This window comes from Aquarana catesbeiana, linkage group LG03, assembly GCF_042186555.1.
Source record: "Aquarana catesbeiana isolate 2022-GZ linkage group LG03, ASM4218655v1, whole genome shotgun sequence".
Taxonomy (NCBI): domain Eukaryota; kingdom Metazoa; phylum Chordata; class Amphibia; order Anura; family Ranidae; genus Aquarana; species Aquarana catesbeiana.
Genome location: NC_133326.1, coordinates 516,076,428 through 516,364,785, shown reverse-complemented (window position 1 = coordinate 516,364,785; position 288,358 = coordinate 516,076,428). Strand labels below are relative to the sequence as shown.

At 43.1% G+C, this 288,358-nt stretch overlaps 2 protein-coding genes across 2 annotated transcripts; one reads left to right on the top strand and one right to left on the bottom strand.

Annotated features, from left to right (window-relative positions):
- Positions 1 to 29,045: 29,045 nt before the first annotated feature.
- On the bottom strand, positions 29,046 to 55,294 carry LSM11 (LSM11, U7 small nuclear RNA associated). The gene is made up of 4 exons (XM_073621175.1): positions 54,871 to 55,294; positions 45,607 to 45,746; positions 35,141 to 35,224; positions 29,046 to 29,782 (listed from the first exon to the last, which is right to left on the bottom strand). The coding sequence occupies exons 1-4, from the start codon at positions 55,265 to 55,267 to the stop codon at positions 29,417 to 29,419; spliced, it is 987 nt and encodes a 328-aa protein (XP_073477276.1). The 5' UTR covers positions 55,268 to 55,294; the 3' UTR covers positions 29,046 to 29,416.
- Positions 55,295 to 154,307: 99,013 nt separating this feature from the next.
- ADAM19 (ADAM metallopeptidase domain 19) lies at positions 154,308 to 277,964 on the top strand. Its single transcript, XM_073621174.1, has 22 exons — positions 154,308 to 154,643; positions 166,452 to 166,555; positions 171,961 to 172,031; positions 205,174 to 205,252; positions 229,265 to 229,341; positions 234,583 to 234,754; positions 244,391 to 244,456; positions 247,247 to 247,318; positions 252,104 to 252,270; positions 253,212 to 253,296; positions 254,624 to 254,763; positions 257,391 to 257,568; positions 258,009 to 258,098; positions 258,256 to 258,451; positions 260,255 to 260,363; positions 260,446 to 260,647; positions 262,850 to 262,927; positions 272,865 to 272,973; positions 273,319 to 273,469; positions 273,994 to 274,054; positions 276,154 to 276,333; positions 277,259 to 277,964. The coding sequence occupies exons 1-22, from the start codon at positions 154,550 to 154,552 to the stop codon at positions 277,325 to 277,327; spliced, it is 2,550 nt and encodes an 849-aa protein (XP_073477275.1). The 5' UTR covers positions 154,308 to 154,549; the 3' UTR covers positions 277,328 to 277,964.
- The last annotated feature ends 10,394 nt before the right edge of the window (positions 277,965 to 288,358 follow it).

Sequence of the window (288,358 nt, the reverse complement as noted above, 5' to 3'; positions counted from 1 at the left end):
CCCCCCCCTTCAGGCTGCCCGTTAATGTCGATTAAGGGCACCGGTGCCCTTAGAAATGATGGCCGCGAGCCGCCCACTACTGCGCATGCGCCGTTCCGAAGCCGGCCGGGCTCGGGAAAGCTCGTATGCACTCGGCTGGGTGGCGCACGCGCAGTAGCGTGATTGCGCTGCCCGGCGCCATTTTTGAAAAGATCGAGGAGTAATGTCAGCGGTGCGGCGGCGGGGGGAGAGAGATGACATCTCTCATTGCCCGCACCGCTGTTCCACCCTCCTCCATCTGGTGGCAGCCAGGCAGCATGGCAAGTGACATCAACATGTGGTGGCTGCCAGGCAGCATGGCAAGTGACATCTCCATCTGGTGGCAGTGTGGCAAGTGACATCTCCATCTGGTGGCAGCATGGCAAGTGACATCCCCATCTGGTGGCAGGCAGCGTGGCAAGTGGCATCTCCATCTGGTGGCAGCGTGGCAAGTGACATCCCCATCTGGTGGCAGCGTGGCAAGTGACATCCCCATCTGGTGGCAGGCAGCGTGGCAAGTGGCATCTCCATCTGGTGGCAGCGTGGCAAGTGACATCCCCATCTGGTGGCAGCGTGGCAAGTGGCATCTCCATCTGGTGGCAGCGTGGCAAGTGACATCCCCATCTGGTGGCAGGCAGCGTGGCAAGTGGCATCTCCATCTGGTGGCAGGCAGCGTGGCAAGTGGCATCTCCATCTGGTGGCAGTGTGGCAAGTGACATCCCCATCTGGTGGCAGGCAGCGTGGCAAGTGGCATCTCCATCTGGTGGCAGCGTGGCAAGTGATATCCCCATCTGGTGGCAGCGTGGCAAGTGGCATCTCCATTTGGTGGCAGCGTGGCAAGTGACATCCCCATCTGGTGGCAGTGTGGAAAGTGGCATCTCCATCTGGTGGCAGCGTGGCAAGTGACATCCCCATCTGATGGCAGCGTGGCAAGTGACATCCCCATCTGGTGGCAGCGTGGCAAGTGACATCCCCATCTGGTGGCAGGCAGCGTGGCAAGTGAAATCCCCATCTGGTGGCAGGCAGCGTGGCAAGTGACATCTCCATCTGGTGGCAGGCATAGTGGCAAGTGACACGCTCAGGGCTCCCGATGATTCTGCATTATGGTGAGTTGAACTATTTCATTTTACATTACAATGTAATGATAGAAGTAATGTGTTTCAATTATCCTGACACCATAACAACCATGGTGCTGGGGATGATTGAAGCACTAACACCAGCCATTGCCCTGAAAAATTGCCAGTGAAAAATCCTTACCCCTCGCGCGCTTACCCTGAAGTATTTTTAGTCTGTACAATTAAAGTCAGTTATTTTCAGTGTTCTCGTGTATGGAGATATGTTTTTAACTGATCTATTGTAGCAGTCATCGATAAAGGACAAGACTGGTGGTGTGTGTGTGTGTGGGGGGGGGGCGGCATTGAAGGACCCAGCCTTGGGGCGGCAAAGGGAGTAAATCCGGGCCTGCTGTCAGGTGTCTGGATTTCACTTGTGCAATCTGTCCACTACAAAAGTCGTCATAGGACAAAACTCATACAATATTCCAGTAGTCTGAAAAAGTGGAATTCATTTATCTTTATAGATTTCCTGAGGGATATTGTTGATAAATATTTCTGTCCCAAGTGGAGGGGCTTCTCAAACCCAGTCTGCAGGAGTGCCACCATATTTCCTCTGACCATTAACCTGTACAAGATGAATATTACACCGTTCCATCCACTCCAGAAGGGAAGCTTTATTATATTTATTCAGAGAATTAATCAAAGCCTTGACTCAGCATTCATCATGTTGTTGTCTATCGTTAGAGAATGATCTGCTCTCTCCATGGGATCAGAGGATGAACTGAGCTAATTTCCATGCTCTGATTGGGAGAAGCAGACAAAATCCCTGGTCTCCTCCATGGGCCATAATCAGTGGGCAGAAGGCTAGCCTCCACTCCCCTCCAAAAGCCCCTCCCCCGGTTGAGTTTCTCACACCTGCCTAATATGAGCCTCTGGCTTCAATACTTTCACTGACCTAGCACAAGTATACATATCAAGAGTCACAGAAAATTCAGAAGTCCTTATCTGTATTCTTGTTCTGAAGTGGGGACTAGAACCATTGTAGTTAGATGGTTTTTCCTAGCCCTGAATATATATACAATGTAATTGCCATAAAGAATAAAGTGTATGTATAGCCAAACTTTTTTTTTTATTTGTAAATAGTTTTAAGGGGTTAGAAAACCTGTCAGATTTTATTTGCTGTCTGTATCTCAGTTGGGTAAATGTATCCATCTGTATTTGACTCAGTGGTCATTGTCACCAAGACAGAAAGTTATGGGAAATCCAACATTTTTCATAGAAACAGAACGGGGAATTCCAATGGGCACAGCTGTCTGGTTGACAACTCTTTTTGAAAAGATTTTCTCTAACTTCCTGTTGGGTCTCAAGGACAGGAAGTAGAAGAAAAATCTTCTTAATGAGACACTGCAAAAATATCTAAAGTGAATCAAAAATGACTAGACATTTACCTCCCTAATCGAACAATCAGAATTAACCCTTTGAGAGTTTAAGTACTAACATTTAACTCTAACCTTCACCTGTTTAATGTTGAACTTTCAGGATAAGCAAATATTGACTAATTACAAAAGGCATGTGTGTTGTTACTTGAATCTCGGTGGTGTGCTTTGTGTATTTCTTTCAGATCTGTGTAGTAATCCAGTGTGAAACTTTACCTCTGTACAGGAGCTCCCTGTAATAAAGACTGCTCACTACTGCTCTCTCTCCTTGTGCAGAGTGACTGGTCTTGTCTCCGCCCCCTCCTGTGGTTACATGGAAGGTATGCTCCATATAAGCTGTACCTATCTTTCCACCTTGTACATGCACTGATGCATGGAAGGGTGTGTGAACATGATACCCCACCTTTACACCTATATTACAGACATGGCATAGAACCAGCAGACCAAATACTAAGGACACATTTTATCACCGGTGTATACTAGAATCATAAGTCAGTGGTGCCCACGCAAAACAGTTTTTTTTTAAATTTCAGTTGCTATATATTGTGACATGTCATGGTGTCAGACATTTTATGCATACATCCTTGTAAAGTTACTAAAAGGTCCACTTTTAGCAGTGCTTGATAAATGCTGCTTTACTTTTTAATGCAATTAGAGTTCTTTGATTTAAATGCTTCAGTTGTACTTTTTAACTTTGTTCTAGGTTAGCTCTATTAGGATTTGATACACATTATTAATGATAAGTAACTATTTATGTAATCAACCTTGCTGTGTATGCAAATTGTGCCATGATTGTAGTTGGAGCATCAGCACCACCTAGTGGCCGCATCTGATTCCACTAAGGAACTTCTCTGTAGAAAGACCAGTTCTGTTATAAACCATTTTGCACTGAAGAATATTTTTGGATGGTAGAATGATTCATGGGAGAAGACAAACTCAGTGCAAGTAATTTTAAAGTGCAAGAAAGTAGAAAGACATATGCGGTACATCTCAGCAATATATGCACATTTCTGCATGCTCTTTCATTTTAAATACTCTGCAAGTACAGAAAAATACATGGTGATCTAATAGAAATGCACACAGCTGTTAATTCCTATTGCAGCATTTTTGTGGTGTCAGCTCTGCCCTGCTGTCTTTTGCTAAACTACTGAATCACGACCCTTCATCTCACATCCACAACATAAGCACTAATTGATCTGTAATCTAAGGTAATAACTGGGTGGGTTAATCAGGCTCCATGGGATAACATTGGAAGTGTGCATAGGACTCAGAACAGCTCAGACTTTTTAATGTCAACAGGTATTTTTTGTACTTGTATAACAGAGCTCTTTCAATGGTTTATTTACCAGAGAAAATAAGAGCAGTTCATTCTTAGGGTTTACATAAACTTTAAAGAGTTTGTTAACCCACATGTTTCACTTTCTATAATCCGTTCTGTCTTATAAGGATATGTCCCCCTGTGTGTCTGTTGCATAAAAATAAAAAAAAAGCCGTATATACCTTACCTGTGACCGCAAATCAGCGGCCACATGACACACCGCATATCTCCTCTCTCCATGTGACAGAAGCAGCGGGAGGGGCCGAGATTTCCCCCCGTTGATGTCACTCTGGAGGGGAGGAGGAGAGAGCTGGAGAGCTGGTTAGTGGTCACAGATGAGGTATAGACGACTTTTTTTTTTTTTATACAACAGACACATAGAAAGTAAGACGTGTTATTAAGGCAGGGGCGGGCGGAGGGGGCAGGGTGGACCCTTACACAGGAGCCGAAAGGCAGGGATGGGAGTGGGGAGGATGACACAGAAGCAGAGAAGAGAGACAGGAGAGCTGCGGATGACGGAGGTACGCAAACTGACCACGGTGTCAGGGCTCAGCAGCCATGATTACCGTGGTCAGTTTACAGAGGGGAGAAACTGGCAGGATCAGCCAGGTTTTTCAGGTGATAGAGGGGTCAAAATGACACAGGACAAGCACTGTGTCCTATAAAATGCTTTAAAGGAGCAGGATCCATACACTTTAAAGCAACTCCTGGGAGAACCATGGTCATAAGTAAGTGGGACCAGTAATCCCCAAAACAGCATTTTGAATTATAGCTGAACTCTGGGCACAAATAACCAGAATACGTACAAACCGGTTCTCCACATTTTTTCTGTAGGTTCATACAGTATATACAAGCATTGAATCAGGTTCTTTCTATGTCCCTAAAATTAGCTCATTAAAGGTTTTGTGAACCAAACAGCTTAGTGCACATGTCGTCATCTATGGTCATACCTGGCCATAAAAGGACACTGGAGCCCATGAGGGTAATGAAAGTATAGTTCGAAGATACAGCTGTATGCAGTGCCCATTTTTACAACCCTAAGCCCACGTACACACGATCGGACTTTCCGCCAACAAAACCGTGGATTTTTTTCCAAAGGATGTTGGCTCAAACTTGTCTTGCTTACACACGGTCACACAAATGTTGGCCCAAAAGTCCGAATGTGAGAACGCGGTGACATACAAGACTTAAGATGAGCTGAGAAAAAGGAAGTTCAATAGCCAGTACGGCTCCTTCTGCTTGATTCCGAGCATGCGTGAGCTTTTATGCGATGGACTTATGTACACACGATCGGAATTTCCGACAACAAAGTGAAGTTGGCGGAAAATTTGAGAACTTGCTCTCAAACATTTTGTGGCTGGAAATTCCGACAGCAAATGTTCGATGGAGCCTACACACGGTCGGACTTTCCAACCAACAAGCTCACATCGAACATTTCCCGTTGGAAAGTCCAACCATGTGTACGCGGCATAAGAGTAGATCTCTGTTCAGAAAAGGTCCAAGCTTTGCAGTTTCTTGTGTCTCTTCTCTCCCTCCGGTCAGTCCAAAGTTCAATGGATCGTGAGTTAGCACTGAGATGATACTGAATCCCAGAGCAGACAGGTGACACAGGTAGCTGCAGAGCTAATATCAGAACCAGTGGTGCCACCTGCCAATTAGGCAGTAAATATAACTAAAGCACAAACTTTTTTTTTTTCTTTTGAATAGAGCATGGAAGGGTTAGAAGACCTGTCCTGTTGTTGTTTTTTGCTGTCCATGTCTTCACTGTTCTCCCCTAACTTTCTGTACCAGAGATACAATAGAAAGGGAGAATAAATCCTTGAGACAGCCAGGTGTCATTGGAACAGGTATCCCCATTGGAAAATTTAGGCCGGCCATACACGGAGCAAATTTCTTTTCTGCGACCAAAAAATTAGCTTGATAACCCCTATCAATACAGACAGTGTTGATGCAGGAGTCCTTCCTGCCGGGCCATTGTCTTCTCCCAGCGGGGAAAGCCGTCCCCACCAGGAGAAGACAGTGATTATTGTTAGCGGCTGTAGCCTGCCCATTCATAGTTTGAATCTCACCGGTTCCTGCTGACCCGACCAAGATTTCAACTGTGTATGGCCTGCGTTACTCTCAACTCTTTTTCTTTTGACAAATGTCAATGGTGTAACAACTGACAATGGTCACCAGGCCAAGTAGAGAGGATCTCCCCAGTGGGAACAAAGACAATAATAAAGACCTGACAGGGGTTCTAATTCCCCCCTCCCCTCCTTTCAATCCACCACTAAGGGCTCATACACATCATGACTGTTGAGCTGCACTAATCTGCATAGATCAACACAGGCTCAATTTAAGAGTTGAAAACATTTTTTTTTTGTATGTGCCCTGGCACGCCATTGATGTGTGTGCTGTGTTATCTATCAATGCATCATGTGTCCATTTTTACACAGCATAACTCACCACGTCACCTCGCTGCAGCATGTAACAACATGCTGTGGGGCATATAGCTGAATGAAATTTTATTTTGTGAAAATGCAAACACTGATCCTACACAACGCACCCTAGAGGAAGTGCATTTTAGCACACAGGCTGGTGTAAACGAGCACTAAAATAATATTGATTGCTTTGCATTCACTAAAGACAACAAGAGACCCTTTATTGTTGAATAGAGGGGCAGGACCTCCTCTACTCTACTAGAAGGATGAGTACCAGCGGACTTCAGATTAAAGTGGAAAACTCTTTTAAGTATCTTTCCCCTCACGTAGCAATATTAGTTGCGATCTGAAAGTTCATTTAAAGTCTTAAGATATTCTTTTGTGTGCGGTAAAGAAGCTATTAGTGGCGAAGGTGCCAGGTGCGCAATTAACATTTTTTTTTCTAATTTGACCACAATTACTTCTGTGTCAGGAGAAAAGAAATAGTTTGCGTTAGCATATCTCTCCCTGGCATCTGGGAGCGGCAGAACAGCTGGCAGCCTAATGAATATGCATCTGCTTAAGAGCCTGTAGTTCATTAATAAACCAGTAGATGGAAGGGGAGAATTGTGCTCATCAGCCGAGGAGGAGATGGGAGTCGGCGAGCTGTGAACTGTTACTGTCACACGCAATCCTGTTACAGTGGTAAGTTCTGCGAGATGACTGAAGCAATGAGGAAGGACAGCCTTTAAAGACTGCAGGCCGATCTCATCTGACACACTTAGCAGATGTACTTGCAGTATTTAAAAGTCCAGTCCTATTCAATCAGCACAAAGGCGACGGCGGGATTCTGTATTATGTATGGATGTGAATGCATAGAGAATAGAAGGCCTAGTTTAACAATGTGTCTGAGCAAACAGTTGTCTGTCTGCTGCTCAGGGCAACCAGAATCTGCCTTTCCTTCTCTTGACCAAAATAAGCAGCCCTGCTGTCACAGGCATGCGCACAGCGTTTGCCAGATGTGCCTGGGCACACCCTAATCACCCTGTTTGCATTAGCATTATTGCTCTGTGTGCCAGTGGGGAGATGGGAAAGATCTCCTACAGAGCGTAGTATGGAAGCATTTCTGTCGCACTCTGAATCTGCAGGCAGGGAGATCATGTGGCGGCGGGGAAGAGTGCCACAAGGAAGACTGTATGTGTATGTATGTGTGTGTGTATATATATATATATATACATACATACATACATACACAGTTGTGCTCATAAGTTTACATACCCTGGCAATATTTATGATTTCTTGGCCATTTTTCAGAGAATATGAATGATAACACAAAAACAATTCTTTCACTCATGGTTAGTGTTTGGCTGAAGTCATTAATTATCAATCAACAGTGTTTACTCTTTTTAAATCATAATAACAACAAAAACTACCCAAATTACCCCCCGCTAGCAGCCGAAAAGGGGTTAAATCTGCCCACAAAACGCCGCCGGTATCGCAGCGCTGCCCCATTGATTTCAATGGGGAGGAGCGGTGAGTTCACCGCTCCAAAGCCGCTGCTGGCAGGACTTTTCCTGACCTGCCCTTGGGCTTTCACACTGGAGTGCATGGAGCAGCTGTTTTAGGGCGGTTTGCAGGCGCTATTTTTAATGCTATAGCGCCTGCAAAATGCTCCAGTGTGAAAGGGGTCTTAAAGGTAACCATCCTCATCTGTGATCTGTTTGCTTGTAATTAGTGTGTGTGTATAAAAGGTCAATGAGTTTCTGGACTCCTGACAAGATTATAGAAGATTTTTGTGATTGGGTTTGCATCAACTTTAAAGTAAATCTTTCATAAGAGCAGTACATGCCAACTGAAAATTTTTGGTTGTCTGTTCTCCTTATCTTCTGCCTTTTGCTACTTTGACTCACTTGTCTAGAACATATCAGATTAAAGTGAAAACTCCTTATCTCCATACTTGTTCTAAGTCATTCACTCGAATATAGTTGTCAGGCAGTTAACAGAAAAGATCAGCAATGGCAGCCTCCATATTTTTCTCAATGTTTAGGCTCCAAGATTTGGCTGTAGGGACTGATTCAGGGTCACGAGTTTGGGTGCTAAATGATGTTAAAGTGTATTTCTAGCCTAAAACTTTTTTCTTTGCTTTAGAGTTGGGAAGAGATAGAAGCTATCAGCATTTTATTGCTGAAAGGAGGTTCTGGATCCATTTTAGGTTAGGTTACATATTGCAGCATAGTCTTTATTATGAAGTTCAAAGGCAGGGCTCAAACACAGTGGCAACTCTAGGGGGTGCTTCGGATGAAGTCCAAGGCATTCAAGAGTTTAATAGGCTCCACAAATCATTATTGGAGCTTGCGTTTCAAACTGGAGCAAAAACCATCAAGATTTCTTAACCCATTCAAGCCTCAAACCCTTTGTTTGTGACCAGCATCAGTGAGCCCTGATGGAGGGAGCTCCTCAGACCCTTTGAAATGCATTGGCTTCCCGTTGGTCTCTAACCACAGCTGAAAAAAGACTGAAGATTTCCCTCCACACCTCCTTTTCTTGTGACAACTTTAAAAAAGGATTTCCTATGACTTTCTGTACTAGAGACAACGGTCACCAGGACAATTATGGACGGTGAATCTTCTCAGTGGCCTACTCTATCTAATATTTATAGAAAGTTTTGGCTTTACACACACTTTAAAGTGACACTAAACTCTGGTTTAAAAACAAAAAAATATATGCTAGTATTTATTCTTAATTCAAAAAAAGTACCTTCTATTGATCTCAGCCTCCTCCAAATTTTGTTCCTACTGTGATCCAACGTATTGTTGGAGGGTGGCTACATTTGCTCTCCATGGTCTCACTGTATGTAGGAACATAGACACTCTCTCTTGCTCACTCCTGAGATAGACTATTGGATTTGTAGCGTTCATAGAACAGTCCACATGACTGCCATGAACATGCGCTGCTCATTCCAAACAAACAAGTGAGAGTAAAAGGAGAGGTTCGAGAGCTCACAAAAGGTATTACACAGTAAGACATGACTTCATGAAAAACAGGTTACGGGTTATTAGGTTGTGGATGGATTATTTTTTGAAAATAAGGATATTGTTTAGTGTCACTTGAATGAAGTCACATCTATTCGTCAAGTAATATACAATCTAGATAATTCTGCATAATCTCTGTCATTCTATATTTGATAAACATTTGTACAATAATTGCTCTGGGTCCATTTGTGCCATCCTATAGAACATTACAGCACATACCATGAAGACCTTTGATGTCGCCACCCGCACTCAGGACGATAACGTAAATATAACCGTGGCCTTTTCTATAGTGCCGAAGTTCCTCGCCTTTGTTAATTAGGAGACAAGATTAACGGCCCTTTCTATGGCGTTCCGTTGCAGGAATACAGATCGCCCTTTGTCTGCCAGTGACCTAATTAGTTAATAAAGTAATTGAATATTAAAAAGGATGTTGCGAGTGATTAAAATGTAAGGGGCACTCAGAACATTATTACATACATAAATCATGTATCAGCCTGTTCATTTACATACGCACATCTCCATCGAATGTTCCCTGCTCCCCGCCAATTAGTCTGTGTGCACAATGTGTGGAGAGGGCTTGATAGGCTGATAAAAAAAACAGGAACAAGTCTCTGCTGAAACATCTAAGGCAGCTGCTCCGGTCACACAGGTAGAACATGGAAGACATTAATCATCCCCGTTAATAATAAAAGAACACAGCTTGTAGAATTAGAGGCAATTTGTAAAGTAGTCACTCTTTCTTAAAAGGTAACTCCACTTTTGTGGGGGGAAAAAAAATAGCAAATAAAAGAAAAAATAATATAGCACATATAATTGCGACACAAATCATATTGTAATTGAATGTTATTAAAAATTACCTTTCCTTTTCAATCTGCAGCAATTGTAATTTTCTGAGAATGCATTGCAATATGGCTACCTGGAGTTGTTCTGTACGCAGTGTGTGTACTGAGCACTCCCCAGACATTTCCTGCTTGGCTCACCAATTTTGCCAGAAGTCTGCCTAAGGTACAAGTCTGATTTCAGGCATCCCCTGCAAACAAAAATGTCATTTTTTGGAGAGATACTTTCAATAGGAGCACGTCTAAAGGGATGCAGGCCCAACAGATTTCCTCATTAATGCCCTGCAGCTGCACACCTGACAGTTACATTTGAAACCACTCCCATTAGACCCACTTAGTACAGAGGCACAGAAAAACACACAGGGATTTCTTCACAATAACAAAAAGGTAGGAATCTGCAACAAAGGTTGTTATAATCCTTGCAATGTACATAGATCACCCAGGGGGGATGTTTTTTTCTCAACAAAAGTGGAGTTACGCTTTAAAGGTATACCCCTCCTAAAACTGAAAAACAAAGGGAAACCAGTTTTGTTAGGGGAAAAAAACTCTCAAGGTTCGTTATATATACACTGCAAATATTGTAGCAACCTTCAGAAGGGAGCCAACTGCACAAGCTTGAGATAGAAATTCTGACATATCTTGTACAGTAAGAGGCATTGTCGCATATATACAATGGGTATAGAAAAGGATCACCCCCTTTAAAATAATCACATTTTTTTGCTTTGCAGCCTAAAATGAAGACAAACACAGTGTTTGTTTTATCCAGCTGTATTTACATAGTGCAACTTATAACATCCAAGTGAAAGATATAACACCAATATGTCAAAAAAAAATTAAAAACAGAATCACTGAGTTGGAAAAAGGATGATCCCCCTTGTGTCAGTATTTTGTTGAACTACCCTTTGCTTTAATTACAGCCTTTAGTCTATTGGGATATGTTTCTACTAACTTTGTACATCTAGACTTTGCCATATTTGCCAACTCTTCTTTGCAGAACTGCTCAAGTTCAGTTAAATTTGATGGCGACTGTTTGTGGACTGCAGTCTTCAAGTCATTCCACAGATTTTCAATGGGGTTTAAGTCTGGGCTCTGACTAAGCCATGCAAGGACATTCACATTTTTCTCCTTCAACCACTGTGTGGTCATTTTTGCTGTGTGCTTTGGGTTTGGGTAATTGTCATGTTAGAAGGTAAACCTTCTTCCCATTGACAACTTTCTGGCAGAGGGCAGATTTTCCTCCATCCATTTTTCCTTCTATCCCGACAAATGCTCCAGTCCCTGCTGCAGAGAAACACCCCAATAACAGGATATTACCACCTCCATGCTTTATTATAGGAATGGTGTTATTTGGATGGTGAGCTGTATTGGATTTCGGCAAGACATATTGTTTGGTGTTGAGGCCAAATAATTAAATTTTAGTCTCATCTGACCATAACACCTTTTTCCATGTGGCCTCAGAATCTTCCAGGTGTGTTTTGGCAAAGCTCAGTCGTGACTGCATGTGGCCTTTCCTGAGGAGTGGCTTTTTTTCCTGCAACCCTCCCATACAAGCCAAATTTGTGGATAATTTGTGATGTCACATGCACACAATGACCACTCTTTTCCATAAATTCCTGCAACTGCCTTAGAGTTGCTGTAGTCCTCTTGGTAGCCTCTCTGACCAGTTGCCTCCTGGCCCTTTCATGCAGTTTGGAGCGACGTCCTGATCCAGGGACTGTGTTGTATCAAATACCTTCTACTTCCTAATAATAGACTTCACTGTGCATCTAGGCATTGATAATGTATGATAATGTATGAATTTTTTTGTATCCATCTCCTGACTTGTGCCTGTCCACAACATTATCCCGGAGATCTTTTGACAGTGACTTGCCACCCATAGTTGATTGTTTGCTTCAGTTGCACTACCAGGGAATGAAATGCTCCAGGAAAGCTCTTTTCATGTTGAGCTAATCAAAATGACCACAGCTGATCACAGTTGACAGTCAAATGGATTTGTGTGCTATTGAGAAGGTGATTAGCTACACCTGATTGATTTTACAAGTCATTTTTAGGAGGGGGGTGTGATCCTTTTTAAGTGATTCTGTTTTTGATTTTTTTTTTCTAACAGGTTAGTGTTATATCTTTCACTTGGATGCTATAAGTTGCACTGAGTAAATACAGCTGGATAAAACAAAAAATGTGTCTGTCTTCATTTCAGGCTGCAAAATAAAATGTGATTATTTTAAAGGGGGTGGGGGGTGATTCTTTTCTATACCCACTGTATATGGGGCTATGTATAGACCAGCCTTCCTCAACAAGAGGAAGAGATTGTGACAATTTACATGACCTGTTTGAGCAGAATTCTCCCACTTACCTACAATGTAAGGGGGCACTTCTTCCACTTACCACCAATCTAAGGGGGCCCTTCTCCCACTGACAACCAATGTAAGGAGACCATTCTTCTACTGACAACCAGAAGCGTAAGGGGGCCCTTCTCCCGCTGACAAGGGGACACCTCTTCTACTGACCTCCAATGTGAAGTTGCCCTTCTCTTACTGTCCTTCAATGTAAGGGGGTGCCCCTCCTGTTGACCACCAACATAAGGGGGTCTTTCTTCCACTATCTACAATAGTAAAAGGGCTCACTCATTTCTCTTACTGACCACCAGTGTAAAAGGATCCGACTCCCACCACCAGTGTAAGGGGGAATTTATAGTTTCATTGTTTGCGTTTCTTTTCTGGCCATTATTATTGGTTCACTTCATGATTTATTGCAGAAAATCATTTTGTTGTATAGAGGAGGTGGTAACAGAGGTTTCATCCTGGGGGTCAAATATGCTTAGTATGCCATTGGGTGTAGTTTTATACAGGGGTTCCCTGAGACCTGAAGTCACAGAGTATGTGGGCCAATCCCGACTTCATTGTCACAATCTTGCCGAGCCTGGACCGACACCCGGCTCAGCCTCTCAGCGAGCCGCTGAGAGGCTGAGCCGGCCACTCTCAACCCCTCCACAGCCCAGCACTCCAATGAGTGCAGGAGGAGGTCACAGAGAGCTGCAAAAACTGAGTGATCAGCGGTGTTAGATCGCTCGGTTCTCAGTGTTAGAGCTGGCCAGGGACCGATGCTGCATCCAGCTAGGTAAGTATGATTTAAAATAATAAAAAAATGGATTCCCATACAGTACTTCTCTTTTAAAACTTACATGATATCTTCCCAGAAGTATCAAATTAATGTTGGCAATGCAATCTCTACTGTAGGTTCAGTCTTACACATCTAATGTACCTTTCTTCTTATTCAACCCTTCTGGACCCAAGTTCATAAGTGGATTTTGAGCAATATGGATACATCTTGTTGTTATCTTTTGCATGACTCTCATGAATCACCATACACCTACAAGAAATACCCCGCCGGCCACTGTCATCTTCTGCAGGCTGCTGGAAGGCACCCTCTTGATTGGTCAGGGAGCATGACATCATCTCATGCATGTGCAGCTCAGTGTGCATTCAATAGAAGACTGAGAGCAGGCATGTAAGCAGGGGCGTAACTAGAAATCACAGGGCTCCATAGCAAAATGCTGTATGGCCCCCCCCTGCAAACAGCCCCCCCCCCCCCCCCCCCCCAAATGAAATGAACTAATACCATTGAAAAACAGATTACCACACCCATGTGGCACAGTACCCAGGCAACAGCTTATATTAATTTTGAACAACAAAGTATGCAGTATACTGTATGCAGCCCCTGAAGGACACACATTGCTGACCTCCATGCCTTCTAACCAATTTCTCTTCTGTTATATAAAATTAAATATGAAAAAACAGTGGTATACAATAATCTTAAAACAGACTAAAATCACACTAAACAGCGCTAATGTTGAGCAAAGTAAAACAAACATGTGGCCAACTACACATGCAAAAAGTCCTTTTTAAAAGTGGTGAAAAGTTCAGAGTGTAGTCCAGAAAGTATTCAACAGGTGATCCTGAAACTAAATCACAGCGTGCACCTTCCACCGATCAGTCCAATCACACCCTGTGTGTGAACACACTCCCCTCAGGGGGTTAAACTCACCAGAGCTAGATAGTAATAAGCCTCCAAAAAAAGAAGACACATCCACGCCACTAGCTGCTGCTACCACCACTCCGGAGGGATCCCAGATGCTCAGAGCTCACAATGAATCAAATAACAAAAGAAAAGCGCACATAGCGTAATCCTGTTTATTGAATATAAACCCCTCACATCACACAAAGAACCCCCCTTCAATAAAGATTCGTACATTAATAATGCAATCAACACAGCTAATTGTAAGGAGCGTTTACTTCACCGCATCAGCCGACTCAGCTGTCCAGGAGCCGCCATCCACTTCCATTAGTCATGTTGTGTATTAGGCTGCGGTGGAGCGCAAAACGTCACTTCCTACATCGTGTAAGCCACACGCTGACGCGTTTCGTCAGCTGTCCAGGAGCCGCCATCCACTTCCTGGTTGTGTATTAGGCTGCGGTGGAGCGCAAAACGTCACTTCCTACGTCGTGTAAGCCACGCGCTGATGCGTTTCGTCATATCCTGACTTCGACAGAGGGCGTGGCTACACGACACATAGACCGGCTTATATTATCCCACTCCAACCCCATTGGCCAATCACAGCGCAACAGAGATGACGGCGGGTGCACGCCGTCAAACTAAGTAAACAGGGGGGGACGAGGGACAATAAGCAACATTGCACATTTTTTAAAAATCACTACAACATACGCAGATGTATACACCTACCAGCCGGACAAACCAGCCAATAGGCAAATGGATTAGTACTACACATTATGCCCATCTGCACGGGGCACATGGGACTAAACCTTATACAATTACATATAAACCCACATATTTGATAAGGTTTAGTCCCATGTGCCCCGTGCAGATGGGCATAATGTGTAGTACTAATCCATTTGCCTATTGGCTGGTTTGTCCGGCTGGTGGGTGTATACATCTGCGTATTTTGTAGTGATTTTTTTAAAAATGTGCAATGTTGCTTATTGTCCCTCGTCCCCCCCTGTAGTAAGCCGTCAGTGTTTACTTAGTTTGACGGCGTGCACCCGCCGTCATCTCTGTTGCGCTGTGATTGGCCAATGGGGTTGGAGTGGGATAATATAAGCCGGTCTATGTGTCGTGTAGCCACGCCCTCTGTCGAAGTCAGGATATGACGAAACGCGTCAGGGCGTGGCTTACACGACGTAGGAAGTGACGTTTTGCGCTCCACCGCAGCCTAATACACAACCAGGAGGTGGATGGCGGCTCCTGGACAGCTGAGTCGGCTGATGCGGTGAAGTAAACGCTCCTTACAATTTGCTGTGTTGATTGCATTATTAATGTACAAATCTTTATTGAAGGGGGGTTCTTTGTGTGATGTGAGGGGTTTATATTCAATAAACAGGATTACGCTATGTGCGCTTTTCTTTTGTTATTTGATTCATTGTGAGCTCTGAGCATCTGGGATCCCTCCGGAGTGGTGGTAGCAGCAGCTAGTGGCGTGGATGTGTCTTCTTTTTTTGGAGGCTTATTACTATCTAGCTCTGGTGAGTTTAACCCCCTGAGGGGAGTGTGTTCACACACAGGGTGTGATTGGACTGATCGGTGGAAGGTGCCGCTGTGATTTAGTTTCAGGATCACCTGTTGAATACTTTCTGGACTACACTCTGAACTTTTCACCCCTTTAAAAAGGACTTTTTGCATGTGTAGTTGGCCAAATGTTTGTTTTACTTTGCTCAACATTAGCGCTGTTTAGTTTGATATTTTAGTCTGTTTTAAGATTATTGTATACCACTGTTTTTTTATATTTATGTAATTTTTTAAACGGCTGCTTTTCCAGCTTTGTGGCTCCATACCTTTTGCGTAGTAGCAAATTAGATGGTATTTTTATATTTTATATTTTATTAATTATTTCTGCATTTGAAACAGCATCTTGTCCTGGCGCTGAGTGGTGTATTTGAGGGCCCGGCTAAAACACCTCTTTTGTCTATATAAAATTAAATAGTTCAGCTCACCATAATGCAGAATCAGTGGGAGCCCTGAGTGTGTCACTTGCCACCGTTGCCTGCCACCAGATGCAACTTGTCACGGAATGTCACTTGCCACATCACCTGCCACACGTTGCGTATTGTCCACTTGCCATGTCGCCTGCCACCAGATGCAGATTGTCACTTGTCACACGTTGCAGAATGTCACCTGCCACATGTTGCTGATTGTCCACTTGCCACGTCCCGGATTGTCACTTGCCACGTCACCTGCCACACATTACGGTTTGTCACTTGCCACGTCCCAGATTGTCACTTGCCACACATTACGGATTTTCACTTGCCATGTCACGGATTGTCACTTGCCACGTCCCAGATTGTCACTTGCCACGTCACCTGCCACACATTACGGATTGTCACTTGCCACGTCACCTGCCACACATTACGGATTGTCACTTTCCACGTCACGGATTGTCACTTGCCACGTCCCAGATTGTCACTTGCCACAATTACGGATTGTCACTTGCCACGTCACCTGCCAGACATTACGGATTGTCACTTTCCACGTCAGATTGTCACTTGCCACACATTACGGATTGTCACTTGCCCCGTCGCCTGCCACACGTTACAGATTGTCACTTGCCACTTCACCTGTCACACATTACGGATTGTCACTTGCTGTGTCACTTTCCTGCTGTGTCAGGCAGCAGATTATCAGTCAGGCAGCAGAGAGATAATGTCATCTCTCTGCTTCCCGAGGCTGCCTGCACAGTGAAGTTGGAACTGCACTGCAGGGATGCAGGGAGGGTGCCGAGCGGCGAGAGCTGATGTCATCCCTATGCGCCCCCGCCTGCCAGCTCCCCGCCCACTCTCACCTGCGTAGCCGCCTGTCCCCACTGGGCCCCACTTGGCTGCGGGCCCCATAGCGCTCGCGTTTGTCGCTATGGCGGTAGTTCCGCTACTGCGTAGGGCTGTCTTATTGCAGAAAAGACACAGAATGTCTCCTCTGCAATAAAAAACTGCCTACTTGCAGTGTTTTAAAAATTAGGCTTAATTCTATATTAATCAATGCTGCAAAAATATTAGGCTTCTCTACTAGAGATCTAGCACCCCACCCCACCCCCGGCAATTTTGCAATGGAAGCACATACTAGACGTATCTTCACAAACACAGTAAGCTAGAAACATCTCTGTTGGTAAGGCATGAACAACTTGCATTCAGTAAAAATTCTTGTGCACTCAACCCTGGGCTATACACATCTGATTTCCCTCCCAACCAGAGTCCTCTACCCCAGCTTTTTTATATTTTTTTTACACCTACCAAATCCCCCTATATTTTCCCTATTTTTTTCCTCCCTATAACAAATATGTTTCATTTTTTTAATGTCTTTTTCTGCACTCGAACATGACCACAACCCTAAATTCCCCTTTCTGGTAATTATTTCTTTATCTACTGATCGAATGCTCAAACCAACCGACTTTTGCTCTTGAATCACCTTCCCCTGCTTTTTTTAGAACATAAAAATATAAAAAACAGGACAACTGTTCTAATCCTGCAAAAGCATATGTTATAATGATTATGTACACTTTGAATGCCAACATTACATCTCTGTACATTAGTGATATACTGATATCTGTATTTGGTGTAAATTGTACATGTCTTGATAAATACAATCAAAAAGACTCTGGCTGATTAATATATATACAAGTTGTTATGTTTAATAAGCATATAAAGCTAAACTCCAGGCAAACAGCTAATACACAGATGAACTACATACTGTATATAAGGGCGTTTTTACTGCCAAAATATGATTTTTTATGGTCACACAGTTCTGAAATTTAGACGGCTCTGCCCCACAGCACAGCCCTGTCTGTCTAGCAGGTGAGGTGCAAAAACAAAAAAGGGAAGGGGAGGTGTACAGCATGTAAATGGAAGGACGACATGAGGTAGCAAGTGCTTCTAAAACCTCACATTAGGCATGCTGATGCGTTTCGGGTGCACACCCCCTTATTCAGAGCTGTGCTGACCAGCACCACCAAATGCCTAGTGTTTAAATACAGCAATGCACACCTAAATCCACCCCCACCAAACAGGAAGGGCGGAGCAGTACAGATTTAAAAAAAAAACAAAAACCCTAAGTACGTTTTTATGTGTTTATGAACAAACATATGGCAATCAGTGAGGAGGTGTTAAGTGCTCAAATGTATTGCTGGCGGGACACTGCAGAGAGCCTGGACACCGGGGAACCATCTGTGCTGGGTCTCCATGAATTGCCGGTGCAAGCATTGGCGGGCCATCAGCTGGCTGTGGAACGCAAGCCTCCAGGATCCTGTAAACCGGTAGTGAAGCCGTACTTCCAGTTTGCAGGATCCCAGCAGCTTGCATTCCACAGCCAGTTGATGGCCCGCCAATGCTTGCACCGGCAATTCATGGAGACCCAGCACAGATGGTTCCCCGGTGTCCAGGCTCTCTGCAGTGTCCCTCCAGCAATACATTTGACCAGGTAAGACCTCCCCACTGATTATATGTGTTTATGAACAAATATATGACAAACTTTTTTTTTTTTCCTTTATCTGTACTGCTCTGCCCTTCCTGTTTGGTGGGGGGGTTTGATGTGCATTGCTGTATTTTAACACTAGGCATTTTGTGGTGCTGGTCAGCACAGCTTTGAAGAAGGGGGTGTGCCCCAAAACGCGTCAGTGTGCCTAATGTGAGGTTTTAGAAGCACTTGCACTTTCTACCTCATGTCATTCTTCCACTTACATGCTGTAAACCTCTGTACTTTTGTGAATATGCATTTTATTGGTTTCCTTTCATTTTAATAAATACGTTTTTACTTGGGGTAATGCACCAGGGGTTTCCACATTTCCTTTTTTGTTTTTGTAGTTCCACACTGGATACCCCTATCTGAGGAGGGCTGCATTCACCAAACATTGGACTAAGCATGTATGTGTCACTGGTTTGGGCATTCCGCTGTTGAGGGCCACTGTGCACTGGAAGTGTTTGGCTGTTTTTTCTAGCAGGGGAAGTGACCTGAACTTTCTCTTTCCCCTCCCTACCACCAACCTGTGAGTGGACAGTGAACACTGACAAGTTCATCTTTCTATTACTCTGCTCTCACTTGCACTGCAGTTCATCTGACTGGCTACTTGTTTTTATTCATTTAATAATGTGCGCCCTTTTATATCTGCATGGAGTTTAGCTTAAAAAAAAAAAAAAAAAAAAAAAAAACAGCCCAAATAAACCAGATAGTGAAGTATTTGGTGGGTAACAAGAAATGCAATACTGTCCCCAGGTGACAACACTAAGAAAGATTTGGTGGTATTTAATCACCACTGTGTTTTTTATTTTTTGCTAAAAAAATGAAATTTGTTGCTAAACCAATCAAAGAGAGAATAAAAAAAAGTTTTTCTTACTTTCTGTTGTAAATGTCTGGCAGCTAATTCTCTACGTCCTCTATCCCCTGGAACATATTTCACCACATAATCCTCTTTGGTACAATCTGAGACTATCGGAATTTATGTTAATACCTGATCCCAGTGTGTGGGCATTCAAAGGTATTAAATATGTGGGTCGAATACAAACTTTTGAAGAGAACAGAACTCCCTAATTCACATTTCTTTAGGTTTCTGCAACTTAGACATGCCTTCAATACTCAATTCGAGAATTCCCAGGTGGCCTTTTATACTTCAAGTTTAGAGGATTTGCTCAGGGACAAAGCTCTACCCAAGCCCTTGTCCAGCATTTATAAAGTGTTGTTACCCAATGAACACATGGTCCTAGATGCTCTAAAAGCCAGGTGAGAGACAGACTTCCCCATACTAGGCTCGGAGGAGTGGGAGGAAGTGTGGGAGTGTTCATTCTCCCAGTTAGTTTCGGCCAGGGACTAGTCCAGTTCAAAATCATACATAAAGTTTATTTTACACCCATGCACCTACACAAAATACACCCATTGATACCCGATTCCTGCTGGAGGTGTGCTTCACCAGGAGCAGATTTTATTCATATTTTTTAGAAATGTTCCCTGGTTGAGACCTTTTGGACTGTGGTTGCAGCAACTATTCTGGCAGTCAGTACAGTCCAAATTCCATTGACGGTGGACATCTGTCTGCTGGGCCTTGTAACTCTTCTGGCTCATAGCCGGGCAGTTAGAACCCTCTTAGGGATGATACTTTACTATGCCCGTAAAGCCATTGTCTTAAGATGGAAATCCCCCCCTGCTCCATCAATTAACCTCTGGAAACGTTTGATTAATTCAGCCCTTCCATTACACAAAACTCCATACTTGGCTGTACCAAGAAATTTCACAAAGTGTGGAACATTTGGGGGGAATCACCCTATACAAACGTTGATTCCCTGGAAGACTAGTTAATTATTGGTAAAGTAATTGCCCTTGACATTGCATTTCTGTTCTCTGCCTGGAGGGTGTAGTTTATTATCCTATGAGTCAAGGATTGTAGAATGTTTAGGAGGAGGATTGATTGGTAGGAGTCCTATTATTCCGGCCTACACTGGCGGTTAGAGCGTACCAACTGTTTTGACAGTATTAAGATGCCTTGGTTTAGTTACGTTATTTTCATTGTTTTTTCTTTTGTTATGTACCGGTAATTGAGCCTGGGTATGCTCAATAGGCTCTGTTTTGTATATTTTCTCGAAAACCTACAATAAAAAAAAATAGGATTTTTTAAAACAGCTTACCTGTAAAATCCTTTTCTTTCGAAGGACATCACGGGACACAGAGCCACAGTAATTACTGATGGGTTATATAGGTATCACTGGTGATTGGACACTGGCACACCCTATCAGGAAGTTCAACCCCCTATATAATCCCTCCCCCTTGCAGGGATACCTCAGTTTTGTAGCCAAGCAATATAGTGTATTAGAAGAGGGGTGGGACCTCTGTGTCCCGTGATGTCCTTCGAAAGAAAAGGATTTTACAGGTAAGCTGTTTTAAAAAATCCTATTTTCTTTCTCGAACATCACGGGACACAGAGCCACAGTAATTACTGATGGGATGTCCCAGAGCAATGCAACCTGAGGGGGGGGAACCACGACCAAGTAGGGTGCAATCAGACCTGAGGACCCTGTACTGCTGCCTGCAGCACACTACGCCCAAAGGCGATATCCTCATGCCTTCTCACATCCACCTGATAGAATCTGGTGAATGTATGAACTGAAGACCAGGTTGCGGCCTTGCAGATTTGAGCCATAGAGGCCCGGTGATGCACTGCCCAAGAAGCACCAATAGCCCTTGTGGAATGTGCCCTGATCTGAAACGGAGGAATCTTCTGTTTCAAACCGTAAGCTTGAATGATCAACTGTCGAATCCATTTAGAAATGGTAGCTTTTGACTCTGCCTGTCCTCTATTGGGATCCTCTGGCAGCACAAACAAAACATCCGTCTTGCGGATCTGAGTAGTTGCCCCTAGATAGGCCTTAACTGCTCTTACTACATCCAACGAATGTAGAGATCTCTCTTCCGGAGAACAGGGATCTGGAAAAAAGGAAGGTAGAACAATGTCTTGGTTTAAATGAAAATCAGAAACCACCTTCGGTAAAAAACTAGGATGAGGGCGTAGTACCACTCTATCCTTGTGTATAATCAAATAAGGCTCCTTACAGGAAAGAGCTGCTAATTCTGATACTCTTCTAGCAGAAGAGATGGCCACCAGAAAAATTAATTTCCTTGTCAACAAGACCAAAGGAATCTGACTTATTGGTTCAAAAGGCCGTTTCTGTAACACAGCCAGGACCAAATTCAAGTCCCAGGGGTTTAGGGGCGCTTTAACCGGAGGATTAAGACGCATCACCCCCTGCATAAAGTTTCGGACCAAAGAATGCGAAGCAAGTGGCCGCTGAAATAATACTGATAAAGCAGAGACCTGGCCCTTGATGGTACTCAAGGCCAGCTTCATCTCTAATCCCATCTGTAGAAAATCAAGGATTCTACCTATGACATATTTCCTGGGATGCCAACCTCTGGATTCACACCAGGTTATATAAGCTTTCCAGACTCTATGATAAATCATCCTGGAAGCTGGCTTCCTTGCATTAATCAAGGTAGATATGACAGGACCTGAGAGCCCACGACTCTTCAGAACGTGGGTCTCAATAGCCAAACCGTCAAATTTAGTGTTTGTAAGGCAGGATGGAACACTGGACCTTGAGATAACAGGTCTGGGCGTTCCGGTAGTGTCCACGGGGAACCTACCGTCATCCTTACTATTTCTGCATACCAAGTCCTTCTGGGCCAAGCGGGGGCCACCAGAAGTACCGACTTCCTTTCCTGCCTGATCCTGCGAAGGAGTCGTGGTAGTAGCAGAATAGGCGGGAATGCGTAAATCAGTGAGAACCAATGCCACGGGATCACCAACGCATCCGTCCCGCATGCAAGAGGATCTTTTGTCCTTGCCACAAATCTGTCTATCTTTTTGTTGAATCGGGATGCAAAGAGATCTACATCTGGAACCCCCCATCTTTGGCATATGGCCCAAAAGACATCGGGATGCAGAGACCATTCCCCTGGAAGTAACTGCTGGCGACTTAGATAGTCCGCCTGCCAATTCTCTATTCCCGGGATGAAAACTGCCGATATGCATGGCACATGCATCTCTGCCCAGACTAAGATCTGGTTCACCTCTTTTTGAGCAGCTCGGCTCCGGGTGCCTCCCTGATGATTGACATAAGCCACTGCTGTGGCATTGTCGGACTGGATCCTGACCGGACAACCCTGTAGCCTGATAGTCCAGGCTTTTAGAGCTAGATGTATCGCCCGGATCTCCAGAATGTTGATGGGTAAGGTCCTCTCTGTCTTGGACCATACTCCTTGGACCGCAGCCTGTTCCAGAACTGCTCCCCAACCTGACAGACTGGCATCTGTTGTTACCACCGTCCAGGTAACCGGTAGAAAGGATTTCCCCTTCTGCAGGTTTTCGGGTATGAGCCACCAATTGAGGCTCTGACGCACCGCATGCGACAGATGCATCGGAAAGTCTAATGCCTGAACCTTCTTGTTCCAGGTCGACAGAATACTGTGTTGCAGCATTCTTGAGTGAAACTGAGCATAGGGAACTGCTTCGAATGAAGACACCATCTTCCCTAGTAGCCTCATACAAAGGCGGACTGAGGGACCCTTCTTGGTCCTTACTGTCAGAATCAGCTCTCTCAAAGCAGTGATCTTTGCCTGGGGTAGAAATATTTTCTCCTGGCTTATATCTATAATCAGACCTAAATACTCCAGTCTTCTTACTGGTTTTAGGAAAGACTTTTCTAAGTTGAGGATCCAACCCAGGTGTTCTAGATACCTGACCGTGGTCCTCAAGTTTCCATTCAAAGAGGCTACCGACCGGTCTATCAAGAGCAGGTCGTCTAGGTATGCTATGACCGCTATACCCTGAGCCCTTAATCTGGCCAGAGGAGGAGCCAAGATCTTTGTGAACACTCGAGGTGCAGTGGCTATCCCAAAGGGCAGAGCCATAAACTGGAAATGGCGCCCTCCTACCTCGAAGCGCAGAAACTTCTGATGAGCAGGAAAAATGGGCACATGCAGATATGCATCTCTGATGTCTATTGATGCCAGAAATTCTCCTCCCTGCAGGGTGGGAACTACTGTTCGAATTGATTCCATGCGGAAGGATTGAATCCTTAGGAATCGGTTCAGATCCCTTAAGTCCAAAATGGGCCTGACATCCCCATTTGGCTTTTGGACCGTAAAAAGGTTGGAATAGAAGCCCAATCCCTGGTCCTTTGCGGGAACTATCATAATGACCTCCTGCGACAAAAGTCGCTCTAACGCTAGAAGGAGCGACTGCTTCTTCTCTGGGTCTCTGGGAACATTTGATCTGAGGAACCGAGGAGAAGGGAATTCCTGAAACTCCAGCTTGTACCCTAAGGTTACCGTGGAGACTACCCATCTGTCCTGGAAGTCCTCCTGCCAGAGCTCTGAGAACTGTCGCAGTCTTCCCCCCACTCGAGTGAGCGGGGGCGCCCCCTCATGCAGAGGTCTTAGTGTTTTGCCTAGTAGGCTTCTTTCCCCAGGACTTCTTTTGTCCCTGGGGTTGACTCTTGTCTCTGGACCCCGATGGAGGCGGCCGTCGAGACTGCCTGGAGGCTGAAGCCCCCGGCGCTGGGGAAAGAGTCCCTTTGAAAGAGGGACGCTTACTCTTCTTTTTGACAGGTAAGAGAGTGCTTTTCCCACAAGAGATTCTCTTGATATAGTTATCCAAGTCCTCTCCAAACAACCTTGCACCACGAAATGGAAACCCAGCCAGTAGCTTCTTACATGGTGCTTCGGCTGACCAATTTTTCAACCATAGGATTCTACGTATATGCACCAACCCCAGTGAAAGACGGGAGGTTTGCACGATAGAATCTCTAATGGCGTCAACCACAAAGCATAAGGCCGCTGGAAGGTTAGCAAACCCCTGGGCCTGCTGTTCAGGTAATACTTTGATGACCTGCTTAACATGGTCTCTTAAGTATTGACAGACTCCAATCGCTGCTATTGCAGGTTGGGCCACTGATCCTGCTAAGGAGAAAACATCCTTCAATAGGGATTCCATCCTTTTATCTACAGGATCCCTGAGCATCTGAGCATTGTCTACAGGACAAGTCAGGCTATTATTTATGGAGGAAATGGCGGCATCAATAGCTGGTATTCCCCACATTTTAATAAACTTTTTTTTTCCATCGGATAAAGTGTTGAAAACTTTCTCGGCGGAAAAAAACGTTTGTCTGGGTGATCCCACTCAGAATAAATAAGCTTTTCAAGTAAAGTATGAACAGGAAAAGCATGTGCTGCTTGGAAAGGTTTCAGTGACCCCAAAGCAGAAGAGGATTCTTTAGCAGTTTCAGGTATGGGCAACTTAAATGTGGAGCGGACCAATCCAGTGAGGATCTGCACTAAGACTTTCTCCTCTTGGGAAGTCGCAGAGGGTCCCTCTCCACCTGAATCCTCCGAAGAGGAATCATCCATCCCATCCCGATCCTCTGAAAGGGATTCATCTCCTTTATCCCAGAGCTCCTCTGTCTGAGGGTCTTGGGGAACAGAGGAAAGCCTAGTGCGTTTTCTTCCACTGAGTGAAGACGTAATCACGGCCATTAATCTTTCCTCTAGACCATTAATGGTTGAGGAAAAAACCTCTTGTGTAATATATACAGGGGCTGAAGTGCCAGAAGCAGGTGTAGCCCCTGACCCCGATGGCTCTCCCTGGCTAGCCGTCCCTGGCCCATCCTTAGGGGGGAAGGATGCTGCCGACAGGGGGCCCTCAGAACCTGAACGAGATCCCCTAGTGTCTCTGGTTCCTGGGGTGCTTGAACCTCTTCTACCCATAGTGCAAAGCAACAAGGTGTGAGGTATACAAATGAACACTGTCCGCTGAGCGATGTAGTCTGGCTAAAAGCCTTGCTACCCAATGCTCAGTCTGGTGTTACTTCAGTAAATGCTGCCTAGGAGAATGCCTGTGTCCCACCTTACATGCGACCGTCAGCTCTGTGTCTCTCAGAAGGCTGAGTGCACCTGTACAGAGTGCCTTTAATAGCCTGCAGCTGGCCTGAGTGGGAGTCTAAACACTCTGTGCTGACATCCCGCCCCCTCCTCCCCCCCTCGAGTTTTGAAAAAAACGAGCGCTTCCCGCACTGCCGACTCTCCTGTCATGCTCTGGAGAAAAGGCTGGGGATGGGGGGGGGGGGGGGGGGGGAGGAGGGAGACTGGTAACAAGATTTGCCTGAACGGCTATCTTCAGAGATGGTGGCCATTAGGCCACAGAGCCCGGGTGGTATAACCACTTTCTAGACCCCTGTGGCCCCTCTCTAGCCTGGGGGGGAACATTCAAACATGAGAAATCCCCCCATCCACCTTACCTGCTTGCAGCCTGCTTGATACGCTGGGACATACACAGCGATTACAACACCTGAGACAGACATTCAGCATGTGTAGGTTTGTGCTCCTGGCAGCCCCCGGTGGTCACAATAGGCATAGCATGCATTTACCTTAAAGGAGAAAAGCCACTAGAACTCAAAAATTCTGTGGAATCTCCTCTTACCTTATCCAGCCGCAGGGTGCTGTTTACACAGACCCAATCTTCACCTCTCACGGTGGGCTCCGTTTGAAAAAACCGTCAGAGACTGGGGCCCCCATCAGTAGGGGGATCCAACAGTTCTGGGACCGTAAAGCACCTCGCCAGAAATTAGGAAGTTTAAAGCCATTTTCTGATCTGCGGGGTCCAGCTCTCTAAAAAGAGAAGCATTACGGGTAAAACCTCGTTTCTTCGGACACGAGGCCCGGGTACCATTCAATTCGGCCATGAAAAGACACTTTGAATGGATCCGGTTCGCCTGGCTTGCCCCAGTATAGGATCTTAGGATATTCCCTTTGGAGCTCAGCACAGGACATCTTTACACGTCCATCACCTAAGACACTGGCGTAAAAACTGAGGTATCCCTGCAAGGGGGAGGGATTATATAGGGGGTTGAACTTCCTGATAGGGTGTGCCAGTGTCCAATCACCAGTGATACCTATATAACCCATCAGTAATTACTGTGGCTCTGTGTCCCGTGATGTTCGAGAAAGAAAAATAAATTAAAATTTTGTAAATAAGTTATTTTTCTCCTTCGCTGATGAGGCTGCACTAATATGCAGCACTTATGGACGCTGGTAGGTGGCACGGATAGGCGTCACTCTTAAGCCCCATACACATTTTCTGCAGATTTTTGTCTTCTGATTTACCAAAACCATATAATATGAGGTCAAACCTTAAGAGTTTCAATTTGTATGCAATCAGGCAGTCCCTTGCACTACATGGTTTTGGTAAATCGGAAGACAAAAATCTGCAAAAAATCTAATAGTGTGTATAGGGCTTTAATCCCAGTTTATGATCTTACTTTTCATGCATTTATGCACCCATGCAAAGATCAACAGACTGTGCCTGGGCTAGAGACTTGTACTAGACGATGACCTTATGACTCTGACACAGGTTATGCATAGGAAGATTATATTTGTGTAGTTATATTGAGCGATTAATGCAATAGGTTGCCAGTATTGAGTTCTGCCAGCCCTAGACCTGTCTTTGTTCCAGCACCCTATTCACCCACTGTGGTTCTAAGGTGGGGTGCTGGTCCCATCAGGGCACTAGCTGGACAGCAACTGGTATGTACATGCAGGTGCCGATACGGGCAGGTTAGGGGACCTTTGTGGGATGGGTATGCCCCAGCTCCCGCTGGGGGATTGGTTTTCTCCCATTGTAGAGCACACGCTTCTGGGATTGGTATTGGGCAGGTACAGGAGGGGAGGTTTTATATGCAGGGTGGGGGAGTAGTAGTGGGGGGGACCTTGGATGTGTGATTCTTATTATGCACAATAAACTTTGAAGAGGTATGCATATGTCCTTTCTTTTTTGTTTGTATAAGGGGCTGCACTGATCATCAGTGCCCTGCAGATGTCCCCATTAAGGAATGCCGCTGACCTGCTCTCCTCGTGCACGGTCAGCGTGAAGAGAGGAATGCGGATAACTGGCATTTCCTGTTTACACTGTGATCAGTTGTGATTGGACACAGCTGATCACATGGTAAAGAGCCTACGTCAAAGGATCTTTACCGTGATCAGTGATGCCTTGTGTCAAGAATGGGAGGCCATCATATGACGTCCTCCCAGAATGAGAGTGCTCCCATCCGTCCATCATTTTACTATGCGGCGGGTTGGAAGCAGCTAAAGAGCTACAGGCAAAGCTGGTACCTGACACTTCTGGGTATGTTAAATGCCTGACCCCCACCAGGCATTACGATTGCTCCAGTCAACCCTTACATCACTACAGAAAGTCGTGAAGTAGTGGCCAGCAAGAGCAACCACAAAGCTCAGTGGGGAACCAGGGATCCAACACACCCAGAAGTGCCAGCTACTAGCTTTGCCTGAATCGAAGAAAAGGCTGGACAGCCACACTCTGTTGACACCTTTATTGAAGACGGTTTAAAAATTCTTCTGGTACAAAGACATCAGAGACACAGGATCAATGAAAAGATGACATGTTTCACACCACTATGGGGTGCTTAGTGGTGTGAAACATGTCAGCACCCCATAGTGGTGTGAAACATGTCAGCTTTTCATTGATCCTGTGCCTCTGATGTCTTTGTACCAGAAGAATTTTTAAACAGTCTTCAATAAAAAGGTGTCAACAGAGTGTGGCTGTCCAGTCTTTTCGTCGATTCATTCCTACATGCAGAGCCAGCACCTGTTTCCATTAGCAGGTGGGATGCATTATGAGATGTTTGCCTAGAGCAGCGTTTTTTTTTTTTGTTACTAGCTTTGCCTGTAGATCTTCCAGAGAGCAAATATTTAATTCACCACCCGCCAGAAAAGTAAGAACTACAATTTATTTAAGAGGCTGGTTTTTTGTTTTTTTAATTTTCACTTGACTGCTTCATGAGTACTTTCAAAATCCTTAAAATAGAACAATAGGCAAAAGTTTTTTCTTCATTTTGGATAGAGAAAGTGAAGGCTATAACCCCTGTCAGGCTCCCCCCCCACCATTTGTGACCCACTTTGGAGATATCCCTTGACTTCCTGTCCCATAGCAAAACAGGAAGTTAGAGAAAATTAGAAAATTCCTATAAAATTAAGGGGATCCCTTGGGGACCCCCAGGTCACCAAAACTAGTGTCCCCATTGGAAGATTTCTCCTCTAACTTTTCTGGGGATAACCCAAAATGTGTGATTTTCTTTTACTTTCAATGAAAATGGTAAACAGGTCAAATAGAGAGGGCGAATCTACCCAACGGGGCCACAGACAGCAATAATAACTGACAGGTGTTCTAATCCCTCTCCACTCCATCCAAAACCAAAAAACATCAGGATCAGGAACATCAGCATAAAATGAGAGCTCCTGATCTGCTTGCTCCAGGTCAGCGACAGAAAACACAAAAGCCATTAGATCAGCATGAAAACCCAGAAACAAGTATTATCGGAACAAGAGGTCAGCAATGGTAGATTCATGTATTTTGTAAGTACAATGGTAGAGCTAACATAAAAAAAAAGTGTGAAAGCCTAGATATCAAAATTCTCAGTAATCGGGCACAATAATTTCTCCTACTGATCCTGCAGCTGTGGTAAACCAGTCCTGTGTAGTACATTTCCTCCGCCAAGCAGAATAAAATATATCAAAAGTGATTTGCACATGATCATATTATGAAATGAGGTAAATAATGACAAACTGTAAATGTCTTGTTCCACACTCTACATCTCATGCCTCCATATAACAGTGTTCAGGTTGTTCCATGTCCCTGAGGATTTGGGTGAAGGTGGTTACAATGAGTGGCTGGTCTCATCTTCGGGTTCTTAGAGTACAGGTTCTCATGTTTGTAAGTGAACCAGTACAATGCTTTCTCCCCGAATAAAAAGCTGTTTTATGTGGCGCTTGTACACCTTCTGATAATCAATCTTCTCTTGCGGCTGTCTAGTCCTCAGTTTGGGTTTATCACCAGAGATTCCCGATTGTCCTTGATCCTGAACAGCAGTGCTCCTGCCTCGGGCTTGGGCAGATCTGCTAGGATCTTCGACAGAGGTTCTCCTGTCTGTGCTTTGCCCGTGTGGAGCTTTGTGATGTGGAAGGGAAATTCCAGGTGTCCTTTCTACAGCACTTTGTGTCCTTTCTACAGCACTTTGTGTCTCTGTAGAGGATTGTAACTCAGACTCCTGCAGCTTAAGCCTGTCAAACAGCTGCAAGACAAATTCATGTAAATTAGAGATAAGCAAATGCAAGCCATAAGTGGCCATAAAAACAATATACAGTAGTTGGATGGACAGCTAGTGAGTACAGGAGGTAAGGTGCAGATATTAAAAAAAAAAAAAAAAAAAAAAAGTAAACGTTTTTGGATGCAACCCTCCCATAGCACAGCTGAGGCTTGTCAATTTCAGACAGTTAATTTACACCAGGGATAAGTAACCTTTGAGAGGTGGAGATCTACCCGATCACCAGGGTGCAGCCCCCCTTTTTATTTATGTATTTTTTTAAATTTTTTGTTTAAAAAAAAAAAAAAAAAAAAACGAACTAGGAAGGCCCCAATAAAAAGGATGGCATAAAGAACTCTTATAAAAATACAAATGTCACTGTAAAAAAAAAAAAAAAAAAAATAATAAAGAAGAAGAAGAAAGAAAGGATGTAGTATATATTTACCTATTTTGAGCCTGCCTTGGTTCGGTCATGTGATGTTATCTTACCTGTGTCAGCCAATAGTGGCTGCAGGGGAGAAAGCCTGGAGCGGGGATGTCACCCATAGGTTCCCATGCCATTGGTGCTTTCTCCTCTACCATGCATACGCTGCTGGATCACACAGGTGAGAGAATGTGACCAGATTGGAGCAGCCTGAAAATAGGTTAGTTAGCATAGGTGTTAGAGGGGTAATTTTTAAGGCTAGCTATGTGCAAGCTGGAATTCTACTTTAGTCCTGGTTCAAACTATTGGGGTACAGGAAACCGCATCCGATTCGTACAGGATTTACACTGCATTCCTGTTCAAATCACAAGCGATTCTTTGCAGTGGGATTTGAGCCATTCATTTTGTATGGCTCAAACCGCACAGTACCTGCAGGAAAGGTGCATGTACTTTTTTTATTTTTTTTTCCTGCACTGTGATCCAATTCAGCCAAATCACACTATTTTTTTTTTTGGGTGTCACTAACTTAACATTGACACCCACTGCAGTTTGCATCAATGTGAATGGGGTGTTAATCTTTCTGCATTGACAGTCAGTGGTAGTGTTAATTCAAACTACCCTCCCTATTGGTGTGCAGTGTCAGTGTTAATGAACCCCTTTATCTTGTATTCGTGGCCAGTGGCAGTGTTTTATTAGCCCCTTCATGCTGTGCCACAAAAGGGGTTAATCAACACAGACACTGTTGCAGCACAAAAAGGTTATTTAAGTGCCACTGGTCAATGATGCGTCAGTGGCAGCACATTAACCCCTTCATGCTGCACATTACTAATATATTTTTAGCCCCTTCACTGTCCCCGCATAGTGCAGTGCCATTCATTTAAAATAGCACCTCAATTAACCTTGATAGTTCACCCCAATTCATGTGCATTTCGTTGTATCACAATGCACACATGGTAACCATCTGCAAGTTGAGGTGCACCGCGTTAACCGGTTCCCGACCGGCGCACGCCGATGTACGTCGGCAGAATGGCACGGCTGGGCAAATGGGCGTACCTGTACGTCCATTTGAATTCCCTGCCCTGCCATTGCGTGCGCGCACGCTGGCCGGGAGCTCCATGAGTCGGGTCGCGGGTCCCGCAGACTCGATCGCCGCGAGGATACCCGCGGTCGCCTCACGGAGAGGACGAACGGGGAGATGCTGATGTAAACAGCATCTCCCCATTCTGCCTAGTGACAAGTGTCACTCGATCTCTGCTCCCTGTCATTGGGAGCAGAGATCAGTGACGTCACACACCAGCCCATCCCCCTGACAGTTAGAAATCACTCCCCTAGGACACACTTAACCCCTCCCCGCCCCCTAGTGGTTAACCCCTTCACTGCCAGTGTCATTTACACAGTAATCAGTGCATTTTTAATCGCACTGATCGCTGTATAAAATGACAATGGTCCCAAAAAGGTCTAAAAAATGTCCGACATGTCCGCCATAATGTCGCAGTCACAATAAAAATCGCTGATCACCGCCATTACTAGTAAAAAAAACTTTTTTTAATAAAAATGCTATAAAACTATCCCCTATTTATTAAATGCTATAACTTTTGCGCAAACCAATCAACGCTTATTGCGATTTTTTTTTACCAAAAATATGCAGAAGAATACGATCGGCCTAAACTGAAGAAAAAAAAAATGTTTTTTTTATATATTTTTGGGGGATATTTATTATAGCAAAATGTAAAAAATAATGCATTTTTTTCAAAATTATCGCTCATATATTGTTTATAGCGCAAAAAATAAAAATCGCAGAGGCGATCAAATACCACCAAAAGAAAGCTCTATTTGTGGGGAAAAAAAAAGGACGTCAATTTTGTTTGGGAGCCACGTTGCACGACCGCACAATTGTCAGTTAAAGCGACGCAGTGCCGAATCGCAAAAAACGCTCTGGTCAGGAAGGGGGTAAAATCTTCCGGGGCTGAAGCGGTTAAAGGAAAAAAAAAAAAAAGGGAATGATCTCAAGTGAGAAATTAACCTAACCCTTATGGTAGCAGCAGTAAAAGGGTTAGCCTTTCTTTTAATTTATTTAAACTTAAATTTTTACTGTTATATGGGGGACTGATAAGTGTGACAGAATTCATGGGGCCTCATCATAGAAGCTTATGGCTCTCTGGAGGTCCATTAAATGATCAGATGAGCTTAAGAACTTATTTTTATATCCGGTAGGGAACAGGTTTGCTTTGTAGAGACATCAGACAGCTAAATAGATCCCTGATGCCTCCTCTCTGTGCCGCATGTGGAGGTTGGGGACAAACAGTCCCCTGCATCCATTCACCTAGGTTGGTGGCAAGAACCTAGATGTGTTCAGGAGTGAACTCACTAATATCCTCCACTTGATCATCCAGCTCCGCTATCTATCCTGCTCAGAGCCGGGAAGGGCAGCGAGCAGCATGGCTGCTAATCAAAGCAGGAGGATGTGGCCAGAGCATGTCCCGCTGGAAAAGTAAGGTGAACAGGCTATGAAGAATTGTTATGAGGGGCATTTGTATAAACACCCATTGCTCCCGGGACCTGTACATTCTTATGTGACCATGAACTTACAGTTTAAAAAAAATGCAGACACCATAGCAAAAACAAACTGATAAGGTCATCCCTCTGCCCTCTCCTCCTATCTACATGTCCCTGGTTAACACTTCTGCATATAGCACATCTGAATTGCTCCCAGTCCTGACCCTCCCTCTCCCAGTCTGAGTGCTGCTGTTCATGAAATTGCAAGAGGCTAATACCAAGTGAAATTCAGGTATTTTTTACACTAGTTGCATTCAATAAATACATTTTCTGATGTACTAATTCATGAATACATACAATGCATCTGGAAAGTATTTACATTGCTTTACTTTTTCCACATTTTGTTGTTATGTTACAGCCTTATTCCAAAATGGATTAAATTCATTATTTTCCTCAAAATTCTACAAACAATACCCCATAATGACAACGTGAAAGATGTTTGTTTGAAATCTGAAAATTTATTAAAAACAAAAAAGAAAAAAAGAAAAAAAAAAAAGAAAATCACATGTAAAAGAAGTATTCACAGCCTTTGCCATGACACTCAAAATTGACTTCAAGTGCTTCTTGTTTCCACTGATCATCCTTGAGATGTTTCTAAAGCTTTATTGGACATGATTTGGAAAGGCACAAACCTGTCTATATAAGGTCCCACAGTTAACAGTGCATGCCAGAGAACAAACCAAGTCATGAAGTCCAAGGAATTGTCTGTAGACCTCCGAGACAGGATTGTATCGAGGCACAGATCTGGGGAAGGGTACAGAAAAATGTATGCAGCATTGAAGATCCCAATGAGCACAGTGGCCTCCATCATCCGTAAATGGAAGAAGTTTGGAACCACCAGGACTCTTCCTAGAGTGATTCGCCCGGCCAAACTGAGCGATCGGAGAAGTAGGGCTTTATTTAGGGACGTGACCAAAAACCTGATGGTCACTCTGACCGAGCTCCAGCGTTTCTCTGTGGAGAAGAACCTTCCAGAAGAACAACCATCTCTGCAGCACTCCACCAATCAGGCCTGTATGGTAGAGTGGCCAGACAGAAGCCACTCCTCAGTAAAAGGCACGACAGCCTGCCTGGAGTTTGCCAAAAGGCACCTGAAGGACTCTCAGACCATGAGAAACAAAACTCTCTGGTCTGATGAAAACACAGATCAAACTCTTTAGCCTGAATGGCAAGCGTCATGTCTGGAGGAAACCAGGCACCACTCATCACCTGGCCAATACCAGCCCCACAGTAAAGAATGGTGGTGGCAGCATCATGCTGTGGGGATGTATTTCAGCGGCAGGAACTTAGAAACTAGTCAGGATCGAGGGAAAGATAAATGCAGCAATGTACAGAGACATCCTTGATGAAAACCTGCTCCAGAGTGCTTTAGACCTCAGACTGGGGTAGAGGTTCATCTTCCAACAGGACAATGACCCTAAACACACAGCCAAGATAACATAGGAGTGGCTACGGGACAACTCTGAATATCCTTGAGTGGCCCAGACTTGAACCCGATTGAACATCTCTGGAGAGATCTGAAAATGGCTGTGCACCGGCGCTCCCCATCCAACCTGGTGGAGCTTGAGAGGTCCTGCAAAGAAGAATGGGCGAAACTGCCCAAAAATGGGTGCGCTAAGCTTGTAGCATCATACTCAAAAAGACTTGAGGCTGTAATTGGTGCCAAAGTTGCTTCAACAAAAGTATTGAGCAAAGGCTGTGAATACTTAGGAACTTGATTTTTTTCCTTTTTTTGCACTTTAGCTGTATTAATTTGTGGCTTTTACCTCTGCCTGAATATAAGATTTAAAAGTAAAATTATAGCCATCTAGAAAATACCAGCAGCACACATTGGTCACAGGATATTCAATTGCTACCCTGCATAGGCTGTCAATATGGGAAAGAGCATATGATTTAAAATATAATGTCAGAGTTCACTGGTAGTAAAAACATTTTATAACATTATTGGGCATTAGCAGAGGGGGCTGCCCAAGGCCTCGTGACCGCCTAATTTGCCTGTGCTCAATCACTAATGCGGACTGACCAACTGGCTCCAGGTGCCATCTGTAGCCATGGAAAGACTACAAGTCCCATGTTTGTGGCAGGAGGATTAAGATCGTGCAGGCACGATTGTGGTGATGCCACGTCACCTGCAATTGGTTTACTTCCTCCAGCCCAATAACTGAAGGTCTGTACCTCTATACGGGCAGGGATGTAAACAAACAATGTAAGAGCCTGCATACTGCACCCACAATGCACTGATCCTAGTTACAATATATCTGCAGGGATTCTATGCAATAAAAAGATATTTTTTTAATTTCATTAATGTGGGTAAGACACTACTACTACTCTTTCAGAATGTTAAAGCAAATAGATGGATAGGTTACCCGTGTCAACGTCAACTGGGGCTCATTGTAGAAAGCTTTCCCAAGGACAGGCTTCCTATAGGTCTCATCTACATCGACCATCGCCTGAAAAAGAAACAAATGAATTAAATTGGTGTATCTAAAATAACTTCAAAACCATTATGTTTTTAAAATAGGTGTCGGAGGCGAGACATGTTGGGGGCATGCCATGGATGATGCGAGCTGAGGCAGCTTTATCTGCTAACCATTCAGGCTGGGCTATCTCTTCCTACTTCGACAGCATGCTTTGTGTTTGGATGAACCTTTCCCCAGCCCGCACTCTCACTAGTCAGCAGCATCAACTTATCAGACCTTGTTAGCCTGAGCGATGGCCAATAAGCATTTACCAATGGTCATAGATGTTTTTTATTTTTACACCTCCACAAAGAATATTTTCACAGAAAAGCTGACTTACACTTTTTATTACACCTAGCTTAACTACTTGGGGGCATAGTGACACACTTGTACGTTGTTCCTGTCTTCAGGTTTAGGGCGCAGGTGCTTTGATTGTACACAGTAATGCCCCGTACACGCGATAGGATTTTCCGACAAAAAATGTTAAATGGGAGCTTGTTGTCGGAAATTCCGACCGTGTGTAGGCTCCATCGGACATTTTCTATCGGAGTTTCCGACACAAAAAATTTGAGATCTGGATCTCAAATTTTCTGACAACAAAATCCGTTCTCGTAAATGCCGATCGTGTGTACACAATTCCATCGCACAAAGTTCCACGCATGCTCCGAATCATGCAGAAGAGCCGCACTGGCTATTAAACATTTTTCCTCGGCTTGTCGTACGTGTTGTACGTCACCACGTTCTTGACGTTCGGAATTTCCACAAGATTTGTGTGACCGTGCGTATGCAAGACAAGTTTGAGCCAACATCCATCGGAAAAAAAAAAAAAAACATGGATTTTGTTGTCGGAAAATCCTATCGTGTGTACAGGGCATAAGTGTTTGTCAGCAGGTCCCAGCCAATGATTCATGGCCAGGACCTACTGATCGGCTGTGTCCATTCACAGCCCAGAGCCTGGTGTTGACAATTAACACAGGGCTCTGTACAAAGAGAAAACGGTCTGGGTTTCTTATCCCTGCAAAGCAAGTTAACTGACAGTGTATAGTATCACTGATCACTGTATTAGTGTCACTGGTGATGTCAGCGGCAGTTAGTCAATCACCAACCCCCCCGCCGTGTCAGATATTGCCCACTGCATCACAATCCCACTAGAAGGCAAAACAATAAAAATTCTAGTATAGTATAATATTATTTATATATATATATATATATATATATATATATATATATATATATATATATATATATATATATATATATATATATCCCGTTACTAGTAAATGTAACTGGTCATTTTCTCAAGTTGTCTTCCAGGACAGCACCCTGAGAGAAGAGCATGCCGCTCAGCGCTACCTTAGTGTGTAGGACCTTCCTACCAAACGCCAGAACCTGAGGTGACAGCAACTCCACCCTATAGTGTCTCAGGAAGGTGCTCTGGCTTGACCATGTAGCTGCTCTGCACGCTTGCTGACCCTTCTTCTGACCAGAAGAACTAACTAATAAGTGGCTGGACCTTCTAAACTCTAACTCTATCTAAATAAGCTAACAAATGTCTGACATCTAAACAATGAAAGGAACTCTCTCTCTCTCGTTCTGAGGATTTGTACAAAATAAAGGAAGGACAATCTCTTGAGTTCTGTGGAACCTTGAGGCTACCTTCGGGAAGTACAGGGGGTCCTGCAGGGGGTCCTGCCTGAGTACAGCCCTGTCGTCAAATAATAGAAAAAAGTGCTCTTTTATTGACAGAGCCTGGATGTCGCCTATCCTCCTGGCCGTTGTAACCGCCAGCAGGAAGGCTGTCTTTATGGTAATTTAAGAGCTATCGGCTCAGACGGTGCCCTGGTTAGGGCTTCCGAGACTAGCGTTGTCCCAAGGCAGAAACTTGCTCATCTGCACTGGGGACAGTCTCTCTGGCTGACAAGAACCTTTCAATCAGGGGGTCCAGAGCCCGCCTCCTGTCCAAAAAACTGCTAATGTTGATTGGGTCTATTTAGGGGCGTTCACTTCTCCGCCTTCTATTTAAGCTGGCTCAGCTAACCGGAAATCAGGTGCGTGATGATGCCCTGTGGGAGGGCGAAACGTTGACGTTATTTCCAGGATTACTGACGTCACTTCCGGTCGTTTGGAACGCACGCCAGAAACAGCCGTTTTATACGATCTGCTCCAAGCTTGATGCTTGCTTTAATCCTATTTTTTTGTGAGTACCCATCTTTTGTTCAAATAAACCCTTTGTTTATGGTGCTTCACTATTGGTTCCATTTTTTTGCTTCTGGGTAAGTGTTTGTCTGGCTGAAACCCTTCACCAAGGAACCCTGAATCTATTAACCGGACGTCTTATTCAGCATCTCAAAGACATCCATACCAAGCCTTAAATGACCCACCAGACTAAAAAGCTGGGGGTCATGTGGATCTGGTGAGTGGGGACACATAAGGGGGTGTTGTGCACCTGAATCTTCTGAAGCACCTTTGTTCCCTTCACTTTGGATTGGAGCACCTTGAGTTACCTTTTTTTGGACTTTTGTGGTTTTAATATTTCAGTTTCTATTTCACTTATATATTGTGTTTGCGAGCGCTATATTTATATTTTTCACATTCAAAAAAACTGGACAAGCCTGCGACCTGAACCTTAAGGGTCTTATTTGCCACCCCCTGATCCGCGCCATCCTGAAGAAAATCCAGAATGGCAGGAATCTTGTTGGGAAGTCCCCTTCGCCGTGCACCAGCGCGAGAATACTCCCCAGACTTTGGTGTAAAATACGCCTCGTAACCGGTTTCCTACTCAAAAGGGTGTTGATTACGCTCTCCGAACACCCCCTTTTTCGCAGGCTCTCCCTTTCAAGAGCCAAGCAGTCAGCCTGAAGAAGCCGGGATCTGGGTGGCAGACTCGGCCCTGAAGCAGAAGGTCCTGCCGCTCCAGAAGGCACCGAGGGGGAGCTACAGACTAATTTACCAGGGAAGGGAACCAGGTCCTCTTGGGCCACCATGGGGTGATCGGAATCAGTCTGCCTTCTGAGAAACTCAGCTTCTGCAGAATCCTCAGGATCAAAACTAAGGGGGGAAAGGCATATGCCAAGTGGAAGTCTTGGGCGAGCGTGTCTACCGCCTCTGAACCCCTCTTGAGAGAATGAGAAGAATCTCTTCACTCTTCCATTCCCTCTGCGGGCAGAGATCGATCTTTTGGCTGCCGAAGTGCCAGCATATGAGGGAGTACACTTTGGGGTTCAATTCCCACTCGCCCTGGTTGCCGACTGAGGTAGTCCGCTTCGACATTGTATGCCCCTTTATATGCACTCCAGGAGTTCCAGAGCCAAGGTCAGAAAAGAGCGAGATCTGGTGCCTCCCTGATGATTTAGGAAGGCCACCGCAGTTGCGTTGTCTGAAAGGATCTGGTCCTCCCTGTGCACGATTCTTTCCTCGAAGGCCTTTAAAGCCTCTCTGAACACCAATAGTTCCCGGAAGTTGGAGGAAGCGCTCCTCTGACTGGTTCCATGCGCCCTAGGCTCGAAGTTCCTGTAAGTGGGCCCACCAACCCTAAGCGCTTGCATCCGTTGTTACCCTGAGGGGTTGGAGTTGGGCTCAAAGGTGGCCCTCCCACAAACTCTGAGGATTGAGCCACCACTGCAGAGACTCCTTCACCCTTCCTGGAATGGAAACCCTGTTGTCCAGCGTTCCTCTTTTCCCGTCCCAGGAGGATAGGAGGAATTGCTGGAGAGTCCTTGAATGGAGCTGAGCCCATGGGACCACGGGGGATACAGGATGTCATCAACCCGAGCACTCTCATGACCTTTGTAAGAGACCTCTTCCAATTCTAGTAGGGATGCTACTGCTGCAACAAGGCCCTCTACCTTCCCCTGGGGCAAAACAAGCTTCTGTGCTGTTGAATCCACCAGGAATCCTAGATAGACTTTGGTCTAGGCAGGAACCAGAGAGGACTTTTCCTGGCTGATAATCCACCCCAGGGACTCCAAGGTACTCACTACAGTGGCCAGGTCGGAGAGAAGGAGATCTTGACTCTGGTGGTAAACCAGTATGTCGTCGAGATAGGGGGATCAGCGTTACGCCTCGGAGATGGAGGAATGCAACCACCTCTGCCAGGATCTTTGTAAACACTCTCGGACTGGCTGCCAGTCCAAAGGGTAGGGCAGAGAACTGCCAGTGCTGCACTCCCTGCTCCGAGGGAATTGTGTACCTTAAAAAAAAGCCTGGTGCTCTGGAAAAATAGGGACGTGAAAATAGGCATCCTTCAAGTCTATCTTTACCATAAATAAGTCCTACAGAAGGTGCTTTCTGAGAGTATAGACGCTCTCCATGCGGAACCTTTTGTACCGCAGGAACCTGTTTAACCTTTTTAGGTTTAATATGAGGCAGTAATTTCCCTGAGGGCTTTGGGACTACAAAGATGTGGTAATAAAATCCCTGCCCGCACTGTTCTGCTGGGACTGGCATTATGACCCCCTGCTTTGCCAGCTGTCTTACACTGTAAGAGACCCACTGCTTTCTGAGGGTCCCTTGGTAAGTGGGTTAAAAGGAAACGTGGGGGAGGTGAGGAGTGTAACTCCAATCTGTAGCCCTCTCTTACTATCTGAAGGATGTGGAGACTGAGCAATCCTTTCCCACTGAGAGATAAAGTGGGAAAGACTTCCCCCCACCCTTACGTCACTTGTTATCCTTGTCGGCAGACTTCTGGCTGGGGAAGAGAAGACCTCCCTTCTGCTTACCTTTACCGACCCCCCCAGCACCTGGTAACAGTACCTTCCTTTTTATTCGCTAAACTGTTTTTTAGCCTGGGGGCCTCAAAAACAGTTTCCCCTCTCCTTCTTAGGTTTTTTGGGAAATTTCTTGCCTTTCTCTGTAAACCTAGAAAGGGCCTGATCCAACCCAGTGCCAAAGAGCAGGGAACCCTCAAATGGAAGACCACACAGCCGAGTCTTAGAAGTGTTGTCCCCATCTTAGGTCTTGAACCACAAAGCTCTCCTTGCGGAATTCAAAAGGGCACCTGTTTTGGCGGTTGTACACACCGTTTTGACTGCTGCATCTGCCAGGTAGGCTACTGCCCTACCAATTACATCTAAAGAGTCCAAGACCTGTTTGGACTTAGAGGTTCGCAACACATGATCCATTAGTTTGGTAACCCACATGTCTGCGTTCCTAGCCACACAAGCCGAAGCCAAGGCAGAACTCATAGCCGCTGCATTGGCTTCCCAGGCCCTGCACAAAGGGTCTCAGCTCGTCGATCCATCTGGTCCCTGATGTTGCCTGCATCCTTAAATGAGGGGTCAGATTGCTCTGACACCTGAGTCAGGGAAGCATCTAATCTAGGTGTCTTAAAGAATCTCTCTTCCTCCTTGAAGGGTCACCTACGTTTCCACGTTTTAAACTTCAAAAGCTTTCTTTCAGGCTCCTTCCACTCCCTCAGAATGATATCCTTAAGGGTCTGGTGGATAGGGAGGACTTTGAATTGGGCTTAACCAAGCCTCTATACATCCTATCTTGTGCGGACACCTGTGCTGCGGGTTCCTGAATCTCTTCTGATGCATACACTGCCCCAAGAAGGCCCTCCATATCATCGGCAGCAAAGATATGTCTGCCTGGTCTGGAGCCCTCCTCCTGATAGTCCTCATCAGAACCACTCTGATAGGGGGATTCAGCCTCCTCCTCCTCAGAATCCTGAGGAGAGGTCTCAGGGGTTCCGGGTGCCTATGTGTGCTACCCTCTGCTCGGTTGAGGAGGGGCCCTCTTGGAAAGGAAGAAGCTTGTGGATACACTGAGTGATCCTGTGGCAATTTATCATTACAAGATCCGCATCCCTTAGAGCGGGAAGGGGCTTTAGGATGGCTGGTGACCACCTGGGCTGTACCGTCATCCCCTACAAGAGACACATATGCAAGTTAGAAAGGAATGCCCCCCCTTGCTATGTCCTGCAGGAGTAAGAGTCGGGGTCCCCCGCCCCCATCATTACTCCTGCCAGCTAGGTCGACTCACCCCTGTGGTCTCCTCTAATGCTGTGGCCGCTAAGGGCCTCTCCTTTCTTTCCATCTTGTCACCAGAGTCTTCCAACCCTTGCTGAGACTGGTGTGATGATCAGCAAGAGCAGGATGCGGACGCCTGCTCCACCGGTCAGACCTCCACTCCCAGCTCAGAACGCCGATGCCGCTGCCATTTTGCTGAAGCCCCAGACTGGAAGTGACCCAGGGAGGCGCGGCGGCATCATTTCCGGTGCTAGGGAGGAAGCCGTGTCATTCCTCTTCCTGTATCCGGCAAGATGTTGCAGAGTCCTCTCAGCCCAGTTGATCGGCACCATACCTCACTGCTAGCCTCCCGTGCGACTTTCTGCAGGGAGTGACCAGGAGTTGGGATATGCTGCACCCGGCGCCCGCCCCGAGGGAGACCCGACCGACAGCCCCCCCCCCTGCTGAATGGATGCCCCACCAGTTAAGGGGGGGGGGGGGGGTAGATTGGGGAGGCACAGGAAAATGGTTCCTGAAGTTCTGGGTACCCCACTGTACGCAGGGTCCTTCAGCTCTCAGGGGGGCTTGTCCCAATTCTGCTGCCCCCTGAGAAAAAATGGGGAGATCCCCCCCAGGAAGGGCCAGCCTTACCGGACCCAAAAGCTTCACAAGCCTGCGGCCTGGCTCCCCCGGCCAGGGGGAGACCACCTGCCCATGGCTTCGGGTCTTTTAGAAAAAAAAAAAAAAAAAAAACAGTTTCGCTGTGGGGAACCACAACCTCTTTGTTGATTGTGTTTCCTGTCAGGTGGGACCAGTCATCTCTCAGGGTGCCGTCCTGGAATACGACTTGAGAAATTAGATTTTTTTAAATTGGAAATGTTTTAAAGCAGAATGTTTTCAAAATGTTTTCTTTTTTCGTTAATAATAATAATAATAATAATAATAATAATAATAATAATAATAATAATAAGAAGAAGAAGAAGAAGAAGAAGAAGAAAAAATCCCAGTGGTGATCAAATACTACCAAAAAAAAAGCTCTGTTTGTGCACAAAAATTATATAAATTTAGTTTGGGTACAGCATAGCATGACCGTGCAATTACCAGTTAACTGCTTTCGGACCGCCGCACATCGATATACGTTGGCTGTTTGAAGAGGGATATCTTTGTTATAGCAGCAGCTAGCTGCCATAACCCCGGTATCCTCTTCTTCAGCGGGCGGTCCGGTTTCCGATAATAGTGGTCTCTGCGGCGGATTCGCTGCGAGATCACTTTTATTGGCGGCGGGTGAGGGGAGGCAATCGGGAACTCTTCTGTGTGTGGTATGGAGATGAGTGAGGGGGAAGATGGCCCCCCCATCTGTCTCCATACCATTGCAGGGCAGAAGTGACATCAAAACGTCACTTCCACCCTTCGCTCTTAAAAGGGCCATTTTTTTTTTCAAATGACATTTTTTTTTGTTTTTCTTATTGCATTTAGTGTAAATGTGGGAATTGAGGTCTTTTTAACCCCAGATCTTATATTTAAGAGGTCCTGTCATGCTTTTTTCTAAAACAAGGGATGTTTACATTCCTTGTAATAGGAATAAAAGTGACAATTTTTTTTTTTTTTTTTAAAGACCAGTGTAAAAATAAAAAAAAAAAAAAGTAAAATAAATAAGAAAAATTTTTTTTAATTTTTTAAACGTGCCCCATCCCGCTGAGCAACAAATCTCTGAAAGCGGCTCAGTCCTTAAGTGGTTAAAGTAGTGCAGTGCTAAATAGCAAAAAATGGCCTGGTCATTGGGGGTTGGGTGGTTTAAAATCTTCCAGAGCAGAGGTGGTTAAAAAGGTCTATGTATAGTCATTTTTTGTACAAAAAAAAAAAAAAAAAAATAAAAATATATAATAAATAATAAGAGTGCGCTTAGCCAATACTAAAAAAAAAAAAAAAAAGTGTGAGTGATCAGCGAGTGGTCAGTAACAGCGGATTTCCCTTTGTGGAGACACGCGCATATAGATCCTGTTAGGATCCGGTAAGCTGCCATCTATTTTATCCCCAACACAGTGGTGAAGCACTTTTGGATAATATTGCATTTAAGTTTCACATATTCATTGTTTTGGATGGACAATGTTATTTGACACAGCAGTCGGTTCACGGATGGACAAAGTCATTTTAGCTACACGTTTTGTTATTAAGGTTATTTTTTTAGAAAAACACCAACTATTTTGAAATCATCAATAAGGAGGTTTTTCATATCAGTTATAAATTATAGGACTTTTGTTTTTCAGACTTTGTTTCACTGTTTTGTGTCATTTTTTGTCACTTTGTATCAAATGTTCATATACACCTGGTACTTATTTAACAAAAGGAATTTATACTCAGCGCTGCCTCTATGAACCACTAATATACTTATACATGTAATAAATATGTGTCATATAAGAACATGTATAATAAAGTGCTCAGTGTCAATATAGTGCAAATAAAGTGCAATCAATAAAGTTCAACACATGTGCAAAGTAAAGCGCAATCAATAAAATTCATCAAGTGTGGGGTACAGGGTTGGTGACACGTTGATATAATCTTGGTGACTTCCTGTGCTCCCCTCCTGGGTCCCCATTCACTAGATAAAGATGATAAATACGCCTGTGTTATATATCAAGATGGTGCCTCCCGTCCAATGAATAGGTTGGTTGATCGTGCCTCAGAGAATGGGATCTCCTCTCCTCCACCACATGATGTAAGTCCTACACACTTTACTCAGTCAAAGGAACGTCAGGGTAGTAAAGTTTGGACAAATGAAGGAAAGGGGACATATAGTGTAATACTGCAAGATTTATTAAAAGGTTTAAAATCATTACACTTACATCAGAATCTTTAAAAACATGCAAAATTGCCGCCTTGGCATCCAAACAGCCATCACAAATTATCCTTAGCTTCAGGTTTCACCCCTCCCACTGGGCATCATCAGAAGCTTATGGAGTCTGTGATTGGCTGTCTTATACTACCGCCTACTACACCCAATGACTCCCACTACTCTCATTGATGGCGCAGTATGAAATTGGCCTCACTTCCCGTTTCCGCCGGGAACCGGAAGTGACATATTCGCCGAGACCGGAAGTGGTCAGCGGCGCCGGAAGTGATGTAATCCTCATTGCTAAAAGGTAAACACCAGCATCCTACTGAATTAACAGGAAGTGACCAGAAGCCATCTAGTGTTAGTAATTAGGTATTGCATTAAAAATGGACCATGATATATTACATTAGATTAAACATTGTCACAATAACAGTATACTCCATATGAAGAAAAAAATACACAAACAAAATCGTAATCAAATAATTGGGAATGACATAATGACGAAAGAACTGGTATTACTAAAGCAAGTAATGAAAGAAAAATAAAATGAAAATAAAAATAAATATAATAAATAAATAAATACTTTACTACCCCGACCGTCCTTTGAGTAAAGTGTGTAGGACTTACATCATGTGGTGGAGGAGAGGAGATCCCATTCTCTGAGGCACGATCAACCAACCTATTCATTGGATGGGAGGCACCATCTTGATATATAACACAGGCGTATTTGTCATTTTTATCTAGTGAATGGGGACCCAGGAGGGGAGCACAGGAAGTCACCAAGATTATATCAACGTGTCACCAACCCTGTACCCCACACTTGATGAACTTTATTGATTGCACTTTACTTTGCACATTTGTTGAACTTTATTTGCACTATATTGACACTGAGCACTTTATTATACATGTTATTATATGACACATATTTGTTGTGTGTATAAGTATATTAGTGGTTTATAGAGGCAGCGCTGAGTATAAATTCTTTTTGTTACTTCTTGGGGTATTTACCTTGCACTACAGCGGCAGCCCTATCACACGTGTGTGTGTATATCGCAGGTTAAATTTTCATTTTTACTTATTATTTAAGCCTATGAGCTTATGCACTTTGGTTTGACAGCGCACTTCACATATTTTTTATAGTCATTTTTTGTTTGCTTTGAATAAAGTAAAAGGATTAGAATATCTGTCAAGTTTTTAGTGCGATCTGTTTAACCCTATGTGACCCAGCTCAGTGTAAAAAGAAAAAAAAAAAAGAAAAAATGAACACCTGTGTGCATGAACAGGAGTTACGTCGGTCCAGCTAGGTCAGTCAAGATGGCAAAAAGGGGCCGAACCCGGAAGGAGCCAAGGAGATGTCAGCACTGGTGAGGGAGCTTGCGGACATCACATAACTGTGCTTCTTGCTGCGAAGGCCAGTTATAGGTGGGGACAGTGGCCATTTGTTTGTAACATCACTGGAAGAAAGGGGAGGGGAGTAGAGTCCAATTTAATGTCTTCATGAAGCAGCTGACCATTGAGTGCCAAACACCCGATCCCCCTGGACAAAAGCCTGAAAATGAAGCCTTGTAGAGTAAATTATTGTAAATGAGTACCATGTTCCAAAATTTGTCAAATGCAACAACGAATCCGGAGCACACGCCACGCAGTCCTTTAAAGGTACGGATGTGAACGTTGACCTTTAACCGTTCCTGCACACAGCGATACAGCACTCCCAGAGGACCGCCTTCATGCACTGAAATACAAAAGTTACATGAGTATTATAAATGAGTCTGCATTGAGGTGTAGTAATTACAGGTAGGGGCGATATCAGCACAAAAGGGTATTTATGTTATGAAGATAAATGACTTGTACAGGCTGCCCTGTAGTCACTATGCATAGTGATGTATACATTTTCATATTATTTTCTGCACACATTTTTTTTTTGCAGATTTACTACAGAAAAAAAATAATAAAAATGGGCCGGGGTAAACCTCAAGCCTCATGTGTGAGTGAATATGCACCATCCGGGACCTTACAGAGCTGATCATACACTGAAGATCAAAGCCCAACTCCTAGCAACAGAAGTAATGATCCCTTGCAGCAAGGCTGTGCCTGCACTGCAAGGGTTACTTGCTTGCTTTGGTCTAGGGCATGTGTCTCCAAACACAGGGCCAGTTTACTGACTATCAAACTTTTGGGGGATCAGAGTGTGGCCAGTGGGGGTGGAAAATGTCCCAGGCTTGACATCAGTGAGTAAAGAATGCCTCATGTGTGGTGTTCAGTTTCATAGTGCATGTGGGCAGTAGTGGGAGGAATGGTGCCCCATCTCCAGTGTCGGTGGGAGGAATGGTGCCCCATCTCTGGTGTCGGTGGGAGGAATGGTACCTCAAAGCAGCGGGAGGAATAAAGCATGGGTGAGAGCCTTCTGCTGGTGGAACGGAGCATCAGGTAAGTACCTCTCCCCTAGACAAAACAAGCTATCAATCCTTGCAGTGCAGGTGCATCCCCACTACAAGGGATAATTTAAAATTTTCCCAAAACTGGATCATAAGTCTGACCTTCTGCCCTTAAAAGCATTTGATCACACCAAGATCGGTGTGTTTGAATCCTTTTGATTTTTTTTTTAAATGGAGCCGCTTACATCAGGCATAACCGGAAGTGATGCAAGGTAATCGCTTCCAATTCCCTATATCATAGAGATGTACGAAGCAGTTCTGGTTTTTGTTAGTCTCTATGATCAGCAGACGATCAGGTTGCACAGAGGATCCCGATGAAGCAGCGGAATGGGGGGGCTCCTGCTGCTTCTAAAAACAATCCAGCAGCTAGTTAGCCACTAGAATTGCTTTTACAAGAGAGGTGACCATCGGCTCTAATAAAACGATAGTGGGATGATACCTGCAGCTACTGGAAAAACAAGGCCAATCCATGGAAGCCCCACCTCACAATCTACAGGACTTAGACCTGGTGCACACTAGTTGTTAGACCTGGTTCACACACTGAGTTGTACAGAATCACATGCCAAGGGAAATCTCATTGTTTTCAGTGATGCCAGTTCTAATCATTGCAATTCAGAATAGTGTGATTTTGGAAAAGGTTCCTGCACTACTTTGGTGTTATTACAGTGCAGCTTAGCCCCATAGAATATGCAAAATTGCATCAAAGTTGCAACACATAATCACACTGTAAATGGCATCAAAGGTGCATGCATTAGTGTGAACCAAGCCTTAAAGGATCTGCTACTGACAGCTTGGTGCCACAACGTACATTCAGAGGTCTAGTGGCATCCATGTCTCGATGGGTCATGGCTGTATTGGTGGCAAATGGGGATCTATGCTATATTAGGGGTGTTCATAAAGTGTGGCTGATTGGTGTAAGCACATTGTTTTTAGAGGTTCTCGTTCAAGGACTGATGCAGCTGTCCTCCATAGTGGTCAGCTGATCTGGAACAAGCATGCAGACTTCACTGACTACATGCTTCTTCCTGGTCAGAGGTAATCTGGCTGTGAAGACAAGGATCAGGGCGACAGACTTGGATCTTGGTCAATAGAGATGGGCCGAACACACCTGAACAGGGAAAAAGTTCTGACCCGACCGGCGAACCCTAATAAAGTCTAAGGGATCTGAAAAAGTCCTAATTTTGAAGACTTATATGCAAGTTATTGGCCATGAAAAGGGTCCGGTTACTTCCCTGGGGGACATGCATCAATGCGAAAAAGTACTAGTTACTTACCGGTAACTGTCTTTCTGGGAAATCTTCCAGGACAGCACACCTGAGAGATGAGAGGCTCCTCCCCACAGGAAACACAATCAATCAACAGCTGTTTTAAGTCCACACCCTTCCCCCTGATCCTCAGTTTGTAGAGAAGTAACTCCTGAACCTGGTTCACAAGGGAAATCATTCCTCATAGGTACTCACCTTCTAGTGTTCTAAAATTTTCCCTCCTCCAACGGGTGGGAAGTAGGCCTGCCGTCCTGGAAGATTTCCCAGAAAGACAGTTACCGGTAAGTAACTAGTACTTTTCTCAAGTCATCTTCCAGGACGGCACACCTGAGAGGATAATCAAGTACCTCAGGCCTACCTTAGGGTGGGACCACTGCAAGACCCTCTTGGCGAACCTCGGTTCTGCAGTAAGCTTTACCTTTACTCCATATGCTTGATGAAGGTATCTTAGCTGGATCATGCGGCTGATCTGCCGGTCTACTCCACATGTGTCCCTGCCTTCTCTGTTTCGGATGCAGGATCTAGGTGGAGTGGGCTCTTAAAGATGGAATCGGAAAACATGTTAAACTTGTAGGTTATCAATGTTGCCTGTCACACATCTACCAACAATGGCCTATTCTGCCTATAGGTGCTGTTTAGAACCACTAAAAAGATTAATCGGAGACCTGTGTTGTAAGACAAGGACACTACATTGATCCATAAGGGGGCCTGTCTTAACACAACCCTGTCCAGGGAAATAAAACTGCCAAAAAAGGGGGGCCCCTGACAGACAACCCCTTTTTGTTCATTTTTAGCTTTACGTCAGCAAAGACTGAAGGGAAACCTACTTAAGGGAAATAGATTAACAAAAACTTAATCCCTGGGTTTAAGGCATGCCCAATCTATAGTTTTACTTACGCCTGAGAGCCTACTCAGGAGATTAACATCTATAGCAGGAGAAGAACACTCATATTGCTACATCTAGTTTTGCTAGAAGGGCAAAATGAAGGCCATGCACCGAGCTGTAACCTATTTGGTCGGGTATACATGTTTATACTTCATCTTCAGGCCATAAAACTCCTCTGAACCGAACTTCCTAAGTTCTTATTAAACAGGGCGATTCATTATCGCCTTCCTCCAGTGACCCATAACTCTACTGGGCTTCAACCCTAGGAAATGGCTCTGGCATCCCTGAATGTAAGGGGTCGAGGCTTTCTGACATGTGACATCTGCACCAGAACTCCTGGCCCTTTCACAGAAGAGAAGGCTGAAATACAAAAAGGTGATACATGTATTATTAATATCACAAATAAAAAAAAAAAATCATAGATTGTGGACATAGCACAATAGATTTAGACAGAAAGGACACAAGCTTAGACATCAATGTTGTGTATCTGAGTGTGACTAGCTAAACCAAAATATCAAATATGGGAAGAGACCCAAATCTGAACCTCACAGTCTGGTTTTCTGATGTGCGGCCAATATGTAAGCATTAAGACACAAACACACCTTAAATGCTGCGCATTTCTGAAGTGCAGCTAGCTAGGTCATAACTGGTAAATACAGAAAGGACGGGAACCCCCTTTTACAGTGGTGTTTTACTGATGTACAGCAAAACAAGGCTATAAAGAGAAGACAGAAAGACCCAAACTTCTATGTTGCGTATTTATGACGAACCACCAAGTACAGTTATAAGACAATCCTTCCTGTTATGCAGTTCTGTAGTGCAGTTACATAGAACCAACAGAGAAAGAACACAAGCAACCTACAGCATTGTGTTTTTCTGAAGTGCCATAAGGTAAGGCAATATGAAACAGAAAGCACCAACAAGCTTCAATGTTGAGTACTTCTGCTGTGCAGCAACATAAAAAACAAACAACAGACAGCCTTTACAGCTGCGATCTTTCTGGTCTACTGCAAAATAAGGCAATAACTCCACAATGAGTATTCCTGCAGCATTGCAAAACCTGAACCAGAAGGGACAGATAAGCTTAGGGTTCCCACACCCGTGCGACCCAACCTGCCACTTGGGACTGCAAGACGCATGAGAAGTCATACTATGGCTTCCAAAGGGTATCATTCGTGACTGTGCGACTCCAGGTCGCAGCGTATCCAGCAGTCCCTGCTTACGGAACCACAGACCTCAAGATTGCACAGGTCGCAGGAAAAGCAGTTTTCGGGTCGAACAAACAAGGGGTCCCCATGCTGTGGCTCCCTGGAGGAGTGCAGCCAACAACCCCCTACTGTATATACCTAAGAAACAGCAAGGAAGATCAATGAGAAACACCACTTACTGCTGTGCCTTTCTGATATACGGACGATAAGTCAGTAAATATAGGACATACAGGACACAAACAATGTTCAATCTTTGTGTATGTCTGATGTGTAGCATATACCAATACTGAACAGAGATGTCATTACCCTCAATGTGTCTCCCTGCTGAGCAGCAAAAACAAATCAGAAAAAGCCTTCACTGTTGTGTCCTTTCTGATATGCAGCCAATAAGGCAGTAAACCTTCAATTTTGTATGTGTCTGATGTGCAACAACAATCTTGAATAGAGATAGCACATCCATATTGAAGTGATTTGGCATGCAACTCAACATGTCAAAGTCGCATGCCTAAAATCGGCAGCCATTGCTGTTAATAGCGCTGTCTGAATCAGCACGTCACTTTGTGGTGCTGCACTGATTACAAATGGCAGTATGTGTACTACCCATGGCACAGGTTCAATTTGTATTTTCCAACAAAATCAGGACCATCCATCTTCACTGCTACCTTTCTGATAAGCAACCAATAAGGCAGTAATACAGGACCCACAGACAAACTTCAATCGTGTATATCTCTAACGTGCAACAATCTAACAATTCTGAATAGAGATAGCACATCCATATTGAAGCGATTTGGCATGCAACTCACATGTCAAATCGCATGCCTAAAATCGGCAGCTATTGCCGTTAATAGCACTGTCTGAATCAGCACGACGCCATCTTGTGGTGCTGTACCGATTACCAAAGGCAGTATATGTACTACCCCTGCCATCAATCTTTCCTGCTGCCTTTCTGATAAGCAACCAATAAGGCAGTAATACAGGACACACAAAAACCCCACAGACAGACCCCAATCTTGTGTAGGTCTGATGTGCAGCAATATAACAATTATGAGCAGAAATGTCATCACCAGACTCAATGATGTGCGTTTCTGGCGTGCGGCACAAAACCAGAAAGTACAGACCACCTTCCCTGTTGTATTTTCTGATCTGTAGCCAAACAAAGCAGTACCTTTAGGATATAAAGGACACCCAACAAGCTTCAGCAGAGATGTCACAAATCTCAATGTGTACTTTAGTTGTGCCACCAAACACCCCAGCAAGGACAAACCTTCACTACTGAGGTCTACTGGTGAGCAGCCAAGAAGGAGTCATGGTGTATTCCTTTGGACACCTTACTATAGTAGCTGTTGTCCTACCTTACCTCCGTAGATTGAGCAAACGCTAGCCAGCTCATACACGGGTGGGGCTGATCAGTAACTAAAGTCTCAATGAGCCCAGCCCTAGAGACCAATATAAGACCTCTAAAAAGGGTGGTTACCAATTTAGCCTGGAGGTAAATAGCCACCTGCAGCCCTTAAAGAAGCAATCATATAGCCATCTAGCTCTTGCATATGTTTGCACAGAAAATCCTTAATCAAAGGATATAGGAAAAACGATTTATGGTAAATCACTTTTAGATCTGTCACTGAGTGGACTGTAGCCCAAACCAACAAAAAGGTTTTTCTTACCCCCTGCATTAAAATATAACCACAATGTAAGAGTGGAGTGGGAGGTTGGAGCTTATGAAAAGTTACCCATAGCAAGCAACCCCCAAAAAGGAGGATCTGTCACAAGGGAACCCCTACTGTGCCACACAGAAGCTTGGTCCCTGCCACATTGTTGAAAGTTAGGTCAGCTTTTAAGCATCTTGGAGCAACTTTAAGCAGATTCCTAGCAGCTGGGCAAATAGGGCCAGATAACCTAGTGCACCTGCTGAGCAAGTGAGCTTACTCATGAATCCTTCAACCATTGCACCATTAATAACTTGTTCAGTGGTATACCTGGCCAGTAAGGAACTCTTTGTTCTACCAGGTCACCCTCTTTGCTGTATTCACCCCTACTAATGTACCACAACCGGGTATGTAGGGAGAGGCTGGCAACCTACTGTTGTGATAACCACAGTGTCTCTGCTATAAGAGGAAGCTGTGGCTGGTGGTTTTTAGCAGTAGCTTCTGGGCTATTTTGTTATGGAGACCCCAGGTCCTGCACTGCACCACTCAGTAAATACAGGTGGAAGGGGAAAAAATGCCTTACCTACCTCTTTCCCATCTGAGGTGGTTTAGGCACACTTGCTCCTCTGCACCACTTGTCCACCATACAGCATCTCTGATGTAGGAGGGAGCTGTGGCTGGTGTCTTTAGCAAAAGCTTCTGGGCTATTTGAATCCAGACCCCAGGGGAGATTATCTCAAATGCCCAGAAACCATCTGGCTGGGATTGGGGATTTTTGACTCACCGTTGTCGTCTTCCCCTTTTTCCACAGCCACCGGGCTTGCTTTTCCATCCTTATGGTCCACACGCAAGGAGGATAGCCGCCAAAGTGCCCCCCCCCCCACAACTGCTGTCCCTTTAAGGAGCTGCAAGGTTAGGCTGTGTCCTGCTCTGTCCAGTCAGTATATACACATGGGGGGGGGGGCAATGCCGTACGTTCCTCATTCCCATGAGGTGGTTTAGGCAGACATTCACCATAGTAAACTGGTATCTCCTCGAAAGGAGGATATGGGCGCCTGCTCCTGCTGACTCTCAGCCTTCCCTTCTGGGTAAGAACGCGGGTCGTTCAGGCGGTGCCCTCCCCAGCAGCCCACGCGAGCTACCAGGGACCCAGGAGTCAGGGGATACGATCCCCCTGGAAAGAACCGACGGCCAGCACCCCCGTCTGAAAGGACTTCCGGACAGGTAAGGGGGAGAGACAGGATAAAGGCCCCTGAAGTTCTGGGGACACCACTGTACCCAGGGGCCTTCAGCTCTCAGGGGGGCTTTCCCAGTTTCTGCTGCCCCCCCTGAGGAAAGGATAGGGGAACCCCCCGGGAAGGATAAATATATCCCGCCAGACCCAGAGGCTTCCCAGGCATTTGGTCCGGCTCCCAGGGGGAGGCCACCAGCCCCAGGCTTCGGTCATTTGGAAAAAAACAAACAGTTTCGCCGTGTAGGGAGAAACACAATCAAAAACTGAGGATCAGGGGGAAGGGTGTGGACTTAAAACAGCTGTTGATTGATTGTGTTTCCTGTGGGGAGGAGCCTCTCATCTCTCAGGTGTGCCGTCCTGGAAGATGACTTGAGAAATAATTTTTTTAAAAAGATAATTTTTACAGGAGAAGTGATTTTAATAATGTGTAAAGTGATTGTAAAGGTTTGGGTTTTTTTAAATAACAAACATGTTATACTTACCTCCTCTGTGCAAGGGTTTTGCACAGAGCGGCCTTGATCCTCCTTTTCTGGGGTCCCCCAGCAGCGCTCCTGGCTCCTCCTTTTCTCGAGTGCCCCTACGGAGAGCCGCATTCCATGTAGGCACCTGTGGAACTTCCGCTCATTTGTCTCCCCCCCCCCCCCCCCCCGCCACATTTGCCACCTTTCGGGGGGGGGGAGCGGATACTCTTTGAAAGGTATCTTGTTCCCACTTCTGGGAGCCACAGCCACGGGTGTTGACGTCACCGCTCGGCTCCCTTCTCCTCCATCCCCGACCGGGCCAGTAGGAGAGAAGAGCGGAGCCTCACGCATGCGCAGTAGGGTCCCCAGTGTGAAGCCGTAAGGCTACACTGCCAGGTTCCCTTACCTGCAATGGCAGCGGCAGCACCCGAAAGCTGATGGAAACATCAGCTGTGGCCCCCGACATCGCTGGACTCCAGGACAGGTAAGTGTCCCATTATTAAAAGCCAGCAGCTGCAGTCTTCATTTTTGCAGCAGTGGGCGGTCCTCCACTTTAAGGTGAAAAACCTTGAGACTTTACAACTGCTTTAAAGTGCAACAATAAAAATGAAAAATTCCTTTAAATAAATATAGTGCCTGGGATTCCCTTAGTAAAGTGGAGCATCTGTAGCATATATAGAGAATATGCTGCAGCAAAAGAAAAAAAAAAATAATGAAATGAAATTTAAATTGCCCGCAATACAATATAATTGCCAGCAAAAAAAAAAAAAAAAAATAATAATGGCATTGGGTCATCATCCCCCCCCCCCCCCCCCCCAGTCTAGACCAGGCCCTTCGGATCTGGTATGGATTTTAGGAGAAACCATGGCAAATTAGAAATGAAAAAACCACGGTGTGGGGTTCCCCCAAAATCCATACCAGACCCTTATCCAAGCCCTTGTTAAAGGGGGCTTCCAGATTCCAATAAGCCCCCAGCTCGCAGACCCCCACAACCGCAGCCCAGGGTTGTGGGGATGAGGCCCTTGTCTTTGCCCACCCCCTAATTTGAGGGCATGTGGCCTGATATGGTAAGGGGGAGGGGGATGTGCTCGCTCTGGAAAGGGGAGGACCAGCCCCCACGCTGTTTTTTTTTAATCATTTTTTTTTACATTCAGCTGTCAGCAGGGAGCCCGCTGACAGCTAATAAGTCATCTGTTGTTAAGGACGCAGTGGACGGCTTCCCGGCTCCTTAGCAACCAGCTATTTGTTGGGGTGGGCCCCACACCGGTTTTTAAATTTTGCTGTGGGGTTCCCCTTAAAATCCATACCAAACCTGAAGGGGGGCCTCCACGCCATTATTTTCCACACTTTTTTATGGTTGGCAATGTTATTTTTTTTTTTTATTCAGCTGTCAGAGGGGAAGCCCGTTGACAGCTGATGGCTCCTCAATTGTTAAGGATGCCTCAGCCGGCTTTCCAGCCCGCTCCTTGCCCAGCTATGCCCTGTGCAGGGCGAACACCCGCCGAACACCCTACAAATTCAGGTGTTCCCTGAATGGGCGAACAGAAGATGATTGGACAGAACTTTTGCTCTGCCCGAACCATTCGCCTAACTCTATTGGCCATGAGAGGTGTTGTATCCCTGTGCTGACAGACATGTGTATGAGAATGTTGTGATGTGTACCTCCACCTACAAAGGGGGCGCTGCTGAGCCTTGTAGTCCCCCCTCATGGCTGCACTCACGTGGCATGCGGGTCAGCACGTTTTTGGGGGGCTTCCTCCTCCTCCTGGGGGGTCTGTCCTCCTCCCCCGGCATGGTCACCATCAGTTTCTTCAGCCTCTCCACCCTGTCGGGGTCCGGCGCCGGTTTCCTCCCCTTTTTGGCCGTTTTCCTCGTCCCCTCCGCCCGTCCCCGGGCCCGGCCGCCCCCCCGCAGGAAGCTCTCATACTCGGCCAGGTTGTTGAAGCATCGGACATCGGGGAAAGGGAGCGGGGTGCGGGAGGAGTACAGGGCCAGCAGGGGGTCAAAGGACTCTGAGCTGACATCCAGGCAGCTGTCCGGTACATCGTCTTCATCCCCGGACACCGGCTCACTAGAGACCCCGGCCTGGGCCTGACCCGCCGGAGCTTCCCGCTCCATGTGTGTAGTACCGCAAAGCGGACACTAGATGGCAGCATCACACCGTACAGCCGTCACATGGTCACTGCCTCTGCTGGCTTTTAAAGGAGAACTTTTCTGATAGACACATAGAGGGCGCTAGTGCTCACTACCCAAACTGAAAATAATAGCTGCCTGGCTGTCATGTCACTTCTGTTCCTTATTTATTATAGAAATGCCAACTGACTGGCTGTCATTCCACTTCTGTTCCTTATTCATTGTAGAAATACTAACTGATTGGCTGTCATGTCACTTCTGTTCCTTATTTATTATAGAAATGCCAACTGACTGGCTGTCATTCCACTTCTGTTCCTTATTCATTGTAGAAATACCAACTGATTGGCTGTCATGCCACTTCTGTTCCTTATTCAGTATAGAAATACGAACTGACTGGCTGTCATGCTGCCTCTGTTCCCTACTAATTCGAAAAATACCAGCTGCCTGGTTGTCAGGCCGCTTCTGCTCACTACTGGCTTATAAAGTAGAACTTTTCTAATAGACACATAGAGGGCGCTAGTGCTCACTACTCAAGCTGAAAATAATAGCTGCCTGGCTGTCATGTTATTTCTGTTCCTTATTCATTATAGAAATACTAACTGACTGGCTGTTATGCTGCTTCTGTTCGCCTTCCATTATAGGAAAACTAACTGATTCAGTTTGGAAATACTAGTTGCCTGGCAGTCATGTGGCTTCTGTTCACTACCTTTTCAGGAAATGCCGGCAGCCTGGCTGTCATGTTGACCCTCTGGATTCAGTACTCTTGAGTCACTTATCTAGAACACATATGTAAATAAGGGCTTCTTATTTTCATGCATACTTGCTCCAGGTCAGTTAGTTTATTTTAGTACTACCTGTGCCTAATTCAGGCAAGCATTTGCACCAGTTTCTGTAAAGTTACCAACATTGGTGGCAAATTCAGGTAGTTCCAACCACTGCCACTTAAAGTGGCCTGTTTGCCATTTCTGTGACTAATACAAGTTAACCACTTGACCGGTAGATTTACCCCCCTTCATGTCCAGGCCATTTGTTGCGATATGGCGCTGTGTTATTTTAACTGACAATTGCGCGGTCATGCAACACTGTACCCAAATAAAATGTATGTCCTCTTTTCCCACAAATAGAGTTTTCTTTTTGTGGTGTTTGATCACCTTTGCGTTTTTTTTTTTTTTTTTGCACTATAAACAAAAAAAGGCAAATTTGAAGAAAAATATTTTTTACTTCCTGCTACAAAACATATCCAATAAAAAAATAGAAAAAAAATCAAATTTCTTCATAAATTTAGGTCAATATGTATTCTGCTACATATTTTCGGTAACAAAAATCCCAAGAAGCGTATATTGACTGGTTTGCTCAGAAGTTATATCGTCTACAAACGCCCCACAGATCGGATAAAGGGCCAATCACAGTGGGCCCTTTACCATGTGATCAGCAAATGACAGTTGATCACAGAAGTAAACAGAAGCTGGTTATCAGCTTTTTTTTCCCCTCACGCTGTCAGCGTGAAGAAAAGAAGAAGTGCTGCTAATCAGTGCCATCTATCAGTGCCCTTCAGTACTGCTAATCAGTGCCCACCAGTGCTGCCAATCAGTGTCACTTATCAGAGCCATCTTTCAGTGCCCATCAATGTAACCTATCAGTGTCGCCTTTCAGTGCCACCTCTCTGTGCCGCCTATCAGTGCCCATCAGTGGCGCCTCATCAGTGCCACCTATCAGTGCCACCTCATCAGCGCACATCAGTGAAGGAGAAAAATTACCTGTTTGCAAAATTTTTATAACAAAATAATAACTTTTTTTTCAATATTTTCAGTATTTTTTTGTTTGTTTAGCAAAAAATAAAAAACCCAGCGGTAATTAAATACCATCGAAATAAATCTCTATTTGAAAAACATTATAAAAAATACACTGTTGCATGACTGAGCAAGTGTCAATCAAAGTGTGAGAGCGCTGAAAGCTGAAAATTGGCCTGGGCAGGAAGGGGTATAAGTGCCCAGTAAGTATGTGGTTAATAACACTTTAAAGTAGCTTGTCTTCATCCAGCCAAAAACCGTTCCTCTTCATGTGGTAGTATGCCTTCAGTGCCCAGTAGTAAGGGTGCCCATCCTGGGGTAGCAAGGAAAGAATTTCAACTTCTTATCCCATCACTTTCCTTTGGCTCTGTTCTTTTCATCAGCCGACCCGAACTGAATTGAGCTAGCCTAATCCCCCATAAATAAATATTGCCTTTGGGGCAATGCAATCCTGTCAGGAAGGATATGAAACCACTGACCTTCCTTAAAGTAGAACTATAGGCAAACTTTTTTTTTTTTTTTTTGGATAGAGTGCAGGTTTTTTTTTGTTCAACCAGTGGGTTGAACTAAAAATAAAACAAAACTGTCATATCCCTACATCAACACAAGCGATGTTGATGTGGGGATCCCTCCTGTTAAACATTATATACTGACAGGGGGCTAGACTGGCTTCTGTCGAACAGACAGCTGTACAATACTGGGCCTTAGGGTTACAGTACCTTGAAAAAGTATTCATACCCCTTGACATTTTCCACATTTTGTCATGTTACAAAAAAAAAAAACGTAAATGTATTTTATTGGGATTTTATGTGATAGACCAACACAAAGTGGCAAATAATTGTGAAGTGGGAGGAAAATGATAATTGGTTTTCAACATTTTTTACAAATAAATATGTGAAAAGTATGGCGTGCATTTGTATTCAGCCCCCTCTGAGTCAATACTTTATAGAACCACCTTTTGCTGCAATTACAGCTGGTAAGTCTTTTTAGGTATGTCTCTACCAGGTTTGCACATCTAGAGAGTGACATTTTTTGCCCATTCTTCTTTGCAAAATAGCGCAAGCTCTGTCAGATTGGATGGAGAGCATCTGTGAACAGGAATTTTCAAGTCTTGCCACAGATTCTCAATTGGATTTAGGTCTGGACTTTGGCTGGGCCATTCTAACACATGCATATGCTTTGATCTAAACCATCCCATTGTAGCTCTGGCTGTATGTTTAGGGTCGTTGTCCTGCTGGAAGGTGAACCTCCACCCCAGTCTCAAGTCTTTTACAGACTATTAACAGCTTTTCTTCTAAGATTTCCCTGTATTTGGCTCCATCCATCTTCCCTTCAACTCTGACCAGCTTCCCTGTCCCTGCTGAAGAAAAGCATCCCCACAACATGATGCTGCCACCACCATGTTTCACGGTGGGTGTGTTCAGGGTGATGTGCAGTGTTAGTTTTCCGCCACACATAGCGTTTTGCTTTTTGGGCAAAAAGTTCAATTTTGGTTTCATCTGACCAGAGCACCTTCTTCCACATGTTTGCGGTGTCCCTCACATGGCTTCTCGCAAACTGCAAAAGGGACTTGTTATGGCTTTATTTCAACAATGGCTTTATTCTTGCCACTCCTCCATAAAGACCAGATTTGTGGAGCCCACAACTTATAGTTGTCCTGTGGACAGATTTTCCTACCTGAGTTGTGGATCTCTGCAGCTCCTCCAGAGTAACCATGGGCCTCTTGGCTGGTTCTCTGATTAATGCTCTCGCCCGATCTTATCAGTTTAGGTGGACAGCCATGTCTTGGTAGGTTTGCAGTTGTGCCATACTCTTTCCATTTTCAGATGATGGATTGAACAGTGCTCCATGAGATGTTCAAAGCTTGGGATATTTTTTTATAATCTAACCCTGCTTTAAACTTCTCCACAACTTTATCCCTGACCTGTTGGCCTTTATGATGCTGTTTGTTCACTAAGATTCTCTAACAAACCTCCGAGGGCTTCACAGAACAGCTGTATTTATACTGAGATTAAATTGTACACAGGAGGACTCTATTTGATAATTAGGTGACTTCTGAAGGCAGTAGGTTTCACTAGATTTTAGTTAGGGGTATCAGAGTAAAGGGGGCTGAATATAAATGCATGCCACACGTTTCACATATTTATTTGTAAAAAAGTTTGAAAACCATTTATCATTTTTTTCCACTTCACAATTATGTGCCACTTTGTGTTGGTCTATCACATAAAATCCCAATAATATACATTTACGTTTTTGGTTGTAACATGAGAAAATGTGGAAAATTTCAAGGGGTATGAATACTTTTTCAAGGCACTGTATAGCCCCTGTGTGTTTTTTTGCTATCTGTCCATGTGGGGAGATTTATCTCTACTTCCTCTTCCATAGTAAAAACAAAAAGTGGGAGGAAATCTGCTAAATAAGGGAATACATAGGGATCCCCCAGGATACCAGATCTAGTGTCCATATTGGAAGATTTCCCCTCTTTTACTGTTCTGGGGATTCTGGGATTTTATTTTATTTAGGCCCTTGTACTACAAAGATGCTGGCAGATCTAAAGGTGATTGTACAGACAGATTGTAACACATAGTAAGTGCTAGGGTTTGTCTCCACCGGTGGCAAAAAAATTGCTAAAAAATGCCAATGCAACTGATAGGGACAGTACGCATGGAAGTGGCAGCATCGCGGCATGTCAGAAATAAAAACCAGGAAGTGTGGTGCCTAAGAGTGCAAAATGGGGCAACCATTCAACTTCCCGACCCACAAAAAAGTGAGGCACGCACACTTTCAAAGCATTTGCAAGTGTTGAATGTGTAACACTGGTGGATATAAGGCCTTAGGGGGAAGCTGGTTGGCTGTAATAGGCAAAACTATAGGCCATTACTGACATTCCCATAAATAGAAATGTATGGCAGGGCAAAGGAAAAAACACAAACACATGCAGTACATGTCTGCATTATATGTTGCATACCTGCAAGTTCATAAAAATACCAGTTAATCTGTTATGCCCCGTACACACGGTCGGATTTTCCGATGGAAAATGTCCGATTGGAGCGTGCTGTCGGAAATTCCGACTGTGTGTGCCTCCATCGGACATTTTCCATCGGATTTTCCGACACACAAAGTTTGAGAGCAGGCTATACAATTTTCCGACAACAAAATCCGATCGCGACAATTCTGACCATGTGTGGCCTGTTCCGACGCACAAAGTGCCATGCATGCTCAGAAGAAATTCCGAGACGGAACAGCTCGGGCGGGTAAACTGAGCGTTTGCAATGGATACAACACTTTCGTCACGGTGCAATGTTAAAAATGGTTTAATACAGCGCACTCTCTTCTTCTTTATAATGTGAGAAGAATGAAGTAGTTTTGCTGCTCATATTCACACAGACTTCTCACAAACTTCTTTCTTTATTATTTATCGGGATTCCCTTAATATATTTTGATTTGTCACATCTGACAAAAATATTTTTATTATTTTTCTTTTTTTTAAAGGCAGTTTTTTTATAGATTTTAGGTTTGTATTTTTTCCAAGGCTGATCTTTGTTTTATTTTATTTTTATTTTTACTCCAGAATATTTTTGTGTGTTTTTTGTGTGTCAAGTTACCACAATACCATTATTATCTTGTATTATTTAATCTCAAGGAGATTGCTTGTTGTTGGTGTCCCTTGTTAATTTCACATAGTATTTTTGAAATGTACCTGAATCCTCACAAACAAACTGTCCTTTTTGAAGGAAAAAACACATAGGCAAGTATAACTGAAACCAAAAATCCTTTATTAAGGGATCAGAACCAAACAAAGAGGGAGGTAACACTGGATAAACAGCAGAAATTGGCGAAGCCTTGGACCCCCAGGGCAGACATCAATTCTTGAACATCAAAATTGGTGGCCTGAGGAGTCCATATGTAAGGGAGTGCAGTCTGGTCCAGAAGTCCCAGAGATCCTGAAAGCAGCAGATGACATCTGTGTCCCCAGGCTGTGGTACCACAAGATGCTACATCTTTTGCCAGACCAGACTAGACCCAGGGTCATCACTTTCTGGTCTTCCTTCCACGCTTCATTCCCGGCTGTGGCTCTGCTGTTGGAGATGTGGCAGGAGGAGGAGTAGGACCTGGAGGAGGAGGAGGACTAGTAGGACCTGGAGGAGGAGAAGTAGAAGGACCTGGAGGAGGAGGAGGACCATGTGTGAGGTCACAAATGTGGGTATCAGATGTTAGTTGGGCCCTCAACCCCTTATTGAGAGCTTCCAACATTAATGACTCACACTTGAGTTGTTGCCCCTCCTCCATCTGCTGCATTTTACAGGCAATTATGGCAGCGAAGTCCTCCTCCACGTTGTGTGGTGCTCCCAGGGCCTCTGTAGCCTTCCAAAAGAGGCCTATGGCAGCCTCCTGTAGGGTACTCCTCTTCCTGCCACTTTCTCTTTGCAGGTGTAGGGGAGGGACCTTCATATCAGGCAGCCTGCTCGGCCCGGCCACCTCCTGGCTGAGACTTCCCTGTGTATGAAAGAGGGACATGGTTTTAGTTTTTGCATCATCAATCACAATCATAAATTAGTACTCCAAACTAACATCTAGTTAACATCATTGATTGGACAACCTGAACTATTTAGAGGAATGCTATACCTGGCTCAAGCTGGGCTCCTCCACATGTTGCTGCCTGGAAGGCCCAGGTTGGGCGTCAGAAGCCTCAGCTAGGGGGGAAGGAAGCGTAGAAGGAAGACTGGAGAGTGCTGGCCTGGGTTCAGTCTGACCTGCCAGAAAATGCAGCCTGTCATAGTACCACATCCTGGGGACATAGATGTCATCTGCTGCTCCGGATCTCTGCGAATCCTGGACTTTCTTGCGCTCCCTTAGATATGTACTCCTCAGGCCACCAATTAGGATCCTCAAATAGGTGATGTCTGCCGTGGGGATCACCTGCTTCACAATTTCCAAAAATTGATCCAGTGTTGCCTTCCTCTTTGTTTGGTTCTTATAATGTGGGTGGTTTATCTCCCACAGACAAGGCAGCTCCCTGAACATATCAATGAAGATTGCCATGAAGTCAGTATCGTTTAAGATATACATTTTCACTGCAAGACACAACACAAGACAAACCCTAATGTCAGGCAAAACTCTCCTAATCTTGTTACAATATAGGCCTCAATGTAGAAGCAGTATAGGACCAAGTTTGGCTCTTACCTTTGTTATCACGATCGTCGCCTCCGATACTCCTTCGTCCGCTCACAGATCGTACGTACTACGCACGCATGTTACGCTTTATACACACTGCGCATGCGTGTAACTCCACCCGCCCCTGACGTTCTTTCTAGTCTATTCCCCGCCCCTTTTCGTTCGGCGCAGTGGGTGAAGAGCATATGGTGGAGTCAGAGCAGGTGCGTGCTAATTATAGCAACGAGGAGGAGGAAAGCCCGGATCCGGAAACGTCCCGATCCAGAAGGAGACGATTTAAGGCCTCAAATATGTCCTTTGGGGAGATGTTGGAGATGGTCGACATCCTGAAGAAGGCCGACTATGATGGAAAGTATGGACCTTACCCCAACCCCAATATCAGAAAGGCCAAGATCATGGTGAAAGTATTCAAGAGTCTGCACCGGAATTTCGACGATCGAAAGATCAGCTCAGGAAACGGTGGTCGGACCTGAAATTAAGAGAGCACGAGCAGTACCGAAAAATCCGGAGAGTGCTGCAAAAAAGTAAGTAGTTGTGCTTTGTTCATATTCTTTTTGTCTTTATTACGTTCGTGCTGCTCCATATGCTTTTCTTAAGCGTTGTACAGTTTAAAATGGAAACTTTAATGTTCATGGGCCCATTATTCGTTTGTATCAAACATTTTTCTTTCGGCCTATAAAACACCATTGTTTAGGCCATATGCATTTGCCAACATTTTTTAGGGCCTACTTGTATGAAAAATATTTGGTTGTGTAGATGGGTTTGTTTTACTAGAATGAAATGCAAACTAGATTCTGTGTAAGGAGAGGACACTCAGCAGCTGTTTTCACATCTGGACACTGGAGCTCTAGTGTGGGACACAAGAACACCCTTTTTATTAGGGGGCCACACAGGTGCTCCAGTGGATACTATAGGGGGGTCTCCATCTGTGAAGCTTGTACAAAACAGGTAAAGTATTGAAGCTTGACAAAGGACAATAAAAATGCTACATCTTGGAACTCTGCCAAAATAGACAATTGTACCCCACTTCCAAGCAATGTTTCATCTTTAGATTTCGGCCATCAAATATCTGTGTGCTAATTATACCATTTTTGTTTTACATAGGGGAGAAAAGACTCGGAGGACACCCCTCATCCGAGTAGACCACAAACACCCACCTCTGGAAGAAGGGGAAATACCCCTGTTGACTAGTTCTGTATTTTGTGCATACACCTCAATCATTGTAGTAGTATGGACATATACATATCTAGATCTGAGAGATCTTACAACAAAGAGGTAGTTCGTTCCGCAATACACATTTATTAATAGGGTTACATAATCTATACAAAGTACACACCCAACAGTATTTACAACACAATGTACAGTGTAGGTCTCCTGGCTTACATGGTATTTACAAATTACCCACAACACCCATATTTACAGTACAGTATAAAATACAAGTATGTTAGATTACCTGTTAACTTCAGGTCAGCCCATGGTGACTGCTGTCTGTTCCCACACCAAAAAGTGAGTAAGCTTGGTCACAAAGCATTATATCCCCCCCCTCCTTTCTGTAGTGTGGCTAATATAATTCTCCCTAATTGGTCACTGTACCTAGTAAATGTATATTGGGCACAGCCTGATTGGATGAGTCAAAGAAGGCTATTGTTTACTACCCAGGGAAGATGTTCTCAGGAAGAACAAAAGGCCAACCTTTGAAGTTGAACTAATTACAATAACACCAACACAACACTCAGTATTTTAAATATATTTCCCTCTAACTGAAATATATTTCTAATTACAATATTTTACAGCGATTAATGGATATTTCACATAAACTTATAAGGCAACAGATGGCCCCTTGTGGCCAGTTGAGAATATGAGACTCGGCCACACCTAGAATAATGGTTTATGTGCAATCTCCTTTAATATTTGTCACTTTTGGCTTTACCCTCTGAAATGAAATAAAACTCTTTGAGAAGAAAAAAAAAACTTTTTAAACTCTCCATCTCTACAGTTCACACTTCTGGATCCCAGTATTGGTAGTCATCACTTGTTCTGGATGTCATAAGTCCAAAATAGAAATCATGAGAAACGGCACCAAAACAAAACAATAAGGAAAAAAAACAAAAACAAAAAAAAAAACATGAGGATCCTTGTTCTCAACAGTCCAAAAATAACAATAGTCCGATAATAACAGTACGAAAGTCCATAAGGCGAATCTGGTCATGTTGCCCTTGCTTCTGGGACGGCCTTCACTGGTGATTCCAAGTGGATACAGCATACAATAATAGCCTGGGGACCAGCTTTTCCTGGCTTTCTAAGATTATACTTTATTAATGTGGACAAAGGTAGAGAAATAAAAACACAAGTACATTTAAAACATATGCATTCAACTGAATGCTTGTCTGGTAAGTCTAAGCCGTAAGGACCTTTTGATTAGAATTGTCATAGATATACTGCGACATACTAATGAGACCCCTTTCCCAGTGACATGTGTAACAATTTGAATGGTTACGCCCTTCAGCCAGGTGTCTGATTTTCATCCCCCCATCTTTCTTCCTCCATTGTCATATGCCTGCAAGTACCTCTGCCCCACCTTCTGTGGAATACCACGTTGTGTGTGCGTGTATGACCCTTCACGTGTTCTGGGGAGTTTTGTTGCCATCGCAACTCACCACTAACTCCTTTTTACTGGAACTGTGTTCCGTTCAACCTTGGCTGGTGCCAAACCTTTGGGCATATAGCTCCGTCCTGCCTTTAGCAGGCTACAGAAGAGGTCATCACTTTAAGAGTTCTCCGTGCAGATTAGGCAGTGTCGCCTACGCAGACAAAAATAATTCGGAATACGGATGAGTGTGATGTCATCAGTCACTAGTGGCTTCAGGAACAATTAAACTAAATTACACTTAAGTACAATTGTACTATACTCCCTGCTATTTGCCAATCACTATGAGTCTCACCAGTCCCAGTATATCTATATGATATTCACGCAATGCTCTTTGAACTTAGTTATGGCACGAAAAAGAAAACTGACCAACAAACAAAAAAAATTGATCAATGACCACATATGATGCCTGCCCAATATTAGAACTGTAGAGAGGATTGTATGTCACATATACAACGAAAATAGTCACATGACCAGGTGTAACCAGGTGTTACTGTCATAGTTGGTAATAACTACCATGACATACATTTATATAAAACAATTATCCAATGTCGAAAGAGAGAAGAAAAACTGTTGGAACTTGGTCTATCCCCAAAATGCTATAGGGAAGCTTTAATATTCTATATCAACATTTCTAACCATTTTAAATGTTCTCCATATAATGTTCCCCCCTACTCCCCTCTTTTTTTTTTTTATTTATTTATTTCACCCTAGTGACACCAAACTCAAGAATCACCATACAAAAAATAAATAAATAAATAAATAAAGGTACTATAGGAAAGAAAGAAAAATAGTAAACGTTAAAAAAAATTTCAAAAAAAAAAAAAAAATTAGAAATCGTTCTTCCCCCCTTTGTTTTTTTCTTTCTTTTGTAAAGAAAAAAAATTACCGTTAAGAAAAAGAAGAATAAAAATAAGAGAAAAAAAAAATGTAACAAATTAAAAAAAAATTAATCTGTATTCTGTCAAAAAAAAAAACCAAAAACATTGAAACTGCCTTCAAACATTGTAGCTATTCAAAAGGCAACACCCTCTGTCGGTGGTGATTAACATATTAATTAGATTGCAAATCTATTTGCAATTCAATCAGGCCACAAGAACTTGTATTACAGAGAGCAGGATCTCTGTTTTAAAAAAAAAGTTTAAATGTTTTTCTTTTTAGAATTTAGTTAGGCCTGACTGCAATTAATTGGATTCAAGGCTTCTCCTTAAAACAAAAAAAAAATAAAAATTATGTTTCAAGGTCCTCTGTGTTTCAAAGTACTTTGTCCAGTCTGGGTCCAATCATTTGTCATTGTCTGTGTATGTCTCCTAAAATACAAAACTCAAAAATTAATAACACCTCACTGTACCTCTCTGAGAGGTTCATAATGGACTAAACTAGTAGTGGATGATTGGAACAGACTTCCAGCTGAGATAATGCGTCCATCCACAGTAAGTACAGTCAAAAATGTACAGACACACCCACATATCTGTACTCTGACAAACAAAAAGTTATAGGAAACCTGGTGTGTTTGTAAGTACTTAAAGTTTAAGAAGACAGCCTGTAGACATAAAACCTTTACACATATTAACAGCACATGCGTCAATTTGGAAGGAAAAACAAAACACCAGACCTACTGAATCCATAAGATGCCACAAAGGTGCAAAGCAATGCATTGTTATGTATTTTCCATGTATCAGAGTGAATGAAACTTCACTCTAAGCCACAGGAAAGGAAAAATTATCAAAACAAAATCCCTACAGTTTCTCAGAGCTATAGGGATCGAGATCTCTTATCTGTGCACAGGTTATTTATTCGCGAATACATATAAACTTGTAAAAAAAAAGTATTATTTTAAACTGGTACCAGTATTGAGCTCATTACAAATGGGAAAAATTAATAAAATAATCGTAAACAGTACAAAGCATGCGCATTAGTGTGATCACACTTATTGATGGCCATAAAAACAATGTACGCCCCTACAAAAAAAAAAAAAAAATCTTTCTTTACACATGGACAGTTCATACCCATGCATTCCATCACTCAGACACACACATTCATTTAGATTGAACCCATACATCCTGGATAGAGCTTTGATAAATCGCAAATGAATTGTTATGTGTTTACGCAAACAGGAGAAAGGAAACAAAAAAAACAAACAAAAACCAAGAACACCAACCAAAAACAAATACATAAATAAAAAATATATAAAATGAAGCAAGAGTAGGCTTCTGTACTAAACACTACTTGTACCCTATACCTTTGAATATTTATGGCAGTCTTCTGATCCTTTGGGGAAGATAAACACCTGTATTACTAATAACCATGTTTGAATACCTAGCCTAATATACATTACCTTAGGTGTATGTATTTATGTATAAATACATCTATATTGATACACCTGATTAATATGTAAATACTTTTTCATGAGCTCCCTGCACCTGGAAAATATAACTTAGACAAAAGTTATTACCCTTTTCCCTTTCTTTCACACAAAGAAAACAAACACTGCCACATTGTTACATTTACATATTTACATTGGTATATGTTCACTGACATTCACCCTTGGATCTGGTGAAAACAAATGACTCAGATCATAGACATCTGAATGACACATTAGATCTGGTATTTCTTTTGCTTTTTCTAAATTGCTTATATTTAAGGTTTGTTCCCAGTAAGGTGAAGTCCTAGCAGATAGCATAGATAGGTTGGCCCCCCCTCCAGTATTTTCTGTTTGAATGGAACAGATGGTTTTCTGTGGGACCTTAACAATTTGATCAAAAGATTGTTTTATTTCTTTCAGTTCTTTCCTACACTGTACCACCTCTGCATGGCATGCTTCATATTTTACCTTAAGAACATGTTGTGATGTTTCCATTATTTTATTGGTATTTTCCCAATTATGAATATGTGACTTCAGTAGTTCAATCTCATTTTCAAGAGAAGTAATTGTGCTAATTAACATAACCTCTTTCAGAACTGATTTCCTGTGCTGTAATCTGAGATCACTTTCCATGGAATTTACATTCAAAGGGGAGCATGAGGCTATTTGCCTTTGACTAGTACCTGGGGGGCTATGCCTATAGATCTTATCTTTGGAGGCATTGTAATTGTAATGGTGCCTCTTTCTGTTTGAAAAGGTGGCAAATTCTCCTGTAGTGTGACTTGCTAAACAGGTTTTGTTGTTTGCACTCTGGTGATAAATCTTTGATTTCACAGAATTAGACCTTCTGGCTACATGAAAAAATTTGTGCATACAGTCCATGATGCATTGATATGAATCTTTAAGGGGATTTATAAAAAATCCACATTTAATTTTAAATTTTGGATGGGCATTAGCTATTAGGAGGGTTTTGTACTCTGGGTCCTCTCTGTGTACGTTTCTCCGTTTGCCTACATAGTAAGCTGACCATAGCCTCTTTGCATAAAGAAGTGGGTTCTCATTATTTTCCTGTTTTGTTCTATACGCTGCTTTTAAGCCTAGGTCAAAGGGACATATTATTTTTAGCAATTCATCTACAGTTTCATTGTAATCTGCTCTTCCTTCTTTAACATGGTCTGGTAGGGAAGACCATGTGTCTAAGTTAACGGTTAATAGTAAAACTTTAACCTGATCTCTGGAGTTGCCAACTCCCAGCAATTTACATCGTTGCAAGACATTATCTGCATGAAATGTTATGTGCACTCCTGGCAACAGTTTGCCAATATTGTTAGCTACAAGTAGCACATTTTCTAAAGACTGTCTGTCCTCCCTATCCATCTTTTGTGCTGTGCTCTCAATTCCTGTTGATATGCATACATACAGGAAACAGCTCTCTTTTTTTTTTTTAAATAGACTGAATCTTCATGCATAGAAACATTGGGCAACAGCTCTTTTCATCTCCTTCTAATGCATCTGGACTCTTCATGTACCAATTCTATATTATATTTAGCTTTTAACAAAAGTTATGTGTTCCTCGTAGGCTCCCTATTAATTACCCACTGTAGAACACAGCTATTTCTTATAGCCCATTTCTATATCGAGCACATAGAGCACCCAATGTTCATTTTTTTAGCATTCAAATGAAAAACCCTTTCAAAGTGCCTTTTGTAGATATTGCAACCCCTTGAGATATTGCTGAAAGAGACCACCAAATTTTTCTGTCCCTTCGCCGGTCGCCATTTTGTTGACTAGTTCTGTATTTTGTGCATACACCTCAATCATTGTAGTAGTATGGACATATACATATCTAGATCTGAGAGATCTTACAACAAAGAGGTAGTTCGTTCCGCAATACACATTTATTAATAGGGTTACATAATCTATACAAAGTACACACCCAACAGTATTTACAACACAATGTACAGTGTAGGTCTCCTGGCTTACATGGTATTTACAAATTACCCACAACACCCATATTTACAGTACAGTATAAAATACAAGTATGTTAGATTACCTGTTAACTTCAGGTCAGCCCATGGTGACTGCTGTCTGTTCCCACACCAAAAAGTGAGTAAGCTTGGTCACAAAGCATTATATCCCCCCCCTCCTTTCTGTAGTGTGGCTAATATAATTCTCCCTAATTGGTCACTGTACCTAGTAAATGTATATTGGGCACAGCCTGATTGGATGAGTCAAAGAAGGCTATTGTTTACTACCCAGGGAAGATGTTCTCAGGAAGAACAAAAGGCCAACCTTTGAAGTTGAACTAATTACAATAACACCAACACAACACTCAGTATTTTAAATATATTTCCCTCTAACTGAAATATATTTCTAATTACAATATTTTACAGCGATTAATGGATATTTCACATAAACTTATAAGGCAACACCCCAACCCAAGCTGAGCAGGAGGAGGAAGAAGATGTGGTGGAAATTGACACCACAACAGGTGAGTGTCTGCGACCACAGACTCAGGTAAGAGATGGATGCCGGCAGAGTTTGGATTCCTGTTTTTGTTTGGTTTCTCTCTTTTTAGGTGATCGTGATGTTGTGGATCGAGATCCTTTCAAATCACGAAGTGCCCAGATCCTGATCGGGGAGATCATGGGGTGTAATTTAGAACTGGAAAACCTCAAGAAAAAAATCAATGATGTTATTCAAAAAAATAATAACATCATTGATGTTTTGGGACGAATTTAAAACCCCTCCAAATCACTTTGTTTTTTGTGTGCTACAATCTTAAAAATGTTTTAGCGATGTTTAGAAAAGCCAACTTTTGAGGATGCACACAGTGTGCCAACATGTGCTATCTGCCATCACGGGAGATCAATGGACGCGTTTTGGGGGTGCAACCACTTCCTCAATAATAAAGTAGCTGTGAGGAAGGGGTTGCTCCCCCAAAACATGTCCCTTGATCCCCCGTGATGGCAGCTAGCACATGTTGACATTCGTAAATTGGTGTGCATCTTCAAAATTTGGCTTTTCAAGGGGTGACTTCACCCCATCTGAACGCAATATCAAACACAGTTCCTAAATACTCATGTCTGATATTGCCTTCAAGTTTTACCATATATGAACTTTGTAAGTTCAAGATTTTTGTCTTTCTTGTTGGTTTTACACATGCCTGTTTTATCATAAATGGACATTTCTATTTTTGATAATGCCACCCCAAAAATTGTTATACAACAAACATGTTGGTTTGTTTTAAAAACCTTTTGTAAATGCACATGTGATTGTGCAGGTATTAAAAAGATTGTTATTAAGAATGTGTGGATTATTGTCGCAACGCTACAACACTTTTGTGGTGCTGTAATTGCTGCTTTCTGTGAAAATGGGGGTTATTTCCTAAGGGCAAATCCTCTTTGCACTACAAGTGCAGTTTCAAGTGCACTTGTAGTGCAAAGTGTCTACGCCTTTAGTAAATAACACCCAACAGTGCTTTGTATAAGGTTACACAATCACGCCATTTTCAGGACTCCCCACATTGCTGTCAGGGTCAGCTAAAACAAACACAAGCAGTAAATGTCACCAAAGATTAGCTTTTTTTTTTTTATTTGATAAATAAAAAGAAAAACTGCGCTGCAGAGCATAAAAGGTCAAAGGTAAAAGCTGCACACAAAATACACCAATATCTGTGTATACCATGAAAAATAAAAAATAAATAAAGTGCGCTAATTATATGAAAATACACACATAGATGTGAATACATGTGGGTGGTAGTAAAAACCACAATCTACTGAGAGCAAGTAAATGACTCCATGAGTGGTAAAAATATATAAGTGCAAAACATAAAAACTCAAATAAAAAGAAGAAACAAAAAATGTGTACATGTGAAATACAATGATATTAATAGCGTGAAAATCTGAAAATCAAACAAACTCAGTCCATGGGTTCAAATATAAAAAGTTCATCAGTGAAAAAAAGCTTCCATCCACTATACAGCTCAGCAGCAACTAATCCCCCTATGAGTGGATTGACAAGGGAGAGAGATGTGCAGGATGGTGCAAATCCACTGGCGGTGACTCCAATAAGTAAGAAAGTGATAAAGGTGGACTCTTACCCTCCGTGTTGGACCCCCTCCTTGGCAGGGTCTATCAGGCATGCAGATTTTTGCCCTCTGCAGGGACCATGTAATGAGAAGATCTCCCCAGCAGCTGTTAGGAATGTTGTCTCCGATCCGGGCTGGTCCAAGTGAAACGCCTGGAGAGGGGGGAAGGAAAGCTGTCTTGCTCCCAGTGTGGCAAAGGAAAAAACAAAAGAGCAGAGCTCCAATAGTGTAAAAAGTTTCGGAATTTATTAAATAAAACTACAGACCGCAACGGAGAGTGCACGCTCCGTGAGGTGAAAATACAATTAAAAACAAGCCGGCATATAAAAATCGTAATAACCCGTGCATAACATGAGGCAATCGTGACGGCTTACAACGTAGCCACGCCCTACATGTTTCGTCATTAGTAGACGTCTTCAAAGGGGCACGGGCTACGTGTTAAGCCATCCCCTATATAGTATAACAGTGCACACCAAGCCTCATTTTCACCTCCACTCTCAGGGGAGGGAAAACCCAAGCCTCTACCTGGTGCTCCTCAGTGAATGGATGTTGCCAAGGTGACACATAGGACTGAAACTAAACAAAACTTCAGCCCCTCCCAGCAGAGCCAATCTCTCGCGCCATCTGGAGGAAGAAGCCCAGTATTACTAGACAATTAATATGTCTTACAGATGCTAATTTGGAACGTAAAACTGACAGAGCAGAAAGGAGAAAATCACTGAATCTCACCAAGAGGCAAGATGTGGTGGAAAAAATTGTAAGTATATATGGAAATGTACGGAAAAGAAACAACGTTCATCTCCGTAAATAAAACCACATTAAAAAAACACATGTATGAAAAAAATATATATATATGTATTAAAGTCACACCGTAATAAATGGAGGCCCATCCATGAACGTGAAGAGCACTCGGTATCACAATGATTTTAACCTGAGCAAAACACCTCTAACTGAAACAGAAATTTCAATTTTAGACAAAGGACTCAAGTTTGTACCGCCCAAAACACTCAATAAATTTGAAACCTATATGGACATACATAAGTATATTAGGAAATTGAACATCAAGAGATATATGCTGTCCAACCCCATTGCCCCCCAAACTGTTGGTCTCAACACCATCAGACAGTCTGGCCTAGCCAACGCGTCCCTATTTAACCCTCCGTGTGGCTTATCTGCCTCTTTGAGAGTCTTCAGGGATGTTCTTTTGAGGGATCTCGATCGTTTGAAGGTTCAGAAAATGAAAATGACGAGAGAGTTACAGTTGGGCCTGGATTCACTTTGTGAACGTAGGGACCTTGTTATAAAGCCAGCCGACAAAGGGGGGGGTATAGTGGTCCTTGACAAGTCAGATTATCTTCACGAATTGGAGAGACTTGTTGGAGACAGGGACACCTACCAACCCCTTAAGTCGGATCCCAGAATCCGTTTCAAAAAAAAAATTGGAAAGGATTGTGGATAATGGTTTTCAATCTGGCATTATAAACAAGAAGGAGAAATCTTTTCTCATCCCGGTTGCGTCAAGAATCCCAGTCATGTACTACCTGCCCAAGGTCCACAAAGACACAATTCACCCTCCGGGTCGTCCCATCATTAGTGGAATAGATTCCATTACTTCCAGGGCAGGTAAGTACATTGACAATTTCCTCCAACCACTTGTACAACTTCTGCCAGCATATATCAAGGACACTAGACATACCATCAATCTACTCAAGACTAGTAATTATAGAGAAGGGCATTGGCTTGTGACTGCCGATGTCACTTCTCTATACACTAGCATCCCCCATTACTGGGGTATTAAATCGGTGAAATTTTTCCTTGATAAGGATGCCTCCCTACCCAAGAAGCAAAAACGTTTTATTATGGAGCTTTTAGAATATGCCAGAATGAGAGTGGAGGTGAAAATGAGGCTTGGTGTGCACTGTTATACTATATAGGGGATGGCTTAACACGTAGCCCGTGCCCCTTTGAAGACGTCTACTAATGACGAAACATGTAGGGCGTGGCTACGTTGTAAGCCGTCACGATTGCCCCATGTTATGCACGGGTTATTACGATTTTTATATGCCGGCTTGTTTTTAATTGTATTTTCACCTCACGGAGCGTGCACTCTCCGTTGCAGTCTGTAGTTTTATTTAATAAATTCCGAAACTTTTTACACTATTGGAGCTCTGCTCTTTTGTTTTTTCCTTTGCCACACTGGGAGCAAGAGAGCTTTCCTTCCCCCCTCTCCAGGCGTTTCACTTGGACCAGCCCGGATCGGAGACAACATTCCTAACAGCTGCTGGGGAGATCTTCTCATTACATGGTCCCTGCAGAGGGCAAAAATCTGCATGCCTGATAGACCCTGCCAAGGAGGGGGTCCAACACGGAGGGTAAGAGTCCACCTTTATCACTTTCTTACTTATTGGAGTCACCGCTAGTGGATTTGCACCATCCTGCATATCTCTCTCCCTTGTCAATCCACTCATAGGGGGATTAGTTGCTGCTGAGCTGTATAGTGGATGGAAGCTTTTTTTCACTGATGAACTTTTTATATTTGAACCCATGGACTGAGTTTGTTTGATTTTCAGATTTTCACGCTATTAATATCATTGTATTTCACATGTACACATTTTTTGTTTCTTCTTTTTATTTGAGTTTTTATGTTTTGCACTTATATATTTTTACCACTCATGGAGTCATTTACTTGCTCTCAGTAGATTGTGTTTTTTACTACCACCCACATGTATTCACATCTATGTGTGTATTTTCATATAATTAGCGCACTTTATTTATTTTTTATTTTTATTTGATAAAGGCTTCACAAATTGTCTGGCATTTTGATGGCCCCCCTACCCGCACAGAACTCAAGGTATCTTAACCGGACATCACGCGCATTCAGGGAGGGCAAGCCAGGACGGCCACTTTCAAGCGCCGTCAGGGTTGTTTCATTTAGAATTCCGGCCTCAGGCCCAACTGAGCCAGCATAGTTGGCAGAATGTTGGTGTAAAAAGTTATGTAGAACATAGCACGCCAGGATTATATGATTAAGTTTATACTCCGCCATATGGATGGGTGTCAGAAATAAGTGGAACCGGCTGGCCATGATTCCAAATGTGTTCTCCACCACTCTTCTGGCTCTGGCCAGCCGGTAATTAAAAACCCTCTGTTCCGGGGTGAGGGTCCTCATCGGAATGGCCGCATAAGATGGTCCCCCAGCGCAAATGCTTCATCCGCAACGAAGATGAATGAGAGTCCTTCCACATTGTCTTGTGGAGGTGGCAAGTCCAAGCTGCCATTCTGGAGACGCCTGTAAAACTCCATCTGGGCGATGACTCCACCATTGGACATCCGGTCATTCTTCCCCACGTCCACATACAGGAAGTCGTAATTAGCCGACACCACCGCCAACATCACAATACTATTGAACCCCTTGTAATTATAATAGTACGACCCCGAGTTGGGTGGTGGGACGATGTGGACGTGTTTCCCATCAATTGCCCCTCCGCAGTTAGGAAAGTCCCACCGCTGGGCAAAGTGGGAGGCCACAGTCTGCCATTCCTGTGGCGTGGAAGGAAACTGTTGAGGAAAACAAAAAAAAAATTACTATTTTTGCACATAAACATGGCAAGCAGATTAAACACAAACATTCTTGGCCAACATCCAGATAACATTTATTAAGGGGAATTTTACAACACCAAAGTATAAGGTACACCTATCATATTCCCCTTCCCCCCCCTCTCATGGGCCATTTCTAACATTATAGGGGGGGGGGGATCTTGGACAGGTAACCCTCTCCACTTCATTGCGAGATGAATGCCTAAATAATGGGTATTACTTTGAACAGCCCCTCCTTAGTTACACTATTGGCAGCCCACTGGACAGGTAAGAAGTGTCCTAATACAAAGATATAAATACACACTGTACACATTGGAGCACATTTGGACATTCTGCTATTACCTATCAAGATAATAATAGGATACAAAAACTTTAAACATTACCATTTGAAAGTATACAGGCAGGCCCTTGCACTACATGCTTTGGGGAATTCATCCATAAATCTGACGACAAAAGAGATGGGTATAGTGTGTATGGGTTTGGCAAAGTCACCAGATAGATGATTGAGTATAGATAGAGAATTGGGATCAGCTGACTTAGCAGTTGGGGGAGGGAGGGTTAATAAAAATGATTTGGGGACACCACAAAAAAAAAGTCTATGGCACTCCCTGAATTTAAAGCACAAATCACATTTCAAAACATTTTAGGGGGTGTTTGGAGTAAAGCACTACTATGGAGCTCATAAAATACATTGTTAAAGCGGGGGTCCACCCACACCGCCAAAAAAAAAAAAAATATTAAAAGCCAGCAGCTACAAATACTGCAGCTGCTGACTTTTAATACATGGCCACTTACCTGTCCCAGGGTCCAGCGATGTCGGCAGGCGACGCCGAAAACCCGCTCGGTTCTCGGCAGCTGCCGCCGCCATCCTAGGTGAGGGAATCAGGAAGTGAAGCGTTGCAGCTTCACTTCCCGGTTCCCTACTGCGCATGCGCGAGTCGCGCTGCGCATCGTAAGTGGTCCCCTCTCTCTCCTGGGAGCTGTGTGTTTCCCAGGAGACAGCGCGGAGGGACAGGAAGAGGCATAGACTCCCATGGGAGTCTATGCCGGAAGTGGGTGCAAATACCTGTCTTAGAAAGGTATCTGCACCCCCCTCCCCCCTGAAAGGTGCCAAATGTGACACCGGAGGGGGGGAGGGTTCCGAAAAGTGGAAGTTCCATTTTTGTGTGGAACTCCGCTTTAAGTGACTACATGAGGTGAATATAGGGGCAGGAGAGCATGGGGAGGTAAGTGAAGGCAAATATGTATGAAGGACTAAAAAAATAATGACATAAAAATCCAGCATGCATGAGGACAAAGGGGACATTTACAGCATATTACAATCATGGTAATTAGGGAATGAGGAGAGAAATACAATATATTAGCAAACATTATATACAATAAAATGTGATATTAAAGGATAAAAATCTTACCTTCATATACTCCTTCTGCAGGACCTGGATGATGGCAGAACAGGTCTCTGGGATAATGATCCCCAGAGCCTGGGGGGAGATGCCTGTCGAGAACTTCAAGTCCTGCAGGCTTCTCCCTGTCACCAAGTACCGCAGGGTAGCGACTAGCCTCTGCTCCGCAGTGATGGCTTGCCTCATGCAGGTATCCTGCCTGCTGATATAGGGGGTCAGCAAAGCCAGCAGACGGTGAAAAACGGGGTCCGTCATCCTGAGAAAGTTCCTGAAATCATCAGGATTATTCTCACGGATCTCATGGAGCAAAGGCATATGAGAGAACTGATCACGCTGAAGCAACCAATTCTTGGTCCATGAACTCCTCCCCACCCTGTTCATGGACTGGACTTGTGTCAAGGTCAGGACCCCAACACCAAGCCCCCGCACAGCACGAACTCTACGAGGAGTACGTATACGCAACATGGCTAGAAAACGGTCGGCTGCTCAGAACGAAGTAACAGAACGCACTGAAGAACAGCAAGGCCTGTGAAGAGCGACCTGAAAAACAGCAACGAGCAGACAAGATCGCACAGAAAACTCCAATACGAACTGACTGCACGCACTGAAGAGCAGATACAAACCCACAAGCACAAACTGAACCGCAGAAAACGATCTGAAAGCCACGAGTCTGAAAAAGTGCGAATCGTCTCTCACCAAACTTTTACTAACACGAGATTAGCAAAAGGAGCCCAAAGGGTGCCGCGCTTGATTCTGAACTGGCCTTTTCTAGTCTCGACGTACTTGGTTGACGTCACCGCGTTCTTGGCGATCGGAAATTCCGACAACGTTGTGCGACCGTGTGTACGCAAAACAAGTTTGAGCCAACGTCCGTCGGAAAAAATCCTAGGATTTTGTTGTCGGAATGTCCGATCAATGTCCGACCGTGTGTACGGGACATTAGAATTGCACTCAGCTCCTAAAGCTGGCCATAGATTGATCTTTTTTTTTTCGACCAGACTGTAGGCTGATTAAAAATAACTGAATAAATTCCCCCATCCACCAATGCGAGATGAATATAGGAATCCTCCCCACTGTGCTATTGTATTCTGACAACGGGACTCCTCCACTGTCAGAATACACTGATCAGTGCAGCAGCCAATTGACTGCAGTGCTGCTCATGCAAAATTTTTCAAAAAAGCCTGTTCCTGAGAAGTCGATCATTAGATCAACTTCTCATGAATGGGAATGGCCATAGATAAATGGAAATTTGTCTGGTCTCTGCAGAACCGGCTGAATTTCGATCCATCTATGGCCAGCTTAACTCCTGCTGTAGAAACACGATTGAGAACATGACTGTCTCACACTTAGTAGTGTGAGCCCTGCTTAGTTATTTTTGGCTAAACTACTCAAACCCTCCCCTATCCTTTTGTCCACAACACAGAGATTACTTGTTTTGTAGATCCACGATAAGAACTAAGAGGGCTAATTAGACTCCTCAAGATAACGCAGAAAGCGTGCAGAGGACACGGGCAGCTCTGAATATCTGGCAGGATCGCAAGGTGATTTTCACACTTATCAGATTTAAGTAACAATGCACTCAATGGTATATTAAAAAAACCAAAAGGGAGCAAATAAAAGTTCATTGTTAGGGGTTACATATACAGTAAAACCTTGGTTTGAGAGCATCTTGAAAGAAAAGCAACATTTTTCATAAATTTTGACTTGATATACAAGCGATGTCTTGATATAAGAGTAACGTCATGTCACAACTGAGTATAAAAGAGAAAAGAGGTGCCTCTAAGTGTAGCAATATGGTTACATTTAATGAAGGTACAAACATTTAGCAACTCACATTGTTGATGATTAAAACAGGCACATCTAAGTATGCAGGCATCCGGAGTAAAGATGTTCACATATATCATCCTCCTCACCACCATTGATGTCATCTCTTTCACGCAGCTCTGCATGAGCTGTTCAAGCCTCACTTTCAGATTGCTTTACTGCAGGGTAGTCTTCCTGGTCACGATTGACAGCGGTGAGAGCCGGCGGTGCGGAGGATGGTCTATGTGGACAGCTTTATAGCCTGCATACTTAGATGTGCCACTTTTAATCATCAACCATGTGAGTTGCTAAATGTTGTACCTTCATTAAATGTAACCATATTGCTACACTTAGAGGCGCCTCTCTTTTCTTCTATACTCTGCAGCTCTTGCTGGATTTTGCTTCTAATCCCCTTGTGGAGGCTGCCATTTGTAAATGGATATTTTATGGTTACACAATCTATCACATTGCTATGATCTTTTTATATGGACTATAAACTGAAGGACCTATGAATAAATGGTTGTGGAACAAATCATCTGAGTTTGCATTTTTTCTTATGGGGAAATTCACTTTGATATACAAGTGCTTTGGATTACAAGCATGTTTCTGGAACAAATTATGCTCGCAATCCAAGATTTTACTGTACTTTAATAAATATAGCTTTCATGCCTACAGTATAACACAGATCTATAATTATTACTAGGGTTGTCCCTATACCGATACTAGTATCGGTATCGGCACCGATACCGAGCATTTGCCCAAGTACTTGTACTCGGGCAAATGCTCCCGATGCTTCCCCCGATACCTTGAGAGTCAGCAGTGATCGGCGCGTGGGGGAGTTACAAGCTTCTCCCCCAGCGGCTTTCAGCTGCTTTAGTGAAATCTATACAGCGGTGATCAGTGCTTGTAATTTCCCCACACGTGATCACTGCTGACTGTCACCGCATCCTCCATACCCCCTCCATTCTGCTGTCCCCCTCCACTGTCCCTCTCCGTTCTGCTGTCCCTCTCCGTTCCGCTGTCCCTCTCCGTTCCGTTGTCCGTTCCGCTGTCCCTCTCCGTTCCGCTGTCCCTCTCCGTTCTGCTGTCCCTCTCCGTTCTGCTGTCCCTCTCCGTTCTGCTGTCCCTCTTCGTTCCACTGTCCCTCTCCGTTCCGCTGTCCCCCTCCGATGTCCCTCTCCGTGCTGCTGTCCCTCTTCGTTCTGCTGTCCCTCTCCGTTCCGCTGTCCCTCTCCGTTCCGCTGTCCCCCTCCGATGTCCCTCTCCGTTCTGCTGTCCCTCTTCGTTCTGCTGTCCCTCTCCACTCTGCTGTCCCTCTCCGTTCCGCTGTCCCTCTCCGTTCCACTGTCCCCCTCCGCTGTCCCTCTCCGTTCTGCTGTCCCCCTCTGTTATGCTGTCTCTCTACATGTCCTCCTCCTTCCTTTGTGTATGGACAGAGTCAGTTGACTCTGTCCATTCACATAACTGAAACATTGTAATGTCCTGTGATTACGATGTCTCAGTTTATGAATGGAGAGGAGCCGCTGTCTTCTCTCCATTCATTTTCAGTGGCTCAGAGGCTGCAGAGAAAGGGATTGGGGAATCTCTATCCTCGGTCTCTTTCTCTGTCACAAGGGGGAGATATCAGGGGTCTGTTAAGACCTCTAATATCTCACCAAAGGCCCCCAACAGGGCTGATTTAAAAAAAGAAACACAAAGTATTGCAATAAATAATAATAAAAAAATTGTAAAAAATAATAAAAATGTAAATTAAAAAAACACGCAGACAGCGTCCACCCCCTCCCCCCCAAAGAAAAAAAAGAAAGCACTGTAAAAAGACAAAAAAAAAAAAATTGTAAAAAAACACTGCCACATGACATTAAAAGTAAAAGTATCGGTAATCGGTATCGGCGAGTACTTGAAAAAAAGTATTGGTACTTGTACTCGGTCTTAAAAAAGTGGTATCGGGACATCCCTAATTATTACAATTTTTTTTCATTTTAAAGAGTTTAAAACCTTTGTGATAATGCTGAAACTTCTATCAGGTTTTTATTGTTGTCTGTGTCCTCACTGGGGATATTCATCCTCTCTTTTTGTCCTGGTGACCACTGTAACTAGAATCAAAATTTAGGCCCTAGGGTACTGTATATACTGGAACAGCAATTGTAAGCGGCGTTTACCGTCGGTATTCAGCTGCTAGCGGGGCGGTTTTACCCCCCGCTAGCGGCCGAGAAATGGTTAAAAACCACCACAAAGCACCTTCGCAGAGGCGCTTCGCCGGCAATAAAGCCGCGCTGTCCCATTGATTTCAATGGGCAGGAGCGGTATACACTCCGCTCCTTCACTGCTCCGAAGATGCTGCTAGCCGGACTTTTTTTTCCCGTCCTGCTAGCGCACCGCTCCAGTGTGAAAGCCCTCGGCGCTTTCACACTGGAGACAAAGCAGCGGCACTTTCGGGTCGGTTTGCAGACGCTATTATTAGCGCAATAGCGCCTGCAAACCGCCCCAGTGTGAAAGGGCCCATAGAGAGTAAAGCCGGCCATAGACTGATTGAAATCTGAATGGTTCAGCAGGACCCAGACTAATTTTGATCCATGTATGGGCAGGCTAGTTGTACTGAAGTCGATCGCTCGATCAACTTCAGTATAACGAACCTGTCTGGTTTTTTTTGTTCAATCCCTGCCTGCTGGCAGTGATCATTATATTCTGATGGCTAGGAAAGCCTCCGCTGTCAGAATACCAAAGCTTCACCGGAGAGATTCCCCTATCAACACTGTGGGGGAATCAAGCAATTTTCTATCCTACAACCCCTGGGTACAGGAAAGAAAATGTCTTAATGTATGGCCTGCTTAAAGCGGTGATAAACATTTAAAAAAAAAAAAAAAACTCTCCCTGCAAGGTAAGGGCATAATGTGCTAGTATGCATTGCACACTAACATATTAGGAAAGACTTAGCTTAAAACAAAGCCCCTCAGCCACGTGCTGTCACCACTGCAGGGGCTTCCATCTTCACCCTTTCAGGTTCACAGGCTGTGGCCACTTGAATGGCCGAGCCGCAATGACATCACTCTCACGTATGCGAGTGGAAGTCACGGCAAAGAGCTCTGAACTTCAGGGTCTGAAGGAATGGCACGGGTAGACATATGCAGTCACAGGAATGAATGGACGGTTAACATGGCTGCTGCTCACTCTAATATCTCCTAAATGATGCACGTTTATGAGATATTCATTTAACCTACAGGCAAGCTTTATTATACGCTTACCAGTAGGTAAAGATACAGAATTTACTACCACTTTAACTCTTCCAATAGGGACAGTGACAACTAAGGGAAGATTGTACTGCCTTTGGAGAAATCTACTCTCCCTTCCTGTTGTGTCTCAGGATTAAAGAAAATGTCCCTGGGGAAAAGGCAACAAGAAATGCACTACTCTATGCAAAACTGAAAAAAAAAAAAGTTTTGGTTATACGTAAACTTTAACAAATTGCATGCATCCAAGTTACAGTAATGAAAATCTGGCCCCGCTCTGCTTGCTTTTCAAAGACTAAATCAGGCCAGAGGAGGTCAGCCTATACTAGGAGCTCGTTCAGATTTATGCACTACGGTAACACTGCAGTAGGATAGGTGCGTGGATGTGCATTTCAGTTCCCTTTTTCTTTTTTTTTTTTATAAATATCACCCGATCACAATGTACAGTAGCAGCTCAACATACTGCACATGCTTGTATTATTGTGCGCATGCAGTGGCAAAAAAAGTAATGTGCACTTTTAGGTCCATTGCTGTGCATGGCAGCCTGTTCATAGCTTTAGAGGTCTTAACACAAAATACTTTAATGTGTGATGTAGAGAAGGGTTAAAACCCTGTTTGTGTTGCCTTAGGGAGATTTCCCTTGAGTTCCTATCCCCAAGATTCAACAGGGAGAGAAAGGAAATCTATACAAAGTGAGGACAATCCCTCCTCTCCCATAGACTGCTGTTACTCAAACAGGTGTCTCCATTGGAAGATTTCCTCTCATCAGTTCCTGTGACAACTCTAACATTTTGGATATCTCATCACTTTCTGTACCTGAGACCACCAGGAAAATAGAGGGGGTTGAATCTACCCACTGGGGACAGAGACAGCAAGAAAAAGAAAAAGCCTAATTCAGTTCAGTCCACTACGCGCCATCCTTAGAGTGTGCACAGCCAATAGTGATAACATATTAAAGCTCCAGCACACTGCATTGCTAAACCTTTCAAAATACAAATTGAGGTTCAATTTTAAAGTGCATAATTGTAAAGTGCAGAAATTGTGAAGTGCAAAAAGAGACAATATCCACCAATGAGGTAGAACCTTAATAAACTAATAAACTACATTTTTGAGATATTCCCCATGCAGTTTGCTGACTTTTTGTGTAAATGAGCAATACAAACCTGCCAGGGGTTCTAGTCTTACCACCCTCTACCAAAAAGCATCAAAATCAGTCTTGGTTATATATACCCTTTAAAACACCAAAACAGACCTTATATGTGTGGGTCTGCCTTGAGAGGTGCCAGAGAGCCAAATTAAATTGGACGTCTCGATGCATTGGAGAAGAGGAATCTAAGCAATGTGGGTACGTGATGAACCCCTAACAAAGTTCAAAACCTCCAGGGTAATATTTTAATATTTTCTGCTTTTGTAACATTGTAGGACTAGGCATGATACAGGGCAGCAATATACTGGCCTTTGTAGAGGACCCAGAGTGAGCCTCAAAGCACCAGTACTGTAACCTAACTGGCATCCTGTCACAAGGACCTGTAAGAACATGGACAAGCAACAGAGAAAAGGGACCTGCTCAGGCTAGGAGACCTCTCCCAGAAGACAAGGAGGGAAGATCTGGTGAGACAGGTCAGTCCAAAATGAAGAAAAAATGCAGAATAGCTGGGCTCTAGAGGAACAGTTCTACCCCACTGCACAAATCAGCCCAGAGGATCAGCTATACCCTACAGCACAAATCACCCCGGATCTTCACATCCCAATGGAGCCAACTGCTAAAATAAACACCACAAATACTGCGCTAACTGTACACCCCTCAGAGACAGGTAAAGTGACATCAGTTATTATACTTCAATTATAAGTGATGTAGGCTGTGCTTATCTACATCAGGGGTCATTCACAAAGGTTGGTGCCACTGGTGGTTGCCCATAGCAACAGATCAGAACTTAGCTAGCACTAGTCAATATCATGTTAGAAAATGTTTTCTGGTGTTTGATTCGTTGCTATGGTAACAACTCTAAGGGCTGTACTGCGAAAGGAAATGGTCCCAGATAGCCAAGCAACTGTCAGGCTGAACAGTAAAGGCTTTTCTTTGATCAGTTGTCATGGAAATAGCTTTAGGGGCCTTTCACTGAACCAGTACCTTCTCAGTCTGTGTAGGAATCAAATTATTCAGTCTTATAAATGTATCATGTGCGGGCTTACATCTAAATGATTCTTTATATTTTCACATCAGTTTATTTCCAATAGGCTTAATTTACAAAGCCAAAACACCAGCATGAAGGCTTATTCACAGGGGTGATCAGCCCCGTACAGCGTGAAGGAGGCGTTTGTTTACTTTTGTACTAGCGCTGAGCTGCGTGCGGGCGGTCTATATAAAGTGGATGGATATACATTGACTGGACAGGTTTACGATCCCCAAAGCAGAACGGGGCATCCTAGCTCTTTGCACCCGTCCGTGCATACCTGTCAAACTCAGCTGTGCAGGTGAGTCCTTATAGTTCATGTGTATCCATTCACTTTATATAGTCTACCTGCAAGCAGCTTAGCGCTAATACAAAAAGTAAACAAAGGTCCAGTGCATTCCCAGCACAATTGGTGTAAATGAGCCCCTAGAGGTGCAAGTTAAGAGTCAAAGGCTAATTTTAGAGGATACTAAGGGTAGTGGCTGTTTTAAACTTTTGAGAAAAAAAAAAATATATATATATATACATTTATGTGCAGGAAGTGCCGATGAACTTTTTTGGACTGGGAAACAGAGGATCTTCACTTCTGTAGAATTAGCTGCTCTGAAAACAGGCAAACTGTTTGACAATGTGTTTTAAAAGTACAGCCGGAAGGCTTAAGGGTTGGGAACACTTTTAAGCTTAGAAATCTATAGGGAGCTTTAAGATTTAGACTCATATGCATGCCGAAGTCCCACAATAAGAACTAATAGCATTGGGGTCCAAGGCTGAAATTGGACAAAAAGGGGGAGATTTAGTAAAACTGATGCACACAGAATCTGGTGCAGCAATGCATAGTAACCAGCTTCTAACTTCATCATGTTCAATTAAAGTGGTTGTAAACCTCAGTCATTAAATTTGAACAAAGCACATACAGTATATCTGTTCTGTTTACCTATCTCTCTCCAATGCTCTAAGTGTCATTTCTCTCTGGTGCTTCCGGTTATCAGCATGAGTTACTGTTGAGAAGTTTTCCTGACATATGACATATATTTGTGACGGGGAGGGAGCTCAGCACACAACTTGTCTATTCAGAACACAGCTCTGTATCTTTCCTTTGCTCCTGTTTGCTGTGTGTGGAGGTAAGCTCTCACACACTAAACACAGCTCTCCTCCCCCTGCTCTGTGATACTAACAGATGGAGAAGGATTTTAACACGATTCTGCTCTTTTGAAGGGGTGTAGGAAAGAGAAGACTACAGATAAACAAGTAAAACTTATGTAGGAGGATTTGTTTTATATCTGTGTAACACCTGAGGCCGGTTACTTCACTGGGTATTTGAGAGGGTTTACAAGTACTTTAAGCTTTCATAATAAAACCTAGAAGCGGATTGGTTACTATGCAGAGAAGCACGAGATTCTGTGTGTACCAGTTTTAGTAAATCCCCCCTAAGGATTTAAAAACAGAAACCTCTACGAAAGGAACATGTTGGCAACAAAACACTTTTTTGTAGGGGTTTCGTTTAATAGGGACCAGTCCCTTTCTTCAGGCTGGGTTCACACTGGATGCCGATACGGCTCCCAGCAGGGGCCCGGTGCATCCTGGTTCACTGTTTCAGGTCTGATTTCAGCCCGAATTTTGGGCTGAATTCGGACCGGAAACAGACCAAAAGACACACTGGGCTCCTGTGCAAATTTGCACCGGAGCCGCATCGGAGATATGTGAACCGGTTCCATAGAGAGCCGGTCACAATCTCCTGCTATTGCGAATTGGATGCAGGGATCCTGCATCCAATTCGCAATAGTGTGGACCTGGCCTTAAATAAAAATGAACTTCTACAGGGAGAGCCTTGAACTACATTTAAATATTTTAACACCACCTGACTGACTCTGTACACTTTTACACATTTGAATGTAAGTGCTTGTACTCTGTCATGGGGACACCCAAACTGCTGTTCTGATCTGATATTTGCAATGAAATCTCCACTCTACAGGTGTCCCTCATTTAACACCCCATGTCCACAGGTACAATCAACACCCTTATTCAACCCTGCTACTATAGATGAGGTTGTTAAACTTATTTCTAACGCCCATCTAACCACCTGTGCCCTGCACCCAGTTCCCTCTCAAATCCTCCGGTCACCTTCTGACTCTATCCTACACCCTCTAACCCACATCTTCAATCCCTCTCTCTCTTTTGGCATCTTCCCCCACTCTCTAAAATATGCACTAGTCACCCCATACTTAAAAAGGCCTTCCTTGGACCCTACCAATCTTAACAACCTATGCCCCATCTCCTTGCTTCCTTTTTCCTCCAAACTCCTTGAATGCCTGGTCTACAACCATCTGAGTGACCACCTCATTAAGAATAACCTTCTTGATCCCCTTCAGTCTGGATTTCACTCTCAACACTCCACATAAACAGCTCTTTTAAAACTCACAAAAGACTTACTAACAGCAAAAACCAATGGACACTTTTCTGTACTCCTACTTCTGCACCTTTCGGCTGCCTTTGATATGGTTGACCCTCCTCCTCAAAAAACATTACTGCTTTGGTCTCTGTGACTATGCTCTTCACTGGCGCTCCTACCTATCCCACCGCACCTTCGGGGTCACTTACAATTCTACTTCCTCCTCTCCTCTTCCTTTCTCCGTCGGGGTCTCCCAAGGTTCTGTTCTTGGACCTCTCCTATTCTCACTGTACACCTCCTCCTTGGGTCAGCTGATAGCCTCCCATGGCTTTCAATATAATTTCTACGCTGACGACACTCAAATCTATCTCCCTAAGCCTCAGCTCACTCCATTGTCTCCTCATGCATCACTAATTATTAACAGACATATCAGTCTGGATGTCACAAACTCAACTTACAAAACATACAAAACTGAGCTCATAATATTTCCTCCTCCATGTGCCACTTCCCCTGACTTCTCTGTCCAGAGCAATGGCATAACCATCAACCCATCCCCACATGCCAGGAAGCTAGGTGTCATCCTGGACTCTGAACTCTCTTTTTGGCCCCACAAAGTTTGCCACCTCAACCTCCGCATCATCTCCAAAATATGCTTCTTTCTAACCAATGAAACCACAGAACTCCTAATTCACTCTATTATTATTTCTCGCCTAGACTGCTGCAACTATAGGCTATTCCCTATTCAGTCCATCATTAATTCTGCTGCCAGAATCATCCACCTTACAAACCGCTCGACATCTGCTACCCTTCTCTGCCAATCCCTCCATTGGCTTCCACTCACCCAACAAATTAAATTCAAAATACTAACAATAACTTACACAGCCATCCACAACTTGGCCCCAGCTACATCACTAACCTAGTTTTTGGAATCTTTCTCTTCATTCCTGCCAAGACCTCATGCTCTCTAGATCCCTTGTCATCTCCTCCCATGCTCGCCTGCAGGACTTCTCCTAAGCCTCTCCCATCCTTTGGAATTCCCTACCTAAATCTGTCTGACTAGCTCCAATTCTATCCATGTTTAGGCGATCCCTGAAAATGTTTCTCTTCAGAGAAGCCTATCCTGCCTCCACCAAACAACTGTACTTTCATTTTCTTCATCAGCTTATCCCCCACAGTTATTACCTTTTGTATCACTTGACCCTCCTTTTTAGATTGTAAGCGCTAACTAAGGAACAGGGCCCTCTGATTCCTCCTGTATTGAATTGTAACTTTAACTGTTTAACTGTATTGTAACTGTACTGTTTGCCCTAACGTTGTAAACCGCTGCACAAACTGTTGGTGCTATATAAATCCTTTTTAATAAAAATATGTAGGATCTGCTATACCACATTAAGATTCTTAGGATTTCTGCTAGGAATACCTGACCCTCCATTCTCCAGGAACAGAAATGGACAAATCAAACGGCCAATAAATGCGTACATAATTTGGGCCCGGATTCATCGCCAAGCCCTCAGAAAAGCCAAACCCACAGCCACCTTTGCTGAAATTAGTGAGATGCTGGGAAAAGAGTGGAAAAAGCTCTCTGAAGAAGATAAAAATCCCTACTATGAAAAAGCCTATGAAATCCAAAAGGAACATCATAAAGCATTTCCAGGTATGAAAAAAGGAATCTAACAGCAGACATGAAAAGGCAATTGTCTTATTCTTAAGTGCATACATGGGTAGGTCCTGAAGATTGTAGGAGATTTGCTTGCAGGGCCATTGAGGGAAAGAGCTAACAATATCTTGCAAGAACTGCATTGATTGGCTGAGAAATCCAACAAGGCAATCCACTAGAAAGAGGATGATTATGTAGAGGAAATTTATGAAAGCATATTAGACCATGACTCAAGTTATTTGTCTTTAATTTTATTCATTATGGAGTAAAGATGAACGTTAGATGGGTTGAGGGGAAGAATGGGAACCATAACCAACTAGCTGTTTCATTGTAGAGACAAATTTGGGGTTGAAGAAATTGTACCATACAAAGTGTGTCATGGTGCCACATTGATTGGTGGGTATGTTGAAAGGTGGGTGTTCCTAAAGGACATCTTTCAGCATCAGCTTCCTCTGCAGATCTTGGCATTCGGTCACATGACACCTCAGAGCCACATATGAAGTTGGTCCTAAAGGACTTCCCTCTGCCAGATGCTGTGGTTGGAGGTTTGAATGCAAAGCAGGTAGCTATATAATGTCCGGCAGGTATCACTGACTCCTGGCCCACTCTGAATAATGTCTAAATGGTGAAGTATATTTATTCAGGTTCACCAGCCCAACATAACAAATTTGCACTGAGCAGGAGGAGAGGGGGTGGTAAGATCATATATACATTGTACAATTATTTCAGGCCTACTTATATTCACACTTGAAAACGTGAGTGGATGGGATCAGTTGATGAATATCTATTTTGGTTCTCGGCAGTAAATACTTTTCTGGATTAAGATTTGTGTTTGGCTATTAACTTAATATTCTCATTTAGATTGGACGTTCCAACCACAGCGAAAAAACAAAAGCACTTCATTTAATAACTCCAGTGTGCTCTCCACTTCGGGGTGTAAACCAATAAGCTTCCTGACAGCCAACCCTACTCAAAATACAGGTAGGTTAAGTTCTTTTCTTTTTTTTCAGTTCTTTGTTTAAGACTACCTTCACACTGAGGCAGTTTTCAGGCATTCTAGCGCTAGAAATAGCCTCTAAATAATGCCTGAAAACTGCCTCCCATTCATTTCAGTGTGACTTTTCACACTGGGGCGGTGCGCTTGAGGGACGTTAGGAAAAGTTCTGCATGCAGCATCTTTGGGCGGTTTGGGAGCGCCTGAAAAGCGACACAGGAGCTTTTAACCCCTTCTTTGGGGTTAAAAGCGCTCTGCTAGCGGCAAAAAAGTGCTGCAAAAATTAGCGTCGCTTTATCGCTAACGGTCGGGTGCTGCAACATGAAAGTAGCCTAATTGTCAAGGAATTTGGCTATACAATACAGATCAAGACAAGATCACATCAGGTCACTTCAAGTTCACATCATTATCAAGATTATCAGAAAGAAAACACTAATAGATGTACTAAATATACCCAACAGTGCAAAAACACTCTGATGTTGGGGGAAAGTGGAGCAGATCATAAAAACATAGGCTGCAAAATGTATCAGCAAGAGGTCACTTGTAAGTATCAGATGTCAAATTCCAAGGAGTTTTATGCAGTATATAAGAAGCTAAATATTTTGTACAGTAGTGGTGCAACAGTGGTGCATAGCGCACAAAAGTAGTAGTAAGAGAAGATGGGAACTAGAATAGGAGATAGGAAGGGAAATAGGGACCAGAGGGAGTAGAGAGGGTATACAGGAGGGAAGGGAATGGGGGGAGGGCAGTGAAAGGATCGAAAGGAAAACGAAAGGGGGGGCGGACTGACAAATGGATCTATCTCCCTCTCGGACATTACATTTACATTTATAGGACATGTCATGCCGTAACCTGCTTTGGAGACTAAGGCTGAGAGGCATAGAAAATCAAGCTCTGAATGGAGTCGATATCCTGGTTGGACATGAGAAATCTGAAAAAGTTCCATCGCAGAAGTGTTGCAAATTGTGGGTCACCCATACCCAGTTGGAACACGTGCCTAATACCGGGATTAGAGGACTCGGGTAAGGAGAGAGAGTAGACATCTTAAAGAGTGACACCTATTATGGGATGTTGGGTGATCGTCGTGGGACAAGAATGAGGAAGGGTTCCCGCTAGAAACTGGTCTACTGTCGCCTGCTCAAGATCTACCCATGGTTTGGGATTGTGAGCCACTTACCACTCCATAATTCTTTTTTTTTTTTAATTCAATAAACTTTATATTAAGGTTTTCAAATATACATACACAGAAAAAATATATATAAAAAAACAGAGAGACCATAAGAATATACTGTAACTATCACATAGCCGAATTTACCATACAGTATAAAGTGAAAAATCATTAAAATTTTATATTCATCGGCCCCTAAGTGTTCTTGGAACCGTTTGGGAGAGTGGGCGCCGCCCCCACCCCCGATCACCCCAACCAAAAGGTTGTATCACGGGGTAAAGGACAACACTCCCCTCTCCTTTCCCGCCCCCTCTACCACAGTACCTCTATCCATAGTGTCACCTATAGTCCCACTAATGCAACCCCTTTTTTTACAACCCCCCCCCCACACCTCCCTGTGAAAGTATGTTGCTGTTTCTATCCGCACACAGTGTATAATTATGTTGTGAATGTGTTTACATATATTCGCCTTCCTTCCTCCTTCCCCTCCCCTTCCTCTCCACTCTCCAAACTAATCTACAAGTTTTTAATCCAACCACTTAATTCTACTCTGTCCTCCTCTTAGTTCTACTCTGTCCTCATCACTCCTTACCTCATGGTGGGCAACCCATTTTGTTTAGCCATGGCTTCCACAGCTTTAAAAATCTGTCGAAATTCCCGCGTCTAGTAAATACCACTTTTCCTTCCACACTGTTGCATTTACCACCTTAACCCATTCTTCAGGTGTTGGGGGCCTTACTGATTGCCAATTTTGGGCTATTAGTTTTCTTGCTTGGAATAAACACCTTGCTGCTACTGTTTTAATGTTTACAAGCTCTCCAATTCCCTCCATACTTCCCAACAACCATAGACTTCCTGCCAACTCCAACTTGGTCCCAAAAGTTCTGTTTATTACAGCTAATATCTCTGTCCTATACCTAAATAATTTTGGGCATCTCAATACCATATTTATAAGATCCCCTGTCTCCTGGCACCTTGGACACTTGGCTTCTGACCGGTGTCCAAACCGAAATTACTTTTTGGGAGTATAGTAGGCTCTATGTATCAGAAACAAATGCAACATTTTCTGTGAGGGGACTACTCCATAATTCTAGTCAGATAGGAGGCTGCATAGTAGCTCATGGGGTCCGGGAAGCCGATTCCTCCTCTTTCCTTAGGGAGGGCCAGTCTACCTACCCACATGAAATAGAGAAATCTCACCTGTAAATCAAAACAGAGGAAACTCTGTGGGAGACTAAAGGGCAGTTTTGGAAATAGATAAACGAGATGTGGCATCACATTCGTTTTTAAAACATTTGTTTGGCCATACCATGTGAATGTCTCTTTATCCCACCGCTGAAGATCTGTTTTAAGCTTGTGAAAAATTAAGCTCAAAGATCCTGCGAAGACTGCAGGGAATTTTTGTTCCCAGATAGCATATGTGGGATTCTGTCCATTTGAAATTGAAAGATAGACTTAGTTTTCGATGTGTTGTGGAAGCTATCCTGATGTCCATGGCTTCCGATTTATTGTAATTAATTTTGTAATTAGACAATTGACCATATCTACGTAATTCTGATAGAAGGGATGGGAGCATAATGGATGGGGAAGTGCCGAAAAAAGATCAAGTCATCCACATAGGCGGCTAATTTATACTCATGAGTCTTGGTCATGATACCCTTATTGTCTGGGTGGGCTCAGATAGTTCTCAGAAAGGGTCCAAGGGCCAGTATAAAAATGAGAGGTGAAAGTGGGGAGCCTTGTCAGGTCCCGTTCCATATAGTCCATAAAGTGTCCATAAAGTGTCAGAGAGAACCGTTGACTCTCACTCAGGCCGAAGTCGTAGAGTATAGTGAGGCCAACCACCATCTCATACCCGACCCAAGCCCAATATGTTCCTATGTAGTTTGCAGAAAGATTCAGTCAACCCTATCAAATGCTTTCTCTGCATCCGCAGAGAAAAGCACCAAGGGAAAGTGATGGGTCTGGGCATAATGGATTGCCTTCAACACCCGTTGTGTGTTGTCTTGATCTTCTCTAGCAGGGGTAAATCCAGATTGGTCTGGCTGTACTAGAGAAGGAATGTGTGAAAGCAGTCTGGTCGCTAGAATTTTTGTGAAGACTTTTAAGTTGAAGTTCAAGAGAGAAATTGACCGGTAACTGGCACATTAAGCAGGGTCTTTACCCTCCTTGGGAATCACTGTCACATGTGTCTGCAGGGTAATGTCTAGGATGATATGTCCGTCTCTTAAAGAGTTGTAGGCTGCCACAAATCATGGAGCCAGAGTAGAGGAGAATGTCTTATAGTAGGACAGGGTGTATCCATCTGGTCCCAACGCTATGCCTTTTCATGGATTTTAGGGCATCAAGAAAATTGTCAGGGGAAATTGGTTGGAACAATTACGATGTCCGCAGGGAGCTCTGGTATTCTCAAGGACTCGAAGTACTGTCAAGCTAAAACATGTTTGAGATCGCTCGCCGGGGTCGAGGAATGTTAGGTCAAGATGTATAGGGTTGTGTAGTATTCTTGGAAAGCCTGGGCAATAGCTGGGGGGTGTCGTCTTTAGTCTTGATTTGTGCCATGTGAGTCTTCACCCTAGTAGCATGTAAGGCATTCGCCAGCAATTTACTGGGCTTATTGCCAAGTTCATAAAACGCCCACCAGCAGCAAGCTAGTTTTGCTTTAGTTTTCTCAGTTAACAATGAGTTTAGTCTACCTCTCAAATCCGGGAGTTGTTCTGCTACTTGTTGTGCTTGCAAGGCTTTATGAGCTTGTTCCAGTTTATGGATTTCCGAGAGTCAAGTGTCAATTTAAACAGTGCTTTTTGTGTTGTGTCCCTAATTTAATGAACATGCCACGCAACATCCATTTGTGGGCATCCCAGAAGTTGAAAAGTGTAGTGTCCACTGTATCATTAGTAGCAAAGAAAGAGCCTAAGTCTCGGGCAAGTTGACTTTTGTACGTCGGATCATAAGAGCGATTCGCTCAGTTTCCAGTGCCACTTACGGGGCTCGCACCAACCCAGCTCTAGGGAGCAGTGAGTGGAGGCATGGTCCAGGAGAATAAAAGGCCCAATGGCGGTCAAGGAAAGCAGGGGAAGAGAAGTCTGTGAAATGAGTAAGCAATCCAGTCTCGTGTAGGTTTTATGATGCGAGGATAAAAACGTGCAGTCTTTGTCCTATGGGTTGATGCGCTCGCCAACTCTCAACCAACTGGTGTTCATGAAGCGCTTTAATCTTTCTCAGTTTAGTAAATGAAAGATGGGACCCCCCCCCCCCGTGAAACGTAAAGTGTCGGATCTAAGACTAAGTTTAGATCACCCCCTACCAGCACCACTCCCTCCTTATGGTGGTCTAGCATAGACAGGCAGGAGATCAGAGACTTGATCCTCATTCGGTAGGTACACACAGGCTAAAGTGACTCTGTTGCTAAAATAGATCTCTGATAACTTGAGTTTCCTTTCATGGAACCTGTTTGGAAATCAAAATAGAGACTCCCTTGGATTTAGAGTCAGGGGAAGTGCTGTGATACAGGGAATCTGTAGTTCCCCAGTCTGGGAGTGTTGTCCTATTTGAAATGTGTTTCCTCAAGGAATACTATCTGCAATCTAAACCTCCCCAGGTCCGCCAATAATTTGGTACATTTTTCCAGACTATTGAGCCCTTTACCAATATAATAGGTCATTGAAAAGTGAGTCATGCTAGAGCAGGTATGGGAGAACAGTCCCGAGGAACTCCAAGAGGGAGAAGAAGAAAAAAAAAGGGGGGGGGTGTGGTTAGATGGGGAACTAGGAAGGTAAGTAGTGGAAAGGATGTAGTAAATCTACAAAGGTAAGTCAGAAGAAAGGGGAGGGAGGAGGGGAAAAGCAAGGAGAAGGAAAGTCTGCTAGTGAAAGAACCTAGAAAAAGATAAGAGGAAAGCCGCACAGGGTGCGAAAATTGGATCCCATCAGGCAGAAACGGAAATGAGATGCCACGCTTCTAGGAAAAGTGAGTACGGTGGGTGGTACGGAGGTTGATAACCAGGGCAGTGCACTGAGATGTGATGGCAAAGAATGTAGATTCCTAATATATGCATAAGACAAACCAAGCACACAACCATCGGGCCCATGGAAATGAAGGACTGGGAAGAGACAAGCCAGACCAACAAGCAGTGCACCTTCAGAGCACAGAACAAGAAAACCTGGAAAACACCCTCCAGCTGGGGACAGGGTCTATCTGGAGTACCCGGAGCAGGTGACATCTCCTGTGTACACCGCTTGCTGGTGCGGGGGACATTAAACTGAAGAAGCAAAGACAACATAAAAATGTAACCAAGTAACTACCCGTCGGCAATGTTCATTGTTTTCTATATCACATAGGTTATTATGGCGTCTGTATGGGAGAGGCAATAGTAAACAATCCACTAACTTTAGAGGATCAAGCCATGTATTTTAAAAAAGCAGACCATGCTGGCCTCCAGTCGGAAACCACCTGCTGATAAGCCCCACAGACGCCTAGGACCATATGAACGCAGGGGAAATGTTCCCCCAGATAGAGAGCTACACACAAGCTGCTTATAGGGACCATGAAAGGAAACATCTTCGGAAAAGCCCAGCCATGAACCTGCAAAATAAATAAGCAGCAGTGATGTGCTTAATGTATTAATGCCATATTTCCGACTGGCAAACCAGCGCCATGTAACATATAAAAACAATTAAACAAATCAAGGCATATTAGACATGTCAGGGCCCACAAAGCATAACATATCAATAGAGCAACTTAGGGAACATAACATATAACTATGTGATGCGGAAAACCACCCATATAGGATCCTCCTGATGGTAATAATAGGTATTGATAGTATAATGGCCAGACATATACAGTTAGGTCCATATATATTTGGACACAGGCACAATTTTCATACTTTTGACTCTGTATGCCACCAGAAAAAAAAAAGAAAACAATGCAAATCAGTTTGAAATGCAAACTTTCAGCTTTAATTCAAGGGGTTAAACATAACTATCAAGTACAAATTTTAGGAACTGCAACCATTTTTATACACAGTTACCCCCCATTTTCAGGAGCTCAAACGTAATTGGACAAATAAATATAATCATAAATAAAACGTTCATTTTTAATATTTTGTTGAGAATCCTTTACTGACAATGACTGCCTGAAGTCATGGACATTACCAAAGACTGGGTTTCCTCCTTTCTGATGCTTTGCCAGGCTCCAACTGCAGCTGTCTTCAGTTGTTCCTTGTTTGTGGGTCTTTCTACCTTTAGTTTTGCCTTCAGCATGCTCAATTGGGTTGAGATCAGGTGATTGGCTCCTGGGTTGCTTTTGCAGTGTGTTTCGGATCATTGACCATCTGTACTGTGAAGTGCCATCCAATCAACTTTGCTGCATTTGGCTGAATCTGGGCTGACAGTATAGCTCTAAACACTGCAGAAATAATCCGACTGCGTCTGTCTTCTGTCACATCATCAATAAACACCAATGAGCCAGTGCCACTGGAAGCCATACCATCACACTGCCTCCACCATGTTTTACAGATGACGTTGTGTGCTTTGGATCATCAGCGCACATCAATGAAGGAGAAAAATTAGAAAATAGTAAAAACCTTCGCGCCAGTGGTGTCGATAGCAGATAATATATATGAATTACATATACTGGTGATACATCTAGTAAGAAAACATTCCCAACAATAAAGAAAATTTGTGGAAATATATAAACAATCAGTGTAAGCTGCTCCCCAATTTTTGACTAATCAAAAAAATAGATAATCAAAAAAAGGAATGTAAGGAAGATACGGGGCGCTAGATACCATATTATTCAAGTGCTCTAAATAAATAAATCTCCTGCATTACCAAAAAAATGGAAATGTAAGAAAGCTAGGGGGCGCTAGATACCATACTATTCAAGTGCTTTAAATAAATAAATATCCTGCATTACCAAAAAAATGAAAAACATAATAATGACAAATCATAATTAGATTACACATTGGAGTGCCCACAATAGTGAAAAAAATATATAGTGATTGATTGTCCACATAAAAAAGTGTTTTGAAGTGGTTGAAATGATATCTTTCAATAATATCCCAATCTTGTTGCTGTAAACGAAAGGTTTTCCATCACCAAAGGAAAATAAGAAAAAGGAAAACACCTCGAAGTAGTAGATATCTGCTTACCAGATACCAATGACTCCTTTAGTTAAAAAGAGAGTCACTAGCGCTTGTGCAGGGTTGTGCCTGCTCACATGGATGGCCGGACTGTGGTTGGTATTATAGGCATGGATCGTTCCCGTCAAACTCATTCAAGATAGGATAAGGATACATAGGAAACAAAAACAGTCTCCATAGCGTAAAACCATTTATTAAAAAAGTAAACAAATTAAAAAAGTAAACAAATTAAAAAAATTAATTAAAAAGTAAACAAATTAAAAAGCCAAATGGCCGCTTACATTGGTCATTTGGCTTTTTAATTTGTTTACTTTTTTAATAAATGGTTTTACGCTATGGAGACGGCTATGCAGCCAGTATTCTGGGGCCGATGGCCTGGTTGTGATGTCACTCACTCGTAGAGTGTGAGCTTAGCTGTCCACATCTCTACAGCACAGCCGAGCCCTCGAGGCTGAGTCAGCAGCATACAGAATGGACTTTGTGGCGCACCCAGAAATGACAGCTGCCGTCAGGGCTCGTCACCGCTGGCTGGGGGAAATGCCAGGAGCGGGAGCGGAAGTGCTACACTAGAGCTGGAGGTATCGGATCAAGCATCGGAGCATTTGCACGAATACAAGCACTCGTGCAAATGCTCAGTATCAGCACAGATACTGATACTAATATCTGTGGAATTAGGATCCAAAATGGATCAAATTCATTATTTCTTTTTCATACATCATGGGACACAGAGCCATAGTAGTTACTATGTGGGTTATAGGCCACCTTTAGGTGATGGACACTGGCATACCCTAAGACAGGAAGTCCACTCCCTATATAACCCCTCCCACTACTAGGAATACCTCAGTTTTTTCGCCAGTGTTTTAGGTGTTGGTCACGAGTAAAGATGTGCTATGCTGAGCTCCACTGGGAAACTCCTTTGCTGGGGCAAGCTATGCAACCGGATCCATTCAAAGTGTCTTTTCAGGCCAAATAGTGCCTGAATGGTACCCGGGCCTCATGGCAGAAGAAACAAGGTTTAGCCCGTAATGCTTCTCTTCTTTAGAGAGCTGGACCCCGGGATCCAGTGCTTTGGTTTTTTCAGCCATAAAGTTTCCTGGTGGGGTGCTTTACAGGTCCAGGGGTGTGGATCCCCCGATAAAAAGGGGCCCCAGTCCCTGAAGGTTTTTTAACAGAGCCCAACGTGAGGGGTGAAGATTGGGTCTGTTGGTTTTACCACAGAATCCCTGCAGCGGGATAAGGTAAGTGGAGATTCCTAAGGAATTTTACATTCTCTTATGGTTTGTCTCCTTTAAAAGTAAATGTTGTCATGCCTAAAGTCACCACTGAGGGTTGTATAGAGCACGTACCTGGTTCATGCTTTCCTCAGTTCACTCTGTGTCAGCAGAAGCGGCACACTTCCCTCCGGCTAGCAGTCCCAGGCCTCCGGTAAGATGTTGGGGAGGGGATTTCTTTCTAAAAAACACACCCCACCTGGGCAGAAACTCTCCCCTTCTCCCTGTATAGATAGGGGGAAGCCAGAATGATCGGCGGATGCCGCTTCCTTCTTCACCGCCTCTGTATGGCGGTTTTGCCACCAGCTCTCCTCCTCGCTGCCCCCCCCCCACGCCGATCCCATTGCATCGGAAGCCCCCGCTCGTGAGGGAAAACGCTCTTTTGAAAAGAGGAGGGGGGCGCGGTGGGAGGACAGAGGGGGCGTGGCTTTGCACGGTGTTAGCGTGTGGCAACATCCAGCGCGGGAGTACTTTTAAAAAGCTCCTTTTTGCTGACTGCAGCTGATGGAAGGACACAAGAGCAGAAGGGCGCATGTAAGTAGTGACACAGGCATTCCCTTGCCACATTTACTGAAGCATCAGGCTGAGCATTAATAGCACCGGCAATTGCTGGACTATTTGCTCAAGCAGTGGGTGCAATTTCTTCTAGTAGTACCTTTGCATTTGTGCATTGAGCTATGGTGAGAAGGGGAGGTAGAAACACCCCAAGAAAGGGCTCAAAAGTGTCTCCCATTAAACTCTAAGAAGCTTAGTCTCATCTCTACAATGGCACCCTCCCCTGAGAGATCTGAGGTGGTTGGTCAGGGTGAGCCATCGGGGCCGTCAAATGTTGTAACTGTTTCCAACACTGCAGCCCCTGTCTATATTACTGAAGAGGTTTTTTCCTCAGCTATGATAGGATTGGAGGAAAGGTTAGCGGCTTTAATCGCATCTTCCCAGAGTGGGACAAAACGCGACAGGTCCCCTTTAATTACCCGGGACCCTCAAACGGAAGAACTGGGGTCGGGAGAAGATGAATTTTCCTCCTCTTCTGAGGGGTCAAATGCGGAAGGACCTCCTTCAGCTTCACAATCTGAGAGATTCTCTTACTGAGTTGGTCCGCTCCACTTTTATGCTACCCTTAATTGAGTCGGTTGATAAGCTTCTTGTTTGGGTTTGCTAAAGCCTCCTCAAGCTGTGCATGCCTTTCCTGTTCATTCATTGCTGGAACAGCTTATGTATTCTGAGTGGGATCACTCAGATAAGCATTTTTTTCCTCCCAAAAAGTTTTCAACACTTTATCCTATGTAAGAAAAATTCACTAAAATGTGGGAGATACCAGCAATTGACACTGCTATATCCTCTGTGAATAAAAGTTTGACTTGTCCGGTAGACAATGCTCAAATGCTTAGGGATCCAACGGATAAAAAATTGGAATTCCTGTTAAAAAAACGCATTTTCTCTGGCAGGCTCAGTGACTCAACCTGCGGTGGCAGCAATTGGTGTATGTCAATCCTTGAAAGACCAGCTTAAACAGGTGCTCAAGGTTATCCCTGATCAGCAGGCCCATGATTTAGCCGAGCTACCAGGTGCCTTATGTTTTGCAATAGACACTATGAGAGATTCTATTCTTCAGGCCTCCCACCTTACGCTTGGGCTGGTACATATGCGTAGAATACTGGTATGGTTATGTATGATATGGTTGAAAAATTGGTCAGCCAAAGCACCTTGCAAAAAGCTCCTGGCTAGTTTTCCTTTCCGTGGTGAATGGCTGTTTGGGAATGATTTGGATAAATACATTAAAAAAAATTTCTAGTGGAAAAGGTACCCTTTTGCCAGTTAGGTAAAGGAGTAAACGTATTTACTCCAGGCAGTTACGACGGCCTCAGCCATCAGGTCCAAGAGGTAAACCTCCAGGGTCAACCCCAGGGACAAAAGAAGTCCTGGGGGAGGAAACCTACAAAACAAAATACTAAAGCCTCCTTATGAAGGGGTGCCCCCGCTCACTCGACTGGGGTGAAGACTTCTGCAGTTCTTAAGGGTCTGGCAGGAAGAGTGTCAAGACAAATGGGTGACTTCCTCAATAGCTCCAGGGTACAAGCTAGAGTTCCGAGAGTCCCCGTCTCCTCATTTTCTCTGATCAAACGTTCCCAAGGATCCAGAGAAAAAGAAGTCTCTCTTTCAAGCATTGGACCGTCTTTTGTCTCAAAAAGTGATCATGGTAGTCCCTATGCAAGAGCAGGGATTGGGGTTTTATTCAAACCTTTTCAAGGTGCCAAAACAAAATGGAGATGTCAGACCCATTCTAGATCTCAAAGATCTAAACCGGTTCCTGAATATCCGCTCTTTTCGCATGGAGTCAATCCCATCAGTAGTCTCCATCCTACAAGGAGGAGAACAACTGCTCTTGATAGACCAGTCGATAGCCCGCTTAGACCAAAGTATGGTCACCACAGTCAACTACCTGGAATACCTAGGTTGGATTCTCAACCTAGAGAAATCTTCCTTAAAGCCGTCAAGGAGATTAGAATACTTGGGTCTGATCATAGATACAGCCCAGAAAAAGGTATTCTTGCCCCAGGCAAAGATCAGCATCATAAAGGAACTGATTCAGGTGGTCAGAGCAAAAAAGAATCCTTCTATTTGGCTTTGCATGAGGTTGTTGGTAAAGATGGTGGTTTCATTCGAGGTCGTTCCTTATGCTCAGTTTCATTCGAGGCTGCTGCAAAACAGTATCCTATTAGCTTGGAACAAGAAAGTCTAAGCTCTAGATTTTCCAATGTGTCTGTCTCCAGAAGTACTCCATAGCCTCAGTTGGTGATTGATAAACAAGAATCTGCAAAAGGGAAGATCCTCCCTTCCAGTTACCTGGTGGAAGGTGGTAACAACAGATAATAGCCTTTCGGGTTGGGGAGCAGTCCTGGAAGAGGCAACCGTCCAAGGGAAATGGTCCAAATCAGAAATGGCCTTGCCCATCAACACTCTATAGATTTGGGCAGCGTGCTTGGCCCTGAGGGCCTGAACGTTCAGGTTACAGAATTGTCCTGTCAGGATCCAATCCGACAATGCTACAGCCATGGCTTATATCAATCACCAAGGGGGCACAAGAAGTCGTGTGGCCCGGAGAGAGGTGATTAATATCCTAACTTGGGCAGAAAACAATGTACGTTGCCTATCGGCAGTCTTCATTCCAGGAATAGAAAATTGGCAGGCGGACTATTTGAGTCACCAGCAGTTGTTCCCGGGAGAATGGCCCCTTCACCCCGAGATCTTCCTGACAATATGCGGAAGATGGGGGATCCCGGACGTAGATCTGTTTGCGTCCAGGTTCAACAAGAAGATCGACAACTTTGTGTCAAGAACAAGGGATCCACTAGCATGCGGAACAGATGCCTTGGTGGTCCCGTGGAATCAGTTCTCACTGATTTATGCATTCCTTCCTATTCTGCTGCCTCCACGACTTCTTCGCAGGATCAAGCAGGAAGGGAAGTCGGTGATTCTTGTGAAGAAAAAGGAGAAAAAAGGACACTGTTACTCTTCCAAACTAGTCCAGATTGGATAGGTTTCAGAGATATATATGTATTTACGTATATATCACTGATTTTTACTACCTATATCACAGTCAATAAGTACCATCGGGGCGTTGTCTGGACATGGCCGAGTGAAGGCGCGTTTGCACGGAGCTCCCGGCCTCTCCTAACCCATCTTGGCTATTTTAGCTCTTTTCTCACAGAATGCTCTCAGCTAAGAAGCGCACATACAGAAAGAACAAGAAGAAGCCTAGTCCGGCTCCTAGTACGCCTGCTTTAGGAGACTTACAGAGGCTCTTCGGCAGATCTCGTTCCGGCTCTCCGGATCTTAAAATGGCGGACCCCTGTACCTCCCGTTCGCAAACCCCTGACATTATGGCGACTCCGGCCTTCCTAGAGGGACCCCGCAGCCCGATGCTCTACTCTAACTCCCCCAACCTACCAGATGCAAACTTTGATGGGACCCCTCATCAGTCATTTGCGGTTGGAGCTGAGCTGATGGCTCTCCTACGAGCGTTGCCGACCAGAGCGGACATCGAGGCCCTCATGGGTAAGGTGGAGGCGGCGCATAGGAAAGAGCTGAATGCGGTGAAGCAAGAAGTGCACTCGCACAACACGCGCCTGACATCAGGCGAAACCTCGCTCGCGGACCTGGAGTGGAGAGTGTCCTCGCTAGAAACGAACCAGATTGATCACAATGCCTCAGCTATAGAACTACAGCTCAGAATGGAGGAAATAGAGGATAGGAGCCGTAGGAACAACCTGCGGCTCCGAGGCCTCCCAGAATCTACAGGTCAAGCAGATCTCCAGGCCACAGTAACAGACATTTTCCGGAGGGTTGCGGGAGACCACCTACCGGAGCAGGTCGAAATTGACCGTGTACACAAAGCCCTGGGCCCCAGATCGTCGGATCCGTCTAGACCCAGGGATGTGATTTGCCGCCTGCATCACTACTCCCACAAGGAGGTCATTGCACGGGGAGCCTGGGAGGCAGGAGAGCTGGAATTTGATGGCGCGCATGTGAAGCTGCTACCGGATATATCCAGATCGACCCTCATCCGCCGAGCCATTCTTAAACCTCTGCTAGACCTTGCCCGATGCTGCAATGCCACTTACCGATGGGGCTTCCCGCTGTCCGTTACTTTCATCAAGGAACAGGGATCCTTCCTTCTACGCTCTCCGGATTCCCTACCTGCTGTGTTTGACTTCCTTGGCACAGATCCAATTGACATTCCTAACTGGCTTGGCTATCTACCTAGAGCGCCTGGTCGCCCCAACACAGTGAGGCACCGGGCACCTAGACCGCAGAGAACACAGAGAAGCGGACGTCGTCCCCGTTCTCACTCCCAGGAGAGCCAACGGGAAGTGTGAGTACACTGTTTGCCTTCCCTCCTCCCTTCCACACCGCGGGAGTCATTACTCTTTTGGTTAATGGATTGCTTTTACTGTTGAATGACCCCATTGGCCATTTACCGTGGGAGACCCTTACAGTCTCTGTGTAATCATTCCCCCTCAAAAGAGCCTTGCCCTGAATGGGCCCCCTTTTTGTCGCTCCACCTCGCAGGACTCTCATGCCCAGAAACGAACCTATGATCCAAGGTTGATATCTGGGTGGGCCACTAATGCTTACCTCAACCCACAGCCTTGGAGGTGCTGTTACCTATCCATCAGCCACGATGAGACCTATGGTGACTTTCCTTTAACCTTTTACATGGTGGCTTCAGGACCCTCTAATGTCCAAGTCATTACAGTGCCTCCAGTCGCTAGCCATCTTGTTCCCTGGAGGGACTCTGTCGCTCTGAAGACATACCAGAGAATGATCCAACCTGGCCTGATCAGAACTTCCTTCTTATGTGGCTAGCCTAAGTTATGGCTCGCAGGTCAGGTCTGAGGTAACCATTGCTTCACAATTGCTGAGCACCCCTTTTATGTTTGAGTTTTAAACGCTATGTTCTCTGTTTATGTTTAGTAAGAGAGGAAACTCTGGGGTTTATACGGCTAAGCCGAATTTTAGTATGTACTAAGTTACATGCTCACAAGGGGGAACATTCTATTCAAGACAGGGGATGCTTAGACGTGAGGGAGGGGGGTGGGTTTAGGCTGCACTGTGCTCATGTTCTCTGGAAGTGACGGTTTTCCTCTCTCCTCTGGCGATGACAGCAACCAAAGAGTCCGGCCGGACCTACCAACATATGTTTTAGCTGGAGGCTGGCTAGTGGGAATAAACTAATCTACTCTGCAAAGGTGGAGAAGCACCCTGTGTGCGCCACACCTTTGTTATGGGTCATTGCATTTACCCTTCCCGGATTACTAACCAATCACAGATGGTAGCCGCAGAGGAAGAGAGGAGACCCCTAATCCGCTTTTATAGGTGGATGAGCACTAAAGATAGCCTGGGTAATCATCTTTCTTTCGTTTTATGTGTTTTTTCTTCTTGTTATATTATTTACCAATTATAATATGGCTTCTGAAGTGGACCAAGATGGGTGGGAGTCCCGGGACCTCACCCACGGGCGATATCCATCCACACCCCACATAGGCCTTTGCATATACCCGAGGATTTCAGGGTATTATGCACTATAAGTAAGGATTGTCTTACTGAGTTAGACTTAAACTAAGTTAGACAGCTAGTGTGTTAGTAGTTGCTGTTCTAACACCTTTTTGTTTATTCTTTTCCCTCTCTACCCCCTCACTTTCTCTCTATCTCTTCCCTCCCCTTCGTCCCTTTATTTGACTGTGACATTTCTAAATCTCCCCCCTTATTTTCCCAGAAGACATGGCGGTTGACACTTTTAAGGTGACATCCCTTAATGCTAAAGGCCTCAACACCCCGGAAAAGAGACGCATGCTACTTCATGATCTTAAAAAGTCACGCACAGACATTGCGTTTATACAAGAGACCCATTTCAAAACAAACAAATCTCCTGCACTCCAGAATAGGTCCTTCCCATATGCTTACCACTCCACAAACGGCTGCGCCAAATCTAGGGGCACGTCGATTCTAATCTCCAAAAGGTTGCCTTGGCGTTTCCAGGGAATGCTGGTAGACCCCGAGGGACGCTATTTGTTTCTGAAGGGGCATTTGGGGGAGGCACAGTTCACGATAGCCACCCTTTATGCTCCCAATGAACAGCAGGCAAACTTTATCAAGCGCACAATACGGAAACTGATGGAATACAGGGAGGGCCAACTGATTTTGGGGGGTGACTTTAATATACCCCTAGATCCCTCAGTGGACACGTCTTCAGGCACCTCCTCTCTGCCGCAGTCACACCGAAAATGTATCAGACAGTCCATGCATAATGCCCAATTACTTGATATCTGGAGGCTCCAACACTCAGGAGAGAGGGATTATACCTTTTTACTCCAGAATAGATCTCTTCCTGGTACCACATGACCAGCTACATCTCGTGGAAGGATCCACAATTGGTCAGATCACATGGTCGGACCATGCGCCAATCCACCTCACGTACAAACTTACTGAGAGACCCTCACCTAGGTCTCTCTTCTGGCGACTGAATGAGAGACTGCTGCAGATTCCGGAGGTGCTGGGAGATGTGTCCAACGCTATAGAGGCATACTTCCAGGAAAACGATATCCAGGACTGCGACCCTGGTGTTTTATGGGAGGCTCACAAATGTGTGTTGAGGGGGGTGCTTATTAAACATGGGGCCACCATTAAAAAAGAGAGGAATGCACAGCTTGCCAGATTGCTCTCTGACCTCTCTACCCTAGAATCCCAACATAAACAGTTACCCACTCGAGACCTAGAGGTGAAGCTTGGGAACATACGAGCGCAAATTAATGACTTACTCCTCTATAAGGCAAAGGCTGCTTTGCAGTTCTGCCGCAAGATGTCTTACGAGTCGGGAGAGAAATGTGGTAAGCTGTTGGCTAGATCGGTGAAGGACATTAAAGCAACCTCGTATATTCCACAGATAACTTTACCAGACGTTAAGAGGGTCTCCATCCCGAAACAAATTGCAAAGGGTTTCGAGGCCTTCTACTCTGACCTATACAATCTCCCCTCCCCCCCCTCGAGTCTTGCGGATATTGACAAATACGTATCGGAAGCCCTAATCCCCTCACTGCCTGAAGAAACTAAGGACCTGTTAGATGAACCAATCACATTAGAAGAACTACAAATCGCAGTAAAATCCATGAAAATTGGTAAAGCACCAGGCCCAGATGGCTATACAGTCCAGTATTATAGGACTTTCCTACCGATTTTAGGCCCAAGACTCGTGACTTTTTTTAACACACTAGGAACAAATTCCAGCTTCCCCAATGAAACTCTCAAAGCTCATATCTCTTTAATCCACAAGGAGGGGAAAGACCCATCCTCATGCAGGAGCTATCGTCCCATATCTCTTTTAAATGTCGATCTTAAAATATTCTCTAAAATTATAGCAACTAGATTAGTGACACACCTCGATTCCCTGATCCACCTAGATCAAGTGGGGTTCATCCCTTCTAGAGAAGCCAGGGACAATACCATTAAAGTCCTTAACCTCGTCCATGTAGCAAAGACTAAGAAAATCCCCAGCATTTTTGTTAGTACAGACGCGGAGAAGGCCTTCAATAGGGTGCATTGGAACTATATGTTCTCGGTACTCCGCCATGTCGGCCTAGGTGACAGAATGCTGAAATGGATTGGTAGCATTTACTCGACTCCTTCAGCACAAGTAAAGGTCAATGGTATACTCTCAAGTCCCTTTCCCATCAGGAATGGTACGAGACAGGGGTGCCCTCTGTCCCCCCTGCTCTTTGCCCTTTCCCTAGAACCCTTCCTTTGTAAGATCAGGTCGCATCCGGACATAACAGGCCTTCAAGTAGGTAACACGCACTGCAAAATTTCAGCATATGCTGACGATCTTCTGTTCTCCCTAACAAACCCCAAAATTTCCCTCCCTAATCTAATGCGAGAGTTCAAAATCTATGGAGAAATCTCAAATCTGAAAATAAACTTCACTAAGTCTGAAGCAATGGGAGTTTCGGTCCCCCCTAATATTTTAACTGATCTCCAATCAAACTTTAAATTTAAATGGCCCTCATCAGCACTTAAATACTTAGACACGTTTATCCCCCCAGATATAACGCAGACGTTTGATCTAAACTTCCCCCCACTGTTGACTGTGAGACCCGGGCACTGTTAGACAGATGGCACACAGGCTTCCATTCCTGGTTCGGGAGATGCAACCTGCTTAAAATGAGTATTCTACCGAAATTTATTTACCTGATCCAAGCTCTACCGATCCATATCCCACCCTCTTTTTTTAGGCAGACCCAAGCACTCTTTACCAGATTCATCTGGCACATAAAAGGCCGCGATTACGACGCTCACAGCTGACCCTACCCAAACATTGTGGGGGACTGGCAATGCCCGATATTCGCTCATACTATATGGCCTCACACATAGGGCGTATACTCGATTGGAGAAGAAATAGCTCTTCCAAACTGTGGATAAAACTGGAACAATCTCAGTCGGGTGTACCGCTGGGGGGGGCTTTGTGGTGTGTTAGCGATCTCCCAAGTCCCCTGAAAAATCACCCTCTCATAGGTACCACCCTGAGGAATAGCCACCAAACCACCTCCCACACAAATCTTACCTCAAAGGTATCTCCCCTATTCCCCATTTTGGGCAACCCAAAATTTGAACCAGGCATGGAAGCAGCGGATTTAACGTCCCTTAGAGAAACGGGAAGGGACTGTGCAATTAAGTTCGTCAGTGGGGGAAGGTGGCCAACATTGGAGTATCTTTGTAACCCAGCAGGTCCATACCGTCTAACCTTCTGGAAAGCATTACAATTACATCACTTTCTTCACTCACTTCCAGAACCACACAATTTTACTCGGGAACTAACGCCATTCGAAACACTCTGCTCTGAAGACACCCCGATGGCCCATATCTTATCACAAATGTACCTTTTACTGAATACACCAACGACGCAACCTCATCTGGCTTGTCTAGCCAGTTGGGAAAAAGATCTACACTGCACCTTTTCTCCCTCACAGAAGGCTCGGATCATTTCCCTCTCCCTCAAATCCTCGCTCTGCGCTAAAATACAAGAATCTAATTTTAAACTCCTCACTAGGTGGTACATGACACCCTCTAGACTAAGAAAATGTTACCTGGACTCCTCCGGGTTGTGCTGGCGGTGCGAGGAGGAGGAGGGAACTCTCTTCCATGTCTTTTGGACATGCCCTAAGATACAGACCTTCTGGGACGAAGTTAGGCGAATTACACAAAAATTCACGGATTACGTGGCACCAGAGGATCCCGTGTTTTTCCTTCTCCACCTCTCAGTGCCCATTAAGATATATAAAAAGTCACTGGTTCGACATCTTCTTAATGCAGCGAAGGGTTGCATCCCCATTTTTTGGAAGCAGACCCTCCCTCCTCCTATAAAATTCTGGCTTCAAAGAGTGGAGGCAATTAAGCGGATGGAGGATTTGATACTGACAGCGCAACATAAGCAAGAGATGTTTAAGCAGACTTGGGACAATTGGAATATGTTTATATTTTCTGATGAGGGTCAACGTCTTTTGACCTGACTCGGTTGGCTGTGACCTTTTGGGCGGAAATAGTGGGGATACCCGTCCGCCGCCGTGTCTTCCTTCCCCCCCCACCCCTCTTTATCTTCTTCCCTCTTCTCCTTGCGTACCTTCTGCCCCCCCTACCCTTTTCCCACACATCTCTTTTCTTTCTTTTTCCTCTCTCATTTCTTCTTTCCTCTTTTTTCTACATCTCTTAACCACCTTATAGATACCTACGGTTTTTCCTTTTTTTTCTTCTTAAGTAAAATGGAAAATCGGGTGGGGACCACCAGTAATAGATATTTTCGATACGAGATGAGGATTGCCATAGAATATACTTTGATGTTAGTTAATGCATATGTCTGTGAACATTACGTGTACAAACCTGTACTCTTTTACACTGTATACCTTTTCTCCATGTATTACATCTGTAACACGTTTTTTTCTCAAATATGACTGTCTGTATTGGTGGGGTTTTTTTTCCCGCCCATGTATGGAGTTTAATAAACTTTATATTTGAAAAAAAAATAAGTACCGTCACCTGGAAATTATTTCAACATGAGATTCCAGGATATTAATCCTCTGAATATATAGGCATATATACAAAAAACGGGAAAGGTTCCCAAAGGTATTCTTCAAAGAGGAAGAACCGGTTTAGGGACTAACTATCTTTATTAAATATCCACCATTTGTTTTATTTATAGAAAAATATATTTATAAATACCCTCCTCCAACACAAATAGTTAAAATTAAGACAAAGAAAGTCTTAATGAGGGGGCGCATGCGCGGCGCGATGCGGGACGGACGCGAGTAGCCTGAGCTCCGTCTGACCCGGAAAACACAGGCCGATAATCCAGGGCCAGAGCGCTCGTTCCACAGCGGAAACATCACCCATACCTGCGTAACATACCCGTGCATGCCCGCAAGAAGATCCGGGCAAATTCGCTGCCCACAACACAACCTTACTCACTTTCTCCTGGACGCTGCAGGCAGACAATGGGAACTGTGAGTACACTTCTCCCCTATCTAAAGCTGATCTAGATGCTAGTCTCACCTCCATTTTTGATAAACTAGTTGACAAGATTGAGAGTGAAGTCCATAAACCTACCACTGCATTATCTCAAGAGATTGCCAGCATAGGTAGTCGCACTGACATTCTTGAAACCAAGCATGATGAACTCTCTCTTGCTCACAATGATTTGAGAAAGGATTATGAGACACTAGCTGACAGCTTTGCCTTCATGCAGGCGCAAGTCGAGGACTTAGATAACAGAAACAGACGCCATAACATCAGACTGCGTGGTGTCCCAGAAACAGTTACAGATCTTATGCCCACTGTCTCCAAGATTTTTCACAATCTTTTACCTGATAAACCAATATCAGCCTTTACATGTGACAGAATTCACAGAGCCTTACGCCCCAAACCTCCACCTGATAAACCACCTAGAGATATCATCATGTGCATGAAAGATTTTCTGGTGAAAGAAGACATCATGCGTGCATCAAGAAACTCCCCAAATATTGCACTAGATGGCAAAAAGCTGCAAGTCTACCCTGATATCTCACCTGCCACCTTAGACAGAAGACGTAGGATGAAAGAGGTTACCAATATTCTACAAGCAGCAAGAATTAAATACAGATGGGGATTTCCATTCAAACTCACTATCCCGTATAATGGCTCAACATACACAGTATACAACATCATTGAAGGGAAAGAACTATTGGTGAAACTGGGTTTGCTTGAACCTGAACCCCCAAATAAATTTCCATCTACCCCAAGACCCTCTCCTATCTGGTCTACTCCATCCTCAAGACGCAATACTTTGGAGCAAAGAAGATGGCGCCAACCTTTTCAAGATCAAGTAATCTAATATCTTCCAGCACCTCCTCAACCCTTATACTTAAAAAATCTGACCAAAGTTCTCCATAACCTTCACCGTACTTCTACGGAATTTAAATCAGCATCATATCAACAGTTCTCCCACAGCATCGAAAGTGATTTCTGCTAGTACAGCACCTTCATCTTGTTTTCCTCACTGGTCTGAACTATCACCATGACTTTTCCTCCTCCTGACCCTCCAGAAAATGAAGACATGGGGATGAGAAGAAAGATGAAAAGAAGATGAAGAGTGGAAAAAAAATGTTTTTTTTTTTTTTTACTTATCCCCCCCCCCTCCCTCTCTTTACCCTCTCTTCCAATTCCCTCCCCCCCTTCTCATTTATCCTCCTCCCTCCTCACTTCCTATACCCTAACAATCATACTGTTGTATTCGTTGTTTGTCTCTATTAACAGTATATATACAAGTTTCAGATATACTACTTTTTGAAAACAAGGACACTTTCTCCATTTTAACGGAGACAGATGTGGTTGCTACTTCATATAACATTTTTATCCTAACATTTGTTCATGGGCCGGGTTTAACCTTTTCTTTTCTTTAGGCCCCCCTGGTATATGTTGCGCTCAATCTAATAATAATTTGTTTACGTTGCCTGTTATGTCCGCCGTCGCTGGATTGTTCCCCCACCTGCTCATGTGGCCGACCGCGCTATCCCTTTTTTGGTGGATTTTGTGTTCGACTGCATCTGCAGGATTTGGACATATTTGTCCTTTGAAGCTATGTTTATATTATTGTGACAAGAATTTCCTTGTCCCTTGGTTTATACTATGTTTATTTTCACATGAAAGTTCAGCCTATATGGCCAATGCAAAAAACTTAGTGTATTTTGGAAGTTCATTTAAAACTTTTCAAATAGTCCATTTCAAACATTGTCAATATTTTCAATATTTCCACATTCTGATGGTATGGTATGATGTACTATTTATGACACCATTTCATCCCTCATGGTATATCCTCCACACTCCCTTAAAACCAGAGAGATCTTTTCCTTTGTACTCACATTCGTGCTATTCATATACACCCCTATATATTTTATTAAGATTGAGATTTCTACTCAAACAACACAACAAAATGTGATCAATGGTTTTGAAAATCCTTTCCCATAATACTCAGGGTTTTAACTCTCCACATAAAAGGAAAAAAGCATTTCAACATTACAAAAGATTAGGGGCTGATGTTATACTCTTGCAAGAAACACATTTTGCTGAATCCAATCACCCAAATGATTTTGACAAAACATATAATCAATTTTATTACACTACTTTTCAGAATAAAACACGTGGAGTTGCTATTTTTATTCGCAACACTATAGTCCTAGACATACAAAACTTATACAAAGATCCAGACAGTAGATACATTATCATAAAGGGACTATTAAATAACAAAGCTATCACAATAGCCTCAATCTATGCCCCCAATGAGTCACAATCCACTTTTTTTTCCAACTTTTTTGAAACACTAAACAGATATAGCTCCCCCCACATTATTCTGGGTGGTGACTTTAATCATACATCACACCCTTCTTTGGACAGAAGTAAAGTATCCCCTTCTTCCAAAGCTTTCTCCAAATCCCTAAATAGATCCATAAACAAACTTCAACTTATTGACTCATGGAGGGCTCATAATATCGGTATCAGATCATATACACATTACTCACATCCACATGATGTATACACTAGACTTGACTACATATTCTGCACCCCAATACTCCTTGCCAACTCATCCAAGGCAAATATTCATCCTTGTCCTTGGTCAGATCATGATATCACCTCATTTGAAACCTCCCACATAGGTCTTTCACCCTCCCCTTACAATTGGAGATTAAACGACTCAATATTAACAGATCCAACTACAACACAATCGATCATGACACATATTGATAACTATTTCACAGAAAATGTAAACGATGAAACCCCCTCTACCACGCTTTGGGTCGCCCATAAAGCGGTATTACGTGGTCAATTAATTAGCCTTACTACAAACAAAAATAAAGAAAGACTTATTAACATCAAAAGTTTAACAAGAGATCTAAATATCTTATATAATAAAATTCAGCACAACCCATCACAAGATCTCACTAAACAGATTCAAGAAAAACGTAAAGCCTTAGACCTTATTTTGTCAGCTAACACAGAAAAATCTCTTAGATTCTCAAGAGCCAAATTCCTTTTACATAGTAATTCTCCATCAACTATGTTTGCTAAAAAAACTAAACCAGGATCACAAACCCCCACACTCTTATAAACTTAGAGATCACTCTGGTAATATGATTACTCACCCTCATGGAGTTCTTAAAATATTCTCTACTTTTTATAAAGACTTGCTCTCCAGCCCACAACCGCCTCTGGATAGTAACTCCAAATCCTGGCTAGATGATATCCCTCTACCTCATCTTAACCCACAACAAATAGAACACCTAAATGCCCCTTGCACAGATTCTGAAATATTAAAAATAATTAAATCACTCAAGACATCTACGGCACCAGGCCCAGATGGTTTCTCCTCCTCATACTATAAAAAATTTGCCCCACTTTTAATCCCACACCTTAAAAATCTCTACAATCATGTTCTTAATGGTGGTCACTTCCCTGACGAAATGCTTCTTGCCAACCTCTCACTTATCCCCAAACCATTCGAAGACCACTCTCTTCCCCAAAACTACCGCCCTATTTCGGTTCTCAATAATGATTTAAAGATATTCGGTAGACTTCTATCGGATAGACTAGCTTTAGTGATCCCAAATTTAATCCACATTGACCAAACTGGGTTTATCCCGAATCGCCAGATTGTAGATAATATCAGACTAGTAATGAACATAATACAAGATGCAAATCTATACTCCAAACAATTATGCCTTCTCAGTTTAGATATCCACAAGGCTTTTGACAGTGTCAGCTGGCCCTATCTTAACTACTTATTACCTAAGTATGATATCTCAGATACATTTCTACAAGGTTTCAATGCATTATACCATGCCCCCCACACTAGAATCAAAATTCCTGGTCATAACTCAGAATTTTTCCCACTTAGTAGAGGAACTAGACAAGGCTGCCCCCCTTTCACCTCTATTATTTGCCCTTGCTATTGAACCATTAGCCCAAAAAATCAGAAACAATATTGATATAAAAGGATACACTAAGGATATTAATGAATTCAAAATTAGCTTATATGCTGATGACGCTCTTATATTCCTCACAGAACCCCATACATCAATCCCTTCTCTCCTTAAAGAACTCAACTCCTTTCACTCCCTTTCAGGTCTTAAAATCAATACCACTAAATGCACAGCCATGCCAATCAACTATAGCCAAAATATTCAAAATCTATTGTCTAACAATTTCCCATTCATATGGCATACCAAGTCTTTTAGATATCTTGGTATTAATATAACCCCTACACATAACCTACTATATAAATCTAACTACATCCCACTATTCTCTCAAATCACATCCCTCCTAACGGCCTGGTCCTCTTTCCACATATCCCTTCTTGGAAGGATATGTGCCGTTAAAATGACAATCCTCCCTAAACTTCTATATTACTTTCGAGCACTCCCCATTAATGTCCCAAAATCTAAATTATTATATATTCAAAGAATTATAAACAAGTTTGTCTGGTCTGGTAAAAAACCTAGATGCAGTTACGCCCTTATGCACAGACCTCAAACATCAGGAGGCTTTGGCCTCCCTAATATCTGGCTATACTTTTTAGCAGCCAAACTAACCCAACTTTCACAATGGTTCACTCCTTCCCAGATAACCCCTTGGAAAAAATTTGAATCCACATCTATTCTCCCACTTCACCTACAAGGAATACTATGGTCTAACATCACATCTTACAAAAGACTTCTTAAATACAACATTATAGTTGCTCAATCTTTCCAACTATGGAATAAATACAAAGATACTTTCAAACTCTCTTCTAAAACTCAACCCTTAGCCTCCTTTCTGGGAGATCCCAGATTCCCCATAGCATATAACAATAGATCCTCCTTTTCCCTATGGATTAACAAGAATTTAACTACTCTCAAGTCCCTTCAATCAAAATGGGAGTTTCCCCCTTTTTCATTCCTACAATCCACCCATGGTCTTCCAGCATCTGAACTTCATAACTACCATCTTATTAAATCCTTTTATAATAAATTTTTTGCTCTCACAACATCCAGTATCAACACCACATTTGAACATATTTGTATCTCCTTATCAAATGATAGAGGTCTTATTTCAAGAATCTATCATTACCTAAATAACTTTGAAGCACCAGACAAATCAACACAGATGCTAAAATGGGAATCAGACATGGCGACTCCATTCAGTATTGAGGAGTGGTCCTCTATGTCTGAAAATCTCCGTAAATGTAATAAAGCCATCTCTTTCAGAGAAACCCCTCTTAAATTATTCGCTAGATTGTACCTAACCCCATCCAAACTTCATACATATTACCCTTCTGTCTCCCCAAATTGTTTTAGGGGATGCCCAGAACCAGGTACCCTTTTACACACTTTCTGGGAATGCAAACATATCAAACAAATCTGGCTCAAAGCTACAGGTTTTTTGGAATCCTCTTCCCAACAAAAAATTACACTCACCCCCCAAGTTTGTCTTTTATATGCAAAAATACCAAATATTCCCACTCCATGCATGAGACTATTCCACTCATTGTGCAGCTCCATCCATTGGATGATTGCATATAACTGGAAGACAAACAATTTACAATGGCAACAAGTCACCACAAGAATGGAATCAATTAAGATCTCGGAATGGATCTACCACACCCTCAATGATTCAACAAATATTCATAAAAAGAAATGGTCTTACTGGAATGTAACTTAACAGACTTTATTGCAATATTACATGTGAAGATGTACTACTGTATGACTATTACCTTTCATTTGTACCTGACTCATCATACCTCCTCCCCACATGTCAATGTATATTAATGTTTTATTCATATATTCTGTAACATGAATATCCTTTATATTTTTGTAAGTTAATCTTCCAAATAAAACTTTTGTAAACAAAAAAGAAAGTCTTAATGAGACACGGGTGTCCACCACAGTCAGCCATACACAACTCTCATCCATCCCATGCATACGAATCTACTCAAAAATGTTCTTTATAATTTAAACTTCATTTCACCAGTAGAAGATATATATATATGTATACAGGGGCGTAACTACCACCATAGCGACCCATGCGGGCGCTATGGGGCCCGCAGCTGAGTGGGGCCCAGTGAGAATAAGAGTACCGCCGGCACAGTCTCCCAGCCAGGGGAAGAGAGAGGAAAGGAAGAGGTGAGCTATCCGTATCAGCAGAGAGCTGAATTGCCCGATGTAAGAGCTTTCATTAGAACTTCCAGTGTTCCCGGGGCTCACGTCACATAGCTCCACCTTTTGCCCCGTTGCCTTTGATAGACATAACGCCGATCCAATGCGGGACATGTGACGTCATCAAAGGCGTCGGGCCAAGAGGTGGGGCTATGTGACAATGAGCCCCGGGAAGACAGGAAATTCAAATGAAAGCTATTACAGCGAGCAATCCCGCTCTCTGCTGATCCGGGTGGCTTGCCTCTTCCTCTGCATAGGTGGGGCTGTATGGGGCACAGGCAGACCAGGCTGTATTGGGCACAGGTCACGCTGTATGGGGCACAGGTCACGCTGTATGGGGCACAGGTCATGCAGTATGGGGCACAGGTCACGCTGTATTGGGCACAGGTCACGCTGCATTGGGCACAGGTTACGCTGTATGTGGCACAGGTCACGCTGCATTGACACTAGGGCAGCTGTGGGGGGGGGGGGGGGCTGTTTGCAGGGGGGCCCCATACAACATTTTGCTATGGGGACCTGCTATTTCTAGTTACGCCCCTGTATGTATATATATATATATATATATATATATGCTTTGTATGGTTTTGCTGATTTCCATTTAGGCATTAAAGTAGCCAAAAAGATGAAAAAAAAAGGAAAACAGGGCGAGGGAGAGAAAGGGTTCATTTATCGAAGGCTTTGCAAAAATACATTGTGTGCTTATCATATAAATAGATCTTGGATCTCCAACTGGTAAGTGAAAGGATGATAACTAAAGAATGATAGTCAAGGAAACAAAAACGGTTTTAACGGTTTTAACTCTGAATAAACATCCCCTGTATTTTGGGGGCAGATACAGCTCACCGTTTTGATGTCTTGTTCTGTGTCCTTTGTTTCTTTTATTTCAAAACCATATATGTATGTGGTCCAATCACCTCGATGATAGGATATGGAGATAACGTCATCAGAATGGTTTCAACAAGAGTCTTTACTTCACAAGATGCACAGTGAATTCCTCCAAATGGATTGCCTTATAGTAGTATCTCAAGCGTGTCCACACACCATACAAGCAATGCAGCACTGTCCAATCCAGGTTTCCCAATCTGATGCTAGAGATATGGACTGGTGGGGACTTGGTATGGTTTAACATGGTTCGCTGTATAGGTGGACAAACCGGCGCTCACACTACAAAAGACGTGATGGTGTCTTGTTTCTTGCTTACATGTTTCGCTTGTAACCAAGCTTCCTCAGAGCATATGGGTGATTTATGTGGCCCAGAAAATCTTGGTATGCATAAATCATAAAGATGGCGGTAGGGGACTCATGGACCCTACCACCATGTCCAGACCTACTCTCGCAAGGTCTGGTATTCCATCCTACCTTACAAACGTTAAATTTAACGGTTTGGCTATTGAGACCCACTTTCTGAAGAAGCGTGGGCTGTCAGGTTCAGTGGTATCTACCTTGATTAATGCAAGGAAGCCAGCCTTTAGAATCATATATTGTAGAGTCTGGAAGGCATATGTTTCCTGGTATGAATCCAGGGGTTGGCATCCCAGAAAGTATGTCATAGGTAGAATCCTTGACTTTCTGCAGATGGGGTTAGAAATGAAGCTGGCCTTGAGTACTATCAAAGGCCAGGTCTCGGCCTTATCGGTATTGTTTCAATGACCACTTGCTTTGCATTCTTTGGTCCGTAGCTTTATACAGGGGATAACGCGGCTTAATCCACTGGTTAGGTCACCCCTGAACCCTTGGAACTTGAATTTAGTTCTGTCGGCATTACAGAAACAGCCTTTTGAGCCAATACGACATATTCCCTTGGTCCTTTTGACAAGGAAACTAGTTTTTCTGGTAGCCATATCTTCTGCAAGAAGGGTATCAGAGTTGGCTGCTCTTTCTTGTAAAGAACCATATTTAATTATTCACAAGGATAGAGCAGTATTGCGTCCTAACTTTCTACCAAAGGTAGTGTCAGGTTTTCATCTAAACCAGGATATTGTTCTACCCTCATTTTTCCAGAACCCGGTTCTACCTAAGAGAGGTCACTGCATTCTCTTGATGTGGTGAGAGCAGTCAAAGTCTACTTGAAGGCGACTGCTCAGATTTAAAAAACTGATGTTTTGTTTGTGTTGCCTGAAGGTCCTAAAAAAGGACAGGCCGCATCGAAATCTACTATTTCTAAATGGATTCGGCAAGTAATTGTTCAAGCTTATGGTTTGAAGAGGAAGATTCCACCAACTCAAATCAAAGCACACTCCCCCAGGGCTGTTAGTGCTTCGTGGGCAGTGCATCACCAAGCCTCCATGGCTCATATCTGCAAGGCCGCAACTTGGTCTTCAGATTCTATCAGGTTGATGTAAAAAGGCATGAGGATATCGCCTTTGGGCGCAGTGTGCTGCAGGCAGCAGTATAAGTCCTCTGGTCTCATGGTGTCCTACTTTTGTTGTGTCTCCCAACCCTCAGTTGGCATTTCTCTGGGACATCCCACACAGTAACTACTATGGCTCTGTGTCCCGTGATGTACGATAAAGAAAATAGGATTTTTATAACAGCTTACCTGTAAAATCATTTTCTTGGAGTACATCACAGGACACAGAGGTCCCTCCCCTCTTTTAATACACGTATATTGCTTTGCTACAAAACCTGAGGTACTCCCAGTAGTGGGAGAGGTTATATAGGGAGTGGACTTCCTGTCTTAGGGTGTGCCAGTGTCCATCACCTAAAGGTGGCCTATACAGGTGCATCCTGTTTGCACTGATCATCCTTGTCATGTTACTACAACTTGATTGGAGTCCACCTGTGGTACATTCAGTTGATTGGACATGATTTGGAAAGGCACACACCTGTCTGTATAAGCTCGCTCAGTTAACAGTGCATGTCAGAGCACAAACCAAGCCATGAAGTCCAAGGAATTGTCTGTAGACCTCTGATACAAGGTTGTATTGAGGCACAGATCTGGGGGTATGGAAACATTTCTGCAGCATTGAAGGTCCCAATGAGCACAGTGGCCTCCATCATCCGTAAATGGAAGAAGTTTGGAACCATCAGGACTTTTCCTAGAGTGGGCCACCTGGCCAAACTAAGCAATCGGGGAGAAGGGCCTTAGTCAGGTGACCAAGAACCAGATGGTCACTCTGACAGAGCGCCAGCATTTCTCTGTGGAGAGAGGAGAACCTTCCAGAAGAACAACCATCTCTGCAGAACTCCACCAATCAGGCCTGTATGGTAGTGTGGCCAGACAGAAGCCACTCCTCAGTAAAAGGCACATGACAGCCCATCTGGAGTTTGCCAAAAGGCACCTGAAGGACTCACAGACCATGAGAAACTAAATTCTTTGGTCTGATGAAACAAAGATTGAACTCCTTGGGGAAGGGTCATGTCTGGAGGAAACCAGGCACCACTCATTACAATCCCTACAGTGAAGCATGGTGGTGGCAGCATCCTGCTGAGGATGTTTTTCAGCAGCAGGAACTGGGAGAATAGTCAGGATCGAGGGAAAGATGAATGCAGAAATGGACAGAGACACCCTTGATGAAAACCTGCTCCAGAGCGCTCTGGTCCTCAGACTGCGGCAAAGGTTCATCTTTTAACAGGAAAATGACCCTTAACACACAGCCAAGATAACAAAAGGAGTGGATTTGGGACAACTCTGTGAATGTTGTTGAGTGGCTCAGTCAAAGCCCAGACTTGAACCTGGTTGAACATCTCTGGAGAGATATGAAAATGGCTGTGCACTGACGCTCCCCATCTAACCTGATAGAGCTTGAGAGGTCCTTCAAAGAAGAATGGGAGAAACTTTAGTTGTGCCAAGCTTGTAGCATCATACTCAAAAAGACCTGGGGCAGTAATTGGTGCCAAAGGTGCTTCAAACAAAGTATTGAGCAAAGGCTGTGAATACTTACGTACATGTGATTTTGTTTGTTTTTTATTTTTAATAAATTTGATATGATTTCAAACACGTTGTCATTATGGGGTATTGTTTGTAGAATTTTGAGAAAAATAATTTATTTAATCCATTTTGGAATCTAGCTGTAACATAACAAAATGTGCAAAAAGTAAAGCACTGTGAATACTTTTCGGATGGACTGTATATTTGTTTATGTGCTATATATCACATTTGTAGTACATTTAGTTATTTCATTTGAGTTATACACCAGTTATTAGGTTTTTCAGCCCATACGTCTTAAAGGCACATTTTTTTCAATATCATTTTTTTAAATGACTTTTTTTTTTTTTTTTTTTTATTGCATTTTAGTGTAAATATGAGGTGAGGTCTTTTTGACCTCAGATCTCATATGTAGCCTCCCTGACGGTAATCCCGAGTGTGGCTCAGGGTTAAATTTCAGTCCCATTAGCGGTAACCCTCGGGATTACATTGCAGGATCCTGGTGCGGCGTTACTTACCTTGTCCCCAGGATCCTGCGATGTCCCCCGCAGTGTCCGTGGGCTCTGTCTCCTCCGAAGCCTCTCCGAGCGAGCGGCGCGACGCACGGGGGCGGAGCCTGGCGGCAAATTAAAAAAACTGTAAAAATCATAACACATACAGTACTGTAATCTTACAGATTACAGTACTGTATGAAATTATTTCACATCCCTTTTGTCCCCAGTGCTTTGTCCAATGCCCTGCATGCAGTTTTATATGATATATACTGTTCTTTCTGCCTGGAAACTGGAGATTGTCCATAGCAACCAAAAAGTGTCCCTTTATGTCAAAAGTGGCTTTAGATCAGCTAGAAAACAGCGATAGTAAATTAGAACACTTGCAGAATTGAGCGATAGTGAATTGTGGGGAAATGTATTTTATTATTATATTATTATTTTTTAAAATTATTTATATTTATTTATTATATTATAATTTATGTTTTTGTGTTTCAAACTTCATCATACCCGGGATATCTACTAGACTCTTGGTGGACAGATTTAAGTGTGTTATTGTTAAGAATTACAGGCCTATAATATAAAATGCCAAATTTCCATGCAAAATAATTGTGCCGCTTTCAGCACCTAAAATCCGAAATAATCATACCGCCAGGGAGGTTAAGAGGACCTGTCATGCTTTTTTCTACTACAAGGGATGAAGCGTGACATGTTGGGTATCAATTTACTCGGCCTAACATTATCTTTCACAATATAAAAAAAAATTGGGCTAACTTTACTGTTGTCTTATTTTTTTATTCAAAAAAGTGAATTTTTTTCCAAAAAAAGCGCGCTTGTAAGACCGCTGCGCAAATACGGTGTGAAAAAAGTATTGCAATGACCCCCATTTTATTCTCTAGGGTGTTAGAAAAAAACAATATATAATGTTTTGGGGTTCTAAGTAATTTTCTAACAAAAAAAACTGTAAACACCTAAAATCCAAAACGAGGCTGGTCCTTAAGTGGTTAAGGAGGCAGCACTACACTTTTTTGGTTATTCACTTTATTTAAATTATTTTCACAAGAAGTGGACACTTTAATAATATTTGAGGCACTGGCACTTTATGTGGATTTGCAACTGGATGATTTTTGCTTTATTACTGTGTTTGTTTTATTAATGTGAGTTGTAATATGTATAATATTGTTTGCACAATATACTGAATGTATTATACAGTATATAGCACTAGCACTTTAATGGTATAATCATTGGAATTTTAATTGATTATGCACACATTTTAATATAGCACTGCACCCAATTTATATGCATTTGGTAACACTATCTCTTAGCAGTTATAGGAGGTGCGTAACATAACCTGAAGGCAGAGATTTAACATTTACTGAACTTGAAAACTTGAATGTCTGGGTCCACTTACTGAACAATTATTTTTGGTCTTCCCAGTAAATAACTCTATTGTGCCCTCTATTTCAGGATTCCCTCCATTTCCTGCATTCTCCATGATGTCCAACAATGTTTATTCCAACTCAAATTATTGGTAGGTTTTGTTTTAAATTTTTTTTTTTTTTTTCCTTGACATACTTTAAGTTTGAAAGCTTTGTAGTGGGAGATGTGTGCCCTGCATATCACTAGTTCTAGTTTTATATGGGATAGTCTGCAGTGCCCTTTATCCAGATGGAACTGAGATAAAAGAGCTCAGCACTGCGCTGTATGTTGGATCATATGATGATAAAAGATGTGATGTAATGATATCAGCAAAGTATTTTAAGTGATAAGCAATATCCTTATCTGCAGAAAGGGACACGGGAAGGTGAAATAAGGTCAGACTAACAAAAATGAATGATCTGACTACGATAAAGTCAAATCTTATTTAATACTGCACTTTACATATCTTTATCCTTCACACTGTCTTTTTTTTAATATTTCGAATGGCGCTAGCCTGGCCATATGCTGTGCCATTAATAAATGTTTAAAAAGAAAGAAGCAATTTTGTCCTTAACAAATAGTACATTTTTGAATTAGGTAATAAAATTGATCTGATTGGTGCCATCAACAAAAATCCACCAAAATCAACCTGCATTTGCCGATTAGAATTGAATTCTTTTCTTTTTGATTCTATTATTTTATTTTCTATTCTATTCTGTTCTGTTTTGCTCTATTCTTTTCTATTCTATTCTTTTATTTTCTATTCTATTCCCTTATTTTCTATTCCATTCTTTTATTTTCTATACGATTCTATTATTTTATTTTATATTCTATTCTCTTATATTCTATTTCTTTTTTTTAATTATATTTTATGCTATTATTTTATTTTATATTCTAGTCTGTTCTGCTTTAATCTGTTCTATTCTTTTCTGTTTTATTTTATTCTATTCTGTTACTTTATTTTATATTCTATTTTATTCTATTCTTGTTTTTAAATTTGATTTGAATTTGAATTTTGTTTCGTTATTCCGGATTCGTTTAAATTTGTTACTTGTAATTCGGAAATTCAGATACATCTGAATCGCAGAGTGACAAAAAATTCATCCGAATTTTGATTTGGAACAAAACAAAGCGCACATGTCTAACCGGTATCTCCCCAATTAAATCATTTTTATTAAGTGATCTGAATCGATCAGAAAAATCAGCACATATGTGCCCACCACTAAAGTGACTGTGTTACCAGGGCCTGAAACTGGGGGACAGGGAGGACATGTGCCCCGGCGTGGCATTAAGAGGGGTGCCGCCGGGGAGTGTCAGCATCCAAGAGAAGGTCTGAAGGCAGAGAGAGCTGGGACAGGATGGCCATAGAGTACAGCCTGGGGGTTGGCAATCTGTCAGAACCTAGAGTGGTGGCATTTAGTGGAACTGATGGGTTGCATTATCCTCCTGCAGCAGCTGAAAGCCTTCTTCTCCTCTTCTCCCTCAAGGCAGCAGTCAGATGCTGCGGGAGGAAATTACAGCCCTTCTGTTCCACCAAATGCCACCCCCGTTGCCCCTCCTCTCCAGGTTCCCCTTCCTTCTGCTGCCTGGCCCCCCTTTGTGCTCCCTTGGCCCCTCCCACAGTGATACTGGCTCCTCTCCCACTGTCTGTTGTGGGGGATGTTTCTGGATGGAGAGCAGGGCAGGGGGCCAGTAAATATGTCATGTACCGGCTCCTTCTTCTTTTAATGAATGAATACAGTAAGTGATCGGGACCAATCCCTTCTGTGCCGATTCATAACTGAAGCATAGTAAACTAGGTTTACTATGCTTCCGTTTGTGAATGAACAGGAAGCCGCTCAGCACAGAGCACTTCCCATTCATTTACTGTCCAGTGCAGCTGAGGCAGCAGAGAAGGGGACTGGGGAATCTTTATCCTTGGTCCCTTTCTCTGTCTCAAAAGTGAGACATTGGGGGTCTGTTTAGACCCCTGATATTTCACAAAAGACCCCCAACAGGGCTTCTAAAAAAAATTCAAATAAAATTGTAAAAAATAATAGAAAAAATTAAATAATAAAAATCAAAAACTACTGACACCAACCAATGCCCAACTGGCACTGTCCTCTTGGAAAGGGGGTGCTGAGTCTTTGCCCCAGGTGAAAGAATGTCTAGCTTCGCCACTGTGTGTTACTTTGCCTTGTCTCTTCCCCTGCCATTTCTTCTTCAGTCACAGCCACCGCAATATTTTCTGGGTAAGCTCCATGTCGGATGGTGTTGGAACTAACACAGGGTTGAAGATGTCATTTCCTCCTTAAAGTAGTTGTAAAGCCACTTGTCATGTCCCTGCAATCCACTCTGTTAGATAGCATGTGCCCCACTGTATGTCCTTTATTTAAAAAAAAAGATTTCTACCTTATATCAGAGTGTCTCCCAACGCTCACGTGACTCCTCGGCTCTCTCTCCTCTCCTAGTCTGACAGCTACAGCGGGAGGGGTCGAGAACTCCCGCTGACATCAGCCGGGAGAAGAGGGGGAGAGAGGTGAGGAGTCACGTGAGCGCTGGGAGATGCTCTGAAAGAAGCTAGAAATCGGCTTTCTTTACAGTGGGGCACATGTTGTTACCTAACAGAGTGGATTGTAGGGACATGATACTGTTATTTTAGCAGCAGAAGGGGGAGGATTGTGGAGCAGATCAGAGCTGACAGACAGTGAGGGGGGATTGGGGGAGAGAGGAGACACAGAGGATGACGGAGGCACGTAAACTGACCACAGTGTCAGGGTTCAGCAGCCATGATAAACCGTAGTCAATTACCCGGGGGAGGGCAGAACCAGGCAGGATCAACTAGGTATTTCAGGTGATAAAGGGGGCCAAATTACCCAGCAAAAGCACTGTGCTGTATAACATGCTTTAAAGGAACAGGATCAATTATTTTTTATTTTTTTAGGATTACAAACACTTTAACCACTTCAGCCCCAGAAGAATTTACGACCTTCCTGACTGGGCCATTTTTTGGGATACGGCACTGCATTGCTTTAACTGACAATTGTGCACTTGTGCGACGTTGTACCCAAACAAAATGTATGTCCTTTTTTCCCACAAATAGAGCTTTGTTTTGGTGGTATTTGATCACCTCTGCGGTTTTTATTTTTTGCGCTATAAACAAAAAAAGACCGACAATTAAAAAAAAAAAAAAACTATATTTTTATATTTTTACTATTTCTACCCCAGTCTAGGCCAATATATATTCTTCTACATATTTTTGGTAAAAAAATCGCAATAAGCGTATATTGATTGGTTTGCACAAAAGTTACAGCGTCTACAAAATAGGGGATAGATTTATGGCATTTTTTTTTTTTTGTACTAGTAATGGCGGCGATCTGCGATTTTTATTGGGACTGCGACATTGCAGCAGACAGATCGGACACTTTTGACACTTATACAGTGATCAGTGCTATGAATAGCCACTGATTACTGTATAGATGTCACTGGCATGGAAGGGGTTAACACTAGGGGGCGATCAAGGGGTTAAATGTGTTCCTTCAGTGTGTTCTAACTATAGGGGGATGGGACTGCCTGGGGGAGAAGACCGATTGTTGTTCCTATATACTAGGAACACAAGATCTGTCTCCTCTCCCCTGCCAGAACGGGGATGTGTGGTTACACACGCACATCCCCGTTCTGGCTCTGTCAGGAGCAATCGTGGGTGCCCGACGGACATCGCGGCCGCCGGACACGCGCATCAGCTCCTCGGTGATGCGGCGTGCGCCCCCTATACCCCTTAATGCGGCTGCCGTACAGCTACGGCGATTCGCTCAGGGGAGCCATTCTCCCGCTGTCAAACGATGGCGGGCGGCAAGAGGTTAAGGAAATTTTGCAGAAGCTGCAATGGAGGAATAGGGAGGCTGGGAGCACTGCAAAGGTGAGTGTAAGGATGTCAGGGATGGGCCTTAAAGCAAAGCTTTAGCCAAAAATAATTAAATAAAAATGATAAGGGCGTGGCCAAGTTGGCGATCTGAGAGGAAGCAGATTCTAGAGCTCTGCTGGAGATCCGTCTATATATCCGTTCTCCTGGCTTTTTTTCTCACTACAAAATAGCCAGAATGGTTCCGGATGCCATACAAAACTAGACACAGGGGAAAGAAACTTCGATTTCCACCGGGTGAGGGGGAAACAACTATTCAAGTGTCTCCCCACGTGCACACCTCCCCTGGCAGTGCAAGAAACATGGCGTCACAGACAGACATGGAGGAGCAGTCGGACGTACAGCGACTCGGTTTCCAGGAGGTAATGGCCGCGATAGCCACATGCCAAACTGCCCTGACTAATAAAATTGAGGCTGTACAACTTGATGTCAGTCTCATTCGGCAGGACTTTGACAAACTCCATGCACGGGTTTCGGAAGCGGAGCAACGAGTGGGTCTCACGGAGGACACGGTCACGGAACACACAGCGTCGATCCGCACCTTACAAACGAAGGTCAGAGCGCTGGAATACAAGGTCGACGACGCAGAGAATAGGAACAGGCGGAACAACCTCCGCCTCGTGGGTATGCCGGAGGGAGCGGAGGGGAAGAACCCCACGATCTTTATGGAAGAGGTTTTAAGAGAGCTGCTGCCAGCTGCGCAGTTCTCGCCGTATTTTACGGTGGAGCGTGCTCATAGGATCCCTCCAGTCCCGGGGCCTCCAGGTTCTATACCTCGCACCCTAATCTTTCGGCTGCTTAACTTTCGGGACCGAGACGAGATACTCCGCGCAGCCAGAAGAGCGGGTGAGCTGAAATATCATAATACAACCCTGATGTTTTTCCCCGATTTTTCACTGGAAACACAAAAAATGCGCAGGTCCTTCGACCAGATCAAAATGGGGCTAAGAGCACGTAACATCAAATATAGTATTTTATTTCCTGCTAAGCTGAGGGTTCAAGACGGTGAAGCGGTTAAATTCTTTACCACACCTCGTGATGCTGCCACGTGGCTGGAATCCCTACCTCCACACCGCCAACCATAACTTTCAAGATCACTACCATAGGCTCACGTGAGTTACAGCTTCCATGCCGGGGCCTTCCCTATTTTTCCGTTAACTACTTTGTTTTTTTCTTCTTTTTGAGTATGCCATCGCTCAGTTTATACTGGATCTGATAGGGACCTGTGCTCAGTGTGACTGTCTATATGTATGCTCACAATACTGGATCCCTCTGTATACATTATGTTGCACAGGGGTTGTCTATGGAGAATTTCCCGTGCAGGCCTGTTAATGGAAACTCTGCAGCTGCAGCTCACATACCCGGTTTCTGAGCACAAACTTGGAAATTGCAGACAGGCTCGGGTGACGACTCTGTACCGCCCCTCATGAGACTGCTACATGGCGGGAATCCATCTCTATGCACTGCCAAGCTAAGCTTTAAAATCACTTGTTGTATATGCCTGTAGGTCAACTGTGCGGGAAACTTTCTGTTTTTTCCTTTTTGTTTATTCTCTTTTGTTTTTCTTCTCGTTTTGGAGGTTATTATCAATGCCTGACCACTCCATCACTCAATAGAGGGGGATCACTAGTCAATACAAGTTGGTCCCATACATGTTTACAGCCTCGCTCATTCTACTTATAAACACTGCGCAAAGGAGGGTGGTCGAGACGTTTCCCTACAATACAAATGCTAGAGCCTGTGCAGCTGTAAATTACCAATCCTGCGACTGGACATGGCTCTGGCCAGTAATAACAGACTGGTGGCAACTATAGATCCGGATGTCCCATATGCGGGGACAAACCCGCGTGTGAACTTTAATGGCAGAGCTGAGTGCTATGCAAGGGCTGGTGATGGTACAATGTTCAACATACTAGTATTACAGTATCACTACCGACTGGAGGACATATATGGTATGGGTCCCCTGTCCAGTACTGCACTTTTGTCAATTCAACAAGAGTCACCTGAGATTCTAGAGTCCAGTCATGGACTGTTGAAGGGGATTGGACCCCAACAATGATTGTCTAGGACCTGATGGTTTGTAGTAATTCTCATATGTCAGGTGTACATGTGAATATTGGTTTGGCAACCCTTACCTTGTCCGACCCACAATTAAGTATTAACTGTTAAGTTTATTATTTTTCTAAGATCGTTTGGTAACTAAGTTTTGTGCCCCTGGGGGGTCCCCAGGAGAAAAATGTATGCAACATAAACCAGCAACTCTACTGCCTAGTTGGGTAACACTTCACGCGACAAGTGCGCGCCCTCTTTTAAGTACAGATGTTGGGGGTTCAGGGAATAAAACATCCTCGGTTCTTGAGGGGGATGTGGGGTGGGGGGGGAGTCATCTGCCGTTGCAGAACTTCAAAGTTGTTAAGTACATAAGTTCTTTTAAGGAGTTGCTCAATTGTGGCTGGAGTGTTGCTGATTCACATAGACAATATGTGCATGTAAACAGTTTATACATGGTCTCCTTAGACCTAAAAATCTTGGGGGGGTGGCTGGGGGAGGGGGGGACGTGCGGATCCTGCTCACACATTTGCATACGGGAGGGAATGGTTGAAATTTCCATTATATCCTGGAATGTCCGGGGTTTAAATTCAGTCATCAAAAGGACACTGGTCTTTAAATATCTGCAAAAGTACAATCCACACATCTGTATACTCCAGGAGACCCACTTGATAGGCAGGCGAGTCCTAGGACTCCGGAGGGCATGGGTGGGAACTCATCATCATTCTACCTATTCAAACTATGCGAGGGGTGTGAGCAGATTAGTCCGCAGGTCCCTCCCTCTACAGATTTTGGATGTTAAAACCGATCCGGGCGGCAGATTTGTTATTATCAACGCCTCACTGTATGATAGAGGAATGGTACTAGTGGGCCTTTATCTCCCTCCTCCTGCTGAGGTACAACTGCTGAACGACATTATGCAAGCAGTCATAGGGTTCAATGTATCAGATGTTTTTGTTTTTGGGGATTTTAATTTGGTCCCGTCACAGGATCTGGACAGACTGCACATGGCATCCCGAGCCACATCAGCCTTGGGGGGTTGGGCCGACGCGTTTGTGCTCCCCGACGTATGGCGTAATTTCCACCCAGATAAGAGAGAATATACGTGTCATTCTGCTTCATACCGGGCGCTCTCAAGAATAGACCTTGTATACGCGTCGCCCGGGGCTCTGCGTTGGGTAAGGGCAGTGGAACACTTGCCCCGAGGCATCTCAGACCATGCCCCTGTCTGCCTCAAAATCTCCCTAATAAATTCCCCCGGGTTGAGGCTGTGGCGTCTGTCCGGATTCTGGGCGAAAGAGGATAGAGTCCAGGAACCGATGCCGGAAAGTATATGTAATTACTGGAACGATAACGGGGAATCTGCTAATCCAAATGTGTTATGGGATGCATTTAAATCTAAGATAAGGGGGGAATATATTGCCCGCATATCTTTCTTACAGAGAGAGGCCTCTAGGGTACGGGAGACTTTGGAGGAGAGGGCCGCTAGACATGGGGCAGCATATATTCAATCCCCCAATGACATAACTTACCATACATGGCAGAATACCCTACGAGAACTTTCCCTGCATAACATTGAGCAGACTAAAAAATCTATGTTATTTACAAAGCAAAAAATATTTGAGCACGGAAATAAAAATGGGCGGATGTTGGCCTGGCTAGCGAGGAACCAAACAGCCTCTACACACATAGCCAGTATCAGGAATGATAGCGGTCAGCTGCTCTCTTCTCCAAAGGACATAAATGAGGTATTCTTGAGGTTCTTTAAAGAAGTATATACCTCTAGAGCTCTGTTCACACCACTGGAATTACAGGAATATCTAGATGCAATCCCATTCCCTTCCTTATCAGAGGAACATAGGAAATTATTGGAGGAGGAATTTTCCCTGGAGGAGGTTCAGACTGCTATTGGTAGTTTACAGTGTGGAAAGACTCCAGGTGCAGACGGCCTTCCTACAGAGTTCTATTCACAACATACAGAATTGCTTGCCCCCAGATTAAAGTCCCTCTTCTCTGGCCTGGCGAAGGCAGAAGCCCTCCCAGAGACTATGGAGGAAGCTATTATAGTATTAATACCCAAGCCTGGCAAGGACCCACAGGACTGTGCATCCTTCAGGCCAATATCTCTGCTTAATGTTGATGCAAAGATTTTAGCAAAAATATTGGCTAACCGTTTATTGTAGAAATTCGAGTTATTACTGTATTAATAACTATATTTCAATAATTCATATTGATGAGAAAAGTTCCAAGAAAAATCTGTTAAGTTCTCGTGTAAAAACTCCAAAATTGATTTAATGATCAATTAGCAAAATGTTACAAAAACAATGTCAAAATGTAGAATACAAAAATAGATTATTCTTAAAAAGAAGTTTAAATCAGATATGTCTGGGTGTATGTCTTGAGATGTGTGTCTGTGTGTGTGTGTCTTCAACATTCCTAAGGGTGGGGCTATGAACTATGTGAAAATAGCTATCATTTAAGGATCATTTAACTTACAATATATACATTTCCTTTAAACATATAAAATCCTACATATTAGTATACATATATTTAAAATGCAGTGTTCTTATTAATATCCTAATCAAGAAGTATAGTAATGTAAAGAAACAGCTTATATTCTTAACATATTGGAACTTTGTGTCTTTGGAAAAGATTGTAACTTTATCTCTTACGATGGGGGAGGTGAAATGGTCTACACTAAATTGTATCCATATGTGAGATGAATCTCTCCCAAGAAATGCATACTAAGCCTATACCAGCATAAACTTTCATGAGTATAAAAACCTATATAACTTCACCTTTTCCATACATAGAAGATATATATATATATTTATATATATATTTATATATATAATTCAATTATCATAAGAACTCAACCATTCATGAATTCTGATATTCTAACATTTATCGTTGGTGATTTCCACACTGGTACATGTAGATCAGACAGGGTTTATGCCGGGCAAAGGTACCGACATAAACCTTAGGCGCCTTTTCTTAAATTTGTCGATTCGTCACGATACAGTGGGATCTCGGGTGATTGCCTCCCTCGACGCCGAAAAGGCGTTTGACTCTGTAGAGTGGTCATATCTCTGGGGGGTGTTACAACAATTTGGATTTGGTCCTAACTTTATACACTGGTTGCGTTTACTCTATAGAGATCCCAAAGCTAGGGTACGTACAAACGACCAAATATCGGAGTCATTCTCCCTACACAGGGGCACCTGTCAAGGATGCCCCCTGTCCCCTAGTTTGTTTGCCTTGGCCCTGGAGCCCTTGGCAATTCTGATTCGGGAATCCCAGGAGATCAGGGGAATTAGGGTCGGCCAACTAGAGGAGAAAATATCCCTATACGCAGATGATGCGTTACTGTACTTAAATGACTCCGGCCCGTCATTGTCGGCTGCTCTAGGGGTATTTAATAAATTTGGTACACTATCAGGCATCCGTATCAACTGGAACAAATCGGTCCTCTTTTCTCTTGACAGGCAGTCCACATAATCAAACACCATTACAATGGGTCAGTGAGTTCAGATACCTTGGAGTGAAAATTTCTAGGGAGGTTGGGCAATTTTATTATCTAAACTTGCTCCCCCTGCTTCGACTTCTGCGAGAGAAATGCCAGTCCTGGTCCGGACTTCCATTGAACTTATTGGGTCGCATAAATATTTTAAAGATGATCATCCTACCCAAATTCAATTACTTTTTTCGTAACAGCCCAATCTGGATACCACAGGTCTTTTTTCAAGAAATTGATAAATGTATCACTTCCTTTATATGGAACGGTTCCACACCAAGACTGGCAAAGACCACACTGCGTAGACCGACACAGTTGGGGGGATTGGCCCTTCCGGATTTCAGGGTTTATTACTGGGCAGCTATGCTGGTAACTGTATACTGGTGGTTTGCGGCGAGTAGGTCCAACGCTGCGGTTTGTGTGGAGGCAGCCTGGCTAGGCTCACTGCAGGAACTACAAAATCTGGCGTATAGAGGAGTGGGAGCCTATAGAGAACTCCCTGCACCAACAAAGGCGATGATAAAAGTTTGGATTGCGGCTAGACGAAGGTTCCTTCAAGTGGGGCAATGGTCACCGGCCCAGCCTCTCTGGGGAAACCCTAATTTGCCTCACTTTAGGTCAATACCAGACCCTCAGGTTTGGGCAAGATTCGGCATTAAAACGTTAAAGGATGTTATACCCATGGGTATTCTGTTGTCATTCACACAACTATCCAGGAAATATGATTTGCCTGGGTGGATGTTCTTTCGCTATGTTCAGCTAAGACACGCGGCCAGGGCACAATTTCCCACACAACCTATCCTACAACTAGATCCCGTAGAGAATCTACTGTCCTGTGAAAACCTGACGAAACCACTTTCGGCTTTATACGGTACCCTACTTCCAATAGACAACGCAAAAATGGATAGACTCTGGGAGCAATGGAAGGCTGATATCCCATCACAAGAAAGGGAAGACTGGGAGGATAGTCTTGAACAGGGCCCCAAGTTGGCTATAGCCGCAGGTGACAAACTTATACAAACTAAATTCCTTCACAGGGCTTACTTCACCCTGACACGTATGTCTAGAATATATCCTGATAGAGACCCACAGTGTCCCAGATGTTTGACACACCCGGGCACATACCTGCATATGTTCTGGGAGTGTCCTGTGTTATTGACCTTTTGGACAGAAGTGTTTGAACAACTAAATGTCCGTCTTGAGCTAAATGTCCCTGTGACGCCTGAACTGGCCTTACTGGGTATACACGATGATAATCAGCGATCACACCATAGTAAATTGTTAATCTCATATCTGCTCTTTTATGCTAAGAAGGAAATATTGTGTAAATGGACCTCTTCTGTCCCTCCGGATATAGCTACATGGGAAAAGAAAGTAAATGCTGCCCTCCCGTTGTATAAATTGATGTACATCAATCGTGGATGCCCTTGGAAATTTGACAAAGTGTGGTCATCATGGACGTCAATTTAGATAAAGGGACAATAGGTATAGAATAGTGGGATCCTTCGACTGCCCCGTCACTCTCTCTCGTTTCATTGCCTCTGGCTGCCTCCCCCTCCCTCCCCCCCTCACACCCTTCTCTCGGGGTACTATTCCGTATGGGCCCTCCCCTTCGTCAGCCCCTTAACTGTATTCTCCTCCCTCATACTCAGGAATTTATGCCCTTGAACAGCGAAATGCAGTATGTATTGCTCTTGATAATATTTATGGTTTTCCTCCTCCTTTTGATAAATGTTTGCGATGTATACTCTATGTGAAATACAGACAAGAATGTGATAAGTGTAACTTTGGAACAACAAAATTTGTTTTTATTACATTGTAATTATTATTTTCTACAATAAAGCACTCCTGGTTATAAAAAAAAAATGATAAAATGTTAATAATTTGTTAAAATATAAAATAACAAACCCAGCTTTTGCTACAATATTCACTTTCCATCTAGAGTACTTTTTTGCCACTAGATGTTTTAGTCCAATGGTCAGCATCATTCAACCCACTTTAAACTCGGGTGGTTCTGAATATGCCCCAACTTGTGACTGGCTAGAGAAAGCAAAAGCAGGACATTGATTAGCTAATTTCCCTGACATTCTGCTTTCTCCTCCAATCAACATGCATCTAGTGAGCACATAAACTGATTGGATCCTTGTGCTGCTTCCCGCTCTCATACTCCAGCCATGCTGTACAGAGTCTAAGCTTAAATTCTTAGACTGTTTGCATGTCATAATGTATTAATGATTACAGAGCTGTATTAATTTGTGTCTTTTGAATCTGCCTGGATTTCAGTATTAAAGAAAATTTGGACAAAGTTACAAAGTTTTTAAAAAAAAATTTTTTCTAAAACTGCAATGTATTACAGTTATTATGTTTGGCCCGTGTAGGTTTTCTTCTAACTGACATTTTTCCATTCTATTCCCTACAGTGGCTGGAACTTTACCTCTTCTGCCATGATGAACAGGAATTACCCATTGCAGGGTTTTAGGGTTGAATACCCACAAAGAGAGACTTCTATACCTACCATACCCTATGATATGATCCCTCATTGGGATGTTTCCAATTACTAGGAAGATACAAAACTTAGATTTTTTTTTTTGTGGTTGTTGCTATATCACCTTCCCAGCAAAATCTCTAAATACTATTCCTATAAAATAGTATAGTAATTCTTTCTTTTTAGCATCTGTTTGTTTTGGATTAGTACAAGTGATCTAAGTATCTGCTTATGTATTATATTATATATGAGTGTGGGGTACTAGGTTTTTAAGGATTTGTTGACCACCCAGAAAATAAAGTTCTGCTATACAGCAACTTTTAATAGCCAAATACAAATTATTATTATTATTATTATACCGGATGTATATAGTTCACTAATGCAGTAATAAAGTGTGGAAGGATTATAACTCCAGGTTTATACTTTTACCTAGAAAGAAAAATCTCCAACAGGGATAAAGACAGCAATAAAAAAATTGTCAGGGTTCTAGACTCCCCCCCTACTATTCTAAAAAAAAAAAAAAATGAAAAAAAATGCTCTTTTTACTTCTGTCTGTGATTACTGTTGGAGATTTTCCCTCACTTCCTGTCTGGTGAAACTGTTTTTAGCAAGACAGGAAGTGAAGGTAAAAAAAAGGGAGCTGAAAACTGGTAGCTTTATATGAACTGCCCAGCCTGTGCTGTGACAACTTAATTGATTGACAGGTTCTCTTGAATAGTAATCAGTGATCACAAACATGCTGTACCCCTTACACAGTGTGATTCTGTTTGCTTCTTACAATGCTTGATGTTCAATTTTTGCCCATTGTACACTGATGTTGTTTTATATAACATCTAATTGGTGAAAACAGCTAGAGAACACCCTGTGGGCAACATTCCTGTTATCATTTTATCTGGTAATGAATTGTTTCTGTTTCATTTCATTTCATCTCATTTATTCAAATAAACATTCATGAAATGTAAAGCCACGTTTTACCAACCATTTACTTGTCTGTCTAAGATTGTGGCACGGATTTCTTGGTATTGTAAATTTTGTGTTTATTAACCAGTTGCCGACCAGCCGCCGCAGTTATACTGCGGCAGGTTGGCTCAGCTGCGCGAATCGCCGTAGGTGTATGTCGAGCTCGTACGCGGCTTTCTGTGGGGGCACGTGCGCTGCCGATTGGCCAGCGGGGGAGCCAATCAGCGGGTCCGGTGGACTCGATGTCCGCCGGCCGCCCGTGATCGTTCCCCGCAAAGACAGAACGGGGATCTGCCAAAGTAAACAAGGCAGATCTCCGTTCTGTCAGGGGATCATGCAGAGATCCTGTCTTTTCTCCTATGCAGGAAGACGGATGTGTGTGTTGTCCCAGGCAGCCCACCCCCCATACAGTTAGTAAACACACCCAGGGAACACATTTAAACCCCTGATGTTAACCCCTTCCTTGCCAGTGCCATTAGTACAACATCAGTGCATATTTTTAGCACTGATCACTGTAATAATGTCAATGGTTCCCAAAAAAGTGTCAAAAATGTCAGTTAGGTGTCCGATCTGTCTGCTGCAATGTCACAGTCCTGCTAAAAATCGGAGATTACCGCCATTACTAGTAAAAAAAATAATAATAATAAAAATGCCATAAATCTATCCCCTATTTTGTAGATGATATAACTTTTGCTCAAACCAATCAATATACGCTTATGGGGGGGGGGGGGGGGGGGGGGCGGGGGGGTTTGCCAAAAATATGTATCAGAATACAAATTGGCCTAAATTGATGAAGAAATTTGTTTTTTTAATTTTTGGGGGGATTGTTTTATAGCAGAAAATAAAAAAAAATAATGTTTTTTCTTTCAAAATTGTCTTTTTTTGTTTATAGCGCAAAAAATAAAAACCACCAAAAGAAAGCTCTATTTGTGGGGAAAAAAAGGACATCAATTTTATTTGGGTTCAGCGTCACACGATCGCGTAATTGTCAGCTAAAATAACGCAGTGCCGTTTCGCAAAAAAATTGCCTGGTCATTAAGGGGATAAATCCTTCCCGGGCTGATTTAATTTTTATTACATGACATTGACTACTCAAGTAGTATTGTTGTGAGCTGCATGGAGTTTGTATGTTCTCCCTATGTTTGCATGGGTTTCCACTGGTTACTCTGATTTACTCCCACATAGTGGTAGGTGAATGAGGAGCTTCGCTCGCTCAGTCAACATTGACTATTTTAATTCTTATGCTGCTAGCATTTGTAAATAGATAGAAAAGTATATCATTTTTACTTGTTTTAAACTTTTTTTTACATTTCTTGAGTTACTTTCTGGTTCCCAGGCCTAAGCAAATTATGTCATACATCCCAGGAGTCTTCGGGGGGGGGGAGGAGTTTTCTCAGCTAAGCACACCCTCCTGCCTGCATACCTGAGCTAAGGTCAGATGGATTCCAGCAGATAAACACTACACAAAGCATTTACCCTTACTCAAGATGGCCACGGACAGAAATGCTGGGGGCGTGTTTTTCAAAGTTATTTCTCAACAAAATAAAGCATGGAAACATGGATGAATTTGCCTTGAATATTCAAAATGAATTAAATAGTGTTTTTGGTTTGTGGTACTCAGAAGCAGTGTAGTTCCACTTTAATTAGCTAAAGCCATAGGTGTGCGCAGCCTCTTGCATTAGGGTGTGCACCCCAAAGCTTAAATACATATGCATGTGTATATGTACTGATGGTGTCAGTAGGGCAGTGGACAGTGTAATTTAGTTAATTTTCTTTTCCCCAAATGTTTGGGCTTGTGTAACATTTTTTGGGGGGGATGAAATATCAGTGGTCAAAACAGGGGGGAATATGCAGCACACAAGGCAATTAGGGTGTGCCCAGGCACACCTGGCACACCCTGTGCGCACGCCTATGGCTAAAGCAGTTCAACTTTAATTTAGTCTTTAGTATGTGTGTACAACATGGCTATTAACATGTGTTTACACATTACCTCACCAAATTCTGTGGAAGAGTCTTATGCCGCATACACACGGGGCAGACTTTTCCATGGACTTTCCAACGGACTTTCCTATGGACTTTCCGACTGACTTTCGAATGAACAGACTTGCCTACACACGATCAACCAAAGTCCGACGGATTCGTACGTGATGACATACGACCGGACTAAAATAAGGAAGTTCATAGCCAGTAGCTGCCCTAGCGTCGGATTTTGACCGTCGGACTAGCATACAGACGAGCGGACTTTTCGACCAGACTCGAGTCCGTCGGAAAGATTTGAAACATGTTTTATTTCTAGGGAAAAAAAAGTCCGCTGGAGCCCACACACGGTCGAATTGTCCGATGGAGTCCGGTCCGCCGGACCTAGTCCGTCAAAAAGTCCGCTCATGTGTACACGGCATAAGACGTGGAATCCAGATAGGTGGCCCATAGAATTGCTAAGGATACAACTGAACAGATATATACATGCATTGCTGTGCAGGTATTTATTGTGGTGATATTTATCATTTATTGCTATGACAGTAATTATTGTGTCTGAGGTTTAGGGCTTTGCGTTATTACCAAAGATAGCCCTGGAAAGATCATCTATTTTTAACCTGTCAGAGATAATGTCATCAATCCGCAACATTGTAAGTTTACAGCAAGTCACAAGGCAAAAATACTGTTTAGCTTCTTGGTGGCTGGCTCTGGCCTGCAACTTCCCTCTTCATGTGCTTTACTACTGACCTATCACTGCGAAGGGTGGCCTCAAAAACAGAAATTTAATATACTATAGCTTGCCAATTATTGGATTGGGCAAATGTATTATTTTTCTTTTTTTGAAGCTTTTATTCCCTTATTTTGATCTGGTGATCAGCCAGTAACACACCTCCTCACTTAGGGAGCTTCAGTCACTCCTCAGCTGTATCTATGGAGGAGCAATGTATCCACCCTTGGACAGCATCATTGTCAATCAGTGGCGAGGGTGGTGTTGGCTGGACCAGTAGAGAAACGTTACATAAGTACTAAAAACTGGCAGTGTAACTCCGTTTACGTGGGAAAAAAGATTGCAAAAAATATATATATATAAACATCAGCGATCCACCTCCGTGTTTCACAGTAGGAATGGTGTACCTACAACATAGGCCTTGTTGACTCCTTTCCAAATGTAGCATCTATGATTGTGGCCAAAAAGCTAAATTTTGGTCTCATCACTTCAAGTGATTTTGTGCCAGAAGGTTTGAGGCTTGTCTCTGTGCTGTTTGGCGTATTATAAGTGGGATACTTTGTAGCATTTGCGTAGTAATGGCTTTCTTCTGGACTTGACCATGCAGTCCATCTTTCTTGAAATGCCTCCTTATTGTGCATCTTGAAACAGCCTCACCACATGTTTTCAGAGAGTTCTGTATTTCACTTCAAGTTATTTGTGGGGTTTTTCTTTGCATCCCAAACAATTTTCCTGGCAGTTGTGGCTGAAATTAGCGTTTGAACACTGCTGATTATACACATACACTAATTACAAACAAACATATCACAGGTGAGGATGGTTACCTTTAATAGCCATTCAAACCCCTTTGTGTCAACTTGTGTGCATGTTATCAGGCCAAAATCACCAGGGTATGTAAACTTTTGATCGGGGTCAGTTGGGTAGTTTCTGTTGTGATGATTTAAAAAGTGTAAACACAGTTGATTTATAATAAATAGCTTCAGCCAAACACTAACCATGAGTGAAAGAAAAGTTTCTGTGTTATCATTCATATTCTCTGAAAAATGTACAAGAAATCATAAATTCTGTCAGGGTATGTAAACTTATGAGCACAACTGTATATATTACCTTTATTTTTCAATCTGCAGTGCTGTAATTTGCTGTAAATGCAATGCAATATGTCAATCTGGAGGTGTGTTTATATAGATGGTGTACAGAACGCCCCCCGTAATTTAATTTCCCTCTTTTGTGATTGGCTTACTAATTTTCCCAGAAGTCTGCACTAAGACACATTTTTGGCATCCCCAGCAACAAAAAATTTGTTTTTGGTGAGATACTCCCAAAGGGAAATCATGTATAAATTCTGTGTCTGGAAGCAAGAGGGAAATGCTGTGCAACTTCTACGGGGGTAGTGCTACACATAAATAAATAAAAACTGATCATTGTAAATAACCCTGTTAGTGCTATATGGTTGGTCTCAACCCTCTAACTTCAACCTTTGCTGGACATCTTGGTCTTTTTTGAAGGAAGCTGAAAAACAATAGACATACTGGCCAGATCACCGGGTAATGAAGCTATGTTACAGGGGGACTCATAAACAAGGACTGCTATGTTAATGCTACTGACAGGCTGAATCATATACAACCCCGATTCAAAAAAAGCGGGGGCGCTGTGTAAAATCTACATAAAAACAGAATGCAATTATTTGAAAATCTCATAAACCCTTATTTTATTCACAATAGAAAATAGGAAACATATCAAATATTTAAACTGAGAAAATGTAGCATTTTAAGAAAAAAAATAAGGTCATTTTGAAATTGATGGCAGCAACACATCTCAGAAAAGTTAGGACAGGGCAACAAAAAGCTGATAAAGTACAACCCCAATTCCCAAAAAAATGTCACAGGGTCATGTTTACCATGGTGTAGCACTCCCTCTACTTTTAACAACACTTTGTAAATGTCTGGGAACTGAGAGGAATGCTGTCCCATTCTTGTCTGATATAGGGTTCTAACTGCTCAACGGTCCTGGGTCTTCTTTGTCGTATTTGTCTTTTCAAGATGGCCAAATATTTTAACTTGGAATATGACAACTCAACAGTGCCCCCTATCTGTGTGAGCTATTCCATCTTTTTCTTTCTATTCCTCACTCCTCATCCCTGATACTTGGAGTTGGTTGATGGATTTGATGCCTAGTGGGAGCAGCTGTCAGTAAGGAGGACCAGAAATAGTGTCTGCACTGAAATGCTTTTCATTACAGGAATGCTACTCTATGTATGCGGTTTGAAGTCAGAGAGGGCTTGTGCTCATAAATCATTTAAGGTCTTCTTCATGGGAATATTGTGATGCTATTTCAATTCAAATGTAATTATTGATGCCACAGTCATCACTGCTAATGGCACAAGCTCTTGGCTTCCATCTCCCCCTGTATTGTATAAGAGTTAGCTGGCAAAAAGCCTTTCACTTCCTACTACAAGTCATAAAGTCATAATTGTTTATAAAGTCATTTACCAAGAAGAAACTGTTTTCCTGGCAATACCCTTGTCCTATATAATGTATCACATTCTTTTTGTTAAATAGAACCTGTAATGTTTAAGTATGTAAAGCAACTGAACTTTCAGTTTAAGCCCGGGTTCACACATGTGCGTTGCGTATTGAAGCTCCGGTTTCACTGCGAAGATAAAAATCAGTTGTTCAGAGGTTCCTCTGCATTTTAGTTGCGGCTCAGTGAGCAGGGAGAGGGGGGAGAGGGGGGAAGGTGTAGTGAGGAGAAGGAGAGAATTTGTGTTCAGAACGGAATGCATCTGCGAATCAGATGCATTCCCATAGAAGATAATGGGCTTGTAATTCGCACCGCAATGCCCAGAAAACGCACACGTTTTTTGTGCAATGCGCAGTGCGAATGCAACGCACATGTGTGAACCAGATGCATTCAAATGAATGTATTTTAAAATGTCCTGCGAATCGGATGCGGTGTAAGCCGCATCTAATTCGCATAGGTGTGAACGGGGGCTTAATCGGTTGTATTGTCCACTTGGTCATTTTTACCCACAGGTAAGCCTTATTAGGAATGTCTCCTAAACCTCTACGGTTTAGGAGATGTTCACCTTGCATGCAGCCACTGACATCAGCGGCGCATGCGCAGTGAAGGTCCTGCAAAGGTCCGACGTATCATGCCGGAACTTGCCGGAACGGAGGGCTCCCGCGCACATGCGCAGGAGTGACGTCACTGTGGCTCCGGCCACTCACAGCGCCGAAGCTGCGAACCCAGAAGAAACGCAGAGGGAACATGTCAGCTCCCTCAGCAGTGACCAGGGGGCCCTGCGTGAGCTTCGTTCTTAGGTAAGTATTTCATAATGAGTTAGTATGCGGTGCATACTAGCTCATTATGCCTTTGCCTTACAGGTTTGTTTTTTATTTTTTATTTTTTTGGGCATACAACCTCTTTAAAGCAGAACTAAAGTTCCAAAACTGTAAACAGGGCACATGCAATGGGGTTGATTTACTTCAGGCAAATAGACTGTGCACTCTGCAAGAGCAGTTACTCCAGTGCTTAGTAAATGAGCAGAAGCTCTGCTGACTTCCATCATCCAATCATGTGCAAGCAAATATGCAGTTCAGTTTTTATTTACCTTACACATGATTGGGTATTCTTTGTAAAGTGGAGCTTTAACTAAGTTATTAAGCTCTGGAGCAACTGCATTTGCAGAGTGCACAGCCTATTTGCATTTAGTAAATCAACCCCAATGTCTCCTCCGCGATAAAATACACTGTGATGGACTCCTGACACCCCGACTGGGTATCTCCGCCAGCCAGAGAGCTGCTTCCTCGCCGCTGGAACACAGGAACAAGGGGAATTGCACCCAAAAAATAGACGACGCTAGCTTAGGTGCAAACAGAAACTGGCTTTATTGAAAATTCACACCAAATTTTTACCACACAAAATCAAATACCAGCTTGATCACATTATCCTAAACAATGCCCACCCCAGACAGCCCGCCACCTACATAGGAGTACATGGAACAGAGACACCCATACAGTATATTATCAGTCATTGAGGGGTGATCCAGAGGGAGTGGTGATAATCCCAGGGTACCATTTCATAGCTCCAAGCCCCAAGATGATACAAAATATGGCATCCTCCAAGGTCAGGGGCTGGAGCCACAGCTAGTAAAAGCTTATAAAGAATAAAATTCTCTGCTCGGTGATTAAATGAATATAAATAAATGACCCAACAGCTGCACTCATATGTATGTACACACCATAAGGCATCATTCCCATGAGGCGGATCAGCTTCCTCGGAGTCCGCCTCTGTCCGCCAGCTCAGCGGGAGATCTTTCTGTTGATCTCCGCTGAGTCGGTGGATAACAGGTCCCTCTCTGCTCACTGAGCGGGGAGGGGCTTGTCCAGCACCGCTGCTGCCTTTGGAGAGATCGGACGAAAATGGACAGCATGTCCGTTTTCATCAGATCTCACCTGATCTGACATGTCCCCGCTGACATCCGTAGCTCCACAGACTAGCATGGAGCGCCCGTTCAGGGCTGCCGTCAAAACTGACAGGCGGACCTGAACGGTCCGACCGTGTGAAAGGGGCCTAAAACAGATAAAATAAGCAAAATGTTGAGCTGTCATTATTTTGATAATAAAATCATGTAAGAATTGATATAATTATTAATATTATATCTGTGTATTAATTTGTCTAGTCCCTATAATTAGTTGGTCTAGTAAACTCTGAGCACATGCTATTGTTAATATCACAATAATACCAGGTTAGCTATGAAACCAAACACACGGTGCTGCTAGTAAAACAAGTTACATTTATTTCCCAATAAAAATAGGAATGTATTAAAACAGCATAATTAGGAAAAACTAACATAAAGATACTACCAGAAATTGCAATATTACAAGGCCTACACTCATAACACAATACAAGAGTGATACTTAGCACATCCTCCTCGGCTGGTCCTCTGGTCTTAAAAAGACTGTTTCTTTAGCAAACATTACTTTTAACAAACATACCTCATCCAGACCCCCCCCTTTTGCCTGCCCAACTTTGCCTTTGGACGAATCACAGTGTCTCTGGGGCGTTCCTTCAACAGCCCATCATATGGACTGTTTTGTCCTCTGGGGGGCAGTGTTGGTCCATGCATTGCCATCGTCCGACAGATGTCAGGTTTCACACACACACCTGGGCCCTTGATCTCCTGTATCTAACCTCATCCATCATCCCTGTCAGTTTATCTGCCTTTGAAGCCTGGGTGGATTGTAGTTAATCAGGAAATTCCCATAGACATATTGAAGCCAGCATTGTCATGCGCAATGGGAGCTACAGAACACATTCCAACCTGGGAGGTCACATCCTGTCCTTTCCGGAAGTTTGACATTTTTCAGCCTTTTCAAAAAACCATGTGTGTTTTTCTTCTCTTGGGTATCGTAATGAAATATATGTACAAATACGATATTCATGTTGAATTCCAACAAATCAATATGCAAATAAACAAATATTTATAAACAATAAAAGTCCATTCATGTGATCCACAAAACAGTAATAAATGAAGTGAAAAAGAAGATCCAAAACACCAAAAAGACCTGGCTGTGAAAGAAAAATAGTGATATCCTTCCAAATCAACTGCAGGTGTTAAACCTCGTACTCCCCAGGAGGTAATTAAAGGGGTTGTAAAGGTTTGCGTTTTTTCACCTTAATGCATCCTATGCATTAAGGTGAAAAAACACCTGGCAGTCACCGGCCCCCCAGCCCCCCGTTTTACTTACCTGAACCCCTTCATTCAGTCGACGGGGACGCGCTGTCTCTTTCCACGGGCTCCCGGCTCTTGATTGGATAGATTGATAGCAGTGCAGCCATTGGCTCCCACTGCTGACAATGAAATCCAATGACGCGGGCGCCGGGGGGCGGAGCCAAGTCCTGCATTCGGCCTCTATGGACACCGAATGCTGGACTCAGGAGCGTGCCCACAAGGTAATCCCCCGGGAGAGCGCTTCTCCCAGGGGGTTATCTGATGCAGGAAGGAGCTGCGAGAGCCATCGAGGGACCCCAGAAGAGCAGGTTCGGGGCCACTCTGTGCAAAACGAGCTGCACAGTGGAGGTAAGTGTGATATGTTTGTTATTTAAAAAAAATTACCCTTACAATCACTTTAAAGTAAAGATATCCTCTTACTAGATTTCCTGACCTTTCAAGGATATGTGCATCAGTGAGTTGTTACCCCTCACTACAGGTATATCCAGCTCAGCTTTTCCACCTGTTATAGGGAACACCAATATTGTGTCTATTGATCTCCCACAAGCCTCAGATCTAATTGAACCAAATGTCAGGAAGAAGAGGAAACACACCTCATTGTGGAACATCCAGTTAAAAGCACAAGAGTTTTATTAAAATTCTACTTACAACAAGGATTAGTATACAGACATATTGGAATATACACCAGTCCCACGCTCTGCTCGTGTACTGAGACCGTCACCGCTATTCCTTGCTTCGCCGACGTACGTTTCGTTCAACAGAACATTATCAACAGGCAGTAAGGGTGTGTGTTACCTCTTCTTCCTGACATTTGGCTCAATTGGATCTGAGGCCTGTGGGAGATCGATAGACACAATATTGGCATTCCCTATAACAGGTGGAAAAGCTGAGCTGGATATACAGTGGGGACGGTAGGTATTCAGACCCCCTTACATTTTTCACTTTGTTATATTGCAGCCATTTGCTAAAATCATTTCAGTTCATTTTTTCCACATTAATGTACACACAGCACCCCATATTGACAGAAAAACACAGAACTGTTGACATTTTTGCAGATTTATTAAAAAAGAAAATCTGAAATATCACATGGTCCTAAGTATTCAGACCCTTTGCTCAGTATTTAGTAGAAGCACCCTTTTGATCTAATACAGCCATGAGTCTTTTTGGGAAAGATGCAACAAGTTTGTCACACCTGGATTTGGGGATCCTCTGCCATTCCTCCTTGCAGATCCTCTCCAGTTCTGTCAGGTTGGATGGTAAACGTTGGTGGACAGCCATTTTTAGGTCTCTCCAGAGATGCTCAATTGGGTTTAAGTCAGGGCTCTGGCTGGGCCATTCAAGAACAGTCATGGAGTTGTTGTGAAGCCACTCCTTCATTATTTTAGCTGTGTGCTTAGTGTCATTGTCTTGTTGGAAGGTAAACCTTCGGCCCAGTCTGAGGTCCTGAGCACTCTGGAGAAGGGTTTCATCCAGGCTATCCCTGTACTTTGCCACATTCATCTTTCCCTCGATTGCAGCCAGTCGTCCTGTCCCTGCAGCTGAAAAAAACCCCCACAGCTGCCACCACCATGCTTCACTGTTGGGACTGTATTGGACAGGTGATGAGCAGTGCCTGATTTTCTCCACACATACCACTTAGAATTAAGGCCAAAAAGTTCTATCTTGGTCTCATCAGACCAGAGAATCTTATTTCTCACCATCTTGGAGTCCTTCAGGTGTTTTTTTTAGCAAACTCCATGTGGGCTTTCATGTGTTTGCACTGAGGACACGTCGGGCCAGTCTGCCATAAAGCCCCGACTGGTGGAGGGCTGCAGTGATGGTTGACTTTCTACAACTTTTTCCCATCTCCCGACTGCATCTCCAGAGCTCAGCCACAGTGATCTTTGGGTTCTTCTTTACCTCTCTCACCAAGGCTCTTCTCCCCCGATAGCTCAGTTTGGCCGGATGGCCAGCTCTAGGAAGGGTTCTGGTCATCACAAACGTCTTCCATTTAAGGATTATGGAGGCCATTGTGCTCTTAGGAACCTTAAGTGCAGCAGAAATTTTTTTGTAACCTTGGCCAGATCTGTGCCTTGCCACAATTCTGTCTCTGAGCTCTTCAGGCAGTTCCTTTGACCTCATGATTCTCATTTACTCTGACATGCACTGTGAGCTGTAAGGTCTTATATAGACAGGTGTGTGGCTTTCCTAATCAAGTCCAATCAGTATAATCAAACACAACTGGACTCAAATGAAGGTGTAGAACCATCTCAAGGATGATCAGAAGCAATGGACAGCACCTGAGTTAAATATATGAGTGTCACAGCAAAGGGTCTGAATACTTAGGACCATGTGATATTTCAGTTTTTATTTTTTAATAAATCTGCAAAAATGTCAACAATTCTGTGTTTTTCTGTCAATATGGGGTGCTGTGTGTACATTAATGAGGAAAAAAATGAACTTAAATGATTTTAGGAAATGGTTGCAATATAACAAAGAGTGAAAAATTTAAGGGGGTCTGAATACTTTCCGTCCCCACTGTACCTGTAGTGAGGGGTAACAACTCACTGATGCACATGTCAGGTGCTGCAGCTGTCAGATTACAGTAACCGGCAGGGTAGATTCTTCTTTGTATGTTGTTTAGTATGGTTGGAGGAATCAAGCTGAACAGGAGAAATCTATATATGCATAGCTAGCTTTACATTGCCAGGCCTAATCACCTGGCTTGATAGAGAAAATTTGGCAAGGTTTGCATACCTCCCAACTTTCTGAGAAGGGAATGAGGGACACCTACCAGAAAAAGTATGCAGTAATAGGACACACCCCTTGCCACACCCCCTTAAAGGAGAATTGTACAAAAAAACAAGATTGGTTAAACCCACAAGTGCTTGTTTTACCACTACAATTCTTTTATATTGGCTTTTGGAATTTACAAATGCAGCAATATAGAAATCAGATGAAAGGTTTAGGGCTGGAAAACACTTTTTGATAGATAAAAAGTGCATTTTATATACAACTCTATAGATCAGACCATAATGAGGGACAAATGAGGAGGAATGAGGGACAGAGGGACATTTCTCCAAATCAGGGACAGTCCCTTGAAATCAGGGACAGTTTGGAGCTATGCGTTTGATTAGTTTGCCAGAACCAACCACATCATCCATCATGTTTCTCTTTGCTTACAGACTTTTAAAACGTCCATTGTCTCTGATGAAAACTGTTTAAATTGTTCTTGTTGCCACAATGTCTGTCCATAGTCATTCATCTATTTTAATTTTGTCTCGGCAGCAGCTGCCATAGATGAAGACAAGTTTCAGCTTGCTATTTCCATAATAAACTTCCCAACAGGAGGAACAAGATCAATGAAGGTATTTCTGAAACATATGACTATGTGGGATCCCCCAACTATTAAAATAAGGGCATCCTTCAGTAGAGAACTCACATAGATAACTCGGCGCTTGCATCAAGCTGAGTGTTAACATGCCAGCTTGTTGAACATCATAAGGGGATGATAATAGTCAAAAGGAGGTAAAATTTATTAAAATTGACTAATAAAAGTCCATATAGTCCATGTTAAAACACCTGATGAGGCAGCCCAGTGGAAAGTAGGAAGCAACTTCTGGAACAGCTGGGGATAAAGCACAGGCGCCACTCTAAGTGTATTATAAAAGTGAATTTATTGCACAAATGAATATCGGTACTGTGAAGTAATCACAAGCATAGGGTACAAATGGCAGGGTGTCCGCGGAGAGGTTACATCCGTGAGGCTTCTCGCTGATGGCTCAGATCGGGCCGCGCCGATGGTTGCTGACGCTTCCTGGGTCTGGAACACACAGGGAGCCAGGGGATGTAGTCACTTCCGGGACGTGATGGACCAATAGGCGACCCATTTTAGGAAGCATACGCTCCTTTTTCACACCTAACAGGGGCCCTTGTTAGATGTGGGCTTTTAAGCACTATCGCTGCTGCTGCTGGGTCTTAAAGTCCCGCGGCTATTAAACGTATATATGACAGTACATACGAGGACACAGAGCTATCTGACTAATTGACTTAAATAAAAACACTGTACAAAACTATTTTGCAAAACACTTAAAAAACGTTAAAAACATTACAGATGCTTGAAAGACATGAGAATGACCATAAGCGAAAGAAAATTGTACTGTATGTGAGTGTATAATAAGTAATGAGTTAATATTGAAATTAATTTAAAGAGGTAATGATGAGATTAATTTTAATAGTGGGATCATAAATTAATAATGTAATTAATTATATATGATAATAATGAATACATAATAAATAATGAAGATGAAAGAATGAATGAAAAAAAATAATTAATTAATGAATGAAAAAAATTATTGAATGAAAAAAAATAAGTTTAAAAATGAACATATTAAAAATAAGAATAAAAATTATGACGGAGTGGACCACAACCAAATGGGAGACATTCTATGGTATATGATATGGGGGTTATTTACGAAAGGCAAATCCACTTTGCACTACAAGTGCAAAGTGCACTTGAAATTGCACTGAAAGTGCACTTGGAAGTGCAGTCGCTGTAAATCTGAGGGGTAGATCTGAAATGAGGGGAAGCTCTGCTGATTTTATTATTCAATCATGTGCAAGCTAAAATGCTGTTTTTTACTTTCCTTGCATGTCCCCCTCGGATCTTTCTTTCAGTGCAATTTCAAGTGCACTTTGCACTTGTAGTTTGCCTTTAGTAAATAACCCTCATAGTGTTGTAAGAATTAACTGATAATTATTACTATATGATTATTACCGTAACTATGAGTACTTAATTTAGTTGATGTGTAAACTGAAAAGAGGGGAAGGGGATTTCTGAATGAAAAATTAAATTATGATTATTATAATAATGATCTAATATCTAACAAGATTGATTTTAATTTCTTACAGAGAATATGTGAACATATGAACCCATACCTACATGTACCCACATGCTCACATACATGACTCATATAAAAAATGTATATAAAATATAATGACACTATATGTACATAACCACATCATCCATCTAATGGGGGGGGGGGGGGGGCCCAAAGGAAGTGGGGTGAAAAAGCATGTTAAGGCCATGGAGTGGTCTAGCCAGTCTCCAGACCATAATGCTATAGAAAATGTATGGATGGAGCTGAAACTTCGAGTTGCTAAGCGACAGCCAAGAAACCTTAAGGATTTAGAGAAGATCTGTAAAGAAGAGTGGACCAAAATCCCTCCTGAGATGTGTGTATACCTGGTCACCAAATACAAGAAACGTCTTACCTCTGTGCTTGCCAACAAGGGTTTCTCCATCAAGTACTAAGTCATGTTTTGCTTGGGGATCGAATACTTATTTTACTTATAACATTTATATCATGTGTTTTTTCTGGATTTTTGGTTGATATTCTGTCTTTATCATTTAAAATTCACCTATGATAAAAATTATAGATCCGTTATTTTTTTAACCAATGGACCACTGAGCACTTAAACAGCCTTCCTAACCAGACCAATTTTCAACTTTCAGTGCTCTCACATTTTGAATGACAATTACTGAGTCAGGCAACATGCTACCCATATGAATTTTTTGTCCTTTTTTTCAAAACAAATAGAGCTTTCTTTTGGTGGTATTTGATCACCACTGGGTTTTTTATTTTATGCGCTATAAATGAAAATAGACCAAAACATTTGTAAAAAAAAAAGCATTTTTCTTTGTTTCTGTTTTAAAATTTAGCAAATTTTCATTTTTATTCATAAATTTTGCCCAAATTTTATACTGCCACATATCTTTGGTAAAAATAACCCAAATCAGTGTATAGTATTTGGTCTGTGTAAAAGTTATAGAGTCTACAAGCTATGGTGCCAATCACTGAAAATTGATCTGATGTACTGACAGCATTTCTTGAGACACTAACAAGCCAGGAAAGTACAAATACCCCCCAAATGACCCCTTTTTGAAAAGTAGACAATCCAAGGTAATTTGTCCCACAATTCTTTGCAACATGAAGATTTTCTTTTCTTTTTTTTTTTTCTTCACAGAATTGTCATATTAACAGGTTATTTCTCTCACACAGCATATGCATACCACAAATTATACCCCAAAACACATTCTACTCCTCCTCCTGAGTATGGTGATACCACACATGTGAGACTTTTACACAGCAGGGCCACATACAGAGGCCCAACATGCAGGGAGCAACGTCAGGCGTTCTAGGGACATAAATTACACATTTAATTTTTTGACTACCTCTTACACTTTTGAAGGCCCTGGAGCACCACGACAATGGAAACGCCCACAAAATGACCCCATTTTGGAAAGTAAACACCCCAACGTATATTCTATAAGGCATAATGAGTGACATTTTGAAAATGTCATTTTTTTCCACAAGTTCTTGGAAGAAAGAAAATGAAAGAAAATGAAAACGCATTTTTTTACAGAAAGTTGCCTATTTATAAGATATTTCTAACACATAGCATGTACATAGCAAAAATTACACCCCAATATATATTCTGCTACTCCTCCTGAGTATGGCGATACTACATGTGTGGTACAGCCTGGCCACATACAAAGGCCCAACATGCAGGGAGCACCATCAGGGACATACATTTCAAATCTAATTTGATTACCTATTACACTTTTGTGATTCACTGATGGGCACTGTAGTGGCAAGGATGCGGCATGGATGAGAACTGATGTGGCATGGATGTGGCAGGAATGAGCACTGATGTGGCATGGATGAGCACTGATGTGGCATGGCTGTGGCATGGATGAGCACAGATGAGGCATGGATGAACATGAATGAGCCATGGATGGCATGGATGAGCACGGGTGGAGCATGGATAAACATGGATGAGCATGGATGGAGCATGGATGAGCCAGGGATAGATGGATGAGCACGGATTGAGCATGAATGAGCATGGATGGCACACAGATGAGCCAGGGATGGATGGAGCATGGATGAGCATGGACGGATGGAACACGGATGAGCCAGGGATGAATGGAGCATGGATGAGCCAGGGATGGATGGAACATGGATGAGCCAGGGATGGATGGAGCATGGGTGAGCACGGATTGAGCATGAATGAGCACGGATGAGCCAGAGATGGATGGAGCCCAGATGAGCCAGGGATGGATAGAGAATGGATAAGCACGGATGGATGGAGCACGGATGAGCCATGGATGAATGGAGCATGGATGAGCCAGGGATGGATGGAGCATGGATGAGCCAGGGATGGATGGAGCATGGGTGAGCACGGATTGAGTATGGATGAACACGGATGAGCCAGAGATGGATGGAGCCCAGATGAGCCAGGGATGGATAGAGAATGGATAAGCATGGATGGATGGAGCACGGATGAGCCAGGGATGGATGGAGCATGGCTGAGCACGGATAGATGGAGCATGGGTGAGCCAAGGATGGATGAATCATGGATGAGCCAGGGATGGATGGAGCATGGATGAGCCAGGGATGGAGCACGGATTGAGCATGGATGAGCACGGATGAGCCAGAGATGTATGGAGCACGGATTGAGCATGGATGGAGCACGGATGAGCCAGTGATGGATGGAGCATGGATCAGCACAGATTGAGCATGGATGGAGCACGGACGAGCCAGGGATGGATGAAGCATGGATGAGCACGGAGCATGGATGGAGCACGGATAAGCCAGGGATGGATGAGCACAGATTGAGCACGGATTGAGCATGGATGGAGCACGGATGAGCCAGGGATGGATGGAGCATGGATGAGCATGTATTGATCATGGATGGAGCACGGATGAGCCAGGGATGGATGGAGCATGGATGAGCACGGAGCATGGGTGGAGCATGGATAAGCCAGGGTTGGATGGAGAATGGATGAGCAGGGATGGAGCACGGATTGAGCATGGATGAGCACAGATGAGCCAGGGATGGATGGAGCATGGATGAGCCAGGGATGGATGGAGTATAGATGGGCACATATGGAGCATGGATGGGCACATATGAGGCATGTATGAGCACATGTGGAGCATGGATGGGCACATATGGAGCATGGATGAGCCAGGTATGTAGCTCGGATGGGCACATGTGGAGCATGGATTGGCACATATGGAGCATGGATGAGCCAGGTATGTAGCATGGATGGGCACATGTGGAGCATGGATGGGCACAAATGGAGCATGGATGAGCCAGGTATGTAGCATGGATGGGCACAGATCAGCACTGTGGGCACTCCAGCCCACAGCGCTGCTGCACCCGGCTCCCTCCTCTCCTCGCACACTGTAACGATCGGTGCGAGGAGAGGGGAGGAGCTGCACCGGACAAGCTCCAGTTTGTTGACAAGTGATTGCTCCGTCATTGGACGGAGCAATCACATGGTAAAGGGCCTCTGTCATTGACCTTCCCAGGTGCACGCCGCAGTGAGGACATCCATGGAGCCCTCCCAGAATAAGCTGACCGCGCTGTAGCCATCTTTCGGCTATGGCCCGGTCGGCATGTGGTTAAAGAGGAACTGCTGTCTGCTCACATAATTTGTAATAAAAACACCTTTGCCATTCTGAAGCTTCCCTCCAACCACTTTGCATATTATTTTATATATACTGTGATTCTGTACTTGCCAAATATTCTCCAGAAATCTCCCTCCACTAAGTCTGGCTGCATCCATTTTAACTGTGGGCAGCTGAAGCTGCTGCCTGTTCACTTCCTGGATTTACACAGACACACAGAGGCACATCTCCAGTTCTGCAGCTCTCATTGGCCCTCTTATGACTCATCCCCCCTCCCTTCCTGGCAAACTCCCATGAGAGTGATTGAGAGAGCTAGCTGTGCATGATGTCATAAGCCTAGGCTTTTTACCAGACAAGAAACAAGTGGGCTATATACATATACATATATATATATATATATATATATATATATATATAAATATAAAATAAATATTACAAATGTTATATACAGTGTATATATATATATATATATATATATATATATATATATATATATATATATATAATATACACACACCAATATGAATATTTCCTATTCCTATATAATTATATATATTTAAATAATTGAAAGAGGAGCTCAAACACTGGCAGACAAGATCTGTTTTTATTTGAACTCTATCACAGAGCTACAATCAGGGTGGGCGCTACCACTAGGTAAATTAGGCAGCCGCCTAGGGCGCCCAGCCGCTGGTACTCCCTCTCTCTGCAGCCAACAACTAATTCAGTCTCAACAGTTAGGCAGCCGCTCCCGAGTCCATCCGTACATAGTGTAGTAGGCACAGTGGCGGCGGAGGACTGTGTCTGTGTCCCGACTGAATGGAGGAAGGAAAGGAAACATCCCCTGCGCTGCTGTCTCTCACACCACGCGAGTTCACGTTGTCCCCAGCCAGCTCTGCCTCTCTGCCCAGTGCAGTGCCCATAAGCCGTGGTTATGCGATTCCTAATCCTGCCGCCCCGGTCGTGGAGGCTGCTCGCTCTCCCTCCTGACCCGGCCTGTCCTCCTGAACAATGGCAGCATCAGTGGAGTCACTGGCGGCGCTCAGGTGGGCTTGGTGACAGGTGGAGCCTGTGGCCTGCCTGGAGGAGGCATCGAGCCAGACAGCAAGGCATTTAAAATTGTACGTTCCTAGCCCTGGCAGTGGCAGGGTCATGTCGTTGGATTCAGAGAGAGTATACAGATAGAGAGATACAGATACAAGCTGCAGAGCCCCAGACTGTCGAGTTGAACTGATGTGTGTGTGTACTCTCTGGTAGGCTGCATTTATGGGTGCCGGTGAGGATGCATTTATGGGCGCTAGTGAGGCTGCATTTTTGGGTGCTGTTGAGGATGCATTTATGGGTGCTGGTGAGGCTGCATTTATGGGTGCCGGTGAGGATGCATTTATGGGCGCCGGTGAGGATACATTTATGGGCGCCGGTGAAGATGCATTTATGGGCGCCGGTGAAGATGCATTTATGGGCGCTTGTGAGGATACATTTATGGGCGCCAGTGAAGATGCATTTATGGGCGCCGGTGAAGATGCATTTATGGGCGCTGGTGAGGCTGCATTTATGGGCGCTGGTGAGGCTGCATTTATGGGCGCTGGTGAGGATGCATTTATGGGCGCTGGTGAGGCTGCATTTATGGGCGCTGGTGAGGATGCATTTATGGGCGCTGGTGAGGCTGCATTTATGGGTGCTGGTGAGGATGCATTTATGGGCGCTGGTGAGGCTGTATTTATGGGCGCTGGTAGGCTGCATTTATGGGTGTCGGTGAGGATGCATTTATGGGCGCTAGTGAGGCTGCATTTTTGGGCGCTGTTGTGGATGCATTTATGGGCGCTGGTGAGGCTGCATTTATGGGCGCCGGTGAGGATGCATTTATGGGCGCTGCTGATGATGCATTTATGGGCGTTGGTGAGGCTGCATTCATGGGCGCTGGTGAGGCTGCATTTATGGGCGCTGGTGAGGCTGCATTTTTGGGCACTGATGAGGATGCATTTATGGGCGCTGGTGAGGCTGCATTTATGGGTGCTGGTGAGACTGCATTTATGGGCGCTGGTGAGGATGCATTTATGGGGGCTGGTGAGGATGCATTTACGGGCACCGTTGAGGATGCATTTATGGGCGCTGGTGAGGCTGAATTTATGGGTGCTGGTGAGGCTGCATTTATGGGCGCTGGTGAGGATGCATTTACGGGCACCGTTGAGGATGCATTTATGGGCGCTGGTGAGGCTGCATTTATGGGCGCTGATGAGGATGCATTTATGGGCACTGGTGAGGCTGCATTTATGGGCGCTGGTAGGCTGCATTTATGGGCGCTGGTGAGGCTACATTTATGGGCACTGGAGAGGCTGCATTTATGGGCGCTGGTGAGCCTGAATTAATGGGCGCTGGTGAGGCTGCATTAATGGGCTCTGGTGAGGCTGAATTAATGGGCACTGGTGAAGCTGCATTTACGGGCGCTGGTGATGATGCATTTGTGGGTGCCGGTGAGGATGCATTTATCGGTGCCGGTGAGGATGCATTTATGGGCGCTAGTGAGGCTGCATTTTTGGGCGCTGTTGAGGATGCATTTATGGGTGCTGGTGAGGCTGCATTTATGGGTGCCGGTGAGGATACATTTATGGGCGCTGGTGAGGATACATTTATGGGCGCCGGTGAAGATGCATTTATGGGCGCTGGTGAGGATGCATTTATGGGCGCTGGCGAGGCTGCATTTATGGGCGCTGGTGAGGCTGCATTTATGGGCGCTGGTGAGGCTGCATTTATGGGCGCTGGTGAGGATGCATTTATGGGCACTGGTGAGGCTGCATTTATGGGCGCTGGTGAGGATGCATTTATGGGTGCTGGTGAGGCTGCATTTATGGGCGCTGGTAGGCTGCATTTATGGGTGCCGGTGAGGATGCATTTATGGGCGCTAGTGAGGCTGCATTTTTGGGCGCTGTTGTGGATGCATTTATGGGCGCTGGTGAGGCTGCATTTATGGGCGCCGGTGAGGATGCATTTATGGGCGCTGCTGATGATGCATTTATGGGCGTTGGTGAGGCTGCATTCATGGGCGCTGGTGAAGCTGCATTTATGGGCGCTGGTGAGGCTGCATTTTTGGGCACTGATGAGGATGCCATTATGGGCGCTGGTGAGGCTGCATTTATGGGTGCTGGCGAGGCTGCATTTATGGGCGCTGGTGAGGATGCATTTATGGGCGCTGGTGAGGATGCATTTACGGGCACCGTTGAGGATGCATTTATGGGCGCTGGTGAGGCCGCATTTATGGGTGCTGGTGAGGCTGCATTTATGGGCGCTGGTGAGGATGCATTTACGGGCACCGTTGAGGATGCATTTATGGGCGCTGGTGAGGCTGCATTTATGGGCGCTGGTGAGGCTGCATTTATGGGCGCTGGTGAGGATGCATTTATGGGCACTGGTGAGGCTGCATTTATGGGCGCTGGTAGGCTGCATTTATGGGCGCTGGTGAGGCTACATTTATGGGCGCTGGAGAGGCTGCATTTATGGGCGCTGGTGAGCCTGAATTAATGGGCGCTGGTGAGGCTGCATTAATGGGCTCTGGTGGGGCTGCATTAATGGGCTCTGGTGAGGCTGAATTAATGGGCACTGATGAAGCTGCATTTACGGGCGCTGGTGAGGCTGCATTTATGGGCGCTGGTGAGGCTGCATTTATGGGCGCCGGTGAGGCTGCATTTATGGGCGCCGGTGAGGCTGCATTTATGGGCGCTGGTGAGGCTGCATTTATGGGCGCTGGTGAGGCTGAATTTTTGGGCGCTGATGAGGATGCATTTATGGGCGCTGGTGAGGATGCATTTATGGGCGCTGATGAGGATGCATTTCTGGGCGCTGGTCAGGATGCATTTCTGGGCGCTGGTAGGCTGCATTTCTGGGCGCTGGTGAGGCTGCATTTATGGGCGCTGGTGAGGCTGCATTAATGGACGCTGGTGAGGATGCATTTATGGGCGCTGGTGAGGCTGCATTTATGGGCGCTGGTGAGGATGCATTTTTGGGCGCTGATGAGGATGCATTTCTGGGCGCTGGTGAGGATGCATTTCTGGGCGCTGGTGAGGCTGCATTTATGGGCGCTGGTGAGGATGCATTTATGGGCATCGTTGAGGATGCATTTATGGGCCCTGGTAGGCTGCATTTATGGGTGCTGGTGAGGATGCATTTAAGGGCGCTGGTGAGGCTGCATTTATGGGTGCTGGCGAGGCTGCATTAATGGGCGCTGGTAGGTGGGGTATATATACATGGGCAGGGCAAAAGGAGGTTTCGCCTACGGTTTCAAAAATCCTTGCACCAGCCCTGTCTACAATGCATCAAAGGAGGATTCCTAGTCGCTGAGCCCAGACACAGCCCAGGATAGGAGGATCGGAGGAGAGGTGTAACTAGTAGATCTAATACATAGAAATAGAAGAGCTGCTCTCAGGGGCGTGTCCAGAGCGGAGCAGCCCGGCTGTGTATGCAGAGCTCGGTAGGACATGCTCTGTGGATGACAGCCGGGCTGCATGTGGACGAGGGTAGCCGGGGATCCCGCGGATGGAAGGAGCTGCAGGGCTCGGGGGGATCCGAGTCTGGATATGGATGGGGATGACGCTGATTCTGCTGACACCTGAACCTCCCACTCTGACAGGCAAGTGGATGGTAAACACTCCATAGAACAATGACTGTCTTATTATTATCATCATCGCTCCATGACTATGAGCAGGGTGGTGCTCCGTGCATACATGTGTGTTGGGGGAGACAATTCATATCCACACTGGATGGTAATGATTGAACTACTAGTGACTTAAAGAGAACCTGTCTGAGCAGATAGATTGCAGATTTTGGCTATCTAGTGGGGTGCATTGATTGTACAATCTCCTGTAGATCTAAACATCAACTATGCAGTGCCAAGTATATGACTGATTAGATGCAAATGCAATTTGTTTAGATTATTCCTCATATTACATGGCAAGTCTAACGGTGGGCATACACGCTTCAATAAAGATCAATTTTTTTTTATTTTTTGTGATCAATCTCTTCCAATAGGAATAATCAATCTATATAGTTAATAACTAATGTGATTGAACTAACACACATGGGTAAAGCGAACTTCGATGGCCAGTTATCGATCACATCCCTGTTTTCATAATGTAATCTTGTATTCTGATTGATTGAAATATGATCAAACTCATGCACAAAGTATCTGAGTAATATTGATAATAACAATATCCCACCCTGGCTGATTGACTCAGTTTGCTCAAATCCATTGTAAATCGATTGGAAGGGAAGTGATCAGAGTGTGTGGCCAGTAAGTAAATTGTATGGCCAGTGTTCCCCTTGTCTCACTGCTTGAGTCACTGGCACAATCTGTACACTTGGCTGGCTGTATGCTTGTGCAGTGACCTGCTAAGGAAGGATGAGAGCCCCTGCAGCATGCTCCTGGCAGCTCCCATATTTCTATATGTCTATAAACAGATCAGATTTCTTGTATTCAATGTTTAAAGTCATAGTGAACTTTATGTTAAAGGACCATTTCCAGGGACACTTTCATATGAAAGTAAAATCTGTCACATCTCGGAGGACCATGGGCCTCCATACATCTAATATTAAAGTGTCTATTAAATTGAACTATAGTTGCATTAAAATATAGAATTATTTAGAAAGCCTGTGTATGTATCATTACTGGCTGAGATGAAATGAACCCTGCTTGGAAGAAACAACATTTCCAGGGACAAATATGCTGGGCTGGAAATCGAGGACTGTCTGCTATGATATAATTAGGGCAAGAACGTCTTATAATGATAGATTATTGAATATATCTATAAGGGTCCATTCATACCTCTAAGGCTTGTTCACATTACGCTGGCCACGTGTGAATGAAGCCTTGGCATGTCCATCTGCAACTCAAGAACTCTCCTAGCTTAAAGTGTGGTTCCCATTTAAAAAAAAAAATAAAAAATAAAAGTCAGCAGTTACAAATACTGCAGCTGCTGACTTTTCATCGGACACTTACCTGTCCCAGGGTCCAGCGATGTGGAGGATCGAAGCCCCGCTCGTCCCCCCCTCCGCTTGGCGGCCCTGGCATTTTAACTGTGGGACCCAGTAATCAATCTGGGACCAGTCACGTGTCCCAGATGATTGACAAGTGGGAGGGTGGAGAGGCGATCTCCCTTCCTGCGCCGAGGGAAGTGATGTCACCAGCCCAGGCACCGAAGGAGGCAGACTACGAGGGACCACCTAGCAACAGCCATTTAGAGGTGAGTAAAAAAAAAAAATTTTCTCCAAATGTTTTTTTTTTAAATTTTTTTTAAGCACATTACTAATTTTTTTTTCTGGGGGGGTGGAACTCCGCTTTAAGGTTTAGTTCACTTTTCTGACCACTGTAGCCTTCTTCTAGGGTTGTTATAAGAAATGACTATCCCCAAACAAGATAGTGCTGTGCATAAAACTGTAGGCAAATAAGAGAACAAGAACCTTTGTTAAGTGGAAGAGTTGGTTTGATAATAAAGTTGGCAGTGCCTTCACCCAGGATAGTGCCTCTGTGAACCGAGGGGATTTCCTTCCTGTAGAAATAACCAGCAATCTAATCAAAGTAATTGGGTGCAAAGGTACTACTGCAACCAGCATGTAACATTAACCATAAGTATAGAGATATGCACCAATATGGTAATAATACAAGCTTTATATAAAAAGAGATTAATAACCGTACATGCATCCAATGTACAAACCGGTATTAGCAAAGAGCCCAAAAAGAGTCCAGGCGGAATTGTGTACTAGTACCTGGGTATAAATAGTTATTAATAAAGATACCTCGAGATGAATGTTGCAGCAAATTTCAGTTGCAGGGGCCTCTGAGGATGATCGTGATGTGTCTTCTGCCTTTGTGTAGGAGACCCGAAAACAGTCAGTAGTGATTGGAAGATCCTCTAACCCTTGTCCAACCAGCGTGGAATGCAGATACTCACCAGCAGAAACCATGGCGTGACACTAGAACTCAGAGGCCTATCTACTCTGTATCTTAGTGCCTAGTAGTATCTAATCTGTAAGACAGCTGGATCTCTAGCTACCAGAAGTGGCCAGCCGATGCCTAACATGGCTATAGCCTATGCTGGTTATTGAGCCCTGAACTAAAACTATCTATAGAATTCCAGACCAGAAGGGACATTGTTAACTAGAATAACAGGAGTGGCATGTAAACTCTATTGCAACAAACAGGTTCACCTACTAATATACTGGAAGGTGACCACTACATATACAGTAGCACAGACCTAGCTATCTGGCACTGTGCATGTGAGATAATAGCAAAAGATAGAGATATGTCTGTCACAAGGATTCAGATACATGCTCAAGAAGCTATGAGCAGTTGCAGTTAACCTATTAGAATATAGAAATGCTTGCCTAATAGTCTCTGATTCTAGCCTGGGTGAAAGACAGCAGGTCATGTGGCGGAGTTCTGTATCTGTTCCCTGGAAACTCCCTTTTATATATTATCACAGTCTTCCAATCAGGGTTTCTGACCCAGCTAGTAGGGACAGGTAGGACCTGTCTGCAACTAATGAACTCTGTTTTAATTAATAAGCAAAAACTATTTGCAAATAAGGACAGTAGAGGGCTGCAGATCCCTATACCATGTTTAATGTTTTACCCAAATTTAGGGTTTAACATGAAGCATTGTCCCATTCCCTAACTTGACCAACTTATCTAAACTGCAGGGTGCTTATCCCTGGAGTGTCCTGTTGATTTAATATAACACGCTTGTGTGTGGTCCTGATTCATTACAAAACATATTACAGTGCGCACATTCAAGAATGACATTTCCTGCAAGGCTAGTTAAAAACACTTGAACATATTCAAAAAAATACGGGGGTTTGGTCACACTATATGGTCATATAGTGCTAAGCCCACTTACTGCGACAAAGTACCCCGAATTAGTGGGTCCTACCCTAGTAATAGTGTCTGTTTGGTCCTGATTCATGTCATCCATTCATAGGGATCTGACCCATCTACTACTGTAAATTAGGGACTTTTAAATTATGCTAGCATAAGAACAGCTTCATTTGGGCGGCACAGTGGTGTAGTGGTTAGCACTTTCACCTAGCAGTAAGAAGGGTCGCTGGTTCGAATCCCAACCACGACACTACCTGCCTGGAGTTTGCATGTTCTCCCTGTGCCTGCGTGGGTTTCCTCCGGGTACTCCGTTTTCCTCCCACACTCCAAAGACATGCTGGTAGGTTAATTGGATCCCGTCTAAATTGTCCCTAGTATATGAATGTGAGTTAGGGACCTTAGATTGTAAGCTCCTTGAGGGTAGGGAATGATGTGAATGTACAATGTATATGTAAAGCGCTGCGTAAATTGATGGCGCTATATAAGTACCTGAAATAAATAAATAAAAATAAATAAAATACTGCCCTGGTGCAAGTTCCGCTTCGCTTTGGGCAAATCGCAGCTAACCCATGGGTTTCGTGTGGATTAGCTGCACTTTCCCATCGACTTCAATGATATCCCGTGGTTTTGGTGCAGTTCCAGAGAGAGCACCAAAGATGCAGCATGCAGGAGTTTTGGTGCATATTCTGACATTGCACCAAAACCACAGAACCTCATAGAAGTCTATGGCAAAGTGCAGTTAACCTGCATGAAAACCTCAGGTTATGTGCTATTTAGCAAAAGCGCAGTGGGGTAGTGTGAAGCCTCCCTAAGTAGAGGGACGTCACGATGCTTGTAGTCCATTGTTTTCTTCCTCAGCCCTATGACAGATGACCTGTACTGTCTTACAGACCCGGGACTGGGATATAAATAATGCAGAGGCCTGTGCTTTTCACCTGCAACCCACTAATCATGGTTGCAATGCTCAGCAGGCTTCATTACAAAATGTAATAAATTCACTTTTTTTATTTTTTATAATGTGGGTGCATTTATTACATTTTTGCAAAAAGTGGACTATGCCTTTAATGTTAGAGACTGTCATGCTGGCCTAGATTTTGTTATTGGTGTCATTAGAAGAAATTGTTCCCCATCGTTGGTGTCATTGGGAGAAATTGTGCCCCATCATTGGTGTCATTGGATCCCATTATTTATGTCATTAGAAGAAATTGTTCCCCATCAATGGTGTCATTGGGAGAAATTGTGCCCCATCATTGGTGTCATTGTGCCCCATCGTTGGTATCATTGGGGGGGAATAGTGCCCCATCTTGGTGTAATTGGGAGGAATTGTGTCCCTTTATTGGTATCAGTGAATGAAATGGTTCCCGAGGGTCGCATAAAAGCAAGCAAAGGGCCGCATCTGGCCCCGGGCCGCAGTTTGGAGACCCCTGGTGTAGAGTGACCAATATGAGGCATTGCTTGACTTGCTTTACTTTGCGGTCATTTGGAGCATAACCTTTTGAGATCTGTTCAAACTGCAGGCAACATGGTCTAAATACAATATTTTGTGTGCATTCTATTGCAAAAGGCAATGTAAATGCAAGGCTAAGGTATATCCCCAACCTCTATATAGAGGAAGGGTTCCTTTCGCTCCTCAGACTTCTTCCAAGTCAGCACCCGGAAAACAGTTTTGACCCAAGCCTTGGACACCAAAAGCAGCTAAACCTGGTTCTAAACCTTCTGCACAATGACGGGACACCCCCACTTCAAGTGGGAAAATATCTGTCGGGCTTCACAGCAGTGGAGCTCAGGATCTTCCAGGATCTAGGAATATCTAGCCTGTGTCCTGTACTGTACAGCCCTACAAAATGTTTGAGAGACTCTGACTATATAATTACTTGTAAAATATATCACTTCCACGTGCGCGCGGTCCGTTTCTTCAGTGCGCATGCGCCAATGACTTCGGCAGCAGTGTATATAGTGAATATCTCCTAAACTGTGCAAGTTTAGGAGATATTTACAGTACCTACAGGTAAGCCTTATTATAGGCTTACCTGTAGGTACAAGTGGTGTAACAGAGTTTACAACCACTTTAAAAGCACTAAGTGTAATTCCTGTCCTCTGCTATCAGCATAAGTCACTTCTGACAAGTTTTCCTTACACCAAGAGAAAAAAGGGGAAAGGGGAGGGATCTCCAGCTGGGGGGGGGGCTGAGAAGAGAAAACTGCAGATAAACAGGTACAACTTATGTAGGAGGATTTGTTTCCTCTCTGTGTATCACCTGAGGACAGTCACTTTACTGGGTATATATATAGAAGGGTTTACAACCACTTTAAACTAACATTTTCCATTGCTAGAAAACATAACACATGATACTAAAGGTAAGATCAGCTCCCCACTTCATCGTTACAGCTCAGGTGCTGGCTCAGTTTGTCTCCTCCAAAACAATCAATTGTACCAGCAACAGGAACACCACACACTGAGATGCAAAATAATATTCTTCTTTTATTAAAATAGGCAGCAAGAGTTCTAACTGACACCTTTTCTGCTAGGCACAGCACTTTTCAAGGAAAATATTCCAGCACCATTTTTGCTGCCCCCCACCAACCTTCAATGGTTAGTTACTAGAATGATGGCGGCCAGGCAACAAAGAGTCTTTGATTGGTAGGATGCCAGCAGATGGCCTGCACAGTGTCATTGGTTGCCGGGACACTGGTGGCCACGGTACACAGTGTCATTGGTGGCTGTGGTGAACAGCATCATTGGGTGTTAGGATGCTGGTGGCTGGGCTGCACTGTGTCATTTGTTGCGAGGATACTTGCGGCCAGGGCACAAATTGTCTTCAGTTGCTAGGATGCAGGCGGCCAGGCCACACAGTGTCATTGGTTGTTAACGCAGGCAGTCAGGTTGCACAGCATCATTGACTGTTATGCTGCAGGGCCTGCACCCTAACAGCCAATGCCACTGTGCAGCCCGGGATTTAAACATACACAGGGCGGAACGTGCACTGAGGATGGAGTGTCAGGTATGGACACTCTGGCCACCCCTCTATTGTGCCTCCATGAGTGTCACCTGAGGTGGCCGTCTCAATTGGCCACATTGACAGCACAGCCCTGGTAACTCGGGACACTGGCCACATCACTCCCTGTCATCAGCAGAGCTTACAATCTAGACGCAGAGCTCACAATCAAATGCTCACCCAGATGTACAGTATGCATGCTGAATGAATAGATGCAGACAGCAGTAATGTACAGTAATTTACAGCCAAAACCAGCTGTCAGCAATCTGTCTTTACTGTTTAGCTAAAAGCTATTCGATAGCAGTGGGGTTAAAGGCATAGTTCACTTTTACCAAAAAAACTGCCTATGCAGATAAAAGATGTCACCTAGATAAACACAAGCTGTGCATCTTTGACCAAAGTTGAATAATGTCTTTGCCATACGTTTAGGCCTTATAAGTGCTGTACCTCATGAAGCCTGATTGGAAAACTCTCAGGGCATGCTCAGGACATTGCTAAGAGAGGCCTAGCTGTTACTGTTCACCTTCACCATCACAGGAGTGAACTCTTTCCGCTGATTCAAACCCCCTCACACTTTTTGTCCCCTAACGCAGTAGTTCTGAGCTCAGCGTTTGAGAGCTCACTCCTGCGATGAACAGTTATAGCTAGGCCTCTTTTAGCAATGTCCTGAGAGTTTTTCAGTCAGGCTTCTTGAGTTACCTAAATAGGCCTACACCTATAGCAAGGGCATTATTCAAATGTGGTCAAAGCTGCACAGTTAAGATTTTTATCTACAGATGCTTCTTATCTCCATAGGTAGTTTTTTGGTAAAGGTAACTAACCCTTTAATGCATGGCACACCTATTTTGCACCTAGATTATATTTATTAATAAATATCAGTTCATGACGGTGGTGTACAAAGTATTGTAATTAATAGCAAATCACTACATGCTAGTTTACTGAAGAGCTATAAACAGATTCATTCTGATTGGTGGCTGTGAGTGATTGGCTGTTTGCACTTGCTCAGTGCATGGTTTTATTAAATATTGAGCGTGGACATAGTTTTCAGACACGTGTACTGGCCTCAGAGCATTTGTGTATATATAATTGGGCAGGCAGTGGCTGAGTGTTCCTGGGTGTAATATATAGCACACTATATTTAGAAAGGAAGATGAAGAATTCACACAGTGAGTGTGGGAGGACGGAGAACAGACCGGGCCCATTTACACATCCGCACACAATCTCCAGGGGAAAGTCTCTGAAAGCTCTGCATAGTCACACCTGTCATGGCCGCCCTGACTCCTACTCAGTGTCCATTTTGAATGAAATATCGCTGCAGCTAAATGTGGCTCTCCATTATGTGTGAAGTGCCCAGATTTATTTAGATAAGCCGACTAAACAGGCTAGATTACCCCCTCCATAGTGATACCAGCCCCTGTGCCTCTCAGTACCAGGCTGCTGCTTTTAGAAGACATAGGCCAAAAACGAAGGCATGACCTACTTGTTTGTTATAGTACAACTAAAGGCACAATTAATTTTTTTCATTTTGGAGAGAGTTAGGCTAGATTCACACTTGTCCGGCGCAAATTTCACCTCCCTTTTCACTGCAAATTTCCTAGGCAGCTGTTCAGCTGCGATTTAGATGCAAATTTTGGGAGCCGATGGGCACCGGCATCTTTAACATTAGCTAGATTGGTGACATCACAAAGTCCAGGACGTCATATGGCCCTTAGCTATTTAACCACTTCCAGCCCAAGGACGTCATATGATGTCCTGGACTTTGAGTGGGGATATCTGAATGATATGAATGATGCTGGTCGCCGCCGAAAGTTGATTAAAAGATTTCTGGTGACCAGATGGTCCCCAGTCATCTCTATGACACTCGAAAGGCCGGGCGTGACGTTGTCCCTGGATGTAAACAATGCCGGGGACTCAGCTGGAAAGGCCGAGACAGGTAATTTTTTTTTTATTCTTTTATTTTTTTATCTTGGTCTTTCCAGCCTGAAGGAGAGATGTGGAGTCTTATAGACCCCAGATCTCTCCATAAGGAGGACCTGTTAAGCACTATTCCTATTACAAGGGATGTTTACATTCCTTGTAATAGGAATAAAAGTGATAAAAAAAAAATTTAAAGAGAAAGTGAAGTAATAAAGGTAAAATAAACCATAAAAAAAAAAAAAAATTTAAAGCGCCCCCGTCCCCGGGGTCCCACGCACAGAAGCAAATGCATACATAAGTCGCGCCCACATATATAAATGTAAAAAATTTAAAGCGTCGCCTATGGAGATTTTTAAGTAACAAAGTTGGCGCCATTCCAGAGTGTGCACAATTTTAAAGCGTGACATGCTAGATATCTATTTACTCTGCGTAACATCATCTTTCACATTATGCAAAAAAATTGGGCTAACTTTTTACTGTTTTTTTTGTTTTTGTTTCATTAAACAGTTTTTTCCCCAAAAAAAGCGCTTGAAAATTTCCTACACAAATACCGTGTGACGTAAAAAGTTGCATCGATTGCCATTGTATTCCCTAGAGTCTCTGCTAAAAAAACATATATATTATGTTTGGGGGTTCTGAGTAATTTTCTAGCAAAAAAATTATGACCTTTATATGTAGGAGAGGAGTGCCAGAGTAGGCCAGGTATTGAAGTTGTTAAGAACAGTCAGACGGCAGAGCAGGCAGACAGCGGGAGCCTTCGGCACGAGCAAAGATTTTTCTTTTTTGGTGTCAGCGGTGGTGGCAGGCGTTGTGATTGAAGAGGGATCTACACCCAGGGACATTGTTTTTTTTAATAAAGGAATTGTCAAAAACTGTGTCTGTTTTTTTTTTTTTGTATTTCTTCTTGACACTTTTTTGGTGAATGAGTAGGGGTACAATCTACCCCATACTCATTCACATGGGGGGCTGGGATCCGGGGGCCCCCCTTGTTAAATGGGGGGCTTCCAGATTCCGATAATCCCCCTGCCCACAGACCCCCACAACCACTAGCCAGGGTTGTGGGGAAGAGACCCTAATCCCCATCAACATGGGGTGCACCCCCCCTCCATGTTGAGAGCATGTGGACTGGTATGGTTCAGGAGGTGAGGCGGAACTCGCCCCCCCCCCCCCTTTTCCTGGCCAGGCTGCATGCTCAAGTAAGGGTCTGGTATGGATGGGGGGGGGGGGCATGCCATTTTTTGTTTTATTTTTTTTAATTTTGGTGTTGGGGTTCCCCTCAAAATCAATTCCAGACCCTTTGGGGAGGACCCCATGCCATTTTTTTCTATCAAATTTGTGTTCAAAACTGATTTGCGATTCAGATGTGTTCCCATAGAAGTCAATAGTACACGATCCAGTATTTCCGGGTAGAGGGCGTGCGTGGGTAACCGCCTCCCTGGCTGTGATGCTATGCTGTCATTCACTTCAGCACACAACGATCAGCGGGTCCCGCCCAATGATTTATGTCTGACGATCGGCGGAGCAAATGGCAGAAGAGTGCCCTGTGTAGGTAAATATCAACAGGGCTCTCTACTAACAGCAGTAATGTGCCGTTTTTTTTTTTTTTCCCCCTCAAAAGGGAATAAAAACTGGCACAGTGCTTAGTAAAAACAGCTCACATTTACCCCATTTAACACCTTGATTTCCCCTAGATGTTAACCCCCTTCCCAGCCAGTGTCTTTAGTATAGTAACAGTGCAAATTGGAGTGCTGTATTAGTGTCCCTGGTGATGTCAGTAATAATATAAAACAAAAAAATTATAAATTATTATATACTATAATTTGTAGATGCTATAACTTTCATGTAAACCAATCAATATACACCTATTGGGATTTTTTTTTTTTTTTTACCAAAGAAATGCAACAGAATACATTTTGACATAAATTTATGAAGACATTTGATTTAATATTTTTTTTTTATGTATGTATGTGTGTGTTTTGTAGCAGAAAGTGAAAAAAAAAATGTGCTTTTTCCCCAAAATGATGTTTTTTTTTTTTTTTTTTTATTTAGATATAAAAGAAATAAAAAAACCCAGTGGTGATCAAATACTACAAAAGAAAGCTCTATTTGTGTGGAAAAAAAATGATATAAATCTTGTTTGGGTACAGTATTGCATGACCTTGCAATAACCAGTTAAGGTAGTGCAGAAAATGGCCTGGTCATAAAGAGGGTAAAACTTTCTGGATCTGAAGTGGTTATAGGAATAATAAATAGGAATCTGGTTGGAGGAGGATTTTGGGTTGAAATTGAGGCCTATAGAGAGGGCGAGGCTTTTTTTAAGTGAACTTGCTCTTAACAATGCCATTGGGTTAGGACCAGGTCTCTAGAATCAATAGAATGCATTCACAGAAACCTTTACTGAGCCTACCACTGGGATCGTCTTCTCTGCGTCTGTAAAGGAACCATATTATGTTGTTTTGCATAGAAGCGTGCTGGAGATGAAATACTTTATTATCATAGAGTCGGCCAACTGGCACCCTGCCAATATTGTCATATGTCCGGCACTGTTTAATATCACATTTCTTTATATTTTCAATAGGTCTCATGGAAATAATTGTTCATATGAACTTGGTTTTCAGGACAGCTCTGTTTAATGAAGAAGTGTTTCAATATCTTCCTGTAAGCAGCATGTGCCAGAATCTGCCCTAAGCCTCCATATACAGTACATTATGACACCAGTTCTAGATGTGAATTGTTTAGGTTTGCTAAGTTCTATTTTGAGATTTGTTCATTTTAATGTTATATCAGTGGTATTAGCAACACATATTTTCGAGAACACTAAACAAAAAGAGCCATTCCAGGCTGTGCAAAAATATTAACTCTTGAGAAAAAAATACAGATTCATTAAAAATAAGAGAGTAGAAAAAAAGAGACTTCACGCCCCTAAATCAACCCCAATTCAGGTTATGGAAAATCTCACCATGACGTTGAAGAAACAGGAAGACAAGTATTGGAAGATCTGGACTCCCTATTTCTTTTATAGGGATCAGACACCACGTGCTTCTCAATCTCCATAGTCTCTTGGAACACCTGATGGTGAGATGAGTCCTGTGGGGTGATCTCTTCTGGAGAGAGTCCACCCCCTCTTTTAGTCCCCCCCCCCCTTTTTTTTTTTCTTTCTCTTCCCCTTTTATTTGCCCATTATTCCCCCCCCCCCCGGGAGAATTGGCACCACATGTAGTGATTAGGTTGTGCCCAGGCACACTTGGCACACGCCCTGCGTACGCCTATGGTCATGTGACTTTCAGGTCGCGGCAGAACAGAGCCAACCACTTTACCCTCACAGCAGTGACCTTCGAGTCTGCCAGCCTTCCAATCTCTAATATAAAGATCAGGTTCACAGAAAGACAGAAAAGAGATCACCTGGTTGATAAAATTACTTGAACTACTATTGCTTCTAATGTAAACTTTTAGGATTAATTGCTTCACAATGGCTATAGCTACAGAGGTCAGTGAGTGCTTTCAAAGTTTATTTATTGATTATATTTTATAAGAGGATATTCAAACTATTATAATGCCATTGCTTTACTGCCTCTGTAATATTTTCAGAAAGAAAATCTGTATCTGTGTCTTTGTGTCCAGGGAAATAAGTTTTTCTTTTCATCTTCTTGATCACAGCCGCCAGTAAGCATTCCAGTTTTCTTGAAAAGATCTTGTCACATTCTGAAGTGACTGAACCACGCTGGTTGACATCCCAAAGCATAGAAAATAACAACTTGAAGGTGAGTTAACCTGAATTGATGGGTAGACAGATGCCATAGCCCCAGTTCAAAAATAAATGAATTTAAAGTGTATGTAAAGGCAACATTGGTTCTTTAGTTTTAGATAAGTTAATAGAAGATTAGACCCTTTGGTCAAGTTTTTTTTTTTTTTTTTGTCTGTGTCCCGGTTGGCAGGATTCACTTTTTTTTTTGTCCACTGAGAGAGAAAGTAAAGAAAATTAAAAAAAAATTTGAGTTGTCCCCAGAACAAGATGTCAGGGTAAATATTCCAATGGGGACATTGGAATTGGGACAACTGTATAAGATAAGAATTCTGTTAACCTTGGGGAGATTTCCTCTCGTTTTCTGCTCTTTTGCATTTCTAGGGCAGGAAGTAAAGGAAAATTTCCCCAGTGGGACACAGGAAGCAAACCCTTTAACTACTCAAAAAATGTTTCGACTTGAGATGCATTTTAAAGGGGTAAAACTCCATCAAAATTAATTGAGGGGGTAAAGATGGAGGTTCACACTTATGCGAGTCTTAGGCGGATTTGATCCAATCCAAAAGGCATAGATTCGCATGCCATCTGAAAAAACATTGTTTGCAGTTCGATTCCGAAAAAAGGGTCCTATGCGAGTTTGGTTTGGTGCGAATTATCTCTAGCTATGCCAAATCCCCTCAGAAATTGCATTCATTCACATTAGAATCGCACTGTGAAATTGCATCAGATTGGCACCGCATCAGTGTGAACCTAGCCTGAGGCAGGGTTCACACCTATGCGAATTGGATGTGGATTTCTCCACATCCAGTTCGCATAGCAGGAGAATGTGACCATCTCTCTATGGAGCTGGTTCACATGTCTCTGGGGAGGCTGCGGAGCGCACTGCACAGAAACGATGTGCGTCTTTGCCTCCGCTTCAGGGCTGAATTCAGGCAAAGATTCTGCCCTGATTCCTCCCTGAAACAGAGAACAGGGATGGACAGCATTGCTGTGCGATCCGTGGCCGGTTTAGGTGTGAACCGAACCTAAAGGGTTAGTTCACTCTTGCAAAAAAAACTGTACAAAAAAGTGGCAACCACCCCAACTTATAACTAGCCTTTGCAGTAGGGTGCACATGGAAGGGCAATGCACATCACAAACAAAGATTTCCAAGCACACATACCAGCTACCTGCTAAATACACAAATTGTCCCTGTCTAACAATTCACGTTAAATATAGAGGATTTTGCACAGATTTTAAAATATATGCGTAAGCTGCAGTGCCTACATCAAGGCTCCTTTTGTGTACTTTGGTCCTAACTCTATAATTTTCCCAAGCTGGAGCACATATAGCAGTGAATAGATTAAGGGCAGGTTTGGCTGGAGTGAGCCCACCCCTGCTTACAGGAACGCATGGGATGCCCAACAAAAGCACATTGACAGCTGAAGGCATCCAGTGCATCACCACATCCAACTCAACCAGCTCTATAAAAAAAAGTGGCAACCACCCCAACCTATAATTAGTCTTTGCACTAATGTGCACATGGAAGGGCAACGCACATCACAAACAAAAATTTCCTGGCACACTTACCAGCTAGTCTGCAAAACAACCAAATTGACTAACAATTCACGTTAAAAACAGAGAGTTTGCACACATTTGCAAATATATGTGTAAGCCACATGTGCACCTTACTGCAAAGGCTTATTATAGGTTGGGGTGCCACTTTTTTGTACAGTTGGTTAAATTGGATGTGGTGATGTGGTGATGCACTGGTTGCCTTCAGCTGCCATTGTGCTTTTTCTGGGCGTCCAGTGTATCCCTGTGCCTTTTAAGGATGGGCTCCCTCCAGGCAAACCTGCATTTAAAGCGGTAGTAAAGTCCTTTTTAGGGGCCCCCTGCAGTTATATACCATAATGTGTTAGTATGCACAGCATATTTAGCACATTATGGCAGACTTGCCTGTCAAAGAAGCCCCCCAGCGCTGCGGTGTGATTGATCTGGAGGGTCCATCTTCACCCAGTCTTCCTTCCGGGTTCCTTGTCTTCAGCCAATTGAATTACTGGATGGCGATGACGTCACTCCCGTGCATGTGCACAGGAGTCACATCGCTGCGACACAGATCATAGCCGTAAATGTACATTGAGCTGCGCATGCAAGGCATCATAAATATCCTGGCTGTCAGCAAGTTTTCAAATCGTGGCTTTACTGCTACTTTAATCTATCCACTATGTGCTCCAACTTGGGAGACTCTGAAAATTTTAGAGTTAGGACCACAATACACAGAGGAGCCTTTATGTGAGCACTGTGGCTTATGCGTATATTTGCAAATGACTGCAAACCAAACCCTCTATTGTAACGTGAATTGTTAGACAGGGACAAATATGGTTGTTTTGCAGGTAAGTGTGCTGAGAAATCTTTGTCTTGCACCAAAACTGCCTATGCAGTTACAGGAGACCAGTAGATAAAAGCAAGGTCAGAGTATCCAGGGCTGTCTTTGATATTGATTGGGTCCTGGGTAAACATTTTCTTTAGGGGCCCCCTCTATTCTGAGACATACAAAAAATAGCAGGTGGACTCAAAATCAGTTTACTGCAGCAGATCATGCAGCGATTGCAATTGGTTGCCAGAGGTTACAGCCTATCCTTACCGCTCACTTGCAGGTTGCTAGAGGTTACAACACATCATTTCTGCTGGCCGATAGGTTACTGCACATTATTTGCGCTCACTTATTGGTTGGTGGTGATCTGATTCCCGCCTAGCATGGGTACAAATTGAGGAAACGGCCTTCAAATTCCCAACAAATTCCTTGCTGGCTGCCATATGGCTCCAGGGCAACACTCCTCTCTCCTTTCTCTGCTTGGTGAATGTGATTATTAAAATTTGGAGATCCATCTCGCAACAAGCAAACGGCATCCCTAGGCACATCCTATCCTTTCTCCCTATCTCAGCTCTAGGTCTCTTAATTGAAGGTTTGTCCCTTGATTCATGGGAGGCTCTGGGAATTGCCTCCATAGGGGACCTCCTCAACAATCAATGCATACACTCTTTCCAAGCTCTGCACGCAAATATGCAGTCCCCAATCGAGACTTTTTTAGCTTTCGTACATGGTGAAATGGGAACAAAACCTCCACTTCTCCGCAGACTTGAACCAATGGTACTCTGCATCTCACACCACACTGAAGTACTCCAAATGTCTTTCCCACTGGAAATCATCACAGAAACTCCTTTTAACAGTGGTATCATACCCCGCAGAAGCTCGCATGGTTTTTTTCATCAACTTCACCTTTTTGCTGGCGGAACTGTGGGGGGCAAGGGACAACTACTCACATATAGTGCTCAGATCTCACACAGTTCTGGACAGACATTCAGTCTTTGATGAATGATTTTGCTGGTACAAGAGAAATCTTACTGCCGTGGCTGGCCTTGCTGGGCTTGGGTTTAGAGGATTGGACTAGACATTCCCGTATTATCCTGACACACATCCTTATTGCTGCTCGCCTAATCATAGCCGTAAATGGAAAAGCAGTACCCTTCCAACCCTTCAACAAGCTATAGCCACTGTCAACCAACACATGCACATGAAACACATGTTCGCCGAAGCCAATCTAACCATGCCAAAATTCCTCTTAGACTGGTCTCCCTGGCTTGCTGATGCTAGGGCCCCCTAACCAAACTTTATGTCTCTCCCCCTTTGTACTAGGCTTCCCTGTCATGATATAAGCTGTGATACCAAACCCAGCAAGGTCGACTGCACTTGTAACTTAAATTCAGTAAGTCTCCTATGTTGCAGCTACAAACCTACTATTAGGCTTCCCCTTCTTCACTAGATTCCTGCCATTCCGCTCTATTTCTTTCTTTTTCCTTTTTTCTTTTCCTCTTTTACTCAATACCCCGATGAGTAAAGCATGCTGCTTGTTCATTATAGATTCATAACTTATTTTTGCAACCTATTCTGTATTGTATATCATCTATACCAATTTCCTTGGTTCGCATACATGTTTCATTTGATTGTTATCGTACTCATAATTGTACGTGCTCTCTGTTGAAAACCTAATAAAAATTTAAGATAAAAAAGTAAAATAAAACCCCCTTCGTTATAGCTGCAACATAATGTAAAAAATGTATAAACATCATGAAAGAGTTTAAAATGTGTTTTTTTTTTTTTTTTTTTTTTTTTAAGTCTTAATCCATATATACAGTGCATCCGGAAAATACTCACAGCGCTTCACTTTTTACACATTTTGTTATGTTACAGCCTTCTTCCAAAATGGATTAAATTCATTATTTTCCTCAACTTCTACAAACAATACCCCATAATGACAGTGTGAAAGAAGTTTGTTTGAAATCTTTGCAAATGTATTAAAAATTAAAAAAACGAAAAAAATCACATGTATGTAAGTATTCACACAGCCTTTGCTCTATACTTTGTTGAAGCATCTTTGGAACCAATTACAGCCTCAAGTCTTTTTGAGTATGATGCTACAAGCTTGGCACACTTATTTTTGGCCAGTTTTCCCCATTCCTCTTTGTGGGACCTCTCAAGCTCCATCAGGTTGGATGGAGAGCATGGTACACAGCCATCTCCAGAGATGTTTAATCGGGTTCCAGTCTGGGCTCTTGCTGGTCCACTCAAGAACATTCACAGAGTTTTCCTGTAGCTACTCCTTTGTTATCTTGGCTGTGTGCTCATAGTCGTTGTCCTGTTGGAAGATGAACCTTCGTCCCAGTCTAAGTTCCAGATCGCTCTGAAGCAGATTTTCATCAAGGATGTCTCTGGACATTGCTGCATTCATTATTCCCTTGATCCTGACTAATCTCCCAGTTCCTGCCACTGAAAAACATCCCCACAGCATGATGCTGCCACCACCATGCTTCACTATAGGGATGGTATTGGCCAGGAGATGAGCAGTGCCTGGTTTCCTCCAGACATGACGTTTGCCATTCAGGCCAAGAGTTCAGTTTTTGTTTCATCAAACCAGAGAATTTTGTTTCTCATGATCCGAGAGTCCTTCAGGTGCCTTTTGGCTAACTCCAGGCAGGCTGTCATGTGCTTTTTTACTGAGGCGTGGCTTCTGTCTGGCCGCTCTACAATACAGGCCTGATTGATGAAGTGCTGCAGAGATGGTTGTTCTTCTGGAAAGTTCTCCTCTAAACACAAACGCTGGAGCTCTGTCAGAATGACCATTGGGTTCTTGGTCACCTCGCTGACTAAGGCCCTTCTCCCCCGATCGCTCAGTTTGGCCAGGCGGCCCGCTCTACGAAGAGTCCTGGTGGTTCCAAACTTCTTCCATTTACGGATGGAATTCCAATTTGGAATAAGGCTGTAACATAACAAAATGTGGAAAAAGTCAAGCGTGAATACTTTCCGGATACTTCAGAGTGTATGGACCACAGTAAATGCAATATGCTTGTAGGGATTTATTGTATGTGCATTTTGTTTTTTAGCACCCAGCACATGTAGAAGTAATTCTTAAAGCAGAAGGAAGAGAGCTGATACTATCTCTACAAAGAAACGAGTGAGTAAAAGGAAAATAAGTAATGTATTCATAATTGTTTATAAATTAAAAGTAATTTTCTAGCAAAAAGTCCAGATGTGTGTAAAAAAAAAAAAAAAAAAAATTAAAAAATGCCCGACACTTCGAATGGTTAAAGAGATTTCCTCTGGCTTCCTGTTGTGCTTCAAGACAGGAATTGAAGGGAATAATGCATTATAAAAAAAAAAATGTTTTTTGATACATTTTTTTGCAGGCCATCCTGACTGCCAGAGGATTTGTTCCAGTCATCACTGCAACTGGAATTTGCCTAACCATGCATGCGCTTAATAACTAAGAACTCCTTTTGTATAAGTCTGATATTGATATCTTAGTATGTTTAAAAAATGTATTATGATCAGTTCAGTGGTCTGGTTGTTCTATAGCTGTATAGATTGTAACCAGTGTTAATTTTGTTGTCAAATATTTTCGTCGACTTAATTAACACTATTTTAGTCGACTATAAAGAAAAACAATTCAGATGATTAAAATATGACTAAGCCGGAAGTAGTAAGTTGCTTTAAATATTTGGGAATTGTAGTGACAGGAGATACTTTTGCAAAAATTTAAGCTTAAATGTGACAGCTGGTGCAAATTGCCATTATGTGTTACAGGCAGAGCTAATCTCATTAAAATGGTGTGGGCCCCCCAGTTGCTATATATCCTTCACAACGTACCTGTTGGGATACCCAGATATTGGTTTGACCGCATAGATTCCCAATATAGAGCATTTTATGGAAGAAGGGAGTAGCATGTGTTAAATTAACTATACTGCAATACCCCAAAAGACCAGGGGGAATGGCTGTTCCACATTCCCTCACCTATTTTATAGCTGCTTACAGGGTGGGATTAGTCAGTGGTAGCGGACCCATCCAGGACTTTGCTGATCCATTCCCTAATGGAGTACTTTGCAATGTCTCAAATGGAAATGGGACTTCCGGAGGCCCCACCGAAGTGCCAGGCTGTACATTTGCTTTTGAGACTCTGGAAAGAGTTGAGGAGGCGTCTGGGCATTTGTGGGTTTTCTGCAGTGTACTCCTATCTGGTGTAATAAGTCTATCCTGAATTAGAGAAACTATTAAATCATTCTATATGGAGAGCAGCCAGAGTAAAGTACCTGTCCCAGCTGTTTGATGGACTGGTGGCAAAGTCCTTCAGTCAGTTGTGTGCAGAGTTCCCTTTTGTTACGTAAACGTTACTACATGTACATACAGCTGCGAAATGCCATGAGAATACAGGGTAGACTCTCTGTTTTTAGATGATTCGGATTTCCTTCCCTCTATATTTAATATGCCAGATTAAAAGGGAATCATTTCTCGCATGTATACCTGCCTGCTAGCCCATATTCAAGCTCCAGATCTGTTGCCCTGCAGGGAGAAATGGGAATCAGATGTTGACCCTATAGATGGAAATAGCTGGGAACAGATACTGGCGGGTGGTCTGCTAGTCTTGGTTTCTGCAGATCAAAAGCTGTCACACTTATTTATCCTTCACAGAGTATACAGAACCCCTGTACAGTTATATAAGTGGGGTAGAAGAGACTCCCCCTTGTGTCCGAAATGTCAACCACACCAGGGTACTCTGATCCTGCTCTGGAAATGCCCCAAGCTGGTACGCTATTGGAATGAAGTTGTTACGACCATTAATAGTATTTATCACCTACAGTTGCAGGTAAAACCAGTTACTTGGCGGCCTAGTGGAGGAGCTATACCCCCCCCCTTCTTATACCCCCCCCCCCCCCTTCTACATATATTGCCCTGACTAGGTTGCTTTATCTAGCCAGGAAATTGATTGCACGGTATTGGCTCTCCCCCCTGGCCCGCACGTCTAAACAATAGATACAACAGAGGAATGACATACTTATAAGGAAAAAAAAATGCGTACCAACACAGAAATGTGTCAGATAAATTCACCAAAATTTGGCAAGAATGGCTAGAGAATCCAGGAGTAGAGCCTCCTCAAATTTTTCTTACCAGACTGCTCCAAGTCTAGGAGAGGAGACAGGTATGCCCTACCTACAGGCTTAAGGGCAAGCGTGATATTGGAGATTTTGGAATAAAATGGATACTGCTGTGGGATTTATATTCACACTGATTGTTAGGGATGCTTTATTACTGGACAGTACACACTTTTAGAGAAGAACCTTCTATGTTTTCTGTGTTTCTTTGGTTTGAAGTTTGGTAATGTGTTTGTTATCGTACATATTGAGCAGACTGTTTATTCCAATCCAATGCACAGCTTTTCTTATGACGCATATAATAGTCTTATGTTCTTTAATTTCTGAGTATCATCTCTGATTGATGTACCTTTCTAAAAATTTTTATTTTTGCACAATAAAATATTTTCTGGTTTAAGAAAAAGAAAATATGACTAAAACTAAAATGACATTTTAGTCAAAAGACTACGACTAAAACTGAATCGAAATTGAACATTAAAATTAACACTGCACTACCAAATTAGATTAAGTAGCGGGCATCTACTAAGCTGCTGAAAGGAAAAAAAATTAAATAAGAAGGCTTTTCTTATTTTGTTTTTCTTAATATTTAATGTGAAAAAAAATTAAATAAGAAGGCTTTTCTTATTTTGTTTTTCTTAATATTTAATGTTGGTAATATATTCAGATAATCAGATAATGTGTGCAATAGCATTACAGCCAATAGTGTTGTGTGGTTTTTATTTTTTTTATTTTTTTATATTTTAAAGTTGCACTTCTGTTTGTCAAAAAGCAATATTTTTGTTTGTCTATGAAACTTGGTTTTATTTATAAAGACGTTATATATTACAACGGCTAAATCTGTGTCTGTAGTGCATGTTCAAACCTTAATGTCATAAATAATAACATGGTATTCGATTTTTACTTCAGGAGTATATAACGAGTTTGGCAATTAAAGATAATGCATTACAATTTTACAAAACCCATTAGATTTTAGTCAAAACTAAAACAGTATTTTAATCAAAAGAATAAAATATGGCTAAAACTAAAATGGCATTTTACCCAAAAGTAAACTTAACACTGATTGTAACAGAAGTGTTTTATGATTTATGCTCAGTGGTCTGGTCATGTTGGAGATGTTGAATCTGCAGTGCATCCGGAAAGTATTCACAGCGCTTCACTTTTTCCACATTTTTTATGTTACAGCCTTATTCCAAAAATGGATTAAATTCATTATTTTCCTACAAACAATTCTACAAACAATACCCCATAATGACAATGAGAAAGAAGTGTGATTGAAATCTTTACAAATTTATAAAAAATGAAAAAAATCAAGTACGTAAGTATTCACAGCCTTTGCACAATACTTTGTTGAAGAACCTTTGGCACCAATTATAGCCTCAAGTATTTTTGAGTATGATGCTACAAGCTTGGCATACCTATTTTTGGGCAGTTTCTCTTCTTTGCAGGACCTCTCAAGCTCCATCAGATTGGATAGGAGTCAGTGCACAGCCATTTTAAGATCTCTCCAGAGATGTTCAACCGGGTTCAACTCTGGGCTATGGCTTGGCCAATCAAGGACATTCACAGAGTTGTCCCGCAGCCACTGCTTTGTTATCTTGGCTGTGTTCTTAGGATCATTGTCCTGTTGGAAGATGAACCTTTGCCATAGTCTGAGCTCCAGAGCACTCTGGAGCAGGTTTTCGCCAAGGAGGTCTCTGTACATTGCTGCATTCATCTTGCCCTTGATCCTGACTAGTCTCCCAGTTCCTGCTGCTGAACCCCCCCCCAGAGCATGATGCTGCCACCACCATGTTTTACTGTAGGGATGGTATTGGCCAGGTGATGAGCGGTGCCTGGTTTCCCCCAAACATGATGCTTGCCATTCAGGCCAAAGAGTTCAATCTTTGTTTCATCAGACCAGAGAATTTTGTTTATCATGGTCTGAGCATCCTTCAGGTGCCTTTTGGCGATCTCTAGGCAGGCTGTCATGTGTCTTTTCCTGAGGAGTGGCTTCCGTCTGGCCACTCTACCATACAGGCCTGATTGATTGGTGAAGTGCTGCAGAGATGGTTATTCTTCTAGAAGGTTCTCCTCTCTCCACAGAGAAACACTGGAGCTCTGTCAGAGTGACTAAGGCCCTTCTCTCCTGATCGCTCAGTTTGGCCAGGCGTCCCGCTCTACGAAGAGTCCTGGTGGTTCCAAACCTCTTCCATTTACGGATGATGGAGGCTACTGTGCTCACTGGGACCTTCAATGCTGCAGACATTTTTCTGTACCCTTCCCCAGATCTGTGCCTCGATACAATCCTGTCTAGAGGGTCTATAGACAATTCTTTGGACTTCGTGGCTTGGTTTGTGCTCTGACATGCACTGTTAACTGTGGGACCTTTTATAGACAGATGTGTGCCTTTCCAAATCATGTCCAATCAGCTAAGTTTACCACAGATGGACTCCAAGTTTTAGAAACCTCTCAAGGATGATCAGTGTAAACAGGATGCACCTGAGCTTAATTTTGAGTGTCATGGCAAAGGCTGTGAATACTTCTGTACATGTGATTTTTTTTTTTTTTTAAATCTTTGCAAATTTAATAAAAAACAAACTTCTTTCATGTTGTCATTCTGGGGTATTGTTTGTAGAATTTTGAGGAAAATAATGAATTTAATTCATTTTGGAATAAGGCTGTAACATAACAAAATGTGGAAAAAGTGAAGCACTGTGAATACTTTCCGGATGCACTGTACGTTATGTTAATACAACTCTATCATGACAAGGTCCAATGGTCCAGATATGTTTGGAGGTGAAGTATTCTGTGCCTGTGTAGAGTATATATGAATTGAATTATGTTTATGTTCGGCGGTCAGGTTCTGTTGGTAAGGTGTAATGTCCATCTCTCCACATGAATTGTAATATAATTATGTTATGAATGTGCCAGGTCACATCGTAAATGTAATTTTTTACATTTGTAGCGTATAATAGAATTAGAATTATGATACTGTCCAGTGTTCAGGTCATTTTTTGTTAGCTTTTATGCTTTGTCTGTAATCTAACTGAAGTAGAATCCTTTTAAGCAACCAGGCCATATGGATGAGCCACACCATACATATATATATATATATATATATATATATATATATATATATATATATATATATATATATCTGACATCATCTAAGAATAACACTTTGCATCTTTGTCCAATTTTTGACATACAACCCTATGGATTTCTCAGGAGACCCTATTACATTGCCCATTAAGGGCAATGTTAGAGACTTTCTTGTTTGCCCATCCCTGAGCCACTTACTTTCTCCACTTGCCCTCAAACCATAGTCAAAACCACATTTTTTCGGGTTTAAGGGGGGCATATGACCTCCTGCCATGATGCAGTGCTTTAGGCCTGAGTAGTCAACTGCTAGGCATGGACACTGACATGTGAGTAGGAGGATAACATTAACCGTTATCAACCCTGTTTAAAGTATATGTGAACTCTTACCTTGTAAAGCAACCCATTCTGTCTAACGTGTGTGTGTGTGTGTGTGTATAAATACACCTTTTTGTTTTCTAAATTCCAGCTCCCCTATGTATCAGTATAACATTAATGTACTTCTTTTGCAAAAATAAAACCGCTTTCCACTTATTCTACACAAACTTACCTCACTCTTCATTCACTCTTCATTTCTGTTTAAAAACACATATCCATTACTTCTGCCTTACTTCCTGGACAGACTAAAGGTCATGACAGAGTGTGCAGAGTGTGTGCTAATGAGATCAGCTGGTCAACTCCTTCCTGTGTCATGACCTAAAGTTTGTCCAGGAAATAAGGCAGAAGTAATAGATCAGTGTTTTTGAACAGCCATGAAGAGGGTGAGGTAAGCGTGTTCAGAATAAATGGAAAGCTGTTTTATTTTTGCAAAAGAAGTACATTGATGCTATATTGGTACACAGGGGGGGCTGGAATTTAGAAGAAAAAAAAAGGTGAACTTAGCCTTTAAGCTGGTCATAGAAAAGTCAGTTTTTCATTCATCCTCCTTTTTGATTGAAAAAAACGACTCTATTCCCCAGTCCACACATTCGAGGTGAATGGAGGAATTCTCCCGCTGTGTCTTTGTATTCTGACAGCGGAGAGACTTCCCTGCCACCAGAATACACTGATCAGAGCTGCAGGCTATAGACTATGATTGATCAAGTGGAAATTTTTATCGACAGGGTGGTTGAACAGAAGTCGATCGGTAGACTGACTTTTGTTCAACCACAGTTGCCATACATGGATCGAAAATCAGCCAATCCCTGCTGATCCGGTCGATTTTTGATCCATGTATGTCCAGCTTTAGAGAAGTGGGGGTGGAGAATGCGGGGGGGGGGGGGCATGTCCAGAAGGAGACAGAGGAAGAGCAATACACTAATCTTCCCTGTGAAGATCTGTGCAGGGGACATGTTAGCTCAAGTCTGACCATTGAAATATAAGCAGACTGTGCTCCCAAGTAGAATGCAAAGAAGAAAACTGACCACACTGGGATGAATGTGCTTCCATGCCTAGCGTGGTCAGTTTGAAATAGGAAAGCTGGGGGACTTGCAAAATCACCAGGTATTTCACACAAAAAAATCGATGCAAAGAGAGCAAGATACTTTTTAATACAAGTACATACATAGTAACACAGACACATATCAGGAATTAGAAATGTTGGGGGTAGCATACACTTATATTATACAGGGCTAAGACCGGGTTTAACTCTTGGTTCAATGTAACAGTGGGACAACATTTCAAAGATGATAAGTGAGGGGTAAGGCACACATCTACACACTTTTTTAAGCCATATTCTACTGTATATGGAAAGTTTGTGGACACCTGACTACCTACAGTGCCTTGCAAAAGTATTCACCCCCCTTCGGCCTTTTACCTATTTTGTTACATTACAACCTTTAGTTCAATGTTTTTTTATCTGAATTATATGTGATGGATCAGAACACAATAGTCTAAGTTGGTGAAGTAAAATTAGAAAAATATATAGATAAAACTGATAATTGGCATGTGAGTATGTATTCGTCCCTTTTGTTATGAAGCCCATAAAAAGCTCTGGTGCAACCAATTACCCTCAGAAATCACATAATTAGTGAAATGATGTCCACCTGTGTGCAATCTAAGTGTCACATGATCTGTCATTACATATACACACCTTTTTGAAAGGCCCCAGAGGCTGCAACACCTAAGCAAGAGGCTCCACTAACCAAACACTGCCATGAAGACCAAGGAACTCAAACAAACAAGTAAGGGACAATGTTGTTGAGAAGTACAAGTCAGGGTTAGGTTATAAAAAAATATCCAAATCTTTGATGATCCCTAGGAGCACCATCAAATCTATCTTAACCAAATGGAAAGAACATGGCACAACAGCAAACCTGCCAAGAGACGGCCACACACCAAAACTCATGGACCGGGCAAGGAGGGCATTAATCAGAGAGGCAGCACAGAGACCTAAGGTAACCCTGGAGGAGCTGCAGAGTTCCACAGCAGAGACTGGAGTATCTGTACATAGGATGACAATAACCCGTACGCTCCATAGAGTTTGGCTTTATGGCAGAGTGTCCAGAAGAAATCCATTACAGCAAAAAACAAAATGGCACCTTTTGAGTTTGCAAAAAGGCATGTGGGAGACTCCCAAAATGTATGGAGGAAGGTGCTCTGGTCTGATGAGACTAAAATTAAATGTTTTGGCCATCAAAGAAAATGCTATGTCTGGCGCAAACTCAACACATCACATCACCCAAAGAACACCATCCCCACTGTGAAACATGGTGGTGGCAGCATCATGCTGTGGATATGTTTTTCAGCAGTCGGGACTGAGAAAGTGGTCAGAGTTGAGGGAAAGATGGATGGTGCTAAATACAGGGATATTCTTGAGCAAAACCTGTACCACTCTGTGTGTGATTTGAGGCTAGGATGGAGGTTCACCTTCCAGCAGGACAATGAAACAAACACACTGCTAAAGCAACACTTGAGTGGTTTAAGGAGAAACATGTAAATGTGTTGGAATGGCCTAGTCAAAGCCCAGACCTCAATCCAATAGAAAATCTGTGGTCAGACTTAAAGATTGCTGTTCACAAGCGCAAACCATCCAACTTGAAGGAGCTGGAGCAGTTTTGCAAGGAAGAATAGGCAAAACTCCCAGTGGTAAGATGTGGTAAGCTCATAGAAACTTATCCAAAGCGACTTGGAGCTGTGATAGCCGCAAAAGGTGGCTCTACAAAGTATTGACTTTAGGGGGTGACTAGTTATGCGCATTGACTTTTTCTATTATTTTGTCCTATTTGTTGTTTGCTTCACAATAAAAAAAATAACATCTTCAAAGTTGTGGGCATGGTCTGTAAATTACCGTATTTATCGGCGTATAACACGCACTTTTTACCCCTTTAAAATCAGGGGAAAATCGTGGGTGCGTGTTATACGCCGATCCACGCTATTTTGTGATCTATCGGAGCGATCGCCGCCGACATTCACATAGCGTGTAGTTTTAAATATGGCGCCGCAGAGTTCGGAGGGACTTGGCGGCGCTGAACGAGCGCCGCCGAGAACATAGTGACTGGGCGGAGCCGAGATACACATAGCCGAGGGTTCTCGGCTCTTCTCGGCACCGTTAACAGTCCCGCCATTGGACCTGTGCTATGTCCATCATAGGGACTGGGCGTGACTGTGAACGGCGCCAAGAAGAGCCGAGAACCCTCGGCTATGTGTATCTCGGCTCCGCCCAGTCACTGTGTTCTCGGCGGCGCTCGTTCAGCTCCACCGAGTCCCTCCGAACTCCGCGGTGCCATATTTAAAACTACACGCTTTGTGTATGTCGGCGCCGATCTGTCCAAGCCTGTATTGGACACTGGGGGCAAGGCTGCACTGACTACTGGGGGCAAGGCTGCACTGACCACTGGGGGCAAGGCTGCACTGGGGCAATGCTGCACTGACAAGGCTGCACTGGGGCAAAGCTGCACTGACAAGGCTGCACTGGGGCAAAGCTGCACTGACAATTCTGCACTGGGGCAAAGCTGCACTGACAAGGCTGCAATGGACACTGGGGCAAGGCTGCACTGACACTGAAAAGGCTGCAATGACACTGACAAGGCTGCAGATGGACACGATAACGCTGCATTGATGGGCATTTAAATGTAAGTTTTTTTTCCTTAAACTTCCCTCCTAAAAGTTTTTTCCTTAAAATTCCCTCCTAAACTTGGGGTGCGTGTTATACGCCGATAAATACGGTAAATGATGCAAATCCTCAAACAATCCATGTTAATTCCAGGTTGTGAGGCAACAAAACGCGAAAAATGCCAAGGGGGTGAATACTTTTGCAAGTTTGTTGGATATCCTATTCCAAAGACTATGGAGGCTAATATAAAAAACCCTGCCTCGGCTATAACATCCTCCACTCTGCTGGTAAGGTTTCCACAACATTTTTACATTTAGGCGCGTGTGTGTATGTGAATTTTGCCCATTTGGCCAAAAGCACATTTGTGAAGTGAAGTACTAATGTTGAACGAGAAGACCCGGTTTGCAATCTGCATTCCAGCTAAACCCAAAGACGTTTAGTATGGTTGAGGTCAGGGCTCTGTACAGGCCACTCAGGTTCCCCCTTGCCGTACTTGTCAAAGCATGTTATTATGGAGCTGGCTTTGTGCACAGGGGCACATTCACTGTGAAACGGAAAAGTGCCTTCCCCAAATTTTTGCCACAAGGTTCAAAGGGCACAATTGTGTAATATTTCTTTGTATGCTGTAGTATTAACAATACCCTTCACTGGGGACATCGGAACTCAGTCATTTGGAAGAGTGTCTCCATATTTTTGGAGCATACAGTGGTAGGTGTGATGATCAGTTGTTGACAAACTTTTGGCCACCAGCACTAATCTATCTATCTATCTATCTATCTATCTATCTATCTATCTATCTATCTATCTATCTATCTATCTATCTATCTATCTACAGTCAGGTTCATAAATATTGGGACATCCACACAATTCTAATCTTTTTGGCTTTATACACCACCACAATGGATTTGAAACGAACAAGATGTGCTTTAACTGCAGACTTTCAGCTTTAATTTGAGGGTATTTACATCCAAATCAGGTGAACAGTGTAGGAAGTACAACAGTTTGTATATGTGCCTCCCACTTTTTAAGGGACCAAAAGTAATGGGACAATTGGCTGCTCAGCTGTTCCATGGCCAGGTGTGTGTTATTCCCTCATTATCCCATTTACAAGGAGCAGATAAAATGTCCAGGGTTCATTTCAAGTGTGCTATTTGCATTTGGAATATGTTGCTGTCAACTCTCAATATGAGATCCAAAGAGCTGTCACTATCAGTGAAGCAAGCCATGATTAGGCTGAAAAAACAAAACAAATCCATCAGAGAGATAGCAAAAACATTAGGTGTGGCCAAATCAACTGTTTGGAACATCCTTAAAAAGAAAGAACGCACTGGTGAGCTCAGCAATACCAAAACACCCGATAGACCACGGAAAACAACTGTGGCGGATGACCGAAGAATTCTTTCCCTGGTGCAGAAAACACCCTTCACAACAGTTGGCCAGATCAAGAACACTCTCCAGGTGGTAGGTGTATGTGTGTCAAAGTCAACAATCAAGAGAAGACTTCACCAGAGTGAATACAGAGGGTTCACCACAAGATGTAAACCATTGGTGAGCCTTAAAAACGGGAAGGCCAGATTAGAGTTTGCCAAACAACATCTAAAAAAGCCTTCACAGTTCTGGAACAATATCTATGGACAGATGAGACCAAGATCAGCTTGTACCAGAGTGATGGTAAGAGAAGAGTATGGAGAAGGAAAGGAACTGCTCATGATCCAAAGCATACCACCTCATCAGTGAAGCATGGTGGTGGTAGTGTCATAGCGTGGGCATGTATGGCTGCCAATGGAACTGGTTCTCTTGTATTTATTGATGATGTGACTGCTGACAAAAGCAGCAGGATGAATTCGGAAGTGTTTCGGGCAATATTATCTGCTCATATTCAGCAAAATGCTTCAGAACTCATTGGACGGCGCATCACAGTTCAGATGGACAATGACCCGAAGCATACTGCGAAAGCAACCAAAGAGTTTTTTAAGGGAAAGAAGTGGAATGTTATGCAATGGCCAAGTCAATCACCTGACCTGAATCCGATTGAGCATGCATTTCACTTGCTGTAGACTTGATTTGTTGTAGCCGTATTAGTGCAATTGTGACAGAGAAAATTGAGTACTGTCCGTGATACTTTTTTTATTTGCACTAACATACAATTTTTCAGGACAAGCTTTCGGGGTATGTCCCCTTCTTCAAGGTCCAAGCAGTACTCAAGGACCTTGAAGAAGGGGACATACCCCGAAAGCTTGTCCTGAAAAATTGTATGTTAGTGCAAATAAAAAAAGTATCACGGACAGTACTCAATTTTCTCTGTCACTTGCTGTAGACAAAACTGAAGGGAAAATGCCCCAAGAACAAGCAGGAACTGAAGACAGTTGCAGTAGAGGCCTGGCAGAGCATCACCAGGGATGAAACCCAATGTCTGGTGATGTCTATGCGTTCCAGACTTCAGGCTGTAATTGACTGCAAAGGATTTGCAACCAAGTATTAAAAAGTGAAAGTTTGATGGATGATTGTTAATCTGTCCCATCACTTTTGGTCCCTTAAAAAGTGTAATTCCTACACCGTTCACCTGATTTGGACTTAAATACCCTCAAATTAAAGCTGAAAGTCTGCAGTTAAAGCACATCCTGTTTGTTTCATTTCAAATCCATTGTGGTGGTGTATAGAGTCAAAAAGATTAGAATTGTGTCGATGTCCCAATATTTATGAACCTGACTGTATATCTATTATGGTAATTATTTTTTGGTAGAATGTCCCTTTTAAGTGTCAAATTCTGCCTTTCATCAATAAAGACGTATTAAGATCTTAAGAGCTTCCTGTCTGCAGAAATGGAAGCAAAATAATGATCTTGGTTATTTCTACCAAAGGACATCGAACTTAAAAGGAACTCTCAGATCTATTTACTGAAACCACCAAAAAGGCTATTGGAAGGAAATGCACAGGAACAAAACACATTTAGTCCACACTGGCTGGCTTAATCTTCTTCCTGTGCTTTTCACTGAACATGAGGAGTAAATCTGAAATCTGGGTCTCTGTGACTCATATTTATCTCTGTAGGCTAGATTAAACTTCCTGCAGTCCTCTTACATTTGGTGTGCTTGGCAAGAGAAAATATGTTCACATAAAGCTTTCCAGGATGAAAACACATGTGAGATTCTCTAAAAATCCTTTCTAAATGATATTATATATTCCTTCTGTTTTTCGTATTTTGAGTTGTTTTGGGTCGCTGTGTATCCAACAAAACAAATTGTAGAACACCTTTCAAGAGAACAATATGTACACTACCATTGCTGTCCTCATGCTAAAAATTCTAGCTGTCCTGCTGCTCCAGGGAATTTTCTGACCCACACCTAGGCCCGTGAGCTAAGGCAGAGGGGGGGGGGGGGGACGCTGCCGAAGCTCAGGTGCCATGAATCCCCCTCCCACTTGTTCTCCCCGATGGCATATGATAGAAGCGGGTCCGAGGAGGAGAAACTGCGCTGCCTCCCTCCTCCCCCACCCCCCCGCTCAAGGGATCTTTTTCCCGCCCATTCCCCCTCCCACCTTCTATCAGTGGGCAGCAGAATAAGAGATCGGAGTGTCTGTGTGTGTGTGGAGAGAGCAGCTGCAGGCTCTTCTTTACTCCTCCCTCTCCTCCTCATGCTGCTTTTCTCGGAAGAGGCGCTTGCGAGGACAGCCGGAGCTATGTTCCCCCTCCCCCCTTTTCCTCCCATTGGCCAGGAGAAAAAATACAAACAAAAAGGAGAAAAGAGGATCATGGGACATGTAGTCCTGAGGACTGGCTGGCCCATTGCAATCATATGGGGGAAACTGCAGCCCTCAACATGCCGAGCTGAAGGGGATGGAGAGAGCAGGGCTATGAATAACACACTGTATCTGGTGACAGACAATGGTGGCAAGTGACAAGCAATGGTGGCAAGTGTCATGCTGCATCTGGTGACAGGCAATGGTGGCAAGTGGCAGGTAATGGTGGCAAGTGACAAGCAATGGTGGCAAGTGTCATGCTGCATCTGTTGACAGGCAATGGTGGCAAGTGGCAGGCAATGGTGGCAAGTGGCAGGCAATGGTGGCATCTTGAGGCAGGTAATGGTGCCAAGTGACAGGTTGCATCTGGTGGCAGGCAATGGTGGAAAGTGTCATGCTGCATCATGTGTCAGGCAATGGTGGCAAGTGACAAGCTACATCTGGTGACAGGTAATGGTATCAAGTGGCAGGCAATGGTGGCAAGTAACAAGTTGCATCTTGTGGCAGGCAATGGTGGCAAGTGTCATGCTGCATCTTGTGGCAGGCAATGGTGGCAAGTAACATGTTGCATCTTGTGGCAGGCAATGGTGACAAGTAACATGCTGCATCTTGTGGTAGGTAATAGTGACAAGCAATGGTGGCAAGTGTCACGCTAGATCTGATGACAGGCAATGGTGGCAAGTGGCAGGCAATGGTGGCAAGTAACATGCTGCATCTTGTGGCAGGTGGTGGCAAGTGACAGGCTGCATCTGATTACAGGCAGTGGTGGCAAATGGCAGGCAATGGTGGCAAGTGGCAGGCAATAATAGCGCGTAACGTGCTGCATATTGTGGCAGGCAATGGCGGCAAGTGATAGTCTGCATCTGGTGATAGACAATGGTGGCAAGTGACAGTCTGCATCTGGTGATAGGCAATGGTGGCAAGTGACAGGCTGCATCTTGTGGCAGGCAATGGTGGCAAGTGACAGGCTGCATCTTGTGGCAGGCAATGGTGGCAAGTAACATGTTGTATCTTGTGGCAGGCAATGGTGACAAGTAACATGCTGCATCTTGTGGCAGGCAATAGTGGCAAGTAACATGCTGCATCTTGTGGTAGGTAATAGTGACAAGCAATGTTGGCAAGTGTCACGCTAGATCTGATGACAGGCAATGGTGGCAAGTGGCAGGCAATGGTGGCAAGTAACATGCTGCATCTTGTGGCAGGTGGTGGCAAGTGACAGGCTGCATCTGATTACAGGCAGTGGTGGCAAATGGCAGGCAATGGTGGCAAGTGGCAGGCAATAGTAGCGCGTAACGTGCTGCATATTGTGGCAGGCAATGGCGGCAAGTGATAGTCTGCATCTGGTGATAGGCAATGATGGCAAGTGACAGTCTGCATCTGGTGATAGGCAATGGTGGCAAGTGACAGGCTGCATCTTGTGGCAGGCAATGGTGGCAAGTGACAGGCTGCATCTTGTGGCAGGCAATGGTGGCAAGTGTCACGCTGCATCTTGTGGCAGGCAATGGTGGCAAGTGTCACGCTGCATCTTGTGGCAGGCAATGGTGGAAAGTGTCACGCTGCATCTTGTGGCAGGCAATGGTGGCAAGTGACAGGTAATGATGGCAAGTGGCAGGCGATGGTGGCAAGTGTCACGCTGCATCTTGTGGCAGGCAATAATGGCAAGTAACATGCTGCATCTTGTGGCAGGCAATAATGGCAAGTAACATGCTGCATCTTGTGGCAGGCAATGGTGGCAAGTAACATGCTTCATCTTGTGGCAGGCAGTGGTGACAAGCAATGATGGCAAGTGTCACACTGCATCTGATGTCAGCCAATGGTGGCAAGTGACATGCTGCATCTTGTGGCAGGCAATGGTGTGAAATGGCAGGCAATGGTGTCAAGTGGCAGGCAATGGTGGCAAGTAACAAGCTGCATCTTGTGGCAGGCAATGGTGGCAAGTGTCATGCTGCATCTTGTGGTAGGCAATGGTGGCAAGTAACATGTTGCATGTTGTGGCAGGCAATGGTGACAAGCAATGGTGGCAAGTGTCACGCTAGATCTGATGACAGGCAATGGTGGCAAGTGGCAGGCAATGGTGGCAAGTAACATGCTGCATCTTGTGGCAGGTGGTGGCAAGTGACAGCCTGCATCTGATGACAGGCAGTGGTGGCAAATGGCAGGCAATGGTGGTACGTAACGTGCTGCATATTGTGGCAGGCAATGGTGGCAAGTGACAGTCTGCATCTGGTGATAGGCAATGGTGGCAAGTGACAGTCTGCATCTGGTGATAGGCAATGGTGGCAAGTGACAGGCTGCATCTTGTGGCAGGTAGTGGTGACAGGCTGCATCTTGTGGCAGGCAATATTGGCAAGTGACAGGCTACATCTTGTGGCAGGTAACGGTGGCATGCTGCATCTGGTGACAGGCAATGGTAGCAAGTGACAAGCTCAGGGTTCCCACCAGTTTTGCATTATGGTGAGTTAAACTATTTCATTATATTGTACAATTTATATATTACAGTGTAATATTAGAAATAATGTGATTCAATCATCTTGACACCATATCAAGCATGATGTCAGGATGATTTAAGTGCTAACATGAGCTTTGGAAGGATTATTTCATTTTCCTTGATCAGTGTTAGAAATATTGAAGGAGCCAACCGGACCTGCAGACTTTTACTGCATTCAAATTCTTTATTTCTTGTTTCCAAATCCCTACATTGCTAAGTAGTAGAGCCGTGATTAGTTAATGCTGGTAAAATACAGTATATGCCCCTTTTCCAAGAATTTTCAGGCCGGTCTGATAACATCATGTATGCAGAAAAGTTGAGTTAGGGTTGAACTAAGGGGCAGGCCCACATCCCATTGACCTAAATCAATTGGAAAAGATGTTCCCCCTTAACGGGACTGTAATGGCCCTAATGATTGAAGGGTCAATAACAATTAGCAATTAGCAATACACAAGGTGTAATAGGAAAAAAATGTAGAAAAATATATAATTTTATTCAGTATATATATTATAAAAGAGGAACCTGTACATGTAAACAAGATAAGTGGCGGAACAACATACAGTGGGGACGGAAAGTATTCAGACCCCCTTAAATTTTTCACTCTTTGTTATATTGCAGCCATTTGCTAAAATCATTTAAGTTCATTTTTTTCCTCATTAATGTACACACAGAACCCCATATTGACAGAAAAACACAGAATTGTTGACATTTTTGCAGATTTATTAAAAAAGAAAATCTGAAATATCACATGGGCCTAAGTATTCAGACCCTTTGCTCAGTATTTAGTAGAAGCACCCTTTTGACCTAATAAAGCCATGAGTCTTTTTGGGAAAGATGCAACAAGTTTTTCACACCTGGATTTGGGGATCCTCTGCCATTCCTCCTTGCAGATCCTCTCCAGTTCTATCAGGTTGGATGGTAAATGTTGGTGGACAGCCATTCTCTCCAGAGATGCTCAATTGGGTTTAAGTCAGGGCTCTGGCTAGGCCATTCAAGAACAGTCACGGAGTTGTTGTGAAGCCACTCCTTCGTTATTTTAGCTGTGTGCTTAGGGTCATTGTCTTGTTGGAAGGTAAAACTTCGGCCCAGTCTGAGGTCCTGAGCACTCTGGAGAAGGTTTTTGTCCAGGATATCCCTGTACATTCATCTTTCCTTCGATTGCAACCAGTCGTCCTGTCCCTGCAGCTGAAAAACACCCCCACAGCATGATGATGCCACCACCATGCTTCACTGTTGGGACTGTATTGGACAGGTGATGAGCAGTGTCTGGTTTTCTCCACACATAGCGCTTAGAATTAAGGCCAAAAAGTCCTTCAGGTGTTTTTTAGCAAACATCATGCGGGCTTTCATGTGTCTTGCACTGAGGAGAGGATTCCGTCGGGCCAGTCTGCCATAAAGCCCTGACTGGTGGAGGGCTGCAGTGATGGTTGACGTTCTACAACTTTCTCCCATCTTCCGACTGCATCACTGGAGCTCAGCCACAGTGATCTTTGGGTTCTTCTTTACCTCTCTCACCAAGGCTCTTCTCCCCCGATAGCTCAGTTTGGCGGGACGGCCAGTTGTAGGAAGGGTTCTGGTCATCCCAAACGTCTTCCCTTTAAGGATTATGGAAGCCACTGTGCTCTTAGGAACCTTAAGTGCAGCAGAATTTTTTTGCAACCTTGGCCAGATCTGTGCCTTGCCACAATTCTGTCTCTGAGCTCTTCAGGCAGTTCCTTTTTGACCTCATGATTCTCATTTGCTCTGAAATGCACTGTGAGTTGTAAGGTCTTATATAGACAGGTGTGTGGCTTTCCTAATCAAGTTCAATCAGTATAATCAAACACAGCTGGACTCAAATGAAGGTGTAGAACCATCTCAAGGGTGATCAGAAGAAATGGACAGCACCTGAGTTAAATATGAGTGTCACAGCAAAGGGTCTGAATACTTAGGACCATGTGATATTTCAGTTTTTCTTTTTTAATAAATCTGCAAAAATGTCAACAGTTCTGTGTTTTTCTGTCCATATGGGGTGCTATGTGTACATTAATGAGAAAACAAAATGAACTTAAATGATTTTAGCAAATGGCTGCAATATAACAAAGAGTGAAAAATTTAAGGGGGTCAGAATACTTTCCATCCCCACTATAAAAGTCAACATGACATGGCAATGATTATGTTATACTCATAAGTCCCGGACTGCCGTGATTGGGTGATATGGTGGAGTCCAGGGACCACACCCTGGGGTGAGGTGAGATTGTGCAGTCTCCTTTAGATTATGCAGTAAGAGGGCCTATCAGATTGGATATAGATTGAATTGACTGTTGAGGTAGACTCTTTTACTTTTGTGTTTTGCGTTTGTAAATCTAAAGCAGACCATACAAGTTGCAAAGTGTGCAATCTGCATCTTCTACCATTGCTTCTTCAATCTGCTACCTTCTACCAACAACTATATATGTGCTGTAGTACAAGGGCCTGGCTAATTGAATACAAACTGTATACAAATTCTATCCACTGAATAGATTGTACAGGTAGATATACATCTAAAGGAGTATATACAGATATTGTATGATTAGATTGCAATAGGTGTGGTCAGCTGTTTTTGTTACAGCCAGCGACTCTCTATTTAGTAAAATAATACGAGCAGCTATACAGCCATTGGATCACTTTTACAAGCGGAAGAAGGGGGTGTTCTATCATGCCACCACCGCCTTTCTGAGGCTCTTCTGAGCCAACAAGGAACATGGAAACAATGTGGTCAGTCTGATCGCATATACTGAGAAGTATGGAAGTTCCTTACCCCCTTCTCTGATGTCAGAAACTAGAAGCAATGAGGATTTCATCACTTCCGGTATTGGTTTGTTGACAAGCAGTAACCGGCTTGTACAGCTTCAAACCAATCTCAAGTTTAATCTGATGCTTTGGAGGCCAGAAGAGAGATCTGGGGTCTAGCAGAAAAAAGGCAGATTTTTCCATGTATGACAAATGTCAGAATTGGCTTGGATAGCAAGTGGTTAAAAGAGGGGTCAGCAGAGATTCTGACCAATAACTAAGAAGAATTAAAGTGATTGTAAACCCTCACCTTGTAAAACAACCCATTCAGTTTAAAATAGAAATGAAAGGCAAAACATTTTTGTATAGATATAAAAAAGGAAAAAAAGTATTTATAATGATTTTTTTTTATAAGTGATCACATTCCCTCTGTAGCGGTACCCCCATGGGGGCTACTGATGTGGTTGTAGCAATCCGCCAATCACCCTGCTCTCTGCTTATTTGTGGGATGAAACTTGGAGAGATATCAGGGATGTATGAGATGCCCATGAAGAGTTCAGAAGGATAGGTTATCATCCATGGCCTTGGCCTTAGTGATGGATTTCCCCTGTCCAGTCCTTACTGCAGACTATTGCTTCCAGTTAACAAGACGAATCACTCTAAATAATTCCCCCTGTGTTGGTTCTCACTGCAGACTATTGCTTCTTCTGTTATCAATCTGAAATAAACAAAAAGTAAAAAACCGCGCTAAAGAATTAAGTATAAATCCAAGACTATAGCTGCACGAATAAAACACCAATATCTGTGTAAGGTAAACAAAATAAAACAAAAAAAGTGCGCTCATAATCAGTGTGCAAATCAGATCGTATTAAGAAGATCCAAATCAATACAAATAAAACTAAAATAAAATTCTTGGAACGTACATCGATTAAAGTGCCATGAATAAATAATCTAAAGTGAAATGTGTACTAGTGTGCATAAAAAACACATATATATGAACAACTTAAAAAATCCAGCACTGATTAAGTTGACACATTAACCAATCCTTAAATACAGTAAAGCTTTTCAGCAGTGAAAGAAGTGGAGGTAGTCCATAAAGTGGATGACAGAAGGAAAAGTTCCATAAGTGTGTGTCCAAATCATAAAAGCAGGGGAAGACATCCACGATCCATCAGGTCGAAACCCACACAGATAGATGGAGAAGGGGGGAGTGTATAGATGAAACTCTCACAAAATCCAAAGTTATTGAAAGATGGACCCTTACCCTAAATGGTGGACCTCCCTGTTGGCAAGGTCTTACGTGCAGGCAGATTTAGCCCTCTGCGGGGACTGTGGGTTGATGGTATCCAAATCAGCTGATGTACCCTGCGTCTCCAACTGGGCGTTATCCCACTCGTCCACCTGAGGAGGGGTGATAAGCCCACTGTTCACTTTCCTTGATTGGTAGTAGACTCCCTCATTCCCTGTGGCAGGGGGAAGTTAGATTTTCTGGTGGAATTCAGTGGCATCCCACTTTAAAAAAACAGGGGATTATGGCAGGATGATCCCCTCCTCTATCATGTGAGTGTCCAGGAATGGTGAACTCACAGGCCAGTCGGCGGTGAGTCAAACGTGCTTGTACCGCCAAACGGTGAAGGTAGATCTAATCCCAATAGATCAGATGTACTTGGTAAGGAGAGAGAGCCTGGAGACTTACTCGCCACCTGAGAGGATGGACTAGACTCAGACCCTGAGTCTGAGTCTGAGTCTAGTCCATCCTCTCAGGTAGCGAGTAAGTCTCCAGGCTCTCTCCTTACCAAGTACATCTGATCTATTGGGATTAGATCCACCGTCACCGTTTGGCGGTACAAGCACGTTTGACTCACCGCCGACGGCCTGTGAGTCCACCATTCCTGGACACTCACATGATAGAGGAGGGGATCATCACGCCATAATGCCCTGTTTTTTTAAAGTGGGATGCCACTGAATTCCACCAGAAAATCTAACTTCCCCCTGCCACAGGGAATGAGGGAGTCTACTACCATTCAAGGAAAGTGAACAGTGGGCTTATCACCCCTCCTCAGGTGGACGAGTTGGATCACACCAAGTCGGAGACGCAGGGTACATCAGCTGATTTGGATATCATCAACCCACAGTCCCTGCAAAGGGCTAAATCTGCCTGCACGTAAGACCTTGCCAACAGGGAGGTCCACCATTTAGGGTAAGGGTCCATCTTTCAATAACTTTGGATTTTGTGAGAGTTTCATCTATACACTCCCCCCTTCTCCATCTATCTGTGTGGGTTTCGACCTGATGGATCGTGGATGTCTTCCCCTGCTTTTATGAATTGGACACACACTTATGGAACTTTTCCTTCTGTTATCAATCTGGCTGAAGATTTACTACTCTGAATAGTTCCTCTGCCCGACTTGATATGCTTCCTTTGGGGTATTAAATTTTTTAAGGTCAAATACCTGCACCGCCTTCTTCATGAACCGCATACTAACACCCTTTTTGGGGTATTAATTCTTTAAGGTCAAAGACCTGCACCGCCTTCCTCATGACCCGCATACTAACACCCTTCAGTCTTTGGAAGTTATGGAAACGTGAACTGTACACATAATAGACAGACCATCACTCCAGCCCATCCACTTGTTGTCCATACTGTGTTCACCGGCCACACAGTATGCTACACTACTCTCTCCAGTACTTCTGCTTCTTCAATGTTACACTGACCTTCTCCTTGTATCAAAGTCCTGTGTTCCCGGTCACAGAAATCCAATAGCTGATCTACTTCCACCGCTTTACTCCTACTTCATCCACTTGATCCTCTTTACAGTCAAGCACTGTGTTCCCCGGCCTCAGAAACCTGATGCACTCCATGGAGATGAAGATCCTCAACTTTAACTCCTTCCCCTGCGGCTCCTCCATCCCTCCTCCACGCACACGGCACATCCCCGCATGGGGATGTCCGGTATAGCACCTCAACACGCATGCTGTCTTTCCTGTGCTTCACAACTCCTCCCTGGAAGCACGTGACCCCAACTTATATAGGAGGCCTGCCCCCTGCCAATGCAAATTAATGATTGGTCAGAGCCCCCCACATGAGCTGCCTGCCACTCAGTTCTCGTCCAACCTCCCTTCCAGAACAATTCCACTGAAAGCAGGAGAGGATCTCTGAGCCAGAGTGCAGGTGGTCACACCCCCCCCCCATTATACTAACACTCCAATTCCCAAATCAAAACAACCAGGCCTTGAATACACAGGCCTGGCTAAATTTACCTGCCACTAGTCCTGCAACTAGAAAAACACCAATCTAGCACCTACCTAAAAGTAGAGGGCGCTACACCTCTGTTCTCAGCTGCATAAGAGCTGGCGGGAGGAGAGGCAACAGCAACACACTGAGCTTGCCAGTGAATGGCTGTGCAGCGGTGGCGTATCAGGTAAGTCTGATCATTGGAGGAGAGCAGGCTGATTTCCCAGCATAGCTAGAGAACTGACCAGGATGTGCTCTCCTGCTTAGTGTGGTCAGTTTTTAATAGGAAAGCAAGGGGACTAGCAGAAACATCAGGGATTTCACATAGAGATAGCAATACAAAGAGAACAGGATACTTTCTCATACAAGTACATGGTATAGCAGGCTCCTATCAGGAATATGAAGTGTTGGGGTAACAAACGCTTTAGGCTTAGGTATTTTACCTGCTTTCACCCACTTTAGGGCCCTCTTCTCCCCTCATTTCTTATCCTGGTGCCATAGGGGTAGAATGTACAGTAATATATCCCAAAGGGGGTTACAGACCGCTAGAAAAGCTTGAAAGAAATGTTGACTCTATCCATAACTAGAGTTTGGCTTTAAGGTAGAATAAAAGCCTGGAGAATTTAGCTGCTAGAGAGTCTCAGCTTGGGAGTCTCCAAGAAATACAAAAAAAAAAAAAAACAGGTGAGTCGACCTTCCAGCACCCTCCTGAATTGAATACCTGCTTTGGTGGTTCTTGCCTTTTAAAATCGACATGTAATGTTCACCATATTGTATTATCTCCTAAAACACAAAGGATGGCCATCGCCGTAGAATAGATTAAATAGAGTGTCCAGTGTATTGTTTTCATCTGATACTACCAGCCATTATTAAAGGATAAGAAATAGCTGTGACTTTGTTTTTCCTGCAAGATGTGACCTCAGGAGGCTGAATGCGTGCCCTTGTCTGGAGTGAGTGATGAGATCATGCTGATGACATCACACTGTCTGCCTACAACGACCCTCTGACAGTGATTTCATTGTGCGATATATCCTGTGGCTCTAAGCCAGAATCTCTATTCCCCTCTGACTCCCAGCAAGCTTTTAGTTTAATGAAACCTGTTTGCTGGACCTCCTTCCCCCTCCCCTATGCTAGCACGGAGGAAGAGGACGGGATGGCTGCTGCTTTTATGACAATCTCTTAATGACATTATCTGTGTGCAACTTCCGACAGAATCAAATCTGGAAGGAAGAAAGTGAAAAGGGAAAAAGCATCGCGTAAGCTAAAAAGCACAAAGAAAGCTGATTATTCAGTATCTGCACTACAACATATGCTGGCCTTAATTACATCTAATGGATAAATGAATAGTCTCACAGTAAAACAGTATGGTTATATATTATCCTAATGTTATACTGAATGCAAACAACAGTAAAAAAAAGTTTTACTAGTGGTGAAAATATAATTGCATTTAATATCTCATGTGATTAAAGGTCAACTTTAAAAAAAAAAAAAAAAAAAAGCAGCCCAAATGTCTTAGGCTCCTGACATAATCTAAACTAGAACCCCCGACCGAGTGCTTACTTACCTATTCCTTGCAGCTGCCTTTTTGCGTATTTATAGCATTCTGCCTGAAATCCTATTTGGTACTGCCTACGCCTGCGCAGTAACTCTTCCTAGACTTGAATGGGGAGGCACTCCTAGCATAGGAAGTGTGAACCTTTTTTTTTTTTTTGTGTGGAAATCATACCTTTAAACTGCACCCTAACAATATCTTATTTGTCACCTTTCGGTCAGTTAAATATACCATACAAGCGTTTTGTTATATCTCCTATAAGTGCAAAAAATACCTTTTGAGCCTTTCAGAAATCCAGTGCTGTTCTGTACACTCTCCTAAGTTCTCTAAAGCACTGTAATCAGTCAGGCCATCTCCCCCTTATATTATGAAGATTACAGAGCTGGCGGTGTTCAGTAGTCCTTTCAGTGCTGCTCCTCCTTAAGACCCCTTTTACACTGGAGGCGTTTTTCAGGTGCTTTAGAGCTAAAAAATAGCACCTGTAAAGTGCCTGAAAAAAGCCTCAGCTGCAAATCCAGTGTGAAAGCCTGAGTGCTTTCACACTGGGGCGCTGCGCTGGCAGGGCGTCACAAAAAGTCCTGCAAGCAGCCTCTTTGCAGCGCTATAGGAGCGGTGAATACACCGCTTCTATAGCGCCCCTACCCATTGAAATCAATGGGCAGCGCTGCCATACCGCCGGTAAACCACCACTGTATCGGCATTTTGCAGGTGGTTTTAACACTTTTCGGCCACTAGCGGGGGTTAAAACTGCCCCGCTAGCGGCCGAATAGCGTTGCTAAAACGACGGTAAAGCGGTGCTAAAAATAGCGCCGCGTTACCGCCGACGCCCAATCGCTTTCAGTGTGAAAGGGCTCTAAGCTTCGTACACACGATAAAAATATCAGACGATAAATCTAGTTTTTTTTTTTTTTTTTTTTTGCATGATTGTCTCGAAAACCAATAGGTTACTAAAGTTACAAAAACTCTCGTACAACAGATTACAACTTCAGAAATGATGTAATGTATTGTAATGTATTCTTTCATTTCCGAGCATGTATGGTCTTGGTTGAACATTTTTTTTCATACAAATACCATACTAATTACACAAAAATCATTTGTTCTGTTATCGTATGAGAACATTTTTCATGCTTGTTCTTTTCGGATATTTTCGCATGAACTGCTCGGCTCTCGAAATCTATGTACTAATGATTATCGAACGATTGCTCCGAGAGCGGTATTTTTCATCCCATTTTCTCATCGTGTGTACTAGGCATTAGATACAGTACAATTACTGAGTGTTGTCAGCCTAGGACAGGAAGTGCATAGCTCCCAACTGTCCGTCATTTGGAAGGGCTGTCTCTCTCTTTTAGAACCAAGTCCCTCTGTCCCTCTTTCCTCTTCAGTTGTCCCTCTTTTTGGTGTTCTGTATAGACCTCTTTTAAAATCTATTTGCCTACCAGATGTAATACATTACATTAAACCTTTCATCCAGCCTCTAAGGTATTGTATTTGTTATTTATAATACCAACATAATGCAAACGTGGTGAAAAAATGTTTTGTAAGTTTTTAACAAATTTTTTTTGTCTTAATTTTTCATGACCTCCGTAACTGTGGGTTGTGTCCCTTGCTTACTTTGTGTAGAGTTTAATGGTGTTCCTCTTTCCTATCTCAAATAGTTTAGAGGTATGAAAGTGTGTTACTGGCAGGATCACAAATAGAGATCTGCGAAACAAAGTTTGGTTTGTAGGAAGTTTGACAAACCCAGCAGGAAGTCCTTGAACCCTAAACATATTGTTGAACCCTTTTTACAGCTAATTTGCAAGCTATTGTTAAAAAAATAAGAAATGGGTAGCTGGACACTGCCATGGGGGAAATCTACCAATGTAAGAATGTTGGGGATGAGACCTTTGTCCCCTCAACATGGGGACAAAGTGCCTTGCAAGGGAAGGAAGCTTTGCCACCCCCCATTGCAAGGTACCCTAACAATGTTAAAGACATGTGGCCCGGTTGGGGGTATGGATGGTTGATGGTTCAGGGGATATGGATGCAGCGCACAATCACCACCCCCCCCCCCTCTTTCTTGGTCCCCCAGAATGCTTGCCTGGATAAGGGTCTAGTATTATTTTAAGGCAGACCTCATAAAATTTTTTTGTTTTTATTTTAAAAGGACCATACACAAACAAATCGGTGACGTCGTTGACCACACGTGGACATGACCATTTTTGGTCAATGTTATCACCTGTGATCCCTGGCGGGTCTGTTTGCAAACCAAAATTGGGCATTTAGGTGGGTAAGCTGGCCTATTATGGCTAGTTTGTTTGGTGCTACCTTAAAGTGCGAACAGGCGTGAGTTCAACCCAAAGCTTATTCCCAATTACCAGGTAAAAATAAAGGGAAAAAAGCCTAGAAGGAGCAAATTAAGGCAGCCACTTCATCTAAGGACTGGTATGCTACAATAATATTAAATTTTTGTTCTCGGGTTTTAGATACAGTTTAGAGCTTCAGCGCTAAGGACCAAATTGTTGATGTTGTAACCTGCAATATAATGAAATGCTCAGCTCTCCAGTGTGTTTAAATTCAAGGATCTTTGGGACATACCTGGAAATTTGTGTCCCTGTATATGTTGCTGGAACAGCTATAATGTAAAATAACACTTTTAGTATGTTCATTCTGTCGTGTTTATATAATAATTTGATTTAAAATGCAAACAAGCATTTTTAATCCACTGTAAAAACTGGACATAGGCAGTAGGAAGGTATCGTATAGACAATGTAAAGCTTATTTACCGGACTTTGTGTGGATAACATCCTTCCTCCGCTATTTCTGTTTGACCTCTAATCCTCTGAGTAAAGTCACATGACAAGCTGACATCAACAATGGTTTATGGCTGCTGTGGTATGAAGATGTCATAGCCCACCATCCCCCTAACAAGATTTATTACAGTAACTGATACCTCCTATAGATCTGCAGAAATAACCATGGTTAACCATTCAGCATCAGATTCTGGTTTGGATGTGTCTTACCGCAGACATAGTTGTGTCATCTGATGTGTCAAAGGCACCATAGCTCTGCGACATCAGGACCAAGGACAGGTCCCCATGGTAATATATATTCTCAGCACCAGCAACCTGGTGCAGGTAATTTTTGGCACAAGGCTTCCCATGCTAAGAACCAATGTGCATAGCTGCTCAGTGTATCATAAATAATCAATGTATTTAATATATTAAACCACCCCTAACACTTTACCATCCCCGAAAATGAGCCCATATCACTTAACAGCCATCTCCAAGCAATACGTAACTCCCTTTCACCCACTCAGTAATTTTTTATCATGTATGAACACACATTATCTCTTGGTTGACAGTTTATTTTGCATACTAATTGATTGTTGTGGGTTGACTGGGGCGTTCCTGTGGCTAGGAGAGATTTTATTGGTGATTATAGTTTATGCTGCAATATATTACATTTTTGTTCACGGGGTTAAGATGCAGTTTAGAGCTTTGGCACTAAGGACCAAATTGTTGATGTTGAAACCTGCAATCTAATGAAATGCTCAGCTCTCCAGTGTGTTTAAATTCAAGGATCATCGGGACATACCTGGAATTTTGTGACCCTGTATATGTTGCTGGAACAGCTATAATGTAAAATAACACGTTTAGTTTATTAATTGTGTCATGTGTTAATATAATAATTTGATCTAAAATGCAAACAAGCATTTTTAATCCACTGTAAAAACTGGGCATAGTTCCTGTGACTAGAAGAGATTTTATTGGTGATTATAGTTTATTTTGGGGGTGTTTTCACTGCTGACATTTTAAGGCCTCAAAAAAATGCAATAAGCAGCCAGAACATCAGTTTTTACAATATAAAATGGGGTTCTTCTGGGCAACAACACTGAATCAGAATTCTCATTTTATATATATATATACACACACACAGTATCTCACAAAAGTTAGTACACCCCTCACATTTTTGTAAATATTTTATTATATCTTTTCATGTGACAACACTGAAGAAATGACACTTTGCTGCAATGTAAAGTAGTGAGTGTAGAGCTTGTATAAATCCCTTTCTTGACTAAGCCTATTTCTGACATTTGGTGTTTACGGGAGCCCTGTTCAGAGTGGTGGGAGGTGACAGGAGGGGGGATGTCCCCTCCCACTCCTCCAGGATAACAGCCGAGCAGCTTTTAGTCGCATTGGTTGTTATCTCTGGAAAGCCAATCGCCCGCTCTACAAAACGGTACCGGGATGATGCCTGCAGCTGCGGGCATCATCCCAGTATAACCCTCGAGAGCCGTACGCTCGGCGGTAAGGGGATAACAGTGTAAATTTGCTGTCCCCTCAAAATAACTCAACACACAGCCATTAGTGTCTAAACAGCTGGCAACAACAGTGAGTACACCCCTAAGTGAAAATGTCCAAATTGGGCCCAATTAGCCATTTTCCCTCCCCGGTGTCATGTGACTCCTTAGTGTTACAAGGTCTCAGGTGTGAAAGGGGAGCAGGTGTGTTAAATTTGGTGTTATCGCTCTCACTTTCTCATACTGGTCACTGAAAGTTCAACATGGCACCTCATGGCAAAGGACTCTCTGAGGATCTGAAAAAAAAAATTGTTTCTCTACATAAGGATGGCCTAGGCATAAGAAGATTGTCAAGACCCTGAAACTGAGCTGCAGCATGGCGGCCAAGACCATACAGCGGCTTAACAGGACAGGTTCCACTCAGAACAGGCCTCGCCATGGTCGAACAAAGAAGTTGAGTGCACGTGCTCAGTGTCATATCCAGAGGTTGCTTCTGGGAAATAGACATATGAGTGCTGTCAGCATTGCTACAGAGGTTGAAGGGGTGGGGGGTCAGCCTGTCAGTGCTCAGACCATACGCCGCACACTACATCAAATTGGTCTGCATGGCTGTCATTCCAGAAGGAAGCCTCTTCTAAAGATGATGCACAAGAAAGCCCACAAACAGTTTGCTGAAGACAAGCAGACTAAGGATATGGATTACTGGAACCATGTCGTGTTTTCTGATGAGACCAATATAAACTATTTTGGTTCAGATGGTGGCGTGTGTGGCGGCAACCAGGTGAGGAGTACAAAAACAAGTGTGTCTTGCCTACAGTCAAGCATGGTGGTGGGAGTGTCATGATCTGGGGCTACATGAGTGCTGCTGGCACTGGGGAGCTACAGTTCATTGAGGAAACCATGAATGCCAACATGTACTGTGACATACTGAAGCAGAGCATGATCACCTCCCTTCAGAGACTGGGCCGCAGGGCAGTATTCCAACATAACAAACCCAAACACACCTCCAAAATGAGCACTGCCTTGCTAAAGAAGCTGAGGGAAAGGTGAAGGACTGACCAAGCATGTCTCCAGACCTAAACCCTATTGAGCATCTGTGGGGAATCCTCAAATGGAAGGTGGAGAAGTGCAAGGTCTCTAACATTCACCAGCTCCGTGATGTCTTCATGGAGGAGTGAAAGAGGACTCCACTGGCAACCTGTGAAGCTCTGGTGAACTCCATGTCCAAGAGGGTTAAGGCAGTGCTGGAAAATAATGGTGGCTACACAAAATATTGACACTTTGGGCCCAATTTGGACATTTTCACTTAGGGGTGTATTCACTTTTGTTGCCAGCAGTTTAGACATTAATGGCTGTGTATTGAGTTATTTTGAGGGGACAGCAAATTTACACTCTTATACAAGCTGTACACTCACTACTTTACACTGTAGCAAAGTGTAATATCTTCAGTGTTGTCGCATAAAAAGATATATTAAAATATTTACAAAAATGTGACAGGTGTACTCATTTTTGTGAGATACTGTATATTGTTGGCTGCCAGTTTAATAAGAACATCTGTTTGATGAGGTTATACATACCAGAGCTCATGGATTTAAAAGCTGTGTTGATATTTGAACCTTTTTGTAATTTTTTGTATCAATAAAAATACTTTTTTTATATACCAATTCAGTGGTTTAATTTGATCTTTTTTGCTGCCTGAAAGCCCTTGGGAGCACTTTTTTGTCTTCTTATATAGAGGCTGGTCTTCAAGCGGTTAAAGTGTAAACCTAAAGCTGACCATACGTGGATTGAAATTCAGCTGGTTCTTTACAACCGCCCTGTCCGATTTTGCTGGCAGCACTGATCAGTGCATTCTGACGGCACTGGCTGAACCAAAAAAACTGATTCATTTTGCTGGCAGCACTGATCAGTGCATTCTGACAGCACTGGCTGAACTAAAAAACTGATTCATGTATGTGCTGCTTTAAGCAAAATCTATATTTTTCCTTTTGGCTAGAATGCTTAAAACCCATGCCAGTGTTTTTTGTTTTTTTTTGTCTTTTTTGTTTTTTTGGCAGGGGTGGGTGATTAGGGGATTATAATCTGTTCTGTTGGAAATATTTTGTTTCACTTCCTATCACAGAGATGCAACAGATCAGCCTTTCCTGACCTTTTTAACACAGGAAGTACACTTACCTGTTCAGAGATCCAGCGCTGTCCTCACCTGAGCCGAATCTTCAGTCAGCTTTGGGTCCAGGCGCCGGCATCTTAAAGCGCAGTTGATGGCAAAGAAATTCCCTGCAAGGCAGTGTCATAATGTGCTAGTATACATTGCATACTAGCACATTATGAGAGACTTACCTTAGAATGAAGCCCTTCAGTGCCGTGCTGTCAGCGCTGAGAGGGCTGACATCTTCCCCCGGTCTTCCTTCCGGGTTTGCTTCCTCCGGCTACATGAGTGGCTGGGTGGCGTGATGTTGTCACTCCTGTGCATGCACGCGGGAGCCGCCATTTATGGTACAGACCTGAAGGTTCTGTCAGTGTATTGCAGACCTTCAGAGCGCATGCACCGGTAATGCATGCACTCTGAATATCTCCTAAACTGTGCAAGTTTAGGCGATATTCACAGTATCTACAGGTAAGCCTTACTGTAAGCTCGCCTGTAGGTACAAGTGGTAGAATAGAGTTTACTACCGCTTTAAGTAAGGGAAATGAGCAGTGAAGCCTTGCGGCGCTTTGTAAATGGTCCTGCAGTCTTCTGGGACCTGTAATGTGTCCCAGAAGGCTGCAGGGGAAAGAGGGGGCGAACTTCTGCTCGGATCAATGTGGTGTTCCCGACTGGAAGTGGGAGCGGGTACCTGTCAAAACCACCCCCAATCCCCAAAAAGTGCAACTATTAAAGGGGGGAGCGTGGGATGCAAAAAAAGTGGAACTTCCTGTTTTGGGTTAACTTTCGGTCTCATGGAACCCTGCTAAAAATTATTATAACTACAGCTCTGGGTATATCAGTATGGACAGTATGTTGGACAGTATGTTATATAAGAATAAATAAAAGAAAGAAAGAAAATACTTGACATACTTGACAAAATACTTGACATACTTGACATTTTGAACACCCAGGGCTGTTCTATACAACAACGTTATTTTCAGTAACGATAAAGATAATAAACAAATAAATGATAATGTTCAGAACAGATGAAAAGCAGGACAAATTGTAAGGGTTTCTTCACATTGGTGGTCAAAAAAGGGTCCCTTACGCTAAAGGAAGAATGCTCCATACAATAATAGTCAATTGGATTGAATGTTTAAAATTACAACACTGGCACCTGTTTAGTAATGGCAATCTGCCTTTAAAAGTGAGGTATGGGTTTGTGAAAAACTTATACTCACAAAGGTGGATGCAGCTAAGCCATCACTGGTGTTTGATCGCTCAGTTCACGGTCTGAGGTCGGCGGGGGACTGATGCAGCGTCACTCCAATGCTGCATCAGTCTCCCGCCCGCTTCAGACTGTGAACTGAGCTTAACTCTGTCTTCAGCCTGCAGAGGGCTGGTGACTGTCAGTCACTGGCTCTCGGCTCTGCCCTTCTAACGCTCACTGGACCGCTGGGTTGTGGAGGCAGCAGAGAGGCTGGCTCAGGCTCCCAGCAACTTGCCAGCTGCGGGTCTAGGCATCTGGGTGGATCACAGCTATAAGACCAGGATCTTTTCAGATCCTGGACCGGCTGAGTGACGTCAGCATTCAGCAGGCTCTATCCCCGCTCTCGGCTGAAAACGGGTCACAGGAGTGCAGAACGAACTGCATTCCTGTGATCCATAGGAGAAGTACAGCCAAAAAAAGCCAACAAAAACTTTTAAAGTGGTTCTAAAAGCAGAAGGTTTTTTATCTTATTGCATTCTATGCATTAAGATAAAAAACCTTCTGTGTGCAGCAGGCCCTCCCCAATACTTACCTAAGCCCCATCTCGATACAGTGATGTTGCATGAGAGTCTCGGCTGTCCGGGACTCTCTCTCCTGATGGGCTGAGACACAGTCAGTGAGCCAATGAGGAGAAAGAAGGGGCGGGGCCACACCATGACGCCATGTCTGAATGGACACACAGCAGCGGCTCACCTCGGGTGCCCCCATACCATAGCAAGCTGCTTGCTGTGGGGGCACTCAGTAGAAGGAATGGGCCAGGAACGCTGGTGAGGGACCTGAGAAGAGGAGGATCTGGGCTGCTCTGTGCAAAACCACTACACAGAGCAGGTAAGTATGACATGTTTGTTATTTTAACCACTTCCCGCCCGCCCTATAGCGGATTGACGTCCGGGAAGTGGTTCTGTCATCCTGACTGGACGTCATATGACGTCCAGCAGGATAACATGCCGCAGCGCGCCCCCGGGGGCGCGCATCGCGGCGATCGGTGGAGCGGTGTGTCAGCCTGACACACCGCTACACCGATCTTGGTAAAGAGCCTCCGGCAGGGGCTTTACCACGTGATCAGCCGTGTCCAATCACGGCTGATCACGCTGTCAATGGGAAGAGCCGTTGACAGACGCGAGTAGAGGAGAGCCGATCGGCGGCTCTCCTGGCAGGGGGGGTCTGCACTGATTGTTTATCAGCGCAGCCCCCCCTCAGATCACCACACTGGACCACCAGGGATCGCCACTAGGACCACCAGGGAAGGGGCAACATGGATGGCCAGGTATGTACCCCATGGCCATCCACATGTGCCCAATCTGTGCCAATCAGTGCCCACAAATGGGCACTGATTGGCACCATTATGTCACTGATCTGCCCAGCAATGCCCAGATCTGCCCAGCAATGTTTTCTCAGTGCCACCTGTCATTGCCCATTGGTGCCACCTGTCATTGCCCATTGGTGCCACCTGTCAGTGCCCATCTGTGCCCATCAGTGCCCACCTATCAGTGCCACCCATAAGTACCCATCAGTGCCACCCATATGTACCAATCAATGCCACCTACGAGTGCCCATCAGTGCCGCCTATGAGTGCCCATCGGTGCCACCTATGAGTGCCCATCAGTGCCGCATACCAGTGCCACCTATCAGTGCCCATCAGTGCCACCTATCAGTGCCCATCAGTGCCGCCTATCAGTGCCCATCATCAGTGCCCGTTAGTGCCACCTCATCAGAGCCACCTCATTGGTGCCACCTCATCGGTGCCCATCAGTGCCGCCGTATCAGTGCCCATCAGTGCAGCCATATCAGTGCCCGTCATTGAAGAAGAAAACGTACTTATTTACAAAAAATTTTAACAGAAACAAAGAAAAACTTGTTTTTTTTTTAAATTTTTTTATTTGTTGCACAAAAAATAAAAACCGCAGAGGTGATCAAATACCACCAAAAGAAAGCTCTATTTGTGGGAACAAAATGATAAAAAATTTGTTTGGGTACAGTGTAGCATGACCGCGCAATTGTCATTCAAATTGCGACAGCACTGAAAGGTGAAAATTGGCCTGGGCGGGAAGGTGTCTAAGTGCCTGGTATTGAAGTGGTTAAACACAAAAAAACTAGACTAGTATCACTTTAACTTCCTAAAATCTGTCTGGAACTCTGGTTCTGCCTCCTAGAACATGTGACAGGGAACACCATCTGACGGGGAAGGAACTGGTAATGTAGCCTTCCCAGGATGCATCTTTAGGACCCTGGTTACATCATCAATGCCTCACTCAACAAATAAAAAACTTAATTAAGTAAAAGAGATTTGTTTAGCTATTGAACATACGGTAAAATGATTTCATATCAGTATGCAGAGCTGCACCTTTTTAAAGCCGGTCATCCATAACAGCACCCATATTTCTGTACTAACAGGTACCCTTTAAGATAAATTATGTCAATTTTCTGACCAGTTGCAACATTTCTTTAACAGTTTTTCCAGTTCTTTGATTTAATGTGCTGCTTGGTGTTGCTCTTTAACAGCATCAGTTTGAAAGTCTGAAAGAACAATGTTTGCACTGTTAACAGTATTGGACATCATTTACACTGTAAGAAAAACGATTAATTAACTTTTCATTTTCATAATTGCTTTGCAGACAACTCATCCACATGAATTACACAGAGACCCATTACAGCCCCGGTGACATTCCTATCATTCGGAAACCCAATATGACGGTATGATCCACAGTGCTGTCTTTGTGCGTGTTTCTTTATTTTACAGATTCTGAAGAACAAGGTCTAGATTGCTGTACGTATTATGTATTAGTATTATTATTATGTGCTTTGCTAGATATTTACCCTGCAAATAATAATACTTCAACAATTTCCTTCTGAGCTCACCACAAAACCTAACACCATTTTTTGTATGTCCAGCCACAACAGCTTTTTTTGTTTTGGGGTGAGTGGTAAAGCATTAGAACCCTTGTCAGATTTTTTTGCTCCAGGATTAAAATAAATAGCCATGCGTAAGCACTGCTTATCTTCAACATGTCATAACAAGGGCAGGACGTTCACATAGCCAACACAGGCTGTGTCGTAGGGCAGCAGGGCTACCACATAACCACCCACATATATTCCTGAGGTAAGATCTGTGAAGGTTTTCATTTATCCAAGTTATAATATAGCTAGCAGTATTTGGTCATAATTAGCTTGACTTGTTCTGTAATGTTGAATACGTTTCACCACACATCCAAATGGCTTTCTCCGCTCCAATGAGTATCTGGAACATACCCCAACATTTATAGCCATGCAAGGTAACTCGGCCACCTTTATCCAGTCACCATGGAATGTGTCACGGCAGATGTTTATGTTCTAAGAACATGATGGGAGATGTGAAACCCCCATTGCATTGTGCCATATTACCATACCTTGTGTGGCTACAACTGACCTTGTTGATGGGATAGCTAGGCTTTACAGTTGACTATCACAGGATGAGGACAGTTGTCCTAGGGGTACAGGATGTATACATCTGCCCATGGCCATACCTAAGCTGGTTTGTACAGCCCCTGGCAAAAATTATGGAATCACCAGTCCCTGAGGATGTTCCTTCAGTTGTTTATTGTTGTAGAAAAAAAGCAGATCACAGACATGGCCAAAAACTAAAGGCATTTCAAATGGCAACTTTCTGGCTTTAAGAAACACTAAAAGAAATCAAGAAAAATAATTGTGGTGGCCAGTAACAGTTAGATTTATAGAACAAGCATGGGGAATAAATTATGGAATCACTCAATTCTGAGGAAAAAATTATGGAATCACCCTGTAAATTTTCATTACAAACACTAACACCTGCATCAGATTAAATCTGCTTGTTAGTATGTAGGTAAAGAGGGTAAATCATCACGCAGTGTTGCACAAGATGTTGGTTGTTCACAGTCAGCTGTGTCTAAAACATGGACCAAATACAAACAACATGGGAAGGTGGTTAAAGGCAAGCATACTGGTAGACCAAGGAAGACATCAAAGCGTCAAGACAGAAAACTTAAAGCAATATGCCTTAAAAACAGAAAATGTACAACAAAACAAATGAGGAACAAATGGGAGGAAACTGGAGTCAACATCTGTGACTGAACTGTAAGAAACTGCCTAAAGGAAATGGGATTTACATACAGAAAAGCTAAAAGAAAGCCATCTCTAACACCTAAACACAAAAAAAACAAGGTTACAATGGGCTAAGGAAAGGCAATCGTGGACTGTGGATGATTGGATGAAAGTCATATTCAGTGATGAATCTCGAATCTGCATTGGGCAAGGTGATGATGCTGGAACTTTTGTTTGGTGCCGTTCCAATGAGATTTATGCAGATGACTGTCTGAAGAAAACATGCAAATTTCCACAGTCAATTATGATATGGGGCTGCATGTCAGGTAAAGGCACTGGGGAGATGGCTGTCATTAAATCTTCAATAAATGCACAGGTTTACATTGAAATTTTGGACACTTTTCTTATCCCATCTATTGAAAGGATGTTTGGGGATGATGAAATCATTTATCAAGATGATAATGCATCTTGCCATAGAGCAAAAACTGTGAAAAAATTCCTTGAAGAAAGACACATAAGGTCAATGTCATGGCCTGCAAACAGTCTGGATCTCAATCCAATTGAAAATCTGTGGTGGAAGTTAAAGAAAATGGTCCATGACAAGGCTCCAACCTGCAAAGATTATTTGGCAACAGCAATCAGAGAAGACTGGAGCCAGATTGATGAAGAGTACTGTTTATTACTCATTAAGTCAATGCCTCAGAGACTGCAAGCAGGTATAAAAGCCAGAGGTGGTGCAACAAAGTACTAGTGATGTGTTGGAGTGTTATTTTGTTTGTTTGTTTTTCATGATTCCATAATTTTTTCCTCAGAATTGAGTGATTCCATAATTTATTCCCTGTGCTTGTTCTATAAATCTAACTGTTACTGGCCACCACAATTATTTTTCTTGATTTCTTTTAGTGTTTCTTAAAGCCAGAACGTTGCCATTTGAAATGCCTTTAGTTTTTGGCCATGTCTGTGATCTGTTTTTTTCGACAACAATAAACAACTGAAAGAACATCCTCAGGGACTGGTGATTCCATAATTTTTGCCAGGGGTTGTATAAGGGTGGACCAAGCAATACAAAATGTTTTGTTGTCATAAGCCAATCATGTGAATTCCTATGTAGCAGTACAACAGTCAAGCATGCATGGTTAAAAGAGAAGTATGGTCAAAACTCTTTTGGCCATACTTCTCTTCTGGGTCATAAAAGTGCACTTAGTTCTGCACTCCTGCTACCCAGATTTAACTGACAGTGAGCTAAAGCCCACTGCCGGCTGACATCACAAAACCAGTCCAGGCTCTGAAAGGATCCCAACTTTAAGCAATTTATTGACTCTATCAATTGACCTGTGTACAACCAGCCTGTTGGAAAACTTTCTCTTGATCATCGCCACCGGCTATAGCTTGTGGTGTTGATGAGTGTATTCTGATGGTGGGGAAATTTCTCCGCTGTCCAAATACAACAGCTCAGTGGGAGGGATTCCTCCATCCATATCGAGTGTGTGGATAGAAGAATAGAGTCATTTTTTTTTTGTTCAACCTGCTGGTTGAACAAAAAAAAATGACTTGTCTATGGCCAGCTTAAAGTGTTATTAAACCCAGGACCCTGCATTCACTATATCTGGTCTCCCACAGAACATGGAAATGCAATTATTTTAGTAAATATAAACTGCAAAATACCTTTTCTCATCTGCAGTATATAGCAGTCTTCTAAATTCTGTAAGTGTCTGGTTAAAGCTTGTAGGAGAATGTTTCATTTTACTCTGACTGTCCTAAGAGGCTGCAGGATCCATAACCTTCTGTCTTGACAGTGCTGATTGGCCCTGTGTTAATACCATGCATCCTCCCAAGAAGAAAGGAAATATCTAGCAATACACACCAAACTGAGCATGTGCAGAGTGCCCCCAAGGCTCTGGTCTATCAAGAGATGGACTGGAGACAGTTTAAGAGGGGAGGATTAGAGAAGACAGGATCAAACAGCCTTTTTACACAATGCAGAGGATTTACCCTTTGGGTTCCACAGTGAAAATATATACTGACTTTACTGTTGTGAGTTAGTAACACTTTAACTGTGCATCTAGTTCAAGCACTTATCTTATTGATAAGATGCAAAAAAACAGCTACACCATTAATAATTTTTTTTTTTGAATGGTAAGTCTTAGTAACTGCTCTATATTGTCTTTAAAGCATACGTAAACGCAGTCAATAAAATCTTAAATTTGATTTCACATGTAATGTAATGTTGAAACTCGATAAAATAATACCTGGTGAAGGCCCTTGCTTGGGTACTACCTCTGATAGGATGAGAATGGGGACTGCTCCCAATCCTCGTCTCCCAGTTATGCTTCTGTGTTGTCTCCATAGCACGTGGGCTTCCAGTGGTGACAACAAATGCCTATTTCAACACATGTGGCATAGCAGAGGCATGGTTCACTGTTATAACCCTCAGGAGGCTTGCACCATGTAATTTTTTAATTGAATTTTGATCTCCCTACATTTCTGGAGTCCATGTAGTCAGGAAGTGGCTACAGGAGATCAATAACACAAAGATGAAAAAAAGGAATGAAAAAAAGTAAAAAATTAAACTGTTCTACAGTGCCTTGCAAAAGTATTCACCCCCTTGGCATTTTTCGTGTTTTGTTGCCTCAACCTGGAATTAACATGGATTGTTTGAGGATTTGCATCCTTTAATTTACAGAACATGCCCACAGCTTTGAAGATTTTTTTTTTTTTTTATTGTGAAGCAAACAACAAATAGAGCAAAATAACAGGAAAAAGTAAATGTGCATAACTATTCACCCCCCTAAAGTCAATACTTTATAGAGCCACCTTTTGCGGCTATCACAGCCCCAAGTCGCTTTGGATAAGTCTCTATGAGCTTGCCACATCTTACCGTTGGGATTTTTGCCCATTCCTTCTTGCAAAACTGGATTGAGGTCTGGGCTTTGACTAGGCCATTCCAACACATTTACATGTTTCCCCTTAAACCGCTCAAGTGTTGCTTTAGCAGTGTGTTTGGGTTCATTGTCCTGCTGGAAGGTGAACCTCTGTCCTAGCCTCAAATCACACACAGAGTGGTACCTGTTTTGCTCAAGAATATCCCTGTATTTAGCACCATCCATCTTTCCCTCAACTCTGACCAGTTTCCCAGTCCCGACTGCTGAAAAACATCCCCACAGCATGATGCTGCCACCACCATGTTTCACTGTGGGGATGGTGTTCTTTGGGTGATGTGATGTGTTGGGCTTGCGCCAGACATAGTGCTTTCTTTGATGGCCAAAAAGTTACATTTTAGTCTCATCAGACCAGAGCACCTTCCTCCATACATTTTGGGAGTCTCCCACATGCCTTTTTCGCAAACTCAAAATGTGCCATTTTGTTTTTTGCTGAAAGTAATGGATTTCTTCTGGCCACTCTGCCATAAAGCCCAACTCTATGGAACGTACGGCTTGTTGTCGTCCTATGTACAGATACTCCAGTCTCTGCTGTGGAACTCTGCAGCTCCTCCAAGGTTACCTTAAGTCTCTGTGCTGCCTCTCTGATTTAATGCCCTCCTTGCCCGGTCCGTGAGTTTTGGTGTGAGGCCGTCTCTTGGCAGGTTTGCTGTTGTGCCATGTTCTTTCCATTTGGTTATGATAGATTTGATGGTGCTCCTAGGGATCATCAAATATTTGGATATTTTTCTATAACCTAACCCTGACTTGTACTTCTCAACAACATTGTCCCTTACTTGTTTGGAGAGTTCCTTGGTCTTCATGGCAGTGTTTGGTTAGTGGTGCCTCTTGCTTAGGTGTTGCAGCCTCTGGGGCCTTTCAAAAAAGTGTGTATATGTAATGACAGATCATGTGACAGATCAGATTGCACACAGGTGGACATCATTTCACTAATTATGTGACTTCTGAAGGTAATTGGTTGCACCAGAGCTTTTTATGGGCTTCATAACAAAGGGGGTGAATACATACGCACATGCCAATTATCAGTTATTTATTTCTGAAAAATAGTTTTATGTACATATTTTTCTAATTTTACTTCACCAACTTAAACTATTGTGTTCTGATCCATCACATTATAATTCAGATAAAAAAAACATTGAACTAAAGGCTGTAATGTAACAAAATAGGTAAAAAGCCACGGGGGTGAATACTTTTGCAAGGCACTTTATTTTTATTGTAGTTTTCTTTGAAAATTATTTTTATTGAAATTTTCATAATAAAGATGCAAACAGATTCAACATTAAGCACTACAATACACCAGCACCAGTGAACAATGCAGTGACAAGTTTCTTGTAAAAAAAAAAAATTAAAAAAAAGGTAAATAAGAAAAACAAAGTAAACATGTAAAGAGTCAAATCACATCACCCCAGGAATACTAATAGTAACTAAGCCAAAGTGTTTTATTTTTAACTAAAAAAAAATAAAGTGTTTTGTGAAACTGAATGCCATTTAGTTAGGGTTTACATCTACTTTAAGATGGAGGTTAGCTTACTAGGGAACCTTACAATGACTGTCCTCTGTTGCCTCATCATGTATAGCCAAAGTACTGCATTTATATATGACAGATTGTGTTTTAGTTTCCCTGGTCCTCAGCAGCCATCTACTCACCCCAGGTGACCGAGAATATTCTCCATAAAATTTAATTATTTGCATTCAGCTGATTCACTGATTTATCTCCACTGTCTCTCCTTCTGTTCTACATCAAACAAGGGCAGTCACAGGACGTCCTGGCTTCTGTGCAGTTTGTTTTAGCCATAGTGCTAACTCCGTGTGATTTTCTGCTTCTACACCATTTCCTCAGATAAACTTGTGGCCCATTTTTGGTTTGACCTGCAGTTCCTGACTTTACTTCCTGCCACACTTCTCAATGCCTTGGGGTAAACCATTTTGGGAAGTAGGTCAGGAGTGAAAAGATGGCGCACTCTGCCAATAGCCCGGGGTTATTTGGGCCTGCACACGGCTCGGGATTCCATATTTATTTATAGAACATACAGATACAAGCCATGACATGACTGACAGAGAGGTCAGAGGAGGACAGATGTGGTCAGATGCACAAGCCTGGCTGTTTATACAGATGCTCGGAGGATGCAGATATTTACTGGCAGATGTGTATTACTCATTAATTAGCAGGCTGTTTTTGTCTAAAGTGAAACATCAGCGTATTTATCTGTTTATGCTCTGGGGCAGTGTATAGCTCTGTTGTTTGTATATTTACAACTTTACATTTTAGGCTGTATGTATGAAAAAAAAACACATTTTAAAGCTCAATTATCCCGACTGTGTTTATACTATGTGCAAGGGGTAAATATTAGCCTATGGCAGATACGGAATTTAGGTTAAAGCCTAACGCCTAACCAAAATGTATCTGTTAGTTTTGGATAAAGCAGCTAAAATGTCTGTGAAACCATTGGGGAGGTATTCTTTCACTTCCTGTAGCAGGGACACCCAAGCCCTGAGAGATGGTAAGAGGGATCCAAAAGGGGGAGGAAGTACCGTAATTCAGAGCACCTCATTGGATTACATGGCCAGTGTTGATTAACAGTGGTGAGGGGAGGTGGGGGTAGCAGCAGTGATAGCGGTGATACACAATGCTCCTCCACACAATGCCTAGGGTGACAACGCTGGAGTGGATTTACTACAGGCCCTACAGCATTGGGGAACAGACCCAAAGGGCTGGCAGGATCACCAATAATTTTTTTAAATATTTGTTTTCAAGAAGAACATTGGAATAATGTTTTCAAAAACTTTTTTAAGGAAACCCACAATAAAGTTTTCAATCGTTTTTTTGATGATGCATCAAAATAATCTGAATCACCAAGAAATTGTTTTCAATAATTTTTTTTCATCCTCCCTTTGCTCAGAATAGATAAACTTTTGTTAATGTAGATAGCTTAAAGTAGAACTATAGGCAAAACTTTTTTTTTCCATTTTTTTTGGATAGGTTAAAGGAGGATTATAGGGTATACCCCTGTTAGTTTTTTTTTTTGGCATCTGTGTCCTAATGAGGAGATCTACCTTCCCTTCCTGTCCCACAGCCAAAACAGGAAGTGAGAGGAAATCCCTGCAAATTTAAGGGAATCTCTTGAGGCCCCTCCAGGTCACCAGAACTAGTGTCCCCATTGGAAGATTTGCCCTCTATTACTTTTCTGACGACCACCCGAAATATAGGATTTCCTTTTACTTTCTCTTTAATAATAGTAAACAGGACAAACCGAGTGGATGAACCTCCCTAAAGGTGGCACAAACAGCAATAAAAACTGACAGGTGTTCGAATTCACCTCCAAATATTGCCTTTATTTATATTTTAAAGGATAAGTTCACCCCCTCCCCCCTAGTACCTGTTTTGACAGTGAGCGGGGGATCTCCCCCCCCCGCTGCTGTCACAATCTAAAAAAAGCAGTCTGTGAATGGGAAAACTACAAGTCCTGACAGCCTTTGCAGCTGTCGGCTTGTAGTTCTCAATGAACTACCAGGGTGCTGTTGAGCGTTCTAGGTTGTTCATTGAGCTTCCTGTCAGACTGTGACTGCCTGCCCATACGAGGTATGAGAAGACAGCTTACACAGACAGTCTGCAGGACCGTGGCATTACACCCGAGATCTGCCGATTTGTGAGTGCAATTCTTTAAAGATCCCTAACAAAAAAAAAATACATTTTTTTTTTTACCTGACAAGTACATTTTTTTTAAAAGTGAACTTCTCCTTTAAGCTAACCATACGCTATGCAGTGCTTACAATCACAGAAAAAAAAAAATCAAAAATCAATGCAGGTACCCCTACTAGGTACACCATTGCCTTTTCCACTATTATTCAACTTTTTTTCATGTACCCTTAAATTCCTGGAATGTATACTTGGGTGTACACAAACCCCAGGTTGGGATCCACGGATTACACTATAAGTATGTATACAGTGTCTGTATATGGGTTTGAATACTGTGTGTGCCACCTTCTGTGTCTGTACCAAGGCCAAACATTCCAGGGTATGTAAACTTTTTATCAGGGCCATTTGGGTGATTTCTGTTATCATTATCATTTAAAAAGGATCCAAAAACGATGTGATAATAAATGGCTTCATGTGATTGCTATCCTTAAACCCTTCAGCCTCGGAGGATTTTACCCCCTTCCTGACCAGAGCACTTTTTGCGATTCGGCACTGCGTCGATTTAACTGACAATTGCGCGGTCATGCGACGTTGTACCCAAACAAAATTGACGTCCTTTTTTTCCCACAAATAGAGCTTTCTTTTGGTGGTATTTGATCACCTCTGCGCTTTTTATTTTTTGCGCTGTAAACAAAAGCGACAATTTTGAAAAAAACGCAATAATTGTACTTTTTGCTATAATAAATATCCCCCAAAAATATATAAAAAAACAGATTTTTTCCTCAGTTTAGGCCGATATATATTCTACATATTTGTGGTAATAAAAAATCGCAATAAGCATATATTGATTGTTTTGCGCACAATTTATGGCGTCTACAAAATAGGGGATAGTTTTATGGCATTTTTGTTTTCAATTTTTTTTTTTTATTAGTAATGGCGGCGATCTGCAAATTTTTTTTTCGGGACTGCAACATTATGGCGGACACATAGGACATTTTTTACACTATTTTAGGACCATTGTCATTTATACAGCGATCGATGCTATAAAAATGCATTGATTACTGTGTAAATGACACTGGCAGTGAAGGGGTTAACCACTAGGGGCCAGTAAAGGGGTTAAGTGTGTCCTAGGGAGTGATTCTAACTGTTATGCAGCATACACACGAGCGGACTTTTCGACCGGACTGGTCCGACGGACCGAGTCCGGCGGACAATCCGATCGTGTGTGGGCTTCATCGGACCTTCAGCTGACTTTTCCAGTCGAAAATCTGACGGACTTTAGATTTGGAACATGCTTCAAATCTTTACGTCGTAACTCCGCCAGACCCAGAAATCCGCTCGTCTGTATGCTAGTCCGACGGACAAAAACCAACCCTAGGGCAGCTATTGGCTACCTGCTATCAACTTCCTTTTTTTAGTCCGGTGTACGTCATCACGTACGAATCCGTCGGACTTTGGTGTGATCGTGTGTAGGCAAGTCTGTTCGTTTAAAAAGTCAGTCGGAAGTCCGTCAAAAGTCTGCCGGAAAGTCTGTCGGACCAGTCCGGTCGAAAAGTCCGCCCATGTGTACGCGACATTAGGGGGCTGGACTTCAACACACAGGACAATGATCACAGCTCTCGATGAAGGAGAGCGGTGATCTCTGTCCTGTCACTAGGCAGAATGGGGAAATGCTTTGTTTACAAAAGCATCTCCCCGTTCTTCCTCTCCGTGACAGGATCGCGGACATCGAGTCCGCGGGACCCGTGGTCACGGACACCACTTCTTAACGGGGACGTACCTGTACGCCCTTTTGCCTACCAGCGCCATTCTGCTGACGTACATCGGCGTGCGCTGGTCAGCAAGCGGTTAAATCAAAGTTTTTTTTGGCACGATCAGTCATATTTTCAATATTAATGCCAAAATTTCACAATTTCTGTCAGCGTATGCAAACTTTTGAGCACAACTGTATATCAGGAATATGAAATGTTTGGTTTACACATTCTTTAAAGCTTTTAAAGCACCCTTCCCTAGTCTCAGAATACAAAATGTAGAGCGGCAGTACTGGCTGTAGTTTTAACCACTTGCCGACCGCCTCACGTCTATATACGTGAGCAGAGCGGCACGGGCAGGCAAAATCACGTACCTGGTACGTGATTGCCTTCCCGCGGGCGGGGGGTCCGATCGGACCCCCCCCCCGTTGCCATCGGCGGTCGGCATTTGGTTGGGAGCGATGAGAGACGAGGGGGAGACCATCCGATCGTGGTCCCCCCCTCGCGATCGCTCCCAGCCAATGAGAAACATCCCCTGCCTCTGTATAGTACACACAGGCAGAGGATGTGATGTCATCTCTCCTCGGCTGGGCAGTTTCCGTTCCAGCGCCGAGGAGAGAGGACATGTAAGTGCACCAACACTCACACAAACACAGTAGAACATGCCAGGCACACAAAACACCCCCGATCCCCCCCGATCGCCCCCCAATCACCCCCCCCCAGTCACAAACTGACACCAAGCAGGTTTTTTTTTTGTTTTTTTTTTTCCTGATTACTGCATAGTGTCAGTTTGTGACAGTTAGTGTGGTAGGACAGTGAGTGTTAGCCCCCTGTAGGTCTAGGGTACCCCCCTAACCCCCCCTAATAAAGTTTTAACCCCTTGATCACCCCCTGTCGCCAGTGTCGCTAAGCGATCATTTTTCTGATCACTGTATTAGTGTCACTGGTGACGCTAGTTAGGGACGTAAATATTTAGGTTCGCTGTCAGCGTTTTATAGCGACAGGGACCCCCATATACTATCTAATAAATGTTTTAACCCCTTGATTGCCCCCTAGTTAACCCTTTCACCACTGATCACCGTATAACTGTTACGGGTGACGCTGGTTAGTTCGTTTATTTTTTATAGTGTCAGGGCACCCGCCGTTTATTACCGAATAAAGGTTTAGCCCCCTGATCGCCCAGCGGTGATATGCGTCGCCCCAGGCAGCGTCAGATTAGCGCCAGTACCGCGAACACCCACGCACGCACCGTACACGCACCGTACACCTCCCTTAGTGGTATAGTATCTGAACGCATCAATATCTGATCCGATCAGATCTATACTAGCGTCCCCAGCAGTTTAGGGTTCCCAAAAACGCAGTGTTAGCGGGATCAGTACAGATACCTGCTAGCACCTGCGTTTTTTCCCCTCCGCCCGGCCCAGCCCAGCCCACCCAAGTGCAGTATCGATCGATCACTGTCACTTACAAAACACTAAACGCATAACTGCAGCGTTCGCAGAGTCAGGCCTGATCCCTGCGATCGCTAACAGTTTTCTTGGTAGCATTTTGGTGAACTGGCAAGCACCAGCCCCAGGCAGCGTCAGATTAGCGCCAGTACCGCTAACACCCACGCACGCAGCATACGCCTCCCTTAGTGGTATAGTATCTGATCGGATCAATATCTGATCCGATCAGATCTATACTAGCGTCCCCAGCAGTTTAGGGTTCCCAAAAACGCAGTGTTAGTGGGATCAGCCCAGATACCTGCTAGCACCTGCGTTTTGCCCCTCCGCCCGGCCCAGCCCGGCCCAGCCCAGCCCACCCAAGTGCAGTATCGATCGATCAGTGTCACTTTTTTTTGTAGCGTTTTGGTGAACTGGCAAGCACCAGCGGCCTAGTACACCCCGGTCGTAGTCAAACCAGCACTGCAGTAACACTTGGTGACGTGGCGAGTCCCATAAGTGCAGTTCAAGCTGGTGAGGTGGCAAGCACAAGTACTGTCCCGCTGCCACCAAAAAGACAAACATAGGCCTGTCGTGCCCATAATGCCCTTCCTGCTGCATTCGCCAATCCTAATTGGGAACCCACCGCTTCTGCAGCGCCCGTACTTCCCCCAATCACATCCCCAACCAAATGCAGTCGGCTGCATGAGAGGCATTTATATGTCCTCCCGAGTACCCCTACCCAACGAACCCCCCCAAAAAAGATGTTGTGTCTGCAGCAAGCGCAGATATAGACGTGACACCCGCTATTATTGTCCCTCCTGTCCAGATAATCCTGGTCTTTGCATTGGTGAATGTTTTGAACGCTACCATTCACTAGTTGAGTATTAGCGTAGGGTACAGCATTGCACAGACTAGGCACACTATCACAGGGTCTCCCAAGATGCCATCGAATTTTGAGAGACCCGAACCTGGAACCGGTTACAGTTATAAAAGTTACAGTTACAAAAAAAAGTGTAAAAAAAAAAAAAAAAAACACAAACAAAAATAAAAAAAAATAGTTGTCGTTTCATTGTTCTCTCTCTCTCTCTATTCTCTCTCTATTGTTCTGCTCTTTTTTACTGTATTCTATTCTGCAATGTTTTATTGTTATTATGTTTTATCATGTTTGCTTTTCAGGTATGCAATTTTTTATACTTTACCGTTTACTGTGCTTTATTGTTAACCATTTTTTTGTCTTCAGGTACGCCATTCACGACTTTGAGTGGTTATACCAGAATGATGCCTGCAGGTTTAGGTATCATCTTGGTATCATTCTTTTTAGCCAGCGGTCGGCTTTCATATAAAAGCAATCCTAGCGGCTAATTAGCCTCTGGACTGCTTTTACAAGCAGTGGGAGGGAATGCCCCCCCCCACCGTCTTCCGTGTTTTTCTCTGGCTCTCCTGTCTCAACAGGGAACCTGAGATTGCAGCCTGTGATTCAGCCAGCTGACCATAGAGCTGATCAGAGACCAGAGTGGCTCCAAACATCTCTATGGCCTAAGAAACCGGAAGCTACGAGCATTTTATGACTTAGATTTCGCCGGATGTAAACAGCGCCATTGGGAAATTGGGGAAGCATTTTATCACACCGATCTTGGTGTGGTCAGATGCTTTGAGGGCAGAGGAGAGATCTAGGGTCTAATAGACCCCAATTTTTTCAAAAAAGAGTACCTGTCACTACCTATTGCTATCATAGGGGATATTTACATTCCCTGAGATAACAATAAAAATGATTTAAAAAAAAAATGAAAGGAAAAGTTTAAAAATAAGATAAAAAAGCAAAAAAATAATAATAAAAAAAAAAAAGCACCCCTGTCCCCCCTGCTCTCGCGCTAAGGCGAACGCAAGCGTCGGTCTGGCGTCAAATGTAAACAGCAATTGCACCATGCACGTGAGGTATCACCGTGAAGGTCAGATCGAGGGCAGTAATTTTAGCAGTAGACCTCCTCTGTAAATCTAAAGTGGTAACCTGTAAAGGCTTTTAAAGGCTTTTAAAAATGTATTAATTTTGTTGCCACTGCACGTTTGTGCGCAATTTTAAAGCATGTCATGTTTGGTATCCATGTACTCGGCCTAAGATCATCTTTTTTATTTCATCAAACATTTGGGCAATATAGTGTGTTTTAGTGCATTAAAATTTAAAAAAGTGTGTTTTTTCCACAAAAAATGCGTTTGAAAAATCGCTGCTCAATTACTGTGTGAAAAAAAAAAATGAAACACCCACCATTTTAATCTGTAGGGCATTTGCTTTAAAATAATATATAATGTTTGGGGGTTCAAAGTAATTTTCTTGCAAAAAAAAATAATTTTTTCATGTAATCAAAAAGTGTCAGAAAGGGCTTTGTCTTCAAGTGGTTAGAAGAGTGGGTGATGTGTGACATAAGCTTCTAAATGTTGTGCATAAAATGCCAGGACAGTTCAAAACCCCCCCAAATGACCCCATTTTGGAAAGTAGACACCCCAAGCTATTTGCTGAGAGTCATGTCGAGTCCATGGAATATTTTATATTGTGACACAAGTTGTGGCAAAGAGACAATTTTTTTTTTTTTTTTTTTTTGCACAAAGTTGTCACTAAATGTTATATTGCTCAAACATGCCATGGGGATTTGTGAAATTACACCCCAAAATAAATTCTGTTGCTTCTCCTGAGTATGGGGATACCACATGTGTGGGACTTTTTGGGAGCCTAGCCGCGCACGGGACCCCGAAAACCAAGCACCGCCTTCAGGCTTTCTAAGGCCGTAAATTTTTGATTTCACTCTTCACTGCCTATCACAGTTTCGGAGGCCATGGAAAGCCCAGGTGGCACAAAACCCCCCCAAATGACCCCATTTTGGAAAGTAGACACCCCAAGCTATTTGCTGAGAGGTATAGTGAGTATTTTGCAGACCTCACTTTTTGTCACAAAGTTTTGAAAATTGAAAAAAGAAAAAAAAAATTTTTTTTTCTGGTCTTTCTTCATTTTCAAAAACAAATGAGAGCTGCAAAATACTCACCATGCCTCTCAGCAAATAGCTTGGGGTGTCTACTTTCCAAAATGGGGTCATTTGGGGGGGGTTTGTGCCATCTTGGCATTTTATGGCCTTCAAAACTGTGATAGGTAGTGAGGAGTGAAATCAAAAATGTATGCCCTTAGAAATCCTGAAGGCGGTGCTTGGTTTTCGGGGTCCCGTACGCGGCTAGGCTCCCAAAAAGTCCCACACATGTGGTATCCCCGTACTCAGGAGAAGCAGCTGAATGTATTTTGGGGATGCAATTCCACATATGCCAATGGCCTGTGTGAGCAATATATCATTTAGTGACAACTTTTTGTAAATTTTTTTTTTTTTTTTGTCATTATTCAATCACTTGGGACAAAAAAAATAAATATTCAATGGGCTCAACATGCCTCTCAGCAATTTCCTTGGGGTGTCTACTTTCCAAAATGGGGTCATTTGGGGGGGGTTTGTACTGCCCTGCCATTTTTAGCACCTCAAGAAATGACATAGGCAGTCATAAACTAAAAGCTGTGTAAATTCCAGAAAATGTACCCTAGTTTGTAGACGCTATAACTTTTGCGCAAACCAATAAATATACGCTTATTGACATTTTTTTTACCAAAGACATGTGGCCGAATACATTTTGGCCTAAATGTATGACTAAAATTTAGTTTATTGGATTTTTTTTATAACAAAAAGTAGAAAATATCATTTTTTTTCAAAATTTTCAGTCTTTTTCCGTTTATAGCGCAAAAAATAAAAACGGCAGAGGTGATCAAATACCATCAAAAGAAAGCTCTATTTGTGGGAAGAAAAGGATGCAAATTTCGTTTGGGTACAGCATTGCATGACCGCGCAATTAGCAGTTAAAGCGACGCAGTGCCGAATTGTAAAAAGTGCTCTGGTCAGGAAGGGGGTAAATCCTTCCGGGGCTGAAGTGGTTAATGATACTAAAGCTTGCTGAAGGTCTGCAAAAGCTCACGGCTACTGCAGACTACATCTTGCTCTCTGCCTTTTAATCTAATAAATATGCCTGTTGGACTCCTTATTGAATCCCAATGTTCGCTGGCCCGGGTCTTGTGGATCATCACAGCTTCTAATGAGGCTCAAAGGTTTGCAAAGAACAGAAGTCTCTGTTATAAAAAAGGGAACCAATATAGATAAGATTGATCATCCTTACTGACTACACAAAGAAATGCCCTCCTATATGGTTGATACTGACAGAGGACCAAACTGTGAGATTTTCAGTCGCTTAAGTCTATGCAAGCTGTGATAAGCCTCTGGGAAATTTTCATAAAACACAACCATGTCTTTGTCCCTTGCGCTTCATCCCCACCCTGTCCATTGAATTCTATGTATGGTTGCTCCCAAGCACTGTGGAAAGGGTTAACTCCCAACCAGTGAGATCATCAAGTTACCCAGGAAGCTGAGAATGGGGGTGCAGGGAAAAGGAAATGAGGATAGATATATAAGAATGCTTGCCTCAAAGAGCTCAATGTTCCTTGTCTCTTATTCCTCTGCCTTAAATGAACTCCCATTGACCAGAATCATCTATCTTGTATGACTGTACAGCGTCTGCTCGATGTTATTGCAAAGGACCTATTTATATTACTAATAAATAAAGGAGAGCAGACGAAAGTGCTGTATGTTTAACCGCTTCAGCCCCGGAAGATTTGGCTGCTCAGTGACCAGGCCATTTTTTGCGGTACGGCACTGCGTCGCTTTAACTGACAATTGTGCGGTCGTGCAACGCTGTACCCAAACAAAATTGACGTCCTTTTTTTTTTTTTTTTCCCCACAAGCTTTCTTTTGGTGGTATTTTATCGCCTCTGCAGTTTTTATTTTTTGCACTATAAACAAAAGAAGAGCGACAATTTTGAAAAAAAAAACACAATATCTTTTACTTTTTGCTATAATAAATATCCCACATTTTTTATCAAAAAAAAAATTTTTTTCCTCAGTTTAGGCCGATATGTATTCTTCTGCATATTTTTGGTAAGCGTATATTGATTGCTTTGCGCAAAAGTTATAGCGTCTACAAAATAGGGGATAGATTTATGGCATTTTTATTATTTTTTTTTTTTTTACTATAAATGGTGGCGATCTGCGATTTTTATCGGGACTGCGACATTATGGCAGACACATCAGACACTTTTGACACATTTTTTTGAAACCATTGACAATTATACAGCGATCAGTGCTATAAAAATGCACTGATTACTGTGTAAATGTCACTGGCAGGGAAGGGGTTAACACTAGGGGGCGATCAAGGGGTTAACGGTTCCCTATGTGTGTTTCTAACTGTGGGGGGATGGGACTGTCTAGGAGGAGAGAGAGATTGGTGTCCATACATAGTATGAACACACGATCTGTCTCCTCTCCCCTGAAAGAATCAGGATTTGTGTGTTTACACACACAGATCCCGGTTCTTGCTCTGTCACAAGCAATCGCGGGAGCCCCGCTGGTCATCGCGCCCACCGGGCACTCACATTGGGGTTGAGCACACGCTGCGGGCCTAGTGGCCAAAAGGTGAAGCGACATAAGGTAATGTAAATTTCGCCCATCTGTGCCAGTCTGCCGCAGTAAAACTGGTCGGCAATCGGTTAAAGTATATCTACATCCAAGGTATTTTTTAGTTTTTGCAAGAATAGAGAAGGGTTAGATTCCCAGTCAGTGTTTTTTAAAGCTGTCTGCGTCTTCCCTGCATATAGTCACCCTCTCTTTGTCCTGGTGACCATTGTCCTTGAGACCGAAAGTGATGGGAATCCAGAAATTCGGGGTTGTCACCAGTACAAAAGGTGATGGTAATTCTTTCAGTGAGGGCACTTGATTCATATTGTTTCAGTGACAGCTGTCAAAGAGGGGAATTTCCTCCTACTTTGGAGAGATCTCCTCTTCTATTTCATCTCACAAGCGGGGCTTCACCCTGTTGTTATTGTGAACATGTTCGCTGGGACAGACAGTGAGAGGAAATCTCCCCTAACACCCTGACTGCTTTTACTAAAAAGCACATTATGTGGCATTTCAGCTGCAAAACACCCTTGGTGCACCTCAAACTGATGTTAAAGCTTTAAAGGGATTGTAAAGTTTTTAGTTTTTTTAAAAAACATACTTACCTCCTTTGTGCAAGGGTTTTGCAAAGATTGGCCCTGAGCCTCCTCTTCTGGGGTCCCCCAGCAGCCTTCCTGGGTCCTCTCCACATTGAGTGCCCAATCGGAGACCCGCATTCCATGGGGGCACTCCTGCGGGCGCTCTCCCGAGTCCTGCTGCTGTGTCCATTGACACAGACAGCAGATGTCTGCCCCGCCCCCGGCTTCCGTGTCACTGTATTTGATTGACCGCAGTGGGAGTCAATGGCTGCTGCTGCTATTAATCTATCCAATTAATTAATTAATCTATCCTAATTGTACAGGTTTAGGAGATATTCATTTTACCTACAGGTAAGCCTTATTATAGGCTAAATAAAAACAACAAAAAAGGGTATATAACCACTTTAAGGTGAAAAACCTTGAGGGTTTACAACCCCTTTAACCACTTGCCTACTGGGCACTTTCACCCCCTTCCTGCTCAGGCCAATTTTCTGCTTTCAGCACTGTTGCACTTTGAATGACAATTGGCAGTCATGCAACACTGTACCCAAATTAAATGTTTATCATTTTTTTCACACAAATGGAGCTTGTTTTTGGTGGTATTTAATCACCACTGGGTTTTTATTTTTTGCTATAGTTTGTTATAAAATTTTGCAAACCGGTAATTTTTCTCCTTGACTGATGTGTGCTGATGAGGCTGCACTGATGGGCACTGATGAGGTGACACTGATGTGCACTGTTGAGGCTGCACTGATAGGTGGCACTGATAGGCTCTGATAGGTGGCACTGATGGGCTCTGATAGGTGGCACTGGTATATGACACTGATGAGGAGGCACTGATTGGCAGCACTGGTGGGCACTGTTGGGACTGCACTAATAATCAGCAGATTTATAATCAGTGCCCTGAGTATCAGTGTCAATGTCCCTTTAACAAAGGCTGGTTATCGGCTCTCTCTTTCTCTCCTCACGCTGTTAGCGTGAGGAAAGGAAAGACGATAACCGGCTTGTGTTGACATCCGTGAGCAGCTGTCATTGGACACAGCTGATCACATGGTAAGGGGCCGCTGTGATTGGCCCTTTACCCAGATCTATGATCTGCGATCAGCTGAAGCCGAAGGACTCGGCGATCACAGAGCGCGCCGCCCATGTGCCGCAGGGGGTGTGCAGGAAGCCCGATCACGGAAGGATGTTAGTAGACTCCCTACCGGCAAAGTAAGCCCACGCTGCAGCCATTATTTGGAGCAGCTGCACTTAGCAAAGTACACATTCTTTTTGCTTTTAGTAAATCAACTCCTATGAGTGAATACTTCCTCACCCGTAAGTTTGGGGAAGCGGTGTAGTGAACCTGGAGCAGGCGGCAGTGCACAGAAAAGAATGTAAGTGTTTGTTTATAACCACATATCAAACAAACTATGTATAGGATAATGTTGACCATGTTGCTTACAATGCATTAACCTCCCTGGCGGTATGATTATTTCAGATTTTTGATGCTGAAAGCGGTACAATTATCTTGCACGGAAATTTGGCGTTTTATATTGTAGGCCTGTAATTCTTAGGAATAACTCACTTAAATCTGTTCAAACAAGAGTCTAGTAGACATCCCGGGTATGATAAAGTTTGAAAAATGAAATAAATTATAATATAATAAATAACTATAAATAATTATAAGAAATAATAATAATAAAAATGATTCAATAATGTAATCAAATCGAAAACACTGAAATTTGCTCAGTTGCAGAATTGTCGCTGTCATAACTTTTAGTGTTTGATGACGAATTACCCCACAAATCACTATCGCTCAATTCTGCAAGTGTTTCTAATTTATTATCGCTGTTTTCTAGCTGGTCTAAAAGCATTTTTGACGTAAAGGGACATTTTTTGGTTGCTATGGACAATCTCCAGTTTCCTGGCAGAAAGAAAAGTATTTATAATATAAAACTGCATGCAGGACACTGGACAAACCACTAGGGACAAAGTGGATGTGTAATTATTTTATACAGTACTGTAATCTCTAAGATTACAGTATACTGTATCTATAATGTGTTTTTTACTTTTTGAATTTGGCGCCGAACTCCGTCCCCGTGCGTTGCAACGCTCGCAGGGAACGGAGCTCGGCACTGTGAATTGAGCGAGACACGGCGGCTCGCAGATCACAGCGGGGAGACATCGCAGGATCCAGGGGACAAGGTAAGTAACCTCTACATGGATCCCGCGATGTGATCCCGAGTCTGGCTCGGGGTTACTGCTTTTGGTATTGAAAAATCCACCCCAAGCCAGACTCGGGAATACCGCCAGGGGGGTTAAAGTCTTTGTTAACCTAAAAAAATAGACATGCTGGTCCCTTAAAGCAGATTAAACAGCACAGTGCCTGTGCTATGTAATCTGCCCCTCTCTAGAAGGTAAAAAACTTGGCTGATCCTGTCACTTCCTGCATCCCCCTCTCTGCCCTGGTCAGTGTATGTCCCTCCATCATCCGCAGCCCTGCTCTGCTCTCCCCTCACCCCCTCCTCTCTGCCTGTCAGCTCCGTGTTCTGTGTCTCTGTCTCCGCCTGACCCCCCCCCCGCCGCCACTATTAATAATAATAAAAAATTATAAATGGTTACTGCCAGCTCCTCTATTATAGATAGGCACAGCACAATGTATGAATCCTTTATAAAAATTAGGCATGTAAATATCTTTTAAGAGCGATCTTCAGGCTGGTCACGCGACTCTCGGCTGGTTTCCATGGCTACTGCAGGAGGGGCTGAACGGACATGTGACCTCCCCGGCTGACGTCAGAGGGAGATCTCAGGCCCCCCCTGCAGTGGCCATGTATCGGAGATGTAAAGCGGCCACGAATTACGTGAAGTCCTGAAGACCACTTTATCTAAATGTAACAATTGTTCCATGTCGCTAGATTGCAAGGTAATGAGGCCAGTATCAAATTGAGACTGATACTGGGTTAACACTTATGCGATGCCAGATATTACTGTGCACATCACATGCGATGTCGGTTCAATGTGAATTCAGCCATACAGTTTATATGACTGAAATCGCATCACATTCGCATCAAAATGGTGCAGGACTTTTTTTTTTTTTTCACACTAGAATTGGATCACATGGATGTTCAGACCCATGCAAACCAATTTCGGGGTGTCATTAAGCAGTGTGAACTGCCTGTGTTTCAGATGTATTGCGGGAACCCTCACAGGAATCACTGTGGTTCCCACATAACACCAGTGTGAACCTAGTCTGAAAGGCGTGCCTAAATTGCAAGTATTGTATCTAAATAAATAAGTATTGGGCAGGTGATATAGTTCAGCAAAGGTAGTTTTCATTTTTAAGGCTAAAGAGTTTTTAGTTAGTACAGAAAATACTGTTGATCTTGCCAGAAATGCAGTGTCCTTGTTGCTTAGTGCCAACTGCACTGAAAGCAAAAACAACCTGATCCTTCTTCATAAACTACCAATTTTCCCCACCTACTATGTACTGTTTAAGGCTCGGTTCACACTGCTACGATTAGGGATCAGACTTATGAGACCCCAAGTTGCATGACATGTCAAATTCAATGTTAGTCAATAAGAGCTGTCTTAATTTGCACTACTGAAGTCACTCCGACTTTAGAAAAGGTTCCTGTACTACTTCAAGGCGACTTCTAAATTACTTCTATTCTATACGTCTATCAAAGTAGTACTCAAGTCTCCAGGAAGTCGCCTGGCAAAGTCTCACCGCAGATCGCGGCAGTCTGAATGGATCCTAAGTGATGAACAGATGCAGATTTATTAGAAGTCCAGCGCGGATAGCAATCCGGGCTTTCTCCATAGATACAGCAGTGTGACTGAGCGAGCCACCCAGAAATAGAAAGCATGTTATTTGCGGGGTTATGAGGTAAAAATAAAGGGGAAAAACATGAAAAAAAAAACAAATGCAGTTACTACATCCTATGGACAGGTAAGCTGCAACATTTACGGTGCCTTGAAAAGGTATTCACACATTTTGTCATGTTACAACCAAAAACGTAAATGTATATTATTGGGATTTTATGTGATAGACCAACACAAAGTGGCATATAATTGTGAAGTGGAAGAAAAATTATAAATGGTTTTCAAATTTTTTTACAAACCAATATCTGAAATATGTGGTGTGCATTTGTATTCAGCTTCCTTTTACTCTGATACCCCTAACTAAAATCTAGTGGAACCAATTGACTTCAGAAGTCACCTAATTAGTAAATAGAGTCCACCTGTGTATAATGTAATCTCAGTGTAAATACAGCTGTTCTGTGAAGCCCTCAGAGGTTTGTTAGAGAACCTTAGTTTACAAACAGCAACATGAAGGCCAAAGAACACACCAGACAGGTCAGGGATAAAGTTGTGGAGAAGTTTAACCTCCCTGGCGGTATGATTATATCAGATTTTTGCATTTCAGTGCGGTACATTGTTTTGCATAAAAATTTGGCGTTTTATATTGTAGACTCGTAATTCTTAGTAATAACTCACTTAAATCTGTCCAAACGAGTCTAGTAGACATCCCAAGTATGATAAACGCAAAATCATAAATTATAATATAATAAATAACTATAAATAGTTGTCAAAAATAATAATATAATAATAATAAAATGTATTCAATATTGTAATCAAATCAGAGTTTGCAAAAGACTTGAGACTGGGGCGGAGGTTCAACTTCCAGCAGACTGGCCCTAAACATACAGCCAGAGCTACAATGCTACAAACAAAAGAACAGGTCCTGCAAAGAACCTAGGTTCTATGCAGGACCTGTTCTTTTGTTTGTCTTATGTATTTTTTTATGTATTGCAGTGATTACACTGTACACAGACAATTACGAATTTCCTGAAGAAGCTTTATACTCTATAGTGAAACATGTCGAGAATAATGTTTTTGTACAGTAATACATTATATCCTTGAATAATCTGGTCTGATCTTAATGTTTATTCGCTAGGATTGTTATACCTTTTTAACCTATGTACAATAAAACCTTTTTATTATACATGTTATAGTTTAATTTGTTTTGGCACCTTAAAAGTCCCCTCTCTCCCAATTCCATTTCTTGCTATTATTTGGGATGTGGTGCCTTTTTCCACCCATCTCTGGTTGATCTATCTATTGTACTGTCAAAGATGTAGCCTAAACTTTTATCTTCTGACTGAAACTGTATATATGAATTAATCTATGTTCCATATTTACTTTACCATATATTTGAATCCAGAACACAATGAATAAATATATACAAAAATACTATGCATTGGGGTTGATTTACTAAAGGCAAATCCAAATCCACTTTGCACTACAAGTGCACTGCAAGTGCACTTGGAAGTGCAGTCGCTGTAAATCTGAGGGGAAGATCTAAAATGAGTGGAAGCTCTGCTGATTTTATCATCCAATCATGTACAAGCAAAAATACTGTTTTTTTTCTTTTCCTTGCATGTCCCCCTCAGATCTACAGCGACTACACTTCCAAGTGCACTTGTAGCGCAAAGTGGATTTGTCTTTAGTAAATAAACCCCTTGCCTTTTTAAAAGCTTCACTCTTCTGTGGTATTGTACTCACAAGGCAATCAAGTAATAAACCTTGTAAATAATATGCATTGCTATTTTATGTATGTATTTATATATAAACTGTTCAGCACCCTGGAGAGTACATAGGCCAGTCACATAAGTCACTAGCTTCAACGAAGATTACAATCGATAGTCACACATAGGCACATACAGTACATACATACCACACACACTTATAAGAAAACCTGTTCAGAGGTCATAGGGCTATTTTACTAAAAAGAGTAAAACTATTTACTGAGAAATGAATAAGAATATGTAAGGAGTTTAGTAAATATGGTGAAACTATATAGTTTAAGGTTAAAGTAAAACATTGGAGTTCTTAATATATAACGGTGACACAATTGCAGTTGGAATTTGATTATACTATTTAACATCTAGATACATACCCCATACGAGTCATGTTACACGCTAGATTTAGGCCCCTTTCACACGGGACGGATCCATGTTGATCCGTCCCGTGTTTATCCGCTCCGCTTTCCCCAGCTGAGCAGGCAGATGACAGGGCGGGACCCGCACACTGTGCAGGGACCGCCCTGTCAGATCTCCGCTCTCCCCTATGGGGGATCGGAGGAACACAGACCGTCTGTCCGTGTTCCTCCGATCCGCTCTGCAGACGGATAGAAAAATAGGATTTTCTTCCGTCCGCAGAATCGGACGAGAGCGGAGGCGGACAACATCGGGTGTCAGCGGATGTACATCCGCTGACACCCGCTATCCCATAGGGATGCATGTATGTCCGTATTTCATCCAAAAACGGATGGATGAAATACGGACATACGGTCCGCACGTGTGAAAGGGGCCTTACATTTACTGTTAAAGGATAATAGTGCACTAGTCTTTTCCTCTGATAAAATGCACATAGAACCTCCATCTGGCAATCTTAAAATGTTGATAACTGTATCTATAACAAGAACTCCAAGATGTGTGTACATTCAGTATTCTATCCTCTATGCTGTATAATTTTGTTTCTTATGCAAAATAAAAACCTTTCTGATTTAAAAAAAAAAATATGGTGAAACTATGTTTCCTTCAGTCATGTATTCCAGGCATTGCAAATGATTAGGCATTTAAATTGAACACGGATTTAACCTATTTATTTACTGAACAGTACAGACAACACCTGGCTTTTTATAAGAACCTAATTAGAAACTATTCAGTGTTTTTAATGCAAATTGATGGCAAACTTTTCTGACAGTGTTTCCTTTTGTTGTACTGACTGGCTGATCTGATTTTAGGACCACTGCTATTACCACGGAGTTGTTCAGGGGCAGAAAGACTCCAGTGTAGCAGTCAGCACCTGCTCAGGAATAAGGTATACAATCTTCTTCTCTGCTGCTAAATATACTTCCTTCTGGAAAATGCAATGGAAAGCCTCCCCTAGAGGTTTGCCTTATGTTCTATTGAGTCCATGATGTAAGCAATAAACTCTTCTCCTACCAGCCAATTTATCTTCAATCCTTCCTCTGTTCGGCTCTGTTTACTTCACTGGAACATAAGGGTCTCCTCTTCCATCATGTTTAATACACCTGTACATTCTAAAAAAACTGGCTGCTCAGGTGTCTTATAAAAGTTTGTATGTTATTATTTCATGAAAATACATTTGCTATGATTTACTTGCGATCTTATCTCGGTTTTATCCACTTTAGAAGTTGATGCTACACTACTAACCTCCCTTAAAATGTAATTTGACTTATACAAATCACAGCACCTCCACACCACCCTCATTGGTCCTCCTCATCAATTTTAATATAGTTCTTACCTCACACTGTCCAGATTTGCCAAGGGCCAGGCATTCCTGTCCAGGTCATGGCACCTTCCTGTTCTCCTCTGCATTCCACCCCCTACCCTGGAAGGCGCACCTACATACTGTTTTTTTCAGAGCAAAGTATTAGTGACTGTGCTCCATACTAAATGCATGTGTCAAATAGATTTTATCACTTCCTATGTATGTGCAGACTGCAGGGCTGGAGTGTGGAGAAAAACAGGCCTGAGCCATGACATGGAAAGAAGTGCCTGGTCTTGAGTGATTGAGTTAATTTACGCCTGAAAAGGGGAACTACACACAGAAAGCTAAATGCACAGTTGAATTACATGCCATATATATGTGAACTGTCTTACCTACCAAAGGATTTGTAATTCTGTTCAGCTAGTCTTATAGACCAGTCACCTCTGCCAGACACCATAGCCAAGTCCCTCACCTCCAGTGTAGTTAAAGAAGAGCGTCATTCTCCCCCCCAAAAAAATAAAAGTCAGCAGCAAAGCTGTTCTCCTCTAGAGAATTTTTTTTCCCAAAATTTCTATTAAGATCTGACTGTTTATTGCCCTGGGCTATCTGGCAGATTCTGGATCAGTTGCTGCTCTCTGTGAATACCTTGGGGACCGTACCCAGACCTTACTGTTTGCTTCAGGCACTGCATTCTGTGTTAGGTATTCACTTTGGCACATAGTGCATCGTGTATAGCCACAGGGTGCTATACAGGTCCAGGGTGCCGCCCATTTCTTTGGTTCCCAGACTCTGAAGACCCCTTCAGGGGTATTCCCACCGTGACAAGTAAAGCCTGGGCCTCTACCAGGTCCAATGTCATGGATAAAGTATGAAAAGGTTTAGCTTTGTATTAACACCAGTTCCCGCCCTTTACTAACACAGTTAGTAGCACATTATGTGGTGCTGGCATTTTGTCTCTAACATTTCTTGGTGCAAGCAATTTAAATGTGGTGTTTTTTTTTTTCCCCCTGCCCAGACTTATTCTCATGAGGATGAGGTGACTGTGTCACACTTCCCGGACGACCCCTTTCCACCTGCCTTTTCCTCCAAGAACATACATAGCACATTGCTGCACTCCTGCTGCCATCTTCTACAGAGACACAGTCACAGAAACAGTAAATGCATGAGTTAAAGCGACTCACTGGTAGATCACAGTCACAAGAGAGCTGAGAAAAAAGGCCCAACGGTCTATCCCGAATTAATGTTCTATTATGATACTGTTCCCATTATCTGACTCTGGCTCCCTCTCAGGCATGCAAAATAAAGCCTGTCTGACAAAAGCAGATTTCTCTGCCACTATTTCTGAATTCTTTGTAAAACTTTTGGCACTTCTGGAACTTTTGGTTTCCTGTAGCCATAAATGCTACATATACTCTATTTTGTTTGTTCCCTTTTCAGAATTCAGAAGTGGAAGCTCCTTTGCTTGAGGATTTTATGGAGAAAGGGTCAAGAACCATGATTTTATAGCAGAGGTTGCACAGGATTTTCGCTCCCCTGCGTTTTATGAGGTAGAAGCTACAACTTCACGCCAAGTGCTCTCTCTACTGTCAAAACACAAATTGACTTGGTGGGCACTAGTCTTTGCCTAATGCCGCGTACACACGGTCGGAATTTCGGGCCCGCAAAAGACAGATGAGATTTTTTCGTTGGAAAATGTGACCGTGTGTATGCTCCATCGGTCTTTTGCTGCCGGAATTCCAGCCAGCAAAAGATTGAGAGCATGCTCTCAATTTTTCGGTCGGGAAAAGTTCCTATCCGAAAATGCGATCGTCGGTGGCAATTCTGACGCGCAAAATCCCTACGCATGCTCAGAAACAATTCGACGCATGCTCGGAAGCATTGAACATAATTTTCTCGGCTCGTCGTAGTGTTGTACGTCACCGTGTTCTTGACGGTCGTAATTTTAGCAAACTTTTGCGTGATCGTGTGTATGCAAGGCAAACTTGAGCAGAATCCCTTCAGAAAAGCCGTCATATCTTTTTCCGACGAGAAAACCGATCGTATGTATGCGGCAGTACGGTACCTGACTCTCCACAGTCTAAAAAAGCCCCTATGATCACTAAAAAAAGGAAAAGTCCAGAGTGACTTTTTCAATACATGTACAGATTGTTTGGGCACTTTATGAGGACTGTTCCAATCCTGAAAGTTAATCACTCCTCCTAAGCTTATTGCTGAGATTTATCCTATGAAAAAGGATTTTAAAAAGCATGGACTGTTCCGGTGGTGGATCCTACCATTTAATTTTTAAATAAACACCTTCTAGTTCCTATTAAGGATATTCCCTCTTTTGAGGAATCTGTTGATAAGCATCTGGAAGCCCTCTTAAAGGCCCTCTTTTGCCCTGCAGTTCCTGCCCTGCAGCCAGCTATCGTTTCTGTGTCCACTTCCCAGACTATTGCTAACTGAACAGGACATATGAAGAGAGAACATGAACTTGCCTTTGAGGACCCTGCTCTCGTAGAAACTCTCAGCTGATGCTATCAGCATAGTTGTTTTGTGTTAATGCTCTAGACTAGAGCAGGGATATACAATTAGCGGACCTCCAGCTGTTGCAGAACTACAACTCCCATGAGGCATAGCAAGACTCTGACAGCCACAAGCATGGCACCCAGAGGCAGAGTCATGATGGGACTTGTAGTTTTGCAACAGCTGGAGGACCGCTAATTGCATTTCCCTGCTCTAGAGAATGTGATTTGCCAACTCTCTAGAATGTTCCTTATCTCTGTGCACATGGACAGAATTATGTGGCTAAAAACTTGGTCTGCTGAACTTTCTTGTAAAAAGCATCTTGTACTCATGCCTTTGATGGTGAACACCTGTTTGGTAAATCCTTTGATAAATTCAGTGGGAGAAAAGTACTTTTTAAAATTTTTAAAGATGTTGTAAAGTCTTGTGGTTTTTCACCTTAATGCATTCTATGCATTAAGGTTAAAAGCCTTCGTGCTGAAGCTGCCTCTCATAGCCTTCCATTTTTCTTACCAGAGCCCAGTCCTTCCAGTGACATGCACAAGCCCAGCAGCTCCAGCCATTGGCTTCCACTGCTGTCAATCAAATCCAGTGACACGGGAGCCGGGGGCAGGACCGAGTCCTGCTGTCTGTGTCAATGGATGCAGCAGCAGGACTCGGGAGTGCGCACGCACGGGTGCCCTTATGGAATGCGGCTCTCCATGGGGGCACTGGATGAAGAGAAGGAGCCAGGAGCGCCGCCAGGGGACCCCAGAAAAGGAGGACCGTGGCCGCTCTATGCAAAACCCTTGCACAGAGCAGGCAAGTATAACATGTTTGTTATTTAAAAACAAAACAAAAAAAACAAACCTTTACAATTACTTTAACCACTTCAGCCCTGAAAGTATTTACCCCCTTAATGACCAGGCCATATTTTGCGATACGGCACTGCGTCGCTTTAACTGAAATTTGTGCGGCTGTGCGATATTGTACCCGAACAAAATTGATGTCTTTTTTTCCCACAAATAGAGCTTTCTTTTGGTGGTATTTGACCACCACTGCGGTTTTTATTTTTTGCGCTATAAACAAAAAAAGACTGACAATTTTGAAAAAAAAAATAACAATTTTTTTACTTTCTGCTATAATACATATCCCCAAAAAATATATGAAAAAACAAATGTATTCATCAGTTTAGGCTAATATGTATTCTGCTACATATTTTTGGTAAAAAAATCACAATAAGAGTATATTGATTGGTTTGCGCAAAAGAAAACCCCCTATTCTATCCTGCTTCTCAGTTGGCTTTAACGGCATGGCTGTTGAAACCCAAATCCTAAAGGATATGGGTATTTCTTACTCTATTATTTTAACTTTACTCAGAGCAATACAATTCAACTGCTGTAAGATTTACCATTTCAAATGGAAGGCTTACTTTGCTTAGTGCAAGAACAGGAAGCCAAGTCCCAAGTCACTCATATTTTGGACATCTCTACCTTGCAATCTCTAATCAAGACTTTTTTTCAGGGAGTTGCTCATATAAATTCTTCATTTCCTCCAGTGTCACCTTGGAATCCCATCCTGGTGCTCTCTGTACTTCAGAGACCTTCCTTTGAACCTATTGGAGATATTCTGTTGGAAGACCTTACTTGTAAAGTTGCCTTCCTGGTAGTTATTACAGATTATGAAAGCTACAGGGACTCTTCACAGCAATGTCTCTGTGACTCAGTCAGGGATTTTGTGGCATAGTCTATATAAGCCAGTCTAGCTGAGAATCACTACTTTAGAAAAACGGTTCAGAACACAAACAGCTGCTTGCAGTTAACCTTAGTCCGTGTCTCCCACAGTGAAGTCCAGGGTAGCTCTGGTAACACAGGCAAATAGCTGGAGAGTTCTAGGGTCCAGGTACAAAGGGGGGCTACCCAACTGGAACTGGGGCACTTTGGTAGCAATCAGAAAGGTGCTTCCTCAGTTGCTGGGTCCTGGGAGAAGTTATGTGCTATTAGGCTCCTGCCCAGCTGCCCACACATCAGTTTTGACAGTAAAGGGCCAATCACCTGGCTGTAGATCACTTGCCCAGCTACCTTTACCCCATCAGGTATGGCATCTCTGATCTGCTGAGGGAGGGAAGCTGAGAAACATATTTCCCCAAGTATCTCCAGAAACCCAGGGAGTTGCAGGAAATGGAGCCAATGGGGCGTGCACTTGCATCTGAGAAAACGAGCATTCCATTATATAAACATCATGTAGACCCCACAATATGGTGTAACTAGCAGACAGTAGAAACAATGTACTGTGTTTCCAATTTTAAATGGCATTGATGCAACAGGATTTTTCTCTCTACAGGGGACTAATAACTGTAAGCAATAATCTAAGTTTTGTAGTGGAACCGCTACCAGGAGACAGCCATAGACATCTAATATACAGAGCGGAACATCTGTCCCTTCCAGGAGGGAAATGTGGACACTCGAACAGTAAGAAGCAGAATTTCTCCAGTTTCAACCAACCTCATCACAGGGTGAGTGCTATGCAGGCTTTATGGACAATCGTAATAGTTGACTACAGTGTATGTTGTCATGAGACCAACAGCTGATATAGAGCTAGGGGACCACTGTGCTACAAAATGTCAGTGGTCTCTTCAGTGCACTTCACTATTGACACACTTCTTTGTCAGAGTACTAACAATGTCCGTTGGTGAATTAAGGTCTGTTGTGTCTGACTGAGAGCATTTAACAGCCCATGGAAGGATCTTAAAACCAGCTAAAACTTGTTTTACTATTCTTCTGGGTAGAGAATGGAAAGTATTGAAAGCTCCACCACATGTGCTCCTGGTGAGGATTTTGATTAACCTTCTGTCCGCCGTCACCATGACATCAAGAGAGGAAGTGAATGGGTATACATTTCTGACAGAAACAGCTTTAAAAAAAAACTCCAGGCAAAATTTTTATTTTCCCAGAGCGCAAGAACAGACCCTACCACTCCTGCAGCCCCCCCCCCCCCCCACCAACTGGCTAGTGGCCTTGTGAATGGACTGTCCCTGATGTCATCACACTCATAGACTGGCTCTGGACATCAGGTTGACAGAAACAGTCGACCGCCGGATTTGGGGAAGCGTGGTTTTCTGGAGGATCGAAGGATCGGGTAAGTATAGCCGGTGTGCCCCTGGACCCAATTAACCCATGCAGTGGTGGTTACTAGTAGTCCCTTACTTTCTAGTTTTTTGGGGGAGATAGTGTGGCCGAAGGGCTTTTTTCAAGGTTTTGTATTTTTCTTTTTTTTTTGGGTGATAATATGGCCAATAATAGCCTCTTACACAAACTTGCCAATCGCTTTTTTTTTTTTTTCTCTCACAAGGGTAAAGGAGAAGGTGGTTATTATTAATCCCTTACTCCTTTTTGTTTTTCGGAGGGATTACTGTGGACGATAAGGGCACTTCACTTTCACAGGTTTTTTTTTTGATAATATGGCCAAGAAAGGCCTCATGCACAATTTTCTAATCCCTTTTTGTTTTTGTTTTTTGCCACAAAGGGTTAATGAGAAGGTGGTTATTATTAACCCCTTACTCTTTGTTTTTTGGGGGGAACAGATAAGGGCACTTACACGGGTTTTGTTTTTTTTTGTTTTTGTTTTTGTTTTTTTGGAAAGAGAAGAGGATAAGATTTGACCATATGTACTGGAATATAAGGGGCTAGGGGGTACAGTAGAATGAAGGGTAATCTCAAGGAAGATTACCAAGGAAATTTAACAAAACATTTTGGCTAGAGTTGGACTTCAATGTAAACATACTATTTGAGCATGTGACTCGGCCATGTTCTTCTAGCTAAATCCCTACAGTTGTCAGTCTCCACATTTTCTTAATGACCGTGAAACTGAATCTCTAATTCTGCAGGTACTTGATGTTTCACTTGAACATGAGAGGGAGATTGCACTTCCAAAAATACCAGGGGGTATGGCCCTCAAAGACTTTCATGAAGTCTGCTTTATATGTATGCTGGGGGTTATATATTTCTCTAATTTAGGTAAAAGTAGTTGACTTTGTTTTAGCACAGTTAGTGCTTCCTGGATAGTCTTGCTTGAATGCAACTCTTTCATCGTTTTAACAGCAGACATTTTCCTTAAATTATACTGTATATGTGATAATACAGAACTCCAGCGGTCAATCTGACTGTTGCAAAGACAAGCCCACTTTCATGGCAGTCACAATGGTTTCAAAGAGTCTTTTTTATTGATCCATATTTCAGTATGGAAGCTCAGTGGCTTAGTGGTTAGCATTTTTGTCTTGCAGCACCAGATCCTTGGTTTGAATCCCAACTAAGACACTACCTCCATGGAGTGTGCTTGTGTGGGTTTCCTCCTGCAGTCCAAAGACATGCTGGTTGGTTAATTGGCTCCTGTCTAAATTAGCCCTAGTATATTGAAGTGAGATAGGAACCTAAAACTCTTAAATCCTTGAAGGCTAGGACTGATTTGTATGTACAGTGCCAAGCCTGTATACCGACGAGCCTGGTATACCCATCCGCACATGCTGTAGACACCTTAGTGCTGGGACTGACACGGTCACATGTGAGTGCAACCTAAGCTACTATTTTTAAACCATTTTAACTTCTTCAGATCTGCACTATAGCCGAATGACAGCTACAGCGTGGACCTGCTTTGCTGGGAATACGTCTATTGACATCCTCCCGTGCCCAAGCGGCCTGCGCACCCCCGGCGCGCTCTGTGATCAGCGAGTCTATGAGACTTGCTGGATCACAGATTGGAGTAAGGGGTCGATCCCAACCCCTTACCACGTGATCAGCTGTCAGCCAAAGACACCTGATCATGTGATGTCAACAGAGCCGGTAATCGGCTATTTTTTCTCCTCCTACTGACAGCTTGAGGAGAAAAAAAAAAGTTCCTCTGTGCCCCCTGACAGAGCCACCTAGCAGTAGGCAACAGTGCCGCCTACCAGTGCCCACAGTGCCATCCATCAGTGCCCACAGTGCCACCTATCAATGCCCACAATCAGTGCCTCAACAACAGTGCTGCCCATCAGTGCCACCTATCAGTGCCATCTATCATTGCCACTCATCAGTGCCATCTTATCAGTGCCGCCTTATCTGTGCCCATCAGTACCGCCTTATCTGTCCCCAGCAGCGCCGCCTTATCTGTGCCTATCAGTGTTGCCTTAACTGTGCCTGTCAGTGCCCACCAGTGCCGCCTCATCAGCGGATATCAATGAAGAAGAAAAATTACCTGTTTGCAAAATTTTATAACAAACTATGAAACATGATTTTTTTTTTTGTTTAGCAAAAAATAAAAATCCCAGCTGTGATTAAATACCACCAAAAGAAAGCTCTATTTGTGGGGAAAAAAATGATAAAAATTTAATTTGGGTACAGTGTTGTATGACCGCGCAATTGTCATTCAAAGTGCGTCAGCGCTGAAAGCTGAAAATTGGTCTGGGCAGCAGGGGGATTTGAGTGCCCAGTAAGCAAGAGGTTAATCACTTCAGCCCCAAATGGATTTGGCCCCTTAATGATCAGGCCCATTTTTTGCGATACAGCACTGTGTCGTTTTAACTGACAATTGTGCGGTCATGCAACACTGTACCCAGACAAAATTGATGTCCCTTTTTTCCCCACAAATAGAGCTTTCTTTTGGTGGTATTTGATCACCTCTGCGGTTTTTATTTTTTGCACTAAAAACATAAAAAGTCCGACAATTTGAAAATAAAATCAATATTTTTTACTTTTTTGCTATAATACCCCCCAAAAAAAGTCTTCATCAGTTTAGGCCAATATGTATTCTTCTACATATTTTTGGTAAAAAAAAATTGCAATAAGCGTATATTGATTGGTTTGCGCAAAGTTATAACATTTCCAAAATAGGGAATAGATTTATGGCATTTTTATTATAAATTTATTTTTTTACTAGTAATGGCGGCGATCTGCCATTTTTTTTTTTTTGTGTCACAGCGACATTGCAGCAGACAGATCGGACACTTTTGACACTTTTTTGGGACCAGTGACCTTTATACAGCGATTAGAGCTAAAAATAACCACTGATTACTGTATAAATGTCACTGGCAGGGAAGGGGTTAACACTAGGGGGCGATCAAGGGGTTAACTGTGTTCCCTGGGTGTGTTCTAACTGTAGGGGGATGGGCTACCTAGGACATGACAGAGATCTCTGTTCCTGATGACTGGAAACAGAAGATCTCACTAGGCAGAACGGGGATATGCCTTGTTTACATTTCCCCGTTCTGCCTCTGTACACAGCAATCGCGGGTCACCGGCGGACATCGAGTCCGCGGGACCCACGTGCACGCTCCCGCAGCACGCGCCCACCAGCCTTCTTGCACAGACCGACGTACACCTATGGCAGTTTGCGCAGGAGAGACGACCTGTGCAGTATAATGACGGCGGCTGGTTGGTAAGAGGTTAAATAAAACATATTACACCATAAAGCTCTTCTTTGTGTCCCTGCTGGAGTTTGTTCCCACATCCCCAGCCTATGCTGGAGGGAGTCTCAAAGTGGAGAGGTGTAAACCCAGGATCCATCTGGTCTATCCAAATAAAGCGTTTTTTGGCCTACCCTAAAAAGTGGTCAATCACCTCTGGTGAGTTGCCATCTACCTCATGAACACTCGTGGTGAAGCATTTATTTGAAGATGCATCAAACTAGAAGATTTATGTTATGTTGTATATGGTGTTGGGATTGTCACATTGGACTTAGTTTGCAATTGAATAAGCACATGGTTTATCATGCAGTATATATTATGTTGAATCATTATTTATGTGTTGTTTTGTAGCGCCAACACCTTTACTTTTTGTTCACTATATACATGTGTGTAATACATTTTTTGGTTCTCTATCCTTTGAAGTGAGCTGTGGGGTCTATTTTTTTTTGTATTGCATGAGAGGTAATCTTAGGAGGAGTAGCTCTTAGTATACACTTCTTTTTACTCCAGAGTGATCATCATAGGGAGCACATGTATGATATCTCATGTTATCCTGCTCAACAGGGCTTATGTTCCAGTTCCATGTCTGTTAGACAATGCTAAATACTTTCAAACACAGCACATCCCCCTGATTAATCACCATATGGTGTAACTTTACAGATGTTTGGAGTCTTCTGCACTCAGAAAGTGTACAAGTGGTCTCTGAAGCTGTGTAACTTGGATATATAACATCTGTCTGTTGTATGCTATGCATATCTTTCATTAAACATGCCCCCTATGGAATGCAAGTTCTCTGAAGGCAAGCTGATAAAATATTGCTCATTATTTACATTGTAACTGATTTGAGTTATGTGAGTCTGTGTGCGGAACCCTTATAATGCTGGATGGCTATCAGCAGACTAACTATAGGGGCTAGCTAAGTGATTACCGTCTTATATGCGTCCTGAATAGAGTCTGCATGGTCTCCCTGTATACAAATTGACCCTTATGTGTGCAAAACTACACTGGAGACACTAGATCAGCCTTTCTTAACCCTTTACCCCTGACAAACCAAAAAACTGGACTCGGGACACAAAACTTTCATTCAAATATACCTCCAATAATCACAAGGGATATAAATCCACTTTGTGTGCACTAAATGCCTTTACAAACCCAGATATTTACTTGTAAAAGTAGTAGTAACATAGCCTGTGCAGACAGTACAGCTGCGGGAGTGGCTAAGCAGACCCCACCCACTCCTTACATTGGATTTCTGCAAAGATCTGGAAGGACACAAAACACTCCAAGATTCAAGTAAGGATATACATGACATTTGTATTTAGACAAGATTATCTTTAGCTTTAAACTCCTTTTTAGGTTTTTTGGGAACCCTTGCCAAACCAATTCATTGGAGGGCAGTGGAAAAATGCCCCTTACATTTGGAAGTCAGTGGGAAGAATGTCACAGATAGTTGAAAAGATCATCAATGTCATGTGCTGACTCTGCCATGTGGCATTGGCAATAAAAATATGCAGGCACCATTGATCAGCCACAGCTTAGGTCCCCTAGCAACCTCTGAAGGAACTCTGGTTGAGAATGGTTGCATTAGAATGGAAGGTTCTTCGAAGGGAGATACTGGTGTGAGTGGTTCAGGGTTCTTTTTAAAGTTCTGAAAAATGTGCTGTGCCTTTTCTTTGCTGGTTTTCACATATGGGCACTTAAAGAGCTCTTTCACCTCTGTGGTTAAAACCAAGAATCAAGAGGACCCTTAAGCCTCGTACACACGGTACGATTGTTTACAGGGGATTGTCTGTTGACATACTGTTGTCCTAAAATCTTACCCTTAGTACGCTCCTTTTGACAATTCTTGTCTAACTTTCGGCCAACAAATGTTGGATGACAGGCTAGTAAATTTTCAGCGGACAATGGTTTGATGTCAGATTTTCGTATGGTCAGTACACAAATCCGTCACACAAAAGTGGAAAGTACAAACACGCATGCTCAGAATCAATGCTCACCAAACACGAAATTAGCAGAGGGGATCCAAAGGGTGGCGCTCAAGAGCTGAAATTCCTCATAGTACGTCACTACATTTGTGTTTATGGCACGACAATTGTGTACCGCTAGTATGCAAGACAAGATCCTGCCACACGCCCTTTTGACAAAAATCAGACGCTCGGTTGGCCAACAATTGTACCGTGTGTACGAGGCTTTAGGTTTTAGAGTGCAGGATTGCAATGTTCTGTGAAGGTGTCAGCCACCGCTCTACTTGTAAAGAGCACACGGGAATGCTCCCTGCAGCACATGGGCAGGCTCTGGCAGGCTCAATGCATGGCTTTGACAGTAACTGGTGCTTAAAATGTTCTGGATATTGTGTATTGCTTTAAGGGTAACTGACATTTTTATTAAGTCACATTGCAAGTTGCTGTTTTATTCCATAAACTTTTTTTTAGTACCTCACAAATACAATTTCCATACTATAAACAGGTGAGGTAAGGTTACTGCGAACCACATGGTTGAGGGATAATTACTAAAAAGATTGACAATAAATGAAAGTTATCACACCTGTCATTTTATAAGTGTTGTGTGTGCTTTAGGTCTAAGTAGGCAAACAAAAAGCATTTTGAGGCTGAATCGTGTTATTACAATTGAAGAGGTGAAGTAGAAAGGTGGTGTTCACAAGACATAGAACAAGAAATCCACTCCCCAAATGTATCGAATTTACTAGAACAGCCTGTGGCATTATAGGTTCCTCTATATGGAGGCAAAACTGCGTTCACTTATTGCTTCCAGATATTAACATCTAATAGCTCAGTAGATATCCAGTTTATGAATATGGTTTTCCTGCCAAAAAGACAATGAATGGGTCTTAAAATGGTTTTCTTGGCCTTCCCAAGGTGTATGTCACTGTATTAACCTAAATGTCACCATTTTGGACTACATATATTGGCAACTGTTAAGGGAGATACTCTGCAGTAACTTTACTGATAATTTCCTGTACAGACACCTCAGACTTTACTGCACCAGGTCAGTGGGTCTTTAGTTGTTGTCTTGGATGGCCTGTATCTATAGAATTACAGATTCTGATTACACACTTGTCTTACCTACTCTAGTGTGTGACCTATGGGTCATGATTTAACAGTTTTACTTTTTTTATAGGCCATTAAGCACCTGTCCTATGTTTGCCTAGTTCTTGCCTTAAATTCTCCAAATCTCCAGTCTTTGACCAGCAACTTACTGCTGATCATTACATAGCAGGTTGGCAAGTTTTATTGGTAATAACTGATAAGTCTACATTTGTTGTCTATAATATAACAGGAATGCTGTTTTTTTTTATATACTGATAAGAGAGGGTAACAGCCCATGATCTGGCACGAACCATGCTCATTCTACTTCTGACACATTTTCCACTACAGCAGTTCCCTAGCATGCACTAGAAACACCACATGTGTACCATTATGAAGAGGCTTTGGCATGTTATTGCAAGCATCTTGAGATGACCACATATATCTTCAGTTATGCTGTAGCACCTCAACACTTATGGCACTCTACTATGCAAACATCGACTCCAGCTAGAAAGTTTGCACTCATCCCTACTTCTTCCTAGGCTTTTCCATGTGTCACTTTGGCCACCCATTATACAGAGAGATATGGAAATCAGGAGAGGGCAGGACCAACCACCAAAGCTTGGGCTTGGAAACCCCCAGGACAATCAAGAACCCAACTGCAAGAGAACATATGGGACCCCTGGCTGGACACTCCTGGACTAGCTCCATTACGTCTGGTTCATAATAGAATTCTGGGAGGCAGAGTTGCGTCGTCAAGTGTACCACCTTAAAACTTAATAGCCAGAACTATCTGTTAAAAATTTGTGGAAGGGAGGGGAAACACCACCACATTCACATAACTGTCTTAGATTGGAGTTGTTACGAGCATGGCAGGCACTGCTGAGGTTGCAATATATATAGTTGTTTTACCCATCGGTTAAACACATATAAGTGTTACACGTTGATCCCCGATTGTTAGGGGACGAATATGCCCTGTTCTGCTGGCCGGTCCTGATAGGACTGGGAGCAGAGGAGGAGGAAAAACATGAGACCTATGGAGGACACACGTTATTAGTAATGAGACCAGGAAATCGTAATCAAAACAGTCTTACCATATAAGAATAATTTTATTTTGTGAATGTGACGAGCAGTTTATTGTACACATAGTATATTGGACCGTTTGGTCATGTGACAGTGATGTTTATATGTCCTCACAAAAGATAACATTTCATTTCATTTGTCTAATGTAATGTAAAAGTTGTCTCTTTTTGTTTTTTGTGTTTGTTTTCAATAAAAATGATCTGATTTAAAAAAAAGAACCCAACTGCAAAGACATGCAGTCACATCTGGGTGCCTGCAGTAATATGTAGACTCCAGATTTTCTTAGTACATACAAACATAACCTTACGTTATTCATATATTGGTGTAAGTGTAGCAGTCAGGAGTATGTAAGGTATAGCACAGCTTGCAAATAAAAGCAGTCATGACTATATAATGTACGGCACAGCATGCAGGAATAAGGAGTATGTCTTCGTTATGTGCAGAGTAGTTAGTCAAACATTAGTGATCAACGAAGAAGTGACTCTTTACATTGGTGGTCAGTAGAGGTATACTTTTAAAGTCTTTCAATTTCACATACTTTATTACATAACCTGACTGTGTGATCATCCTCTTTTGGATATCTGCAGGTGTGTGTCTTTACTTTACACATAAATAAAGACTCAATGAAAAAAGGTTTATTATAGTTTCCATCCCTCTGCTTACTTTTGAACCTGTATTAATCCTTCCTTTAAGAAGTAAGTGGAGTATTACTTATGCCGCGTACACACGGTCGGACTTTTCGTCTACAAAAGTCCGACAGCCTGTCCGACAGACTTCCGACGTACCTTCGGCGGACTTGCGGCAGACTTTCTTACGAACGGACTTGCCTACACACGACCACACAAAAGTCCGACGGATTCGTACGTGATGACGTACACCGGACTAAAATAAGGAAGTTCATAGCCAGTAGCCAATAGCTGCCCTAGCATGGGTTTTTGTCCGTCGGACTAGCACACAGACGAGCGGATTTCGGGTCCGTCGTACTTACGACGTAAAGATTTGAAGCATGTTTCAAATCTAAAGTCCGTCGGATTTGAGGCTAAAAAAGTCCGTTGAAAGTCCGGAGAAGCCCACACACGATCGGATTACCAGCCAGCTTTAGTCCGTCAGCGTCCGTTGGACTTTTGTAGACGAAAAGTCCGACCGTGTGTACGCGGCATTAGTCTACTCTCTGTCTTTAGTGATTGTACTTGTATCTTTCATAACCGGTTAATACACAGAGCGAAAAAAGAATTGCTGAAATTGATATAGATTTCAAAGAAGAAGGACCCTACTTTTTATTTGCATTCTGCTGGCAATATTGTAAAAAAAAACTTAGGCAAGAAGAATGGAACATATAGTTTAAAACTGTACAGAAAGTATACAGAAAAAGAAAAGCAAACACAGCAATAAGGTCCATATGGATAAGCAAATAATAAAGACCTGTCATGTTTCTTTTTTAATTCTGAGGTTTAGTAAAAAAACAAAAAAAAACAAACAAACACTGAACAAAATTTAAAGTAAAAGGCGTACCCCGTACAATTGTGGTTTGTGCCTGTTCTTCACTCTTGCCATTGCTACAGTTGACTCAGACCACTTCTTCCAGGTGAAGAGAGAAGAAACCGAGGGGGAAAGATGTGTTGAGCTCTACCTAGTGGCTGACTATGCTGAGGTAAGGCCTTTATGTTGTTCATGCTTTGCTAATCTCACTGTTTGTTAAACTTGGTCTGCCCACAGAAGAGTTAAGCAAATTGTTGTGCTATGGTCTATGCCAGGTGTGTAACACACAGTGCAGGTGTCAGGGGAAGAATCCCCCCCCCCCCCCGCAAGCAGTACACTCCCCCACTTTCCCCTGAGCAAAAATACCCACCAAAAAAAATCCACCATTAATCCAGCAAGCCTAATTCCTTCCAAACAAAATTGTAAAAATTCCCCTCTCCCGAAATCCCCCTCCAGCACATGTCTTTGTTTCTCCCCCAACATAAATGCAAATTCTCTCCCCCCAGATCCCCCCTTCCAGCACAAATCTTTGTCTCCCCATCTTCTCCAAAACCTCACTCCCATCACAAATCTTGATCCCCTCAAATCCCCCCTTTCAGCACAAATTCTCTCTTCTCCCCTGTGCCACGCACATCATCTCCCAAATCCCCCCAAATTGCCAGTCCAAGCACAAATCATCTTCCTTGCAGCAGTACTCTGTTACCCTGCTCCCCAGGTCATTATGTCCAGCAGTACAATTACACCCCCCCCAAACATACAGACCTCAGACACAGCGCTGCAGATGTCGGAGGGATGTTTTTCCTCCCAGGTTCCCCCTCGCCATGGAGGAGCCCAGGCTCAGCTTCCGTAGCTCTAAAGTCTATTGTTGTGTCAGGCAGCCTGCAGGGATAGATTCTGGCTGCTGAAGTGGCAGACAATAGCGGTATCAGGGACCCTGGGCACCCAACAGAAGAAATGGAGAACATGCTCTGGGTGCCCAGTACTAGCGAGGCCACTGTTTAGCACTATTTTTTCCAGATTGGCAGCAGGCCTGAGAACCAGGAAAACACACAGTCACACATTTATACTGTTTTCGGCTGCAAGGTAGGGATCGACCGATCATCAGTGCGACCGATTATCGGCAGCCAATATTCACTTTTTCAGAAGTATCGGTATCGGTCAAAAAATTGACCGATATTACCAATATTGCTTCAAGGGGTTTTGCTTTATTGTAATAACAACCGATGCGGCTCAGCAGCCGCTCGGCTGTTATTACAAGCAGCGAGAGGGGATGCCCCTCCTGCCGCACACCCCGGCTCTTCCATCCCACCAGGAGGCCCGAGCAACCAGCAGGCATGTCCACCGGCTGGCCGAAGACACAAACAAAGCCGATGCTTTGTTCGGGTCTTGAATCTAGTAACCCAGAAGCGATGTCATGGCATCACTTCCCGGATTACTGGGATCTTAAAGGCGCCAGTTTTAAAAAATAAAGTATTTAAAAACTCCGATCTTGACGTTTTGAATACTTTCAAGTGCAGAGGAGGGCTTTGGGGTCTTATAGACCCCCGATCTCTCCATAAAGAGTACCTGTCAATGCCTATTACTGTCACAAGGGATGTTTACATTCCTTGTGACAGCAATAACAGTGAAAGAAAACCCAAAAAATGTAAAAGGACAGTGTATTTTTTTTTTTTAAATGTACAAAATATTGGCAAATAATATCAGCTATCGGCAGGAGAGGTGGCCGAAATATCGGTATCGTATCACACGATATCGGTCGATCCCTACTGCAAGGTTGATGTTCTCAATGCAAAGGGCATTTTACATTTGGACCTATAAAGTTGTATTGCAGTCACGAGGGATAAAGCAACAAATTTTGCTTTAATGTGTCGCCACAGAGCAGCACATATTCACCTTGTCTTGACTTCCCCACTATTCTGTTTAGTCATACTTTAAAAGCCTGTGTAAGCGCCAAGTCATTGTAGTTGGTGCTTACACAAGGCTGAGGACTGTATTCCCACCTGGGCTGGGCTAATCACCAGCATTGTCACATGAGAGAAAGGGAAGTGAGGGACATGCTCCTCCTTGCTGCATGATCTTTCTGGTACAATGATTTTTTAATGAACTATAAAAGAGAGAACAGTCGTAAAAATTCCCACTCAGGGAATATGAACAACACACAGAAAATATGTGCCATAGAGTATAGACTTTTATCCAACAATGAAAGAAAAAAGGAAGAGGGGGGAGCAGAGTGACAAGAGGAAGGATAGAAAGAGAAGAAAGGAGGAGAAAAGCAAGGAAAGGAAGGAAAATTCCCCCAAGCTGGGAGGTGAAGAATGTTAATTAGAGAGGCCTAGGCTGGTCAGGTGCAAGGTTGGAAGAGCGTAAGACTACCACGGTGCTAGTTTGGCGTGGAAGAGAATGAACAGGAGTCTGAAGACCCTTGATCAAAATCCCACGAGGTGGAGACAGGACCACCAAATATGGATTTTGTCTCCTCGCTGACCACAGCCCTGGAAGCATCTCACACTGCATTACATAATCTGTAAATCGAAAGGAGCTTGTACAAACAAACATGTAACATGTGTGGTCAGTTTAAGACAGAACAAGTCTTGACTGAAATCCCTAGAGAGATATTGGCCATTAATGTAGTAAATAATCTGAGCCTTAAGAATGATTAGTGAATGTGATGGCTAAACTAATCTGCTCTTTGTTAAAAGTACTCCAAAGTGTCAGTTCTCCATTCTGGCCTCTGACCAACAAGAAGCTTACAAACAATCTAAGTAAATTAACATAATGCAGAAATGAAGCAGACGGTGTGTAAATATGTCCACATGGGTGTCAGTGATCCTGGGAAGAAAGCCAGGGGTGTATTGGTTTCTAGGCCATTTAGTGGGATCAATAGTATGTTGCATGTTTCCCGGAGCTGACAGCTATATATTTGAAGTGGAGCTCATTTATTGATTTATTCTCATTTTCTTAGTTTCAGAAACATGACTCAGACTTGGAGCAGACCCAGAGGAAGATGCTGGAAGTTACCAATTATATAGATAAGGTATGAGTTCTAAGAAATACCATGCTTTCTAACCTGGTTGTTAAAACACAGTACTAGTACTTAGTATGTAAGGCCTCATACATGGGCATCAGAATAGGTTGCTTGACATATGTGCTCTGGTGGGCATAACAAAAAAAATTAGTTGGGTCAAAGAAAGTTTGGAACCATCATCCTGTTTTGATGGTGTGTGGGGGGTTTGGGTACCTCTGACACCTGGTGGCTGTGGAATGGATCAGAAGCTTTCAGTGCCAATGGACTGGCATTGCCACATTTCATTATGGGACTGGTAGCTTTGGGCACAGAGACTTCAAATGCCAGATAAAGTACAGTGCCTTGAAAAAGTATTCATACCCCTTGACATTTTCCACATTTTGTTATTTTACAACCAAAAACGTAAATGTGTTTTATTGGGATTGTATGTGATAGACCAACACAAAGTGGCACATAATTGTGAAGTGGAAGGAAAATGATAAATGGTTTTCAATTTTTTTTTTACAAATAAATGCATTTGTATTCGGCCCCTCTGAGTCAATAATTTTAGAACCACCTTTCTCTGTGGAGTCTGTGGAGTCTGCAAGTCTTTTAGGGGATGTCTACCAGCTTTGCACATCTAAAGAGTGACATTTTTGCCCATTCTTTTTTGCAAAATAGCACAAGCTCTGTCAGATTGGATGGAGAGTGTCTGTGAACAGCAATTTTCAAGTCTTGCCACAGATTCTCAATTGGATTTAGGTCTGGACTTTGACTGGGCCAGTCTAACACATGAATATGCTTCAATCTAAACCATTCCATTGTAGCTCTGGCTGTATGTTTAGGGCTGTTGTCCTGCTGGAAGGTGAACCTCTGCCCCAGTCTCAAGTATTTTGCAGACTCTATCAGGTTTTCTTCTAAGATTGCCCTGTATTTGGTTCCATCCATCTTCCCATCAACTCTGACCAGCTTCCCTGTCCCTGCTGAAGAAAACCATCCATGTTTCATGGTGGGGATGGTGTGTTCAGGGTGATGTGCATTATTAGTTTTCCACCACACATAGCATTTTGCTTTTAGGCCAAAAAGTTTAACTTTGGTCTTATCTGACCAGAGCACCTTCTTCTACATGTTTTGCTGTGTCCCCCACATGGCTTCTAGCAAACAGATTTGTGGAGCGCACGACTAATAGTTGTCCTGTAGACAGATTCTCCCACCTGAGCTGTGGATCTCTGCAGCTCCTCCAGAGTTATCATGGGCCTCTTGGCTGCTTCTCTGATTAAAGCTTTCCTTGCCCGGCCTGTCAGTTTAGGTGGATGGCCATGTCTTGGTAGGTTTGCAGTTGTGCCATACTCTTTCCATTTTTGAATGATGGATTGAACAGTGCTCCGTGAGATGTTTAAAGCTTAGGATATTTTTTTATAACCTAATCCTGCTTTAAACTTCTTAACAACTTTATCCCTGACCTGTCTGGTGTGTTCCTTGGCCTTCGTGATGCTGTTTGTTCACTAAGATTCTCTAACAAATCTCTGAGGGCTTCACAGAACAGCTGCATTTATACTGAGCTTAAAGGACACACAGATGGACTCTACTAACTAGGTGACTTCTGAAGGCAGTTGGTTCCACTAGATTTTAGTTAGGGGTATCAAAGTAAAGGGGCTAAATACAAATGCACGCAACAGTTTTCTGATATTTATTTGTAAAAAAATTTGAAAACCATTTATCATTTTCCTTTCACTTCACAATTATGTGCCACTTTGTGTTGGTCTATCACATAAAACCCCTATAAAATACATTTACGTCTTTGGTTGTAACATGACAAAATGTGGAAAATTTCAAGGGGTATTAATACTTTTTCAAGGCACTGTAAGTATGCTGTGGCAGGCTTTAGTTTAGAGTTGGGGATTAGGTTAAGTTTGTTTCCTGTGAAAGGACACAGGAATAAATATATGTGTATATATACTGTGTTATATACAGTAAGTACCTGTAATAAATAAATACGCCTTCAATGTTCCAACACTACAGTCTGCATCCTTCTCCACCTCTAACCACAATCATTACCGAGGCAGCTGTCATTGACATGCCCCTGGGGATGCATCCTCAAAAAGCTAAATGCTGAAGAGAATATCTCTATGTGAACACCATTCTCTGCAACGGAACAGCCCCTCACCAGAAGAAAAAAAAATGGAAGAGGACCCTGCTTGTTATGTACTGTAGATACATAAAGTAGGTATGGATAAAGAAACTTTAACTTTTAAATAATGGTGGAGTGGAATTAGGGAAGGCTATGAAGGTGGTAGGGAGGTGGAAACATGGCGATGGAGTTAATCCCCTCACTAAATAATTTTTGCAAACTGGTATGCATAACAGAAAAACAATCAATACATTTCATCTCTAGAATTGCTGGTGGTTATACAAGATCCGACCTGTGATCTTTTATTATTTTACATATGTGAGTGGAAAGCTGTGACAGACCTTCTGAGAGATTGCTTCTCCATAAAGAATGTTATAGGCAGAGTGGGTGACATATAACAATTTAAAAGGACACCATAAAACAGTGCATAAAGCTTTAAAGTGGATCTGTTATTTACATATAACAGGTTGCGCAATCTATGTCTTTACATGTGACACAGCTACAATACATGTGTTATCCCAGCTGTATATTCCAACTGTGTAGTGCTATCATCAATAAATATATATATCTCACAAAAGTGAGTACACCCCTCACATTTTTGTAAATATTTTATTATATCTTTTCACGTGACAACACCAAAGAAATGACACTTTGCTACAATGTAAAGTAGTGAGTGTATAGCTTGTATAACAGTGTAAATTTTCTGTCTCCTCAAAATAACTCAACACACAGCCATTAATGTCTAAACTGCTGGCAACAAAAGTACACCCCTAAGTGAAAATGTCCAAATTGGGCCCAAAGTGTCAATATTTTGTGTGGCCACTATTATTTTCCAGCACTGCCTTAACCCTCTTGGGCATGGAGGTCACTAGAGCTTCACAGGTTGCCACTGGAGTCCTCTTTCACTCCTTCATGACGACATCACGGAGCTGGTGAATGTTAGAAACCTTGCGCTCCTCCACCTTCAGTTTGAGGATGCCCTACAGATGCTCAATAGGGTTTAGGTCTGGAGACATGCTTGGCCAGTCCATCACCTTTACCCTCAGCTTCTTTAGCAAGGCAGTGGTCGTCTTGGAGGTGTTTGGGGTCACCACCATAACAGTGCCCACCCCCATAGCAGAGTCCTCCACCACCCTTCACATCACCCCCCCCCCCCCCAAATCCCTGCAATCTGAGCATAACGCACTCCTGATTCCTGCATTCTGAGCATAACGCACTCCTGAACCCTACATTCTGAGCATAACGCACTCCTGAACCCTGCATTGTAACGCAAAGTGTAACGCAAACCCTTCACTCTCTTGCAATACTTTTTTTTTTCTGTGTCCACTGCGTTTGCGATCTACATTTGGGGTTACCAATGTATCATCACCCACAGTAGATCACAAAGGCAATGCATTTTGAACACAGTACAGGAAACACACATAGAACATGCCTTTCTGGCATCGCATTCTGGTGTGAACCAGCCCTAACAACAGGACACTGTTGGGTATTGTGGGGGGCGGTCCTTAAATGTTTTATTGTATACTATATGTGTTATTGAAATAATAAAAAGAATTAAAAAAAAAAAAAAGTTAAAAGCATCAGATCAGCGAAAGATGAATACTGATAGGCTTATATGGGATAGTGCTAGTTCCCTTACTTTTTAGCATTTACATGTTTCCACTTGGCCAACTGCTTAGATCATGTGGACTCAATTATCACTTTTATGCTGATAACACACAGATATACATCCACACTAAACCGCATTCTACTTTGGCTGCTTCTAACTGTATTTGTGATATGTATTTGGTATTTTGTGATATATCTTGTGGGATGGCCCCCAATTTTCTTCAACTGAACTTTGACAAGACCGAGGTCATGCTTATTGGCATCCCTATAGAGAGGCCAGTATGGGTAGCCTATCTATAAATGGCTCTGTACTTGAGCTTCAGTCTAAACTGAAAAATCTAGGGGTGATCTTGATGCTAGTTTAACCTTTGATCCACATGTACAAAATGTTGTCAGAACATCTTTTTTCCACTTGAGAAACATTGCTTGGCTACATCCTATGCTATCATACACTGTAGCTGAAATGCTGATCCATTCATTTGTGTTCTCCCGACTCAGCTACTGCAATGCTATACTTGCTGCTGTACCTAAATCCACTAATAATCCACTACAATATATACAAAATCCTGCAGCCAGAATCCCGACGAGGTCTGGTACAAGTGATCATATCACCCCTATCCTGGAGTCTTTGCACTGGCTACCCGTCAGGTTTTCGCCTAAACTTTTAGATCCTCTTGCTCACCTATAAAACTTTCCATTGCTTGGTACCCCATTATCTTTCTGAACTCTTATCAACTTACCCCGACTGTCATAACCCGCTCCTCTAATTCTGGTCTTCTGTGTGTCCCCCCTACTCACCTACACTCGATGGGAGACAAGCCTTCTCCTGCTATGCCCCAAAACTCTGGAATTCACTTCCAAAGAATATCAGAGAGTCATCTTCTCTAAACTCATTCAAATAAAATCTAAAAACATTTTTTCTTTAGACAAGCTTTCACGTAATTGTCCCTTTTTTCCTCTGTTTTACCCTGTGTATTTCTTGTGTTTTTCTCTTTTCTTTGTAAAGCAGTTTGAGAAGCTACCGTTACAGGCACTATACAAAATAAAGTTTTTTTTTTTATTTATTGTCTGTTCAGTTTTACAGAGCACTAAAGATTCGAATTGCATTGGTTGGGTTGGAGATCTGGACTGCTGGAGATAAATGCAATGTTACAGAAAACCCATATATGACCTTACGTGCCTTCCTGTCCTACAGAAGAAAGATCCTACAGCAGACGCCACACGACAATGCACAGCTTATAACGTGAGATCATTATGACATTACTGTGACACTATGGTCTTAGTCCTAATGCATCCTCAGAATTTTAAGTTCAACAAGTGAAAATAATGTCTGTAATGTCAACAGTACACTCCAAGCAAACCGCTAAGTACACAAATGAAATACATATATGGGAGCTGTTTTATTTGCCAGAAAATTTGTATCTCTGTCCATCCAGCTCTGCCACAAAACACAGCCCTTCCTAACAGGGCAGGAGACCTGATTTGTATCTGCTGTAGTTCACTAATGCTTACAGATCCTCTACCCATCCATAGCTTGTGACTGGACAGTGAAATGAGAAGCAGTAGACTGAAGAGCTCACCTCTTTCACTCTACTGTCCCCTACTATTAGCATGCGCCTTGCATTGCAATACAACTGATTGGCTCATTGTGCTGCTTCTCCTTCCCCCCCAGTCTGAGCTCTGCATACAGTGGATTGCAAGAGGCTCATAGCAAGCCAAATTCAGGTACTTACGATGCTTGTGATATTTAAATACAATTGGGGAAGTATTAAATAATACAAAACACAATAATGTGAGTCTAATAAATCTACTTGAATACATTAAGTATCACTAGCCTTTTCTATATGCTGGAGCACTGACAGTTAATAATAACTTCTAATTAAATAATACTCTTCTGAATATTATTTAACAGATTATTTATTTGATCTCATTGTGCTTAAATCCCTAGCTAAGTCTACTGACCTTTTTAACATAGGACCATTAAATTAATCTGTGTTAGGAAATATAATAAAAGGTCTCTTACTATAAAGGACACCCTGTCATATGGACTCAGCTAGTATGCAACATATTTATTTTTCCCATTCTACACTGCTTTACTTGGTATTATTATTATTTGCATAGGCCTTGTTATGTTATTGCATACATTGGAATACTGTTAACTGTATTTATCTTTTGTTTCTGCAGAGGGCGATCTTTTCACGGTACAACCATTGGGCTGGCCCCACTTCAGGCGATGTGCTCTTCCTATCAGTCTGGAGGTGTAAATATGGTAAGAGAAAGCAAATCTGATTTTATTTTTGTAAATCAGTATGAAAATAGCAGCTGCAGCGCACAGTCAGTTTGCTAGAGGCTGCTTCAAGAAAACTTCCAGATTAGATAAAAGTAGAAGTACCCCTCCCCAGCCTTAATTTGTGTAGCCAAATTTTTCTTTCAGTAATGTACTTGTAAAACAATAGACTACTTTATAAGCACTGAACAGGGCTCAACAAAGCCCAGGCGCCAGGTCGCCATGGTGACTAGAAATTGCGTCCTGGCGCCTGGGATTTTGTCAGCCCATTCACTGCTGGCACCAGACATTTCTGCATTTCTGGGTAGGGGGCTGCGGTCTCACTGGATCCCTTACATGCCGATCACCGGTTCCCAGCCAATGATTCATTGCCGGTACCCGCCGATCGTCTGAGCGAGTGACAGGGGAGAGATCTGTGTTGTAAACAACACAGATCTCTCTACTGACAGCGTGGAATTGATGGTTTTTGTTTCTTTGCTCTGCAGGGACACATAAACCAGCACAACCCTTAGAAAAACAGTACACAGTGCAGTTACATTACACTTCCTAGGCACATAGTTAACCCTTTGATTGCCCCAAATGTTAACCCCTTCCTACCCAGTGTCAGTACAGTGACAGTGCATTTTATTAGCACTGATCACTATATTTGTATCACTAGTGATGTCAGTGTCAGAATGCCTGCTGTACAGCCCACTATAAGTGGCTGTTTGCCACTGTTACTAGTATACGCTTTTATTTTATTTTTTTATTCCAGTATACTGTATATACTGTCATTTATAGACACTATAATTTTCACATGAACCAATTAATGTACACTTATTGGAATTTTTCTTTACAAAAGAATACATTTTGGCCTAATTTCTGAAGAGATTTTATTTTTTTTATTTGTTATGGGATATGTTTTATAGCAAAAAGTATGAAGCAAAATATTGTTTTTTTTTTTGCAAAACTTTTGGTCAGTGATCAGTGCTAATCTTTCATTTATTGCGCAAAAAAACAAAACAAAAAAAAAACGCAGTGGTTATAAAATACCACCAAAAGAAAGCTCAATGAAAAGTAGCCCACCGCCGTATAGCAAAAAAACTTTGTTAAAAAAAATGGCTCCTAACTTTTTTTTAGCTAGCTCCAATGTATATTTGTCAAGCCCTGGCACCGAATATGATATGGCTGATTTTTTTTTTTTTTTTACAAAATATCATTAGTATGTGCTGTTTTTGTTTCATTAAGTGCCGTATGTATTGGTAGATTATTATTTTTTGTTTCAAACACTGTATCACCAAATCAATGTAACCTTTATTTACTCTTATAGGATCATTCGGACAATGCTATTGGAGTTGCAGCTACAATGGCCCATGAAATGGGACACAATTTTGGCATGAACCACGATGCTGCAGGCTGTTGTACAGCCAAACCTGAAGATGGAGGCTGCATCATGGCAGCTGCTACTGGGTGAGTCAACATTTCTTATATAGTACAGTGACTTCTGCTAGTTATATATTATTACCACAACCTTCACCAAGCCTGAGGCTAGGAATAAACAGGGCAACTTCATGCCAACACAACAGCTCAATATGATGCTAAGGTAACAGTCAGGGTTGGTTATGATTACTACTTTTTTCAGAAGCAATTGTTATCATATATGCTATATCGGGGCTCAAAATTTCAAGTCCTGAGCTACTAGCCAGGCCTTAAGGGTTACTCGCCACCAGTTACCCTACCCTGCCCCACCCCTAATTCCACCCCCAAACACACCCTCCTAAATTATCTCATGAAATGACATCTAAATGTTTTATGCAGAATTAAGTTACAAAAATAAATATAAACAACAACTTTATCAGTGCCCATCAGTGCAGCCTCACCAGTGCCCATCAGTGCAGCCTCACCAGTGCCCATCAGTGCAGCCTCACCAGTGCCCATCAGTGCAGCCTTACCTGTGCCCATCAATGCAGCCTCACCTGTGCCCATCATTGCAGCTTCGCCTGTGCCCATTATTGCAGCGTGACCAGTGCCCATCATTGCAGCGTGACCTGGGCCCATCATTGCAGCGTGACCTTTGCCCATCATTGCAGCGTAACCTGTGCAGAGGAAGAGAGCGGGCAGCCGGATCACAGAATGGGGATTGCCCCGCCTCCTGATCCAGAGCCTGTGACAGACAGAACGCTGGTCCAATGCTGGGATGTTTTTTCTCTGTCACAGGCGTCGGGTCAGGTGGCGGGACTGTGTGTGACCGCGAGCAGACGGCAATTCAAATGTAAGTTGTTACAGCGGGCAATCCCAAGTCTGTGATCCAGCCAGCTCACCTCTTTCCCCCGGGGGCGATCGCTGGGAGAACAGCTCCCATTTAACACCGCCTGCTGGCGGTGCTCGCCCCCCCTGCTCAGAGGCAGCCCACAGTCACTAGAAACCATTTTCCACTCGCAAAATGCAAGTGGAAAATTTGAGGGCTGTACTATATAACCAAAAGTATTGGTATTAATTACAGCGGAGATTGCAAGCCTTTCATCCACATAAGTGCCTGACCTCACAAATGGTCAAACATTCCCATAGACACACTTCTAAAACTTATGCACAGGCTTTCCCAGAAGAGTTGAAGTTGTTATAGCTGCAAAGGGTTGGCCAATGCAATATTGAACCATACAGACTAATGCCCCGTACACACGGTCGGACATTGATCGGACATTCCGACAACAAAATCCTAGGATTTTTTCTGACGAATGTTGGCTTAAACTTGTCTTGCATACACACGGTCACACAAAGTTGTCGGAAAATCCGATCATTTTGAACGCGGTGACGTAAAACACGTACGTCGGGACTATAAACGGGGCAGTAGCCAATAGCTTTCATCTATTTATTTATAATGAGCATGCGTGGCACTTTGTGCATCGGATTTGTGTACACACGATCGGAAATTCCGACAACGGATTTTGTTGTCGGAAAATTTTATAGCCTGCTCTCAAACTTTGTGGGTCGGAAAATCCGATGGAAAATGTGTGATGGAGCCTACACACGGTCGGAATTTCCGACAACAAGGTCCTATCACACATTTTCCGTCGGAAAATCCGACCGTGTGTACGAGGCATAAGACTGGGATGCCATTAAATTCATGTGCGTGTAAAGGCAGGCGTCCCCAGTAATATAGTGTTGGACCATGTGACATTGTACATGGTGAACCGTGTGATTTGGCCTGACCATGCAAATATCTCCATGCAACCTAATCCTCTTAATGGGTAGAGGGAAAGAAGGTATTAAGAGTATGTTTGCTTCTGCAGGCAAATCACAAGATAAACAGCAACAGTACTTAGTATGCACAGACAAAGGGCAAATGTCTCTCTGTCCATTTTCCTGAGGACATCTTCTGGTCTTTGGCTATAACCTAATAATATCTTACCTAAATTGGTGTAACGGACACTTTGTGTGCTGTCTGCCACCTAGCTACACTGTGGCAGCTAATCATGTAAATCTCAGACATAAAAATAAACAAAGCATATCCCCCTATAGTATGTACATTTAAAAAACATTGTGACAGGGAAGGGACCTCCAGCTAATTAACAGCCTCAGCTCAGTTCCTGTATGCTGTGAGAAGGGGAGGGGGGTATCCCTCCCTCCCTTCCCCTCCCCTCCCCTCCAATCAGCTCTCAGAGCCCTCCTCACTGAGCTCTGCAGAGTGTAATTTTTATCTCTCCACACCTTGTTTTGTGAACTCTCACACAAGCTTTTTAAATTTGGGACTTTGAATGGATGTAGAGAAGAGAAGACTACAAATAGACAGGTACCTCCTATGTAGGAGGATTGGTATCACCTGAGGCCAGCCACTTCACTGGGTATATGTAAGGGTTTAAAACCACTTTAAGGTCCAGTTGTATACTTTTTTTTTTTTTTTTAATATGCTGTATTGACTTCTACAACCCCTGGCATACTCCGCTCAAGGCACTCAAAAGGTTGTGTAACACCTATTGGGTACTGTGCTGTAAGAGTCAATACTCTTAATTTGGCTAAAAAAAAAGAAATAAAAAAACAGTAAAGGGATTTATGAATGCATAAAATTACAATTTCGTTGACTGTTTTTGTGTTTGCAGGCACCCTTTCCCCAAAGTGTTCAATGAGTGTAATAAGCGAGAGTTGGAACGCTTTCTGCGCTCTGGAGGGGGAATGTGCCTCAGCAATACCCCAGACACAAAGGCCCTTTATGGAGGAGCACGTTGTGGGAATGGCTTCTTGGAAGAGGGGGAGCAATGTGACTGTGGGGATGTAGAGGTATGATACACTATCTATGTATTAATGCAATAATTGGCGCTCCCTTTCTTGTAGAATGCTTGTACTAGCATACAAAGTCATGTAGTTTAAAGGGGATGTACTGTATAGTGTATTTTTAGTGACTATATGTTTTGGGTTTTATTGCAGTGTTTACCTCAAAGTTAATGCTCTGCAACATTTACTAGGAGGTAGTTTTTTGTTTTTTGTTTTTGTTTTTTAGAGGAGATGCAAATTCCCTTTTGCCAATAAATCCTTTTCCTGGATCCTGGTGATTTTTAATCTTTTGAGTACATCCTGAATCTATTATTCCTGGCATGCCAGAATTAAGCTTTACTAAAACTATCCAATAGTTCCTCTTTAGACCTTTTTATCATTACATTTTTATCACTTGGATTCTTCAGTTTCCTCTAACTCTATTTCCCACACTTTCTGTCCTCCAGCAATGTGACAATCCATGCTGCAATGCTACAACCTGTACCCTGCTGCCCGGGGCAGTGTGTGCCCATGGGACCTGCTGTCATCAGTGCAGAGTAAGATATCTCTACTTTGTTATTCATGCTAAGGAGAAAAATTGTGTCCAGCTGACACATACAACTATCCGCTATTGTACGATGAGTCCATAAATAATATGGTCTAATGCAAGCCACATGTGTACATTAATTTCCTTGGTGTCACATTCCTGATTAGCTCAGGCCACCTGGGTTCCCGTGTCGGAAGACTTCCAGAGCATGTGACCTGCCAGAGTTTTGTACCGGACATTCTCCTGTGTGTCCGTCCAACTCCTTCCAGCTGGATGGAACGTCCTGCCAAGACGGAGACGCTTTCTGCTACAATGGGAGGTGCCTGACCCACCAACAACAGTGCCGACAGCTCTGGGGAACCGGTGAGCCAAGCTAGAGAAACCTAGCCCTTTGTTACATGTAAATCCCTAAGATACAGACAAATTTATCAGCATACATACAGTATACATCACTTTTTTTTATACTTTTGTATATTTCTACTGTTTACTGGATGAGTTAAATCCTGGCATATGAAGCTATAACAGTAAGAAAGGACATGTGCATATAACTTAGATCCTCAGATTAGGAGTTTTGCATGGAGTGATGGGGATGCTAGTCCGATCACAAGACATACAAATGACCACTAGAGCAAGTATTAAAGAGGAAGTAAACTCCTTTGCTGCTTTTTATTTAGTCCATTATAATAAGTAATTATCAAACTATAGCCACTGTAATCCAGCCCAAATCGCATATTACTTACTGTTTAAAGAAACTTTAAAAAACTTGTTTCCAGGGGTTAGGCAGCGCCATCTTAAGTATTGTTTTCTGAGTCCACAGTAGAGTGTATTTCCGCCCTTACATTGAGCAGTTCCTGTACTGTTAACCAAGCCTCCTTCTCAATCCAACGTTTCTATGGCAACCCTGTTTCACTGCTCATAGCTGACTTGTTTCATTTCATAGTATTTACTTGTGCCTATTTTCTAGTGTTTGCCTGTGTCAGTCTTATCAGCTTCAGCTGATAAGGCTGCAGTAATCCTGTCCAGTGCCCAAGTATACACTGCATGTGATGTCACATGGTCACATGGGGTGTAGTATGAAGATCTGAGTGATTATGCAGTCTCCTGGGATTTCAGAGTTGTGCTGTAGGAAAATCTGATAATAGACAGATAAGTACACAGAGTGTGCCGTAAATCAGGCAAGATCTGGGCATGCTCAGTGAAGTCATTCTAAAGAACAAAAAGGATTACAACAATACTAAGCAAGTAAGGAGATATCTACAAGCAGTGTTCATTAGGGTTTTTATGCTGATTTACATGGGACAAAGTTGTCGGGGAGAGTTTACAACCACTTTAAATTGCTGTGGCTATGTATCATTTGAGTAGAGTTCCTCTCAGTCCCTGCCCTAGTAACACAACAGGAAGTCCTCAACTAAAAACAACATAAAAAAACATGAAAAAAAAAATCAGCCCTGATTTACTAGTAAAGTTCCTGATTGTGTCCCCATAGGAGAAATTCTCCTCGTGCCTGACCTAGGGTCACAACAGGAAGGAAAAGAAACAGTGATACAAAAAAGACGCCACTGCCCCCTTCTTTAGCTGGCCATTGCAGTAAGCAGCATTGGAAGGCTACATAAGGTATAAACAGGGCCAAGGACAAATCCAAGGAAAAAACAAGCTTACTTACCGACCAGCTTGTAGACAACCGAGTAAGCCTGTCTAACAGTATGCGTTAAAAGCAGGCCTTTAGTCTGCATGCATTTGCAAATGCATGCGTAAGCCACAGAGCCTCGCCATGGAACCCTGGTATCTGTGGTACCTAACACTAATTTATAAGTGTCCCCACAGTGGAGGCACATGCATGCTGATGGATAGGTTAGGGCATGTGGACTGAAGGGGAGCCCACCCCTTCTTAAAGGTACAGGAGCACACTGAGCATCCAGCATGTAGCTCAATGGCTGCGAAGGTGTCAGTGCATTGCCTGACCAATATACATGACAGTGATACAAAAAAGACGCCACTGCCCCCATCTATAGCTGGCTATTGCAGTAAGCAGCATTGGAAGGTTACATAAGGTATAAACAGGGCCAAGGATAAACAGGAAGGAAAAGAAACAGACAAGTAGTGATGTGTACAGAATATACAAAAACAGAACTAATTCATGACAAATGCTATGTGTATGCTCAACAGGCGCAAGCATTGCCCCAGATGTGTGTTTTGAAAAGATTAATGCAGCTGGTGACCAGTATGGCAACTGTGGACGAGACCTAAATGGTGAATATCGAAAGTGTGAATTTGGGTGAGTTAGGTATTTTTCTTTGTACTGTTTATCGGTTAATCTAATGGGTTTTTTTAGTACATCTATTATAACCTCCTTGTAGGCATTTCAAGTGTGGGAAGATCCAGTGCCTAAGCTTTTCCTCCAGACCCATAGAAAACAACGCTGTGGCCATAGACACCACCATCACGGTACAGGGGAGACGTGTGCTCTGCAGGGGGACCCATGTTTACAGAATCACTGAGGAAGAAGATATGATGGATCCCGGCCTGGTCCTTTCTGGAACTAAATGTGGAGAGAACCAGGTCAGGCCTACACTTCAAAAGCTTTCTTCATGCAAATATTTGAAAAACAGTATATCTCATATTGGATTGTCCATTGCAGCCAATCAGATTATTCCTGTAATTCTCTTGGAGTGCACATTTCCAGGAAGCCTCTGTCTCAAAGCCCTGCACTTACCCCCCATATGTCAACCCAATGCAGGTGCCTTTCTGTTATGCATATAATAGAATTATGCTACAGCATATCTTTTTTGGCAATTGGCTAGTATTACACACAATCCTCTTATTTAATTGACATATCAGGGCAACATTAAAGCAAAGTATGTTTAGAAAATCTCTTCAGTAAATGCACATATTCCCATAGTTTGTCTCTTTAAAAATTCTGCAATAAAATACCTGTTATTCTCCTGATAAAGATTAAGCATCTAAAGGGTTTCTCCCTGTTTTGTAATCCACCTGCTATTTTTCTTAACCTCACACCCAATTCCCAAGGAGATGCAAGAAATCTATATCAATTCACTTAGTGTCCATTCACACTTGTACGACTTGTCATCCGACTTTGGACATCAAAGTTGAATGACAAGTTGTACCCCATGTTTTCAAATGGTAACCATTCATATATGTGCAACTTAAAGTTGTAGTGACTTCAAAATACTTCATGCACTACTTTGGTCTGACTTTCATGCAACTTGGGGGCCATAGACTTCAATGTTACCCTCAAAATTTGCATGAAAGTCATACCTGAATGTTTTACATGCAACAGTTGTCCATTATCCTTGGTCAAAGTCGCATCCAAGTCATACTCATCCAAAGTTGTGTCAAAGTTGCACCAAGGTTGCATTCCAATGTCAAGCTACAAGTGTGAATGGAGCCTTACTGGACACTGCCAGGCTTTTATCCCCTAGTATTCGGAAAAGTCCCAACCCACCAACGGTAAGCAATGGTTTGCCCAAGTGAATGACATCCAAGTGATGGAAGACTTTACTTTAGGGCCCTCAGAGACAGGATGTCTGATGAAAACAAAAATGGTTCTATTGGGAAAAAAAATAATGCTCCCCCCAGTACAAGCAAATGTTATAGAGCTTAGTCTACCTTATTTCAAGCCAAGCCTACTGCCATCTTATGTTGGTCCCCATTTGAGGAGTTACCAATACCAACAATCTTTTCTATGCTTGTACACATGAAGAATCTTAGATAGTGATATGGAAGGGGGGACCCCCCTCCTTTTTTCCCCTTTACCCCGTGATACTAAATTGGCCAAGCACCTCAAATTCCCTGGCCCCTCCTCCAGGTGGGAACCCGCAAGTTTTCTCCTTTCTCTCTACTCTTTGTTCCTTATGGTCTGTCCTGGGAATTCATCCCGGATACTGTCCAATTCCTACAAACATTTTATGAAGGAAAAATAAAAACGGTCTGAACTGAACATGGCAGTCCATCCTTCGGTTGCTCAAGTATTCCTTACCATGTTGTTATGATTTATTTCTTTAGTTGATACTATCCAAGCGCTGACTCTGTATCTTATGTACCGATGTATGAAACCTTGTTACTTTGATCCATATCAATATTCTTTGTAACTGATGTTCATGCTGTTGTTTTTGAGACAGTGTTGTCCTCATTTACCTAAATAAAAATACATACCTGTTAATCTTCCAGAAATCCAGTAAACTCCTAACTTGCTCAAAATAGCTGACAACACTATGCTGCTGCACTGCAATCCAACACAGACAGTGTTTTAAACTCTGGGCAGTTACTCTTCTGGACTACAGAACACCTCCCCATTTGGTTAGATTAGGGCAGGGGAGGTGTTCTGTAGTTCTAGCATACTTCCTGTCCTAGGGTGACAATGCTGCTCCCTCCTGAAGTACAATGAGTGATCGTTGTCACCCTAGGAAAGGAATTGTGTTACTGGTAGGATCACCAAGTGAAAATAAAGAGAACCCCCCCCCCCGAAAAAAAATATTGCACCCACCACTAACGACTGGTAGGCTGCAATATATTACATTTTTGTTTATGTGTTTAGATACAATCAACATTGTACAAGTTCAGTTAGGTATAGTAAACAATAGCAACCAATCATATTTTAGTAGGCTTAAAAAATCACAGATGAAAGATGCTATCTGTTAGTAAATTTTACACATTGCTGTTTGCCTTATGGAACACAAGCCAGAGTGTTTAGCCATTTATGTTCTGTACCTGAATGCATTCGTATTTACTTGCTTTCTCCAGATTTGCTTTGAGGGACAGTGTCGAAATACTTCCTTCCTTCAAGTGGATGAGTGTACGAAGAAGTGCAATGGAAAAGGGGTGAGAGTCTAGCCTGAACTCACTTGGAATCCAAAAATGTAACAGTATAACAGGGTGTTCCAGGCAGAAAGTGACATTTTAAACAGTGAACATCCCCCTCATACTGCAAAGGAGTAAATGTTTGTACAGTTTAGCGTTGCAGCGGTAAGTTGTAATACCTTATTTCTGGCTCCAGCTAGCTTCCTCTATCCATGCAACCAGTCCATCACTGCTGCTTTTCTAATGTGCTCTCAGCCACATACAATGCAGGTGATGATGCAGAGGGACCACCAACAGCCTGGAGCTTTGGGTAGAAGAGAAGAGCTTTGGATCCTGCCAGACTGGGGGATAAGGTAAGTATTACACCTCATCCCTGCAGTAAATGAGCAATTAACCCTTGCAAGGGGATTATGGGTGGGGTACTACAAGGGTAGATTTTGTTTAATTCCTGGGGTTTAACTTCTTTATTTTTTAATTCACTTGCAGCTCCATAAACTCGAGAAATCTAGTTTAACCACTTGGCCACCGCGCTATAGCGATATACATCTACAGCGCGGCTCTCCAATTCTGGGAGGGCGTCCGTGGGGCGCGCAATTCAGTAGTGTCTGTGATCGCTGTGTCCCTTGGACACAGCGGATCACAGATCGGGGTAACGGGCCTCAATCACACCGGCCCTTTATCATGTGATCTAATCATAGCTGGTCACATGTAAACAGTCCTGCCTGTAATCCGTATCGCATCACCCTCCTGTTTACCATTATCATTGAAAATGAAAGTCCCACATTTTGGGTTGTTCCCAGAAAAGTAATAGAGGGGAGGTCTTCCAATAGGAACACAAGTTTTGGTGACATGGGGGTCCCCAAGAAATTCCCTTAATATACAGGGATTTCTCTAACTTCCTGATTGTCTATGGGACAGGAAGTGAAGGGAAATCTCTGAAATGGGACACAGGTGGTGAAAAAAATCTGACAAAGGTTTTAACCCTCCCTTGCTGTATCCAAAATGAAATTGGACTAGGGGAATGGTAACAGGTGTAGAAGAGGAACTAGGTTTCAGGATATTATCAACTTATCAAGCAATCTGCAGGTAGCCTTGATCTGTAGAAGTCTGTATTTTAAATTAGTGTACATATCGCATCTCACGAAGCTCACCGAACACTTTCTAGCAATTAGCTTCTCTACAGCATAAAGCATTTTCATACAGCATTGGGCACTTTCACCCCCTTGCTACCCAGACCAATTTCCAGCTTTTAGCGCTGTCACACTTTGAATGACAATTGCGAGGCGCTAAGAGCCTGAGCCACTCCTGCCCCCTCCACAGCCCAGCGCTCCAGTGAGCGCGGGGGGGGGGGGGGGGCAGAGCAGAGACTCCAACTTAGTCAGCGGCTCTCTGCTCAGGGAGCTGTGACAACCAAGTAATCGGCAGTGTTAGAACGCTTGGTTCTCAGTCTTAGTGGCGCCAGGGGACAGATGCAGTATCAGCCCGATGCTGCATCCACCTAGGTAAGTATAATTATTAACCACTTCCATACCGGGCCTATTCTAGGGCTCCTCTCCTACGTGTAAAAATCATAATTTTTTTGCTAGAAAATTACTCAGAGCCCCAAACATTATATAGGTTTTTTTTAGCAGAGTGGGCAGGCATGTCCAAAGTCCGGCCCGTGGGCCAATCGTGGCCCGCATTCCGGTTGCGAGCGGCCCGCCTGGTAATTTGGACATGTATATCTTTTGTGGCTTCCAAGGAATCCTCGAACGCCGGGGGGCTACAAAAGATATACATGCTGGTTGCCTTGGAGGGGACAGGGAGGAGGCGGGATGAGTGCCGTACATACAGGTGAATTTGCTGTTTGCATGGTGGCCTCTGTAATAGAAAGTCCTGTCTCCTGTCATTTGATGACTGTTCTGTCCATCATAGGAAGCGGGACTTTGTATTAAAGAGGCCACCGAGAAAACAGATTCTCCTGTATGTAATCTGTTGGCGCCTCGTCCCGCTCCCTCCCTGTCCCATCCGAGGCTACAGAGGGGCATCAATCAGGCTGCACTGATGGCAATGGAGAGGCTACATTCATGGTAATGGGTGTGCTGCATTCCTGGCAATGGTAAGGTATGGCAATGGTGAGTCTGCATTCATGGCAACCGTGGGTCTGCATTCATGGCAATGGTGGATCTGCATTCATGGGCACTGACACTTATTTTGCTTCACAGTTCTTTATTTAAAATGTAAGTTTTTTCCTGAAACTTCCCTCTTAAAGTGAAGGTGCGTGTTATATGCCGATAAATACGGTATAGCCAAATAACACGCCCGAGCTCATCTCTTTACTCACACACAGCCACGAAGGCAAGAGAATTCTTGTTGGGTAGTGTATTAGTGCTCGGACGAACACACTTCTGCCCCTTACACACGATCGGACATTACGACAACAAAATCCATGGATTTTTTCCGACGGATGTTGGCTCAAACTTGTCTTGCATACACACCTTCACACAAATCTTGTCGGAAATTCTGAACGTCAAGAACGCAGTGACGTACAAGACGTATGACGAGCCGAGAAAAAGGAAGTTCAATAGCCAGTGCGGCTCTTCTGCTTGATTCCGAGCATGCGTGGAACTTTGTGCGTCGGAATTTTGTACACACAATCGGAATTTACGACAACGGATTTTGTTGTCAGAAAATTTGAGATCCGGATCTCAGATTTTGTGTGACGGAAATTCCAATAGAAAATGTCAGATGGAGCCTACACACGGTCGGAATTTCCAACAACAAGCTCCCATCTAACATTTTCGGTCAAAATATCCGACCGTGTGTACAGGGCATTAGACCGAATTGTAATGGTTCAAAGAATGTCAGGCAAAATGGTCGGCCCTCACGCACGTTCACTTTATCAAATCTGGCCATCTTTCAAAAAAGTTTGGACACTTCTGCTTTAGGGAATAAAATGACGGTTGTGGCAACTTTTTACATCATACGGTATTTGCGCAGCAATTTTTCAAACGTGTTTTTTTGGAGAAGAAAAATAGTTTCCTGAAACAGCCCAATTTTTTTGTATATTGTGAAAGATGAACTTACGCCGAGTAAATAGATACCTAACATGTCACGCTTTAAAATTGCGCACACTTGTGGAATGGCGCCAAACTTTGGTATTTAAAAATCTCCATAGGCAACGCTTTAAACTTTTTTACAGGTTACCAGTTTACAGTTACAGAGGAGGTCTTGGGCTAGAATTGTTGCTCTTGCAATACTTTACATATGTGATTTGAACGTCGTTTACATTTGTGAGCGCGACTTGCGTATGCATTCACGAGCACGCAGTGATGGGGGCGGGGGGACACTTTCAATTTTTTTTTATTGTTTATTTTTATATTTTACACTTTCTCTTTAAAAAAATGGTATCACTTTCATTCCTATTACAAGGAATGTAAACATCCCTTGTAATAGGAATAGTGCGTGACGGGTCCTCTTTATGGCTGAAAAGACAGAGATCAAAAAATAAACGGTCTCGGCCTTTCCAGCCGCGTCCCCGGCAATGTTTACTTCCACTGGCCAAGGCGTGACGTCATAGCATCATGTCGGGGCCTCCGAAAGTCATAGAGATGACTGGGGACCATCTGGTCCCCAGTCATCTATGCTCAACTTCCGGCGGTGGCCGATTCATTTTCTGGCTCACCAATTGCACAGGCGAGCCGATAGAGGCACAGAGGGTGGCGTAAGGGTTCCCCTCAGTGCTGCCTGGAGGAACAATCAAGCGGCAGAACTGCAGCTATGGTTGTTCTTACGGTGCAGAGAATCTCCCGCCAAAAAAGTTGATATCTGAATCTTTCAGATATCCTCAAAGTCCAGGACGTCCTATTTGGTGGAAAGTGGTTAAATAAAAAGAAAATCCATACTTCTCTTTTAAATCACTCCAGAAACATATTATTGCCTGTGTAGCTTAGCCCCATGTTTTGCCCCAGCTTCCATTTGCCTGGCTGCAGATTCCAGCATGATGGATTCTAAGCCTTTCTATAGCCATGTTTGGACCTCTTTCAGGTAGAATTTCCTGGAGGAGTACTGCTTGGGAATTAGAAGAAGGGGTTAGGTCATGATAGCTGGTCTTGAGAATGTAACTGTTAGTGGAATTTAAAAAAATAAAAAAAAGTATCACAGACAGTAGACAGTAATCAACAGTATTTCCAGAGGAACTTTGGGTAACTATGTGGCAAATGAGGTTTAATGTTGATAAATGTAAAGTTATGCACTTGGGGCTAAGACTATGCATGCATCATACATACTAGGGGGAGTACAACTGGGGGAGTCAGTGGTGGAGAAGGATCCGTGTGTTCTGATAAGACAAGTAAAAGAAGGCGCAATACAAAATACCTTATATAACATTGCCTATGTACACAGGGGCAGGATCCATACAAACATATATATGGCATATATATGAGTGGAGCAAAGAGTCATTCAAGGCAGCCGCCAGAAAGAACCAAAAGCCAGGTCCAATGTACTAGAGAAAAACAAGGAAGAGGGGCGCCACTGAGTATGTATCAAATTAAATTTATTATTAAAAACAATAACCACTCACATGTAGGACTGAAGTGTAGATTTCAGGTACATCTCATACACGAGAAGGAGCGGAGGACTACAGGTGGCAACGAGTCCAGATGCACTGACATCACCTCTCATGAACTGAAGATGAGCTGCAATAAGCCGATGTTGTAGTCCAAAAGCACACCAAGTACAGGAGAGCAGAGGAGCCGTCTAGGGTGGTGTGGGTTCCAGAGGAAGGAAGGTGAGGGCATCCAAGCTGGTTCTCACATGTGTAGCGGTGTATCCCAGGGTCTCGTCCGGCGTCCGTGATGGAAGTAAAGCACGGCCGTGTGATCGGAGCCAGAACGAGGCTTGGATCGCAAAACACAGTGGCGCCGAGCATCATAGCTCATCATGACATCATAGCTCAGCGCCACTGCGTTTTGCGATCCAAGCCTCGTGCTGCGATCCAAGCCTTCTGGTGTATGAGGTGTGTTCTGATAGATCATAAGCTTAATAATAGCATGCAAGGCCAAGCTGCGGTTTCCAAAGTCCTTTCTTGTATTAAGAGAGGTATGGACTCCAGAGAGAGAGAGAGAGAGAATTCTGCCCTTATACAAATAATTAGTAAGACCTCATCTGGAATATGCAGTTCAGTTTTGGGCACCAGTTCACAAAAAGGATATTGGGAAACTGGAGAAAGTGCAGAGAAGGGCAGCCAAACTGATAGGAGGCATGGAGGAACTCAGCTACAAGGAAAGATTAGAGGAACTGAATGTATTCTTTCTTGAGAAGAGGAGATTAAACGGGGATATGATCAACATGTACAAATACACAAGGGGACCATATACACCCTGTTCCAAATTATTATGCCAATGATATTTTTCTCATTTACCTAAATAATTGATGTAAACAACAGTCAGCATAATCCTCATGTTATCAACTATTAAGAGTACAATTCAAATTTTATTGAACAAACCTCCTAATGATAACAGTTTTTTTTTTTTTTTTTAAATAAAAAACTTACAACGCACTGTTCCAAATTATTACGCACAGTAAGTTTAAAAACACTTTATAGGTTGTAAAGAACTTAAAATTGTAATTTTTTGAGCTATTTCAATCAAACTTTGAACAACATTTTAACTTTTTAAACATTTTAACAGGTCACCCCTTATTTGATAGCAGCTTCACAAGTCTTGCATCCATTGAACTTGTGAGTTTTTGAACAGTTTCTGCTTGAATTTGTTTGTAATATGTTAAAATAGCCTCCCAGAGCTGCTGTTTGGATGTAAACTGCCTCCCACCCTCAAAGATCTTTTGCTTGAGGATGCTCCAAAGGTTCTCAATAGAACTGAGACCAGGGGAGGATGGAGGCCACACCATGACTTTCTCTCCTTTTATCCCCATAGCAACCATTGATTCAGAGGTATTCTTTGCAGCATGAGATGGTGCATTGTCATGCATGAAGATGATATTATTACGGAAAGCATAGTTCTTCCTTCTGTACGAGGGAAGGAAGTGTGGTCAGTCAGGAACTCCACATACTTTGCAGAGGTCATCTTTACACCTTCGGGGACCCTAAAGGGGCCGACCAGCTCTCTTCCCATGATTCTGGCCCAAAACATGACTCCACCACCACCTTGCTGATGTTGCAGCCTTGCTGGAACAGGGTGGCCATCCACCAACCATCCAATACTCCATCCATCTGTACCATCCAGGGTTGTACGGAACTCATCATTGAACAGGACTGTTTGAAAATTGCTATTTGTGTATTTGTCTGCCCAGTGCAGCGGTTTCTGCTTGTGAGCATTGGTTAGTGGTGGCTGAATGGAAGATTTATGCACAGTTGCAAGATTCTGGAGGACTCTACACCTTGATGTCCGTGGGACTCCAGAGGCACCAGCAGCTTCAAATATCTGTTTACTACTATGTAATGGTGTTTTAGGAGCTGCTCTCTTGATCCGATGCATGGATCTGGCAGAAATCTTCCTCAATGTGCCTTTATCTGCACGAAACACATCTGTGCTCTGAATCAGCCACAAATCTCTTAATAGTGCGAAGATCACGCTTACATTTTCGTGAAATATCGAATGTTTTCATACGTCGTCCAAGGCATTGAACGATTTCACTCTTTTCGGCAGCAGAGAGATCCTTTTTCTTCCCCATATTACTTGAAAATGGTACTCTGCTTAATAATGTGGAACACCCTCCTTTAGTAGTTTTACCTTTTAATTGGGCTCACCTGGCAATCTAATTATCACAGATATCCGAGATTGTTTTCAGTGATCAAAAGAGCCCTGAGGGTCGGTTCACACTGGGGCGACTTGGGATCCGACTTGTACGCCCTCAAGTCGCCCCAAGTCGCCCCAAGTCGCTTTGCATTTAGGTTAACATGGTAGGCAATGGGAGCGTCTTAATTGACACTACTGAAGTCGCTCCGACTTCAGAAAAGACTCCTGTACTACTTCTATCCGACTTGTAGGCGACTTGTACCCATTCAACTCAATGTAAGTCGCCTGCAAGTCGGATCTCTCTGTAAAGTCAAGCGACTTTGCAGAGAAAACCCCTCCCTCCCCCCCTCCCTCCCAGAGAGGTGATTGGCCACAGGCGAAGTCGCCTGTCATGGAGGCGACTTCAAGTCGCCTCGTAATTTGCCGAAGTCGCGCTGAAGTCGCGCTGAAGTCGCGCTAAAGTCGCGCTGAAGCCGCGTTGAAGTCGCGGTACAAAGTCGCGCTAAAGTCGTGTTGCCCATGTGTGAACCGACCCTGAGACACAATGCCATCCATGAGTTAAACTGAAAAACAAAATATTTAATCTTTGTGACACTGAAATAGAATTTGCATAATAATTTGGAACAGGGTGTAGTGTACATGGTATTGAGTCATTCACTTTAAGGTCATCACAGAGGACAAGGGGAGACTCTTTACATCTAGAAGAAAAGAGATTTCATCTCCAAATATGGAATTTTAAGTTAGAGCTGTGAAAATGTGGAATAGACTCCCACAAGAGGTGGTTCTGGCCAGCTCACAAGATTGCTCACAAGATTGCTTTAACCACTTCAGCCCTTGAAGATTTGGCTGCTCAATGACCAGGCTATTTTTTGCGACACGGCACTGCGTCGCTTTAACTGAAAATTGCGTGGTCGTGCGACGCTGTACCCAAACAAAATTGACGTCCTTTTTTTCCGCACACATAGAGCTTTCTTTTGGTGGTATTTGATCGCCTATGCGTTTTTTATTTTTTGCGCTATACACAAAAGAGGGACAATTTTGAAAAAACACTATCTTTTTTACTTTTTGCTATAAGAAATATCCCACATTTTTTATTAAAAAAAAAACATTTTTTTTGCCTCAGTTTAGGCTGATATGTATTCTTCTACATATTTTTGGTAAAAAAATCGCAATAAGCGTATATTGATTGGTTTGTGCAAGAGTTATAGCGTCTACAAAATAGGGGATAGATTTATGGCATTTTTATTATTTTATTTTTTTTACTAGTAATGGCGGCGATTTGTGATTTTTATTGGGACTGCGATATTGCGGCGTACACATCGGACACTTTTGACACATTTTTGGGACTATTGACAATAGGCTATAAAAATGCACTGATTACTGTATAAATGTCACTGGCAGTGAAGGGATTAACACTAGGGGGCGATCAAGGGGTTAACTGTGTTCCCTAGGTGTGTTCTAATTGAAGGGGGGATGGGACTGTCTAGGAGGAGAGAGAGATTGGTGTTTATAGTATGAACACACAATCTGTCTCTACTCCCCTGAGAGAACTGGGATCTGTGTGTTTACACACACAGATCCCAGTTCTCGCTCTGTCACGGGCAAACGCGGGAGACCGGCGGTCATTGCGCCCGCCAGGCACTCGCATCAGGTCTGTGCACACGCTGAGGGCACGCGCGCCCCTAGTGGCCAAAAGTGAAATCGACGCAAGGTAACTTTGTTTCGCCCAGCCGTGCCGTTCTCCCGCAGTAAAACTGCGACAGCTGGTCACAAGCGGTTAAGAAAAGCCTGGATTTTTTCCTAAATGTTCATAATATAACTTGATACTAACATTTATAGGTAAAGTTGATCCAGGGAATATCCGATTGTCTCTTGGGGGATCAGGAAGGAATTTTTTCCCCTGCTGTAGCAAATTGGGTCATGCTTTGCTGGGGGTTTTTGCCTTTCTCCGGATCAACTGTGGGTATGGGATTGTGTATATGGGATTGTATGATTTTTTAAAAAATATATTGTATTGGTTGAACTAGATGGTCTTTTTTCAACCGGACTAACTATGTACCTTTGAAGTTTATTAGGAGAATGACATAAATGTTTAAAACCTCTTTTGCTGCCACCCTGTGGACAAATATAAATATTATGTCTGATTTTTGCTGTACTATTTTTTATTATTATTATTATAATATAGGATATATATAGTGCCAACAGTGCTAAAAGTGCAGCGCTTTACAATATTTTTACCTGTCAGGACAGAAACACGAGGGCTGCCACTGATTCCTTTTTTATTTTTTTGAAGGTAGAAGGTCTGTGATTGTCATCTTAATCCTTCCTTCACTCCTTAAGCAAGCATTAACCCAGCAGTGAAAACACACAAAGCTAAACACCAGGTGCATAAAAAAAACAACTGAAGCACACGAAAAAGTGCACAGGGCGTACACGTGGTCTTCCACCATATGTGTGCAGGGGGTGTGCCGGGTTTGCCTGGGCACACCCTAATCACCTTGTGCGGTGCAGATTCCCCCTGTTGATATTTCACCAAAGCCCCCCAATGGGGCTCCTAAAAAGTTGTAAAAAAAATAAAATAGAAATAAAAAACTACTTACACTGTCCACTGCCCTACTGACACCAACCTTGGCCCTACAGAAAAGTCCACTGCCTACTAACACCGTCCATGTTTTAATAGATTTGGGGTGCACACCCTAATGCAATAGGCTGGGCACACCTATGTCTTCCACCAAAGAGAAGAGACCCTGGTCCTGATCCACCTGGGTGCAAGGCTCCTGAGAGGGACTGAGTGGTCCAATCAGCTGAGACCAGACGGACCCATTTCTTCGGGAGGCCTGTTTTAGCAAGGCCTACCCAAGTACTAGGTGGGACTCCCCTGAAGGGAGACCCCATGGGAGAGGGAGATCAAGCGCAAAAGGCCACGTGCCCTCACCTCCAAGACTTTCAGGGCAAGCCCGAGGACCTACACCCTACTAGTCAGGTGTCCTTATACGTGTCATTAGTTGCATGGTTGTATTGGGTCATTGACAACTAAAGGTGATGGCCCTTGGAGCTTGTCCCTTTTAAAAAGCAAGTCAGGGACGGCAGATCATATATTCCTTTTTTTTTTTTTTTTTTTTACCGTCCCTTTAGAATCAAATAATTGTACCCTCTAGGGAAAAGTCCCGTTCAAATACGTTTCATTTTCTCTAAACTATAATTACTTCTCTATTTAATAGGTTTGCAATAATAACCAGAACTGTCACTGTGCTCCTGGGTGGAAGCCTCCGTATTGTAACCAGACAGGAAATGGTGGCAGCGTAGACAGTGGACCGGTACCTACTGAGGGTGAGTGTTCTGTTTTCCATATGGATGGCAGATGGTACTGTTCCCAGAATTGAAAGTCACTCCTACAGTTAGGCAAAGTAGAACTTGTCTCAGGTGGCACTCTCTAATGCTTGAGAAAAGATTTTCACTTTTGCCCCTGGCTGTTGGCTATTCAGTGGACTTTGAAGAATCCATATTAGTGCACTGTTTCACCAGGTTCTAACTTTTAAAATTCTAGATACATTGGTAGGAGGCTGGATTTAGTGTGGATGGAATCAAGTGTCTTTGGTGGCACCAAAGAGCAGAACATTCCAACAAGACTTTTGCACACTAATCCACATTTATTACATCTCTTCTTCTTTCTAGGTTCAAAGTCTGTGGTGCTTTGGGTATTTCTCTCCATTTTATTGCTAGCTGGAATAGCCGTCATTGCATCCGTATACCTATATAGACGCAGGTGTCTGAGTAGATTCCACAAACCAGAAACTAGTCCTGCAGCTGGCTACATGCACACAAGGTAAATGAACCTTTATTCTGTATTGTTTGCTGGTGCCTACATACTGCTTGCTTATACTCCTGACACAGTGACTGGATATACAATATGCAGTGAGCAACACATTAGGTAAGACTATTTAAAACTCAACTCTGGGTATAAAAAGACATTATTCAGCTGTGTATTCATTAGAAATTTAATCATTAAATGTATGTTTTGAATTTAGCTAGTATAAGTATCTGAAGCTTTTTTTTAATATTTATTTCTGTATTTCTTGGAGGGAGTGGCAGACACTGAGACACTCAGGTTCAGCAGGTGAGACACTCAGGTTCAGCAGCATTGCTCAGCTTTTTAAGCGTAACCCTTGGTGGCAGAAGGAGAGAGCAATGTGCTGACCACATTGGTTTGGTGTTGCTTCATCATTGTCCAATCCACTGGATGGGGTTGTGGAAACAATCACTTGGTAGCAGTACCTGACAGGCTTGGGTTTTGGTCACTGATGGCAAACACGGGAGGCATAAACTCACTCTATTTTCTTTTTTGGACAGTGACAGCAGTGATAAATGCAAAATCGATGCTACCTCTAGACACAGACAACAGACATCCATGGTAAGGTTCCAGATCATTTTGCGTTGCTTTCATAAATTTGGTGCGGTAGGAGGAAGGTTAGTCAGGTAGAAGTATCCACAAGATACCTTGGTAAACATCGCCAATAACACTTCCACCAGGTAGCCCAAAACAATGAAAATAGTACCACTCAAATACCCCCAAACCTGTATTAGTCAGATCAGCATGTAAATAAACTGGTGCACACAGACACAGATTCCTTGTTGCATAAATGTGAATGAAATGGGTAAAAGATGTCAACTCCTGTTCTCCACCTGTAGAGCACTCCTCAGACTTGTTTCACCCTTTTCAGGACTTAATCGTAGTGGCAGAGGCCTAGAGGAGTGATGATAAATCTACCTAACAGAGCCCCACATAACAGTAAACACCTGACAGGGGTTCCAACCCTTCCTCACGCTATCCAAAACTAAGAAAAAAAAGTTTGAGGTTTGCCTAAATTTTAGGTTGTCTTGAGGAGACCCTTATATGTTTCAATCTGATTGTTTGATAATATGGTTGTTTCATGTGCCTATCAAATTACAAAATAACATGTATGGACATTCTTGATGTTTCAGTTTATTTTTTTGCACATATAAGTGGAAGTAAAACAATAATAGAAAACACGCGCTGGCAGGTATATAAACAGAAAAAAGCTGCTGGCAAAAAATAGTCAGACAAATTATTCAACAGTGGTAATTGTGTAAATTGCCGTGCTAAAATGTGATAATATGCAGGGTGACTCAATTAAAGTGAAACATAACATATAAAATATTTAAAAAAATGCATGTGCATATGTAAATGAAAAAAAAAGTCCAGATTAGGTCTTCCAAAACACTGCAGTGACACTTTGCAGAAAAGGGGGTGTTCAATCCACTTTATCACCATGTGAGCCTTCACCAATCACAAGCAATGGACTGTTATCAGAACATGAGGACTTCACTACAGAGGCAAATCAGCATATATATGACAATCCCATCAAGCAGAAATCTGGTTCATATTGTTTGACTGGAGTTCAGCAGCATATCTCACGAATCCAATCAATGGCAACCATACATGCACGAAATTCCACATAGAATCAAAATGGGGGCATAAACGTTTAGGCCCCCAATGATGTCACATTTGACGAAATGTGGTTAACGCACGTGACATCCCCACACCTACTTGGACCGGTAATTTTTGTGAAGCATTGTTTGGAACCTCTATCATGCATCTTGGGATTGTATACATACAAAGTGTGTATTGTTTTTATCCATGTGAGTAGTATTCATACTTTGAAGTGCAATAAAACCTTTTAGACAGTTTTACACTATGTGGATTCTCCCATTTTGATTTTATGTAGAATTTTGCTTGATAAGATTGTCATATATGGAGTCCTCATGATCTGCTAAGATTCCATTGATTGTGGTAGGTGAAGGCTCGCGTGGTGATTGTCAAGGTGGATTGAACACCCCCTTTCTGCATTGCAGTGTTTTGGAAGCCCTAATGTGGACTCTTTTTCACTTCCATATGCACATGCGTTTTATTTTTTATTTTTTTATATTATATGTTATATTGCACTTTAATCGAGTCACCCTGCATAGTATCATATTTTAGCGTGGCAGTTTAAACAATTACCACTATATAAGTGGAAGTAATCTGACAAGTTTTCATGGGTATATAGCATTTTTATGAGAAAGAGAAAGCACATTTTTCCAATTATTTCATTGATCAGTTTTCTTCTTAATAATGAAGGTCTTTGATCAATTATAGAGTATACAGTAATACGACTAAAATTGATCACCTAGTCACTTTTAAATTGGATGAAGTAAACAGCAAATTTATGTGGCATTAATGACCTAAAATAATCCAAACTATTATTAAAATTTCAGATCAAATCTAAAAAAAAAGATTAGTATGATTGATTAGACTGCTGAAGCTCTAATTAACTTGAAAACTTTTTGTGGCACCATTAATTGCATAAAAGAACCTTCAATGAACAAAGACATTTGTTGTTTAATAGGGCCGTTCAAAGAGATTAGTTCATTCTTTTGTACAGTTTAAAGGATGCTAGTGAATGTTACTGATAACAAAGAACTGATCTGATTTTTATGGTCTCTCTACAGGGCTCAAAAAGCCCAGTCAGTTTACAGTCCAACCACAGGACAGCAGATCAAAGGCCTTCATCCAGTCATCATCCTCAAAGCCGACAGCTGGAAGGTGAAGTAACAAAAACTGCATCTCCAGTAAGAATGGCTCCACCGTGCAGGCCAGCACCACCTCCTCCACCTCAACAACCTCCGAAGGTAAAGCTGATCTATAGGACAGCTGATCAACTTGGGTACATTCAGCCTGCCCATACATGGTTCGAATCTTGGCCAGTCCCTGCTGAACCAGCCGAGATTCGAACCGTCTATGGCCAGCTTTATGTACCATGAGCTGTAGATATAATCGTTATTAGCAGGGGTTCCAGGAGACCAGAGAGTTATTTTAAGGGTTCCTCCGTGTTCCACCCCTTGTAACATGTTCCAGAATCTGCAGCCTCTCCCCTCCCTGTGACAGCGGGCAGGGGATCCTCTCCCTGCACCCGCTGATAACATTTTGAGAACAGCGCAGAGCCCCACACAGCTGAGTCATTTACTTAGTTTCCTGGTAATGAATGCCTACAGGTACCATCAGCCATGGCAGCTGATAGCTTGTAGTTTTCAATGAACTGCAGTGGCGCTGGTGAGTGCTCTTCTAGTCCATTGATCTTCCTGCTATCAAGTAACTGCTTGCTCATATGAGGTACGAGAAGCCAGCTATGCTGAGAGTATGCAGGAGGCTGAGATTGCACCCACGATCTGCTGAATGTGGATGCAATGCCCTGCAGGCAGCTTAGAAAAAATAATAAATACATATTTTTTTTACCTGCAAAAAAAGTGTTTTTTTTTTTTTACTTTAAAAAAGGTTGAGAAAGGCTATTGTAGTCATAAGGAGTACATTGGCACCCTCAAATACAAGGAAAACACAGATATTTCTCAGGAGGAATTCCAGACAAAGGATAAATTTTTCAGGTTGCTCAAGCACAATTTACATTTCTAGCTGTTCTTTAAAACATAGCAAATTAAAAAAAAATTGAGTTTAGGTCCACTTTAAACTTTTCATAATAGGTTGTTTACATGCAAACAATTTTGTTATGTAATTTTTTTTTTTTAAAGTATTAAAGTTATTAATCTTTTTATATTGCAGGTTTTGCAACCCCCCAAAAGAGTGCCACCTCCCCTTCCTCCAAGTAGGACACGGCAAACTGCCAAGTGACACCTTAGGACTGACACCACAGAGGCAAATGAGTGTGTGATTCCATATCGGGAATTAAGCAGGACAACTCACGTGTCTTGAATGGAAAGTCTGGAACAGATGTGTAACACCAGACATCAGTAAATAATGAAGAATTTCCAGCCAAGATTTCGACCATCACCTACACATACTAAAGGCAGCTACGCTGTATCTCTTGTGTCAGTGATGTTAATATTGCACTAAATGGCTGTCCCAGTTGTGCTTAGGTAATGTGCACTGAACAAACTATAAACTAGTTAGTGCTGTGAAAATGGCAGGTCAGGAGATCAAGATGGATTGTTTAGGTAAATGTCAATTCTGTTTACAGTCGTTTCAGGTAGGGCAGGAAACGATAATATTCATAATACGGCATAATACAGGCAACCTAGCAGAGCCATAAGCTGTCAGCAGTTAAAGGGTCAGTCCAGTTAAAACACATATTTCAGGTTTGAGTGGATGCTGGAAAATGAAATCACTTAACAGTTCCTTACATCTCTGGGATTAAAACTGAATTTAGGGCAGCTATAAAACAAAGCATTGAATTCTGTTATGTATTTATTCAAAAATGATTATATGTATTTTTAAACAACCATTATAAATAACCCAATTTTACGTCAAACTCCTGTTGTCCCCTGTACCGCAGCACTCATACTGGGAGAGGGAGGGGCATACTACATTCACATGACCTCATCAGTTTGTTGCTGCTCCTTCACTGTCTAGGCACAGGCTGGAAGTAGGGTGGTGACCTAGCTGTGTTGCTTAAATTCAGTAGAGAAAAGTCGGGTCTGTGCTATGTGATAAAGCTGTGTATATCTCAGGAATGGATGCACAGAAATATACAAGTCCTTTGGCAGGTAGTACAGTTCTCTTATATCTACTTCAGCTGTAAATGTAGCTGTTTGCCTGGGGTTTAGCTTTAGGATCTCTGTGCTTCAATTTCCAGGGCTGCACATCTTCGGTAACCATCTTAGAGTCCCTATTAGATAATAGAGGATGTAAAATGAAATGTGGGAGCACCCTAGCTTGGGAGGGACCAGAGCTGTGTCCTATGTCAAAGATAGTAGGTAGATAGTATTCATTTCTCTTAAAGCCCAACTCCAGACAAATCTTTTTCTTTTAGTTGAGAATAGACATAAAGTGGTTGTAAACCTCAGACATTAAATATGAACAAAGCATATCCTCCTATAGTGTGCACTTGTCTCTATTAGGAGCACTGTCATTTCTGTCTGCTGCCCCCTTCGTCTGCTATCAGCATGAATCACTTCTGACAAGTTTTTCTGACACCAAGAGAAAAAAGATGACGGAAGTGATCTCCAGCTGATTGACCGCCTCAGCTCTGTGCTGTGTGAAGGGGGGTGTGTCCCTTCCCTCCAATCAGCTGTCACAGTTCTCCTCACTGAAGTTTGCACAGCGTAATTTCAGCTTCCCACCCCTTTTTTACTGAACGCTCAGACAAGCTTTATAGGTTCTAGATTTTAAACAGATGTAGAGAAGAGAAGACTTGAGATAAATGGGTACAACTTATGTAGGAGGATCTTTTTATATCTCCGTGTATCATTTGAGGCCAGTCACTTTACTGGGTATATGTAAGGGTTTACAATCTCTTTTTAAGAAGAGTAAATACATCTTTAAAACTTTTATTATCATTTATGACCCTGTTGGGGGAGATTTCATCTCACTTCCTGTTCCTGTGGCAGCCAAACAAGAAAAAAAAGGCACGATTGTCACTGGGATGGGAAGACGTAGACTAATAACCCGATAGTGGTTCTTGCCCATCCCCATTTTACTTTAAAATGTAAAAAAAAAATTTGGACAGGAAGTGAGGGAAAACCTCTCAAGTGGGGACACAGACTACAACACAAACCTGATAGTGGATAGTGGATAGTGGACCTGATAGTGGATTTCTCTCTTCCTTATTATGTCCAAAACCGAGAAAGAAAGGTTTTGCCTACAGATTAGCCTTAATATGATCCTACAGGCATCTGAGGAACCTGGTATGCCAAATAGAAAATTATCAACTTTCCTTTTTTGGCATGTGCAATATGGGGGGGGGGGTTAGCTGCAACCATGTGAGAACCCCAGTGGGTATAAGAAATTTGTGAACAAACCCATACATGACAAATAATACTACTTACAGTGTAGTTATTGCACTGCATCAATTTGGATTTGCGGCCTGTTTCCACCAGCCCTGTCAGGCAGCGCTGCACAATGCATAGACAAGGCATTTTGCCATATGTCCTATTTCTTCAGTTTACTGATAAATATAGGGCATGTTGCATTTTTGTGCAAAGCAGTGTGTATAACACATCACAATCCACCTCCGGTCATAGAGTTAAATTGAATGTAATCATAAAGTTTAAAGTGTTTCTAAACCCTAAAACAAAAATGGAATTAGTTGTAGCTCACCAGTCCTTTAAATGTGGTGGCTGCATCAGTTTTCTCTTTTTAGGTGTTAGATGAATCTTGGGAGAGGGTAGTGTTAGGTGCACTAGTAAATATAGGTGGACTTGACTAATAAATTAAAGCTCCAGCTAACATTTTTTTTAGGCAGTTACAGCATCAATTCTTTTTCTTCCTCCTAAAAGGGGTTGTACAGTCAGAAGGTTTTTTTTAAATCCAAATGCATTCTATGCATTAAGATAAAAAGCCTTCTGTGTGTAGCAGCCCCCCTAACACTTACCTGAGGTTCATCTCTGTCCAGCGATGTCCACGAGTGTCTCAGCCGTCCGAGATTCTACTCCCTGATTGGCTAAAACACAGCAGCGGCACAGTTGGCTCCCGCTGCTATCAATCAGTCAGCTAGCCAATCAGGAAAGAGAGGGGGCCGGGTCGGGGCTCCGTATTTGAATGGACACAGGGAGCCGTGGCTTGGCTCGGGTGCCCCCATAGCAAGCTGCTTGCTGTGGGGGCACTCAACAGGGGCAAGAGGCCAGGAGCAGAGAAGAGGGATCCGAGAAGAGGAGGATCTGGGCTGCTCTGTGCAAATCCACTGCAACAGGGCAGGTAAGTTTGACATGTTTGTTACTTCTATAGAAAAAAAAAGGAGACTTTACAATCACTTAATGGTTTTCCATAAATTAATAAAAAATGATTATTTTGAGCACCCCTGTCAGTTTTAAATGGTTTGTCTCAACCCTCTAAATGTCACTTTTGCTGGTTAGCTTAGTCCATTTAGTGTTAAATGAAGCTGAAAAATAACAGGTTTACTGACCAGATCACCAGGTAAAAATAAAGGAAAAAGCCTAAGAATAGGAAATGAATGCAGCCACCACTTCTAAGAACTAGTAAGCTACAACATAATACATTTTTGTTTGGGGATTTGATACATTTAAGTTAAAAAAGGGGGAAAAAGCAAACATTGCAGCACATGTGCACAACGCATATCAGCGCACATGCATTAGCGTATCTTAACACAGACCGACTGGTGTGAATGAACCTTTACTCTTTAATACATGTTTACTCAGGTGCTGATATTTTAGGAGACAATTTTCCCTCTCTATGTAAAGTAATAAATGTTTATGAAATAGTATTAAAGCTTTGTAAAATATGCAATTTGCCATAAACTTAAGAGAATTGGTAGACTTAACCAATATAAAATATAGAATCCATAAAACACAGTGCTATAATAATGCACAGCTTTCTGGGAGATCATTGTCCTCATTTATATTTATTCACAACAGTAACAGAATATATGAGTTATAATAAATATAACTGAATTAAAATATACCGCGCCACGATTCTGCCTACGATCCCAAAACACACCCAAATCACACCACGCTTGTTCAATCATGGCAAACTGCATCGTGCGAAGCTTGTCACAATCTCCTACTCCTTTTTGAGCGACAATCTTCGTGCAACGTGGTTTTCTGTGATTGCAGCGCGATTTATTGTACGACAGTTGCAGCGCATCCGCATTTAGGTGTCATTGAAAATATATGGCACTGGAAAAAGCGTGCTGCGATATGTCAGTTTTGCGGAGCGTTTTGGGATTGCAGGCAGAATCGTGATTGCAAACACCCAGGTGTGACCAGGGCCCTATATTTTTGGTAGTGCTTTATTATTGGGTCTTATTATTGTCTTTCAACAGATTTTATAAAAAAATATCACCCCAATAACAAGACATTTCAGAGATATGTTTTTAGACGTTGCTGCAGTTATTAAAATTTCAGGACTTCTGGATAGCTGTATAAAGTATGTACAACATGTACAAAAATTTATAGGTGCTAAAATATATCTGCCTGCAGTTGTGTGAAGATAACCGTTTATCCTTCCCTGGTGGAAGGAGGTTTAGGCGCTGTCCATTTATAGGTTACTAGCTTTCTGGGTAGAGAAAATACCCATAGTTGTCACTTTTTGCTGGGATGCACTATATTAACAATACTGCTTCAGTAAGGAACCTGGGGCATATCTTTGCTTAATATACAAAGTGAATACTGATGGGTAGGCCATTAAAAGGAGTTCTAAATGCAGGAAACAAAATAAAAAAAGTTTCCTTAACAATTACTAAGATGATCCATGTTCTGATTGGACTATTCATTGCATCAGATTGGAGTCACTTGGTCTGAGGTAGCAGAGGCCTTATGCCCTGTACACACGATCGGACATTCCGACCACAAAATCCATCAGATTTTTTCCGACGGATTTCGGGCCAAACTTGTCTTGCATACACACGGTCGCACAAAGTTGTCGGACAATCCGACCGTTCTGAACGCAGTGACGTATAAACTATAAACGGGACAGTAGCCAATAGCTTTTGTCTCTTAATTTATTCTGAGTATGCGTGGCACTTTGTGCGTCGGTTTTGTGTACACACGATCAGAATTTAACCGATCGGATTTTGATGTTGGAAAATTTTATATCCTGCTCTCAAACTTTGTGTGTCGGAAATTCCGACGGAAAAAGTCCGATGGAGCCCACACATGATTGGAATTTCCGACAACACAATCCGATTGCACTTTTTCCGTCGGAAAATCCGACCGTGTGTACAGGGCATTAGTCTTGATACTTGGCACAGCTTGTGCTATGGGTGCTTAAAGCTCAACTTTGGTCTCACTGCCTTCTGATTGAATTTTGTACTTCTGACCGTCTAAACTTCGAATTTTTAGTTTGCTGCAGAAATTATAAATCCAGTATATTTCTACATTCACAGTCAGATGCCTGGGGGAGGCTCTGTTGGGCTGCATCATGTAACTTCCTCCTGTCTGTTGGGACTACATGTCCCATGATTCCTTGCAATTGCTTCCTGACCTTCCTGTCAGAATTGTAGACAGAGTGGGCAGGTAATGACGAGTGAGCTTATCATAGTGGCATTGTAATAATCCCATCCAGAGCACTCTGCACGCAAGTGGGTTTACATCATCATTACAGTGGGGAAGAAAACTACACCGAGGCAGTGAGAGCATTGGTTTCCATGCAGATAGGCAAATGTTGGTAAGATTCAATGAAACAGAAAGTTTAATAGAGGATATCACTGTACATATTGAAAATATGCTTTTGCAAAATGCACCGAGGAAAACATATTATATTGCACATTAGTTCCAGTATACTTTTCAATTTTACCAGAGTTTGGATTTAAAGGCATCTAGTGCTGATTACTAGAGTTGTCTGCACATTTTTAATGTTACTTTATTCAAACTTCCATAAGTTCCTATACGCACTGGGATTTAGCCAGTGTGATTCCCAGCGGCTGGAATCTACTAAAGTGCGTCCACCTGCAATTACCTCTGTTGAACAGGTGTGTGGTGAATCCTCAAATTCCTGGGATTCGCACCGTGACTAAATGGCTGTGTGATATGGAACCCAAACTTCAGAGATGTCTCAAACTATCTACAAGCTAGGAAAACCAAATGGGCATGATGTTCTTTTGTATTGCCTTTTAATGATCAGCAAAAAAAATTGGAGCACCTTACCCATACCCCTATTGTACAGTACAGGATACAGGCAGCCTTTTTTATACCATGGATTATAGGCATGTACCTTCATGTGATAGGACACTGGTAAGCTTTTGAGAGCACACTTCCCTGAGGTGTGCGTCCCCTATAACCCTGCCCCACTTTGTGAGTCCTCAGCTTTTTGCTAGTGTCTGAAGGTGATGGATCTCTTTTTCCTTTGCAGACAAATCAGCTACATAGGTTTATTATTTTACTTTATTATTTTCTTTCAATCTACACCTCACTGTCTTCTAATGCCTAAGCAGAAGGAGTGTATTCAGATCGGTGCAACCTCAATAAAACCTTGGGAGCCGTACCTGAATCCCTCACTGTGAAGGACGGCCTGTAATGCTGATTCGGGCACTGGACTCTCCATCGGGCACTGGACTCTTCATCGGGCACACACCTTGGCACCTGGTGCAACATGTAGAGTCAGCCGCAGGGTGCTATACATGTCCAGAATCACGGTCAATCACTATGGAACACAGTTCTTGGCGACCATTTCAGGGGAATGCCCAACGTGGCGGGCACAGCCTGGGGCCAGTCCAGTGTCATGGACGGGTAAGGCAGAGTCACTCTGTAATTCTGACAATTGCTATTTAAAGGGGGATATGTTTGGAATCTATTAACTTCACATTGCAAACTTTTCAAACTTGCCACTAAAATGTAACCACTCAGAGATCAGTCTCAGGAGGATGACCAGATGTTAACATTGGTCAGACACTTTAACACCACTTCCACCTAGAGCAGGGGTCTAAAACTAGTGGCCCTCCAGCTGTTGCAAAACTACAAGTCCCATGAGGCATTGCAAGGTTGGCAGTTACAGGCATGACTCCCACAGGCAGAGGCATGATGGGACATGTAGTTTTGCAACAGCTCGTGGGCCTCCAGTTTGAGACCTCTGACCTAGATCCATTGAAAGGTACGCAGGAGCTTCCTCCCACCCTTCGCCAAAAGGGTTAATTCAGGACAGTCAACACCTGGGTTACCTTGTACTTCTTCTAGACACACTCCAAAGGGGAATAACCCCACTAGTTGCTATGGAGGAGACTAGGTGAAAGGGAGCTAACTCAAAACAGCAGGTGAAAATTTGCTCTGCCAAAGGCCTGCTCAACACTCAGAGTGACAATGTGCCCTTTGCACTGAAGGGCCCAGTTTTAACACCGGTCTTGGCATCCAATTCTAGTTCTGTTTAAGGCACACAGCAAACAAACTATTTGAATAAAGCAGAGTTCTCTGCATCTATGTCACAGTTCCTTAAACAGATATTGGCTTTAATACAGTCATCTTTGTCCAGGGCTCCAAAACAATCTCCTCTTCTCCTACTTCATTTCTCAACCAGAATCTGGCCCAATATTCCAGTCCTGGAGGATGCAGACACAGAAGGGAATGAAGAGAATATTGAGACAGTATTGGAGGAAGCTGAAGAGGATTTCTTTCCCCAGCATTATCACTGTATTGAAAATGAAGATTCACAGAACGTGCTTCCTAATGTTGAAAAGCTCATGAAATCCTTGGCATTGTGCAAGCTCACTCTCCTCCATCTCGCCACGCCCTTTTGGGCACAAAGAGACCTACAAAATCCTGCAAAGAATTCCCTTTTCATGAACAGATAGAATCCGCAGTCTATGATGATTGAGACACCTATGAAAAGGTTTTTCATTCTCCCCTCCAAATCCTTGCTGAGCTTTATCCAGTAGAAAAAGCGTTTATAAAGAAGTGGGTTGTTTCTGTGGTTGATCTTGCCATATCTGTCCTAAGCAAACATTTTACTGTACCCATTGAAAATGTTCCTTCTTTCAAAGATTGTGCAGATAGAAAATTTTAGACACTTTAAAATCCCTATTTAGCCTAGCAGGTCTAGTCCTGCAACCATCACTAGCTGCTATTTCTGTATGTCAAACTACAGCTAAGTTTACTAGAACAATGAACAACCAGCATGACCCCGTGTGTGTTCAGGATTGTGGTGTTGCAGAATAATAACAGCAATGGCCTTCTTCTCTATTTTTTTTTGTGTGGATGCCTTAGAGCATGCAATGAGACAAATTTCTAGAATGACTCTAGTTTCCATTCACATGTGTAGACTCTTATGGCTAAAAACTTGGACAGCTGAAGCTTCCTGCAAAAGACACCTTACATGTATGGAAGACAACTGTTTGGTGAGGCACTTGGCCAGTTAATAAAAGAGGTCATAGGTGGGAAAGCTTTACTTCCACAGTGGAAGGTTTCAAAACCACCTTTAGAAGCCCCTAGCTCATCTAAACACAGAGCTATTGTATGTGCTAAACAGGCTTCAACTTTAAATCCTAAGTTCAGCCTTTCCTTTCAGAACAAAGCTTGGCCCATGAAGACCACCAAGCCTTCCCCAAAGCCTACTTCACAGTGAAGGGGCTCCTTTCAAATGTGGGGAATGTCTGTTAGTTTGCCTCTCTCTGGGTCACAGAGGTACCAGACCTGTTGTTTAAAAGGGGTACAAAATACAGTTCAAACCTCTAGCACAGCACCAATTCCTTCTTTAAAATCAGCCAAAGATTGCCCAAGGACAGTTAGATTTACAGAAAGCCTAGAACCACCTTATGTTCCAGGGAGTAATTGTGCCAGTACCGTCACAAGAAAGGTTCCATGGACTCTGCTCAAACCTGTTTACATTACCAAAGCTGAACACCCTATTCTGAATTTAAAATACCTCAACACATTCCTGCAAATTCTAAAATGTTACATAGAATTTGTAGGGACAGTAATTGCCTCTCTGGGATAGCGGACATACATGGCATCTGTAAATCCAAGATGCCTATCTGCAGTACAAGTTCCCATTTTCCCACCTCATCTACGATTTCAACACTATGCAGAGGCAGTCAAGTCAACCACTTCATTGCACTGCCTTTCAGTCTCTGGCTTTAACAGCAAAGCAGTTTAAACCCAAGTCTTAAATGATGGAGGGATTTATGAGTCTGTGAATTCTACTTTGCTAAAAGCAAGAAAAGCCACTACCAGGAAGATCTATTTTGGTGCCTGGAAATCTTGTTTTGCCTGGTGTTAACGCAGTCAATTTAATCCCACAGATTACTCTGTGCATCACATCCTGGTCTTCCTACAATTAGATCTTAACCAAAATTTAGCACTTAGCATACTTAAAGGCAGGCATCAGCCTTATCCATCCTTTTCCAAAGGCCTCTGACTTAAGACTCTTGTAAAAACCGTTTATAAAGGTGGGTTATGTCCGTCCCCCCCAGCACCCTGTGCTTCCCTGGGACCTTAATTTGGTTCTCTGTCCTGGACCTCTTGAATCCATTGGGGATATTCCGCTAGGGATTTTTCTCAGCAAAGAGGCTTTTTTTGGTAGCCATCATGTCTGTCAAACATGTCTCTGAACTTCCGGCCCTTTCTTGTAAAGAGCCTGACCTTATACTTCTCAAAAACAAGGTTGTTTTGCACTTAAGACCATCTTTCCTTCCAAAAGTGGCTTCAGCATTCCATCTCATTGAGGACATTGTTCTGCCATCCTTGTGCCCGCTCTTAAGCATCCAAAGGAATGGTCTCTACATTGTCTGGATATAGTCAGAGCTATTAGAGTATAGTATAACTTAAAAACTATTGCTCTCTGCTTCAAAATCCACTATTGCACGGTGATAAGAAACATGATTGCAAGAGCTTACACTCCTAAACAAAAAGCTCCTCTTGTGCTGTTGCATGCCCACTCCACCACATCTGTAGACGTCTCCTGGGCTTTTCAGCACCAAGCCTCTTGAGACAATCTTTGTAAGGCTACCACCTGGCCTTTTGTTCATACTTTCTCAAAGTTTTACTAGGTGGTCATCCAAACTTCTACAGATGTAGCTTTTAGCTGCAAGGTTCTTGTAGTGGCACTCTGAACTTGGGTCCATGACCCCTGTTTTATTGCGCCTGTTGACACGGTTCCATGTGCCTAGTTGTTACCCAACCTTTATAGCCATTGCTTGGGATGTCCCATGGTGTATGAATAAGTTGCCTGTGCCCTGTACTGTACAATGAAGATAACAGGAATTTTGACCTGTAAATTCCTTGGGAGTACAATACAGGACATAGGACACCCTCCCTTACCCTACTTAGTTTACTCTGCATTGCATATTACAAAACTGAGGACTCATGGAGTGGGATAGGCAAAAAGGAGAGGTACCCCAGGGGGGGCATGTCCTGGAAAGCTTGTCAGTGTCCAATCAAGTGAAGGTACGTGCCTATAACCCATGGTGTATGAATAAGTTGCCTGTGTCATATACTGTACCCAAGATGGTAATTCCGGGTAAGTCGAAATTCTTTTTAAGCCTTCTGTGGTTTGGGGCTTCCACAAGACAAAGGTCTGCAGTTGTATATTTTGCCAGCAGTGACATCTTCTGTTAAAATGTGATACTATGAGCATTAAGAAGATCTGATTCCTAATTGGATTTTTTTTCGTGGTTAGACTTATTATGTACAATCAGTTCATTAAGATGGGTCGACAGAGAATTTCTATGTTTTTGGACTTTCCGCTATGGTCCATTCAGACCTCTTTATTCTTGTATGTTGCATTACCACGCACATTAACTTTTGTGTTCTAGCAGACTATTTATTTTGAATACGTTAGCATGCATTGGCGCAACTTACCAAATTGATGAGTTTTTGGCCCTTAAAACTGAAACAAATTGCTAAGTACTAATAAAAATAAAACAATTTTCATAATTTTTCAGCTTGGTACCCAAAATCTAACTAGTTGACTGCCATAGGAAACCACACTGACATTGAGCAAGAAACCACATGCCATGCTACTTTATGCATAGACTACCTTGATTTTATATTTTTTTGACCAATGCAATTGCAAAGACATTTTTGATTGCCCAAATAACCTGTTATTTTCTATAAAACAAAAATCTGCTCCACCTTTAAATAGATTTTTGATATCTTATAGTAAAATGTGTCAGTCAAAGAGCATCTCAAAGACTACAGACCCAGGAATTATGTAAAAAAAAAAAAAAACATAATGCGTAGTTGCAAAACAAGTTCTCAAAAAAAGTCAGCATTCAGAATATGTCCTATAAGTGCTGTTGTGTAATGCCCCGTACACACGGTC

Excerpts from the sequence above, each read along its gene's own strand:
- LSM11 (XM_073621175.1), bottom strand. The coding sequence starts at position 55,267 with ATGGAGCGGGAAGCTCCGGCGGGTCAGGCCCAGGCCGGGGTCTCTAGT. Across the intron at positions 35,225-45,606 it reads TTGACAAATTTTGGAACATG|GCGATGGTCGATGTAGATGA; the intron begins GTACTCATTTAC and ends TTTCTTTTTCAG. Across the intron at positions 29,783-35,140 it reads CCCAGTTGACGTTGACACGG|CTGTTTGACAGGCTTAAGCT; the intron begins GTAACCTATCCA and ends TTTGTCTTGCAG.
- ADAM19 (XM_073621174.1), top strand. The coding sequence starts at position 154,550 with ATGGAAGGAGCTGCAGGGCTCGGGGGGATCCGAGTCTGGATATGGATG. Across the intron at positions 172,032-205,173 it reads CTATCTCTACAAAGAAACGA|ACAACTCATCCACATGAATT; the intron begins GTGAGTAAAAGG and ends ATTGCTTTGCAG. Across the intron at positions 247,319-252,103 it reads TTACCAATTATATAGATAAG|TTTTACAGAGCACTAAAGAT; the intron begins GTATGAGTTCTA and ends TTGTCTGTTCAG.